We start from the raw sequence: 288,358 nt of genomic DNA, 5'->3' as shown, positions 1-288,358 counted from the left end.
TGAAAATTTATAAAAAAATGATTTTTCAAAATATATAATGAAAAATATTGTTGAAAGATGACCCCAAGACTAGCACGAAATTCTAATAATTACATTTGAAGTACGATCTTACAAAATTATTACTCTAGCAAGTTACATTGCATCGAACATCAAAAGATGGTCCTGTAGATATTTAGTCGTTAGATATTTTGTATTGTGAGTGATACCCACCCGCTTTGCTGGGCTTAAAAGTAAAGATTGATAAAGATTGCTCTCGCTTATCCGCTTTCTATAACACTCGAAATAATGGTAAGAATTGTTTTACAAAAGTAAAATATATGTATGGTTTTCTATTTTTCTAAATGTATAACAGTCGTAATTATTCATTGAGTATATTAGAAAAGGTGGCCGTGAAATATTTTATATTGATTATTTTTACAGAAATCTGTAATTTATGGTAACGTCAAATGACTACTTTTACAGAAATTTGTTATTTATGGTAATGTCAAATTAAATTAAATTAAATTTTTTTTTTTATTAATATACCTTTGTAAATTATATCTCATGTGTTATTCTGTTGCATGAGCTATATTGCTGTACAGTTTCATCAAAATCCATTCGCTAGTTTTAGCGTGAAAGCGTAACAAACAAAGAAACTCGCATTTATAATATATAGAGATATGTAGATGACGTGTCGTGATCTGAATTCACACCTGAACAATGTGGTATTAGACATATGTGTTCTTCAATAGACATCTGCGAACTTCCAACATTCAATTGTGTATAAAGGGTATATTTTTATGATTAGGGACATATTATGACAAAGAAGGGAATCGTTTTTAAATAGAGTAAGCAATATTACGTACATACAAACATACATATTTTAATATTTGTAATAAAATAATTTTTTTTTTGTAGGGTTTTTGTAACCCCGTATTTATTGTAAGTTAACTACTATGATAGTTTATGCTCTTATTTTGTATTAATAACTTTGTATTTTTAAATGTGCGAAAAAATATTTTTAATGATACAAAAATTTAACGTCTCGTGATTATTATTGTAAAGTCATTGCGAGTCAGATGTGGATTCCGGTATGAAAACATTTTTTCTGTAGAGTTAATGTACTCTTCGATAGCGGTGGGATGAAATAACGGTGGAATAAAATAAGAAAAACGGTTAGTACTTAGTCCCATCAACGTAGGTGAAGTTTTGGATACAGCAATACCACCTATGTCAATTTTTAACCCCCAAACTAAAAAAGGGGTGCTATAAGTTTGACCGCTATGTTTGTGTATCTGTCTGTCTGTGGCACCTAAACCTGTCTGTAGCGCCTAAACCGATGAATCGATTTTGAGTAAGTAAATTGTAGTAAATGCGAGTTGTTCAATGCGAAAGTTCTAATACGAGTTTAGGGTTCCGTACTCGAAAATTTGGCGGGTTTTTTAAAATTTGTAAATTTCACTTGTTAGCTTTGTACCTTTAGGGATACAAATTTTCATATATGTTCAGAAAAAAAAGAATACCTCTCACTTAGATGCATTGCTTAACGCATGCCATACTAGTGATATTCATATATCTAGATGGTACAAAAACACATAGTATACAAAGTATAAATATGTGATATTTTTATAAGAAAATTTATCTAAATTTCAAACATTTTGAAAAAAGTGTTTTTAGAGCCCAAGTGTCTTAATCCGATTCTGCTATGTGTTGCATATTTTGTGACACCAGTGTAGTATTTTTGTTAACGGGAAGGAACTAAAAATTTTAGTTCATTGACAGATTTAATTAAGTTCACTGACTGACTGAATTTACAAAATTATTTCATTTTACTTGTTGTTTTTTGTAACAGAAAATTTATCTCATCCAAAAGAGAGAATAGAAAAAAATAAATGTTATATTGGCATACACAACCGCGCCTCTACTTCCATAGTTTTTTTTTTGGCAACAATTGTTACACGTGCTCTATGAGTCTATGTTGCTCTATGCTATACCACAAAGTGTTTAATAGTACAGTCAAAACCATTTATAGCGACATGTAAGGGATTGTAAAATTATAACCAGCCAGCACTCGCGTAATGAGCATTTTGCTAACCTAAATAACTTTAATTTTTCAACTGGCATATGCCTTCTTTATTTCTTCCTGGACTCAATTCTTAAGTTCATGCAGACACACACCTCAGTTTCCAGGCGTTTGATGTCTTTTAAATGGCCATAAAACTGAAACTTTAAAATATTTGGGTTATTCCCCTTAAGGTAGTTCTTTCCCTACTTACTGTTCTGTTTACTGTAGTGTACACTACTACAAATACAATACAATTAATACACACATACACCCCTCTATTAAAAATAATACTCTTTTGTTGGACAAGCTTTTCATTTTTATATTTGAGTCATTCATACCCGACTATTTGTTAAAGCTTGAGGGACTCAATTTAAATTATCAAAAATGAATCAGAACGCTTCATCTACTCCACATGCCTAATTATTTTTCGATTCATTCTTGATATTAAGCGCCTCAAGCTTTTACAAATAGTCGGGTATGAGTGATTCATAGATAAAATCATTTTCTACTTTTTAGTATAATAAAAGCTTGTCCCTTAAATGGATGATAAAATCAGGACGCCACAACCTTACCATGCATTGTCATCCAAACTAAATGTGCATGTAAAATTTCAGTTCAATCGGAAAACGGGAAGTGGATCAAATCTGACTTGAAAGATTTTATTACAGACAGACAACGGGACAGATGAAACTAGATCAAAGCTTGTAACAAGAGATTGCGGTCCCTTTAACATTTGTTTATCCAAGTTCGACTGTACGTGAATGAAATCGATACCTTTCCAATTCGTCGTAATAAGTGATTTTGACTGTAATAGTATTTTGTATAATATTCGTGAATTGGAGCAAAACTTCAATACTTTATCAGTTTTCTAATTTGTATTTATTATTTTTATATTTAAAAAAAAATATATAATTTCTCAAATTTTATGAGCTTAATAATGTTTTTAGTTATTATTTATTTTTAATTTTTTTTTTTTAGATTTATAAAATATATCAGTGATTTTCACGAGTAGCTTTTATTTTTTATATTTAAAAAAAGTGTGAATTGAAGAGCTATTGTAATCGAGTCATGCCTCTAGCTTTCGTAATATTTTCGACTAATTATAAAGGTTTTTAAGGCGATTGTAAACCTACAGTATTGTAAAAAAGTTTTGTTTTATTGCACGGTACATACATATAAACCAAATACATGTTTAGTAGTCAAGTAATGAGTTATTTTTGGCTTTACAATGATACGCAACTACAAAAATATATAATATATTGTGTGATGCTTATAAATTTGATAATATAGATATCGCTCTTCAATCATCAATAAACTTACTATAGTCGTCTCTGTTCACCAAATGATGGATCTTTGATTAACTCATAATTAAATTAAAATTCTGTTTTTATATAATCGACAACCTTATATTTTTATGGTATTATTATAAACTACAAGATTGTCTAAATATTTTAGATAGTTTTTTATCACACTCTCTAGATTTTATGATATAGAAATATCCAATTGAAAAGGATAACTTATATGATTCATCATTTTTTCAGCCAACTTGGTAAAATAATAATAAAAAGCCCGATGACCTAATATTTTTTTGTGATTTATGGAGACTTTATTAATCAGAAAATGTAAGTTTTCTTGAAATCCTTATCCAATCCTTGCATATCTCCTTAAAACATTGAGTCTTATGTTTTGCCATGCGGTGGTCCGGCAAAATATTCTAAGCTGGACGAGACCCGAGCAGGTGAAAACCTTACCCACAAAACACAATGACTTTCAAAAGGAATCATACTTATTATTCTAATATACCAGCAACCACCGTTAGATTTTAATTAAAGTATTCGCACCGTGCGTGAGTTTTATTGGAGGCATTTCCATGGTAACGATACACTACTTTAATTATAGAATTGTATGGATGCATATATAATTGTATGGATTGCAGTTATGACTTACATTGCAAATTTAATATTATTATCTCACAAATTTAAATAAATAATTATGATAATTTACATTTGAAAAATAATATTTGTGCAATTTGATTTCTTAGTTTCACAATTTTTATTTCATTAAGTTTAATTAATTAGTGTTTTTCAATAATTTTAATTTGACATTTTATATAACATTAACATGTAAAGAACTGCAAATTAGTCATAACAGCCTCCTTTATCGCCAAAATTTTTCACTGGTAGCATTGGCATCGATTTTATTGTCCCCTACCCCTACATGGGGTAGCTCCAGATGGAATGACATTTGAAACAATAGATTTACAAGAATATTGTTCTTAATTTTTACCACATTTAACTTAAGCCACTCTGTAATAACATAAAAACATTGACGAATATGTATGGTACATATGTGTTGTGTAGTAAGTTGTATTACACGTACCTATATTGTTTGAATGCTGCAGAATATGACGTTCAAAAACACAAACGTTCTTAGCTAATAATAAAGTAAATTCAGATGAGTTAAACTAATTTTAGATTTCAGCTCGCGACATATTGGCTGCGCTTGACATAACGCATTTAAATTTATACTACTGTAGTGTATAGTATTCAAATCGTTGCGTTGCGTTCACTACAAAGAAATTAAAATGAACTTATTATATATTTAGTATACTAAACTTTAAAATACATGAAAAAATATTTAATACTATCGTTAAGTGTGAATATAAACATGTATAAAAAGGATTTCGTTATACACTAATCGATAGCTTTAATTTACCTGAAAACAAGCGTGGATCTAGAGTTAAATTTGGGGGGACATTCCGACATTGGATTCCGGATTCATACTGGTGAGAACCGTGGACTCTTTTTGTGTTTTCGTGTGGGAGCCTTACCTAATTTCTCTTTTCTTTTTTGTCATATACAGGATGATCAGAAACGCGGAATGTATCAAAGTTGTATTTTTAAATGAAACGCCTGGTTATTTAATTTAAAAAATTTGAGCTTGTTAAAATCCTAAAATAATCTTTGAAAATTCTTTAATAAAGTTCCGAGAGTTATTACAGATTACTTTTTTTTAAACCTCAATTTTAATGATTGAAACGCCATTTATACCTCCGAATTAAAAAAAGGGATGTCACTTTGATAATGATTTAAAAAGGATTATTATTAAGTTAAAAGTGTTTATCTGTGCGTCTGTGTGTTTCTCAGTGGCATCGTAACCCCTAAACAGTCAAACCGCCTTATAGCTAAGTTTCCAAAAATCGGTTTACAATAATAATAATAATAATGGGGTTTAACCTCCGTTTCTCTGACATATACGCCTATAACAGAGGCCACCCACATCATTATTTGTTAATCTTTATTTATTTAATTGCAAACGTATTTACAATTACATTTTGATGTGGGTGGAGTCGGTTAATACGTTCTTATCTTAGCGACAAAAATGTGATCAATTCTGCACTCCCATTAATTATAAATTGTTCACACTGCCGCTGCCTGGATTCGAACCCGCAACCTTAGTCTAAGTAGACAAACTGTCTAAGGCCAATGCCTTATAGACCGCTCGGCCACTTAGGGTCTTTTTTTTTTAGTTTTGTTAATTTCACTTGTTAATAATCCCAAGACCTATTTTTATAATGGTGTTCGTTTTTTGATACATAATTTTAAAAAATAATAATAAGGAAACTTATATCAAATAATAAACATAAATTAGATGACAAAAATATTTAAAAAAAAATCAAAACATACCCATTTTCTCAAATGATCAAATTTCATTTTTTATTTGTTTTTTTCAATTAATTTATAAGGTTATATAATACTATTTTTTGTAAATATTTAATTTTATTTGAAAAATCATAATTCTTTGTTCTATCTTGCAAAGTAGGTATTTTAAAATTACTTTTAAATTAAGGAGATTAGAGATTAATTAATAATTAAGGAGATAGATTCGATTGGATTCATAGTTTCTGAGAAAATCGCCCTCTGTGTCCAATCTTGATTATATCTCAAAAGCCACACATCCAATCATTAAATAAACCCGATTTTTGGATTTTTGGGATCAAAATTATCTTATATAATGAATTTTATCGATATCAAAAGCAACAAAAATTTTTCGATTTTTTGCAATTTTCTTAAGGGGTACCCCTTAGAAAAAATCGAAAAAATCGGGAAAAAATTTTTGTTTTCGATTTCGATAAAACTCTGTATATAAGGTCATTTTGGCCCAAAAAATGCAAAAATCGGGTTAATGTATCGATTGGATGTATAGTTTTTGAGAAAATCGCTCTTCGTGTCCAATTTTGGACAATATCTCCAAAGGAAAGCATCCAATCATTAAATAAACCCGATTTTTGGATTTTTGGGGTCAAAATTATCTTATATAACGAATTTTGTCGATATCAGAAGCAACAAAAATTTTTCGATTTTTTGCAATTTTCTTAAGGGGTACCCCTTAGAAAAAATCGAAAAAATCGGGAAAAAAATTTTGTTTCCGATTTCGATAAAACTCTGTATATAAGGTAATTTTGACCCAATAAATACAAAAATCGGGTTTATGTATCGATTGGATGCATAGTTTCTGAGAAAATCGCTCTTTGTGTCCAATTTTTTATTATATTTCAAGAATCACTTATTCAATCATTAAATAAACCCGATTCTTGGATTTTTTGGGTCAAAATTATCTTATATAATGAGTTTTATTCATATCGAAGGCAGAAAAAAATTTTCGATTTTTTCAATTTTTTTTAAGGGACCCCACCCCTTAGAAAAAAATCGAAAAAATCGGGAAAAAATTTTTGTTTCCGATTTCGATAAAACTCTGTATATAGGGTAGTTTTGACCCAAAAATTACAAAAATCGGGTTAATATATCGATTGGATGTATAGTTTCTGAGAAAATCGCTCTTTGTGTCCAATTTTGGATTATATCTCCAAAGCCACGCATCAAATCATTAAATTGCCCACTAAAGGAATAGTAAAACCACTAGTTTTAGTGGTAATAGCACTGAGTTGACAACTCTGGCTTCAAGTAATAAATAACATAAATAAAAATCACTAAGTAAAAGTATAAACCATTAAAAACGATCCTTAAACGCTCAGTTATTTAAACACTCGATAACTCAAATTTTCCTTAGTTTTTAACGAGTTTCTGACCACTGAAAACGATGCTGTAGTGGGAAACGATTGTTTGTGCTGTAACCACCAACGTGTTGCAAACATGTGTTTTTAATCGGAAAACAAATTTTTACATAACTTGCATTATTTAATTTTTTTTTTGCCATAAATAATAGCTTCTCCAAAAAACTCTATTTGCGCTTGATACAGCCTAGTTAACAATAAATTTACTATAAAGGTTAAACTGTATTCTATAATATTTTGTATACAGGTTAAATATTATATCACCACTATTATCAATTAATTAACTAAATTAATTAAAATATCTAAAACGAAACATGCTTTATTTAAATCTATAAAAATAATTGATAACCGCATGAGAGTGTGAACCTGTGAACCCACGCAGGGGGTTTCATACAACAAAACGTTTATCATAATTATTATATAGTCAAATCAAGTCAAATGAAACATTACAAGTACAGTGAAATCACTGTGGCACTGCCAAACGAAATACTTTTAATTAATTTTTTTTTGTAATTATATTGTAACTATTTTGTATTAATTTGATAATTTGGCTTGCAATGTCAAGAAAATTTGTAAAATTGTTTAATATGTCAAATAAATGAAATGTAATGAATGAATTACTGCCAAAATTTTTTTTATAACGCCAAAATTTAATTTAAACAAGTGAAAACAAACAATTGAGTGAATTAATTGTTGAAATACCATGTATAAGCAGTATTGATTACATTGTCACATTAAACTTACATACATGTCACACATACATAACTGATATTCCCTTATAATACGTACTATAAAATTTGCATCTAATAAGCGCCCTCGTGGTTAAACAGTGACGTTTACGAAAAAATGTTTCACACAAAAGTTGTTTATTTTTTGATAAGGAAAATTTTTTACTTTTTAACTTTTATTTTATCTCTAACGGTTTACAAGATAGGTCCTATTGACCCAAGACCCAATTGACCTATGTTGCTCATTTACGAACTCGATCTCACTTTTTACGTCCTGAGTAAGCTGTAAAAATTTCAGCTTGATATCTTTGAAAATGTATCCACACAAATACTAATTTTAATGAAATTTATTTCGCCATCAATAGATGTCAGGAAGAGTCAAATTTTGCAGTCAATGTTTCAGTTTTTCCTGAAAACACTTATAAAACGATGTTTTCTAAGAATAAAGTCTAGCTAGATCGATTTTTCTCCCAAGAAACCCCCTGCATTCTGATTTTCATGAAAATCGTTGGAGCCGTTTCCGAGATTGCTTAACCGAGATTTTACATTGTCTCTTATGGACAATTCAAGGGGATTACGAAAAATTTGTTAAATCGAGGAATTCGTTATATTGAGGTTCGTTATATTAAGGTTGCACTGCAACAAAATAATAAATGTTATTTTATTCTATAACAGTTACTGATAAACTACTGATATTTTATATCACAATCTGGTCGGAATGGTAAACATAAACAAAGATTGGTGGGATAATTGTAGAATATTTATTCTACAAAAATGTATCCAAAAGGTATTGATAGAGAATGTTTTACGTGAATTTTGAGGATCAAAAAGTTTGAGACCTTCCTTTTATTTATTAATCCTTTATATTAATTTTAAAAGGTTAGATTAGGTTATATTGGCTATTCACGAAAGACACACTTAGGCTATAGAGCCCATTGTGATACCATATGTGTTTAACCACCTTTTCCGCTGATAATTTCATTTATCAGCTCCTCAATTATTTTCAGAGCCTGAGTGCACCTCTTTTATGCATATACCATACACTACACCAGCCCATCACAACTTTTTATTAAATTAATTTGTTGTGAGGGCGGGAATCGAACCTACTACCCTAGGCAAATCGCGAACGTAATTGGTTACGCCTTAAACAACATTTATCATTTTTTTTCTTTATTCTGACGTTCTGAAGGAATTTTGAATGAAAATTTCGGATTTTTTTTCAGATTTACAATACGCCTTACAATCAAGAACTGAATAAATAGTGACCTCAAATCTAAGATTGTACGAGTGAAATCCTACAACTTTTATCTTTGTCATTTTATTCAGTCCTTATTTTCTAACATTCAGGGGGGTTTCTAACTTTTTAATCTCTCTGTACCTTTCAATAAGATTTCAATATTTTTCAACAAATTGTTTTGCTTCTTACAGCGTAATCAGTAAACTTTACTCGAGTTACTCAACGGTAACAAAAATAATATGTTTTCAAACTTTTTGATGTTGTTTTAAAATCCGTATTTACAAAACAAAATGATAAAAAAGAATTTTAAAAATAATTAACGGTCGTTGCTTATATTAAAATACACTTCCCTGTGGATTATAGAATATGTTTATTTTATGAAACATAATAAAAACATACAGTAAAACCTCTTTAAGATTCACCTCACACGGTCAACATTATTACAGCCAATATACCTAATCTTCGCACGGACGGTGCGAAAGTTCACAGTGATGTACCCGTGATTAAAAACAGTGATAAACATCTACAGTATTTTACTTTATTTTTATTTATAGGCAATTTTATTACAGATATGATATTCAAATTACATAATGAACAAAAGTATGTTATTTCCTAAACGTAAATTTTTAGATAGTGAGTCTATTTTTCCTCAGTAGCTGGCACGATAAGCTAAGGAAAACAGGCTTAGATGTTGTTTGTGGTAAAATTTTAAATAACAATTGTATATTAGTTAACCCGCTTTAATTGTGGAAGGTCACTCATTTACTCGCTAACCAAACAGATAAATTCAATTTTCATTACAGTCGCGGAACCTCTTCGATTAAAAAGTCCCCCCACAGAGCGGTCCCCCGACTGCAATGACCATTACATTTTCCAATTTAGTCAGCGAGAAAAAGAGTGAACTTTCGCACAGATAAAACTTATTTTTTACATATTAGTTCGTTTTTTGGTAGGCAACCGTGTTTTTAATTTTGTAATTATTTACTTATATTCCAAAAATTCTGTCAATATATTGAGCGGCAGTTCTCGTTAAAATCGCAAATTTTCTATATCTATCGGGGTTTTTAGCGTTCAAAGTTTCAAATAGAAATACTTGGTAGCTACAGGAACATGTTTTGAAAGTGTTTGATGTAACGAAGTTCTACTCGAAAGATACTTAAAAAGCATTTCTAATATATATATTTTTAGTCATATTTTCTCCGAAAATATAGACTTATGCATTGGGTTGGAGATACGGGAAAGGATATGGTATCAAAGGAATCAATAGAGTTTGTAAAGACATGGTGATTCTAATTTCTTTTTGATCGTGTACAAGATCAATGAGATCAAGACCACCTTTTTAATTTTGTTAACACTTGTTTGCGGGTTTTTTTATACATTAAACTAATCTGAGCAAAAATTTTAATTTTTCTTAAATTCCATAAATTTTTATCCGGAGACGATAAGTCAGAGACATGGCAATCCTAACATTTCACGATGAGGAAATATGATCTTAGTGATGGAAGTCTGTTGTTCATGAGTTCTTTAAATTTATGTACTGCCAAAAACAAGTTGCCAATTTTTCCGTGTAACTAACGATAATGAATTGTTTATTCGTTCACAAAAAAAAAGAAACAACAATATTAATGTGAAATAATAATAATGATCCTTGAAACCGTTAAATATGTTAATTGAATTAAAATGAGAACAAGAATTGATTCTTTACAAAGTTGTTGAGTTCGTATTATGGATTATGATAAATATGATTGTTGAGTTGTTTTTATGTCCTCAAAAATGCTCTGATTATCGTACAGTAAGTCTCATGAACCACATTACAAAAGTATTCCTCAGAATAGTTCTGAAGCGAAAAGAAAAGAAAGCCTATACTAACAGAAACTCACACTGAAAAAAAATTGAAATAATGACAACTTCATTTCGAAGTTGGCCTTTTCATATTGAAATAAAGTAAAAATACTTTCAAACAATTTCCTAATGATTGGAGCAAGTACTAAATAGTTACATAGAAATTTTAAATTTTTGATACTTCGAAAACTAAGCCAGATATCGAAAAAACAACTCTTACTTTTCGTCTAATTTCATCAAGTTTTCTGCCATTTCAATTGTGATATTAAAAAAACACTTGAGCGCTATTAGCCCAGTTGGTTAAGGCGCAACCAATTCCGTTCGCAGTATGCTTAGGGTAGCGGGTTCGATTCCCGCCGTCGCAACAAAATTAATTTAATTAATAGTTGTGTTGGGCTGGTGTAGTGCATGGTATTTGCATGAAGGAGGTGCACTCAGCCTCTGAAATTAAGGAGCTGATAAATGAAATTGTCAGCGGAAAGGTGGTAAAACACATATATAGTATCACAATGCTAATATAACCTAACCTAAGCTAAAATTCCTGTTTGGCTGTTTCTCTATATAACTTAAACATTTTCCCGAGTTTTCATAGTACGGATAACCATTAATATTCATTATCAATCCATCAATGAACATTATATAATTATATTTAAATGGCATCCAATAATTTGTAGTAAAAAATTTTCAAAATTCAATAATTAAATAACATTTTATACATGATTTAATACATAAATGTATTAATATTTGCCTATAAATATTAACTAATCAACTTAAATTATTATTGCTGAAATAATCAAATAGAACAAGTGAAAAAAAACAATTGACTGAGTTAATTGTTGAAATACCATGCATAGTCAGTGATGATTTCTTTATCACATAACACATACAAAAATGTGACACATACATAACTGATAATCAAGTATAGTACATATTATAAAATTTCCGCCTAATTGGCGTCCTCACGGGTAAACAGTGATGTTTACGAAAAAATGTTTCAAACAAAAGTTCTTTAATTTTTGATAAGGAACATTTTTTACATTTAAACTTTTGTTTTATATCTAACGGTTTACAAGATGGATCTTACGGACCCAAGGCCCAATTGACCTATGATGCTCATTTACCAACTTGACCTCACTTTTTACGTCCCGAGTACGCTGTAAAAGTTTCAGCTTGATATCTTTTTTCGTTTTTGAGTTATCGTGTCCACAGACGGTCGGACGGACGGGCGGACGGACAGCCGGAAATGAACTAATTAGATGATTCTATGAACACCTATACCAAAATTTTTTTCGCAGCATCAATATTTTTAAGCGTTACAAACTTGGGACTAAACTTAATATACTAGATTTTTTTTAATGAAATTTGACGATCGTTTCCATGCTCTTAGTATCTAATTTATTTTAAGTAAAATTTCGAAAATGGGGTAGCAGTTTTCACTTTGGCTACAGGCGACGCTAAGTTCGATCCGATTCTGCCATTAACAAATATACAGCAGTAATATTTTTGAAACTTCAAGGGATTATGCATCCTTTAAATGCATTCTTAATTTCATGATATATGAAATCATCATTAAAAAAATATTGTTTGCGGTTAAATACTCCAAAAATAGACACTTGGAGAAAAAAAGAGTTTAAAAATATCAAAAAATAAGAATTTATTTTTGAAAATTGTTACAGAAAAAAATAAAATCAAACCATATGTCTCTTTAATAGTTTTAAAAATAAATGCAAATGTGTTTATTTATGAAAAATTTTTAACGACACTTTTCATAGATTAATTTACAATTTATGTTTCGTCCAGTGGCGTATTTCTGAGAAAATGAATAATGCCACTCTTTTTTTAACGCCCGACCAAACCAGAAAAGTAGTGTTATAAATTTAATATGTGTATCTGTGTATCTGGTTGAGGCAACGTAGCAACTAAACGGATGCACCGATTTTAATTTTTTAAGTCTGAATGATGAGTGGTTAAAAATCACTACCTTACCTTTTGCATCCATCGAAATATAGAAAATTTTAAAAACCCCCGATAAAACAGGAAAAAACTTTCCAATTCTAGAGTTTGAGTGGACTATATACGTGCAAGAATCTCTAAAAATTCCAAAAAAAATTACGTTTCAATCTAGAAAAGAGGTAAGGTAATTTCCAGGCCCTTCTTAGGGTAATTTTCAGGCCCTTAAGAGGTAGGGTAATTACCAGGCACTTTTTAGGTACTATCTGAAATTGCATTCAAATTTTCAACCCTCTATCCAAATTTTGGAGGAGCTGTAGAGATACTAAAGGCCCTTAAAAAGCTGAAAAATGTAGTTTTTTATAAAATTGAAGTCAAAATTTGATCTCAGTTTCGGAGAGATTATTTGCTATGTTTCAAGAAAACTTGACCTCTGCATTTTTCAACCTTTTAGGGTTCGTAGTCATCTTTACAGCCCGTCTAAATTGGGGGAAAGGGTTGAAAATTTGCATGTAAGTTCAGATAGTACCTAAGAAGTGCCTATTCTGTCTGAAAATTACCTCACCTTTTTGTTTAGATCGAAACATAATGTTTTTATTTTTTTATTTTTAGGGATTTTTGCACCTGCATAGTATTACTCAAACTGTAAAATTGGAAATTTCTTTCCTATTTTGTAGGAGTTTCTTTATGGAGATATGCAAGGATTGGATAATACTGGGAATTTCAATAAAACTTTATAAATACATTTTTTTATAAACAAAGTTTCCAAAAACCACAAAAAATGCCTAGGTCATCGGGCTTTTTATTACAATTTTATCGTTCAAAGTTGGTTGACAAAATGATGAATCATATAAGTTATCCTTAAAAATCTAGAGAGTGTGATAAAAAACCATCTAAAATATTTAGACAATCTTGTAGTTTATAAGGTTAATGCCATCAAAATATAAGGTTAATTTAATTATGAGTTCATCGAAGATCCATCATTTGATGAACAGAGACGACTAAAGTTAGTTTATTAATGATTGAAGAGCGATATTTATATTATCAAATTTATAAGCATCACTTGCACACAATATATGATATATTTTTGTAGTTGCGTTGTATTGTAAAGCCAAAAATAATTCATTACTTGACTGCAAAACATGTATTTTGTTTATATGTGTGTACCGTGCAATAAACCAAAACTTTTTTTTACAATACTGTAGGTTTACAATCAAATGAAATTGTATATATTTCGATGGATGTAACAGATATGATGGTGATTTTAACAACAACTAATAGTTATCTTTGAATTTGCAAAAATCCCCCAAAAATTAATTGGATATGCAGAACAAACTGTGAATAATGTTTCAATATCCTTGCATTTGTTCTAAAATCAATTGATTTCATATATTTAACAATTAATTAAAAACAAAAGTAAGTTGATAATTCCGCTTCTATATATAAAAACAAAAAACTTTCCCTATAATTTTTTTGTATAAATAAATGTGCGGGTCGATTATGATACTATTGTTATTAAAATTAAATAATAATAATAAAAAAATTCTATAAAAAGATATCATATTTTCAAAATTGTTAAATGTAAACGTAAAATAGCAGTTGTTATTTTTTTTTTTAATCATTTGTCTGACGGTAACAAGAGATTTTTACTATAAAAAATACGGTTAGTATCGTAATACTTTGTTTATAAAAACAGTAGCGTATATAATAAAGAGTAGAGGAGGCGCTAGTTTGCATTCAAAAGGTTTATTTTAGATTTGACACCGGCCAGGTCTCTTGCACGGCACATTATGAAGATGGTGTTCGGGGGGGGGGGGGGTAGGTGCGTTATTGCCGTGAGAAGAAAGAAATTCAAAAAAGTAAAATTTCGTCATATTTAATTTATTTCGACTACATCAAATATAAGTATGAAGTATTATAAATATATTAGAAATTTGTACATTTTGTCCATCATTTTGCACGAAAACTATCAATCGGTTTGTTTTGGCATTAATCCTTAAGTATCTATTGACAGTTCATCACAAAGTACAGACATAACAAATTTACACAAACATGAGTCGAACAAAACGGACAACCATGAAAATTCTGAACGAACGTGACTCAAATAGAACGCATATAAAAATTTTAAAACTGACTTCTTATCGTGATACCAACAAAATAAGATGAAAAGTCCTATAAACACTAAAATCATGAACAAAATCAATTCTCACTAATCTAGTTGCTGAGGTCAAATCTATCGTGGTGGCGATTCAGCAATCATAAGGCTAATTTTTGCTTTTTCGACCCTAATCATTCAGTGATCCGGCAAAATTTTCAAAAACTTGGCCGCCCGGCAAGACTCGAGCAGGTGGCAACCCTAGTGTATTTTCATGCCGACGCTTCTTCGAAAGTCACGTGGTAGTTTAGACCGTGTTGCCATCTGGGAAAAAACTAGCAGCGTCACATCGTAAAAAGCTAAACATAGATTAGCTTTTTATTCCCAGGATTGATTTCGACAGTGGGCTACTGGCTAATAAATAAATTTATATTCAACTATTGATGAAATTAGGTAATTACTTATAGTATGAATATCTCGAAACATAGACTTTCGATATTGACAAACTTTTTTTGTTGCTTATTTTTCAGTTTGACGGTGGTAATAATTCAATTTTTTTCAAATATGTGGAATCTTAATTTGACGCTCAAAGCAAGAGTCAAGCATCATCATGACGTTACATCTTAATTTCCGGTACCCTAATTCTTTCATAATGCTCTAGGGAGTAAATGGATAGTTCTACAAACGAAGAAATTTTCGACATCTCGCTACTTTGAACTATTTAACTTTACCCCTTTAGTTAGTGAGAGCGGAAATTGATTACGTCCCTGTATTGTACAACAGCAACAACAAAAAAAATGGAAACTTAATATTTAGACATGCTCATTTGATTACGTTCACAATTTCCATTGTTTAATGCACGACCTGTAACGAGGTTTGATTTTCAACAATGCACTTAAAACGAACTTTAAAGCTATACAAGACAATTACTAATTGTCTTGTAACCTATGCTATAGTGTTTATAAATGATGAAAGCTGCAGATATCAAACAACCTTTTTAGTACGTAGATGTACGGAGACCACATTTTTATATCCTGCACACATACAGAAGAAAATGTATTGTATAAAGTCAAATGTACTTCGAATGATTTCGTAGTTCTTCGACAAATATTGTAATTTTTTAGTCAGTATATGTATTGAAATGAGAGTATCTTGAAGAATACTGAAGACTGGTTGTCGATTTCTGGCATTTTTTAATTTTAAACATTCAAAATTACTGGGTTAAAATTGTGGGAAATAATATGAGACCTTGTACCAATTGAGTGCAGTACCATATATACTTTTTTCGTCACATCAAACAAATCTGCGCCAGATCTACAAAGGCTATGATATGATTCCTGAATTCCTGGATTCCCGACACCCTCTCCAAGCGCGTTCAACTTGCACTTCACTTCTTATTTGTTTACATTTGAAACTTTGAGTCCCATATCACAAAAAACAAAAACTCGAATTTTTAGAGCTTTGTGGGGATTTTTATCTACTCATTATATTTTCAATTAGATCGAAATTTTCAATAAGTGCGGGGTCTTTTTTTTAACCGGACTAGAATTATCAACTAAAGCATCGACAGAAATATGTAACAACGTAAGTTTTATCAAGATAGTTTTCATCACTACCGAAGAAAAATAATATGAAAGTCGAAAATTATTGTTTTCGTTATAAAAAAAAAAAAACATATTTATAAATGAAATAAGACCAATGATTCTATAATGTTATTATGCTACTTATATAAGTGTAAAAAAATTGCCTATATTGATCAAATAACGAAAATTTGTTAAAAGTTCGGTGTCCCGTTTTTTGCTGGATTCAAAATAGCCCTAAAAGGGTAAAATTATTTTTATATATAATCATACTAGATGGTCCGAAAATCCATCACCAAGCTTGCACCTGCCTTACTCTTAAGCACACGCCACATAGAAGACTTATGGAACTTTGAATATGCAGGTAATTTTTCTAAAAATCTAAAAATTTTTGAAATATAGGCAATTTTCTTACATTAATATATTAAAAGTAGCATAATAACATAATAAAACAATTCTTACCGATTGAACTTGGCATCCTATGTTGATGGGCTGATTAATGATGTCTTTTAGAAGACATACTCACCTATGAAAAAATGTTTACAGAGGATTCAACATCCAAAATAGTAAGAAAACAAATTGCTCTCTTCAACCCTTAAAAATGTATAAAAATTAAACTCGTTTTTAACCATTTAACAAAAAATTTATTTAAAAAAAATATATAAAATTAATTAATATGATTAACGCTATCTATGAAAATATAATGAAATTACTCACTAAGAAACAAACCAATATTAAATATTTAGTAAATAACGCATTACATTATGGGATATTACACTCCATGGGGATATTAATTACTCCTTACTCTAAGAATATATATCATTAGATCTAGTGTTTAAAAAAATTTAAATTGTACTTTTTATGTCCATAGAAATCCATAGCTAAGTACAGTCGTATGTTGAAAGAATTTTTTATTATTTATCTAGAAAAGAGGAAAATGGGTCATAGCTATATTTCAGGTGCATATAGGTATAAAATCACGATCTCATGAAAACCCGATTATATAATGAATGTATATCATATTTAAAATTAATTGCGAATTAACGAATTTATTAATTAACGAGAATATTGTATAACTTATGCAAATGGAATTAATATGACCTCAAAAAACTGTAGAAACGGAGCGTAAATCCAGTGACATATTTCAGTACTGATACCTAATTAAAATGTTACATTTCAATTTATTCTTTTAAAGTATAAAGACTTGCAGATTTCGATTATCCTAGTCGAAAACTTTTTAAACATTATTAAATTTAAAATGCTTTAAATTTAAAAAGCCACATTAGTTTATTTTGAAGAATGAGCAAGTTACTGCTGCGTTTTGATGAATTATTTGAAATCGTTGGTTAATTTTATGCAATAAAGATTTTATAAAACAACCATTTTAGAATTACACATTAAATCGAAAGAAAATGACCCGAACATGTTTTCGTTTTATTTCTACTTCATCTATTGGAAACCGAAAATTCAATAAACTAGATTTTATTTCCAATCCTGACTATGACTATAGAAGTTTTTGAAATTCGGATCCCAAATGCAAAAATTATATTACACTAAACTAACAAGGATTACATACAAAAAAATTGTAAATTAGAAAATTCTAAAATTCACTTAACTATGGTTTGTAGCATTGAAAATTGGAAACTGTTTCATATCCCGATTTTCACTTTTATTTATCTGCTGTGTTTGAAATGTATTCCCAATATTATTTTCATCGGTTTTCTTAGTATCCGAATCAATAATTTCGGTATCCGATTTCTCAATCACCGATTTCGGTGTTAACACTTCAATTTGATTATCATCTTCGGCGAGCGGTTGTACTGTTGTATTCTTCATTGACATTTTGTTCAATCCATCTCCCGTCGGTAAAAATCCACCACCAGTCGGATTTGGCGGAGGTATTGGTAGAATTGGTAAAATATTCGGTTGTTGAATATAAACGATTTGTTGTTGATTGTTGTCAGGTTTTTGATAATTCTGTGGCCAAAAATAATTTGGATACTTGCGATAATGATTCAAATGCGCTAATGATAAAGGTGGACCATAATTTGATGGAGGCGGTCCATAGCTCGATGGAGGTGGTCCGTAGCTCGTTGGAGGTGGTCCATACGTAGACAGAGGTCCATAATGATTCGGTGGTTCATAAGGATTCGCGGGTTTTGGATAGTGATATCCTGGAAACGATGGAGATGTTAAGTCCGGTGGAGCATATGTTGGATAGTCAGTTGTATTTATGTCAGGTGTTGTTGTATCTGGTTGCGTTGTAGTAGTACCGTTTTCATCCGGGTATAAGTCGTAAGATGTTGGTGGTAATTTTGGGGGAGGTAATCCCCCATCATAGGAATGAGAATCATATGGATAATAAGACGATGGAGGAGAGCTTGGAGATGGTATTGGAGGACCGTAGGAGGTTGGTGGATTATAAGAAGGACCATAAGTTGGAGGAATATATGGTGGATAAGGCGAAGGGATTGGGTAACTAGGAACAATAGGACCACATCCAGGATTATAAGGAACACTCCATTTTGGTTTTGAGTAATATTGATGATAATCTGGTTTGCCGTATGTATTCCAAGGAGAATAATCTCTTCTGGTACGATATGATGTATGGTTCGTTTGACCTACCAGAAAAATGTTTATTAGGTCAATTGAATTTTCGGACAAATAAAAATAATGTAAGCTTACCATAAATATTTTGAGAGGAAAATCCAAAAACACACAATATAATTATGAAATACATTTTGTATTTCTGATCACTAACACTGAATGAAAATTATGAATCGAATTGATGTGCTACACATTTGAATTTAAAGCGAAAGTTACGATTTTTCTGTATATATATTAAAATTTTATCAAAAATGCGGGCACTCTTGGTAATTAATAATTGTATTACTTTAAATGTACCTACATCAGAAGTTCTCAATATGTTTTTTATAATTTTTAATAACTATGATAAATCGAAAAGTGGATCTAATTTTAAGACCATTTGTGCCGTAAACTGTTGGTATTGCTCTAAAATGGTATGTTTTTCCATATCAGACGTTAATCTCTCAATGTAATGTCTGAAGTGAAGCAAAATTTAAATAATACAAGTGAATGTGTTAGTAGTCTACATACTCTGTAAAGACAGTGTTGAAGGTAAACTTCAAAGTTTTGCGACCAAAATAGGTACATGCCAAAATTCCATCATTCCATTTTTTTGCGTTTTTTACCTTATAATGCTTTTAAAACTATCGAGTTTTTATGACGTTAGGATCAATAATCCAACTATTCGTAGCTCCTTACAAGTTTTCAACCTGCTTTTATAGTGTTGTAAAAAACCTGTTGGAACTAAATTTCGGAAAATCACTCTCATTCACCTCACGGAAATTCACCCTCTTAATAATTTCAGATAGGGTTGGTATTAAATTACGCACTATAGATTAACTTAAAGCCGCATACCTATCGAAAACATTCTATCTTTCATAGCTTTTGAGAAAAGCTCTGAAAAACAATTTGCGCAATTTAGTGCATTGAGGTTTCCAGAATATTTATTTGAGAATTCGAAATTCACTCTTTTAATCCCTTAATAGAATCAAATGGGCAATGGCAAATTTGATGGTGATGGCACCATATGAGGCGCCGTTTTTTTTTGACACCCTTCTCATAAATATGTGTTTATCCTCCCTATTTTATTCTATCCTTTTGGTGCCCTTCTCGTTCAAATTACCTAAACTTGTCGCCCTAAACCCAGGCCTCACGGGCTTTAGCCTTAATGGGATATGAAATTAAGTACTATATAATAAAGCTGCGCAGTTAAGCAGATGATGCATATGAATAATTTCTTCTTGTCTTATAAAAATGTTGAAACCTGCTGAATTTAGAAGTATTTCAACTATAAATGCTGGTCTAGCTATTAAAAACAATTTCTTTTCATGAAAATCGCAATATACGAACAATAAGGAAATCTAGTTTAATATATTAAAAGCAATTAATTAAGATTTTCAGTTTAAAAAAATTTCTAATATGATTAATATTGTTTTAAATAAAAAATAAGCGCTTTTAAAAGCACTAAAAACACTAGGTATATATTATTTTCAGATTGCGTACTTGGTTGATCAAAATTGGATATAATTTGGATGTGTTAGGGCAAAATTAAATATTTTGAATTTCAAAAAATCAATTCTCTTGATAACACAGCCAAATTTTGGGTGAAAATATTTCACCTCGTCAATCACAATCATTCACCTTCGTCTACGGCACATGGATACCACCTTCTTTTTTTTTTAATCTGGCGTGAGCTAAAGGAGGTTTATAAGGATCGCTTAGGAATAATCATTTAGTAAAATAAAAATTTAGTAAAAATATAACAAATACAAATCTTTATTTACAAATACAACAATTTAATAATACATTTAATAACATGTCCAAGTTTTTTATGGCTAAATCTAATTTTATTCTTTGGTTGGTGATTTTTCTGTCTTTACTTTTTCATCTGTTTGTGTCGTATTTTCTGGTTTAGGATCTAGATCACCATATAAATCTAAATTTTTACCCTGTTTCCATACTAAGTAATCGAAATATACAGCAATTGTAGTGAAACCTATTTAAAACAAATATTTCATTAAAACATTTATTGATACAAGAGACACAGTCTTGGATATTCAACAAAAGTGAATAATAATTAAAAAACACGACTTCTCTGCCAAAAAATGAACCAAAAAGTAAAAAAATTTGATTGTCATTGCAGTTGGGGGATCATTCTGTGGAACATTTTTTAATCTAAGAGATTCCTCGATTGCAATGACAATTTTATTCATCTTCAAATATTTTCAAAGAAAAAAAGGACAGTTAAAAGCGTTAGTTCAATTAACGCGTGCTTCACGAGAGATTATTCGATTACCAAAATGGTCAAATATCAAATATTTCGTAATTTTCGTTAACTGGAATATTTTTACTGGCCACACGGAAAAATACAGGATATTCTAGTACAAAACAAAATGGTGGCAGCCTTTCTAACATCGAAATCAATTTCATATAGCACAAAGTCCTTAATAAATAATGAAAAATTAAGTATTCTTACACATAGCAGTCACATTTAACGTCCATCGTAAACGATCTCGTTCATAATACCAACAGTTTCCACGTTTATTACATCGTTGATCCCATACTAAACATGCACTATCGTAAATATATCCATAAATAATCGGTCCAGGTATCAAAGCAAAGATACTAACCATCCACAATCCAAAACCTTGTGCCAACGATTTATCTTTAACATCAACAGCACGATAATTGACCAACATGTTACCAATACGGCCTGAACTCATTGCAAAATGTGAAACGGCCATTATAATTATAAACGTATAATATGCGGCATTACAATTTGAATCACAAAAACCGTCGGTTACTATATTATCAAATATAGTACTCTCCTTAAAATTCGTTGATATATTAGAAATTAATGTTTGCGTTTGCGCATCTGATTCTGATAGACATTTACAATCAGAATATTTCTACAAAGAAATAGTGACATCTATTTTATAGAAAATATTATTCAAGGCCCTAGCAGAAATTCTGTGGACACTGTAAAAAGGGTTTTTTGTTTGGAGATTGCAAATTACTCTTCATCCGATCGACCCAAAAAAGTGCGTATGTCTTCTGAATGTCCATTTGTTAAGGCAAAAGGATAGATACTCGTGAGCAACAAAGCTCCTATAAAAATATTCGTGAGCACAAAGCTCCTATCACTCAGGTCATATTCTCCACTTTTTATCTCTTTTTTTATCTCGAAACTAACCCAATCTATATACCGATTCCTTCAGCACAGAAGAGAGCTCAGCATAAGTTTAAAATTTTCTGGGAAAATATTACTAAAAAACCAATTTTAGATCAAAATACCTAGATAAGGATCTGTTTAACAAAAAACAAAAAAAATTGCTAAATTTAGATTTGGGTTAGGTTATATCGGCTGTCCACGAAGGACATAATCAGGCTATAGAGCCCATTGTGATACTATATGTGTTTTACCACCTTCCCGCTGATAATTTCATTGATTAGCTCCTCGATTTCAGAGGCTGAGTGCACCTCTTTCATGCATATACAATGTACTACACCAGTCCATCACAACTATTAATCAAATTAATTTTGTTGCGACGGCGGGAATCGAACCCACTACCCTATGCATAACACGGACGGAATTAGTTACGCCTTAACCAACTGAGCTAATAGGGCGACTTGCTCAATTTAAGAAATTATCCTTCTGGGAACTTTTGACTTAACTAATATAGATTACTTGCATTTTTTGGGTCGATCGGATAAAAGGTGTTTTTGCAAAACACAAAAAAGTGGGTGGGGTGAATCTGAAATAATCAAATAGATCCCACGAGTCAAAAAACATATAAGAGTATTTGTAAATGTTGACTAAACCCTTTCAGTGTCTGCAGAATGCCTGTTAGCGCTTGCACTAATAATTTAATTTTAATTACAGTTCTGGCAAAAAGCATTATCTTATAATTAAATAGTCCAACCCCAAACATAAGCTATACCAACAATCGCGAATCGAGAAAAACAAAAAAATATTAAACAACAAACAATAGGGGGTTGTAGCGCTAAAAAGCGTAAAAAAATAAGACTAGATGCAATTAAAAAATAATACAATTTGCAAAAATGCAAAAATAGGCGCTTCGAAAATATCGATATTGTAGGCACTGAACTGCTAGTACTTTACCAGAACATGAATTAATTTAAAGAGAATATTTTCATACCTTTAAAGAATTTTCCACAGTTGACACAGTACAGCCAGCATGACACGGTGAAAAATATGTCATATTGTTCCTAGCATCGCATACTGGTGAGAATTTGACATGATCGCAATCACAAAGCGCATTACATTCAGAATTTAACTCAATTCTACAAAAAATCAAAATAGAATTTTCAATGAGAATCAAGCTGTTGAAAAAATTGGAAAAACTAGGGGTACCATCGTTATATATTCATTAACTCAACAACAAGAGGTGAGAGTAAAAATTTCTATTTTAAAATTTTCAAAAATCAAATTTTTACCTAAAATTTTCGTATTTTTACCTAAAAATCATAGAAATCCTCTCCTAGAATTTTATGAAGAAATTCGAAGTAAAAAAAACGTGTAACGGTTCCTCAGAGGTAGCACAAGACTTCTGAACATCGTTAAATGAGCTGGCGGAACAAATGAATGCAAACTTAATAAGCTTGCTAGTAATGACACAAATTCGGGGACAAGTATCAATAGGCACCCGGGCAATCCTACTGAATGAGATTATCTTAAAAAAATTCAATCATAGATGGAGACAAGATCGCACTTGTGGTACTACAAGACAGATGTCCCATTATATCGTTTCCAAGGGATATCCTCTATTAGCAAAATTGTTACGACTATTACAGAACACTGGCTAGGCAGCAGGCACGCTGGACATTGGAGAGGAGGCAGAAGCGATGTCTCATCTTCTCTGTCACTGCCTAATTATTGCCGTGAGGAAATGGACTTACTTGAAGTCCGTTGACGTCAAAGTACTCCTACTGTTCCTAAACAGCTATAAAAGGTTCATGGGAATGGTCCAATTCTTATTCGTTATCACAGGGCATCCTATATTTTATTGTGCCCAACCTCAGGACAGTGACCCTAACCTAACCTATCCTAACGGTACCTGAGTATGACTATAATGCTCAGTTGTCAAAGATCCTGAATAGACGAAGGACGGCTCTGAATTTGGAGAACCTGACTCAAAAAAGACCCTACTTAATGACTTGCAAAAGAGGACGGATGGTAACCTTAGATAAAACTAACATTTTTGAGATGTTACTATAATTTTTCAATCGATGATCAGTACATCCCAAGAAAATAAATGAAAATTGTGTTAAAATAAATAGCATTCCAATAACCACATTCCAAAACAACAAATATTTTGGTTTAGGCTTATATTTTGATATATAAAGACCGGAACCCATTAAACCTGCAAATGAACCAACTAAAATAATCGGTCCAGCAACCGCTGATTCTTTGGCTGATGATCGTTGAAATTGTATTTCAATATATTTAATAAAGTATGTGATGAAACCAGAAGCACCCAAAAGGGCAAAAACCCCTGATAGTATGTTGTTCATTAAAATTTTGTTGCCTGTTATTCGACGAAGCGATTTGATGAGATCTAAAACAAAATAAAACTTGTTGTTGTAAAAGAATTAAAAAGAAAAAGTAATTAAAAAAATTAAAATAGACGACTGACCTGGAAATGGAACTAATTAAAAAGTAAAAAACAAGTCTTATTAGTTAATCTGTATTTACAAAACGAATGGTCACTAATTTACACGCTAAGTAATAATAATAATAATAATAATAATAATAATGGGGTTTTATCCAAGCGACGACAATGTGATCAAATCTGCACTCCCATTAATTATAAATTGTTCACACTGTCGCTGCCTGGATTCGAACCCGCAACCTAAGTCTAATTGTGCAACAGTGCAAGGCCACCGCCTTAGACCGCTCGGCCATTTAGGCTCTAAATAAATAGGTAAATGAAATTGTAATTGCACTCGGGGGGACTTCATAGATTAAAAAATGTTCCACAGAACGGTCCCCTGATGACAAGTTTTAGCGAGTAAATTAGTGACCTTTTGCTTATTATACTGATTAACTAACAAGACTTTGTTTTTACTTTTAAGTTCGTTTTAAGCAAGACAGTAGTGTTTTTTAATTTTAAATCTGTTAATGGAATAAATGCCTTTCAAAGAGAAATTTTTAGGAGATAATTTGGTGACTGAAAATGGCCAGACTGTTCATTACCGGACAAGCTGGAATACCAAAGTGTCCAAACAACTTTTTAATAATAAGATGAAGAAAAGCGTATGAAATGAATTTCTGTAATTACGAATCTAATCGAATTTTTAGATAAATACATACCTTTCAAATTTGGCTTTTCTTTTGGCGGTTTTTCAATATTCTCTGAGGGATCTTTTAATGGAATTGTTTCACTTTCACTAATGAAATCATCAGGTGAACTAGTCTTTTGTGGTTTTGGTAACTGTTTTGGAAACATTCCTAATAGTAAGGCCATAAAAGCCATTAATGTTCCACAAATAATCCATCCAATCCACCATGCTCCCATCCATCGAGGATCCTCTTTTTTAATAATTGGCGTAAGGGATGGGTCGATATATACTCGTAAACATAAAAAGCCCAAAAGAAATCCAAATGTTGGACCGACCATTCTTAGTGCCATTGATACACCTGAAAGAAAAAAAGATTATAACAGGGTAACAAGTCGCAAGGTTGAATAAGCAAAGAGCTCCAAAAAAGGACCTATTCACTGATGAAGTAATAATTTTCGAAAAATATTATTCCTCCTCGTAGTAAGTTTTATAACATACCTAATAATTTTGGTGTATCTGTTTTCTCAGTATTATCATCCACATAAGTTTGACCCAACACGTAAAATAGTGTTGTTCCAATACCCAAAATAAATTGTGATAAAAATATTAATACTAATGGAGTTATCGATAAATCTGACGTTATAGCATTATTATCACAATCTTCTTCGGGTTTGTTCGCCATACAATGTAAAATTGGATCTTTTTTTAATGATAATTCACTTATAAACGATTTAGCCTAAAATAACAAAATTTTCAACTCTATTAATTTACATTCATGTAATGTTTATTGCCTAAAAAACTACACTATTCTTATTAAATATTTTCTGTATGAATTATTATTTATATTATTAGTTTAGGAGCCAGTGGCGGATTGACCTCAAAAATTATTGTTAAGACCTGTTGCTGTGTATATTTGTATGTTTCACTACAAAAAAGGCAGCTTAATGCACCATCAAATCCGAGTCCGGAGTTGCACCAAAAATCTTCAACTAAGGACTAAGGTTCTCCTATAGACCAGACTAGGAAATCCAACTCTTCCAAAGTATTAGCCCAGGTAATTAAAATTTTTTTTTAAATTCCATTTTTTTCCGGGCCCAATATATAGAAGCAGTCGGATTCCTCTTTGGCTCCCATTAACCTCTTGATGGGCCATCAGAGTGGAACTATTCCTCGAGTTTGGATACACAATTTGAAATTTCTCGCATAATTATAATAAAATCGAAACATTTATCTTAAGTAATAGAAAATACACCTCAAATATTTTTCACGCATACACGCAGTGCCACATTTACAACTGATGTTATCCTTAGGCGGAATTTTGTTGGAGGCCCACTTGGGAAAATTTGTAAATAAAAAACCTATTTTTAAATAATGATTAAATTAATCAAAATAAATAATTTTTACCCGACTGCGCGACGCAAAGGAGTGGTAATGTGTTTATTTAATTTATTATTACTTTATATAACTCATAAATTAAGCTTTATAATATAATTTCTATTCCAAGTTTTAAATATTTTATTCTTAATTTAAGTAAGAACTTTGTATATTTTTAATTATGAACCTAAAGTTTTTACATTTATTTCAAATTTTTATATAAGTCAAAGTAACTTCGAAGAGGTTACATATAATTGGTGTCACTCACATAGAACAGGAGTGAAAAAGTTGGTAACGTCTAAGAGTACCCGGGCTTGACTCTCGGCTTCTTTGTAATTTTTTCGTTTCTTTCTATTTCTTCAAATAGGAATTTTGTATTCAGGGTTGCCACCTTTGAAAAATTACTAAACTGCAGACTAGGAAAATCTCCGATTCATAAAAATTTTTAACCGGAGACTATAAAATCGAATACAATAGATAATTAAAAATCCTATACTTACATAATCCTATAACTACAGTGGAACCCCGGTAATCCGCCAAACTTTTTGCAGGGCAGTGTCGGACTATCGAATTTGTTGGATTATAAATTACTAATTTATAATCCGGAATTTGTTACAAAAGAGTACCTTGTAACCCGAAAAATCACAAATCCAATGATAAGATTTTAAACGTTATACTCTGAAGTACAAAACATACTTGAATACAAAAACAATAGTCGTATTACAGAGGACGCCGAATTATCGAGGGGTCAGATAACAGGGGACCCACTGTAATATAAACATGTGCCGATTTACACACTGCGTATGCGCGCTACTTTTTAGATGTATGTAAATATACCTATACTTTAATAAAACACACAAGTGCTACCTAGAAATTCTAAATAAGCAAATGTAAATCTTTTTTAAAATTTCATTCGGAGATTTCATTAATCGTCCGGAGAACGGAGAAAAGTTTTAATAAACGGAGTCTCGGATACAAAACCGTATTTGTGTTTTTTCTTTAAAAATTCGTCTATAATTACATCATATTCCAGGGCTTTTAATGGTTCTCTTATTAAAAGAGATCATTAATATTAAAGAGTTTAGCCAACTTTGAAGCATCGAAGGGCGAAGTTTGATTCTAAATAACTTAAATTTCGAAAAAAGATCGTTTGCTTGTACAATTTTTTGTCATTATAAATAAATTCTTCTCAAGTCATTTTGAGTCAGATTTTTTCGCTACTAACTGTCATAGCCACAAACTTGCTTAATGATTTCACGAAAAAGAATCAGTTTTAAAGGAGGCCTTTTATTGGTGAAATCCCCCTCTGTCTAAATGATTAATGCGACACTGCAGTTGATTGAATTTATTGCGGAATCAGAAATGTCATATAAAACGTTTTACGAGTTATATAAACAATAAATTAATTGGCCTACAAATATATATGCAATATTCTTCTATGAGAGGAAAAATTTCCACCTTTTACCTTTAAGTGTTGTCAACACTTATTTAATTAATATTCAACGAACAAGCCTACACTACCAGCATTTCTATAATGGCCCTGCTGTAATAACTATACTTTCCTTTTGCATTGAATCTCAGTTTATAATATGTGAGATCTACTCAATTCGTCTAAAAGACATTGCAAATTATTTCACTTTTTGCACGTGTTTTGCTTGAAACAAAATTTTCGGAGCTCCTAAACCCATAAAATTTAAAAAAAGTGGTGTAAACATTAATCGAGGACTTCTTTGGATAATCTAAATTGACGAAATAAGGCAATATTTGACCCAGGAAAGAACTGCACGCCAGTATATTTTTATGGGAGCCGGTGCAAACTGTTTGCCTGAGGGTACTCAACAAAAACATATCCATACAAACTTGAGCTTTTTCGATTTTGGCTCATAAAGTGAGACGTATGCGCTTAATGCACTCTCATCATTTTTCCTCAACGAGCAAAGAAGTATAGTATATTTTTGGGTCAGTTTTCCACAATATTAACGTTGAAAGTCAAAAAGCCAGAAAATTCGCCCGTTTTTTTTTTTTAATTTAAGGAAACTATGAATACTTTTATATCATTATATAAGTTTTTTAACACGCTCATAACGAATATTAACTTTTAAAAAAGAAAATCTGTAAAATTTTGTGGAAAATGGTGAAAATTTTTGAAAAAACGTGAATATTTTATAGTGGAAAGTCGAAAATCCAAATTCGTTTTTTTTTTTTTTTTAATTCGACGTTTTTTTTAATAATTTAAGTAATAATTTTAATAATTTTATTCGCTGGTAACGAATTTTAACTTAAAAAAGAGAAAATCAGTGATCATTTGTGGAAAATAAGACGGTCACTGCTTCTGCAATTTATTTTACAAATGTTGAAACCTTCGTACAATTTCGTGTGCAACTACTTTTAGTATCATGGCGTAAGAAATACCTTAAAGCAATAGGAAAGCATCTTATGTGTTAGATTTTCTTTGTCTTGCATCTATGTGTGAAATACTCCAATAACCTTCATATATTGCATATTAAAAATAAAAGCGAATAATTTCAAGGTGAACTTTGTTATACACTAACTAATAAATCAAAATTCGACGTTTAGAAAATCTTTATTTCGATAACAAAAGAAAATCAAATTGTTGAAAACCAATGAGTTAATTTTTTTTTTAGTCAATTTTCTTTGATAATGGTCATTAATGTTTATTCAAACAAACATAAATACAGAAAATTTTAGGGTCAAGAAAGGACATACACATTAAGCAATGCGTATAACAAAGATACTATTATATGAGTGCAGGCTTTTATGTGTTTGTAGCTTTGCTCCGAGGCAGTTGTATGACGGATCTCTGAACAGTACTTCAGTTTGCCATTACATACTGAACATACATAAACACATACAAGCTAGTATTCTAGCAAACATATAATAGTATCTTTCTTATTCACATTGCTTAATGTACATATACCCTTTCATACTCATGGATTCAGCAAGCGAAATGATTTATCAAACAAATTGATAAATTTAGAGTTCTACTAACTTTTAATTACCTGGTTAGAGCATCAATTGTCGTCGGATCGCAAAAAAGATTGCTTTGGTATTAAAAAATTAAAAATTTGAAATTGAAAATTCATTATTTTTATCATTATTCAAAATACTGTACAAAATATCGATATTTTAAGATATCGATATATCGAATATCGCGTATCGATATTGAAGCAACTTTTTGCCATCCTTATTTGCTAATTCATCAATATAATCAGTTTTGAAAGTAGATTAAAATTAATGTAGATGTTCCATACTCTATAAAATTTTTACGGAACATTACACATTTTGAAATAATTATTAAAATTATTTCTCTTAAGCACCGGTAAGGCTACTCTTCCCAATAGAGCTTTGGGCAAGAAAACTTCTTCTTAATGTTCCACTTATACTTTAACAGGAACTCAAATTGAACAGGATTGGTTAGAGAAATTGGTTTGAGACTTGTTAAATTTCAAATTGTGAGTCGTAAACAAAATAGACTTCTAATTCACCAAAAAAAAAAATTAGCAAAAAATAAACGCTTACCATTGGCGTTTGTCGAACATACTCTTCAGTTAAGCGAAGTGCATCCTCGCCTGCACCATACAAAAAATGTGGTAAAGCTAATACAAAGCACGATAATGCAGAGCTTAGTGTACCAATCGCAATCCATCTGGGTCGATTACGTTGCCCACCATAATACGATAAAAATATCGATAATAAAATTTGACTGACTTCATTACCACTTAATACGATTCCTAAAAGAGAAAAACGTAAAAATTATTTCTTCTTACTCGACTGTGTGACGCAAGAAAGTGGTAATGTGTTTATCAGGCTATATTCGTACTTATGTACGTATGTTTGCTCTTTTGCGGCACTTTAGAGACCAAACGCGTGGCCGGACTGATTTTGATAATGTCAATCGATTTGTCTTAGTCTTATGAGTGTCACTAAAGATATTGCAGTAATGATCGTACAACCTTAACTATTACCTTTAAAATAAAATGAAAATTGCATTCTAGTCTAGAAATTTGAAAAAATCAATTTTTTTGTGTGCATTTTTTCAAATTTTAGTCTTTGAAATTCATAGCCTTCAAAGAAATTTTCAAAATTCTATTTATTTACTAGCTATTTTTACAGTTACAGCTAATTTAATCAAAATAATTTTATCAAAACTTTAAACGTGTCGGGGCTATAACAATATCCTTAATAATTAAGAACTTTTTGTTTTATATGATTAAAAGGGTTAAAATCGTGTCAAACAAGACGCATACCTTTTTTTTATTCCATAATTTAGCAGACTTGAAATTATTAAAATATCAATAAATAAATATATCTGATAAAAGAATGTGTCTTCAGTAAAAATATTTTTTTAATTAAATTCAAAATGTACGAGAATCAAGGAAATTTTAAATAAAAACTTTGACTTTTTTAATATGAAACTGGAAGTCTCAATCAATTCTGAAAATTTTAGGGGGGGGGTTGTCCGATTTTGCCCGATTAGTTCAATACATAAATAACTTCAAAAGTTGGCATATTTAACATTGGTCTTATGGTAAAACCGTAGATGGATGATATATGTTTTCATAGATTTCTCCAAAACTAGTCGGTGGAAATATATAAAAAAAAAAACTATTGAAAGTTTAAACCATAATAAATTATTGAAAACTAAGAAAAAACACGTTGTGTCCGACTAATTAAGGATGTATGAGCACGGAGACGAAAAGTAAGAATAAAATTTTGCAATATCAGCTGGAATAATTTTCAAAATATCGAAAATTGAAAATTTTGTTTAATTATTTAGCTTTCGATATTTCGAATACCAACGCAAATATCGAATAGGTTTAGTCATTATTTTTCGTCTACATTCATGAAGTTATAACAAAATTCATCATCAAATTTGAAAATAAGATACAAATAATTTCAACTCTAAATCTAAAATTGCCTTGGCGGTGGTACTACCTTAAAAACAAATTCCCAAAGTTTGTCCTTCAAGACTAGAATACCGCCTTTATTTGATAATTTAAAAAAAACTTACCTAATGTTTTGCCAGGTATCTTAAATCGTTTCTCCAATGTTGTTAACGTAATCGTAAAATAAATATAACTCATCGATTGAATCATACCCAAAATACTATAAACTGCAATAAACGATTTGATTGTTGCAAATCGTTGCATCCACAATGCACGTAAACATCCTATCCCACAAGCTACACCAACTGCGCTATCCATTTTTTTTAACTACTTTTTTTTTCTTTTGTTCCACAAATTTTTTATCACATAATTTATCAATTGAAATTTTTTTTTAACGTATCCCTAAGGACAAAAAAAATTTCCACTATGATTATATTTGTTTGTAATAACTACGACATGATTTCAGTTTGTGTTGAGAGTCAAGTTTTAAAAACACGAGGATTATATTTATGATTAAATAATTGTTTGATCATTGTACGCATGTAAAATAACATATTAATAAATTGAATTACTTGATATATTATTACTCCACACGCTGGCTTAGAACTTTCAAAGGTAATATCAATAAAAACAAATGAATATAACAACTAACTGAGTTAATTGTTTAAAAACACTGCATATTCGAAATATTTATTTATTAACTAGTCCGGATTGAGAGATTTATACCGTTCCTACTGTTAAATTTATAGTGTATTTTGACATATGACATTCTTTTGTTTTTAATAATATAAAATTTAAATACTTAATTGTGAACAATAAGTTCATAATTTTTGACTTTTATAGATACTTTGTTTCTTAAAAACATCTAATTTAACTTGTTAGAAACGATACCGAAATAATTGACATAATTTTTGACATATTTGTTCATTTGTTTTAAGTTTCCCAAATCTGATTTTTATACTCTGTATATATGTAATATATATCTCAAAGTACCTATATTAAGTTTAGTCCCTAGTTTGTAACGCCGAAAAATATTGATCATACGAATAAATTTTTAGTATAGGTGTTCATAAAATCACGTAATTAGTTGATTTCCGGTTGTCCGTCCGTCTGTCCGTCTGTCTGTGGACACAATTACTCAAAAACGAAATGGGATATCAAGCTGAAATTTGTATAGCGTGCTCGGGACGTAAAAAGGGAGCCTAAGTTCGTAAATGAACAACATAGGTCAATTGGGTAATCTTGTAAACCGTAAGAGGTAGAACAAAAGTTTAAGTATAAAAATGTTACTTATAAAAAAAGAAACAACTTTTGTTTGAACCATTTTTTCGTAAACGACGCAGTTTATCCTTGAGGGCGCAAATTAGGACAAAATTATCGTGTTCATTTTCTCCAAAACTATAAAAGATAGAGAGTTGGAAATTTGCAGGTAACTTCAACTAGTGGTCTTGTGAAAGATTCTCGAAAAACGAAAAAACGAAAAATTTCAGAAAATACTTTAAATTTTTGATAATAATGGCGGCCTATCAGCTTATTCTTAAGCTCTTCTAATATATAAAAAATAATGCAAGCACTGATATTCAACACTTTATATACAGGGTATTTCAACAATTAACTCAGTCAATTGTTTGTTTTCACTTGTTTAGGACACAATTAGTATATTGTTTTAATATTACATTAGATACAATTAGTATATTGTTTAAATATTATTATGAATCAATTTTGAACTTCGATCTTAGTTTCAATTAAACCCGGGGTGGAGTGCCGCTAGTTATATAATTTTCTTTATAAGAAAATATTTGTTAACTTTTAACTAATCAATATTAGTTTTCCAAATTAATCTTAAGAAAATTTGCCTTGTTATATAACAAAGTATAACTTTAAAAACACTTCAATATTGGATTTACATGATTTAAAACGGAAACTTCAGTTCTAATCTATGAATTTAACACCCGTAAGAGGACTAAATAAAATTACTTGTTAACAAAGGGCGTTAATGAGAATGTATAAACACGATTTAAATAATAAATAACTAATTTACTCGGACTATTTATAATCCAGCGTGCAGACTATAAATTAAGTACCAACAGAGTTGGATAAAACATTTTATTAAAAACTTACATTCAATTTGTTGAACAAACCTTCACTTCCTACATGTAACGTTTTTAATTATTTCAAATCACACATTAAAATTGAACAAAAAATTTTCGAATCCACCAAAAATCCTAAACACTAAACAACGTCGAACATTTATTTTACAATAATGTTTAATTGAAATCAATAATTTTATCACTCAACTAAATTGTTCGATAAAAGTAATTTTTTGTAAAAAGATATCTTTCACTTATAGCCAGATCATTTTAAAAAAATAATATTTTTCAAAACGGACTACAAGTATTGTATAAGTCGACGTCCTTGCAACATGAGTTTAGTTAAACTCCTATTCCTGATATCGGAATGTTTTTCTAATATATTGAAATTCTTTGTCATAATAACTAAGTATTTGTATTTAAATTGATAAATTATTAATAATTCTATTAAACAATTGATCATATTAATTTCATTATCAATCAGTTTTTAAGTGTATTTACTTTAATTATATAATTAAGTGCAGGTCGTAACGGCGCAACGAGTATGGAAAATTTTCAGTCGAAATATTTTCGTTGCGTTTTCTAAAAGGGTTAATGAAGATTCAGAAAACATATGTTGCCAAGTTGCAAAAAGATCAAGTTACTCCTACCACTCAGAAGAGAAAGGGAGAGGGGCTGCTTCCACCACTTTGTAAGTTTCGAGGGTTTAGAATTTAGATATCATAAGATTATGAACTTGATGTAAAATTACTTATATTATATGGGTCGTTCTACAACTAAAGAAGATAATGAATCTGATTTCGATTCAACATTTTTGTTTATTTTAGTTGCGAAATACAATCTTCTTTCAAGAATACAACGGGCAGATCATCAATTTTTTGTACTGTTTATGAAAAGACAGCTGCCCTCCTTTGAAATGTCCCTGCTTATTTTATAAAGATAGTTGGAATTTGCTTTCTCATTTCATCATAATATTGAAAAATTATATATGTACTGATATGGAAAAATTAAATTTTTTAAGTTTTGATGATGTCATAAAGTTAAAAAATTCAATTTTTTTGATAACACAGGCAAATTTGATCCGATCTTATTGGAATTTTTTTTGAAACCCACAAATTTTTGGTCATTCTTTTCGGTTGTGATGTCAGTTTTTCGCTAGTTATCACTTGTGTGCTTAATTCCGGGACCAGGACTCCACATTCTTGAAACCTATCAGAGCTAGGTTAATTTTGATAACAAATTTGAAAAGTATGACCCAAATTTAGTAGGATGACATACTTATTTTATCAAAATTGGATAACATTTGAATGTGATAAGGCAAAATAAAATTTTTTGGATTCTGATGACGTCATCAAATTAAAAAATTTGATTTTTTTGATAACACGGGTAAATTTGATTCGATCTTATTGGAATTTTTTTGAAACCCACAAATTTTGGGTCTTTTTTTCAGCTATAATGCCAGTTTTTCGCTAGCTATCACTTATATGCTTAATTCCAGCACCAGGACACCACATTCTTGAAGCCTATTACAGCTAGGTTAATTTTTATCACAAATTTGAAAAGTTTTCCTTTTCAACAACAACAAATTTAAAAAATAATTTTTATTCGAAAATTCGAAAATGTTAGCTTTTACCATATTACTTAAATTTTTCACGGCCTATCATTTTTCGTGCCTACCACTGCTCTGCTGACACCAGCTTCTGGATTGAGAACATAGAGATGTAACATAAACTGTTTAGATAATACAAGCTCAAGGTGTTAATATTTACAACCACGAGCTATAAAATCTCCACTCTACCATATGTTTTAATTGTGAATAGCAAAAATTATATGATAAATTGATTATAGAATTCATAATAAAATCCCCCCTTCCAACTTTCAAATGTAATTGAAAGTCTGTTTAAACTAACGGGATGACACATCTCAATATTAATTTCCTGATTAGTTCGAGATCAATTTTCATATGAAATGGTTCTTGATTTTTTTGTACGTAGTGGAAAATGAACTGAACTATTTATTGATGATATGGACCATCAGACAAGTAAGTATCGAAACTATGGAAGATTTGTCTGATTTCGATTCGACAATTTGTGTACTATCAAGTTGGAAATTATCGTCTATTATCCCAGAGTACAACGTCTATGGAATAGTGAAATTATTTTAACGTTTTAGATTTATGACCATTTAAAAGAAATTAAGTGGCATTAAACTGAGAGTGTATGCCAGCAAAAACTTGGGTCAAGAAGAAATAAGGAATCATATTTTTTAATCCTGCTTATAATCTATATCTTTGCCAAATTTCATCCCAATCCATTCAGCAGTTTCAGCATGATTGAATACACACACACGCGTCATATTTAAATATAAGGGTGATTCCATATGTGACTGACAGTACATTTGAATGAATGCGGTTTTAATTCTAGTATAGTTTTATGGTTGATTCTACATTTATCTCTTTGTGGTACAAATTGTGCTCATAAAACTTTATGATATATGATTTATTTAAGAAAAAGCAAATATGACTGACACTACATGCAAAAGGAAGTCTGTCTCATCTCAAAAAGGAAATCTCATTTTTTAGATTTTTTAAGGGTCTTGTTCATCTCTAAGTTCAGATAGTAGAAATATCCTGTTTTGTCGAAGGTTTCTAAAATTTTGTAAATTTCAATTTCATGTAGAGACTTAACGTAATTTTTAAATTTTCAATTTTGTTCCACTCCGTATATACATGTATTTAAACAATTACTTGAACTTATTGTTTAATATTCCTTCTTTTAATTTTTGCTTTTTTCAATTTAGAACGCTGAACATATTTTTAAGATATTTAAAAAATACTTAATTTATTTAATTTTACAGGCAATTTTTATTACATTTATGTAATACTTTTTACATAAATTTGATCTGATAAGATTGGTATCATAGAAATTCTTATGGGTCGATAATATTACAAAGCAATAGTGCATAAAAATTCAATAAAATCAAATTAAACTTAGTAAAATGATAAAATATTAAAAACAAAAATGCATCGGCTTTAACGCTTTCTATTTCATTCGTTTATCTCAAAACTATTTACGAATGATTTGATATTTCATGATGATATTTTCGCATCTAAACAAGAAGTGAAGAAGTTTTTTATTACGTTTATATTTCAAAATTATCCTCCAGCAGAATTGGAATTAAAAAACCCACGGGTTCACGGAATACAGGGTACTTCAGTTAGTATGAGATGATAATTTTAGTAATAAACATGTGTTTGACTCTATAAATTTTTATCAATCAATCTCCATTTCCAATATTTTATTTTTCACTTAGGGAAAAAAAATTGACACAGATGACGAAATATGTTAAAAACCTCGGGAGGACCAATAATTTTACACCCCTTAATAGACACATTCTTAACATTAATTCAACCTTCATAAATTTTTTTTATCCCTTTAACTCAATCGGAGAGCTTGCAATAATTTGTAAAGTTAAAAATGTCAACAAAAAAAACAATTTTTCGATTCCTTTTCAAAAGCATATTTGCTCTTCCCCATTGACCTTCAATACTGTGCATTAGTCTATATTTTCGGGAAAAAAAAGACTAAAAAGAATCATTTTTATTAGAGTATCGATAATCGGGACTCAATAAATACCAGGAGCATTCCAATTTATGAATTTGTTCCGATTACTGGGATTGTAAGGAAAACTTCATTGCAAATGAAATTGAAAAAACAGCATTGGAATGTATTTATTTCAGCGAGACTGTACACACAACATTAAACACGTGTTATTGTGTTTTGAGAATCATAACATGAATCATTTTAGATGTATATCGAAAAAAACAATGTTATTTTTGAGTGATTGGTAAAGAAAGGTGAATGGTTCACCGAAAAGTATTCCGATTACTGGATGTTTCCGATAATCGAGATTCTACTGTATTTCTTTATTTACTAGTAAAATATATTATAACAGTGAAACCTATTCATAGGTTTACTTTATAGTCATTGTCTACACATTCTACATATTATAATTTTTCAGAAAGTTCTAGAATTTGAAGGAATGTTTTATAAATGAACTATTAAAGAAAGATTTAAGACCCTCATTTATTTTATCACAGGTATTGTAATATTCCAGGAAGTTCTAGAATATTTGCAAGAATATTCCAGAACCTTTTATAACGTGTAAAATTCCAGGCTGTCCAGATTTCTTCGGAATTTTCAAAGTTTTTCAAGAATGAATTCCCGGGTAACACCTTTTGGAACCTAGTATTATATACATTTCTAAAAAATGGTTTTTCCTGGATTATTGAACTGTCAGCGATCACCCCCCCCCCTATCATAACAATGTGTTAAGTCTTATATAAGCTAAATTAGTAAGAAATGTAATTTGGAATTTAAACTTTATTTTTCTATGAATTAATTTGAATATTTGATCAGTCTAATCTGATATAGATAATTTTTATTGAAAGAATATTTATGAAGTTCTCATTTAATGTTAATGACTTTTTCCAATCATAAATTTTAAACAAAAAAAAAATTAATAGAAGAAAAAAAATTAATAAAAACATATTTTTAAAATCTTTATTCATATAGGTAACAATTTTTTTTTTAAGTTGACGTAAGTAATACAAAAGGTAATATCGTCCTTGGGCACCAACAATAGAGTATTCTATTATATTTGAAAAAGTACTTCAAAACCAAAAATTTATTTCTGTAAAATACATACGCTTTCTTGCCAGGCATCCAATTTGATGACGTAATATCGGTATCATTATACGAAATATCGGTATAATAAAACACAAATAAGTTTGACAGATATATTCATAGACAACTAATTATAATAAACATAAATATTAATTATCTATGGATATATTATACCCAGCTGTCTACACTGAACTAACTGATGGTCTATGGTTCATACCATGTTCATGGTATAAACCCTGATACGAAGTTTCACCTCTGCCCCCTCAGACTTTCTCTTGAAAATCCCATTTTCCTGTATTTGGAAAGGCTTTCCATAAGGTGTGGACCTTCTTGAATTTTCCCGGATATGTGGCTTATACCACTCCTAGGAACACTTTAAGGTCTAGCCTTGTGCCAAGTTTAATCGAAATTGTTAGAGCCGTTTTTGAGAAAACCCCAAAAATCCTGTTTTGGCCTAGAGGGAAGTACCCTTGAAAAAAGGCCTAGAGAAAAAATGAAAGAATCGTCTAGATATGACCAAACTGGACCTATGTATTGAGTTTGAGAAAAATCGATTGAAAATTGAAGGCTCCAGCTTGGTAACAGACATACCGACGGACGCAACATTTTTTAAAAACCATTATTTTGGAATCAGGGACCCTCAAAACTTGTATTTCCGTTGAAACTACGATATCGATTTTTGTTTTTCGATCGCAATACTTATTATATTCATAATATAATAATACTTTATTATATTTATAATATAATAAAGTAAAAAGAACATTAGGTAATATCCAGTCAAGTACCGATGAATCGTCAATGAAAAAAAACCAGACTACTTACACCAAAATTAAATAAATTAATTACTAAATAATTAAATAATCACGTGATATGATTTAATAGCTAAAAATATGATTTATGAATAACAAAACATATATATATACATATATTATAACGTTTTTATTTTTAATACACTTATTAAAATACAATGGATTGGGGTATTAATTGGTTTTATTTTTATTGATAACAAATTATTTATTTATTCATAATATTTTAGATAATCGTTCAATAAAAATTATTTTATTTTCTAATCTATATGTGATGTGTCTTTTTTAATTATTGAATTTCTATAAATAATCAATAAATTAGTGCAGGAATGAGTACGTACGATTCGAAAATTAGACATACCTTTGTTCTTTATCGCAAGTTATGATTTGTTTGCTGGTTGGGAGGTAAAATCACAAAAAGTGCAACAGACCCCAAAAAACGGAAAGTAGGTTACCTAGGAAACTAGGAAACTAGGGGGTGGGGTTTTCAAATACTCCCCTCCACCTCTTTTTATATCGAAACATAATTTTCAAACATTCAAACAGAGCTAAAGCGATTAAATCCTTAGGTTATATTGGAGTCTTTTAAATTTTGTTAACTTCTTTTGTTAGTGAAACAATGAATCAAATTCGTAAATCAGCTTATTCAACCCATCACTGATTCAAACACAAGTCTCCATATATTGTTGATATGAAAAATGAAAACTCATTATACGACTGGAAATTTCTACAATTGAAAATTTTTTTATCTGAAAAATGTAATCTTATCTTCTAGGATTCGATACACGATAATTAATTGTCCTGAACGATATGTAAGGATGATCTTACCAAGGATTTGACTTTAAAGTAAATAAAAATAAATTATGTTTTTGTTTGAAATCAACTATATTTTGACCTAAATTATCTAAATCTAATATTTTAATCTTGACAAATTGAAAAGTGTTGCTTTTTTTCAAGTTTTTGGGTCAAAATAAAATATAAATTGTTTTTACGTCATGAAATTTATTATGTCAGGTACATTTGAACTCAAGTAAATATATGAAACTCGGTCATAATCCCACGATTCAAAACGTTCTCATTTAACTTTTTTTTTTATCTTCTTTAAATTGATCCCCGTAAAATATATCATTTCACCCTAGTCATTATATTCCTGGATTATTAACTCAAGCAAGTTAACAATTTAATTACTTCAATTCTGAAATCTTAACCCACAACGATTGAATGCGATGATCGTATAACCTTAAATTTAAGTTAAAAATATAAATACTTGAACTTTTAACGATCCTTTACATTAAATTAATAAGTATAAACTTTTTTTTTTAATATGAAAAATACAGTTATACCAACTTTTTTTTTCAAAAATGTATAGCTTATAAACTCATAAATCATAAATAAAAATTATTACATGTATTTTATCACATACATAGTAAGATTAACAAAAATTATATAACATAAATAAATTACAGTTGCAATTTTTTAATTATTTCGCGTTTTTACATTTTTACAGGATGTTTCAGTCAACATACTCCGAGCGTATATCCTGGATCGATATTGAAGTTACCTTTTACCATCCCTAATTATTATATATTAGTGATGATTATAGAGTAGAGTTTCGATAATCGCAACGCTCGATAATCGGAAACTTCCAGTAAATGGAACACTTTTCGCGTTGGATTTAAATAAGTCCACCCCTGTTTTTAAATGAACACGTTTTTATTTAATTAAAAACTAAAATAATTTTTCGAAAAATTCATTGTTTAAAAAAAAATTTGGTCAGATAATACGATGTTTTCAATAAAGTCTACAAATTCGTTACGAGCAATTAATTTTTATCCAATGCAATGCAATTTTTTTTGGAACATTCTGTGACTAATAATTATACACTAATAATACAAAAATAGGTTTGGAATAGCCTTAAGACATGTCCCATTATTATATTGTTTTCAGTTTTAATAGTTTTGTTTATCAAAAAAACTGTCCAAGGTTATAAAACTATTTTCAAACTTCAAACAAAATCTTCAAACCCAGCATTTCGATTTTCGATTGCAGTCTAAAATGGATAATGGATTATTATTATTTTTTGAAGCCTCTTTTACTCATTTTTTTATACCATGTATATGAAATATATACCAAGGTATATTAAGTTTAGTCCCAAGTTTGTAACGCTTAAAAATATTGATGCTACGAACAAAATTTGGATATAGGTGTTCATAAAATCACCTGAAATCTAATTGAATCTAAAATTAATAATCATTTCCTTCTATCAAGTCAGCTTTTTTTTTGCTGAAAAATAAATTTATAGTTCATTTTTCAGCCACCAGCCGCGCTGTCGTCGGTAAGTAGTATCTGCGAAGTTAGCTGTTTATGAGTACAAGTAGATGAAGTTAGTTGCATAATGTACAAATTTAACAACAGCTTTTATTGAGACAACTTAGCGATCGCAGCGGCTCACTTATCTTGACCGTATTTCTGGGACACTATTTCCTACAGCGATCGTTCTCCTTCTCTCTAACCTCCATGGTCTTTCACCAAAAAGGTGAGTCCTGTCATGGCGGAAAACTTAGTAAAAAGCGCGTTACAATACAGGGTGCTAACATGTCAGGAACTGAAAAGCTGCCTATCCTATTAATCGGAAAATATAAAACTCCAAGATGTTTGAAAGGTATTAAAACTTAGCCTTTGAATTACCAAAATAATAAAAATGCATGGATGACGTCTTTGTATTCTTAATAACGATTAAAACTTATTATTTTATACGTTATTTGATTTAATAATCGCACCTCTATAACTGAAATTATCTGTATTCTGACCTCTATTAATGGAACCCTCTGTAAATGAGACAGATATTTATTTATACCTGGATATCTGAGACACTGGATAAGTGCAATACCTCTATAGGGGAGACAAATTTGCAGGTCTCTTGATGTCTCACTTAACTAGATTCCACTGTAGGTAATACTGGAGTACCATTTAGGAGATTGGTGAATATCGTATAGGAAATCGATTGCAAAAATGATACATTTTTATATACAGCGAAAATATTTACAATTGATTATAAATAGCTTATTAATAACTGATTATAAATAGCTTTTTTGATTGAAAACATATCTTTTTTTTTTAATTTAAAAAAGTAAATCAGATTAACTGGCTTTTTATTCAGTTAAGGTATACGATTATGGCTAAAAGCTACTCTCCTCTATCTACGAATATCAACGCTTGAATTTATTAAAATCTCATCATGAAATCTTTCCATTCGCAGAAAAATCACTTAATATTTCTCTCAATTTTAAACATACCGATCGATTAATATTATTTCTTTAGGTCAATGTGTATCTTTGATAAAATCTAATGAAATAAATACTTCAATGATTTTTTTATGTTAAAATCGTCAAGCGTGAATGATTACTAACTAGCATTGGCGTAGCTAGGAAGGAGTAACACAGTTCATTGTCCATCCTAGAAAAATCGAAAGTTGTAGAACAAATTTATAGCATGCATTTTTACCTGGCAGAATAATAATAGTATAGATTGCAAGTATCGATTTATCGAAACTATGAAAATATCACTTCTAAGGGACTCTGTTAGCAAAATTGTTGCGGCTATTACAAAACACTGGTTGGGCGGCAGGCATTCTGAACGCCTGGGCCTAACAGTGTATCACGACTAAGGCAGGAGCTGTCACAGTGGTGAGGAGGAGGAGAGAATGTCTCATCTTCTCTGTCACTGCCCTGGTCTTGTCATGAGGAGATGGACTTACTTGAGTCAGTCTTTCTTTAACGGCCTCTCCGAAGCTAAGTCCGTCAAAGCACTCCTGCTGTTCTTAAACAGCTCCAAATGGTTCATAGAGTAGTAGCCGGGGATGAGCCAACCCTTTGTCGGTATCACAACGGATCCTATTGTCTAAGAGTGTCCCAGCCCAAGGCACCCACTTTAATCTGAAAAACCTAGGGGCGAGGAAACATTTTTGCGCACTATACCAAAGGAGAAATCAAAAATGTTAAATATTTATTTAAAAAAAGAAGATGAACGGAACCCTAAATATAAAGAATGAAACCCCCTAATTTGTTTAAGGTCATATTTTCTGTATATAGTCCAAAAAATTGATTTATCATTTCTGCGAATACATTGTCATTATTTTTTGTGAATAAAAGTATGATTATCTTAAATTATACATTTCAATACCATAACACGTAGAAAAGATGTTTTTATTGTAATTCGTGCTGTGTGGGAACGGTAGCGGATCCATGGGAAGGGTCAATGAATCAAAGACCTTTCCTCAAACAAAAATTTTTCATTTTATATCTATTTCTAAAGACATAAATTTGTAGTTTTAATCCAAAATTACCTTTGAAAACTTTACTTTTTTATGGTCCATCTATATTATTTATTGTTTACTCCAGCAAGTTTTTTTCTGTCCTATTATAATCTTCATTTTTCTTTTATCAATTTCCATGATTAAGACCCTGCCCCTATTTTCAAACTTATTATGTCTAGGTTTGACGAAAAATATACTCACAGTCTAAAAATGTACCGCTTAGGAAAAAACACGCTTAACAAATAATTTGAACGAAAAAAAAACATAAATTTAAATAATAAGTTTATTAGGAAAACATGTTAGTTTTAACAGATGCTCTCCTAATATTCAAGACCAGGCATGGGCAAATGTGACTCAGAGAAGTCCCTCAGACTTTTGTAACTAAATAAAGAGTAAAACAGTGACAACCTAACCAGTGTCAACCAAAAATACGAAAACGACAGCGAGACAACAATTTTTTTCTACCTATCTCATTGCTATTAGAGAAACTGAGATAGTCGTATACCCGTCTTGCTTCCTCCTCTATGAGCAATGCGGACTTGGATAAAGAGATACACAATAAAGTTTATGGCACACAATAAAGTTATAACAATGGTGACTTCGGCTTAAAATAACTCGCCCATGCTAGACATATAATAACTATTTTTAATGCATGTTCTATTAATATTAATTTAAGAACTTTTTTTCACCACTTTTCTACGAAATTTGTTGTTTGTTGATTTTAGCCACGGGTACAGGGTACCACGGGAGCGGAATTCCTCACGGGTTGAGCTAGTTATTGGGTATTTGGTTATGCTTAAATGTTACGTAAAAAGTTGTAAGAGTTTGAAAAGAAGCACTATAATGTCCGTGATGTAGGTACCTCGGATCAAACAACGTATTATATCACGGATACATGACATTTACATGTTATTTAATTTTCTTAAAAATGATATATTAATTTATCCTCCTTTTGAAAAAAAAATTCTACGCCCGTCCTCCGAATAAGGATTATTTATCAGGTGCTTACAATCAAAAAACTAAATCAAAAACTTTTTGTATGAAATTAAATGTCATTTACGTTTGATAACCCCACAGCATGTACCTAATAATGTCTTTGTAACCAAAAAAAATGTTAATGAAGTCATTTCAGATTTCAGATAAATAAAAATATTTGTTGTAGATTTTTTTTTCCTATTTTGATATCTGATTTTTGAAAGGTATTAAATCAATCATTTGAGTCGTGAGTTATGCTATATAAAACATCTTACTATAACATTAGGTGCTTTTTTGTTTGTTAAAAAGATTATGTCTGGAGGTCAAACTTTATTATCGCTTCATCGAAATATTTCGATAAGTCAAAGGTGAGTATATACGATATACCTTGGTGTAAAAGATATTTCAATGAATATAAAATGATAAGTCTAGAGGCAAAACTAGAGTAGTAGTTTCATTGCCGGGGTTTTTCCGTAGTATACTTTTTTTAAGTGTGTTTGGATATTAATATCCGGCTCAGTGGTCGAGCGGTCTAAGGCGTTAGTCTTTGTCCCTTTGGCTACTGACTAGGAAGTTGCGAGTTCGAGTCCAGGCAGCGGCAGTGTGAACAAATTATAATTAATGGGGGTGCAGAATTGATCACATTGTCGTCGCTTGGATAAGAACGAAATAACCGACTCCACCCACATCAAAAAATGTAATTGTAAATATGTATGTACAAAAAATTAAGATTTAATCAAAAATACATCATTTAGCCGTTTATTTTTGATCGATGAATTGTTCTAAAATCTTAATACATTAAGGATCAAAAATTAAAAAATTCTTTTTGATTTTTTCTGCTCAACAATAGTTTCTTTTTTATCTGTGATTTAAATTAGTTCCCAAATCGGTCGAGAGTTTGTTAATTTTACTTCTTTTAATCTATTATGGCTTCCAAGAATAGTCACGTTTTTCTTGAGAGCTGGGTATTTTCATTTTTATAATTTAGTTAAATCACATCGACTATTTACTCAACCCTTCATGTCTGTTATTCTAATTAGAACTGAAACAAACGAACAAATCAGGTGATAAAACTTAGAAATTATCTAATCTGTAACCTTCAAAACGCACTTCATTAGTAATCAATTACTTGAATAAATTTTTAATAAACTATCAAAAGTCTGGCTAATTTTTTTGTCCAAAAAATTATATTTGTTTTGAAATAGCTTTGATAAACGTTATTTTGCAATCTAACTACTCTCTCATAAATATAAAACGAACCAATTTTTGTATTATTTGATTCAATTCATGTTCCCCATGTATACCTCAATTAATAATACCTCGAGGTAAATTTGGTGCAAAAATACAAAAATTGAGTTAATTTGACGATTAGTCAAATAATATTTGATATATCGATTGACGTCCTATAAGAATAGCGATATCTGGAAGCTATTTCAGGTTTGACACTACGAAAAAATCGAAACTAAATTTTTATTCCTCTTTTCATAAAAATCTATTTTCTAAAGTTATTTCAAAAATACTGTCTATTTGATTGCCAAACTTACGTTTTCCAAAGTATTAGAAGTCCATTTTTCTAGATTCAGATTCTAATTTCCCTATAATAGAAGTGATATTTTGAAAACTATAAATATGAACTAAAAGCGTCGTTTTTGGTGAGTTAAAATTAGCTTAAATCAAAGTCTATATGACAGTACCAGAAATCGAAAATTCTTTGGAAAATTGAAAAGAATAAAAAAATTATTTACGATTAACCATAACGTAATAACAAATATCGAATCAAAAGCAGACGATATCATTAAAAAATTTACCAACTTTAAAGGTCCGAAAAATTCAATTTTAATAATTGATCTAACTTTATTTTGGACTTTTAAGAAAAAGTATTAAATTAAAAAAATGATACATGTATAATGATACAAAGACATGCAGGACTTTTGCACCCGGTCCTCAATATTGTTAAGATAGCCCTGTCTATCAATTCATAAAACTCCGACATCGGTAAAATCGAACAAAATAATCTTTGTGATGCAGATAAAAAAAAATTTTAAAAGGGTGGGTAATCTTTAATTGGTACTAAAAAGAACTGGAAAAATATGAGATTAGCTGTGAAATTGTGATTGTCCATGACCACAATCAAAATATGTATGGATCATTTATCATAGCCAATCGGTATTATTCAAGAAGAAACAATCAACTAGATTAATAAAAATTGCAACAATAATATTATATAGTGAATCATTTTTTGGATTTATGTGGAGAGAAAAAATATTTATAATCATAACAAAATTTAAGCACCCCTCTAATTTAGGTGTGGTCAAAATTTTAGTATTAAAAGAGTGGGTTGATATGTGTCTGATCCAAAAATTTATTTAAAAAAAATAAATTTAAAAAAACCAATAATACTGGCACAGTTTATTTTAGGATATCATACCTGGAACACAAAATTTTAAGAAACAACACTGCAAATAGTCCCACACGAGCTTTTATTCCCATTTTGCAACCGGTAGAGATCAATGTTTGATCAATTTTGCATCAAGCCCAAAATTAATAGATTTCAAAAAAAATTCCTTACTCATTGGTTGGCGGTGTTATCCCAACATCGATTTTTTTAACTTTATGACGTCATTAAAATCCAAAAAATTTTATTTTGCTTTATCACCTAGGTCCAAATTATATCCAATTTTGATAAACCAAGTATGTAATCATACTAAATTTCGGCCATACTTTTCAAATTTCTGGTCAAATTTATCCATACTGTAATAGGTATCAAGAATTTGGGGCCCTGGTTCCAAATTGGGTTTAAAAAAAAATTCCATTCAAATTGGATAATATTTGGCTGTGTTATCCAACTTTGATATCTCTATAACATGGATGTAAATTTAACCTACGGAACCATTTGAAAATAAATAATGTACGCTTTTTTCATAAAAAATACTATGCTTCAGTGTTTCCGAGAAGTTGTAAAGCGCTCTAAATTTCAAAATAAATTCAAATTATATATCATTTTGACTTTCGGCAGTCAGTTATCAATTTTAGTCTTTAAAAATCGTCATACCTTGTGTATTAATTACGCTTCTTTTTTACCCGACTGTCAAGGAGTGATTATGATTTTCGCGTGTATCTTGTATGTGTGTATGTATGTGTTTTTATTTGTAAATTTAAAGGTTGACGAAACCTGAATTCGTATGATGTGTACCTGGAAATCTTATGTTTAAGTGCTAACTAGGAGAACTTCTGACAGAATGAGACTGAATACAAATAATTACGATGTAGTTCGAAATTTATCGAAATTAATAAAAGACGATTTATCAGGTGCTATGTCAATACTAAGTCCTAGAGAATTGATCATATGAAATATTGGGGCGTAGTTTTCCAAGCGGACTGAAAGACATCGGAAAATAAATTAGCAAATAATGAACTGAAAAACTGACAATGTTTAAAAGAAGGGCCTAGCGAATCATAAAAAGAATCTGATCTGCATAGCCACAAGGATAATCGGAGGAAAATTTTGCTACCGAAGTGAATTGCAAAAAATAATACTTTAGGAATTTCAACATTTCATCCGCAATACTAAGCTCAACTCTGGTTTCCCAAGATGGCGTTACAGCCCACAAGCTTTCAATTGAAATCTCAAGCAGCTACTTTACTTAAACACTGGCATGAAAGAACAGGAAGAATTTGGGAAAATAAGCAATTTAAGTATAACTGATTCGAAGCATTCATATGCACCATAAGAGAAGTCACTTCCCAAAAAAAGTTTACCAATATTTTAGTCATCTTCCAAAAACAAGTGACTTGGTTTTTGACCCCAAAAAAAATAAAACCCCCCTCCAACCTCTGACCGTAACAATGTCAGTCGTAATAAAATATATATATATATGTATCAAAGCAGCAAAAAAGACAATAAAAACTAGTCCAAGGAAAAGAGACTTAAAATTTAATGTTTAAAATTTGGTTATATATGAAAGGATGAAAAATAACAAGTTAAAGTTGGTGTCAAGTAGAGTTTAGGAAAAAATGAGAAATGGAAAACGAAAATTATAGAAACCAGTTTCCCTCCACCAACTTGAAAAGTATACATCAACTTAAAAAAGAGCGCGGCCGTAGGATCTCGAAAGGAAAGAAGTTTACTTTTTCTTCAACTGAAATTAAAAACATCATATTTACTATGACAATAAATTACTATTTAATTAAGTGTTTTCTACATGGTGCTTTGACTTAATTCGATTGCTCTATAAATTTTTAGTTATCTTTAGTTATCAAACCATTCTTATGTGACGATTTGTTCCAGTTCGCTCACCCTTGCAAACCTAATTAAGAAACTTCGTTCCAAAAATTTTAATGTAGACTAGCATCAAAATTGGCTGAAAAATGCTATTTTTTCATGATATTTAATTTTATCAATTTTCCAATTCAAAAACCGTACATTAAAGCATTTAACTTTCGTTTTAATCATAGAATTAATAAAATAGAACCGCGTAATGTGGCCTCCAAACGGATGATCGTTATAGAGAGAGGCCTAAAAAAAGTACGCAAATAGCCCTTTGATAGGCTGAGAGACAAAGAGGGAAGACGGTACCTTTTTTCGGTCTCTTTTTAAGCGGCCAATAATTCAGTTATTGCGTTTTCTATACTTTTAAGCCTCTACGTTATATATAACCTCTTTGGTTTTAATACAACGGAAAAATATAAATTATAGTCTCCGGTTAAAGATTGTTTTTAATCTTTGGTTTTGTAACTTTTCTAAGGTGGAAACGCATGTAGAACCACCCATAGCCAATTTTTGCAAGTCCTTAAAATTTTTGAACTGAAACTCTCCATTTCTTGTACTAATATAAAAGAAATAATCAATGAACATAGCAAAAAAAAATAAGACAACAAAAAGGTGGTTTAATTTGTCCAACATATTAAAGTCAATATCCATTATAATTTCCCCTACTTCAAAAATACCACGGCATTCAACATTTTATTAACATTGAACGGAATGCAATATCATGTCTTAAGAAGTAAAGAAGCGATTATCATTGGTTCACCATCGATGAGCCTTGTTGTTCTTCTGTCTCTGAAGACACATATTAAATAGCAAAAGCAAATCTCACATATACTCAGTTTATTTATTATTGTTCAACGGTTCAAGTGTGTTTACCCAAAACAAAAACAATCCAATATTACAGTCTAAAATATTATGTTTGAGACGAATTTTTATTTAACGAAATGGTTGTGCCTGTGGTTTATTGTTTTGAGTATTCTGGTTCTCGTTATCAATGCTCAAAATAGTTTTTACATTGATCAAGGACGTTACGAAACGGAAGACTCAATTATTTTAGAAGGTATTCTCATTTTTTTAATACTTTTTCTTGGTGGCTTTATTGATTTAAGTGAAGAAGAATCATTTCGGAGAAATTTTGGAAAATTTTTTAATTTTTTGCGTTGGGACCGAAGTGATTTCAGGACTCAAAATGAAAATCGATTGAGTGTTGTTTTTTTTTTGCGGATGAATCAGTTGCTAAGAATTCTTGAATATATTATTTTGTGGAATAATCAAAACAGTCAATTGTTTTAAAATTTACCGTTAATATTAATTTTGTTTTTGTACTAAGTGGATCATAAAAATTATGATAAAATTTTTTGCAAAATTTGAAATTGCTTATATTTGACGCATGCGTAATTTATTTTGACAGTTCGAAGCATAATTAAAATATTGGGAAAAATTATATTTGATTTTCGATTTGATTCGATTTCATTTTCTTTCAATTTATTTTAATCCATGCGTTTTTTTTTACTGTGTATTTTGACTTATCAAGTTCTCATGTATTTTTTATTTAAAGTTTCAAATACAAATGAAGAAATTTCAATGAAAACTTATTATTAATACTTTACCGCGAAATATTTATTACTTCTCTGTAGTTAATTTTTTTTTTCTAATTAAAAATTGTTTCTTTGGTTTTTTTACATAAATAAAGCTATTTTAGAATATTTTTTATGTTTTTGCAATTGTTTTTAATAGTGTTGGATGTCAATTGTTGAATGCTATCTAAATATTGAGTTAAATGACGTTTGTTAGATTGTCTCTAAGATCCAAGTCATTCTGTGAACGCAACCCATGATTTACGATAAACAAAATACAAAAAATTTTGTAACTTTATTATGATTTATTTTTACTAATAGTTATTTTAAATCTAACCTTTCTGTTTTATTTTTCAATATATTATGTCCAATTTGACTTTTATTGAAAAAAATTAAATATAAAAAATAGATTATTTCACTTAAAAGTAAAAAAAGGAGTTGTTTTATTTATAATTTTATTTATTCAAAATTATTTGGTGATTTATTTTTAAAATATTGCTGTAATTTTATCAAGAAGGTTTTTTCCAATTAGATACCACAGAAAGAATCTCAAATATTATGGATTCTTTAAGTAATAGCCCTTGATAGAAATCGAATAGAAAAAGAAGGTTTTCTAAATAATAATTCTACGAAAAATGTTTCTCAGGTGCAGGGTTTTCATTTAACGCTTTGTTAAATGTATTATTACATAAAAATACGAAGTTTTTTTTATTCTTAGCCGAATTATACAAATATTTTTCTTTCTTTCTAAAATGACTTAAAATTCCATACCCTTTAATAAGTCATAATCTTTTTTTAAGAAATGAAAAAAGTAGAATAATATTCTACGTTTAAGCCTACAAATTACGTTTTTGTTTTTTTAATAAAATTTTGTTATTATTTAATTTTTTTTAACGTTGTTATAAATTCAAGAAAGCTAAATTGGTCCAAGATTATACAATATTAACAAAATTGTGTTTGATACATCGACAAAATTAAGTCTAATTAATTAATTTGATTAATTTACATATTTTTATCCAATTAAATATCAATAATATGAATATTAATGTGAATAGTTTTATATTTATTATTGATATAAAAAAAATTTTGAAGATATATTCGGTTGAGCTACATTTATTACTCCGATTACATAATTTATGCTCAAATTATTCAAATACTAGACGATAAAATTTATTTGTAATTACAATTTTCTTGATTAATATAATTTTTCTGTAATAGTTTTTCATATTTCTTTAACACAAGTTTCATTTATTCACTTTGAACGTATTAGCTTGGTTTAAACATTTTTTTGGTAGTTAAGGAGCAAAACATAGTTTCGAGAAAAATGCGTTTAAAGTTTTTTATGTTGTCTGAGTCAGTTATCGAAATTACCACATGTTTATACCTCATTATACCTCAAGCAATACATTTTAAAATTGTGATTTTTAACACAGTACCTAATGGAAGACCTCATAATAATGTTAATTGTACAAAAATTAATCGATGATTGAGCTTCAAAAAAGTTTTCATCATGAAGAAAATTTATCACAGATTCTGTTTATTCAAAAAAGCGCTTTCCAAAAAGAAAACATAAAAAAAAACTTTGGTTACTTGACGTTTAAACGTCAAAAACTAGTCAAATTGACATATAAATTTTATGTTTTACGATATTTTTAAAGCATTAAAAAACATTTACGTGATACAAATATTATATTTATTCATAACTTAGATTTAAATTCAATAAATATAAATTAGTTGCTTACTTGACTAGACATGTGGTGGCCGAACTACTTTAATCTTTAAAATAATCAAACAGTCCAATCGTACCTTGGCAGTGCACACTTAAAATGGACCACTTTGTAAAAAAATATTATTAAAAAATAAATATAAACAACAAATTGCTAATACATATTATTTTTTTTAAATTGCACGAATATTTTAATTAGGCCCTTGACCCATGCGAAGTTGTCCAATTTACGATGTATTTTTTTTTTTTTTGTGTTGCAAACGAGTTTTTTTTTCTGCACTACACAAGATGAGAAGTCATGTTATTTATTATGAGAAGGTGCGAAAAATTAACAGTACTTGGTCCAATTATGTTGGGTCACCGAAATGTAAACCGTATATTATATATTGCTGTTTGTATGTGTATAAGTTTGACCTGGAATAATTATGTAGACCCACAATCTTCATTTAGCCTGAAGCCGTATGTATTTGCCAAATTTCAAGAATTAGGTATCAATATTCAACAGAATTTCGTAGGTAATTGATTCTACGTATTTTTTTTATAAATTGACGTAATATTTTAGCCAATCCCACAGAAGTTTTTCTGTGAATACGGGGGAAATATACTTAAGAACCGTTCATTACACTTAAAAATTTTTTATAAATATTTTTGAAACTTTTTAACCTAAATATGGTAGATTTAAACCATCATACTCTTGTGGATAACTTTCTTTAAATTGTGGTGTAAGAAAATAACCTAAGGATTTTCCCAAAAAATCACATTTTCTTAGGATCTTGGAAAATTTGAAAAATTATTAGTGAAATTTAGAACTTTACCTGTAGGGATAGTTTTAATGGCAATGAAACCATCTTCAGTTACTTTTGACCTCGGATTCGTAATCAGCGACTCCAAAAACCTACAAGAGACGATTTCTGAGGTGAAATTGTGAATTTATTAAATTTTTTTATCTCTGTCACTTCTTGGGGTGATTAATGGGTTTCCACTACCTTAATTTGTTTTTTAGCCTCGAATTCATTATCAGTGATCTCGGAAACCCTTGTAAGATGATTTCCGGAGTTAAATTTAGAATTTTTTAAATTTTTTTATCACTGTTACTATTTGTGCAGAAGTTAGTGTGACTGAATGTTCCCGAAGGTCTAAGGAACACGTGCAAACAAAAATTTTTTAAATCGGAGCTGTTCCTCCACCTTCCCACATTTAATGGTATTTTCTGGCTTATTTACTGTATTGTTGCGTATTTTTAACGAAACTAAAAGTGTCGGGTTTTTTTATTTAAATTTTAATATTCATAATATATTAAAAATTCAGATATTAATATTTATTGTTATTGAACAACAGATCCCACGCTTATAATACACTTTTTGAAGCATTTAAAAATTAAAATAAAATCATTTTAATAACATTTTAATTAGCTAAACTAAATGATATAAATAATGTATTTATTTATTTCATTTTATCGTTAAAATTTTTAAGATTTTCTTTTTTTGCTCAAATTAAATTTGCTAAAAAAAAAAATTAAATCCAGCCTACTCTACGCTGATAATGTAGCTTCCTACAGCTGAACGCATTTTTTTAATCGGTCCAGTAGTTTTTCAGTTTATCCATTACCAACGAACATACAATAAATCAAATATTTCTTTTTTATATAATTAATTTGATTAGCTGTAGTTATGTAAATGCGCTATATTATATAACTATCGATGGTTGACCTCGGAAAAAACAAGCATTGAAAATGAATCTGCTTTAAAAAATATGGTTTCTTTTTAAATAGTTGAAGTTGACCTTCGTTTCATCTTGAAAAAATCAAAAAACTAATACTCGTGATATCAATTATTTGAATTGTAAATCGTTAAAGAAAGGATTTAGGTTATGCATCTGTAGAACCAGGGTAGATTTCAACAAAAAATGCTCCAAAATTTTTCAAATGATATACATTATACAAGTAATGTATAACAACCGCTAAAAAAGTTGGGCTTCATCTAGGGTACATAGCTCCATCTTCACATTCTTTATTTGCTCCCGTAGTGTGTATACTATTCCTCCCCGACGTAGGCGGAAAGCGGCAACTTAGTTTTACACAGTGGACTAGCGTTACCAACTCTACCAACTTTTAGGTAGATCTACCAACTTTTAGTGTCTTTAGAATAGAAAGTTGGTAGGTTACCAACTTTGTGTAACTCGAAGTATCTAGATCTAAGATAAGATCTACCAACTTTTAAGCAGAATTTGTTGAAAACTACATACCAACTTTTTAAATCATATCTACCACCTAAACAGATTTTGGGTTGGCAACGCTGCTGTGGACAGAAAGTTGACACTTTCTGCATGGAGGAGAGAAAATTAATTTTTTTACCACTGAAATTCATTGATCAACTCATTTTTATCAAAGAATGCTCAGTTAAGTCTGCAGAAATAGGATTTAAAAATGAGTTAAATTCATCATTTACATCACTCCAAACCCTTAAGAACAAAGAGAAATAGAGGAATAGTTTTTAAGGAGAAAATTTATACCAAATCAAGAGAGAGGGTGGGTAGCAAAGCTATGGATATTGTTTGATAATTGTTATGTCAAAATACTTATAATAACATTCATAAAATAGAATTGTTTAATTTTTTTGATATCCAAAAAAAAAACCAGTTCTGAAAACAAACAAAAAATGATCTTGTTTAAAGTAAACATTTTTTTTGTTGCTGATCTACTGATAACTTCACAACAATAAATCATTTATTTTATTAATCAAAACAAATTTTTAATCAAGATTAAGGTTATAAATATTGTCTATTTCAAATAGTTTGAACTTATTATCCGACTGCGCGACACAAAGGTGTGGTAATGTGCTTGTCAGCCTTGTATGTATATGTGTTTCTTTCAGGCAATCTAGAGACCAAATTCACGGGTTGATTTTAATAATTCTTACGTCAATTGGTTTTTTAAATATTATTACAAAAATTAGCGCCATTGCCCGGTTCAACAGCCATAGTTTTTGGGAAGAATTATAAACAGATAATAAAAAAGAATAACCTGTTTCATCAATTGTGGATTTCTCAGAACTGGTGACTATACCTACAATAGACATAACTTACAATGGGTGGAATTTTTAGGTTATACTGACCTAAATCTACAAGACCTATTTTTTTTTTTTTTTTTTTTAATAACTGCATTTTTTGGTATAAATAATCATTTTTACGATTTTCCGGAAATGGTTGTTTTGACGCCGGAAGTTAAACTATTTAAAAAAACCAAAAACGAAGTGATACCATAAAAATATAAAAACCACTATGTTTCCCGGCATACATTTTATTTTAAAATGGACATATCTGGGCCCCAAGACATTTAAATGACCTTTAGTTGGCAGAAAATTGTGCGAATATACTCTATCTACAATTTTTGTCTGAAAATTTTTTTGATCTAATCCTTCTGTTTAAAACTAGACTCAAGAAAACCTAAATTTACATGTTCAATTCAAAAAAGACCACATATCGTTTTTTCCTCACCTATGGGAGCAAAATGACCCAAAAATTAGTGATCAGCGCATATAAAATTACCTCCAAGTAATCACCTCCACATTCTCGTGGCGAGGAGGGTGAAACTGAATACAAAAGGAAACTTAATGCACCAGAAATGATACCGACTATTTCTTTCTGTTCATTTTATTTCTAAGCGTTACAAATATGATAAGTATATATTATAATATACATGCAGGTAAAAAAAAATTATTTTTGGAAGAAAATAAAATTTAAATAAATTTGTTTAAACAAATTCAAATTTATGCAAAACGTACTCTGCAACAAAAAAACTGGCGAGCGGAAGAGCTCCATCACTTAGGACATATATTTCCCTCAAGAGTAAAAATTATTTCAATACGAATAAAGTTGTTGTTAAATTGTTAAACAAGACAGCAGGGTAGTTATGTGAACCCCTTATGCGATTACAAATATGTAGATTTAGGATCTCGAAACCAGGCAATTCGCCTGTATAATAAATTTATAAGTTCAATTCAATTCAATTCAATTCAATTCTTTATTTGCTCTTTTAATATACATTGTAGTACATAGAGTAAGTCAATTTCATACATAGTATCACATATAATAACATGTGTTTTGGATCTGTTATCATTTATAATAACGAGGATCTTGATAATAAGTAAATAAATAAAAACATGATATGCAACTTAGAAGAAGTAGAATTCGGTCAAAACCGGGATAGTATCGATAGTTCGATTAATACCGGGATAGTATCTAACAAAGTCAGCCATAGCTGCATGCCTTTCCCTTCTTCTTGCATTTTCCCTATCCTCTTTTTATGACATGTTCTGTACAATATTTGTATTGTTTAAAAAAAGAATGAATAAATTGAATTGAACATCGGAAAACTTCAAAATTTAAAGCTCATCAGCAGCCCTTCCGGTTGACCTTAAATACAGTGCAAAAGTCTATATTTTCCGGAAGAAATGTACCTAAAAATTGTTTGTATGTAATAACATATACAGACACTAAAGCGATTATGTATATGTTTCGTTTTGTTGCAAACAAAGTTGATTTGATTAAAAACACCATAATTTCGGACAATCGATATTCATTATTATTTGCAAATAATTATTTTAAAACGCAAAAATGTTTTGCACTGACCAAACAAGATTGGTAAACAGGTTTTTATCGCCCGGGTCATTCACCACAGAGATCCATATAATATTATAATATATATATCTGAATAAAGACCTCAGTTTGTTAGGGTTGGATGCTGTAACAATCTCAGCTAATAACATATATTTAACATAATTTAGTTTCATTTCATGCCCGTATCCATAGAAATCCAAAGAGGAGGCAGTAGATGATAGCTTTCATTAGGACAAATGAGTCAATATTTGATATTTGGCCATAAATGAGTACAAATTCGGTATTTTGTTACAAATTTCAAGTTTTTTAAGTCAAGTTAATTTTACCTAAAAATTACCAAATCAAATCAAAAGTCATTATCCTATCAAAATTCTAAAAATTATACCAGATTTATCCTGCCACCAAAATGGCAGGAAAATTACGCTAGAGGCGCTTAATATCAAGAATGAATCGAAAAATAATTAAGCATGTGGAGTAGATGAGACGTTTCGATTCATTTTTGATATTTTAAATTCCTCAAGCTTTTACAAATAGTCGGGTATGAGTGACTCGCTTAAAAAATATTTTTTAATTAACTTAGATAGCTTTAAACAGTTAGAGAAATATTACCCATTTACTAATTTAAAAAAAAAAAAATCTATGCTAATAATAATCTGCTCAGTTAACGCCTTGGACACCTATCGAAGCTAAAAAAACAGTTGTATATCACAGTCAAGACTGATCGGATTGATCTGAAATTTTCAGGGAATACTTTTCTACTTTCAGAAAATGAATTAAAAGAGACTAAGTGTTTATTTAATAATATTTATAAATAAGAGCACTAATGAGCATAAGATTTTCAATTCTATATTTTATTTATTTCTTAATAAGTAACAAATAATTAATAGCGATTAATTAATTCTTATTTGATAAAATATAAGAATTTCATAAGTAAAAAGTTGTTTTTTAAATGTAAAAAATTAAATTGTTTAATTAATAACTATTTTAAGTAAGCTCTACTCTGTTTACAAATGTATAAATTAAAAAGTCTTAACTTGCAAAAAAAATGGTCTATTTCATTTTGAGAGTCTTTCAGACCCCCGAAATACTAAAAAGATAGACTTCCGGGAGTGAAAGTTTTTTTATTGGAAAGTCCTCTTTACAGTATTGTAAAAAAGTTTTGGTTTATTGCACGGTACATACATATAAACCAAATAGATGCTTTGTAGTGAAGTAATGAGTTATTTTTAGCTTTACAATACCACACAACTACAAAAATATATAATATATTGTGTGCATGTGATGCTTATAAATTTGATAATATAGATATCGATCTTCAATCATTAATACTCTAACTATAATCGTCTCTGTTCATCAAATGGTGGATCTTCGACTCATACTGAATTAAAATTTAATCTATAAATAATATCAATCAACTAATCGATTCAATTCTATATCTTAAGTTGGACCAAAAAATAAACCAAATTTCATTGAAATCCGTCGAGTGGTTACAGAGGATTTTTGTATATTAAGATTTGCCAGGGGCTGTGAGAGTACAAGTCCCAAAAATCATTCTTAAACCTACAACATTACGTTAAAAAACAGCTTGATTCAAAATTTAACTAACTAAATGTCTAATTGGCTTGGTCTACACATTACATATATTTAGTGATCATAAAGATATCAATCTTACCTTAAATAAATGTCAAAAATTCATCATCAATTGATGATTTCGTTTTATTTGAGCCCCCTTTTTATTTACAATTGGATATGTCCCTGTTTCATATGACAGAAACATATCAACAATTTTTATAAAAATCATCGTCCCAAAAATAATTTTATCATCGTGATGAATCAAACTTGTTTCAAATTTTATTTAGGAGTGGTCTTTCGATGTTTTATTTTTTTCAGTGAATTATTTTATTATATGAGTCATTTTTCTTAGGGCGTTCGTCTACTTTCAATTATCGAATAAGTCACTGGAGATGATTCTATAATAAAAAGGCACCTTTTTTATTCAAGCCCATTTAGTCGGTAAATTTTGAATTTACATATTTTCAATTTTGCTTTAAGGTCCATTGTGATTTAGTATTCGAATGTAATGTACAGTTAAATAAACTCATGAGCAGTAAAAGTCCAGCACTAAAGTCATATTCCCCCTTGAATTAATGTTTCTTGTTGTTAGATGCTTTTTATTGAAACGGGATTTTTATATTTTGTCAAAAGCATGAAATGCCTTCTATTCAAAAAAAAATGGAATGGAGGGGGTGAAAATTTGCTGTCCCCAAACGGGCACATTCTTGATACTAACTGAACTCTCATACCTATTTCCAACTTTCAAGCTCAATTTGGAGAAGCTATTTACGACCATAAAATGTCACAATACATTGATTTTTGGTTTCGGTTAAAATTTTTGAAAAGTGTGAATTAAGGTATGCTGATCATGCTGACCATAAGTTATTGTGGATTCAACATGTAGCTCGGAACGTAACAGTTTTTGAGGGTTGAGCCCATAAAAATTTTGATCAAGATTACCATAATCCATAGTTTTCAAAAAATTTTAACCGAAACCAAAAAACAATGTATTGTGTGCGGGGTCTTTTGGTCTTATAAAATCAGTCTAAATATTTTTCATATATTTTATTTCAGAAATCAGTAAATCCAAGCATTCCTTTCGTTTTTTCGACTCATGGCTTTACACGATCCATATTATTAGGGCAATATCGATATTGATCAATATATTTATCGTCTGAGATTGAAGCAATAATATTAAAAAATATAAAATACAATAAAACTTCTACTTTATTTCATATGGTCAATATTCTTTAGTCAATATCGATATTAATTTGTATAATGACAGCCTAAGGAGTATATTGAAATAATAATATTAATGCAACAAATTGGTCAAACTTTAACCAATGATTTTTACCGCAGGCTTTCTATCGAAAACTAGATAAAGACACGTGTTAGTTTTATTAAACGTTCATGATTTTCCTAGAATACATGTATACAATACATTTTCTAATCTTTTTTTTAAATTTTAATTCATCTTCGAAAATTCTAAATCCTTCTAAAAAATGAGTAAATCCCTTTCCCTACAAATATCGACATCTGAAAGGCCTTAAAATACATAAATAGTTCACTATCGTAAACAATGATGTATGATCCATTATAATTTCGACAAAGTATATTTAGTATTATTTATAATGAATTCCAAACATGATTATTTAATAAAGAAAGTCGTAAATTTAAAACAAAAATATTTACTTAACATGATTTAAAATAAATTTTCGCACATTCTGTTTAAAACTGTAATTTTTTAAATAAATACTTTCGCCTAAAGGTTTTTACTTTTAAGTTGTAAATTGAATAAATAAATATTTAACACTGGCAATGCCATCTATATATAATACAATCAACTATTAAAAATATATGATTCTTATCTCAACTAAAATGTTACAATCTTTCGTGGTTGTAACACAACTATTTTATCTATGGGTTGTAGCAGTTTTTTTTATAAATTTTACCAAAATGGAAATTTACTAAACTGGAAAGTTTAATATTTACGTTCATTGTAGTAAACTAGAAAAGGCTTTGTTGTATTCAACTTAGAGAAAAACTACTACACGAGGATAAATTATAGATAACGTTATTTTCTACAACTTTGATTGTTGTAAAAATTACGATGATTAACATGCGAAAAAACTTTATATCGTGGTGCTATCCGAATGCAATAATTAAGGGCCAGCTCGTATTATTACATATACAGAGAGTTACAGAAATAACGAGATAGTTCTACAACTTTTGTGGCCTCGAACTGACCAATAAGCGGATATTATATTTTGTCAATTATCATTTCCGGTTGTCCGTTCGTCCGCCCGTCTGTCAACTCGATAGCTCAAAAACGAAAAAAGATACCAAGCTGAAATTTTTACAGCGTAATCAGGGCATAAAAAGTGAGGTCGAGTTCGTAAATGAGCAACATAGGTCAATTGGGTCGTAGGACCCATCTTGTAAACCGTTAGAGATAAAACAAAAGTTTAAATGTAAAAAATGGTCCTTAAATCAAAAAATTAACAACTTTTATTTGAAAAATTTCTTCGTAAACATCACTGTTTACCCGTGAGGGCGCAAATTAGTCGTAAATTGTATAGTATGTATTATATGGGAATATCAGTTATATTAGCTATGTATGTGTAATGTGATAGGGTAATCAACACTGTCTATGCATGGTATTTCAACAATTAACTCAATTGTTTGTTTTCATTTGTTTAGCGTTTGAAAACCAAATAAATAACATAACTTTTCACATAAGATAATGTCGGAAACCATAAAAATGACTCTTGAAGACAAATTAATAAATACTTGATGACCTTTATGCAAGATAATTACTAATTAATTATTAATGAGTTATTATTATTATTATTAATGAGTTTGTAAGTTCATCGACCGATTAATTTAATAGACTCTTTATTTATTTTAATTACAGTACCTGATTCATTACGCGCCAAACGTGATTTATCAACGAATGAAGCTGAAATTCATCGTGATGGAAAACAATTTGAACAAATTTTAGTTGAAACCGGCCCATGTTACAATAATCGTGGCCAGTTAGGAAAATGTACCGCTTTCAAACAATGTTACCCATATTTTAAGTTACCCGAATTAAGTAATTGGGAAACATGGATCTTTGGAATGTATGACACATGTTCGTATTACTCCGACAGTGGACGACAAATGTATGGAGTATGTTGTGTAAATCCAACGCCAGTGAAACCAACCAAAAAACCAGTTATTATCGATCCAATAAGCGATAATTTAATAAATGGTAGTGCTTCGGAGAAAGTTTTAATAAAAGAACCAGTTACAGTTTTACCATTGCAAGCAAGTTGGCCACCAACACACCCTCCATTACCCACTCATCCTCCAGATCACACAATACCACCTTTACCAACCCATCCTCCATCACCTGGATATCCAGTTCAAACTCAACCTACCCCTGCCCCTCAACCAACTTGGTCCACACAGAAACCAATTACAATGGCTACACGACCACAATGGCCTCCAAGTGTACCGACGCTAGCCACTCCAAAACCGACTACGCCTAGACCAGTTAACGTTGTACCAGTAGATGCATCATGTGGAGCCAAAAATGGGTATCAAGATCAGGAAAGAATTGTGGGAGGACATAACGCAGATATTGGGGAATGGCCTTGGATTGCAGCCTTATTTAATGGTGGACGACAGTTTTGCGGTGGATCGTTGATTGATAACATGCATATTTTATCAGCTGCACATTGTGTAGCCCAGTAAGTTTTAATTTAAACCTAGATATCCGGGCAAATTAGTTACTTTTTCGTTAAATTCTGAAATGAAAAGTTTTTTAACGTTATTTTTTTAAGATCTGTACTCTCACAACACATGGCTAATTATTTATATTTATATATATTCATGTATTGATTTTTGCTGATTTTCATGGACGTCGCCAAAGGTGGCAAGTAGAGGCAGCTACCTTCCCTCCCCTGGAGATTCACAAAAATAGTGCAAAGCACCCACTTGCTTTAAAAAAAGTAAAATTATACTGAATTCAAAATTTTAGTTATCCGATGGGTTTAGTATGAAATTAGCTATCAATGAAGCTACCGACAAATTTTCAACTCACCCACGAAATCTAAAATAAAAAAGAAGAAAGTAGGGAGACGCAAATTTGTATGGGAAAAGCGCCAAGATTTACGAAAAAACGCCGCCGTCTGATTTTCACATCGCCTAGGGGCACCAGAAAGTTTTGTTGCCTAGAGGCCCAAAAATGGTTATGACGGCACTCGCATATGAATATATATATATTTTGCCAATTCCAGTGAGAGTAGGTTTATGAAAATCCTTTTTAGAAATTAAAAACCTAAAACTTTACCTAAACCTTTACGTTGAAAAACGGCTGGTTTAAGAATTGTATTAATAGCTAATTTGCTCGGTCTATAAGACAATATTGTAAATAATCTTGAATCGTATTTTCAGTATGAGCTCTTGGGATGTAGCACGGTTAACGGTACGTCTTGGAGACCACAATATTAAGACGAATTCCGAAGTAAATCATATTGAAAAACGTGTAAAACGGGTAGTTCGGCATCGTGGATTCGATTCCCGGACCTTGGTAAGTGATTTTCAGCCAATGTCATGTCAAAAAGTTTATCATTTTCACAAATATCGAAATTTTTTTTGCGTAAACGCAATCAAACTGTGAGAAACACCAACAATAGTGGAATAGTGGAGCTAAATTTAAATTACTAGGCTAGGCAAGTAATTAAACGTTATCGATCCAAATCTTTTCGTCTTTGGAAAAATTTCCAAGCTTGCGTAAATGTCGAATTCTACATACAGGCAGCTTTTAGACTATAGAAAATGAAAATATAATTTTTTTTTTGCAGTACAATGATGTAGCAATCCTCACATTAGATTCACCAGTACAATTTAGCCGACAAGTACGACCAATTTGTTTGCCATCTTCAGGAGGTACATTCGCTGGTAAAACTGCCACAGTTATTGGATGGGGTAGTTTACGAGAAAGTAAGCGAGTAAATTTTTTTATATTTTAGATAATTTGTTAATGATTTTTGTCGTTAATTCTAGGTGGACCACAACCAGCAATTTTACAAGAAGTAAATATACCAATTTGGTCGAATGGTGAATGTCGAGCTAAATATGGTCCAGCCGCACCCGGTGGTATTGTTGAACATATGTTATGTGCGGGTCAAGCTAGTCGTGATTCATGTAGTGTAAGTATAAATAACCCCGTGAGCAGCAGACCTTTCAAATCACTACGGTCATATTTCCCCCTCAAATAGCTTATTTAATCGTTTAATGTTGTCTTTCAATTGCAATTTTTATTTAATAATTACATCTCGGCACTTTTTCAACATTAAACCCAAGACTCAGATAAATTTATGGGAGCTTTGGGGAAGTTTTTATGGTGGAATACTTTTGAAAACTGCTTGAATCCACAATTTTTCGACTTAAAATTCGGGACGAACGGGCTAAGTACTTAATAATTGCTTTTTTGAAAATTAATCCGGATGCAATATGTTCATAAATTTTTTGCTAATTATGAAAGTAATTTCCTTTTTTGAAAAGAAAAAAATTGGATAGTTTGCTCAATCGAGAGACAAATTATGAAACCCGAGAGTTGGTAGCCCTACTGAAAACTATCGAATATATCGAAAATATGTCCAAAATATAAAACTTCATATATACCTTGTATTTTGTTAACTCAAAAATAGCGAAGTTATTAACGATAGCCAACCAAAACGCTAATAGGTTTATGGACCTAGAATGAAGGTTTTCTCTTGATCAATATGCGATTGTTTTTCAAGCAGAAATCTTCGCCATGTTGACAGGTGCCCTAATTTCTAACACGAAACAGTGGGGCATACACCAACTTCTTCTCTGATAGTCAGACTGCTCTTCGGGCCTTTGAAGGGTCAAGATTCCAATCGTGGATAGTCTATGAATACTTCGAGAGAATTAATCGCCTAGTACTGAATAACACAGTCAGGCTGATCTGGGTTCCGGATCCCTCTGCGTTAAAGGGAACAAAGCGGCAGCAAAAAGTTTTTCCCTGTCGCATAGCCAGCCTGTACACTAAAAACCGCTACGATCACTGTCCGTTGTCGGGGTATTGGCGCGCTTTTTTTGACTATCTTTAATTTTTTAATAATTCCGTTAATTTTGAGTTGTAAATAAAAAACAAAACAAAGAAATGCCTTTGCATTTTGTAAGAAATATACCCTCAAATTCATATACGGTGATTTCGGATTACCCTGTATATTTACAGTTTTTAAAAGAGTAATCAAAAATTATACATACTTTGAATTTAAAAACAAAATCTAATATTGGCTTTCTTTAAACAGGGCGATAGTGGTGGACCCTTAATGGTAAACGAAGGTCGATGGACTCAAGTGGGCATTGTTTCATGGGGTATTGGCTGTGGTAAAGGACAATATCCTGGTGTATACACAAGAGTTACACATTTCTTACCTTGGATAAATAAAAATTTAAAATAATTTTTAAGAAATTTTTTTTTTTTTGTAGTTGTAACGGATATTTATTTTTTAATTACGTATACGCTTTAAGATATATTTTTATTTTTTTTTATTTTTGTTAGTGATTAAGTAATCTAAAATTATCAATTCCTGAAACATGTGCCAGAAATATAATTTTTTTATTTGTTTTTCCTGTGATTATACTCCGCCCGAAATGTATCATGTTCCTTACACTCATACCATAACCTTTGAAGGGCCGTAGCTCGGAAGGGGAGGGTTGTTGAGGGTTGAATCCACAAGAACTTTTGATCAGCATGATCAAAATTGATAACATAATAAGTATTGAATCGAAAGTAATTAAAAGGATTACCAACTTAAAAACAAGATAAATTTAAGTAGATGCTTGTCGCCCTATTAGCTCAGTTGGTTAAGGCGTAAACAATTCCGTCCACGGTATGCTTAGGGTAGAGCTGATAAATGAAATTATCAGCGGAAAAGTGGTAAAACACATATATGGTATCACAATGGGCTCTATACCCTAAGTGTGTCCTTCGTGGACAGCCAATATAACCTAACCTAACCTAACCTAAGTAGATGCTTAAAAATACACTTAACTTTATTTTAAAGTATTATGTAATCAAAAAAACCAAGCATAAAAGTTAAATTTTGGTTTTTTAATTGGCAAAGAGGGATACAGACTGATTTTCGCACCCCCCGCTCTCAATATAGTTAAGACATGTACCAACCTGTTAAAAAAAAAAAAAACAAAACAAAAGGACAATAGAAAATCAGAAATAAAACACAAATAATGAAAATATATAATAAAAATTGTTTATTTTTTTTAAATCATAAATTTCGTTTTTCATTTAAGCCATTTACAGACACAACTTTTCTACGATATGAGCAGTTCTACAAACTAAGAAATTTTCGACATCTCATCTAAAATAGCATAAAAAATGTGTTATAAACTAATTTATTTGTACAGTGAAACTTGGTTAAGTGAGAAACCTCCATAACTAAAACTCATGCTGAGGTCCCAACACTTTGACATTACCTAGGAATTACCTCAGTTAGTGGGACGAAGTAAACCTTTGTATCTGGGATTCGTTCTTTCGATTTTATCGTTATAGTTACCGCTATAACTGAGACAGCGAGTGAAGTTAACCTCTGTAACTGAGAACTGAGATCGTTTTGTTTGTTATTCTTATTCTATTCGCAAATTCCGCACTTAACTAATTTTGAGCCTTAATGACTTAATATTGATAATACCTCCTGTATTCTGACCTCTATTAATGGAACGCTCTGTAAATGAGATGAATATTTATTTATACCTGGATATTTGAGACACTGGATAAGTGGAATATCTCTATAAGTGAGACAAATTTGTAAGTCCCTTAATGTCTCACTTAACCAGGTTCCACTGTATTTAAAGGATCCTCAGATTTGGTACACAGGTACTTTAAAATCTGGATTAATAAATATAATATTTTATTTCTTCTTGTACCTGGACAGACTCTCAGTTTCCTGCCGCTTGATTTCTTTTAAAAAGTCTTAAATCTAAAACTTTAAAATATTTTAAACTTTAAAATATTTTTAAAGACTATTAGACTTAACTAAGGCTAAAACACGTTGTATTTTTGATTAAAAACTAAATTTCAAAATTCGAATGTACACAAAAATTTCGAATCGAAATCAGATTCATTTTTTCGTTAGTTTGTAGAACAACCCATTTCTAAATATAATACTTTTGTTATATATTATCAAAATTATTAAAAACAAATTAAACGTTTTATGAATAATATCAAAAAATTTATCACAATTATTACTTACATACAGCGACCATTATGATTTAACATGATTTTTGGGGAGTACGATTTAAGAGTTAATTTTTTCCATCTATTAACACAAGAAAATATTTCTGCCTCTCTTCTGAGTCAATTACACTCCGCAAAAAAATAAACGCAACACTTTTTTGTTTCGTTAAAAATACATAATATTTGGAGGCATGTAACTTTTTTATCCTTGGTCCCAGGGGCGGATTTATGCGTAGGAGCATAAAAAAAGGCGGCAGGTTAATTCACTTCCTGGAAGTTTTAGAACGTTTCTCATAAATTCTATAACCTAACCTTCCATCTTGTTTTGGTCAATTGTACCATGTCAGAGACTGTACTGAAGTATTTGAATCGTTTAAAATAAGTGATGGTAGACAACGACTAAGCGGGTATCAGAAATCAACGACTTTTTCAAACCGTCAACAAAAGACGTTGAATTATCGGATGAATTCACCGTTTGACGTCACATTCACCGTTCACAATTTGAAAAAATGTCCCGGTTGGAACTGGAAGAAGCTGGTGAAAATTTGCGTGCACGCTATCCTGATGATCTCGATATTATATTCTTCAATTTCTAAATAAATAAAATAGATTTTTATAAATCCACCCCTGCTTGATCCTATTGGGCTCCACCAAGGCTCATTTCATGGACCAACGATATCAAAGTTACATGTCTGTTACATAATTTTGAAGATGAAAAAAATTAATCGACGAACTCATAAATTAATAAGAATGAAATTTTTAACAAACAAAGAAAAATAAAACTTCTTTAGGACTGCCGCGTATCCTATCGGTCGTCATTTGCTACTTTACACTCTAGACCCAAATTTCGAAAACTATCTAAACATAATTATTACAACAAGCTTATTTTTACAAATCTTCAGATTCAATTGTAAAGATTCTGAGTATTTTTTTATCATTTTCCTTGATAGATACTAAAATTTGCTTACTGTCCCCTGACTTTTACAAAATCTCAAAATTCTCTGATATTTCTTGGTTTTCCAGGTCGATCGCCACTCTGAGTTAGATTGTTATGTTAAGAAAATAGCCCACAAAACATCTCATCCTAGGTAAGGCTACATTTGTTTAGCAAAAGACTTCCCTAATTGTGTAAGTATTTTTAGAGACAGCCCAAAAAGAAGTTCCACTTTTCACGAAAAGCACACACACACACATTAGATATTTGGTACATTTTATTCAAAACTATTCCTGGATGAATACGTATTCGACAAACAAAATCAAGTCTATTATATAACAGGAAGTCGGGATTAAAATCAGATTATTCTCTCGGGAATTTCAGCCTTAGAACAAAAATAAAAAGGTACATACACACACACGCACACATATTTATAATAAATGTAGGACCAGCCTTTAACATATAAAATTTTGTACATAATACATCAATATTGAGATTTTTATCAGCCAATTAGAAGACCGGCCCTGGGTAATAGTTTTGGACTGAATAATTATTGGGTGTGATGAAAAGGAATGGTTCCTGCATCAAAGTTGTCCCATCCAAAACTAGTAAATAACACTAGATTTCAAATACAACAAAATTTACAATAATACATTTTTAGAAGATAATTAGCGTGATACCCGCCCGCTGCACTGTGCGTAAAAGTAAAAACCATCGCTTTATAGCCTCCACCTCTCTTGATCTCACTTTTCTCCCTTCCATAACACTTGGAAGGATTGTTTTACGCATCTAAAGGATATGAAGTTTTCAATTTTTTAAATTTTAAAATAGTCATATTTCATTGAGTATATCATAAAAGGTGGCCATGAATTGTTTGACATTTGTCGTAATTTTCCCAATATTAAAAAAAATACAAATATTTTGGCATTTTATTTGGCTAAGTGCTACTACTAATTCATATTTTAACCTAAGTTTTTAATTCAAAGAAGGATACAGAGAGGGGATAGTTTATAACAAAAATTCTCGCATTATTCTTTAGAAAATATGCTTTTAGGCGCAGAAATCTTTATTTTCCAGCGCCATATTTTAATAAAAACATTCGCTGCGGTAAATCGAATCGAAAAACAAAGATTTTGGGATTACAATTGATGAAGATATACAATTTTTTTTAAAAATCATTTCGCATGCTAGATCCATGATTATGAGCGAGTACATACATTAAGCAATATGCATAAGAAAGATACTATTCTTGTAGTTTTGATTCAATATTCTCGTGAATTCAGCATGCGAAATGATTTAAAAAACAATTTCGAGACAATTATAAAGATTCGGAGTATTTTTGTACCATTTTCCCTGATCGATTCTAAAATTGACAAATTACAGACTTTCCAAGTCAATCGCCATCTATGTTTATTAAATCATTAAACTTTTCCAAGAAACATTTTGCCATAAAATTTTCGCTAGCTGTCACTCCAAAAAATGTGTATCCACTCTTGTCTCGATTTTAATATCTTATAAAAATGTATTATCGTATTATCCAAGTATTTGATTTTTCCAAAAATTGAGCCATTTATTTTAAAAGTAGCACATGATTTTCCTTAATTACACATTTTGTGCAATTTAATTAAAAATTAATTAATTAAATTAAATAAATTTCCCTTAACTTTTAAAATAAGTAAGTTCTAGATTTTCTTTTTGTTTGAATGTGTAAAAATATATTGTTTTATAGTAATTAGTTTTTCGTCCTATAATTTTAGAAGAGGATATGAAGATGATCCTAAAAATGTTTCACCATTATACGCTCGAGTATCTAAACAAACAAATTTTTTTGGAAATTTATTTTCTATATTCGAGATACAAAAAACTTATTGAACCTGCTTGCAAATAATAATTGGGTATTAAAATTAATAAATAATGGGGTTTAACCTCCGTTTCTCTGACATATACACCTATAACAGAGGCCACCCACATCATTATTTGTTAATTTTTATTTATTTAATTACAAACATATTAACAATTAAATTTTGATGTGGGTGGAGTCGGTTACTTCGTTCTTATAGAAGCGACGACAATTTGATCAATTCTACCGCCCTCATTAGTTATAATTGTTCACACTGCCGCTGCCTGGATTCGAACCCGCAACCTAAGTCTAAATAGACAAACAGTCAAAGACAAACGCCTTGGACCGTTCGGCTATTTAGGCTCTAATAGGGTAATATTATACATCCATTTTAAAAAGTATCCCAATTCAGGTATGATTAATAAAAGGCGGCTGACGGCAGTTTCTGACGCGCTATAATACTACTATGAAATCTAACGTAATCATTGTCTTAGAAGCGTCACTGTATGCACAGTCCTGTAAAGAGTATGTCTTATACATGGAGGTATTTAAGAAAAAATGCTATAATGTTACTGAAGATATGGCAGTAATGAAAATTCAATATGGTGACCACCAGACGCCATATTGTGAAAATGTGTATTCCTATGTGGTACACTAGAGACCAAACGCGTCGGTCGATTTTGCTGATTCTGATGTCAATTGATTTGTTTTAACCTTGCGAGTGCTACAGACTTGAAAATAATGAAGCTTCAATATGGCGACCACCAGACGCCATATTGTAAACAAGAAAAAAATGAAAGTCGGCGAACTATGTCAAGTGGGGTACCATAAACAGACAAATCAATTAACGTAATAATCGAAGTTGACATCCCCAAAAGGCACTTTCTTTAAACTAAATCAATTGAATAAAAATTCTCCAACATTTAAGCTCAATTTGAAGGGGCTGCGGAGATGCGCAAAGCTTTAAAAGTCGTGAGAACATAATATTTCAACACAAAAAAAGGAATGAAAGGCTCGGAAATTGACACTACCAAAACGTACAAATTTTCAAGTGCTCAGCTCAAATTGGATAGGCTGTAAAGGTAATACAGTTTTAAAAATGTCGAAAAGGACCCGATTCCCTTATGAATCCCACTTCTATCATTTGGACTAAAGAAAGTCACTGGGGGGTTATGAAACGGATTTATAATGCAACCCTAGCCCTTTCCGTTGGTTTTTTATATAAACAGAGATTAAATCCATATTTTCGTCGAAAATATGACTAAACATTTTTGCAAGCAGGTTCATTCAAATAACTACTTACGAGTTGATATATAAAATTCATTCATTGCATATTTCCAAGTCCAAATACGTGCTTGATCCTCATACGCTTGGCGATCTGTTTCATACAATTTGGCTATGTCTGGTTCCATTGACACCTGAAATTTAGAGTAAAATTCACGTTTTGAATTTCACAAGTCTTCAAAAGCTGTCTTAATAAATTTAAATAATTACCTCAGTATATGGATCCGTTAATAATGACTGAATTGAAATAAGCACTTTGCAAATAGTTAGCGCCAACGACCAATTATGATTAATAGCATCGATGCCAATATCACCATGTCTGGATATGTTCGGGTGGAATATTTTCGTCAAAAATCGTACAATTGGAGGACACATTGGATAACTGGAAGATATTAAAGAAATATTTTTTAAAAAACTCGTTAACATCAGAATTAAATCAACTTGCCTTCTGTCAAAAACATGAAATGCTTAAAAATGTCATTTAATTGTTTTAAAAAGGTGGTTAAAGGGGCTGAGAGGTTGCTACCCCCAAAAGGCATGGCACTAACTCAACTTACATACCTATTTCCAAACTTCTAGCGAAATTTGAATAAAGAGTAGATTGATTTTTCAATTAAAAGCGGTTTAAGAAAATCTTTATCATAATATAGGGCCTAAAACACCTCGAAATGCCACCTAGCACTTAAAAAGTAGTTTAAAAATTCTTACCTATAAGGTACTTGAATATACAAATAAAATAGGCCGCCTTCATATGGACTACCAGTGGGTCCTTTAATTGTCGCTTGCCAATGACAACATGTCATTTGATCTAATGGCATTGCTTGTATCCCTTCAGGTGGATCAGTACGCATTAATTTTAATTCACTGCGTAAACGATTACGTCGCCAATGATTTTCTTCTTCGTTTGGTGTTTTTTGTAACGCCATTTGTCGAATACACGATAAACAGCATGAACTTCGAATTAAATTCGAATACGTCTACAAAATTTAAATTTATATATGCTACAAATTTACAAATAATGCTTGTCAGAGCAAACTTCAGAAATAAAGAACAAATATACCAATTTCCACATAAACAAGGATACTATAACATGGACGTATCGCAGAGAGGGCAGGTAAGGGTCGCTGTTGTCCTTGTATGTGTTTATGTCAAAATACTGTTGAATTAATAAAATCTTTATGCCAAAAATATCTAATTTGCCCTCTCTAAACCAAAAATTCATCCGTAGTTAATGAGTAAAGCTATGGCATGGAACGTCAGAGGACTAGGAGTCCAAATTCGCCAAAATTTCTTCATATCAAATAATAATGTTAAAAAAGTTACGTTTATTCAAATACGAACATCATATACTCCCTTGCTCTCACTTATCCCCCTTCCATAACACTGGAAATAGGGATGAGGATACAGTTTTCAATACTTCATAACGCAATGAGTATATCAGAAAGCACTGGTAGGACAGATGGCCATAAATTGCATTTCGTTCACTCTTTTTACAGAAATCTTTAATTTATGCTTTATAATGATATGCATAGATGGCGCAGTAAAATGTAAAAAAATAAATTTAATTTTTATGTTTATTATTATTTTTATATCTTTACCAATTGTAGCTCATGTGTTATTCTGATGCATGAGTTATATTATTGTACAGTTTCACTAAAATTTATTGATAAGTTAGGATATTTGTCAAAAACTCACCTCAAACCAATCTTCAATTTTATTGAAAGGTTTAAATAACGGCCAACGTCGTACCGTATATTTACCCCAATTCGATGGATGCATATACAAATCAAGAAGCTTTCGCCATTGTCGACAAACATTTCCGACACTCCACAGGGATAATTCATCTAAATATGAGAGTACTGTTAACATGACCTCAGGTGGTAAACATGTAATATCACTAACAAAACCATTCGAATTCTTCGATGTAATCTGTAAGGTTGACATTCTTTCTAATTGTTCTTCAACCGTGGGCAGTGCTATTATATCAACCGGAGTGGAACTATTCTCGTCACTAACACTTGGTGGGGGTAATTCAACGGCATCCAGGTCAACGAGTACTTCTGGCACATTATTGTTTTTGTGTTCACGACTTTCGGCACTGTAATATGGATCTGTTGGCTCATCGTTTCCACTGTCGCCATCGTCAATTTCCTGCTACACAGAAAAATCTGTAGAAATATTTACAAATGTGATATGGCGGATCCAAAAGGGAAGTTTGGGCTAAAGTTTGATTATCAATCGCTCTCTTTTAAGAAAAATACCTGGGATGAATTTTCGAATGCAAATATTAAGGAGACTCGAGATATGGAAAGAATTTTGTACTGATTTCTCCAGTTAAAGTTTTTTTTTTCAAAAAGGGGGTATGGAAGAAAATTGCCATTAATAGAAATAGCTGATTCCACCATTTTGCGTAAATTGAGTTGATTATTTTAGAATTTTTTATTAAACTATTTTCATTAAAATCGGAGTCTGAAATTTTGAAAAAATGTGGTTATAATTTTTTTATGGATTTCAAATGAATTAAAAATATTATGATAAGAGTTTGAATCTTGCTAATATTAGAAATTAATCGAGGAAAACTGGATTCATATTCTAAAAAAGTTAGAGATTAATCTTGAATCATTAAGATTAAGACTGTCTGAATTAATTGATCCCTAAATCGTGGACATACATTAACCTTCACTGGAAAGGAAATCCTAGATCCCCCACCGTTAAATATGTAAAGAGAATGGCTTACCTGTGTTTGAAAGAACACATTTACATGAGTTTCGAGAAAATCGGGAAACAAAAATGCATGACAAATTGAACAAACAGGTTCTCCATAACTTGGACTGTAGAATCCATTACAAAAATAGCAATGCATTTTTGTTTTGTAGCCTTATAAATATTTTAATTTGGAGTGTTATTATACAATTTATTAAAACAACTATTAATCATTTTAATATTTTGCTTAAGTGGCATGATTTTTTTTCGAAACGTCAAATCATCACAGGATGTTATGATTTGAAGTTAGTTGTTTTGTTGTTGTTTAGGTTTGTTTCAGTTGGTTCTATAAAAGAATATTATTTATAGTGTAACTGTGTAAGTGCTGCCTCTATAAATTATATCCAAAACTGTTCTGCATATCGTTAATGCAAAATGTCACAAAAAACTAAATACACTTTTACAATTTCGAAATCAAAATAATATGCTACCGAAAATCCCCCTACCACCTACCCCAAGGGCCCTCGGACCCCGACCGGCAAATCTTGCATTGAATTAGCTTGTGCTATGAACATTGTCCCCACACAAGTGGTTCTTTAGTCTACTGTGGACAGTTATGTATACATATTTTTTCGGAAACTTAAAACTAATCAATCATTTTCTCCAAATCGAGTTCGTTGTTGACCTAACGTTGGTACCCAATATACATTTTACATTTTTTGCAAAAAGTTCTTACAAATAGTTTGTTTGTTGATTTTATTGTTTTAAAAGTTGCTAAAATATGTATCGCCTTGCTTTGTAGAACCTTTGTGGATATTTATATATTTCAACAATATAAGAATCTTAAGTATAAACAGTTTAAACGTTGATCCTGGGCATTAACTCAGTATAGGCAGGATGATTAAGCAATCAACTCGGTTATATTTCTTATTTCATTATTTTTGTTGAACAAACCTAACTTTTGAACATTTTTGTACGATAGATGGAGTTAAATATCACCTGATTGAAGCTAAATGCAGATTATTTCAATCATCTGTGCACTATAAAAAGGTTAGCTCAATATCGAATTTTTTTCGAGAAAATTCTTCCATTTCGAAAGTACAAACAAAATTTTAAACAAAAATGCCTGGCGGAGGTTTACCTGGACCATTAAAACAAATCGGTAAAAAACACATAGAAGTTGCGTCAGCGTTTATGCCATCAGCATCAATTTTTGGAGCAGCAGGAGGAGCCTTTATGTTATATTTCACCGACTGGAAAGCTGTACTTCAATACGTTCCATTCTACGGTGGTAAATTCAAGACAGACGATGCAGACAAACCCGCAGAATAAATGTATTTAAAATAAATCGTTATTTCGTTTAAAGTAAAATATCGAAAATTGTAGATACCAAAATAATATTATGTAATCAATATGTGAATCCTAAAATAAAAAACGTTTTAATTTAAACAGTGTGGAAGTTTTTATTTCTTAATCATATTATTTATTTTTATTTTGAAAATTAATTTTTTATATATTATAATTTTTTTTACATTGAATTATCTTGGAGTATCTACGTAATATGTGTCAAGGGTATGACGGGTGTCCCGTAAGAATCGCATAACGATAACGCAGAAAAATTTTCGAATCGAGATAAGCTTTCGTTAATTTTAATTAATTAAACTATTAATTTCATTAGTAGATGTGTTTGACTTCATACGGCCAATTATTGGTACAATTAATTAAACGAAGATTTATCTCGTTACTAATACATTAGTTCGGAGAATTTCTGATAATTTTTCTGCTTAGAATTTTATTATTACTACATCATCTGACTTCGGACATTTTGAGTAACTTCAAAGGGTACATGGATAGGTTTATATTTTACATTCATCTCAATTTTCATGAAAACAAGTGCGGACCCAAAGAGATATTTTAAGTAATTGGCAAATCACGGTAAAAATTCAGCTTTGTTAAGAATAATCTTAGAAAGCCAGAAAAACACAAAATTAAATCGAAATCCGTTGGCGGAGATAGTGAAAAATTAATAGTTTTTCCCTGTGATTGCGTTCATTCACTGATCCACGAGTTGGCCATGTCTCTAATGGGGTGTAGTTTATTCACGCTAATCGTCTACTCCAAATTACCTTGAGACTCACCCTAAACTCGGGTTTTGTCTAGGAAGTATGAATGACAATTTAACAATTTTGGGAGAAAGGAGCAAAAATTATATTTTTTGTTTAAATTCTCCGAAATACCTTTACCTTTGGTCGGAAATCGGAGATACACCTTGAGAATGGGAGACTTCGGCCCAAAATCGGATTGATAGCATGCCTCGTGTCTATATTTATTGTAATTAGGGCCCAAAAAACATAAAAATACAACTCATTTAATAAGTAGATGAATATTTTTCAATATATTTCAAGAATTTTTGTATTTATTGGCCTAAAATAGACCTTTACATTTTTTTTTTTTTTTTTTTTTAATGAAAGTAAATGTTTTGGTAAATGGGCTAATTTTTTTCCCCGATTTTTTTTAAGCGATATGACCGAGAAAGCAGACAATGAAAATCATTAAAATTCAAATTGGCGAAAACGATCCGGAAACACACGATGTTACACGAAGGTTGGTTTGACGTCATTTAAATTTGATAATAGTGGTATATTAATACAACTGTTGACACTGTTTTATTGTCATTGCTTGTCGGATTGGCATCACAGATCACGTGTGTGGTGGAGCCAAAAAAAATCGTTTTAAAATATTTCAAATATAGTGACTTTTTATCAATTTTGTTCATAGTGTTTTTATTGTTAAAAATGCATAATTTTTGAGTAACAGGCTCTACTAGACCTATATTTTCATAAAAAATTATCAAAAAGCATTTCTGTTTTTCATGAAAAAGGTCTATTATCCCATATTCTAAATTTCATCAAATTCCAAAAAAAATTCTTTGTCGTTTTCTGGATTTTTTTTAAAGGGATACAGAGAGGTCCAAGAATTTTGTAATTATTTTCTTCTTTCTGAAAGAGATACTCTTTAAGAAAATTCAAAACTCCACTAAGAAATAAGAATCACATTTATATAACAAGACTATTTTATTAAAAATTTCATATAAATGCAAAAAACATGCTTAACAATAAAAATTTTAACATTTGAGCGTAAATTTTTCGTTAGTGTGATATTATTCTTAAAATACTAAATTTTCTGTGAAAATATGAACAGTTTTCTTCTTTTTTGAATTAAAAATAGCATCCATAATTATTTTTGTAGGAACTTAATTATTACGATATGCTTTGTACGGCTTTTTGAGCAGCGTCTTCCAAATCATTTGCACTAATTATTGGCAAACCAGATTCGGCGATAATTTTTTTCGCTGCTGTAACATTAGTACCCTCTAAACGGACAATTAAGGGCACTCGAAGTTTTGTACCACGTGACGCGTTTACAATACCGTTGGCAATTGTGGCACAATTCACAATGCCTCCAAAAATATTTACAAGGATTGCTTTAAGGTTTTTATCCTGCTGCAGGATATCAAAAGCAGCTTTAACTTGATTCTCTTGAACTGAACCACCTACGTCTAGAAAATTGGCTGGATTACCACCATGTAACTTGATAATGTCCATGGTAGCCATGGCAAGACCGGCTCCATTCACCAAACACCCAATATTTCCATCCAATTGGATATAATTCAAATTCCATTTGGCAGCTTCAATTTCACGGGGATCACTTTCGGATGTATCTTCTTGTGCGAATAATTTCTTTTGTCGAAATGCGGCGTTATCATCGAAATTTAATTTTGCATCAACGCAGATTACTTTATTATCGTCTGTTTCAACTAGGGGGTTGATTTCTAATTGGACACAATCAGCGGTTACGAATAATTCGTATAAATTTTTTATTTGTTTCATTGCTTGTTTCTTTAGATCACCAGAAAATTTTAAGAAATCAGCGACTTCTGATGCGATTTCATCAGTAACACCTACAAAAAAAAATTATTTTTGAATCTTTTGAATCCAAAGCAGAAGTAATATATTTTCCTTGCATAAATAAATAAGTTCCAACCTTTTTCCAATTATTTAATAAAATTTGTTTATTTATGTCAACCCTAGTAGCCTGGTTTGTTACGGCGTAGTTTAAAACAGCTTCAATTTACTAATCTCTCCCAGACGTCATAAAGTTAAAAAATTCGATTTTTTTGATAGCACAGGCAAATTTGATCCGATCTAATTGGAATTTTTTTTGAAACCCACTTACTTTGGGTCATTCTTTTCAGCTGTGATGTCAGTTTTTCGCTAGCCATCACTTATATGCTTAATTCCGGGACCAGTACCCCACATTCTTGAAACCTATTAAAGCTAGGTTAATTATGATCACAAATTTGAAAAGTATGACCCAAATTTAGTAGGATTACATACTTTGTTTATCAAAATTGGATAAAATTTGGATGTGATAGAGCAAAATTAAATTTTTTGGATTCTGATGACGTCATAAAGTTAAAAAATTTGATTTTTTAGATAACGCAGAGAAATTTGATCCGATCTAATTGGAATTTTTTTTAAAACCCACTAATTTTGCATCGTTCTTTTCAGCTGAGATGTCAGTTTTTCACTAGCTATCACTTATATTCTTAATTCAGGGACCAGGACCCTACATTCTTTCAACCCATTAAAACTAGGTTAATTTAGATCACAAATTTGAAAAGTATGACCCAAATTTAGTAGAATTACATACTTGGTTTATAAAAATTGGATAATATTTGAATGTGATAGAGCAAAATTAAATTTTTTGGATTCTGATGACGTCATAAAGTTAAAAAATTTGATTTTTTGGATAACGCAAACAAATTTGATCCGATCTAATTGGAATTTTTTTTGAAACCCACTAATTTGGGGTCATTCTTTTCAGCTGTTATGTCAGTTTTTCGCTAGCTATCACTTTAGTGCTTAATTCCGGGACCAGGACCCCACACTCTTCTGGTTCATTCATCCTTTCGGTTGTGCACCATTATAGGGCTACCGGATTAGAGTGTCGTTAAGAGAGACGTCACTCTTCTCAAAGCTTATTATTTTTATAACCAAATGCTCGACGTTTGAAATCAGAAAGTGATTATGGCAAGCTCACCTTAATATCATTTATTTTCCGGAATTTTCTTATTTTAAAGTTTAAATTTTCTGTAACTATTCCCTTTCCCTGCTTTTAATTATTACCTTTGTTAATGTCAATTGGTGTAACTTTCAATAATTCCGGTGTTTTCTCGGCAACGGCTTCAATATCAACACCACCGGCGGGTGATGCCACAATGACGGGTCCATTCGCTTGACGATCCAATAATATACAAAGATATGTTTCACGTATGATATTTACACTCTCACCAACCATTACTTTCGATACCAATATACCCTCTTTGGGTGTTTGTTTGGTAATTAAACGATGTCCAATCATGTTTTCCACAATTTTCTCAATCGCCTTACGACTGTAAATAAAAAATATAAAAAAGTTACGTAATGATCAAAAAAAATATTTAACGGATGAAGTAATTAAAGGTGAGTCAAAAGTGCGAGGAGATGAAGTCTACATCCGTCTCTTCGTTTTAATCATATTTCCCCCTAAAATGTAGATTTGGGTACTGAATCGCAAGTCAACGTAGATAGGTGCGTTTTATTAACACGATTTATGAGGTTTTGGGGATGTTTAATTTGTTTCTGGTTACATTTTTTGCTTTTTTCGACGTTTCATTACTTTGCGCATCTCCAGAACCCTTCTAAATTGAGCTTCAGAATTGAAAAGTAAGTATGTTCAGATAATGTCAAGCCTTTTGGAGGTGTTGACTTTCTAGACCTAATCCCTCTTTTTTATTCCGGAATATTGTTTTTCGCTTTAGGGCTACGCATCTCTAAATTGAGTAAGAATTGAAAATTCGTTAGTGAATTGAGTTAATGTTAACGAAGAGTTTTTTCTTAGTATCAGCTGCCCGTCCCTTCCCGTTCTTTTTAATAAATATTCCATGTGTCAAAAAAACCAAGAACGGGAATGATTTTATATTTTAGCTACACTTTTCTTATTTTATTAATAATTGGCTGTCAATTTTTGGAAAATTTTTCATTAAATAGCATTTTCTTCATAATAATCTGAATGCATTTCTGATAGCAAAATACATTGAGATAAAAGCAAATATACGAATTTCCTTTGGTATAAATTTTTGAACTTACTCTTTTGTGATATGTACCCCACTTTTGAATCCATTATCAAAATATCCTTTTCCACGACCACCGGCTAAAACTTGAGCTTTAATTACGTATTCTTTAGCTTCTAAAAGCAATAAACAAAAAAATTGCATCAGACAAGCGTAATCAAAATATCTATTTTTGTAAATAAATACTTACGAAATTGTTTAAGATTTTTCTCAATATCTTTGGGACTGTCAATCAGTACAAATTTTTGTATTTCAATATCATGTTCTTCAAGCAAATTTTTACTTTGGTATTCCAATAAATTCAAATTACATGCCGATACTTTAAAAAGCTTTAAAAAATAGAGGTTAGGATTTATAAATCTTATTATCTAATTGCTAATTAAAAATTGGATTATATTTAATTAATATGTCAATTAAACCTAGATTTTTGCTACAACTATTTGAGTTTCAAATTTTATGTAACATATTTGGTATATAAAATACCGGGGAAAACCGGGTCATTGCAACTAAAATTTCAACTTACATTTCTTAAAATTGGTTGAAATATCGTAGATTTACTGGTTAAAAACACAGCCATTTTTGTTTTAATAAAATTTTTTTTATTAATTAATAATATATTTTGGTCTTTGGAATCACGTCTAACAAAAATAATCAAACTTTAAACTTAGTGGTGGGAGGGGGCAAAGGTATAACATGTTATAAGTTTTATCTATTTACTTTATAGATAAATTTGCGGTATTTGTATGGTATGTGTAAAGCTCATTTGAGTATATTTGCAAATTGAAGCTATATTTCATATTTGAAGAGAATGGCAGCAAAAAATATTCATTTTGGGAATTTCGATTCGAATTCAAAATTTGATTATTAGCGATAGAGTTACGTGTTCGATTGTTTCAATTACAATTTTGAACCAAATATTGGACACAAAAGAAATTTTTATTTAGGAAGTTTCTTAAAATAGAAATTACCAATATTGTAAATTTGATTTAAACCGCCTTTAAAATATATCATATGATGTTTGTTTTCATAAAGCCTGTTTTACATGGTTTTACATACATGTCATTGTAAATGTAACGTACCCTTTGAATATTTACTGTGGTAACAGAGTGAGAACCACCTCTCAAAGAGGATTAAGAAGGATAATAAATGTCATTGAGCTCCTCTATGTCCTTGTCATAATCATATTCGTGTGTTTAGTTTGAGTCTTTACAGGGTTAATCAAAAAGTCAAAAAACCTCAGCTCCGTGCTAACTCGACCTCATTAAAAGAGTGGGCAAGGCGTGAATCAGTGAATGAACGCAATCACAGGGGAAAAACAATTAATTTTTCACCAGCTCCGACTACGTATTAGAAATCTACGTAAAAAACGCTTTAACTTTTTACCTAGCGTTCTAGGAGGTTTTTAAAGAAAACTAATGTTAAAGAAAGCGTTAACGTTAGATAGCCGTTAGATACTGTTGAAACGCATGTTCTCACTACAGGTTTCGTAGATTTTAGTATAAACAAGTTGTATTAACGAGTAACTCTGTCCTTAACTTCTTATATTCCTTCTCTAGTGGTTTCTCTATCGATTGTCCAGATTCCAACGGCTTTTTCTTGGGGTTTCCGTGAATACTCTCTGAGAACACCGCTAATTCCAAAAAAAACCACCAGCAATACTCCGTTTGGTGGTAGAAACGCGGAATTTTATCGGAGTTGTAGAATTTTAGCTATATTTTCACAGAGAATTGCTGATTTTCTTTTGAAATATTGCCGGTTCGGAGTATTCACAGAAACCCCGAGTAAAAGCTCTGGAAACTCGTGTCGCAACTGCACCTAAAAGTTTGAATTTCTATCGTTTAAAGTTTCATCCAAAATTGATGATTTTTTCCCGAGTGTGTCGCTTCAACCGCTAGAGATAGTAACTAAAATAAGTTCCTTAAATCGTGTTCACACGATTCAACTTTAGATGAAATTCTTGGTAGAAGCTTTATTGCAATCGTGAACCAACTTTTTAATGGATCGATAAGAAACACTTGCAGACCTGAAAATATTCTTCTGGGACATTAAAGTAAAAACTGATTTTCTTGCTGGAGATTTATTTTATTGTAAAAAACATTACAATTTTTTTTAAACTTTTATATATTTGAAAATTTGGAAATAAACAGTTTCAAGAAAAATAAATATAAGATTGGAAGAAACCTACTTTGTTATTGTTATCGAAATTCTGTAGCATAACGAAATATTTTGTTTGAAGAGAAAAAAAGAAATTGCCAAAATAAAAATTTACTTCGATATATCCTAGAGTTCTCATTTATTATCTTTGATAATACAGTGGAGCCTCGACAACTCGAACCTCAAGGTAAATGCAAAAAATTTTCTAGTTAATGAGTTTTTGACTTAATAAAAAGTTCGAGATACCAGAATTTAATTGCTAAAATTTCGACTTAGAAAGGCGCGATTATATTTTACTAATTACGATGCCATTATATTTTACTAACTTACGAAGTCTGCTTTTTGAAATTCGAGTTACAGAGTATAAATATGTACTATCTATACCTCGCCAGGCAAATAACATCTTTTTCGAGCTACAATATCTAAAAAATTCGAGATACCTCGTATTAAGGGGTTCAGCGTAAAGAATGGCATTTTTTTTCGATTTATTGAAGATTACATCTTAACGAGGTTCCACTGTATTTACAGTATGTATACATTTATGTTCAACTAAATTAGTTTGTGTAGTAAATTTTTGTTCACAAGCATCACATGAAAATGGTTTAATACGATTATGCTTATTTAAATGTTCTTTAGTGATAAATTTTTGGTCACAAAAATCACACGAAAATGGTTTTTCTCCCGTATGAACATGTTTATGTTTAATTAAATAGTCTTTCGACTTAAAAACCTTATCACAAGTATCGCATGGAAATTTTTCCCCAGTATGACGTTTTTTATGTGCATGTAAACTGCTTCGATGAACAAATTTCTTATTACAAATTTCACATGAATAAATTGCTTCGCCCGTATGAATTAATTTATGTTGTTTTAAACTACTTTTAGCGGTAAATTTTTTATCGCAACTGTCACATGAAAACTGTTTATGTCCTGCAGTATGATTATTTTTATGGTAAATTAAACTGCTTCGATGGATAAATTTCTTCTCACAAAAGTCACATGAATAAACTGCTTCTCCCGTGTGAATACGATTATGTTTATTTAAATTTCCTTTAGTGGTAAATTTTTTGTCACAAAAATCACACGAAAATGGTTTTTCTCCAGTATGAGTTTTTTTATGAATGTTCAAACTGGTTTTCGAGGTAAATGTTCGATCACATTCGTCACATGAAAAACGTTGCCCGGTGTGAGTAATTTTATGATAATGTAAACTAGCCCCATTTATAAATTTTTCGCTACAAACATCACAAGAAAACGGTTTTTCTCCAGTGTGGGTTCTCTTATGTGTTATTAAACTACTTTTAAATGTAAAAGTTTGGTCACAAATGTCACATGAAATTGGTTTCACTCCAGAATGAGTCTTCTTATGTATATTTAAACTTGATTTAGCGGTAAATGTCCGGTCACAAATATCACAAGAAAAACGTCCAGTATGACTATTTTTATGATAATATAAACTAGCCCCATTTGTAAATTTTTCGCTACAAACATCACATGAAAACGGCTTTTCTCCAGTATGTGTTCTTTGATGTGTTTTTAAACTGCTTTTACAGGTAAATGTTTCTTTACAAACGTCACATGAAAATCGTTTCCCACTGTTTTTCACTTGATGGTGAACTAAATCGTTTTGATCCGTAAATGTTTTATCACAAAAATAAGATTCCTCCGTTTCCTCCAATATTTCTTCTTTTATTATCAGTTCAGAATGTAGTTCTTCAATTTCAAAATTTTCATTTTTAATTTGTTGTTGATAGTTTTCGGTTTTTTCTTCTTTAATTTTCGGTTCTGTTTCGATAATTATTTCTTCAATTTTGATGTTTTCGTAGTTTATTAAAGGGGCGATATTTCCTTCATGGCATGACATGGTCATGGTTTGTTTTTGTCTGATTTTTGAAGTTTTGAAGTTTTTTTCCCATTAAATATGTCAAAAATTGTTTACTCTGTGGGGTACAATTAAAGTCCTGTTTACACGATGCGAATCGTTTTGTTTCAACTGTTTCAAATAGATAGCATTCATCGAATGTAAGCAGTGAGCGCAAATGAGTTTTAATGAAACTGTACAGCAATATAGCTCATACTTCAGAATAACACATGAGATATAATTTATATAGATATATTAATAAAAAAAAAAAAATTTTAAAATTAATTTAATTTGACATGACCATAAATTACAGATTTCTGTAAAAGTAGTAATTTGACATTATCAATATAAAATATTTCACCGCCATCTTTTCTGATATACATAATGAATAATTACGACTATTATACATTTAAAAAAATAGAAAACCATACATATATTTTACCTGTGTAAAACAATTCTTACCATTATTTCGAGTGTTATAGAAAGGGGATAGGCGAGAGCAATCTTTATCAATCTTTACTTTTAAGCCCAGCGAAGCGGTTGGGTTTCACTCTAGTAAATTCATAATTTAATTATTATATCAATGTTATACAAAAATTGACGCATTTTTTGGAATGCGATTGCAATTTTTTCAAATATTAATTACATATCTTTTTAAAATAGTATTTGATATAACTTATTTTATAGATATTATGAGAACTATTTGTTTATTTGACATTAGCATAAAAATGGCGGACGATCATACTCACATAAATAGAACTTTAGTTCTACTGATCATTGAGCGCTGGATGCAGAGCGCAGCTAAGCTTGTCAAGAAGTTTTTGTAAACAATACACGATAAAAATATTTATTATCGATAAATAGAAAACAATTATTTGGCGATAATCATGGAATTTAATGATCTAACTAATGCAGTGTTTATAAAAACTGAAAATTTTACAACAGAACCAGAAGAAAATGATAACACAACAGGACTGATAAATGAATATACTGATGAAAAATCAATTCTAATCAAAGACGAAACTAATAAAATCGAAGAATTAATTCATGAAGAATTTGATGAAGAAGCTTTACAAAATAAAAGTGTACTTACGGACAATAAGCCTTTTTCATGCGATATTTGTGATAAGAAATTTCCATCACGAAGTAAAGTAGCTGAACATAAACGATGTCACAGTGACGAACAACCATTTTCATGTGATATTTGTAACAAAAAATTTACTCACTCGAGTAGTTTACGAAGGCATATAAAAGCTCATACCGGACTAAAAACATTTTCTTGTGATATGTGTGATAAAAAGTTTTCAATACGATACAAGTTAGTGGAACATCAACGATGTCACAGTGATGAAAAACCATTTTCTTGTGATATTTGTGAACGACGATTTACGAATCAATGGAGTTTTAAAAGACATGTTAAAGCTCATACCGAAATTAAAACTTTAACCGACAGTGATAACAACACTCAAACTGTGCGAGAAAAACAGTGGAAATGTGAAATTTGTGATAAAAGTTTTACTCTTAAAGGTTCTTTAGATTCACATAAACGTATTCATAGAGGGGAAAATCTATTTTCTTGTGATAAGTGTGATAAGAAATATCCAATACGAAGTAAGTTAGTGGAACATCAGCGATCGCACAGTGATGAAAAACCATTTTCTTGTGATATCTGTGAACAAAAGTTTAGTCATCCAGCGAGTTTAAACAGACATAGAAAAACTCATTCCGAAATGAAAACTTATACGGACAGTGATAATAACATCCATACGGTACGAGAAAAACGGTGGAAATGTGATGTTTGTGAACAGAAATTTGCCAGCAAGTTTAATTTAAAAGAACATAAATTCATTCATACCGGCGAAGCGCGATTTTCTTGTAATGTTTGTGGTAAGAAATTTATTCATCGAAGAGGTTTGTTCACACATAGTGTTTCTCATACTGGTGAAAAGAAATTTTCCTGTGAAATTTGTGATAAAAAGTTCACACTCAAAGAAAATCTACGTAGACATTTACGTATGCATGCCGGAGAAAAACCGTTTCAATGTGATTTTTGTGAGAAAACATTTGGACAGCGTGCGACTTTAATGCAACATAAACTTACTCATACGGGCGAAAAATCATTTTTATGTGATGTTTGTAATAAAATCTTTGCGTCGATGAAATATCTACGTCGACATCAAAGAACACATACCGGGGAAAAACCGTTTTCTTGTGATGTTTGTAATAAAAAATTTGTCGCTAGACAGGGTTTAATTGAACATAAACGTGTTCACACGGGGGAAAAACCATTTACGTGTGATTTTTGTGGTGAAAAATTTATGAATAAAATGATTTTGAAGAGGCATAAACGAATTCATAGCAAAAGTTTTTCATGTGATGTTTGTGATGAAACTTTTGATCTGGAAGAAAGTTTAATTTCACATAAACACGTTCATGCGGGAGAAAAAGCTTTTCCTTGTGAATTTTGTAATGAAAACTTTATCAATTTACCCGACTTAACAAATCATAAACGTATTCATACAGAGGAAAAATTATTTTCTTGTGATGAAACTTTTAAACTGGAAGAAAGTTTAATTTCACATAAACACGTTCATACAAGAGAAAAAGCTTTTCCTTGTGAATTTTGTGATGAAAAATTTATCAATTTACCCGACTTAACAAATCATAAACTTATTCATACGGAGGAAAAATTGTTTTCATGTGATGTTTGTAATGAAACTTTTAAACTGGAAGAAAGTTTAATTTCACATAAATACATTCATACAGGAGAAAAGCAGTTTTCCTGTGAATTTTGTGATGAAAAATTTATCTATTTATCCGACTTAACAAATCATAAACGTATTCATACGGGGGAAACATCGTTTTCAGGGGATATTTGTGAGAAAACTTTCACACAACTAAATGATTTAGTCGAAAATACCGGGGAAAATCCACTTTTGATCAAAGAGGAAAATATTAAAACTGAAGAATTACACAGCGAATTCATTATTAAAAGTGAAAATCTTGAAGAAATCAACGAAGAACCCGAAAGCACATTGATCGAGGAAAATCAATGTGATATTACTCATCCCGGGAGTTTAATCAAAGCTTCTACCGAAATGAAAACTGAAAACAGTGATACACTCTCTTATACTGAACAAGAAAAACAATGGAAATGTGATATTTGTGATAAAAGATTTTCCGCTAAGAATAATTTAGCTTCACATAAATCCACTCACAGTAGAACACGATTTTCCTGTGGTTTTTGTGGTAAAAAATTTATTCATCAAAGTAGGTTATTGACACATAGTGTTGTTCATACTGGCGAAAGAAAATTTTCATGTAAAATTTGTGGTCGAAAATTTTCATTCAAAGAAAATCTACGTAGACATTTACGTATACATGTTGGAGAAAAACCATTTCAATGTGATTTTTGTGATAAAAAATTTGGACAACGTCCTAAACTATTGCAACATAAACTTAGTCATACAGGGGAAAAATCATTTTCATGTGATGTTTGTATGAAAACATTTGCATGTCGGGAATATCTACGTCGACATAAAAGAATACATTCGGGGGAAAAACCGTATTCTTGTGATTTTTGTAACAGAAAATTTGTTGATAAGCAAGGTTTAAGTAGACATAAATATATTCATACCGGATTTTTATGTGATTTCTGTGATGAAAAATTTATCTGTTTATCCGATTTAACAAAACATAAACTTATTCACAGAGAGGAAAAGCTGTTTTCATGTGATGTTTGTGAGAAAACATTCTTGGAACTACACAGTTTAGTCGAACATAAAGTCGAATCACACAGTGAATTAATTAATAAAAGCGAACATGTTACAGCAATCATCGAAGAACCCGAAAACATATCTGCACAGTCTAAGACAAAAAACATTTTTCAATGTGATATATGTGAGAAAAAATTTACTTCACAAAGGTATTTAAATCAACATCAACGAGTTCACAACGGGGAAAAACCTTTTCAATGTGATGTTTGTAATAAGATTTTCACATATCAAAGTAATTTGATTGTTCATAAACGACTTCACACGGGAGAAAAACCCTTTTCCTGTGATATTTGTGATAAAAGATTTACGCAACAAAATCAATTAAAACAACATAAAAATAAAATGCATACTGAAGAAAAACAGGAACAAAAATTTTCATGTGAAGCTTGTGATGAGATATTTACTTATCAAAGTTGTTTAGAAAAACATAGACAAATTCATAGTTTTTAGTTTGTGGCATGCTTTTCATACGATTCACGTCACGAAATCTTGTTAGATAAAAAAACGATTATTCAAAAATTAAGGATGTTTGGGAGGTATATCAAAATTATGGAGGGTAGAGGTAATAAGAGTTTTAAAATTGACCAGAATGGCGCTTGTGTAGCAAAAGGATTGTTTTGAATTTGTCTATCCTTCTCTTATAGCATGTTTAGATATCTATCCTACTCTTATTACTTTGATCACTTCTTTTAAAACATACACTTTTGCTACAGCAGCGCCATCCTTATTTACTGCTTTTCAGCTGTTTTTGCTGATACTCTCCGATGGTCCTCATTACTTCTACCCTCTTTAATCAAAATGTTACAAAACGAATGAAAACTTAGTAAGTAGGATGCGCTTCAATTAAGATAGTTCATTTCCAAATCACTTCGTCAAATCAGCAATCATTTTTGTTTGTCTGTTACGCTTTCACGCAAAAACTACCGAATAGATTTGAATGAAACTGTACAACAATATAGCTCATACATCAGAATAACTCATGAGCTATAATTAATAAAAATATATTTAAAAAAAAATGTAAAAATTAAATTTAATCAGACATTTATCTGCTCCATCTATGATCATTATTTTGAACCATAAATTAAAGATTTCTGTAAACATTTAAAACAGTAAATGCAAAACAATTCATGGCCATCTTTCATTTAGTATTAAAACTGTTGGAGGCATTCTACAAAAATGCAGATGTTCACGAATTGCTAGTATTTAGTAATTTTGCCTCTAATTGTACGTTCCAAACATCCTTAGTTATATCGGGTAAATGTACCAGGTAATGACTCACTAATCGACTGGACACTACATTCAGAATACCCTCTTAGACATACTTGAAGCCAAAATTTAAAAAAATTACTTTATACAATTTTATTTCGAAATGTAAATAATTTTTTTTAATAAAAAATGATTTTCATTGATTGTAAAACTCTATTTTTACTATTCCTTAAATATATCTCCTTAAAATGAATTTGGATTAGTCTTCCGAAAATCAAAATGGATATTACTGACTGTATTCTACACTAGATGAAGATATTAGAAAGAATTTTTTCCAACGAAGCTAAAAGGTACTTTGGAAGCAGAGGGCCCACCTGTGTAAAAATGTTATCCAAGAGGAGGTAAGTAATCAGGTAGGTAGATTTCGATTATAGCTCTTACGGGAATGATACAAGCTTTTTGCAGACTTTTTCAGAGTTTCTAAGACTTTTTATTTCTTAAAATATTTTTTCCACCTGGCACCAGGGACGTTAAATAAAATTCGATATTTCAAAAACTAAATCATATCTTGAAAAATTTCCTTTTTTTAGATCACTGAATCTTCCACAAAATTTTCAATATTTTCTATTTAAATCTACCTTTTTTTCTAATAAAATTTCGAGTCCGTTTTTAAAGTTGTCCGGATCTCTAATTACAGCCACGGATCGGTCTGCGGAAGGTCTTAGTAGCGGTACCGATGAAACGTTAAAATTAAACAAGCAAATTAAAAAACAGAAAATTTATTTATTTTTTTTTTCAAATTTATAATTTAACAATAACTGGAGCTTCATCATCATCTTCTTCGTCCAAATTGGAAAAATCCCAAAAATAAATATCACTTAAACGTTCAGCAAAACGTTTTGCTTTCGATTTTAATTTTCCATCAACTGTACTATTTTGAATTGCACAAAACAATTGCCGTAATTTTAAATATGCAAAGTTATTATTGGCCACAATATCAGCTAAAAATTCTTCAGGCACTTCCAATAATTGTGCTTCGAAAACCGATAGAAACGTATCGAAAATAATACGATACTTTGTAATGGCAAGTTCACACGAGCAAATAATATTCACCAGACGTTTCCACTGTTCGAATGCTTCTAAACTGTGACCGACCAGAAAACAAATGAACGTAAATTGCACTTCCCCAATGATTTCAATTGGGCGCGTGTAATTTTTAATTAAACATTCTAAAACGTACGTTGAATCCAATGAATGTTTTGTAATTTCGGCTGGAGTTGATCCATCTGGATAACTATTTTCGGGGAAGACCGTTAATCGTAGCTCAGTACCTGGAACTGGTTTTAGATCTGGTAATAAATCATCGTCGACATTATCAATTCCAGGTCGAGTACGACGTCTTCGTTTTAAACTTGGTGGATCTGGTTTGGTAATATCCCGTTTTTCGCATGAAACCAACTCCAATGCGGATCGAATTATCCCCGATGTTGGCTGTAACTTCTTCACGATATCATTATTTAAGTACGTTGTTAAATGTTTCCATTTAGGGAAGATATCATATGGATAAGCACCAAGAAATCGATCCAAATTCTTTAAATTAGCTCTCAGAGTATCAATTTCATTTGTATCTGTAATTGGTTTAATATCTTCGAGTTTCTTATCCCATTTAAGAAGTAGAATTTCTGTGCGTTGAAAATCATGCATGAATCCAGTCCTTGGTGCAACATCCCCCATATTCCCAACTGAGCTAAAGTGTATATAATGTAAACCTTGTGGTATCATTTTAACCCCACGAAAATTTTCTTCAGTGTTCCATGATTTTAGATCAATGCCAAATTCTGTACCTTCTGGAACACCAAGAAATATTATTGTACCACCTTCTTCAAATAATATTTTTGCTGTTTCTTGATCAATTTGCTCCATGTTTTTTCACATATACAATTTTGACATTTCTATTTTCACTATTGTTTTGTTTTCATACGATTTTAGAAACTATCATCGATTTTTTGCCACTTTTACAATTTATTTAACATTTATTCAAGAATAGAACTTTAATAATGGAAGCAATAAATAAATTGAATTAAAAAATTGAAAATAAGACTCAAATTATATTAATATGAAACGTATGAAGCTATAAAACCAAAATAAACAACAATGAATTTCGATTGTTTGCTATTAGCATAACTTTTTTAAGAAACCAACTTCAACTAGAGCTGTGCATATGTGAGTAAGATTTATTGTGGCTACCTCTACACTTAACAGTAAGATTGTTCGCCATCTTTATGCTAATGTCAAAAAGACAAAATTCTCTCGTATAATATTTTTAAATAAAGATCAGTTTTTTAAAAATTAATAATTTATTTATTATATTAACGCAAAATGAGAATTGACGCATTTTTATGGAATTTATTTGATATTTTTTTTCAAATTTTTGTATATAATATGTGTAATTGATATTTGAAAAAACATTGATTATGTTACATAACAAGGGAAAACAAACAATTTACTGAGTTAATTGTTGAAATACCATGTAAAGACAGAGTTGATTACGCAATCGTTTGTTTTTTTATGTCATATCAGTAAAGAAAGATAGCCAAACATACATACATACATACATACTTAACTGATACTTCCATATAATACAAACTATATAATTTGCACTTAATCTGCGCTCTCACGAGTAAACAGTGATGCTTACAAAAAAAAGTTCCGAACAAAAGTTGCTTATTTTTTTATAAGGAACATTTTTTACATTTAAACTTTTGTTTAAATGGGTCCTACGGACCAAAGACCCAATTGGGCTATGTTGCTCATTTACGAACTCGGGCGGACAGACGGACAGACAACCGGAAATGGAATAATTAGGTGATTTTATGAACATCTATACCAAAATTTTGTTCGTAGCTTCAATATTTTTAATCGTTACAAACTTGGGACTAAACTTAGTATACCTTGATATATTTCATATACATGGTACAAAAATGAGCTAATTTTCGTCTTATATTGAGTATGGATATGTATTATACATTTATCCTGGCTCCGATCTAAACAAACACTCCAATTAGCTTTGGGAAACATATATGCTTCCTTTCTTTTACATTAAGGATGTACGAGCACTAAGACAATTTTAAATAAAAAGTTTAGTTTTTTAAGTAAGACTAAGTCTGAATTAATTCTGAAAATTTTAGGCGGGTTGCTCGATTATTTAAGTAAATAAATGACTTCAAAAGTATGCATATTTAACATTGGTTTATGGTAAAACGGTAGGTGGATATGTTTTCATAGATTTCTTCAAAACTACTCGGTGGAAATTAAAAAAAAACCATTTAAAATAAATTTAGAACCTTAATAAATTATTGAAAACGAAAAAAAAAAAAACCTGTTGTGCCCGACTAGTTAAGGATATATGAGTACAGTAGTGGGCGCTTAATATAAGATGAAAATTGTTTAATTATTTAGCTTTCGATATTTTGAAAACCAAGGCAGATATTGAAAATTTTTATTTTTCGTCTACATTCATGAAGTTTACCATCAAAGTTAAAAATAATGTACAAATAATTTCAACCCTAAATCTAAAATTCCCTTGGTGCTCGTACTACCTTCGCTCAACAGTTCAACACACTATCTGTGGTAGTCACTCACTTTTTCGCACTTTGCGTTAGTTTTATTGGAGGCGTTTCCATGGTTTCCATGGAGGCGTTTCCGCTCTGTTTGGGTAGCGAAAAATTTTTTCGAATCATTTTGCAAATTTTCGTCTAGTAGACTTTGAATCGAAAAAAAAGGAGTTACCCAAATTAATAATAATGTCAAAATTATTTAATAAAACTAAAACGAAATTCTAAAAATATTTTTATAAATTCGTAAAATATTTTCGAAAAATGGAAGAAACAGACGATAAAATTGATATTTTGCAATTATTGCCTGAAGAAGTAGCATTGGACATTTTGAATTTGCTAGACGACAAAACTTTGATTAATTGTACTTCTGTGTCGATCTACTGGCATTATTTATGTCATTCGACGAAAAAGTTAGAATCACGTATTCGAAGTTATTTACCTGGTTTTGAAGAAACTTCAAAACCAAAATCTGGAACTTCAACTATGTTACGATCAGCACCCGGTGTTGTAATGCCAAGCAGTCAGAATCCTTGTAGTAATGAAGTAAGGCCGTGCTTAGTTTTACTAACAAAATTTCCCAATTGGAACATGTTCAGAAGATTAAAACGACGTCGTTCAAAAACTGTTCGTCCATCAAGAGTTTTTGGTTCTATTAAATTTACTGATGCATGAAGAAATCGTGACGTATAATTTGTTATTAATTATATACGGACATAATATCCTAGTTCCAGAATTGTTTCTGAATATATAGAAAAAAATTATACATTTTCTATGTTGAATTAACTATATTAAATAAATTTACCAATTATATCGAATTCGAGTTATTAATTAAGCAAAATTTATGCGTAGCTTTTCAAAGTAAAAATTTTTAGTTTAGGAATTATACATTTCTTTTTAAACGATGCTTTTTCTTTATGCTTTTTCCGGATTTTGAAAACATAAAAGAAATACCGGGCAACGGTAATAGTAGATGGAAAATTGACATTTCTTTAGGAGACATCTTTGACATATGAAACTAACCTAACTTACATAGTTACCTGACTCTTATGAATTCCACCATCCTAGATTCTTTTTGCAAATTTTGGAACAAAATAGCGGTTGGCTGAATTTTAAATTTGAACCCTACGAAGCAAAAATCACGAGAACCAGAAGTCGGAATGGATTTTAGCCAATGAATAATTTTTTCGAGGTTCAAATTATCTTAACAAGCAGTTTCAGGTAAACATCTCGGTTCAAATTAGCTTATAAGAAATTCATCTTAAAAGTATTTTTTCCGATTCAAAAGCGGTGAGTTTTTTAATTTTTATACTCTTATATGTGTAAAATATATCAAGGTATACTAAGTTTAGTGTCATGTTTGTAACTCTTAAAAATATTGATGATACGAACAAAATTTTGGTATAGGTGTTCATAAAATTACCTAAACAGTAAATTTCTGGTTGTCCATCTGTCCAATCTGTCCGTCTGTGAACACGATAACTCAAAAACGAAAAGAGATATCAAGCTGAAATTTTTATAGCGTGCTCGTACGTAGAAAGTGCGATTGACTTCGTAAATGAGCAAAATAGTTCAAGGTCTTGGGTCCGTAGGACATATTTTGTAAACCATTAGAGATAGAACAAAAGTTTCACTAACAGAGGTAATTCAATGCCAGTGTGTTAGGACCTCAGCATGAGTTCCAGTTATGGAGGTTTCTCACTTATCCAGGCCCCACTTAACCAAGTTCTACTGTATATAAAACATATTTTAAAAAAATCAGATCTATAGTAAATAGTTTACTGTAGTGGCTGCACATAGTCTTAAAAAACAGAATTCAATCATATAAGAATCATAGTCTCAAATTTTAATGTATTTTTCTTCGGAAACATTACGCGAAGAATATTAAATTAAGATACAAAAAAAATAAAGATTTGGTTTCTTAGAAACTGGATAAATTCTATACCTGTATTTAAATGACAGGAATTCATAAATTAAAGACTCACATAAAAATTATCTTGATTAAAAATTTCTTAAAATCGTATGCAAAACTTTGTAAGTGATTATAGAAAGGTTCAATATTTCAGTTTAACTGTAAATTACATTTTTTCTCGTGTGATTATACATTACATTTGAATAATTATCAAAATTTATCTTAGGTTCATGGGCTTCGCCAAGGGAGGGTAGGTAAAAGCTAAAATTATCGAATTTTTTTGCAATTTTCTTAAAGGGTACCCCTTAGAAAAAAATCGATGAAATCGGGAAAAATTTTTTGTTTCCGATTTCGAGAAAACTCAAAAGATAGGGTAATTTTGAACCAAAAAATACAAAAATCGGGTTCATGTATCGATTGGATGTATAGTTTTTGAGAAAATCGCTCTTCGTGTCCAATTTTGGATAATATCTCCAAAGGAAAGCATCCAATCATTAAATAAACCCGATTTTTGGATTTTTTGGCCCAAAATTATCTTATATAATGAATTTTATCGATATCAGAGGCAACAAAAATTTTTCGATTTTTTGCAATTTTTTTAAGGGGTACCCCTTAGAAAAAAATCGATGAAATCGGGAAAAATTTTTTGTTTCCGATTTCGATAAAACTCATTATATAAGGTAATTTTGACCCAAAAAATACAAAAATCGGGTTCATGTATCGATTGGATGTATAGTTTTTGAGAAAATCGCTCTTCGTGTCCAATTTTGGATAATATCTCCAAAGGAAAGCATCCAATCATTAAATAAACCCGATTTTTCGATTTTTTGGGCCAAAATTATCTTATATAATGAATTTTATCGATATCAGAGGCAACAAAAATTTTTCGATTTTTTGCAATTTTTTTAAGGGGTACCCCTTAGAAAAAAATCGATGAAATCGGGAAAAATTTTTTGTTTCCGATTTCGATAAAACTCAATATATAAGGTAATTTTGACCCAAAAAATACAAAAATCGGGTTCAAGTATCGATTGGATGTATATTGGACAAGTTATGACAAAAAACGATACATAGGTTTTTTTGCCGAAGTGCTTATTTCTAAGATTTGTATATAATTCTCTTTCCTCTAACTTTTAGGTTCGACATGGAAACTCAACTTCCGAAAAAAAATATTATTTTGGAAATATATATTTTACATAGTTAGGCAAATTTCAAACCTTTTATGTCATCATTGTTGCCTAAGTACATATCAAAATGAAATCTGAATAGTTCAAATAAAGCTTTTGTAACTTGCTTAATAAGAAAGAGAGATCGGCTCAGCGGATTTTACACTTACTGGTAAAATATAAAAACTAATTAAATAGAAAATTTATTATAAGTAAGTTTAGAGTCAGATCCTCTTGAAAATTACATTTTCGCAGTGAAACAAAATTGATAAACTTAAAAAATTTTATAGTCAAAATTACGAAAAGTAAGAAAACAATCGAAATCCGAAAATTCGTAAAAATGGTTGGTTATTTTTGGTTGGCAATACTCAATTGACCTATGTTGCTCATTTACGAACTCGACCTCACTTTTTACGTTCTGAGTACGCTGTAAAAATTTCAGCTTGATATCTTTTTTCGTTTTTGACTTATCGTGTTGACAGACAGACGGACAGACAACCGAAAATGGACTAATTAGGTGATTTTATAAACACCTATACCAAAATTTTGTTCATAGCATCAATATTTTTAACCGTTACAAATTTGGGACTAAACTTAGTATACCTAGATATATATCATATATGCATGGTATAAAAACTATAAAGTTTCACGCCTTTGAAAAATATGTATAGAACTGTCTTAAAGAATCTGCTTTAGAAAACTATAAGATTCTAATTAATTTTTAATTATTGTTCGGATAAATATCAAAATTTAATAATTATCGGATATTTATTATAAATATAGTTTTCAAGGAAATATTTACTTGAATTTAGTATCTATTGAGATCATTAACTCGATTGATAAACTATCTTCTTTGTATTAAAACATCAACAGCCAAACTAAACGCACTTACTTCAATTCAACAATTTTGTACGGTTCGTATTATTTCTTAATTTTCGGATATTTTAAACAGGAAACTAAAGACAGACAGACGAGGAAGTTAAAGAATCCGACGTACAGACAGACGTAGGAAGTTAAATAATTACTTGTTAAAAAAACCAGTAGCTGGTAATAACGATTTAATTATACATAATATTAATTATGTAAAAATATTCATATAATTATTTTATAATAAACACCGGTAATTTGTATCGAGATAAAAATTATAAATTATTATTTAAAAAAAAAATTGACAAAAGGTATGCCGTTTGTATTTTACATAATAGCGGTTATTAATCGTACAGAATAAGTTATGAAAAGTCTGGTGTGAAAAATCATCTAACCTCTATGTAATAGATATTATATCCCAACTTTAAAATCATCTTTTTACTAGAGGTATGTTTTTACTTGAGTCATCAAGTTAAAAAATTCGATTTTTTTGGTAGTACAGGCAAATTAGATCCAATCTTATTGGAATTTTTTTTGAAACCCACTAGTTTTGGCTCATTCTTTTCAGCGGTTATGTCAGTTTTTCGCTAGTTATCACTTATGTGCCTATTTCGGGAGCAGGACACCACATTCTTGAAACCAATTAAACCTAGGCTATTTTTGATCATAAATTTGAAAAGTATGACCCAAATTTAGTAGGATTACATACTTGGTTTGTCAAAATTGGAGAAAATTTGGATAAGATAGAGCAAAATTAATTTTTTTGGATTCTGATGACGTCATAAAGTTAAAAAATTCGATTTTTTTGATAGCACAGGCAAATTTTGTCCGATCTTATTGAAATTTTTTTTGAGATGCACTAATTTGGAGCCATTCTTTTCAGCTGTGATGTCAGTTTTTCACTAGCTATCACTTATGTGATTAATTCCAGGACCAGGACTCCACATTCTTGAAACCAATTAAACCTAGGTTATTTTTGATCATAAATTTGAAAAGTATGGCCCAAATTTAGTAGGATTACATACTTGGTTTGTCAAAATTGGAGAAAATTTGAATAAGATAGAGCAAAATTAATTTTTTTGGATTCTGATGACGTCATAAAGTTAAAAAATTCGATTTTTTTGATAGCACAGGCAAATTTGATCCGATCTTATTGGAATTTTTTTTGAGATGCACTAATTTGGAGCCATTATTTTCAGCTGTGATCTATTATCCTATTAGAGCTAGGTTAATTTTGATGACAAATTAGAAAAGTACGACCCAAATTTAGTAAGGTTACATACTTGATTTATCAAAATTGGATAAAATTTGTATGTGATAGTATAGAAGTTCCACTATTTATTATATTATTTAGCATATGGAGGAAACAATACTTGTAAATAGATTAATAAATATTGATTTTTGTTTTATTAATAAATTTATTTACCGACGTGTCTAACAAAATGATTCATACAAGACAACACCTGTTAAATATTAAATTACATAGGCGCTTCCCATAAAACTACCAAAGAAAACTTTATGATTATTTTTCTTTTGCGAATAGTTATAGCCACAAATTTTAACTATCACGAAAATATCATATTCATTCTTCTCAGGTAATTCAGCAGTTCCCAAGAATAACATATTTGCAGTGAGAAGCGGGAAATTCAAAAAAGTCCATTTTCGTCATATTTAATTTTTTCCAACTACATCAAAAATATAAGTAATATAAATATATTAGAAATTTGTACATTTTGTCCATCATTTTGCTTAAAAACTATCAGTCAGTTTGTTTTGGAATTAATCCTTAAGTATCTATCAACACTTAGTCACCAGGTACATACATTAAATTTTACACAAGCATGACTCGAACAAAACCAACAAACATGCAAATTCTGCATGAAGGTGACTTAAATAGAACGAATATAAAAGTTTTACAACTGACTTCTTATCGTGATACCAACAAAATAAGCTGAAGAGACCTATAAACACTAAAATCATGAGCAAAATCAATTTTAAATGGGCGAGGCCCAAGCAGGCGGCAATCCTATCGCCCGATACGAATTAAGCATCGTTATTCAATAGGCTACTCTTCTCTAATCAATGATCTTATATTCATTCTTGGTAAAAAAAATCTATGGTTTAGGTCATAGAAGTTATAAAGAAGGAGAACGATCGCTACGTGTTTGTTCCTGAAAATTTGTAGAATTTATAGTTCATTTTTCAGCCACCAGCCGCGCTGTCGTCGGTAAGTAGTATCTGCGAAGTTAGCTGTTTATGAGTACAAGTAGATGAAGTTAGTACCATTCAAATTTATAACGTAGTATAGATAAATTTATAAAGATTAAGAAGATAAATAGATAATTTATAATTAATTCATTAGTAAATAATAATAATAATAATTAATAATAATTTCATTATTTGCTTCTTTTTTTTCCTTTGAATGATATTATATACACGTATATTAAACGTTGATAGATCATTTGAAATTAGCGCACAACAGCCCGCTTTTAATGAGACAACTTAGCGATCCCAGCGCCTCACTTATTTTGTCCATATTTTGGGGACAATATTTTCTATTGCGACCGTTCTCCTTCTTTATAACCTCCATGGTTTAGGTTTTAGGAAGTTAATAAGAGGAGAGAGGTTACGTATTGAAGTCTGATTAACTAAGATTGTATTAAAATTTAAATTTATTTCATATTTCATTAAAAAATTGTCAGGTCCTTCAGTGACGCTAATATGTCTGTTGAAGAGTATATATAATGTAAGGACTATAAATTTGATTAAAATTGTAATTTTTCAGAAATAATAAAATATGCGACTTAATATTCTTCACACAAAAGTTGTAATATGTCTATTTATATTGTTAAAAAAATAAAAATAATAATAAAAAATAAAAAACCAATATTTTTATCAAATAAAAATTTTGTGTTTAATACATTATAGCTGTTGTAAGTAACACCAATGGATTTATGGATTTATCACAGTGACGGATTTGAGAAAAAACTCATGAGCAGCAGGCATCACTAAAGTCATATTTCCCTTCATATAATTTTATTTAAAGATACTTTTTGTTGGAATAAAATTAGTGAAAAATCTTGATATTTTAGCATAAAAATTTTCAATTTCTTAACTCAACTTGGTGGGACTATACAGGTGTGCAAAACTTTTAATCCGTCAGCGCTAAAAGCATTTTGCTCACGCTCGATTTAAAACATAAATAAATTTTATTTTTCAAGTGGTATATGTGGTTGAAACTTTTTCTATCTTCATATAGTTTTATCGAATTATGAATTTTTAGATTTTTTGAACCGATCTACAGTAATTTAAAATATTTTTTTTCAAGTTCTTTAGAAATTGTAAGAATTTCTCTCATCACGAGAGTAAAGGTGAAACCAAAAAATATTAACCTGAACAATTTGCGGACTTGTTCGTGTACTTTCGTTAGTTTATGATAAGTCTTACTCCGTAAATTAAAAAATTGGTGACAGAAATATGGTGAAATTAGTTAAAATGTATTTAATTACTTAGATTATCTCTCTAAGTTTTCGGATTTCTCTAAGCAGCAAACCGCCACTGACACCAATGGAGTAAGATAATTTTTAAAAATAGCCACGTAATTTTGAAGAATTATAAGTGATTACAAATTATGAATAATGCAAAGATTATTATTGCAGTCAGTTTTTAATTATATACATAAATTATATCTTAATATTTTTCCGTATTTCTATTTCGAAAAAAAAACACATTGAACTGTTTGAGAAGTTGAAAGAAATTTAGGGGTATTTTTATCTAGAAGCATAAATTTTGAACGTTTTGTTACCCTCGACAAAAAAAAAAAAATGAAAAATATTATTATGGTATAATTGTGGAATCGCAAGACTCACTAGATGAAGCTACCAACAAATTTTCACAATTTTGCCTTGTACAGTTTACAGGAGAAACAACAACAAAATTTCAAACAAAATACGTTTATTTTTTATAAGAAACAATTTTTACATCGAAACTTTTATTCTATCTCATCAGTCATGTCAAAATTGATCCATGTTGCTCATTTTCGAAGTCACTTTTTACACCCTGAGTACGCCATAAAAATTACACCACCATATTTCTTTCGTTTTTGAGTACCTAATCGTATTGACGGATGATCAAACGGAAATTAACTAATTTGGCGATTTTATGATCACCTGTACCAAATTTTTGTTGTTGCAACAGTATTTCTAAGCGTTACAAACTTGGGACTAAACATAATATACTCTGACATATTTAATGTATACAGCTGTAGGGTATTATCTCAATAGTCAACAGCTAGGTTACTTTAAAAATAAGAACTTTTGGAATGACCTTGTAAAATATTGTTTAATACATCAAAAGTTGGAATTATATAATATGTTTGAAATTGAATGCAGATTATTCCATAGTAAGTATATTAATTTGGAAAGAAAAGATAAACATAGCACGTGATAAGAAAATGAAGTATCTACAATTTTTGGCAAGTAGTCCAAGAATCCATCTCAACTAAATGCTATATTCACTTGCAGAGTCATAATACTAAAACATGTTGTTCTTAAACATGAAAAAAAAGCCGCCCGAGCAGGGATTTGAACCCTGGACCCTTGGATTAAAAGTCCAATGCTCTACCGACTGAGCTACCCGGACAAATATTTTATACAAACTTTGTATACATCACGCAAAAGGAATAGTTTACGATGAAACTAAAATATGTTATTTTTAAATGTGAAAAAAGAAATCGCCCGAGCAGGGACTTGAACCCTGGACCCTTGGATTAAAAGTCCAATGCTCTACCGACTGAGCTACCCGGGCATATATTCTATAGCAACTTTGTAAACATCACGCAAAGGGAATAGTTAACGATGAAACTAAAATATGTTATTTTTAAATATGAAAAAAGAAATCGCCCGAGCAGGGACTTGAACCCTGGACCCTTGGATTAAAAGTCCAATGCTCTACCGACTGAGCTACCCGGGCATATATTCTATAGCAACTTTGTAAACATCACGCAAAGGGAATAGTTAACGATGAAACTAAAATATGTTATTTTTAAATATGAAAAAAGAAATCGCCCGAGCAGGGACTTGAACCCTGGACCCTTGGATTAAAAGTCCAATGCTCTACCGACTGAGCTACCCGGGCATATATTCTATAGCAACTTTGTAAACATCACACAAAAGGAATAGTTTACGATGAAACTAAAATATGTTATTTTTTAATATGAAAAAAGAAATCGCCCGAGCAGGGACTTGAACCCTGGACCTTTGGATTAAAAGTCCAATGCTCTACCGACTGAGCTACCCGGGCATATATTCTATAGCAACTTTGTAAACATCACGCAAAAGGAATAGTTGACGATGAAACTAAAATATGTTATTTTTAAATGTGAAAAAAGAAATCGCCCGAGCAGGGACTTGAACCCTGGACCCTTGGATTAAAAGTCCAATGCTCTACCGACTGAGCTACCCGGGCATATATTCTATAGCAACTTTGTAAACATCACGCAAAAGGAATAGTTTACGATGAAACTAAAATATGTTATTTTTAAATGTGAAAAAAGAAATCGCCCGAGCAGGGACTTGAACCCTGGACCCTTGGATTAAAAGTCCAATGCTCTACCGACTGAGCTACCCGGGCATATATTCTATAGCAACTTTGTAAACATCACACAAAAGGAATAGTTTACGATGAAACTAAAATATGTTATTTTTTAATATGAAAAAAGAAATCGCCCGAGCAGGGACTTGAACCCTGGACCCTTGGATTAAAAGTCCAATGCTCTACCGACTGAGCTACCCGGGCATATATTCTATAGCAACTTTGTAAACATCACGCAAAAGGAATAGTTTACGATGAAACTAAAATATGTTATTTTTAAATGTGAAAAAAGAAATCGCCCGAGCAGGGACTTGAACCCTGGACCCTTGGATTAAAAGTCCAATGCTCTACCGACTGAGCTACCCGGGCTTATATTAATGAGCAACTTTGTAAACATCACGCAAAAGGTATAGTTTACGATGAAACTAACTCTCTAAAATTAAATTAGTGAAATTTCACTAATTCACAGTGAAATTTCACTAATTTTTTTAGTTGAAATCCAGCAACTTAGAATTAGTGAAAATTCACTGAATGATTCAGTGAAAAAAGAAATCACTAATTCATCAGTGAAAATAGAATTCACTTATTGATAAATGGAAATATATTTCACTGATTTATAAGTGAAAATTTAAATCACTAATTTGTGAGTGAAAATAACTAATTTAATAGTGACAGTACTTTTCACTAATCCATTAGTTACATCAAACGATTTATTGAAATAATGAAAATCGCCAATTAAATTAACAGAATTTACTAATTCTTTTATTGATGTGAATTAGCAAAATTCACTAATTTATCAGTTAAAAATACTATTCTATTCAATTGGGTACTTGTAAGTAAAACAATTTTTTTTAGGAAAAGGAAAAAATATGTTCATTTAATAAAAATTTTATTGACTATGTTTATCATATATTATAAATTTTCTAGTTGAAGCACTGTTATCGGTTACTGCAAAAGTACATTTTTCATTGTTAGAACTTATGTTAAAACTATTATGAATTTCATTATTGATTTTAATGAATTACATAGTTATATGAATAGCTGATACAATATTTTTGGGTTTTACTCCCATTTTAAAAATAAAAAAATCGATTAAATTATAAAAATTCATTAATTCCTTTGGATACTCCAAATTTAATACATAATAACATCTGTATAGTCAATCAAATGCAAATATTGTTTCCAGGTTTTTGCTCACTTCCATCGCCTTGAATAAATGAACTGTTTCCAGATTGCCCCGATTCTAATATTTTGTAGGATTGAATGCTTTCTTTGGAGTTCGCAGTTACTTCTTCGAAAAAAATTTTCAAATTCTTCCCTTCCTAGAAACATAAAATAACTGTTGGATTAAAAAATTTATATTTTACTATTATACACTTAAAAAGAGTAGAACTTACGTTTACTTACTTACTTACTTACGTTTCTTGTATTTTTGTATACATTAAGTATGTGTTTAGACCCAAAAACTTTGAAAAATCACATTAGGTCCGGTCAAATGCACATTCCACTTACTTTTTTTGTGTGTGCCGGTGCTTTGATTAAAACATTGCAATGTAACTAATTACAAGAGAAAAAACTTCACTTACCCTGGATCAAAATTTTTAAATCAAAGTTTGACAGTCTTCATTGCACGAAAGATTATTTGAAACTGTTGAAGTAATGAAAGAATCATAGGTCATAAAACTAAAATATTCTTTTATTATACTGTTATGTCTTGGTTCATACAAGTATGTTATATGTCTCGGTTCAAACAAGTAAATAAACAACATACTCTAAATAAAAAGGGGGAAACAATCACTGATAAATTAGTGAAAATCAAAGCCATCAATGCAATTAGTCATAAAATCACTGATAACCAAGTAAAAATAACTGCATAATTAGTGAATTCTAAACTGACTAATACAATTAGTGACAAATCAACTGCTAACTGAAGAAAACTACTATTAAATTAGTGAAAATTGAAATCACTAAATGAGATAGTGAATGTTTCACTGATTAATCTAGTATAATCACTAATATTACAGTGAAAAAATGTTCACTAGCTGAATTAGTGAAAATTTCACTAATTCAATTTTAGAGGGAAAGTACCTATGTTATTTTAAAATTTGAAAAAAGATACCGCACCAATTTTTCAGGTGGGCTCTTTGAATAACACAAAACAATTAAAGGAAATAAGGAAATGTAAGAGCATTATTATTTATGGACCTAAAATACATGTAAATATGTAATAAATCATTGCCAAATTTACCAATAAGACATATTGTATGTGACTCATGCCTCTAATCACAATTAAATAACGTACAAATAGCTACCTTGAAAATAAAAAATCCTATTTTAATTTATAATTAGAGACATTAAATCTTTAACTGAAAATAAAAAAGAAAAACACAAAAACAAATCAAGATAATAAAAACAAAGTCATTATACATTTTATTTCCTATAAATAAAAATTAAAACTTGCATAAATTTTGGTTTTTTCCAATATATAGTGCAAATCACTTACAGTGAATCTTTTTTACCTCTATTTGTAAGCATTCGCAGTAATATTGGAAAATTGCATTCTTATAATGTACAAATATTTTCGTTTTTATTTTCACTACTAGATGGCAAACTTGACCACCTAATACGATAAATAATTTAAGAATAGATTTTTTTTTAATTCTTAATATGACAATGTCAAAATAAGTTTTAATCTTTGAGAATAAAAAATACTGAGAAAACTACATTTTTTAGCTTAAATTTAAATTATTCATTTTATTAAGTCATCAAGTCAGTCATCCATAATAAAAGTGAAAAAGTATATGTTGTATATGAATATGTCATTAACCAGCAGAAGTAAAAAGATTTCGCCCGAGCAGGGACTTGAACCCTGGACCCTTGGATTAAAAGTCCAATGCTCTACCGACTGAGCTACCCGGGCTTATGTTTGAAAGCAACTTTGTATGAATCAGGTTGAAGAGATTTTTAATGTGCAATTAGGGATATATCACGTCGAAGGGGTATACTAAAATTGGTTATTTTTAAAAATAAAAATTATATTACCCGTGCTGACCTTTGGATTGAAAAATCCAATGCTCTACCGACTGAGCTACCCGGGCTTATGTTTGAAAGCAACTTTGTATGAATCAGGTTGAAGAGATTTTTAATGTGCAATTAGGGATATATCACGTCGAAGGGGTATACTAAAATTGGTTATTTTTAAAAATAAAAATTATATTACCCGTGCTGACCTTTGGATTGAAAAATCCAAAGCTTGACCGACTGGGATATGCGGCCTTGTAAATATTAATATTTAACAATGATGCAACCTATATATTTCATGTCAAATTATGTTTTGCTTGAAAGCTACAAACAATTCATTGGTGGCTCTTATCTTGGTTATTCCAAAAATAATTTTTCTCTGCTGTTTGTTACATAAATAAATTTTTATTAGAGTAAAAAAATCATCGATATTCCTATATTATGGCTTTTCGTAATTTGGTTTCTTCTAAGGATAATTCCTTCAATATCTCTATAAACTGTTTTTACTGCATTAAAACTGCAATAATTATACTTGAAATGTGTTAAAAGCATAATGTAATCGTCACCTGTCAAAATGCTTGTTGAAGTGACAAAAATTGATAAGTCTCTGTTATGCATTCAATACGAACAAAATTTAATTTATGCGATTTCTTCGTTTACATGCGCACAGATTTATCTTTCATTTATAAATTTTCCTAATACTTTGTTTTATTATTTTATTAATAGCTTTTTAAAGCAGTTCTAAAACGGTTTAAAAGATATACAGGAAACTATGTTTTGTCATAATTCTTTTTTTCACAAATTAAATACACCAAAATTAAAACTATACAATAATTTCATCAAATTCTTAAGAAAAATGTGTTTTTGACCAAATTTCGAAAGCTTCAATGGAAAACCCTGTACAAATTTAAAGATTTAATATTGTGATATGCAAAAATAATACAAATGTGTTATGTAAATTGTCTAACTCCATTTAAAAAAATGTATTAAATATAAATAAAATGGTAAAAAGATTAAATTCCAAAGTTATTTTTATACACAGAGTAGCCATTTGAATGCTTATGTAAACTAAGTTTATTTAATTTTAATAAAATATGTATAGATTGACAATTGATCACAATAAATTAATAGGCAAAATATTTAAACGTGACAAAACTATTCAAATACAGAATAATTTTTATATTTTATTTTAATAAAATAAACTAAAAAATTTATACGCTTTTAAATTTACTGTTAGCTAATAATAATATTTCTAAGCAATAATTTACACTGCATAAATGCGTTGTAAAAAATTGGTTTTTTTTTTCTTTTAATTTATTTGAAAATTGAAATTCCTTTGTTTTTTCAAAAAATAAAATAAAATAAAAATAAACAAACAAAAATGTCTATTGAAAATCTAAGTATTCAAGGGCTGCACACAGTGTGGCTTCATTATTATCATCATCAAGGAAATAACTCGCTAAATATTTTCATTTTCATTACAACATAGAAAGTGTAAACATATATATTAGCCGCAGTAAAATTCTGATCTATTCACACAACATGATAAAAAATATCGCCCGAGCAGGGACTTGAACCCTGGACCCTTGGATTAAAAGTCCAATGCTCTACCGACTGAGCTACCCGGGCATATATTTCATAACAACTTTGTATACATCACAAAAAAGAAATAGTTTACGATGATACTAAAATAAGTTGTTTTAAAAGATGCAAAAAGAAATCGCCCGAGCAGGGACTTGAACCCTGGACCCTTGGATTAAAAGTCCAATGCTCTAGCGACTGAGCTACCCGGGCATATATTTTATTGAAACTTTGTATACATGACGCAAAAGGAATAGTTTACGATGATACTAAAATATATTGTTTTTAAATATGAAAAAATAAATCGCCCGAGCAGGGACTTGAACCCTGGACCCTTGAAAGCTACCCGGGCATATATTTTGTAGCAACTTTGTATACATCAAGCAGAAGGACCTGAAATCGAGCTTAAATTTTTCAGAAACTTTGTATGTGCCACGTCGCAGAATTTTTTAACGATAAAGTGAAAATTTGACTATTAGAATATGTTCCTACATCTTTGGGTATGTATTTTCCCATATTCTGCAGATTTTCCTAGAAATATGTTTATCAATCAAATAATTATGTGTAAAAAATCACGTCGAAAATCTGTGATCAAAAAATAACAATGAAACAACGGGATACAAACGTTGCTTCTGACATGTACTACCCAATAAAAAATTCCAAGAAGATTTTCAATTAGTAATAAAAATTGTTTTGCGAGAAATCATTAAAAAAATCTTTAATAGTTCGTACACCTCTTGAATCATTCCATTTTAGCTATGAATAAAACACATTATTTTTCTTTCAATTATTATTATATAACAATTTTTATTGGCATTAGTTTTACATAATATAAAAATATATTTTATTTTATTTTAAGAATATAATTATCTAATTATATATTCATAAATATATTGAATAATAAATACGCTTGTATAATATTGTGAGTTGATAAAAATATTTGTATTTGGTATATCCCTCTGTTCGCTCACAAAATGTGAATCATCTCGCAAAATGTCGAAGTCATATCACATAATTTGTATATGTTAAAAATTCTCCAAGTCCTCTTATTTTATACATCTAATACCATCTTTGCATTTGTGATTATGGTAAATGATCCAACGTCAGGGTTTGGGCAATTATTTTTAATTTTTAATTTCATTAAAATAAGATTCAAAATTAACAAGTGAAAACAAATAATTGATTGAATTAATTATTGAAATACCATGCATAGACAGTGTTGATTACGCAATCATTTGTTTTTTAGATCATGTAAGTAAATAAAGAGAGCCACTCTTGCACAAAAAATAATAAGAGTACCTATCTTTCTTCTCACTTCCTCAGTGGGTATAGTATATATATGCTATAACAAATAAACACATTCATAATATATGTAGCGTATAAAAACTTATTTATTTTGCACCCTCACGGGTAAACTGTGAGGTTTACGAAAAAATTTTTATTAAAAATAAGGAACATTTTTTACATTTAAACTTTTGTTCTATCTCTAACGGTTTACAAAATGGATTCAACGGATCCAAGACCCAATTGACACATGTTGCTCATTTACGAACTCGTTTTCACTTTTTACGTCCTGAGCACGCTATAGAAATTTCAGCTTGATATTTCTTTTTGTTTTCGAGTTATCATGATCACAGACGAACAGACAGACGGACTTTTTAGGTGATTTTATGAACACGTATACCAAACTTTTTTTATAGCATCAATGTGCATAGCTGAGTCTGCGTTGATTTATCTTTATCTATCTAGATTCTAGTTTCGATTTCGATTCGAAATTTATCTACGCACTATCTATGTACATTTCAAGCTTTGCCAGCCTATCTGTCGTAATGTTTTCCTTCGCCTGTCTGAGTTCAGAAACCAGGAGAGATAAACGGTCTCGTCTCCAGTTCCGTGATACCATAAAGCTATAACTTTCTTTGATTTAATAGTTTTCGATGTAATGATCTTGGGTAATCCTTAAAAGTTTATGATATTTCCCATTAGTTTTCTCACTTTAATTTACTAGTCTGGTTGCCTATTTCTGCAAAACATTAAAATCCGTTTTTTTATTTATCTAAAATAAATTTGGTATTACCATCGTGGTTTACAATTTTGGACAATCCTTTTTTTAATAGCCTCGCAAAGTCGGTGGGTTCTTCAGTTGAAGAAGACATGCGTTAAGAACAAATTCGCGTACACGCATATTAAACAGCTATATTACAAGCTACCAAAATACAATTATTAACATATACATCCGATTATAAATTTACTTATCTTCATATCGTATTGTGGAATAAAATTATCATTTTTTTAAAAAAGGAACTGAGGCTCGATTTCCAATATCAAAATCAAGGAAGATAAATCTACATTAAACCCACAAACGAATTAATAACAAATAAATAATAATTTCAATTAAAACTTTTATTATGTATTTTAACTCTTTTAGAATAAAAGCTAAACGCCCGAACAGGGACTTGAACCCTAGACCCTTGGATTAAAAGTCCAATGCTCTACGACTGAGCTACCCGGGCGTACAATTCGTGGCTACCTATTATACATGAATCTGAAGTAATATTTAACGTAGATACTAAAATATTTTATTCTTAAACATGCAAAATATATCGCCCGAGCAGGGACTTGAACGATGGACCCTTGGATTAAAAGTCCAATGCTCTACCGACTGAGCTACCCGGGCTTACATTTTCATGCAGCATTGTTTACAACAAACAGAAGGACAGTTAATCACACTGATTGAAACATATTGTTTCTAAATATAAAAAAAGTTACCGCCCGAGCAGGGACTTGAACCCTGGACCCTTGGATTAAAAGTCCAATGCTCTACCGACTGAGCTACCCGGGCTTGTATTATTACCAAGTTTGTATATATAAACGCGAGGCGATATACAACGATGTTAGTAAAATAAAGTAGCACGTACAAATTTTTGATTTGCTAACCAAGAGTTAGAAGTTGTAAGAGAAACCAAAATAATTTTTGGAGATAGCAATCGGCAAACCTATCAATCATGCACAAGATTTGCAGAAATTGATCAAAAATTGTTTTCATGAAATCCTATCTGTTGTTGGCTTCAGCAAAAAAATGTTAACTTCATTAAAAAATTGATATGTTCAGTGGTTTTTACTTGAAGCGCTGAAAATCCATGCTAGGATTTTGTTTATAAGGCAAACAAATAACTTTAATAAAATCCTAATTAATGACAATAAAATTTATAATCACTCCTGAATCAATATTTATAAATTCATTGAAATTTATACCAATCGGGTGGTTGAATTTATTTTATACTATAAGTTATCGATTAATTCGATTAATAGTATTGACAATAAATTGAGTTAGGTGGACAAAAAAAAAACGTAGAGGGGGAAGGAAAAGGATAAATTTCAATTTTATGTACATGGTGTAAAAACATCAAGAGATATAAATTGCGTAAATTTTCAAATCCGGGATCAGTAAACAGTTTACATTTTCAAGTATAAGAAATAATTGTTAATAATTTTGTTTTAGAAACATAGTATTAACAATTAAAAATTTTTTTTTATAAAGCAACAATGCTTTTTTTAAATATTTTTATGTTGGCAATAGTATGTGTAAGTTTTTCAAGTTGTAATCCTGTATATCCAAGAGGTAAATACAATTTTTTTCAAGTGTTAATTTAGTGAGAATAAATAAATTTTTTAAATATACTCTGCAAAAATATTAAAGGATAATTTTAACAAACCGATAATAAACAAATTCAGACATTCAGACAGACAGCAGATTTAATTTAAAAGTGTCAAATTTGCTTTGTTAATGTTATAACTCGATCAAATAAGCTCGTGCAAAAATACATATGTGCACATTTTTATGAGAAATCAGTCGACTTTCGAGTGCTTTCATTGGATTTCTGTAAACTAATTTTTAAAATTTTTATACGCTCGTAAACTTTATTCAATTTAAGGGATAACATTTCTCACACATTAAATCTTTGATTTAAATTGGTGCGAATGATTTTTGAGCATTATATTCAAAAACTAGAATGTACAGTCTTTCGAATGAACTATTGAAGTTTCCTATTTGATCATATTTCGCACAGATGCAGCTCTTTGCAATTTCGGTGTTTTAAAAATTTTCCTTTAATACTTTTGCGGAATATACTTACAAAATTAATCGAAATAAATGCTTTCAAAGTTAAAGTCAGACCATTTGATGTGTATGTGATAAATTGGACTACAAACCATTGTTTTTTAGATTAAAAAGGATAGAGAATAAATTTTAAGAGCCTCTGATTCCTTTATTTTAAATTAGAAATATGTTTTGGTTTTTACGCGGCCATTTGATAATTTTTTCTCTCAGCTCAGGATGTATTTCAAATTTTGTATTTGAGAACTTTGATTTGAAAAATTGATCAGATGGTAAATGTTAGTAAAATTAATTTTTTACAACTTTGCTTTTTAAAAAAGTTGCCTATATGTCATTGCGGGACACCCTGTTTTATCATGGCAATAAAATATAAATGCAAATCGTAGTTAAGATACCTATGTCCATAAATATTTGACTTACGAGTACAGATAAATAGGAGTAATATTAAATTTCTAAAACTTTGCTTATGATAAATATTTTCATTTTGTAATACAGTAGAACCTCGATAAGTTAAAGTCCAAGGGAAACACCAAATATTTTAAGTTATAGAGATTTTAAGTTATCAAGGGTCTATGTTAGGTAAAGGTTAATATAGAGGTATGTACATGTTTCTATGTAGTTACTGAGGGCCTATACAGAGATTATTTATTTAAGTTATAGAGGTTGCGTATTTTAAGTTATAGAGGTTTTGGGCTCTGATGGGAAGGGAACATAGTATTTTTTGAAGTAACAGAGGTTTTTATGTTACCGAGGTTTAAGTTATCGAGGTTCTACTGTAATTTAATAATTTTCATGATAAATATTGGCAATTTCTGCAAATAAGTCTTTATATATTAGACTAGTTGAAATTTAAAAATGGTCTAAATTTATTTTCTATTTTAGGTACTAATTCGAATTTCCATTTTATTAATTTCAAATATGTATAATGTTTGCCTTTCCTATACGACTTCCTTCGCAGCCTTCGTTTTTATACGATCTATTTCGACTAAAAATCATATAATTAATTTCAAAATATCAAATTTTTTTCATTTTTTTGTGAAAACGAAAATTTTCAAATTAATTCAAGTGAATACGATTTCTTTCAAAAATTTAATTACATATAATTTTTCCAGGACAACAATTCTTGCCATCACCAATTGGTTATCGAGCTTACCGATCAGCAAATGGACCTCGTGCTTCGCCACAAAGTACAATGGTATTCCATGGATATTATGCCCGACCTGTGATAAGGACACGACAAGGTTTACCACTTCCAGATGGTGCAATGACAGCATTTGCCGCTGGTGAAACCGTACAAACTGGTTCAGCATACCTTCCTCCAAATCCAGAATATATTCCCGATTGTAGAGCTGTCAATTGTCAAGGTATACGCTATTTTCATATTTTGTTCAGAAATGCAAAAAAACATTTCATGAATATTCCCTATTGTGCGTGGTAAAGGTTGTCACAGGAAAACTGCCAGAACGCGAAACATTTGGTTGACATTTGAAAACGCATCTTCATTGCAAATATCGAGTGCTTCGAGTGAATTTTTGACGTCTTGCCGTGAATAAGAAAAACCTAGAAAATTTTTACTTTATTTCAGTTTTTCCTGATTTTGACCTGGAAAGACTGGCTTTTCATCAAAAACTGTAGTTTTTATTTTTAAAGAAGGTTTAACTTGCAACAATTTGAGACCAAGGCAGTTTTTATAGGACCGATAGTTTAGGAGGTACAGCTTTTCAAATTTTGTCTATTTATTCAAGTTATACGATTTTTCGAAAAATTTCATCTTGTAAATCGTAAGAGATAGAACAAAAGTTTAAATGTTCTTTATAAAAAAATAAACAACTTTTGTTTGAAACATTTTTGTGTAAACACCACTGAATACCAAAAATACTTAATTTGATTCTAGGTTCATTTCCTTTTTATATATAATTTGACTGAATTAAAATGTTAAAAATGTAGATAATAAAAGAAATCAAGCCTCAATCTACTATGCTCAAAGCTTCCATGCTGGTTCACTAGGTACAAGGCGGTAATGGGAGCACCGGGTACTTTACCGGTTATCCACTATCACAATCCGTCCTGATTTAAAGTGAGTTGAATTTTCATAAATTTATTTTATTAATTTTAGAAACTCAAGATTCCCAACGTGTGGCTCCAATCTCAATTGATGGAAATCAACAGCCATCAAACGAGTTACAACCACCAGAAAACGAACCTGAAAGTGTTGAACAACAGGAGCCTGAACAAAATCAAATACCAATTGATTCAGATGTACCCGTAACTGACAGTGATGAGCCAGTTTTAATTAGTAGCACAACCGTAAAATCCGTACCAAAGAAAGCAAAAAAACCAAATCAACCAAGACGTGAAGAACTTCCTGCCCCAGATGATGAGGAAGACGATGAAGATGATGGTTACAATCCTTTCATCGGTGGTGGTCGAAGAAATTTTCCCGTTTATAATTCATTCTTCCCAATGATGTTTGGAGGTGGTGGCGGTTATGGTGGAGTTTCTGGTGGAAGCCGGAAAAAAGGATCACAATCTGATGGTTCGTCGTCGTATCCAAGTGGTGCAACCGCGATTGCAAACAGTTTTAGTACTGGTAAAGGTGGAGTTGCCACAAGTCATGCCACAGCCTATGGAGGTCCCAGACCTTGATTTTAATTAAGTTTACCATTATTATTATTATTATTATATATATATTAAATAAATATATATATTTTTATATTTTTATTTTATAAAAATAAATGCTTTTATAATAATGTAGTTATTCTCATTTAATGGACGTTTTTATGCCATGTATAGTCCCAAGTTTGTAACGCTTAAAAATATTGATGCTACCAACAAACTTTTGCTATAGGTGTTCATAGAACACCCTAATCAGTCCATTTCCGGTCTGTCCGTCTGTCTGTCTACCCGTCTGAGTACACGTACTCAGGACGTAAAAAGTGAGGTCGAGTTCGTAAATAAGCAACACAGGTCAACTGGATCTTGGATTTGTAGAACCCATCTTGTAAACCGTTAGAGATAGAACAAAAGGTTAAATGTAAAAAATGTTCCTCATAAAAAAATTATCAAGTTTTGTTTGAAACACTTTTTCGAAAACATCACTGCTTACCAAATTAATCGCAAATTGTTTAGTATGTATTATATGGGAATATAAGTTATGTATGTGTGACATGCATGTATGTGTAACGAGGCAGTGTAATCAACACTGTCTATACATGGTATTTTAACAATTACCTCAGTCAAGGAGTTTGGAGAAATCTATTTTACACACTTTCCAGGATAAAAATGCAAATGAAATTTGGATAAAGATTGTAAAGTTTCTATCAGAAAATCTTAAATAATGTTTTTATTTTAAATAAAAATTATTTTTAAACTGAGAAAATCAGAGTTGAATTTAAGAACAAAAAGAAAGTCAATTAAATATAACAAATATTGTATTTACAGTGGAACTTGGTTAAGTGGGACCTGGATAAGTGAGAAACCTCCATAAGTGAAACGCATGCTGAGGTCCTAACACAATGGCATTGAATTACCTCTGTTAGTGGGATGAAGCAAACCTTTATATCTGAGATTCGTTCTTTCGATTTTATCGTCATATAATTACCTCTATAACTGAGACAGCGAGTGAATTTTATATGCATTAACCTCTGTAACTGAGACCTGAGATACCATCATTTTGTTTGTTTACTTACTTATTCTGATTCTACCTGCAAATTCCGCACTTAACTAATTTTGAGCCTTAATGACCTTCAGTTTTAGTTTTGCTTTACTGTCATACGGATGCTTATTTTAAAAATGCCGAAATGAAGGTTCAAATCGTTATCAGTACCTGAAAAACTGAAGTTAATATCCGTTTGTGAAAGTGGGAAGACACACGATAGTCTACTCTTTGCTCTCACAATCACAATGCTCAAGACTCGTATTGACAATTTTTGTACCAGCAATGATATTGATAATACGTTATTTAATTTAATAATCGCACCTCTATAACTGAAATAACCTGTATTCTGACCTCTATTAATGGCACACTCTGTAAATGAGACAGATATTTATTTATATCTGTTTATCTGAGACACTGGGTAATATAAGTGAGACAAATTTGCAGGTGTCTCATTTAACCAGGTTCCACTGTAATAAATACTAATGTCCACGTCTAATTCTTTCGTTGGGGGGTGTTAGCTTTACATAGTTTAATTTCCTAAGAAACCATTAAAATTTTCAAACAAAAATTGTTGATTGTCATGTTTTTAATCAAACAAAAAGTACAAATCAGACCACTTGAACATCTTACAAGATTTTCATAAAAAAACAATACAATTTTTATTTTTGAAATTTTGTAAACATATAAAAAAATTTACATATTGTTAAGTTAATTTTATTTACCGTATTTAAAATTATTCCAGACACGTGTAAAACAAAAGTATGTAAAACATATGTTTTTTTAAAATTTTAAAAAATAAATAAATAACAAAAAAAAACATAGCATTGTTGTCGGTCTAAACAATTATAAAAATAATATACAAATGCAATATCCCCACAAAGCACGGCTACAAAATCAAATGTCTGGTTAAGTATGGAATTCGTGTGAACGAATGTATTGATCGAGGTCATATTCGACGATTCTAAATTGTGCATAATATGATGTAACATTTTCGTATTCACGTTTTTAGTTCAAATATCAAATCACGCACATAAATTATAAAAGAAATTTTCTTCCAAAATAAATAACTATGTAAGTAATATTTATAAATATAGTTTTTTTTTTTCTATATATTTTGCCAGAGTTTGTCTCATATTTTGTAGAGTAGTGAATTATCTACTGTTAAAAGACGTTTTGATGTTTCGTTTCCATGGTAACCATATTTATTTTTGATAATATTATACTAACTCGACCCGTGCGGAATTCCGCTTCCGTAGTTACCGTTACCCACGGCTATCCTGTACCCGTTGCTAAAAACGACAAACAAATTTCGTAGAAAAGTGATGAAAAAAATCAAAATTTCTGAAATTAATATTAGGAGAACATGTGTTAAAATAGTAATTTTGTCTAGAGTATTAGGAGAGCATCGGTAAAGACCAACATGTTTGCCTGATAAACTTATTATGGTATTTTTTCGTTCAAATTATTTGTCTAGCGTGTTTTTTTCCTAAGCGGTACATTTATACACCGTGAGTATATTTTTCGTCAAATCTGGACATAATAAGCTTGAAAATGAGGCGTGAATTATGGAATTTGATAAAGGAATAAGGAAAATAAGGATAGAACAAAAAAAAACTTGCTCGAGTAAATAATATATAAGATGTTTTCTTTATTTTAAATATACAGAGTGTTTACTATAAACAGATCCACATCTAAAATTAAATATGGTTAAGTTAGATGGTCAGATGATTATATTTTATGGGCAGTATAATTACCCATCATAATATTGATAAATTTTTATGATTTTTTCAATTTTACTTGCACTTGATTTTTTATGTAAATATAATCGAATTTTGGATACATTTGGCGATTGAACTAATATTTCTGAGGAAAGCGATTTCTCGAGTACCTTAGATCTTAATTGAGAACCTTATAACATAAGTTTTATCCAAATCGGAAACGGGAATATTTTTTTCGATTTTGAGGATTAAAAAAAATTTTTTTTACTGAACCCATAAATTAAAAAATCAGGTTAATTTGACGACTAGTAGAAAATACTTAGAGTATTTTCTATGATATTGCTCGAACTCATATTTAAAGCCCTATATTTTGGAGAAACTTTAACCCCCTTCGTTTTGTACGTGAATTCATCATAATAGTTATTGTTTTTGTATCCAGGGAATTCCCCTCTGTCGTACAATACTATTCCAGCCCCTACAACGATAGAATTGTAAAGTGTTTATTTATCATATTTTTTTCATATGATTTCTCGAAACTTTTTTTTTATAAACAATATTAATGATAAACATTCTGTATAAATTGCTGACATAGATTTAAAAAAATTTTACGCTACTCTATTTACAAACATTAACAGCTCTGAATATTTCACACATATAATGCCACCTATGTGAAGCATAACGAAATACCGCGAAGGGCAAAAAATTTGAACAGTCCAAAGTACCTTTGTTAAATATACAATGTTTATATCTAAAAATGATTGTAATAAATAATTAATAAGCGATAATTAGTATTAATAATGCTTTTATATAGGACAGTTTAAAATTAATTTTCTACAATGTTAAAAGTATTTAAAATTGCTATTTTGGGTGCCCCAGCCAGTGGAAAAGGAACTATATCATCCAGAATATTAAAAAATTATGAATTCAAACATGTATCCAGTGGGGATTTGTTGCGATTACATATTAAAAATAATACTAGTGAGTAATATTTCCTAAGGATAATTTTATTCAGTGGGGGGAAGACCAATTATTTAATTAAATTTTTTCTTTATTAATAGGTTTAGGAATTGAAGCGAAAAAATATATTGACCAAGGACAGCTTGTTCCTGATCATTTTATGGTCAAATTTATCTTATCTGAGTTAACAAAGTTAAACAATCAAAGTTGGCTGTTAGACGGTATGTATTTATTATACACATCTGAAATTAATTGAATTCTAGGTTAAGATTTTTTTTAGGCTTTCCGCGCACAAGATCTCAAGCTGAACAATTATGGAGTGCACAACCCTTAAATTTTGTTATTAATTTAGAAGTACCGTTTGAAGTGATCATTGATCGGGTTAAAGGTCGCTTTATTCACTTACCAAGTGGAAGAGTATATAATACTGATTTTAATGCACCAAAAGTACAAGTAAGTTTGGCGCCAATTTTAAAATATTTAATTTTTTATATTTAAGATAGTCGGACTATATAAGACGAATTTTAAGATTTCTTACATTAACGAATTAATAAAACTTGCTTAAGATTTAAAGATGAAAAACTATTATAAGAAAATTGTATTCTTTATTAATTTGAGTACAAACCACGTATAAAGTAAATAATAATCGGTGTAATAAATATAGTTGAATCGAACATACCTACAAAAAAATAGTTAATACTCGTAGTGATATATCTGTCACAATTTTATCGATGTCAACAACATAAAATTTTTATTTACATAAGTATGAAAAGAAATTTTGCTGCCAAAAATGAACTCAATATTTAGAATGTCCTTTATTTTGACATGTAGATAAATAGTTTCTAAGATATAGCTTGAAATCTCAGGAATAGGGTGAATTTAAACTAACAGATCTTCTTTTATTTGCTCTAGGGTAAAGATGACGTAACTGGTGAAGATTTAATTCAACGTGAAGATGATAAACCAGAGGCTGTGAAAAAACGCTTACAAATTTACGAAGAGATGACAAAACCGGTTGTAGAATTTTACAAGGAGAAATCTATTTTACACACTTTCCAGGGTAAAACTACAAATGAAATTTGGCCAAAGATTGTTAAGTTTCTAGCAGAAAATCTTAAATAATGTATTTTTCTTAAATATAAATATTTTAAATATAAAGGGCAAAAATCAGAGTTGGATCTTTGCACAAAGAGAAAACCTATCAAACGTAACAAATTTTATTTCCTGCGGTGGCCAAAAATAATTTAAATATGATTACACAGGGTTGTCTTTACTCGGGGGTGAGTCTTGAGAGACCATACTATTCATTCAACATACACAAAAGGGCGCCAGATTGATTACGAAAACTAAAATACAAGGAATATAAAGGCAAACTTGTATGAGAAGGGCCTCAGAAAGGTAAAGGAGTGCCAGCTTGATTTACAAAGACTAAAAAAAAATAAACAAACGGCACTTCGTCTGATTTTCGCACCCCAGCGCCTGATATGGTGTTAAGACGACCCTGTGCCAGTAACATAAATTTGAAAATATGCATTTTAACCACCGACGGAAAAGGAATGAAAAAAGAGGAATTCTCACGCTTTTTTTTATCCAACTCTGATGGAAATCTTAATGTTATGACCTTTCTAAAAGGCATTTAGAATTTGTTAGTGTTTTTTTTGTATTTGTTAATAATTTAAAATAAGATTGTTAGATTTAAAAACCTTTACAAAGCTGTTAAGTTTGAGTCAAGTAAGGTTCAAACTGAAAGTGTAGAATTATAAATTAATTTATGTTGTTTTGTTCCTATTTTGCCAAATATTTAAATTGCACAATTTATGAAATGGAAACCATTGACAATAAAATGAAGTGATTTATACTCAAAATAAAACCGTTTTTGGAAACCAAAATCTTTTGTTTTATTTTGTGCAACCCGATCCTAGAAATCTCTGATGAAAGTAAATCTTGGGCGAGGCAAGACGTTTAAGTCGAATTGGGTTCATAAACGTTCCCTTTTTGAATCCCTACATTCCGATGGTGTACGTTCTACAATTCAATCCAACAGCTGTATTAAGTTGGGTATAGATGGCTGATTTTGAATTTGCCACATTACCCTTAAAAATGTAAAAGTAGATTTAATACTATAACAAAATTTGCAAGTTAACTGAAGAAGTTATAAACATTCAAATATTGTTGCCCGTCCCTTTCTTGCAAAACAGAGTTTTATATGTAATCTTTAGGGCGACGTTACTTTTAAAGTTACTTCCTCTTTGTTTAATCAGGAGTTTTATTTCGAGTACTTCTAAAGATTTTCAAATACCAACTTCATTTTTCTGTCCATGTAGTGAGAATTATTGACTTGAAATGAAAAAAATTTTAATTATCTTATCAATTGAGATGCTATCAGCATGGTGATTCGGTGAAAAAAAAAGGGTTTGATTAACCTTAAAAGAAAAATCGATTCGTAAATTTTTCAAAATCAACCCCAAAGAAGTTTAGATAGGGTATGCAATAAGTAAAAATATATATAATACATCAATAAATAAATTGTATAATATAATTAAAAAAAGACGCCCCCGGGTGGGCTCGAACCACCAACCTTTCGGTTAACAGCCGAACGCGCTAGCCAATTGCGCCACGGAGGCACATGGAACCAATGTCCTAATAAAATAAAAATTATATTTTAATTAACTAAGCGAATTTCTTTTTGAATATATCAACAAAAAAAAATTTATCAAAAATTAGCAAAATATTTTAAATTAATCGAAAAAAATGCTTTGCTAACTTCTTTAAGAAAAAAGGTGATAAATTTTTTTCCATATGTTCTGTAAAGGAAATTGGGTTAATTAATTAAAATATAACTTTTATGTGCCTTCGTGGCGTAATTGGATAGCGCGTTCGGCTTACTGCCCCGGCTGAAAGGTTGGTGGTTCGAGTCCACCCGGGGGTAATTTTTTTGTAATTATTCAAACAAATTTCTTTTTTAAAGCAATAATGAACTGTCCAGCATACCTATCCTGAAAAACCATCACCCACCAGTCGAAAGACTTCAGGTGTTTTCTAAAGAAATTTTGTATACGAGGACGTGTCAAATACAGTATTTATAGCGCAGTGGCGTGAGAAATATGTCTTTTTCTTCCTTTTTTAGCCTTCGTAAAGGCACTTTGGCAGCTGCACCTTTGCTACCCCTTAAATTCGCTATACTGGATAACGATTAACATTGGCTATGGAGTGTTGAGATTAGGACATCTGAAATGACGTAGGTTCTCAAATTCAATTCACCAGCTGGCTAAAAATTGAGATTCTGTCAGTTGATTGGCTGATGGTTTGTTTGATTTGATGATGTCCCATGAAGCTGATTCAGCGTGCTGGATTGAATTTTGAAACACACGTATCATGAAAGGGAAAATAATTTACAAACAATAATCGATTTTAAATTGATTTTTATTTGTTTTTGTTTTCGTAGTTTAATTCTGCTGTGTTTTAATTTAGAAAATGAAAACAACACATAAATGAAAAAATTTTGATAAAATGTTTTACACTAAAGTTGTTTACCATGATTTTTCTCATGAAGTAATATAAAAAAAGAAAATGAATGTACAAATGCTTTTTTTTGTAATATTTATTTTTTTTGATTATGCGTAATACAAAAGTTGAAAGCATAAAATTTTTCTGAAAGTTTTTAACTTCAGAATTATTTTTTAATATATACACTTATCGAGTTATATTTCGATTAACGAAAATGAGAGATTGTTTTCTTGCGATCATCTGAAACTTGACTGTCATCACTAAAAAAGCGCTACACGTTATTGGGTGTTAAATTTTCTCATAAATTCCGAAAAGTTTCGAATGACCTCAAGCAAACGATCTAGGATCTTTTTGTTCTTATACAAACTAAAAAAAATTTCACCTACAAAAATTCTTAATTGTATTTTTTGTTTAATATTTACAAATATCGGAGTATAAATAAAAAAAAAATGATAAAGGGAGTTTCATTTTCGATGTGTCATCGAAGAACGAATTATGGAGACCATGAAGACGACTATAAGAGAAGGAGACTTAAATCTATTTTTTGAGTGATCACATATACATCCGGCACTTGTAAGTTCGTTTTTCTGAATTTGGCGGCGCTGATTGTATCTCACGACCATAGCGTATACAGTGTTGTCAACTTAGTAGTTTTACCACTAAAACTAGTGGTTTTTTTCTACTATTTTTCTACCTTTAGTGGTAAAATAATTTAAATAATTTAATATTTTAATATCATTTCTGGCAATATTATTGCTCTCTTGTTGTTTTTTAGTGGTTTTCTATCGCCTGTTTAGTGGGACGTAGAGTTGAAAGTTGGCAACACTGAGCGTATAATTATCATAGTATACATGAAGCCGCGCAGAATCAATACGCATAAGCGAACTTACAAGTGCCGGACGTATATCATCCCATCGAATGCATTCTATTCTCCTCTCCTTCTCTTATAGTCTTGACGATGGAGATTACGCAAGGAGACCAAACTCAAGCGAGAAGCAATTTGTCAACGAAATGGCAGAATGATCTCCATGGAACAAGTGTACATCGTGTTAAACAAGGAGACTAAATAAAAATAACATCGAAAATGGAACACCCTTCAAAGCTAATTTTTGCCACGCATTTTCTTGACAGAAAATGAACTGAAAAAAATCATGTTCTTACAAATATAAGTCCGTTACTTGATTAGAAATATCGCTGGAAAATATTGTCGGAGAATTTTGACCTGTTCTGTAACATTTTTAAAGTGAAACTTCTTTGGCCACACTGCGAGTAACGTTACAAAATCATACTAGGTTTCGAAGCTTTCGTCTCAAAACGAAATACAAGAGATTTTGTGTAAATACAAGAGAAGAGATGAATTGAATTAGTCAATCGCGATGGCGCGATGGGTCAACGTTACATTATCTATGTATTTGTGTTGATAAAGATAAGATTATATGTATCTCTGTGTCATAAAAAAACGCACATTATTTTTTGACATAGAGAATGTATGGCTTAGTTTTGGTTATTGTCAAATTGAATTATTATACCATACATATCTCGCTGCACTGAATATTACTACATTTAGCAGAAGTGAGAGCTCGCTAAAAAGTGCTAATATCAGTATCTTTCCGCTCAGTATGGCCCACTTAGGCAGAACGCGGCCATAGATTAAAAGTGGAAAGAAATATTGGTCAGTTTAATCCAATAATTGTACAAAATTCTAAAAAATATACTTGTGGAAACAAAGTTAAATTACGGCGCAGCAAAGGAAAGAAACTCAGGCCTTCTGACCGGCACTCCTCTACCAACTAAATCACGTACATAATATATGACTCATGACATCATAAAAAATACGAAGTTGAAACTCGGCTTTAATTTTGGACACATATTTAAGGTCTATCAACTCTTCCGTAATACTCGCAAGTGGTATTTTCATTTACTCAATATATTTTCAAATTGAATGCAACCATATTGTGATTTCCTTGTACGAATTTGATAGTTAACAGCTATGGTATTCTTAGGCGTTTCAAAATCTGAAAGTGTTTTAAATGATAGCTAATATTTCGCTAAAAATACTTTCAAGACTGTATACAATTTTCAAAAGATAGCGTCAGTGTTGATAAAAGTGAGGGAAGGAAAAACGAGCTTCAGGGTATCCAAAACTACTCTAAGGGGTAGTGAAATCTTGTGGGTGGAGTGTTTTATACTTTAAATATATACAAATTACTTTATTCTAATTGAGGTCTGTCGTGGTTTTGGAGCATCTGAAAGGTCATCTTGATTATTTTAAAAATAAGTAGACTTATTAAGAGTTATTGGTTTAATTATCTAGAATTTATTTCCCCTAGATTTGTTGCCCTGACGAATCTTCGACGTATTTTATAAATGTTTTAAGGAACTTGTTTCTGCGCTAATTTTTTTACCTATGCTCTTTTATCATAAGCCCCCCTCCCGACTATAACTTACTATTAAGGAACATTTTTAAGTAAAAAAAATTGACTTTGGATATTTTAAATGAAAAAGTCTCCTAAAGTAAATTATTTGATTGGAAATCTAATCTTTATCCAAATATTCCGAGAATTAAATCAGGCAGAGGGAGAAACTGCGGAGCCTGAAGAAGAATAATGTTTTGTCAAACAGATAGCTAGAAGTTTCAATTCTACATTTCGTTCTAATTAATTATGTCATGCGCACAGTTTTTAATATCTTCTGTGATGGAAATTAAATTTTAAAGCGTAATTTAGGGTCTATCCATAAAATACGAGCATCATAATTTGAGGAGAGGAAAGGGGGAGTTTACAGAATGTGACAAAACATCGATATAATAGTTAAGCGTACCTTTTTTTTTAAGTTGATTTATTACTCACATAAAATAATACACATTCTTCTTAGAACGGGTATAAGAAAAGGCGAATTAACGGACGGGAAATAATTTTGATGTAACAACTGGAATCGATGAAGTTCAGGGCCGTCTTAACGATCTTTGATGCCAGGGTACAAAAATTAGCTTGTCCCCTCTTGTTAATAAAAAATAAAAAACTAAAATTTAATTTAATTTTTTATTCTTTTAATACTTACTAAAAATACTCAAAGGTAGCACAAGATTGTCGAACGTCCTTAAATGAACTTCCTGAATAAATGAATGTAAATCTGCTATGCGAACCGGGACATTCCAGGAAATTGAGAAGCCAATCAACTTACTAAAAAGGCCACAATGTGGTGAATGGGTTAGTCCTTTTTCGATATCACAATGGACCCTTTAGTCTAAGTTTGTCCCATATCAGTTCATCCACTCTAACCTAACCTACTACAAAATAGGGTTAGGTATATTTTTAAATATGGAATTCAATTTTGGCTATAGTGTCTGTCCTGGGGTGGGACACACTTAGACCATGTGGTGGTCCGTTGTGGTACCGACAAAGGGTTGGCTCATCCCCGGCCACTACTCCATGAACCATTTGGAGTTGTTTAAGAACAGCAGGAGTGCTTTGACGTCGACGGACTTTAGGTCGGAGAGGTCGTCAAAGAGAGGTTTTTAGGTACACTGTCAGGTTCAGGCCTCTGTGTTTTTAGTTCTCAAACTTTTGATCGTAAATATTTTATTATTATTTTCAATTTTGAGAAAGACTTTTTGCCTTTTGGTAATAAACTCAATTTCAACTCATTAAAGAGATTTTCCCCATCCATATCGGGATTTGAAAAAATTATAATGAATGTTTGTTAGATAATTTTCAAAACTAGCACATTACGCATAGTATTTAAGGCGATCGGCTTGCTACCCCTAGGTGTCTACGTCCTGGTATCCGGACACCCCTTGGGTAAGACGACCCTGACCCTGATAAAGTCTATAAAAAAGTGGGATATATAGAAATAAAGGAAAAAACGGGTTGGATCAAAAATATCTTTATTTTAATATGCAATATTTTATGGAGGACCCTTTTTTATTTTGAGTGGATCTATATTTATGTATATCATAGTTTTATTTAAAAAAAAGTGAAGAAAAACAAATGAAAATTTTCAAATCATTCTTTCACATATTTCACTCAAAAAAAGCTTAATTTAATTCTTTATTTTTACTCCCTTAATTTTTTAGGGCTCAGGTATCGCTAAAAACAAATGACAAAAAACGAAGGATTTTGCTATCTGAATTATCTGGATCATTCTTATATACAGTGTGAACAAGAATTAATGATCAATAATCAAAAGGGTGGTAGGTAACGACGAATTAAAATACAAAACATGTCAATCCGTTTCTTATTCGATAAATGCTTTTTTTCTGTGTACCCTACCACTTGGCCTGCTTTTTCATACACACCCTGTGAAATTCCTTACTTTTTGTCATATATTATAAACGATCGGGGCCCTTAAATATCGTTCAATAGAAGAATGAAGATAAAGGATCTTAAAAAGTAAATTTCAAAAATATATTTTGGGTATTTTTTTTTTTTTTTTTAATTCTATTCTCTCTAAATTATTAGTTTCGGTGACTTCAAAACACGATTTGGAACACGAAATTGTCTTTTTAAAATCGCTCATCAATGTCAATATAAAACTTTCTAAATCTGTAAAAAAGGGTATTCTATTTTCGATGTTATTTTTAAATTTGACGCCATTTTGGTGTATTTCTACTAGAATGTGGACAAGTGACAAGTGAAAACATTCCGGTTAACAAAATTAACTAAATATTCCATTGATGAACGCAGGCCCGAGCGCAGGAATTATTCAAGGCAAAATGACAGCATATTCAAAAATAAGATCGAAAATGGGACACCCTATATTAATCAGCTATCCAAGGCTGGAGTACATTTCTGATATTTGATTGTTAATCGCAAAGTTTTAACGCAACGCTTGTTGTATGGTTCCCAAAATAGCACTTGAATTTAACATGATTTAAAATACTTAAGGATGAAAAAATTTATAAAGAAAGAAGCAGGTACATTGTTGTTTCGACAATAAACCTATGTTGAAAATCAAGAATTTAAACTTAACTGATTTAATTTTAGCACCCCTTTCTTTACGTCACTGAATGCCTGAGTTTAAAAAAATCTCTATTTTTCACCAAAAAAAAAATTCAAAGATATTATTCTAATTCGTTGTTTATTTTTTACTACACATAAAATAAATCGTGTTTCAAAATCGTAAAAACGATATTGCGTCGAGAAAAGAAGGGACGGGCTTAATTGGAAGCACACAATAACTAGCAAAATTTCCACAATACTTCTATTAAACGATATTTTTGATTATATAACGTAATTGAGCGGAAAAAATTATATAAATTTTTGTCTTTTTATCGACATTCTTATAAGTTATTTAAGTCCTTATTTTACTTCTTTTTTTTCGTCGTTCGGGGACTTTTATTTTTTTTTTTTAGATACAATTATCCTTAAACTAGGGTTTTTTTTATTTTCAATTTAAAAATATTAAGTGGTTTAAATTTTAACGATATTCAAGAAAAATTTTAAAAGCAAATTTGATAAAAAATTTATCGATAGAAAACTAAAATTAAAACGATATCACCCGATTGATTATAAATGTGATTTTTTCCACGTTATCACTGACAGACAGTTAAAGATGTCCAGATTTGAGATGTTTCAAGCAACCAATTCCCATTACTGTTGTCGACTATTGATTTTTCTATCACATTAATATCACATACTTCCCCCATGTATATCTCTGAAACTACCCATAAGATCACTTTGGGAAAATGATAACTTTTGATCAGAATGTTGAGATCTATAACATTTCACAATTTCAGCCAAATCGACCGAGACCCAATTTACATCGAGTATCGTTAAAATTTAAAGCATATAATATAATTCAGTATTTAGACCGCATATTTCTTTACATTTTTAAATTTTGATGTAACAAAAAAAGAAACAAAATGTTTAATTAATTTCTAAAATAAAAAATCGTCAATTTTTTGTTTGTTAAATATTTGAATTATTTAAAATAAATAAATTAGTTCCTACTTAAAAAAAAAAAAAAAAATTCAATAAATTATTACATAAAATTTTCAAAATTGTATCGATACACGAATTTTTTATTTATTGATTATAATCAAAATCGGTTAAAGTGACATATCGCTTGTAACAATTAACTGGCAAGGTAAAAACTTTTTTGAAGTTTTATTTAATTTTGAGTAATATTCACTTTAATTTGAAGCTTATACATTGAACCGTGATAAACGCGACCACAAAAATACGGCGCTCTGTCTATTACGCGATCAAAATCTGGTACAAGAACATATATATATAAGGAGGTGAAACTCAAGTGGAGAGGGTAGCAGAAAAAGAGGCGAAAATCTGGGCGGGTTCTAGTCCTCGGTCGTTGCGTATTTTGTACTGTGCATCAGGCTGTCTTTTGTTTTCAATCACTTAGACAGCCAGACAGCCTTATGCGCAGTATAGTACGCAACGACCGATGACTAGATCCCGCCCAGACTCTAGACTAGGCGCCGTAAATTCAGCCATGGGCGTTTATAACTCGAAATAGGAGTTTCACGTCCTTATATATATGTTCTTGGCCTGGTAGTTGATTTCGAATACAGCGTTATAAATTATTTTAAAAGAATTAGGATCACTTAGTGTCCCATTGCCACTTTTTTGTGTTCCAGTTTGTTTTTCGAGGGTCGGGCGTTCATTTTTCCCTCGAATAAAGAATATTTTTAATGAGTCCCCAAATTAGCTTTTAGTGCTATTTCTCTCAGAAGATAATTAATTATTCTGTAGAATTAAAATAAAAATATCGCTTATAACGCTTCAATATCGTAATAACCGACTTTGACTGTAGTTAATATTTAAAACTTACAATTATTTTTATTTAAAAATTGGATAATTTTTCCATGAGATTTTATTTTTACAAACCCCCTCTAAACACCCTACAAATTTGTACACACAATCAAAGCAATAAAATCATTTTAAAAAAATATAGAGACGGAAGACGATTTATTTTTAATTTTTTTCCAAAAGATTGTCAAAGATTTTTTCGTTTTTGATCTTCCCACAAAAAAAACAAAAATAGAAATAAATTATTGCATCAAAATTGATATTGTAACAAATTAAAATTAAGAAAAATGGTTTTTTTTTCTAGATCACATCTTTAAATGAAAAATGGATTGATAAAATTACTTGGGAGTATCGAAAAAAAAGCTTTTTGGAACGCCTTGCATATTGTAGTTATTTTGGAGACACGGAAACCTTCGATAAAGAAATCGTAACGTACATTATAGAATTATTGGGAAAAATGTCGGAGGCGCGTATTATTGCCTGATTATGATGGTTGATATAAAATATAATAATTCGAATCTTTTGAGATGGGATATCTCGTTCTTAAAATCAAGGTAATCCTTACTGATTGCTTCGACATTTTTCGTTTCTTCTATCATAAATGCATTCCGAATGGTCAGGTGGCCAATAAAGAATACTATTTGAGCTATGAACTATGGAAAAAACGGTTTTCACGTGAAATGAGATTGGTCAATAGACTGCTATTTGGCTGTAGTAGAGTTTTCGAGAGAAAATCTTCCAACTGCGGCAGGAATTGTGGAACAAACATTCGTGAATTTTACACGACGATAATATTAGGAAAAAACTTTTTAAGTAATTTATGAGGGTTACTTATAAATTTGGCTATTTTGAGGCTATAAAAAATTCGTATGGAACCGAATTTCATCAAATGTTGTAGAAACGAAATTATCTCCGTTTAAGTACAATATGTTGGCGATTTTCCCTCAAAGTAAATTATGAATCCTTTTTTTTTTTTGCTTTTTTTAAAGATAGATGTGACGATCTAAAATATCAACACAATTTTAAAAAAATCATTTTAATTTAAAAAAAAATTATTTATAATAAAAAATATGCGGAACGTTTCGTAAACATAAAAAAAAAATCACAGTTTTCAAGTCTATCGAAATATTTTTCTTCTAAAAATATAAGTGATGAGAAAATTATCATGTTAATTACGAGCACACTTTCATTATTATATTTACACAATTACAGGATCGATTTCGGCTTCGCAAATTTGTCGATAGAAAAAGAAGTTACAGTCAAAATCAATTATAACGACGAATTGGCAAGATTCAAACTGAATCCAAGTATAAATACAAACATTAACATACCGTCTTGAAAATTCCCTGGTATTTCCAGGTTTTTTCGATCGATCGCCACAGGTTGCAACACTATAGAATTGTATTGCAGCTTGTATTTTGACAACCGGACTTCTTCGGATTATTTTCTAGTGAAAGAATCTCCGAATTAGCTTCTAGGTCAGGAAATTGAAAGTCTGATCGTCAAAAGACAAACTTGATTTCCAAAGGATCAAATTTAGGCTCCCCACTCCAACCCTTTCGTATTTCAAATTATTTTTTAACGATCGGACTAACATTCCTTTCAGAAGGTAATTTCGAAAGGGATTAAAAAAGTACATATCGCTTAAAATGACTATCAGCTATAACGACCATGACTGTAGGTATTTTTAATGTCGTTATAAATGGTTTTGACTGTATAAGTTATCTTAAAAGCTGCAACTTTCTAACAAATAATTTAGAATATAGATCCTGTATTTGTCGAAAAAAAGGAGAGAGGATCACTCACTGGCTTTCCAAATTCTAGTTTTAGGCAAATATTGTTTTGGCGTGTCTTATAACAACTAGCCAAACACGAAAACTCTTTTTTTTAAGAGTAAGCGCAAAATACGCAATTATTCTGCAACTTATTTTATACAAAAATGCCAAATTTCCCCCAGATTTATAAGGTTAGTCAGCCACGTTCTTTCCCAACGGTGTCAACTTTTGGCTAGCTATTAAGAACTAGAAGAATAAAATTATATACCACTCTATCGGATTAATGATATAAGAAAATTTGACAAATTTTTGATCTGTATCATGTGATCCAAAACTAACATTAGGTCCAAACAGAAAGCTTTATATTTATGCCACTGAATTTTTTCTCTATCCAACGAGTTTCAGATTGGGAGCTCACTCTTTCAATCCCCCGTGCACAGCGGCAAGGGATGATAAAAATTTTTGAGAAATATATTCTAAAACTAGAAAGTTTTCAAACGAGCTATTGCGGTTTCAAATTCGATTTCTCTCAGGCTGTTTGAAATGTTGATAAAATTGTTAAAACTAATTTTTCCTTTAATACTTGAGTTTATTATGCTTTTCTGTTCGGTCGATTACCTTTGGGTAAAAAAATGTACTATACTTTTCGGCTCGGTCGATTTTATAGGTAAAAAATTGATTTGAAAAAAAGTTTATGATGCATTTCAGCTCGGCTTTTCAAAAATTTGTCAAGTACGCCATTCTAGAGTGATATAACCCCCCTTAAATTAAATTTTGAAAAATGTATTCAACTTTAATTCCAAAAATTGTTTATTTTCTTCCTGATTTTCCAGGTCTATCATACAAACATTTAAAAATAAAAATTATTCTAACTATTTACAATCATAATTACGGGAAAAACAAATTTTTCCAAAAAAAATTCGTTTTTCCATTCAATAAAAAAAAAATATCTGGACTGATGTAAAACGCTTAAAATTCGTGACGTTATGATCCATACTCCAAAAAAAAAAATGGGAGTTTAGTTTCTCAAAATTAAAAAATAATCATAAAGGAGAGAGAATTGTGCTCTGTTTTAAGTAGAACCAAGAAAATTCTAATACTGATCAATATAATATTCTAAACACATGACTTCGAATCCACGATTATATCGTGAATTATTATGGATTACATTTTCTCCTTATTGCTTCTATACAATGTCATCTCGATTTGAACACATGCGCAGTGTGCGCATAATTCATAAAAACAAGTATATAATTCAAGAACCATCAGATAAAAGACATTGCACGAATTCTATTACGCTAACTTTACCGGAAAATAGAGCACGAAAGGGTGTTTAAAAAGCTTATATTAATCATAATCTGATGGAAAATGTAACCGTAATACAAAGAGGCGCATGAGAATGATAGTAAGAGTTCGAAAAAAGAGCTTTTTTGAAATTTTAATAAAAAAAAAGCCTATTTTGAGAAATTTTTTTCGATTAAATACATTTTTCTGAATTCCCTGTCGTTAAAATCGAGATAGCTATCCAGAAGAAGTAAAGTGTCAAAGACTGCAATTTAAGTGCTATTATGAAAAATAATATAGGCTAGCATTCCCGATTTTTTTGGCTAATTCCAGAACCTTCTATGCGCCATTTTGTGTATCGATTACTTTTGACATTAAATTAAACTATTTCTCCACAAAGCGCATGTAAGGTTACGTGGTTTTATCTTTATTGTCTGCTCTTTCCTCCCAAGAATTAACTAGAACAAATTGATTTAAAACGTTCTATTGCTTCCTAATGAAAAAGGAACGTGATATTAGAATTCGTGAAATTCTTTTTTAAGATGATTCTATTACTAGTTAAAAAATATTAATAAAAAAAAAGACTGATCTTCGATTTAAAAAAAATGAAAACCAAAAGAAAACATTATTGTTGTTCGAAAGAAAAACGGAACAAGAAAAAATATAATTAAACTATCCATTTTTTTCCTTTCTTAATAAAATATTCGATCTAAAAAGGACCTAATATTAGTTTTTTTTTTTAGTTTAATAATTAATACTTTTCTTCCTAAAGTCGACAGCTAAATTAAAACTTTGGTGTGCAGAATTTTTGTTATTTTCTTTATTGGCGATAAACATTATTCGATGGGGTCACGTAATCTCCAATCATAAGACTTGCATTTACAGGATAATTGCCCATTACTAATTGTTGATGTGGTTGCTGAAAAAGGAAATTTGTGTTTAAAAAAAATTGCTAAAATTGAAATTTATAATTATAATAGGTAAGATAAAAGAGGACTCATATTAGAGTCCTTAGAATGTAGATCAGCTTTTGGTACTTCATGAAGGAAACGTTTCGTGGAATCAGGGAATAAAATGAATTTTTTTGAGCCCTTCAGCAACGTTGAATATCAAAGTTCGATCGCTGTAGATTTCTGCAAGTACAAATATCCTACGTGAAGATTCATCACCTTGGATGCTTGCCTTATACTTTGAACGATTGGAGATCCCTGTACGAACCAATCTTAACTGAGTACAGTTGGATGGTATAGAAAGGGGTTTAATGTATCTTTTTAGTTTTAAATAACAATAAGAATTTTGCTACGAGAAACGCAATCTGACAACGTATTAAAATCTACTACAGAGTGGCCACAAGAATTAACTTTTAAAATTTTCTGATAATGTTCGATTTTGTAGTATAATTTATTACTGACCTGCGTTTTTATAAATTCTAATGCATAAGCCACAGTAAAATTTATCGTCATTTTAGGACCCAAAAGTCACGATAACCGAGCTGAAATTGATTCGAAAAAACGCTCTCACCTGGGATTTTGGATGGTTGTCTAGCCCGGCTCGCCCGCCCAACTTTAATCGGACCCTACCCTTACGTAATTAATAAATGGCCTCTTAGCCTACATATAAAAATAAAAAATTAAACTTACAGCATGAGTTGTAGGTGATGTAAATAGCGTAGGTGTAATACCGCCACCAATTAATTGAATCCCTTGAGTAGATGTTGCAGCGCCTCCTCGACCTCGTCCCGTACTAGAAATACAACCTGGATGGATATTTGGCTGATTACCTAAATCAATATATACATTCTTTTTTATAACTTCTATTTTTAACCAATAATAATTTTTTTTACATGCATTTAATTTGCATACATCCAACTGGACTGTCCGTAAAATATATACACAACTATCGGGAGTACAGGCACCAGGAATAATTTAAGTATATAATAATTGTAGACTTTACTTTGTGGAACTGCATAATTTAGGTTTTGAAGAAATAAAACTTCCAATTTTCTTTGCTTAGCCCACTTATATGTTTTAATATTTTAATAATTCAAAATATGACAAATTTCGTCTTATATAATCATTATAAAACTGAGAAGTTTTACTTTGTTCAGTTTAGGCCAAACCTGTCATGTTTTAAATTATTAAAAATTTTTAAAAATATAAGTGGACTAAGCAAAGAAAATTGGAAGTTTTATTTCTTCAAATCCTGAAAAAAAAAATATGTTAGGTGGTGGATTACAGATAAGAATGAATCGTAGTATAGACGAGATAGCCCCGGAGCCCGTGGCAGTAAAACTGCACTTACACGGATTTCGAAATTTCGCATATGAATCAATACTATTTAACGATAGGTACAATATGGACTAGGTGTGTCAGGGTTTATCCAGGCAGGAATATTATTATTTTTTACTGGTGTGACAGATATTTTGGTTAAGTTTTGAGTTGTCACAACGAGATATTTCGAAAATAGAACTCAAAACGAACAAATTAAAAAAAATAATAATAATAATTCGGCGATAAGGGTCAAATTTTATTGGCATTATATTTTAAAAATCGGTGTGATAGACCTCTCTGTCATGATAAGAGCTGCCACATCAAACTTTCCTGAAAATAGATAAATTTTCCAATAAAATGGTCTCTTACAAATTAATTTCCATGAAAATTCAAAATACTTGAAATTATTAAAAATATAAAAAATATTTCTGCCAGAATAAACCCTAGCACACCTAGTCCATATTGTACCTATTCGTTAAATAGCATTGATTCCCCCGCTTAAGAAGGGGGAAGGTAAGATAATGTCAAATTTTTAGAATGATATATTTTTTGAACAGATCCTTAGCCAATAACATCAACAAATGGAAAGATAACCTAACTTACCAAAAACAAAAATATTAAGCTAATAAAGTTTCTAAATTTAATAATTAAACTAACTGAAAAAAAATTGGACTGAAGTTTTTACAAAGAATTCAAGGTAAGTGGTAGTCGGGTTAATGAAGTTTCTTTTTAATACTTTATAGTTTCTTGGAATAGTTTTCCATACATTAATTTCTCTATCGACTGGGCTACCCAGAAATGAGAAAATAAGATTTAAATACGAAAGACCAAACGCCGAAATCTAGAAACTTTGTTGACTCGAGTACACTGTCCAGAAATAAAGAGATCTGAGAGTGAAAAAAAGAGAGAGAGATAAAAATGAAAAATAGATGAATAGACAAACAAAAAACATATTATTTTTTATTCTATATACAGAGTTTGATTCAATTGTTTCAAAAAATTTTAAAACACGCGCCTCCAATAATTATTTATGCATATATCATGTGTAAACTTTCTAAAAAATTATTATGTGAAAAAAATTATTTTGTTTAATAATCTCTAGAATATTTATTTATAACTACAAATCTTTGGCCATTTTCACCTATACTATTTCCAAGCGCCAATAATGTTGGATTAATCACAGCCTGGTTTGTATCCATGGAAACTTCACCTAATCCATTTACTGACATTCCATTTACCATATTCACAGCTGAAACATAATAATACGACCACATTATTGTAAAAGCTCTTAGTAAATAGCAGAGCTTAAATTCGGGAAAAAAACATGATTTTTCAGGGTAAAGATGTTGGGAAGTTGACACTTCTAAAAGGAATTTCTTTTACACTAACTAACAATAATATAAATACCTCTAGCTCAATTTGGAAGAGCTGTGAATGTGCAGCTTAAAAATTACTAAAATCCATGATATCCATCATTGTGGCCACTGTTTTTTTAAAAATTCTGTGACTTTCAGTTGAATAGATTTAGAAATTCCCTGATCAAATGAGTACTTTTAAATTGCTTTGAAAGAAAGTGAAACGAAAATTTTACATATACGAATATCGAAAAAAATTGTAATATTACATAATGACTCAAGATATTACGATCACATGCGCCATTTTTATATCCTGTATATATGTAATATATATCAAGGTATACCAAGTTTAGTCCCAAATTGGTAACGCTTAAAAATGTTGATGCTACGAACAAAATTTTGGTCTTGATATTCATAAAATCACCTAATTAGTCCATTTCCGGTTATCTGCCCACCTGTGAACATGATAACTCAAAAACGAAAAGAGATATCAAGCTGAAATTTTTATAGTTTTTATAGCACCGGGAACTTGTTTTATGAATTTTTCCTTTTTATAGAATTTCAGTTGATATTTCGAAAATGGCAACGGATAATACGAGAAATGAATCGATTAGGAGCTATTCATAAAATACACCACGCAAACATAGAGAGAGGAGTTCTAAGCAAACGAGGGGCAACAATCGAAAACTGAAGATCATAAAAGTAGATTACGAACATCAATGAATCAAGAACACTTGTTGAATCTGACACTTCTTAAAAGCGACCACATACTTCGTGGTATGAATTTACGAACTCTCTTTTACGAACAAGAAATCGCTCAGAGTTTATTTAAAATAGAATTGCAAAAAGATTGTAAATAAGCAGAACGCTAAGAATAAACGGTCGAAATGTTGGCCCTAGGGCCTCCGAATTCTAAAAAGTGAAATAATCGAATTACTTATGCTTGGTTCAATTTGTTTCGGTAATATACGGTTTCGACTTTTTTCAAATGGAAGTTGGACGCAAAAAAGACTTTCAGTTTTTGAATGATGCCTAGTTGATTTCTGCGGGATCATTATTCCAGAAGTACACTAATTTGAAGTCGAAATTGTCAATTTTGTTTTGACAGTTAATAACTCGCTCAAAAGCGACAACGTTGAATATTACTTTTTTGGAGAAAAGTGCAAGCTTGATAATTAATGCATGCAAAATTATTTTCACTTTACGTCCATTTTTTGAAATCGTTAAAATAAATGGAAAATTGTTTCCTATCCTCGTTGCAAAGCGATAGGGGGTGATAATAACTTTTGAGCGTTAAAAAAATTGAAAATTTATACAATCGATTGAGCTGCATATGATCAAGATCGGATCATTTTTCGCGGAGATATATATCTGAAATCACGATAATTTTTTTTGATAATTCTATTATGACGAAATTCAGTGCCGGCTAGTCAGCGAGATTTCCGAAAACGTGATGCAACCTGGCGAAAGAGGGTGGGGATTAAGCAAAAGCTAAATTTTTGCGTGAAATATTTTACGAATAACACCTTACTTAAAATGAACGATCTGAATTATAGAAATTACCATTACGAGCACCTTGTGCATCAAGTTGATTCCAATAATTTTCACTGGGTGATGTATTATTTAAGCCTGGTGGTGGAGCTGCCGGTGTACCAGTATATCTAAAGTATGGATTCTTTAAATCTAGCGTATTTGTTGATGTAAAACTTGTCCCTTCTAAATGTAAATTAATCGTGACATCATAACTCTGTCGCATATTAGCTGCCAAATGTACATTTCCAGTTAATAGTTGTCCTTGTTTTGCGAATAACGGCCGTTCTAAGAGACATCGTACTTGATACCAATGTGTTAGCGGTTCTGTGGGTGCTGTACTTAACCATACGAGTGATGTGGATCCGGCGAATGCGACGTCAAACCAAAATGCTAGGCCGTGACATGGACCAGATTCTAATATATGAAATTCTAACGGTATGTCTGAAAAATTACATTGAACAATGTTATTATTTGAAATTTATATTTTCGATTAAAATTCAACTCTGATTTAGGAATTTGGGAATGGGAAGGTATTTGGAAAATTAAAATATTTATTTCATTTGAATTCCTGAACTATTTTTGATGATATTCAAAAGGGGGGCACCTAGATCAAGGGTTTCTTTTTGCACTCCTTGAAAACCACCTGAGACCCGAAGACGCCTCCGGATAAGAAATGCTATTTTAAGTAGAAGAAGCTATGTATCCAAGGTTTAAAAGGGAGGCACCGTAATAATAATAAATCATAAATGGAGTACCGTAAATGAATTTCTTGCACCTAGATCAAGGGTTCTTCTGTGCACTCCTTGAAAACCATTTGCGATCCCAAGGGGAGGCGCCTTCGGGTAATAGATGGTATTTAACGAAGAAGAAGATATAGAATTCTGTCAAGGCCATCACGAAGAAAATAAACAGCTTCTTCATAGGGATTTCTCCTAGCATTGATGGATCTCGGATCCACACATTCTGGACTAAAACTGGGGAATGTTTGGAGGTTTCATCATTCTCAAAACAAACAGGGGCAAATTCTACCCAAAAAATGGTGTTTTTGGCTTTTAAAAGATTTATTGTCTTATGAATCGAATCGCGTTTGATTTTTTTTTTTAATTTTTTACCGGAGATTTTTACAAAGTGTCGCACCAGCTCAAATTTTCTGAAACGCTTCTTGCAGCGGTAAAATAGGCCAAAAAGATCAAAAAAAAAATTTTACGACATGCATGTACAATAACATCCAAAATTACTTATATATTTGAAAAGTGATTTTTTCAAAATTTTATATGAGAAAGCCCCCTTAAGATACGTATTAGAGTCCTGTTTTCCAAAATTGGATTTGTGGAAGGTTTCTTATCGGATAATTAATTTAATACCATATTATTAAATCCTAAATCAGAGATATTTTGGTCAATACTAATTTCTAAATTCATTTATTCCTTACGATTGAAGTATTTTGAAATTTGGAAAATTTCTTGATTTATCTTCAAACTATTTCTTTGAAATATGTGAACACTGCTTTTTATGGATGTTTAGAAGGTTTGAAGGATACCAGGAGAAGGTTTGTATTTGAATTCTAAGTTTTTCTTACCCTAACCTTATCTAAAAAATACATAGAAAGTTATAAATTTTTATCTAAACTATTAAAACTATGGCAAAATTTATATTAGAAAATAATTGCCAGAATTTAGATATATTGAGAACTATAGTCTCGCCATCTGTGAGTCAATTTTACGAAGTTATCAGATATTATAGTCGTTAATGAAGGTAAAAGAAAAGTCAAACTTTACGAGAAAACACGGTTTTATTGCAAAAAAAATCGCGTTTTTCGTCATTTATTTTCTCGGCTTGTATGACCTACAGGAAATCCGTTCGACGATAAAATTGTGGCTTTTAATGGTATACGAAGTTATAAGAAATCTTAGTCCTCAATGAAGGTAAAAGAAAAGAAAGTCAAACTTTACGAGAAAACACGGTTTTATTGCGAAACAAATCGCGTTTTTCGTCATTTATTACTTACAGGAAATTCGTACAACGATCAAATTGTGGCTTTTAATGGTATCTATTTGTAACAAAATTTTCGCCGTAAAATAATATAATTTCCGCACAATTTGGTAACTGTGCGGATTGTAACAAAGCATCCTACAATTTATAAAAAAGAATTTTCTTCGATAAGAATTGGGATTTTGTTCCAACTTCATGAATATAGACGAAAAAGTAGAATACAATTTTTCGATATATGCCTTGGTTTTCGAAATACCGAAAGCTTAACAACTAAACACAATTTTCAATTTTCGATATTTTGAAAATTACTCCAGATTAGTATTTTTCATTTTACCACTTTTTTACGTTAATTTGGACAAATTTTTACTGTATTAATAGTATCCACCAAAATAGAAAACAGTAGGATCTCGATGTAGTGAATGAAACTCTTATTCGTAGTACGCAACTTAATCAATGTACAGGAAATAAAAATGAAAATAAAACATACCAATATTATGCAAGTCCGTTTCATGTGCATCCAGAAAATCTACAACGTGTCGAACTGATTTACTCAAACATATTCGTACATCAAACGTATCCACAATTGGTTGTCTAAAATATTCCTTCTTCGCTGCATTACGCATAGAACTTAAATCCACACCGTGAAAGCATGTTTGTATCCAAAAGTTTGCTTTATTAAACTGCTCCATAAAGAGAGCTTCATCCGTGAACGGTGCAATATGTAATTCACCTCGTGTTGGAAACATTTTCCCACCCGGTTTCAACCATTTCTTTGCATGTAAATACGTTTCTAACATTCGTTCGTTATATAACATGTAGCCCATTGGTTCTGATATAATAATATCGACTTTTTCTTTTAAGTCAATTTCCTCGATTTTTCCAGCGATCACAGTAATTTTATCGTCCAAATTATTTGATTGTACTAAACTTTGAGCATGATGTGCCATATTTGAGGCTTCAACAGCGTAAACATGTTTTGCACCGGCTTGAACAGCGAAAAACGATAATATCCCGGAACCGGCTCCTACATCTAACACAATTTTATCACGAAAATCGGATATGTTACCCAATATTGCACGCTGATATGTGCTAGTTCGTACAAAATCTTGTAACATGTTTTGCTGTTGTGATAAATACCCGTAAAATTGAAAATACTGTGATGCGGAACTGTCCTCCGTTCGTACTGAAAATACTGAGGCACCTCGACCAGATTTCACTTTTGTAACTAATATGTGAAAATTTCGTAAATCTGATTCGCTGTTAAACTTAAATAATAATGATTCATGATCTATTGTAAATAAATATGAGTGTGTCGATACTCTGGAACATTCTGTGCTAGATTGTAACGGAAATTCGAATAATTCTTTACTATTTTCATTTAGCGTATTCGGAGTATCTGAAAAAGAAAAAAAATGATCAATTAATAACTTTTTTTGGTAAATGTCGGTAAGGTTTGAATAATTCGTGTTTTCTGAGGTGAAAAAAGGACAAAGCATTTTTTAAACTCTTATGATAAATCGAACCCAAAAACGAGGTTTTTGTGATTAAAATTAATACTGTACTAACTCGATCCTAAAAATATTTTAGAGAAAAAATATTTAAGTGATAATTTATTTTGTTTTAATTTATAGGCAATTTTATTACAGATATGATAATCAAATTACAAAATTAAATATGAATATTATTCCTCTAGACTGTTTTTTTCTTAAGCGGTACATTTTTGCACCGTGAGTCTATTTTTCGTTATTAGCCAGCACGAACTCTAAAATGAGAGGTAAATCATGGAATTTGCCAGAGAGAAATAATGTACATAAGAAACCAATTTCAAAGAATTAGAAAATATTTTAATCATTTTTCCTATCCGCGACTACAATTCTCAATTTCCAGAATCTCAAAATTCCCAGACACTACTAGCGTTTCCAAGTCGTTTGCCATCCTGAAGTTCTCCGGATGAAATTCACAGAATACAGTACGGCCGCAGGAAGTTCTTTAACTTTTCTTGGATAAGGTACGTACAAATTCCCGAAATTAATATAATTGCGCCAAAAATAAACATAATAATACTAAAATCTGAAAATCCTCCGGCATATTATTCCCCGATTATTGTAGAACTACACAAAATAAAGGTTCAGAGAGGTTGGCCCCGCTAAATTGAGCTATGATTTGCATTAAGGGTTGATTTTATCCAAAAAATACAAATATCAAATTTTCAAAAGAAGTGGATGTTTCATCCAAAAAGTACAAAAATTATGGACACACGTTGAAATCAACACCTGTAAATTTCCACGCTCGTAAAGCTACGAACTTATCGGGATTCGGGCCTCAACTTAAACGGTTTAAATGAAATGTTTTGTATGAATTCTAGTGACCAAATGTTCACTTAAATAAGAGGGAATTTTCAAAATTTAGAAACATAAGTCCACAATAAAGTATTCGAATTTGAAACAAATCAAGAAAATTTGTTAATAATTTTGGAAATATTCGAAAAAACCGCGAATTTACTGATTTTCCGATTTATAAAGCATTTCTGATTTCATTCAAAAATTTAAAGCTAAATCAATTTAGGAACACTCCAAGCATACAAAAGCTCTGATTCAAGGTGAAATATAATTGGTGGTAGCTTTTATTAAAATTACTTAGCACAGTTTAAAAAAAAATCTTATAGCATTTATTTTGTAAAATTTTTGGGCTTTGGAAAAAAAAATAAACGAAAAATTCTGACAGGTTTTATCTTGGAATGCCCCGCTTGTATTTCAAGGAAGAAATTTAAGCTTGCTTCTTCAACGAACAATGTCATTTAAATAAACACAAACATTGGCAAATGCACAAATACATCGATACAAAAATTTTAGGTCCCTTTTAATTATATTAAGTTTGGTATGATAAAAAGGTTATTATCAGAGGTCTAGTAAAGACAGATGAATAAAATTATCATAACCTTAGGTGAGCATCCCGGTCTCTATTCTAACCCATAAAATCGGAGAATTTTTAACAATTTTCATTTAAAATTTTCGAGGTAACTCGAAAACAAACAAAAAACGTCAATGACTAAACAAATTTTTTTTTTTTATAAACATATTGTAAAGATTTTGACATTCAAGCGACATAAACAAAATGTCAAAATCATGGATTCGAATTCGAAATATATACAACAAAATTTTGTTGTATAAACATTATATACAGAAGATCTACAGCCACAAAAAAAAAGAAGGAACTCATTGTTCTTTGGTACCGGGAAATGAATGGTATATTTTTGAAAATATTCACTTACCAGATAATAAACGAATACTATAACCTTGCGGATCATATTCAGCACTAATTGTCACTAAAAAGTCATATTTTGGTTTAACAACGCCGTCATTATTTAAATTAAACACTTTAACATTGTTGTATAAATTCGCCATTTTGGACGTTTTACATCTGTCTATTAAACACGCACGTCGAATTTACATTACCAAAGTTTTTTTGTATACTAGAATTTCTGTATTAATTTTAAACGTATACGCATCGTACGCTGCGCATCACTACATATACATACCAACTGCAAATTTATAAAATACACTAATAAAAAACGCGAGTTTTTGAAAACATTTTTACGAGTAGAAACATCCCAGATAAATCAACGAATCAAAGATTTCTTATAAGTAAAGTTTTTATATATCGTTAGAACAAACACAGGAATGTTAAAAGGAGGGGATGCATGTAAGGGCAGTTTCTCTTTAGAATCAAAAAATTTTACCAAATGACAATTATTTATGATCCGATTTATAATTCTCACCCGAAAAATTAAATTCCGCATCTCCTAACGTTCGAAATCGAGTTTAGCAAAAAAGTAGTAAAGATATGTTTAAATCTTGTAAGTACTTGGATGACTGAGCTTTGCTCCGTATTTTTTGAATTAAAAAGACACTAATTTTATCACTAATATAAAAAAGAACCGTTTAAAATGTCTCCACACAAATACCAATTTGAATATCCCGGTAATATACTTTATTTCGTTAACTACGATAAACACCAATAGATGCTAGGCAGAGTCATATTTTGCAGTTTGTTTGTTTTTCCTGAAAACACGTATAAAACGACATTTCTAAAAATGAAACCTGGCTAGATCGATTTTTCGCCCCAAAAACCCTTTACATACTAATTTTCATGAAAATCGTTCAAGCCGTTTCCGAGATTGCCGATATATTGTATATATCGAAAATTGTGCTTTCAAAAATTGTTTTACGAGAAAGAAAATCCCTGAAAAATTAACGATTCGCTTTCTTTAAACATTTCTATATTGCCGTTATGAAACAAACTGACCAATATAAATATTCGATAAAAAAAATTTTTACAATGATTAGAAAAATTGATTATATAAAAAAACAGATTTTCATAAAATAATCGATTTAAGTCGATTAAATAAGCTGCAATGAAATTTTAATCGGTGAACTAGAGAGGGGTACATAACATTTTGCCTATTTTCGATTTGCACCACGATATTTTTTTTTCGCATATTATTGAGCTAACCATAAATTTTCCCTTTTAAGTTCTTGAATCCGCCACTACCCTTTTTAATTACTCGCAAAGTACATATTGCTGATTGAGTTAATTCGAAAATTACATTCATTTGTTTAATTCTATTAATTAATTGCAAATAAATTATAAATCGACTACCATGCATTTGTTAATTAATATTTAAATAAATATATCTATTATAAATAATTACTATTAATTAGTCTAAATTTAGTAATTAATTCGAATAATTGAAAAATAAATAAACATGATAAGCTAAAATTTGTATACATTTAAAATGGAAATTTATTTAAACTGCAAAACATTTATATTCAGGATTTGATTCGTTTCAACTTTTCTCTAAGAGAGGGCTGGTCATGTATGCTTTACGACCTGAGGTATTCCAGGTAGTTTGAAGCGAGTTTGAAGTATGATCCACAATCTGAAAAAAATAAATTTAAGGTAGTTGTATAGTCTAGTAAAATAGTCATTTTTATCTTAAGCATGGAGGTTATAAAGATATATAACCTCTTTATAACCTCCATGATCTTAAGTTATAACCAATAAAATGCCGATAAAAAAGATCTTTATTCTGTTACAAAAAAGCAACAATAGATGTCCTTAGCTCATAAAAAATAAAATGTGAAATCAAATAATTGACTGAATTAATTTTTGAAATACCCTGTTTAGAATGTGTTGTATATCAGTGCTTGCATTATTTTTTTTTTATAAAGAAGAGTTTAAAAAACCATCACAATTATGGCGACCTTTCGGCCGCCATTTATTTGGTTTTCGCAAATTTTCTATACGTCCAATCATTAAATTACCCCGATTTTTATACTTTTTGGATCAAAATTACCCCATCCACCGAATTTCATCAAATTCTGAAACAAAATTTTTTTTGCGTTTTTCTCGATTTTTTACCCCTTAAAAAAATTGCAAAAAATCGAAAAATTTTTTTAATCTTCAATTTCGATAAAACTCAGTATATAAGGTAATTTTGACCCAAAAAGTTCAAAAATCGGGTGCATTTGATGACTGGTCTAATATTTTTTGAGATACGAGCTAAAATCGATCCAAATATTGCGATATCTCAGAAACTCTGCATCCAAGCATTAAATTAACCTGATTTTTATAATTTTTGGATCAAAATTACCCCATCCACCGAGTTTAATCAAATTCCAAATAAAAATTTTTTTTTTCGTTTTTCTCGATTTTTTCAAAGGGGTACCCCTTAAAAAAATTGCAAAAAATCGAAAAATTTTTGTAATCTTCAATTTCGATAAAACTCAGTATATAAGGTAATTTTGACCCAAAAAGTTCAAAAATCGGGTGCATTTGATGACTGGTCTAATATTTTTTGAGATACGAGCTAAAATCGATCCAAATATTGCGATATCTCAGAAACTCTGCATCCTAGCATTAAATTAACCTGATTTTTATAATTTTTGGATCAAAATTACCCCATCCACCGAATTTCATCAAATTCTGAAACAAAATTTTTTTTTTCGTTTTTCTCGATTTTTTCAAAGGGGTACCCCTTAAAAAAATTGCAAAAAATCGAAAAATTTTTGTAATCTTCAATTTCGATAAAACTCAGTATATAAGGTAATTTTGACCCAAAAAGTTCAAAAATCGGGTGCATTTGATGACTGGTCTAATATTTTTTGAGATACGAGCTAAAATCGATCCAAATATTGCGATATCTCAGAAACTCTGCATCCAAGCATTAAATTAACCTGATTTTTATAATTTTTGGATCAAAATTACCCCATCCACCGAGTTTAATCAAATTCCAAAACAAAATTTTTTTTTTCGTTTTTCTCGATTTTTTCAAAGGGGTACCCCTTAAAAAAATTGCAAAAAATCGAAAAATTTTTGTAATCTTCAATTTCGATAAAACTCAGTATATAAGGTAATTTTGACCCAAAAAGTTCAAAAATCGGGTGCATTTGATGACTGGTCTAATATTTTTTGAGATACGAGCTAAAATCGATCCAAATATTGCGATATCTCAGAAACTCTGCATCCAAGCATTAAATTAACCTGATTTTTATAATTTTTGGATCAAAATTACCCCATCCACCTATTTGGAGTTTAATCAAATTCCAAAACAAAATTTTTTTTTTCGTTTTTCTCGATTTTTTCAAAGGGGTACCTTTAAAAAAATTGCAAAAAATCGAGAAATTTTTTTAATCCCCAGTTTCGATAAAACTCAGTATATAAGGTAATTTTGATCCAATTGTAACTCATCATAGGTGAAATAATTTTTAAAATCGATTTAGTTGTTAAGTCAAAAATGACCAATTTTCATACAAACTATGATCCCCTTTTCACCACCAAAATTACAGAGTTTCATATAAACTCTCATTTTCAATTTGACCCTCTTAAAGAATGAATTTTTATGAAAAAAGTAAAATAAACTTTTGTCTCAAACCATAAGCTCATATATCAAGTTTTATATTTCTTCAACTTTAAAAAAGACATTTATAGTTTCATATAAACTTTCACCCCCTTGACGAATGAATTTTTTGTAAATAGTAATACCGGAAACTTTTGTAGTGAGCCATACTCATATATCATTTTTTACATTTGTATCTTCAAAATTGACCAAGTTTCATACAAACTTCCAACTCTTATTTTAACTGCTTGAGGGATTAATTTTCCGAAAATCCTTTTTAACAAAATTTCAGAATTCTAGACCCAGCGGTTTCAAGTGTGCGTTGATTGATCAGTTAACTTCCATTATTATATACACGGCGTTCTGTTATTGACTTCAGATACCTGGCTTAACAAAATAAGCTCATCAAGAGCAACAAAAAATCTCTTTTCCAAATTGGATCTGAGGCCTAATTTGGGCGCTACAGATATGGCAAAAATTGATAAATTTGTCCATTCACAGACTATCATTCGATAACCAGTTGCTTTAATTACCTTGTATTAATATTATATTAATTTATTTGGCTAATTATCTCGCAAAGTAGGCTTCAGATCGAAAATTGGTAAATAACTTTTCCCTTTGTCTTTATGAGCTTTTTTTTCAGGCCAACGATCTGCAGTCAATAACAGAACACCTTGTATATAGATATAAATTAAACCCAACTGATAAAATATGCTAATGTAAAAAGATACCCATCTTGCGCACAAGCTAATCAATTTAAATAATATTTTCGTTATCACAAAACATAAAATTATTTATTTTAATTAAATATAAGATTAATAATTGATAAGTAAATGAGTGAGTAATTAAAAATAATTATTGTTATTAGTTTCATTTCAAAAAAAAAAAAAAAAAAACTTAAATAATAAGAATTTTTTAATGAAATTGAGATTTATTTACAAACTCTAAGAATATTATATAAAAAATGTCCTTGAAATATAAAATTAGAATTTGATATTATTAAAAGAACTTAAAAGAAATCACTAGTATATAATTTTTAGCCATAATTTCGTCCATAATAGGCATTGAAAACATTTATTCGCACCGCGCGTTAGTTTTATTGAAGGCGTTTCCATGGTAACGATACACTACTTTAATTATAGAATTGTATGGATTGCATTTATGACTTGCATTGAAAATTTAATATTATTGTATCACAAATTTAAATAAATAATTATGATAATTTACATTTAAAAAATAATATTTGTGCAATTTGATTTCTTATTTTTACAATTTTTAATTACATTAAGTTTACATTTTCACAATTTTTTTAATTACATTTTCACAATTTTACATTAAGTTTAATTAATTAGTGTTTTTCAATAATTTTAATTTGACATTTTTTATAACATTAATAAGTAAAGAATTGCAAATTAGTCATAACAGCTCCTTTATCGCCAAAATTTTTTACATATTAAAAATCTAATCTTTTCATACAGTTTTTGAGGAATAAAATTAGTAAAAATTCCTATTTTTTCAAATTTTACGAATTTTTTACTCGAAAACTGGAAGGCTTAGAGAAAAATGCCTAAGAATATTTTTTGTTAATTTGACCCCAATTTTCCGAAGCAATTCGGTCAAAATTATTTATTTGAACCAATTATTTTTTTAACTAGAGTAACCAATATCCTACGAGATTATCCACCGGCAATTTTGCACTTTTACGTTCATGAGCATGTTTTAAACGAAACCTTGCATAAATTTTCCATGCGAAAATTAAGCATACTCAATGACGGATTTTGTCGGGATTATTACCATTTTTTGACGAATACTGGTTATAAACGCTCGTAAACTCTTACTAAACTTAATTGTGTAATGTCAGAGTCGTGGACTATTTCGCATACCCTTAGCGATCATATTACGCGAGTACGTTCAACAATATACATCGATATGAATAAATCGCAGGTAAAAACCAGTAGTTCTCTATTACGATATTCACCTTTTTATTTTCGACTTATTTATTTTTATTTTTTTTCAAAAAATGTTCGCTGTTGATAAAAAGCAAATCGTGAAATCCTTTTAAAACTCCAATTGATTTATACTTATGTGCATTTATTATGATTAATTAAAACTTTAAATTGTAATTATCAAATTTGCTGTATCACACTAATACCCTTATAATTTACACTACTTAATTAATTATTTGTGTTTACAGAAAATAAATCCGAATTTCAAATAATAATTTAATGACGACATAAAAGTCCAAAAGTTTAATTTTGATCTATCACATCCAAATTTTATCCAATTTTGATAATCCAAGTATTTAATCCTACTAAATTTGGGTCATTATTTTCAAATTTATGATAAAAATTAACCTAGCTATAATAGATTTCAAGAATGTGGAGTCTTGGTCCCAAAATTAAGCACATAAGTGATAGGTAGCGAAAATCTGACATCATAGCTGAACAGTTTGACCCAAAATTAGTGGGTTTCAAAAAAATTCCAATAAGGTCGGATAAAATTAGTCTGTGTTATCGAAAAAATGGAATTTTTTAACTTAATGACATAATCAAAATCCAAAAAGTTTAATATTATTCTATCATATCCAAATTTTATCCAATTTTGATGAACCAAGTGTGTAATCCTACTAAATTAGGGTCATACTTTTCAAATTTTAAAAACTTATTAGTTATAATAACAGACGGGCAACCGAAAATATACTAATTAGAAGATTTCATGAACACCTATACCAAAATTTTGTTGGTAGCATCAATATTTTTAAGCGTTACAAACTTGGGACTAAACTTTGTATTCCTTGATATATTTCACATATACAATGTACATGGTATGATAAATCAGAAAAATGTATTGACTCTTTAAAGTTGAGGGGTACGATTTTGGCTTCTCTATTCGTAACTTCAAATATTTTAAACTTTCACGAACCTTTATAAAAATCACATACAATTTTCAAAACTTTAAAAATAATATCTTTACGTTATTAAATAAAATAAAGTTAGTAGATTTATTATGTGATGAGGGTTTTAAAAATGATACAGCAAAATTATTAATTACTATATTTTTAGAATAATTACTCTTAAACTATACGAGATGAGGACGTTTTTTGTTTTTAAATTTGAATATCCACTAAATAAAATTAACAAATATAATATTATGAATATACAAAAACAAACGTTAGTTAAATTGAGGCCACCCATATTGCATAAGATATGGTTATTAAGACTTAATGCATTTGATAAGCCTGTCATAATTTGTATTACACACATTATTACACATATTTTTAGTGGCGTACATCGAAAAATATTCATCAAAATTTGTACCTACTAAAATTAAATGCACCAATATACTCATAAAGTACTCATAGTACAAGAAATGGAGATTTTGGGCTCAAAAACTTTAGGGACTTGCTTGAAACATATTGCTCTACCGACTGAGCTACCCGGGCTTATATTTTATGGCAACTTTGTATACATCAACCAGAAAGAATAGTTTACGATGATACTAAAATATTTTATTTTTAAACATTCAAAATATATCGCCCGAGCAGGGACTTGAACCCTAGACCCTTGGATTAAAAGTCCAATGCTCTACCGACTGAGCTACCCGGGCTTACATTTTATATTAACTTTGTATATATTTTCCAGAAGAGATATTTAACGAAGATACTAAAATAAGTTACTTTTAAAGATGAAAAAGGTTAACGCCCGAACAGGGACTTGAACCCTGGACCCTTGGATTAAAAGTCCAATGCTCTACGACTGAGCTACCCGGGCTTACATTTTCTTGTAGAATCGTATATGTCAAGCAAAAGGAGATTTTATCATAATGATTAAAATATGTTGTTTCTTAATATGAAAAAAGTTATCGCCCGAGCAGGGACTTGAACCCTGGACCCTTGGATTAAAAGTCCAATGCTCTACGACTGAGCTACCCGGGCTTACATTTTCTTGTAGAATCGTATATGTGAAGCAGAAGAAGATTTTGTCATAATGATTAAAATATGTTGTTTCTTAATATGAAAAAAGATACCGCCCGAGCAGGGACTTGAACCCTGGACCCTTGGATTAAAAGTCCAATGCTCTACGACTGAGCTACCCGGGCTTACATTTTCTTGTGGAATCGTATATGTCAAGCAGAAGGAGATTTTATCATAATGATTAAAATATGTTGTTTCTAAATATGAAAAAAGCTATCGCCCGAGCAGGGACTTGAACCCTGGACCCTTGGATTAAAAGTCCAATGCTCTACCGACTGAGCTACCCGGGCCTGATATTTCTAGAAATGTATAAAACATCACAGCAAAGTGATAGAAATAATCTTACTTCAATTTGTAATTTTTAAAAAGCCAAATTTATATAACTCGAACAAAGACTAAAACTCCGCACCCTTGGATTAAAGTCTATAATGAAATGATTTCCACTAAAGTGAAATTAATGAAATATTGCCCAGGGTTATTCGAAAGTTTAAAAATCTGTGGGTTTCTGGAACACTTTTGAAGCAAAGGTACAATAAATCAAACTGATTCCAGTACAAAAGATTTTATAATAATTATTATGACTTACTCCAAACATAAATCTAATATAATCTTATATACAAGTGATTGTGGACTGTATCATAAAAATTAAATTCATCCATTGAAATAGGATTGATTTTAAATAATAATAGAAGTTAATTATTTACATGGAGGTCATATGAATGGTCTATATTATTAGTTTTAACTTCTATTTCCGTTTTTGCAAAAATCGATAAATAGAAGTTATTGTAATCTAGTTAGGGAAAGTTATTTGTTATCCCCTCAAATTTTGGGGTTTTTCGTTTCAAAATACTTAGATTGGAAAAATATTTAAGAAAATTTATGTCATATGCAAAGCTTCGAGTTTTTCTATTGTGCCTTACTCCTCATGACAATTTTCCACTCCCCTTAAAACAATAACATGAACTTCTCTCCCAAATGGACGCATTCTATTTGTATCGTTTCGGATAAAAGATCTGGAAACCTCAGGGCACTAAATTCCGTAATATAATGTTTCCAGAGGAATGCATAATGCTTTGAAACGAATGTTGACATATTGTTAGTCAAAAACCCAAAATATTTTTCACCCAGTTTAAAATTTTAATGATGAATCTTTGGTGACATCGAATTGAGACATAGGTATTGAAATAAATACCACGATACTCGAAATAAAATTGTATATTAAGAAATTCTATTTAAAAAATATAATCAAAAAACATACAACAGACTTACATTTCACTATATATGATTATTTCGATTGCATTGCAACCATCGTCAGTAGCTTAATTTATTCATATAACACATTACAAACATTTTTCACAAAATTAAAAATAAAATAATGTAAAACATTACCAACAATTACAGTAAAACTTATAAATAAAAATACAAAAATTATCGCAGATTTGAAACTTTTTGTAACAATTCACAACAAATCCACAAAATAATTTTAGACCCAAGTGTTTGTAATGCTTAAAAGTATTGATGCTACGAACAAAAGTTTGGTATAGATGTTCATAAAATTAACCTAACTAGTTCATCTCGGATTGTCTGTATGTCCGTCATAATTTTGGTTTGGAAAGAATTTTTTCGTAGAAAGAGAAGATCAAACTGAGGATGAAAGTTTCTGTGGAATTCTTTGCAGTAGGTATGTTTCTTTTTTGCATTGTTAAATTAATTCAATAAGAAATCTGGTAGTAATCACATAAGCAAGGTATGTACCTTATATTCTTACAAACAAGAAGACTGGCCTTTCTCAAAAATCATTAAAAAATATATTGTTATTAATTATACACTAGCACAAAAAAAAAACTATTTCATTCAGAAAATCGAGCAAGCATTCACAAAAATCGTTGTTAAAAATAAATTGGACCACATCTAAACAACAATAATGATTTCAAAAAATCATTAATTATATTTTTTTAGACAGATCATATGAAACAGTAGTCTTGTCTTTTTTATTCATATTTTCCCCGAAAATGTAGACTTATGTATTGTATTTAAGATCAACGATGAGGAGATGCAGTAGTCTTGTCTTTTTTGATCATGTATTCTTGAAGATATAGACTTATGCACTGTATCATAGGTCGTTGGGGAGAAATTGTAGTTTTCTATAATTATGCATGTTTAAGAATAAAATATTTTAGTATCATCGTAAACTATTCCTTCTGCTTCATGTATACAAAGTTGCCATAAAATATAAGCCCGGGTAGCTCAGTCGGTAGAGCATTGGACTTTTAATCCAAGGGTCCAGGGTTCAAGTCCCTGCTCGGGCGATATATTTTGTATGTTTAAGAATAAAATATTTTAGTATCATCGTAAACTATTCCTTCTGGTTGATGTATACAAAGTTGCTATAAAATGTAAGCCCGGGTAGCTCAGTCGGTAGAGCATTGGACTTTTAATCCAAGGGTCCAGGGTTCAAGTCCCTGCTCGGGCGATTTCTTTTTTCATATTTTAAAACAACATATTTTAGTATTATCGTAAACTATTCCTTCTGCATGATGTATACAAAGTTGCCATATAACATATGCCCGGGTAGCTCAGTCGGTAGAGCATTGGACTTTTAATCCAAGGGTCCAGGGTTCAAATCCCTGCTCGGGCGATATATTTTGAATATTTAGAGACAACATATTTAAATATAAAAAGTAAGACATCGAAGTATGATCGTAGTATAATCAATAAAATGTTAAAGTAAATGTCGGCCCCAATCAGTCTACCAAACTTGAATATATTTATTATACATATTAATTTAAAATCATGAATGATATTTTTATTGAATTTTATTACTATGTTGTAACAACATACATCCATTCTAATTTATATTAAAAAAAAAAAATTAATAATAAAAAATATAAATAAATTAATAAAGTAGCTCTCAACTGACTTGGAGAAGTAGCTAGATAGTAATGACATCTGTATGAGAATGAATAATATATATTCTTCAATTTATTATTTATTTTGTTATAAGAAGGCATGAATGTTTTGTATTTTTTATATTTAAATATTGAATTTATTTTTTTGAATGAATTTGTATGTATAAGTATGCGTATAATTTTTTTATTTTTATTGTTATATATATACAAATGTGTTATAGTTTTGTAAGAAAAGTTCATCATAAAATTTACTGTGTTGGAGTTAGGGTTGCCACCTCTTCGGGCCTCGCCCGGCAGTGATGGGCTTGAAAGGTTTAGCCGGACCACCGCGTGGTCAGGGTCGGAAAAGCAAAAATTAGCATTATGATTGCTGAATCGCCATCACGCTTGATTTGAAGTCTTCAACTAGAGTAGTGAGAAATGATTTTGTTCACGATTTTAGTGTTTATAGAAAATACAAGCCCGGGTAGCTCAGTCGGTAGAGCATTGGACTTTTAATCCAAGGGCCCAGGGTTCAAGTCCCTGCTCGGGCGTGAATTTTTTTCGTGTTAAAAATATATATTTTAGTATCAATTTTAAATATCCATTGGGTTTGATGTATATAAATTTTCTACAAAATATAAGCCCGGGTAGCTCAGTCGGTCGAGCATTGGACTTTTAATTCAAGGGTCCAGATTTCTTGCAATTACAACTCTTAAGTTAAAAGAATCACATACAGGATAATTAATTTACAAAGTATACAAGATATTTAAAAATTGACTCTTTTAGTAGTATTATTTCTTGTTAAAGAAATGTTTATTGAGAACGAACAGTATTTTAAATAAAGGATCGAAGTGCATTTCATTTTCAATGATGTTATTAAAATTATAAAATATACTTATTCCAATGCTATGTTGCCAAATTATACCATTCTGATTCATAAATGTACAATTACACAATATTTTGCATGTAATTTAATTTTGTTGTACTTAGACCTTTTGGACCGTGGATCTTAAGCCCAAAATTGGATTCAGGGTAGTCTTAAACGTATCTTGATTAATATCTCCGGTTCTAGATGAGATAAAATCAATAGGCAGATGGCAAAGTAGGACCGTAGTTCATTCTAAAAGCGTGTAAAATTTGACCAGTCTAAAATAATCAAAAACTTACCACTTTTTCGATTTCGAAAACTTACCACTTTTTTTTTTTTTTTAATAAAGTTTTTTATCTAAAAAGATTTAACTAAAATTGTACAGTTTCAATTCTCGTTTCGATTATGGACTGTAGAGTAAAAGGAGAATCTCTGTATACAAAAAGTGTCCCTAGTAAAGCATTAAATAAGAAAGGCGCTGCTGTAGCAAAAGTGTACATTTTAAAAGATGTGCTCAAAGTAATAAGAGTAGGATAGATAAGGAAACAATTATATAAGGGAAGGATTCATACAATACCCTTTGTTTACACCAGCGCCATTCTGAATGGTTTTTGAACTGTTATTTATAGCTTACAGTTAGACACTTTTTTATATTTTCTCTCATATGATGTGGTTCTCCTTATAACTCTTTCCTCCATAGTTTCGATATAAAAGTAAGATAATAATGAAGAGTTGGCAACAATGGATGAATAATCTCATTTAAAGTTTTGATCCCAAAAAATGGATCACAACACCAAAAAATCAGTACATATATAATGAAATTGTAATATATAAAAATATCTTACAATATTTTGTGTTGTTCAAACTTTTTTCAGAAGCAGTCATTAAAAAAAAAATTTAATTTATTTTTTTATATAACGTTGATTGGATCCGCATGACATACGAGCGGCATATCAAAATATCTAAAAGCCATTCACAATACCTATATGTGTATATACGTATGTACAGGGTGTCCTGTAAAAAGTTGAAAACACTTTTTACACACATTTGTTCATAACTCAATATTAAGGAGCTAAAATTTTGGTATAGGTGTTCATAGAATCACCTAATTAGTCGATTTCCGGTTGTCTGTCCGTCTGTGGACACGATAACTCAAAAACGAAAAAAGATATCGAGCTGAAATTTCAGGACGTAAAAAGTGAGGTCGAGTTCGTAAATGAGCATCATAGGTCAATTGGGTCTTGGGTCCGTAGGACCCATCTTGTAAACCGTTAGAGATAGAACAAAAGTTTAAATGTAAAAAATGTTCCTTATAAAAAAATAAACAACATTTGCTTGAAACATTTTTTCGTAAACATCACTGTTTACCCATTCGTTCCAATTGATTGAATTGGAAATTTTCCAATTTGTGTATTGGATTTTTTTATCAGGGGGGACTATCTGTATAATTTATACCCAATATATATATTTTGTTACAAAAAAAGTACTGTATTCATAGAATTATCAAAAAACACCTTCTTACAATTTTGTTATGTTACAGAGAACTTCCCATTGTCTTCATTTTTCAGGGTTTTTTTTTCTTCTTATAAACTATATTTTTTTATATAAAAATAATAATTTTCTCATTTTTTAATCAAAAATTATCTATATATATATTCATTGCTTACGGATTTGAATTACTTAGAATTTTAAAAGAATTTGGAAATAAGTTTATGCTTAAATGATAGCTCTAATGCGTGATTTAGAGACAAGAAGTAATTTCACTTTAGGACTCTAAAAACATTTTAATTTTGCAGCTATTTCACATCAGTTTTAACTTCACAAAGCTGAGGTTTCTTTTTGGAAAGAGCTAGAGGTATTTGCTATGAAAAATAAATTTTTTAAAAGTAAACAAGTGAAAACAAACTGAGTTAATTGTTGAAATATCCTCTATATAAAGTGTTGAATGTCAGTGCTTGCATTATTTTTCATCAATGAGAAAATATTAAAAAACTAACACAATTATGGTGGACTTTCGGCCGCCATTGGTTTTGGTTTTCAAAAACTTTTGAAAGTATTTTGTAGAATTTTTTTCGTTTTTGAGAAAATTTCACAAAACCATCAGTTTATGCCAATTTTCAACTCCCTCTCTTTCATAGTTTTGAACAAAATGGACTTCATTGTCCTAATTTGCGCCCTCACGGGTAAACCGTGATTTTCAAACAAAAAAATGTTTCAAACAAAAGTGGTTAATTTTTTTATTAGAAACATTTTTTACTTTTGCTGTATCTCTAACGGTTTACAAGATGGGTCCTACGGACCCAAGACCCAAATAACCTATGTTGCTCATTTACGAACTCAAACTCACTTTTTACGTCCTGAGCACGCTGCAAAAATTTCAGATTGATATATCTTCTTCGTCTTTGAGTTATCGTGTTGATGAAATGGACTAATTAGGTGTTTATACGAACACCTACACCAAAATTTTTTTGGTAGCATCAATATTTTTAAACGTTACAAACTTTCATGATATTTTAGCTGAGACGTCGAAATTCCTTAGTTTGTAAAACTACCCAGACATATACTTCGATCTAAAAAATAATCGAAAATATTTTATAATTAGAGTGATACCCACCCGCTTCGCTTAGTTGCTCTCGTTTATCCCCTTTCTATAACACTCGAAATAATGAAAAGGATTGTTTTACACAGGTAAAATATATGTATGGTTTTCTATTTTTTTAAATGTATAATAGTCGTAACTATTCATTGAGTATATCAGAAAAGATGGCCGTGAAATATTTTATATTGACTATTTTTACAGAAATCTGTAATTTTTATGGTAATGTCAAATGACTACTTTTACAGAAACCTGTAATTTATGGTAATGTCAAATTAAAATAATTTTTAAATTTTTTATATTTTTTTATTAATATATTTTTATAAATTATATCTCATGAGTTATTCTGATATATCAGCTATATTGGTGTACAGTTTCATTGAAATCCATTCGCTAGTTTTAGCGTGAAAGCGTAACAAACAAACAAACAAACATGCTTACTTTGACATTTATAATTTATAGAGATAGAGATGAAACAATAGATATAGTTTTGATATTTTTTTCACACTGCGCAAAGATAAATTAATTCGCAATTCAATTTCGACAGAATCGTGGGTGGGATTTCAAATAAAACTTTAATATCACATATAGCAACTAATTTAAAATGAAATTAACTATAATAATTTAACAACAACAAAAATAAATAAAAAAAAAGTACATCTTCTTTTTTTATTGTTGACTAAAAAATACGGTAGCTGTTTTTATAATATATGTTATATAAATAAAAATAAATTGTGTTTATTTGGGTAGCTTTTGAAAATGTGGTAACCGGTTGGTAGTTGGTAGCCCTTATAGGTGTAATGGTAGTAAGTAAACTTTTAATATAAAAAAAACTGATGGATGTATTAAAGCGTGTCCAAAATATATTCCAGTAGTCATTACAGTCTTAAATAACACCATCAAAAAAGTTTACTTTCAATAAATATAATACCTACTCCAGCTGTATTCAATTCAGTATACAGAATGTTCGATTTACATCTAGGCATATAAATATCACGAGTATGACAGAATACATGCGTGAAGTAATGCATCTAAGTGAGAGTTATTATATACATGTATTGAAGCTTCGATATGCTTTGAGATAGTTGTAAGATGCTTGGAGAGTAATATATAACACCTATAATACCTCTTAAATAGATGCATTGCTTAACACATGTATTCTGTCATTCTCGTGATATTTATATGCCTAGATGTAAATCGAACATTCTGTATACCATCATATAAGTGATATACCAACCTATAAAGAATCTTTATTATATTGGCAGAAAGAATAGTAGACGGCGCGGTGGGGACAGTTAAATCGACCGCAGCGCTCTTATCTTATAAAATTTGCAATAAATCATGCATTTTATTTAAAATATGACTATGAACTTTCAATTGTTTAAATGGTATAGTAAATGTCAAACTAAAATTATTGAAAAACAAGTGAAAACAAACAAATGACTGAGTGTATAAATAGTGTTGACTACGCAATCGTAGCCAGAAAGGTAACCAGACATACATGGACCGAATACCCAATTGACCTATGTTACTCATTTACAAACTCTGTCTAACTTTTTATATCCCGAGCACGCTATAAAAATTACAGCTCGACAGACAGAAAACCGTAAAGGGACTAATTAAGTGATTTTATGAACATCTATACCAAAATTTTGTTCGTGGCGTCAATATTTTTAAGGGTTACAAACTTGGGACTAAGCTTAGTACAGCTTGATATATTTCATATATACATTGTATAACAAGTGAAAACAAACAATTGACTGAGTTAATTGTTGAATTATCCTGTGTTTGACATTTAGTATAGAAATTATTGAATATTAGTGCTTGCATTAGTTTTTTTTATAAATTAGAAGCGTTTAAAAAACCAACACAATTTTGGCACCCTTTCGGCCGATATTTATTTGATTTTCTAGAAAGTATTTTCTAGAAGCCACAAAGCTACTAGTTGAAGCTAGCTACCTGCAAATTTTCAACTCTCTATCTTTTATAATTTTGGAGAAAATGGACACAAAATTTTTCTGCTAATTTGCGCCCTCACTGGTAAACAGTTGCATTTATTTCATCTAAAACTACACTGTTCGTAATTACCCGCCGTTCGTGTTTATCCCATTCTCCTCTATATAAATTCATTGTTAGCAGACTTTATGGAACCTTAAGAGTTATGCGTGTTTAACAAAGACTTAAATTACACATTTTTTTTATTCATACACATTAATCAACTAATCAATGAATAATATTAATGCAATGATTATTATAATTAATTTTTTTAAATAAAAAAATATAAAAAGTCATGTTTTGTAAATATAATTTATGGTATGGGGTGTTTTTATGAAACGGACAAATAGCCTTTGTGTATCATTAACATGTATTACGAGTATAACTTACATATAAATATAATAGCGTTAATAAATAGGACACCACTGTTGTCAGCGTAGCCCGATATTGTGATAATAGGGAGTATTCATGAAATTTAAATTTGGTTCAAATACTTTTTTTCCATAACTTTATTGGCTGGATATTTCAACGAAACCATTATTTTAGTAATTAATATCATTTCAATTACTTAACATTAATTAATAAAAATACAAATTCAGTGAGAGAAATTCAAATTTCTAAAACGGAAATTCAAATTTTAAACAGACGTGACGTCATAGTATGTGGCTTGTCAGATTTGTTGGTATACTGTATGGTATTAATTACTTATATTTTGTATAGTATTACATTGAGTTATATTATTCGACGGCTTTTGATAAGAAAACTTAATAATAGCTTGTGTAAATTCCGTATTGAATAAATTCATTTTTTTAAAGTGTAAATTATACATTGAACTGTCACCAATTGACAGATCACATATTAATAAGATCACCCTTAATTACTGCATTTTTAAACATTAATTATATTTTTTTAAATTTTGGTCATAAAATCACCTAATTAGTCCATTTCCACACGATAACTCAAAAACGAAGAAGATATATCAAGCTGAAATTTTTATAGCGTACTCAGGACGTAAAAAGTGAGTTTGATTTCGTAAATGAGCAACATCTTGTAAACCGTTAAAGATAGAACCGAGTTTATGTTCCTTATATAAAAATAAACAATTTGAAACATTTTTTCGTTAACTGTTTACCCGTGAGGGCACAAATTAGGGCACACTAAAACTGTTTCACGTACTGATTTTCAAATAAACACCTGCATAGTAGTAAAGCAAAACTAAAACTGAAGGTCATTGAGGCTCAGAATTAATTAAGTGCGGAATTTGTGGGTACAATATGAATAAGTAAGTAAACAAACACAACAAGAGATCTAGAGGTTTGCTTCGTTTCACTAACAGAGGTAATTCAGTGCCAAAGTTTTGGGACCTCAGCATGAGTTATGGAGATTTCTCACTTATCCACGTCCCACTTAACCAAGTTTCGCTGTAATAGACCAATATATTTTTATGAATTAATCGAATTTACCTAGCTTGCCTAAATATTTTTATGAATTTTATTGATTAATTCATAAAATGGTAGTTTCTTAATAATAATAAATGACAATAACTTGTCAATAATATGTTTATAAGATGAGAAAACCATGATCTGTATGGTTGATCATCCGTATCTGAACCACTTTCCAAAAATTTAGCAATAAGTACCTGAATATATATACAAGACACCTAGTTTAATTTGTTTTTTTTTTTTATTACATCAATTGAATTTATTATTTTAAATTTGAATCTACGAACTTTGCACACAATTTTTTTAGGTATCTATTTGAAAATATGATTTTTGCAACAGACGTGAAAATTGCAAAATAGAACAGAGTATCCCAAAATGATCCCCCTAAGAATGTTATTTATAGCCAATTCGAAAGATGTATGACGTCAAACCAGACCCGTGCGAAAGCGAGGGGTTTTGGGGATCAAAACCCCTCCCATTGAGAATCTGTTCACACAAATTTTGTCAATATAGTCCTGAAAATGCACCCATGAATGAGACGCATTTCCACTGGTGAATCAGATATTCATGCATATTATTTTGAGTTCGGTACATTCTTTGACTTTGTCTTTGAGTCGAGTATACTTCAAACAGACAACCTGGATCTTGGACAGGTTATTGAACTAGCTGATGCTGCGAAACATATTTTGATTGAATAAAGATGAAACGTTGGAAAAGAGCTCGGTAAAATTGAGCATGAGCGATATCTGTGATGAATACGACATTGAAGTGAGGAAGCCATGGTTCGCGTCATAACAAGCACAAGAGATTCAGTTAAAGATTATAGATCGAATTTTGAACCATCGCAATTTTTTTATCTTATTTACCTTCTCTTTCTCAATAAAATTTTGATAAAAACTCTTGCTCGACTTTTTGAACTAGAATATTCAAAGTAAAGCACTTATTATTCTAAAACACATAAAGCCATCCGAAATTAAAGTATTACCCACGTGAATTAAAATCAGATGGCATGGCATTGGAAAAATATATAGTTTACAAGTATATATCGAAACTTTTATTTACATATTTATAATAAAAACAAGTGAAAACAAACAATTGACTGAGTAAATTGTTGAAATACCATGTATATACATTGTTGATTATGCCATAATTTTTTGTTTTACGTCATGTAAGCAAAGAAATATAGCCACTCTTAGAAAGCCAAATATATATACATGTCACGCACATATGTACTATATAATTTGCGCCCTCACTGGTAAACAGCGATTTTTACGAAATAACATTTCAAACAAAGTTGTTTATCTTTTCATAAGGAACATTTTTTAAACTTATGTTCAATCTCTAACGGTTTACAAGGTGAGTCTCATGGACCCAAGATGCAATTGATCTATGTTGCTCATTTACGAACTCAATCTCATTTTCTACGTCCTAAGCACGCTATAAAAATTTCAGCTTGATCTTTTTTGAGTTATCATGCCCACAGACAGACAGACAGACAAAAGGACGAATAGATATTCAAACGGATAACCAGAAGTGAATTTTATGAACACCTACATCAAAATTTTGTTCGTAGCATCAACATTTTTAAAAGTTACAAACTTGGGACTAAACTTTGTATACCTTGATATATATTTCATATATACAGGGTATAACAATGATGATATAAGAAAATAATTTCCGATTCAAAAGTTAATTGTAGCGCTTAAATAAATAACCAATTAAAAATTTTTATTATTAGTTACTTACAATATTTTGTAGACGTATATCGTATTTATCCGATTGCAACACATATTGTTGGCGTCAGTTTTGCAAAATTATAGGAAGCAACTTTTAAGTGTTGTTTTTGTAACGAATTCATGTAGGTATATAGAGTACCGGGAGTAAATCATGCTCTGAGTAGTCTTTATAGGACGCCCCACACCTCGTAGAATTTGCGATTTCATGCGTGAGTAATTTCTTGTGTATATTTTGAGAAAATAGCAAACTATTTGCGAATTCAAACGCATGAAATTTTGTTTTAAATTTTTTAAGTGAAGTTTCTTTACGTCATTATACTGGGATATTTCGAAATTTGAAATTTCATCCTTTTTACTTCTTCATCTCATTGTCTGATATTAAAAATAATTTCATATTCCGTTCAGAGATGGTGCTCGTGTTCTAAAATTTAATAATAGTTTTATTTACGATTCACAGATTGCGCTCGCGTACTTGACATTCTACATAATCAATTATAACCATTTATAATTTATAAAAAATTTCTTTCAATATAATTTCACTTCTTTCAAGTTTAGTCCCAAGACTACGAACAAAATTTTGGTATAGGTGTTCATAAAATCAAACATATTATGTTATCGAAGGATGTGTCTTCGATCTGATGTATACAATATAAATGTGAAATATCAGCCCGGGTAGCTCAGTCGGTAGAGCATTGGACTTTTAATCCAAGGGTCCAGGGTTCAAGTCCCTGCTCGGGCGATAACTTTTTTCATATTTCGAAACAACATATTTTAATCAGTATGATTAACTCTCCTTCGACTTGAAATGCACAATGCTGTATGAAAATGTAAGCCCGGGTAGCTCAGTCGGTAGAGCATTGGACTTTTAATCCAAGGGTCCAGGGTTCAAGTCCCTGCTCGGGCGATTTCTTTTTTCATATTAAAAAAGAACTTTTTTTAGTATCATCGTAAACTATTCCTTCTGGATCATGTATACAAAGTTACCATATAACATAAGCCCGGGTAGCTCAGTCGGTAGAGCATTGGACTTTTAATCCAAGGGTCCAGGGTTCAAGTCCCTGCTCGGGCGAAATATTTTACGCACTAAACTCTAGATATTTTTACTAATAATATTTTTAGTCAATATTCCTGTGAACTGATGATTAATACTGCTATAATTTTTACGATCGGGTACCTCAATCGGTAGACCAATGGAATTAATCCAGTGTTTAAGTCTTTGCCTGGACCATTCTTCAAAAGTTTGCCTGTGTATAATTTAATAAAACAAAAATCAACAAATTTTTATAAATATATTACTTTTAATATAAAATTTAAATATAAAATTGGAAATTACTTCCAACTAATAGAATTCCAATAGCACATAATTTTCATAATCAAATAATAGCTACATAATTTTTATACCATATATATATATGAAATATACCAAGGTACACTAAGTTTAGTCCCAAGTTTGTAACTCTTAAAAATATTGATACCATGAACAAAATTTTGGTATAGGTGTTCATAAAATAACCTAATTAGTCCATTTCCGGCCATCACGATTTCTCAAAAACGAAAAGAGATATCAAGCTGAAATTTTTACAGCGTACTGAGTGAAAAGTGAGGCCGAGTTCGTAATGAGCAACATAGGTCAATTGGATCTTGGGTTCGTAGAACCCAAATTGTAAACCGTTAGAAATAGAATAAAAGTTTAAATGTAAAAAATGTTCGTTATAAAAAATAAAAAAAACTTTTGTTTGAAACATTTTTTCCTAAACATCACTGTTTACCCGTGAGAGCGCAAATTATGCGCAAATTGTATAGTTGTATATGTGTGACATGTATGTATCAGAGTAATCAACACTATCTATACATAGTATTTCAACAATTAACTCAGTCAATTGTTTGTTTTCACTTGTTTTAGACTATATTTATACAATTTTTTATCCTGCGGGTATCTATCATACAAATTTCAATAAAAATTTCCTTGTAAAAATTATAATAATTAGTACTCGACTGTAATAAAATAATAATTGTTAATGTTTATTGTATAGTTAGTTAACGGTTGAATAGATTTCAAAATTTATGACTGTAGCAATGTGTTTTTAAAAACATTTCTAACACATATGTATATAGAAATACAGGGTGTAATTATGTTTACCTACATCCAAAAATTGTATTGATACTCGAAATAGGATTATCGTTATGTAAAAATCGGATGATAAATATCGATATTGTGACATATCGACGGTGAATGCCGAACACGTAGAAATGTGTGGCTCATTTTTTGTTAATAATAACTAATAATTAAATAATATATATTGTATTAATTTTCTAAAGGGTCTAAATTGATATTTTTGTTCAGACTTTTATTCGCCAAACATATTTGGTGTCTTCGATCTGATGTATACAATATATTTGATTGATATCAGCCCGGGTAGCTCAGTCGGTAGAGCATTGGACTTTTAATCCAAGGGTCCAGGGTTCAAGTCCCTGCTCGGGCGATAACTTTTTTCATATTAAGAAATAACATATTTTAATCATTATGATAAAATCTCCTTCTGCTTGACATATACGATTCTACAAGCAAACGTAAGTCCGGGTAGCTCAGTCGTAGAGCATTGGACTTTTAATCCAAGGGTCCAGGGTTCAAGTCCCTGTTCGGGCGTTAACTTTTTTCATCTTTAAAAGTAACTTATTTTAGTATCTTCGTTAAATTTCTCTTCTGGAAAATGTATACAAAGTTCATATTGAATGTAAGCCCGGGTAGCTCAGTCGGTAGAGCATTGGACTTTTAATCCAAGGGTGCATTGTTCAAGTCCCTGCTCGGGCGATATATTTTTCAATTTAAAAATAAAATATTTAGTATCATCGTAAACTATTCCTTCTTCCTTGATGTATACAAAGTTGCTATAAAAAGTAAGCCCGGGTAGCTCAGTCGGTAGAACAATGGACTTTTAATCCAAGGGTCCAGGGTTCAAGTCCCTGCTGGGGCAATATATTTTACACACTGAACACTCAATATTTTTACTAATAATATTTATTCTGAATATTCCTGTCCCTTGATGGCGCACACTGCTGTAATTTGTAAAATCGGGTGCCTCGTTGGAATTAATACAAAGTTATCGTTTTCAAGTCCTTGCTCACCTTATATTTTTAGGACTGATAATGCTATGGGTTAATGTTTAATATTGCTGTAATATGTAAAACGGTGGTAGCTCAGTCGATAGAATATTGTACTTCAATTTTAATCGATGTTCCGCTCCTTGCAAGGGCACTAGTTTTTTTTCCACGTTTACACATCGTAGTTTATAGAAATTTTTGGTTTTATTGCACTACTTTAATTCAGAAAATTGTTACGTACGAATACGATTTATTTGTTTTCCTGGAAAATGATGAGAACCGTATTTAATATGAGCCGCTTTCGATTAATTTGGTTGAAATGAAATAGACAAGATACTACTTGAGAAACCTCGAAGAATAAGCCACCTGTTAACAAAAAAACTACCTTACATTTGAGAATAAGACCTTACATTTATAGATTTTCTAATAGTTTCTTTCGAAAAACCAAAATATCTACCTTTTAATCTAGCCGATACAAAGAAAAAATGTTTTTCGGGTGGTATCATTCTGTACTATATATTTCGATGATTTCCTGTTAGAAAATATTGAAAATAGTGTTAAAAATAATTGATTAACTTCCTGTCCCATAACTTAAATATATTTTTACCGGATCTACTCTTAAAATTGAAAACAATTGGGTATTGTCTATAGTTTTTTGGTTAGAAAAAAAATCAAATTAATTTTGTACTTTTTTTTCATGTTGGTAAACAAAGCATATGACACAACAGCAATGAATATGGCCATGATTCACATAAATATTTTTATGGAAATTTTTTTATTTTTTGCATCTAATGATTTGTTTTAGAAATAACCCAATGAATAATACGTAAAACATATAAAATTTAATCCCATCAAGTTAGATGAAATTTCATATAATTTACGGAAGTTTTGAGTACAGCAATGCCACCGATGTCAATCCTTAGCTTTGGCAAGATGGGTCATACGGATCCAAGACCTAATGGACTTATGAACTTAAACTCACTTTGTATGCCCTGAGCTCGATATAAACAAATTTTACCTCGATATCTCTTTTCGTTTTAGAGTTATTGTGTTGATGGATAAACAAACGTAAATTGACCAATTAGATTAATTTTACGTATATCAAAATTTTGTTTCTACCATCAATATATCTAAGCGTTACAAATTTGGGACTAAACTTAATAAACTTTGATATATTTCATACATAAGGTCTAAAAACTAAATAAAAAAATTTTTAAAAACAAGTTTTTAGGAAAAGGGTCCCCATAAGATGAAAGGGGAAATATTAGCAAAAAAAAATTTTTTTGGTAAACGATTCCCACTAGTATAAATCCGGACTCCAATGTCTGTGAAACCCCAAGATTTAACTCTAGATCCACCCCTGTTTTCAGATAAATTTATGGTTAAAGAAGTCTAACTTCAAATAAAAAATAAATTTTTTCTGCTATATTTTTACTTGAACATACCTAGAATTCATACTTTTCCTATTCTGCATAAATCAACTTGCCCTATTTGCCATCGGCAAGCAACGCCTTTGGTATTAACTGTGGGTATCCCAAGGTCCTTTAAAATTTCTCGAAAAAGAATCAGTTATTGTGTCAAATCTTATTTTTGACTGAGATCCCTTTTTTAAGAAATCTCTTAAGTTGGGAATTCTGGTCTATATTTTTCGTTAAAGTAAATTAAAATATTTTAGAATTTGTACAAAATTATAACTTAATTAAAAGTGTTAATTTAAGAAATTAAAAATAAAATCCTTGATAATTCATTTAGATTGCATAAAGTTGATTAACTATGTAAAAACTTAAATTTGATTTAATTTTATACAATTACTTAAAAAAAAAAACAAAATATAGTTTCTACATGGTGGGCGCTTAATTATATCTCTTAATTTCCTATGCATTTAATAAAACATTAATTTTACTTACCGCGTTACCTATTTATTAAGAAAGTAGATGATTTGTCTTTTTTTAGTAATTACAATTAAGTGTATTTGTCATATGGTTGAGTCAGGATTTTAATAAATGAAATTAATTTAGAGTTTCGCCAAATAACTTCCGATTTTTATATAATAAATAAATAAATATTTAAGTTTCAAATAAATAATAATAATATAATAATAATAATAATGGGGTTTAACCTCCCTTTCTCTGACATATACGCCTATAACAGAGGCCACCCACATCATTATTTGTTAATCTTTATTTATTTAATTACAAACATATTTACAATTACATTTTGATGTGGGTGTAGTCGGTTACTTCGTTCTTATCCAAGCGACGACAATGTGATCAATTCTGCACTACCATTAATTATAAATTGTTCACACTGCCGCTGCCTGGATTTGAACCCGCAACCTAAGTCTAAATGGACAAACAGTCGAAGACAAACGCCTTAGATCGCTCGGCCATTTAGGCTCTAATAAATAAATATTTATATTTAACAATTTCACATAGTTTCCCAAAAAATAGTCGAATGTGGCTCGCATACATAGAGTTGTCATTTCTCCAGTTTTGGGTTCAAATTTCGAGTTTATAAAATGTGTATCACATTTCCAGGCAAATGTATGAATTCTCATGATTTAAAATATAGCTTTTAGCGAAGAATATCCGGATTTAAACTATAATTTGTTCTTTCCATAACACAGTTTTTTATTATTACCAAAAAACACTCCAATTAGATTAAATTAATGTTTGAAAAATCAAAAAAAAAAAAAAACCTAATTAAATTGTAGGTACCTGAAAATATCAATGTGCAGTCCGCCACCAAATTAGCAACGAGTAACATCACAATAAGAGTAATTACGATTAGCTAATTTATACTGATGATGACTACTTGGTAGTCGAAAAACATATTAATATAATACAAAAAATTGATCTTGGAAATTGGGGCAAAATGCGAAATTTATTTCGAAACATCCTAGAGTACTCATTTATTATCTTCATTTTAGTTACCCGTGTAAATTAAGACCCACTAAAAAATCATTAATTGGCATAGGCTAAATTTTTGACATTAATTCTATTTTATTTCTATTAAAAAAATCTTTAAATTTATTTCTTGGCTATTTTGCTCTATTGTTTAGCTTTAAAATTTACAATCGAATGCTGTAAAATAGATAATTTTTCATAACTCATTCAGTTATAGAAATATAATGGTCATAAAATTTTATTAGACCCATAAAGTGATTGGTGTTTTTAAAATGGTTATACAATAACATTTTTAGTGCTACCAAATATTTTGTATACAATTTTTAAATAGAGTCAAAATCGATTTTAACGATAATGAAGAATTTACAATTTTAGTAAAAGATGCTACCAAATAAACCCCTAAACACAGTTATGAACTAAAAAATTGCACAGAATTTTTCATCTGCTTCTTATAGATTTGTACCTAATTACGAAACTGGATAACAAATTAATCAAGTGAAAACAAACAATTGACTGAGTTAATTGTTGAACCATGTATAGACAGTATTGGTTACACTGTCACATTACACATACATACATGTCACACACACATAACTGATACTCCCATATAATATGTCGTTATAGCCGATTTTGACTGTACAATAACATTTTTAGTGCTGCCGTATATTTAGTATGCAAGTGATACTTAATATTTTGTTTTATTATTGGCTACAAACTTTTCAAAAATAAATCAACAGAACACTATAATTTTATAAATTTTCCCAAATAGATTCCAAATTTTCGTTAGATATCCGATATGTTATATGTTATAAAATTATTTTTATAGATGTTTTTACGTAGTTTAGATTCGGTGTCAAATTTTATGTATTTCCGCCTTGTATTCCACTTTCCACCTGCACTAATTTTATACAAAAATTACTCGAAAATCGCATAAGTAAATATTAAACCCCATTAAATTGACAAACTCGAATTTATTTTCGCACAATTTTCTTGAAAATCTTTGAAATCTTGAAAATTTCCGTGAGACTAATTAGTCTTTCTAAATTTTAATTACGTTCCAACTCATTTTCCAAATTGATTCCCGAATAATCCAATCTTTGCCTACGAAAGAATAAAAAATAAAGTTGTCGCAATTTAAGGTAGTATTATCGGTAATAGACTTTGCATTCAGAATTTAATGAAACTTGTCATAGTTGTCCATTATTATATCATAATTAACCAGTTAAATTTTTAGGGGCCTTCAGAGAATTGAAAATCTGAACGTCCAGTTTTGTGAAATAAAATAAAATCTGTGATTTTTCATAAGGATCAATGTTAAAATATCTTTTTTTTTCAGTTCTCTGAAGACCCCTAAAAATTTAACTGGTTAATTATGATATGATAATGGAAAACTATGCCAAGTTTCATTAAATTCTGAATGCAAAGTCTATTACCGATAATACTACCTTAACTGTTATCATGAAAATCTAAGTATGATGATCAAAATATATGTTACGTAAAAAAGAAAACATTTTGAGAGCGTCTGTTTACCAATTATCTAAAACTAGTGCCATAAATTAAAAAGATAAATACATTGATACTTTGTTGACAAAATTTCGCAGAAGTTGTTACAACCCCCTTAAACAAAAAACAACAAACTTTTCTTTTATTCAAATCACAATACAGTTTTATGGTAGTCAATTTGACTTCTTAATCTTTTGTTTTCGAGTGTACTTCTTTTCATGATGGTGAAATTTCACAATATAAAATTGTACATGCATCGAATAAAAGCAAACTGAACAGGTCTTACGTGCACCCAGCATGTGGACCTAGTAGCCGCCGGGTACGTATAAATACGTCAATGCTATATTTTGGTTAATTATCGATTCCGTAAAATAATTCTAATTATTTTAACCTTTCTTGTTAAAACTGTTCTAGCATTGAATTCGTACAAAGAATATTAACAGTAGTCCTTAGAATACCCACTGAGTGAAAAATTGTCTAATTTTCTATATTATTCCCTGAACAGTAGTAAAGTTCATTTTCTTGACTTACAGAAGCCTTCATGTGACGTAAGATATAAAATGTTGCGTAGAATTTTCTGAATTGTTCATTCCATGGTGGCATTCTGGTGAGTAAACATGAATCATTCAAAGGGAGGGGAGGTTTGGGTTTGTTCAAACTTTTTTCATCATGCTAGTTCATAAAGTTAATAAAAGCAAGAAACTCTATTTTCGAGAACATTTTCTTATGTCAAAATGTGATTATACAGTCATTATTCTTCAATAAGCCAACTCTGCGAGATACAGAAAAAAACTTTTCCAAAACGCTGCGGACATCGACCTCTATGTATATTGAGCGATACTAACCCCTTTAGCCGATCGTCAGCCATTGTCGTTCTAAGGTATGTTTTGAGACGACGCAAAGTTTAAAGTTATGTTCATTCGTCGCATTTGTTAGAGATAAATCTGCAGCAACGCGAAGAATTTGGTAGACATTTGGAAACGTATCTTCATTGCAAATATCGAGTGCTTCGAGTGAATTTTTAACGTCCTGTTCGCCACTGCATTTACCTTCATCGACCCAGATGCCACGGAAATTATCGTGCAAAATAACAGAATATGATTCAAAAATTATCAAAATTTATCGTTTTGTTGGAAAACAGACAAGCAAAATTTGATAAAATAGGCTGATGATTCAAAAATCGATTCTTCGTCGCTTATTCTCACAATTTGACATTTACTATACTATTTACATGTTAATAATTGAAAATTTTAAATTAGCTATAAAATTATCCAAAATTATTCACTGGAAGCGCTGGCTTCGGTTCGATCGTATCCAAGACTTACTATGTATGATTCCAGCCAACATTTTGAAATAAGTTATCAAACGTTATAGAACATACCCAGGTCCGTAAGTAGAGACGTAGGACGTAAAAAGTGAGATCAAGTTCGTAAATGAGCAACATAGGTTAATTAGGTCTTGGACCCATCTTATAAATCGTTGGTGATAGAACAAGATGGATCCTACGGATCCAAGATCCCAATTGTTGCTCATATGTTGCTCATTTAACGAGCTTGACCTCACTTTTTACGTCCTAAAATTTCAGCTTGATATCTCTTTTCGTTTTTGAGTAATCGTGATGACAGATGGACAGGCAGACTAAAGACAGCCAAGCAGACAGACAGATAACCGGAAATGGACTAATTCTGTGTGTTTATGAACACCTATACCAAAATTTTGTTCATAGCATCAATATTTGTAAGCGTTACAAACTTGGGACTAAACTTAGTATACCTTGGTATATTTTATATACATGGTATAAAAATGTTCCTTATAAAAAATAAACAACTTTTGTTTGAAACATTTTTTCGTAAACATCACAGTTTACTTGTGAGAGCGCAAACTGTATAGTATGTATTATATGAGAATATTAGTTATATACCGTGTGGTTTTGAAGCATCTTGGGATAGAATTATGCCTGTAGTATGACTGAATACAGAATACATTCGTTTGAAATGCATCTAAAAGAGTAAGACTACAGATACGATAAACAGATACGATAGGACAAGCTGTTGTATGCTTGCAGAGAGTGGGAGATTTGTTGCACACAAATATTATTAAGTGCTTTGATAACGTTCAATCATTACTAGTATGTGAATGCTTTTGGAAATACGTGTTTGTATTCTGTTTATTGGTATTATTATAACAATTTCTCCTCTCTTTTAGATGCATTACTTAATGAATGTATTCTGTATTCAGTCATACTACAGACATAATTCTATCCCTAGATGCTTCAAACACACACGGTATATGTGACATGTATATATGTATGTGTAATGTGATAGAGTAATCAACACTGTCTATACATGGTTTTTCAACAATTAACTCAGGCAATTGTTTGTTTTCATTTGTTAAATGTATATATTAATTAGTTATTGTAAAAATAATATATTTGATTTTATTAAATTAATCGTTTAGGCGTATAGTGTTACATACTCCACAGAGACCACATAGGTTATTATAATATTTCTCTATATAGAATTTTTTTGTGATTTTCAATGTAAAATAAAAACCTTTTTTTTTACCCAATATTGTATTGCACACATATGTTCAACCGTTTCGGATTGGTTGTCAACGTGTGATGTAAGTCGCGCCACTAGGTGGAGTTTAGTAATAACACTTTGTATATTAAAAACTTGTGGTTAAAAAAATAATATGTAGTCGCGTTTTTGTGGTTTGTTTAAAAACGTAACATGTTTATTAAAGTATAATGTAATAACGACTTAACATAATTTAATAAATGTACTATCCTTATCAGTGTTGCCAACTTTCAACTCTAAGACCCACTAAACAGGCGATAGAAAACCACTAAAAACAACTAGAGAGCAATAATATTGCCAAAAATGATATTAAAATATTAAATTATTTAAATTATTTTAAATTTAAAAAATAGTAGAAAAAAACACTAGTTTTAGTGGTAAAACTACTAAGTTGACAACACTGATCCTAATAATATAGTTAGGATTACCACCATGCTCGGGCCTCGCCCGACAGAGACGCGTAGTCGGGGTCGAAAAAGCAAAAATAAGCATTATGATTGCTGAATCGCCACCATGATGGATTTGATCTCAGCAACTAGAGTAGTGAGAATTGATTTTATGGATGATTTTAGTGTTTATAAGACTTTTCAGCCCATTTTGTTGGTATCACGATAAGAAGTCATTTGTAAAACTCTTATATTCATGCAGAATTTTCATGTTTGTTCGTTTTGTTCGAGTCATACTTGGGTAAAATTTGTATGTCTGTACTTTGTGACTAAATGTTGATAGATATTTAAAGATTAATGCCAAAACAAACAGACTGATAGATTTAGTGCAAAATGACGGAGAAAATGTGCAAATTTCTAGTATATTTATATTACTTCATCCTTGAAATAAATTAAATATGACGAAATTGGACTCTTTTGAATTTATCGCTTCTCTCTGCATTCCTCCCTCCACAAAACCATCTTCATAATGTACTGGGCGGGAGACCTGACCGAGGTGGCAACCCTAGTTGGAATATAACTTGAAAACCATGGCTTACAACTTGAAAACCATCAACCAGATAACATTTTAATCCATGGCATTGTTTTCGCTGGGTCAAACTAAGCTTAAATCCATGTTTTTATCAAAATACGAAAGAAAAAAATATTTTGTGAATCTTTATGATTTTTTTAAGGGGTACTCCTTTGAAAAAATTCAAGAAATCGAAAAATTATTGTTTCATATCTTCAAAAAAATCAATTAATACGGTTATTTTGACCCAAATATTACAAAAATCGTGCGAATTTGCATGCCCGAACTATCAATTTTAAATTGTTAGAAAACCAATTTTTCTAGGCTCGTATTACACGAATATGAGGCTAATATCTTGAAAACCATAAACTAGATCGCATTTTAACCCAAGGTATCGTGTTTGCTGAGTATAAATTATCTTAAAACCATGAAAGTGGAAAGTTCACTTAGTCTACGCTATTTCTGCGCTATGAATTTGGTATCATGTACACAGAAAAGTTAATATTTTTAAAATAAATGCAGTAGTTGGAATGAACTTTCTCTTATTTGCCACGCGAAACATAATATAATAGGTAGCTGTAAAACCAAATTTATAACCTGACGTTAAAATTTTTATGGCATGCAATATTAACTTTTAAATAACTTATAATATATAACTGCACAAAATTTTGTATTGTATAAATAATTGCTATTGTAATTTTTCTAAACCACCTTGACAGATCATGCATGCCATTTTCGACAATTTTTCTTATATTTAACAAGTGAAAATATACAATTAACTGCCATTTTTTCCCGAAAATTGTAATAAAATGTTTTTTAAAATCTACATGCTTAAAAATGAATTTGGAAAAAAAATTACCGCCGAAAATTTATCCCGGTAACCTCCTTGGTATTATCGGATGGGATTATTATGAAGTTCGAATCAACAGAGTGAGCTATGCTTGAAACTCGATAAATTAATTTAATCGAGGAAAATGCTTCAAACGACAAATATAAGTTTCAAACTGACACATCTTATTTTCAGGTTCAATTAAAACCTCATTCTGATTCATAACTGACAAACAGATGAACGCTTTAAATTAGAAAGTTGTTCTTTATAAATACTTTTTTGTAAACCGAATAGTTTAGACAATAATTGATAGCAAAAATCTAGCTTTTTGTGCGTTTGTTCATTCAATTTGAATTAAAACGATCTTTATAGAAAAACGAACCACTTTTATTGGATTTGTTGGAAAATTTAGCCTTGATTTCGAAAAATTTCTTGTTTAACAATAACACAAAATAAAAATATTAGGGCACTGATGGAAGACTTCTGTGCGAACATTATTCCAGAAAATACAGCGATTTACAAGCTTTTATTCAGTTTCACCTGTCCCGTTGTCTGTCTGTAATCAGCTTGAGGCGCTTAATATCAAGAATGAATCATGTAGTGGAGTAGATAAGGCAATCCGATATATTTTTGATTTTTAAATTGAGCGTCTCATGCTTTTACAAATAGTTGGGTATGAGTGACTGATAAATAAAATTATTTTCTACTTTTTAATATAATAAAAGCTTGTCCGTTAAAAAGAATTTTGTATTAAAATTTTGTTTAAATTTAAAAGTGTCAATTTGGCTTTGATAGTCCATACCTCTATTTGGATGGAGTTTTCTTGAAAGTTAGTGCATATATAGCAAGTTAAAGAAAAACTCGTTGAAATTATTCGACAAAAATGAAAAATTTATGGAAAAATAGAATTAAAATCAAAAACCAAAATCCAATGTTAACAAAGTATAAATTACAATTTTTTGGATAACAAGAAAAAAATTACAAAGGCGTGCACAAATTGAAATTAAAGGTAAGAAATTATGAAATAATTTCAAACAAAAATCAACCATAAAGTATACTTAACATAAGAATCCAATTAGGTTCCAAGGCTCCCATACCTATTATGAGTATGGGCGGAGTAATACTCGGTTAATTAGGCAATAAACTATTATATCCCTACTAACTAAAAATACTTCAATTCATTAAAAACTATTCAACAGAATTTTTTTGTATTTTTATTTCAAAACTTTTTTTTTATGGCTTTGGATACAAATTTTCTGTTTGCGTCATAGAGTTACTCAAAGAATTTTTAGTTGATTGTAAGATTTAATACGGTGAACATTGACTTCTCAATTTTTTTTTTTTTTTTTTTGAGTGTGTTTGAGTGGTGATCTGTTTTTGTTTTTTGGTGACGGCATTTTTCCCGAGTTTTTAGTGTTTGTAATATAGTTATGTAAATTTTCTTGGTTTTCCCTTGTTTTATCGCGAAGTGTTTTCGAGCTAAATAATGACTGTTGTGACAAATTCGAATAATTTAGACAGTGATCCAGACACTTATAATATGCACCGACAATGCTTTAGTGGATATCCATTTCAAGGTAAACAATTTTGTGAATCTCAAAAAGAATTTCCCACAAAAATGATAAATCCAAGTCGACTTTAAGACCAAAAATATTCGATAATACGTTGTTAATCAATAATCAATACATATGAAAATTGGATAAGAAATAAGGTTGCCATATCAAAGCTCCGGAAAATCGGAAAATTAATTATAATCACCGAATTGTAACGATATTTTTTTTGTTTTTAACCCAGCTTTTCCTTGATTACAAACTAAAATAAATATTGTTCAAATAATGTAAAATAAAAACTGCTCAAGAGGACACTACACGATTTCTGGAGCCTCCCGATCAAATATGGAGAATTGGTAGCCCTAAAAGTATCTTACATGCAATCGACAGGAAATTCGTGGAAAATGCTGCCTATTTTTCCTCAAATTTAGTCTCGAATTCAAAGTAATCTTTAGGGTTGGGAAACAAAATATGTAATCTTTAGGGTTGCCACCTTTCGAGATTTTTCAACGGGAGATTCTCGAAATTGTGTCGCCTTCCTCGACTCCCGATGTCAACATAAATTCTCCAGAGTTCAGTAAAAACAAGATATTTTTTTGATTATTTGTTTTATATGCAGGTAAATTAATTTCACTATCTCCCGACTTTTTGATTTATCTCCTGATTTCCCAGAACTTTGAGGTGGCAAACTTAGTAATCTGACATTTAATTTTGAAGAAATTCGAATATAAACAGTTGGAAATTTGTGCATTCATAGACGTGGTGGACAAAATCAGTTTTGATCCTGGACCACTACTACCTCCTCCTATGGACCAAGGCCACGATCTTTGTAATCTCAGCCTCGAAAGAGTTTTGCGGGATATCAGTTTTTTTTTCAAGTTTCATTTTTCACTTATTAACATGGAATTTTGTGGAAATTCTGTCAAAATACTTATTGTTATTATTTGAACTTATATTCTAAACTTAAAATGTTCCTATTTATTGCCACATATTTAAGGGTTGAATTTAAAATGTATTTTGACATATGACATTCTTTTGTTTTCAATAATATAAAAATTGAATACTTTATTGTGAACAATTAGTTTTTAATTTCACTTGTTAGAAACACTTTATTCCCACCTCCCAAATATATTTCTTTACTCAATTAGATGGCAGAAATACTTTAATTTGGTCTTTTAGATTAAAAGCACTTGTTTTCATCTTTTCATCTGTTTTATGCAATTCTATTCTTTTTATTTTTTTTTATGAAATATTTCTCCTAATTTCTTACGAATTGTCAAATTATTTACTGTTACAAATTTGTCAATACGATAAAGGTCATTTCAAAATCTTGTATAATGGAAAAAAAATGTGAAAAGAAAGTGATGACATATTTGTCAATACACATAAATTGATCCCATTTATCTTATCCATACGGAGTGGGTCTCATAAAAATCTATTCAGTTAACTTTTAAATACTTTGTGTTCAGTAGCACAAATTCTTTAAAAAGTCATAAATCAACTTTATATACATATTTTGAAACTTGTTGCTGATATTCAACAAAAAAAAAAAAAAACATTATATAGCTAAATCGGTTATAACGACATCGTTTACTGTAAGATTGTTGTATTTTCAATTTGATCGGGAGATCAGTTCCGGCGTTAGACAACGCGTCTTTTTAGACATAAAAGTTAACTTTGCTAGCTTTTTGTTTTGCAAATATCGTGAGCCACAGTTAATCTCAAAAAGTTTTTGATCAATTTTAATTTTGAGAACGATCTTTTAGCTCTCGTTTTTACGTTATTTTGAATACTCATCTTTGAATAGATCATTTAAGTTACTCGCGTCTTTTGTGTGACGAGGTCTTTCTTAATGCGAGGTCCTGGATGATGACCTGATGTCAACATAAGTTCTACAGAGTTAAATAAATAATTTTAATTACTTAGTGATAATTATAATTAGATTAATTTCACTATATTTCGACTTTCCAGAAGTTTGAGGTATCAACCCTACTTATAACGTCGAGTCTATTATTAATCAAATTAACAAATTAGAAGATTAATGAGCAGGATAAAAGAACATATCCGTTATGGAAAAAATATCATTTTTGTACTATTTTGAGCTTGAACTTGTTCACTTTAATTTGAACCTTATGAAAATAATGAAGCCTTAATAAATGGCCAAACTAAGTTCACCAGAGGCTCAGTTTGCAGATCCTTTGACAGGATCAAGAAGACTTTCGACGATTTTTATTTTTCTTCGGAGAATAAATTCGTGATCTTTCTTTCTGGAAGATAATTATTTCTAGGAGATGAAATGCACATATCCACTTATAATTTCGTTGTATCGCTTTTCATTGTACATTGACAATCAAAAGTGTAATTTTTGAAAAATACCCTTCTGACATATAAAATTTCAAAATGAAATTAGTAAAGAAATATTCAAATTTTGGTCTTTACTATAATTATTTATTAAAATTTTGAAGATGTTGAGTAAAAAATTTTTTGAGAACTTCAACAATCTTGAAAATTGTTTAATATAGATTAAAATTAATCCTATTAGTAGAAGAAAATTTAAGGACTTTGATATTGAACCACAAAATATTTAAGTTCTTTTAAAAAAACATATTTTCATTTGAATTCATTTTCAAATTGTATGATTGAAAAAAAAAATTATTTTTTCTCTGTTTTGTTAAATTAAATTGAAACTTTTTTCAGAGGGTTTTCTTAACGGATCAATGAAGTTTCAGTAAATCCATATTACTAATTTGCATAGTAGTCAGGTTAAATTGGAACTTCAATGACCTCTTAGGAAAATACAATAGAAAAATTTCATCCTTAATATACAACTCATTTTTTGAAAGCCTAAAATTCATTCAATACATTTTGGAAAGCCACTTCACAAGTCATAAATTTAGTCAAAAATTGTTATGAAAACTTTATTAAATACGTTCTTACTAAAGATCTTTTAGTACTTGTAACTGAAAAAGCGTGTTCTATACAAACATTTTTCTCTAAATTGTTTAAGAACTTCAAAGTGACTAATATTTTTCCCTAAATTGTTTTTATCATCGAAGTATTCTCAAAACAAAATGAATATTAATTTCATAATTTTACTAAAAATTTTAGTTAATAATACATTGGAGGTGCCGGGTATCGATCCCGGTACCTCTCGCATGCTAAGCGAGCGCTCTACCATCTGAGCTACACCCCCGATGTTGAAATTATATTCCTATCAGGTCCGTTTCTGATTTTAATCACTTTATTAAGTTTTACGAAACCTTCATGGCAGAGTTATATCATTCAAGATTCTTAAACCGAAATTGTTCTATTGATCCTTCGAAATAATTTGCGATATTAAGCACTTTACTATTTCATTTCATAAAAACTAAAATGTTAATGGGTAACATAAATTTCAACAACAAACTTAAAGATTCCAGATGCTTTTGTAGAAATAAATAAGTGTTAAAACATTTTTCATTTTACAAATTTTCTTCACATCTTTAAAGACATATTTTTTTTAAAATCATAGAAGTTATTTTACTATATTACGTATTTTTTAAATCAGAACCGTGTATAGATCAGAGTTCAGAGAATCAAAGTTATAAATTTGCGAAATAGTTTGAAATCAAGAAATTCCAAAATTCAGTATTTGTAAAAGACATGGAAAATAAAGAGAACGGATAATTTACTTCTTCTCGTTCTCTCTTGCGCTTGCCTCTCAAAACTTTGACCCTTCTAACGTCCTTAGTAAAATTATAATGAACTGATATGGTAATAATTTTTATAGGACAAGGACGAGTAAATCAACTTGGCGGTGTATTTATTAATGGTCGACCATTACCAAATCATATACGTTTAAAAATTGTGGAAATGGCTGCTGCAGGAGTTCGACCTTGTGTTATCTCAAGACAATTACGAGTATCACACGGTTGTGTATCAAAAATATTAAATCGTTATCAGGTAATTATTTTTATAAAAAATTTCTTTCTCGTGATTAAATCTTATATAAAGTGTTAGAAAAGTCCCGGAATAATTGCTCTGAAATCATGATTTAAAGTAGTTCGGCGGATTAGCCAAGTTAGCATCTAATTTATATTCATTGAATTTATTAAATCTAAGTTTTGGATATTAATAAATATAATATTTGTATCACGTAAATGTTTTTTAATGCTTTAAAAATATCATAAAAGATAAAATTTATACGTCAATTTGACTAACTTTCGACGTTTAAACGTCAAAAACCAAATTTTTTATGTTTTCTTTTTGGAAAGCGTCGTAAATTTTCTTCATGATGAAAGCTTTTTTGAGGTTTAATTACCGATTAGTTTTTGTACAATTAACCGAGTGTGGAGTTCTTTCGTACGGTACTGTTGATTACTTACTTTATTTAATTGGGTCGATTCCTTTTCATTGTATCCGTGCTTGGAATCTGTTATAAAGACGTATTTTTCATGTCGAACGTCGTTAAGATTTCAATAATATTATACTTTCATATTCGATTACGCGACATAAATTCTTTTATGCTTATATTTTTTCGTGCTTCATCAATTTGACGAACAGATGACACTTTTTTTAAAATTTTTTTAAAATAAAATTGCAACAAATGTTTTTGAATCATTAGACCGTTAAATGTTTTCAAACTTAGATGTGTAATTAATTAAATTGATATTATTTCTTTCATTTTAATGTAAATATTTATACATTTGGAAAAAAAAAATATCAAACTGTCTACTTTGAAGTTGTGAAATGTGATACTTTCTAAATTAAATTTCATAAAACTATAAATAGGGGATATTCGAGTAACATTACACGGTTAGTTTTATCGCGAGACGAAGCGAGGATATTGCCATAATTTTTATATCTTTTGACCTTAATTTAATTTATAAGGGAGAGTAGCCATAATCGTACAATTTATTCAAAAAAGGACAGTGCTACAATCTGATTTATTTTTAAAATCAAATGATGGGATATATTTATTTGTCTACAGGGGAAGGTGGTCTAAAATGACCCCCTTAAGAAAAAATGTAATTTATAGCCAAATTATTCGCAATATGTACAACGTCGAAATATTTTCGAATTCTTTATTCAAATGTTACAATATTGATATGTAAATTTCTTTTGATCTGTTAAAATTTTTAGAACTATTCAATATTTCTCAAAAGGGATTGTTTTGAACGACCTTGTTAGGATAGTGGGTAAATTCATCTAAATCAACACATTCAAGGTCCGTTACATGATGGGAGATCATTTTATCTATTATAATTTTACACACAAAATAGGGATCATTTTAGCCTATATAAAGGGGATCATTTTACCCGTAACGACATATTTGTATTTCGTCATAAAAACTGACCTTAAAATTTGTTATTCGCCTATGAAAAGGTTGTATTTTTAACAAGTTTTTTAATTCTAGAAAAAGTAGGGGAAAGTGGTCTATAATGATCCCTCAGGGTAAAATGATTCCAAGTTGTTTTAAGTAAACCATTAAAGCCTTCTAGTATATTTATCGATAGATGGTTTCCGTGCGATCGAATTAATCGTTCAACAAAGACTTATGGTGTAAAAGATAAAATTTATACGTCAATTTGATTAGTTTTTGACGTTTAAGGATGTATGAGCATGACAACAATGTTTGATTTAAAGGCTCAAAATTTGTTTGTAGGTAGTCTTTTACTCAAAGAATATGTGGTTAAAATTTCAGCTTAGGTATCCGTAAATTTTTAAGAAAAAAGTCATTAAAAATCGATATAAAATACATTGGCTCTTATGGAGGAATCTCAAAAAACGACATATTTTGGAAGTTTTTGATAATTTTCATTTGGAATGAATGAAAACAAATTTAAAAAAAACTTTTTAATAGAAATCAACATATTAGCAATGAATTAGAAAAGAAAAAAACTAAGTGTCACCGTCCATATAAGGGATGTAAGAGCAGGGTAGATTAAGGGTTGAAATTATTTTTATCTTATTTTCAACTTTGATGATGAATTTTGTTATAACTTCATGAATGTAGACGAAAAATGAGAATAAAATTTTTCGATATGTGTCTTGGTTTTCGAAATATCGAAAGCTAAATAATTAAAAAAAAATTCCAATTTTCGATATTTTGAAAATTAAGCCAGATATCGAAAAATTTTATTCTTACTTTTCGTCTTATATCGTCGAGTAATAATATAAATTTATCATCAAAATTGAAAATATCTATTTTTAAATTTGTGCCCCCACTACCATGCTCATACATCCTTAAACGTAAAAAACTTTGAACTATCAGTTACCGTAGGTACTTGCTGAAACACCCGAACTACTTTAAGAGCTCGTTGTAAATATTTTTTATTCATTTTGCCTGTAACAAAAATGACAAAAATTTAGAACACAAATTTTTAAAAAATTTTCTTTTATCCCCCGTCGAAGGAAACTGGTTCAATACGACCGGGTGTAATTGGTGGATCCAAGCCGCGAGTCGCTTCACCAGAAGTGGAACATAAAATTGAACAATATAAACGTGATAATCCTGGCATATTCAGTTGGGAAATACGTGATCGTTTAGTCAAAGATGGATTATGTGATCGAGCCACAGCACCATCTGTATCAGCGATTAGCCGATTATTACGGGGCAGAGAAGATAGTGCAACGCATCTAGGTGGTCCATCAAACAATAACGATTCCAAGAAATCAAGTATGGATGGTAAGTTTTTGTTGTAACCCTTTTTTTTTGACTCCACCCACTTAATTAAAATTAAGGGTAGAAAAACAAATGAGTAACGCGTAATTGATTATATGCGTTACTTTTATAGCACAAGCAATAGAAACTTTAATAATAAACAAGTGAAAACAAACAATTGACATAATTTGCGCTCTCACGGGTAAACAGTGATGTTTACGAAAAAATGTTTCAAACAAAAGCTGTTTATTTTTATATAAGGAACACTTTTTATACTTTAACTTTTGTTCTATCTCTAACGGTTTACAAGATCGGTACTACGGACCTAATACTCAATTTACCTATGTTGCTCATTTACGAACTCGACCTCACTTTTTAAGTCCTAAGCACGTTATAAAAATTTCAGCTTGATATCTCTTTTCGTTTTTAAGTTATCGAGATGACAGACGGACAGACGACAGACAGGCAGACAGACAACCGGAAATGGACCAATTAGGTGATTTAATGACCACGTATACCCAAATTTTGTTCGTAGCATCAATATTTTTAAGCGTTACTTGGGACTAAACTTAGTATATCTTGGTATATTTTTCATTTGTTTTATGTTATTTTTCCATTTTCAAAATTTTTCTGTCTTTCAAAATATGATACAAGGTCATTGAATTTAATATTTTACATGTTATCAACTTATCTATAACCAAATTTTCATTTTCTTCGCGTAATTTTTCAGCTTAAGATGAAAATTTGACTCTGTTGTCTGTACTATTATAGTTTGAATCAAAAATAATTTTTGTAAATGAACTAATTACTTTAAAAGTTTAAATTATATGTAACGGTCATTAAGAGCCACACAAAAAAAATAGACTAGACATTAAACATCACACATGTGTTTGTTTAATTAATTAATTTATAATTTATAAAGATATCTAATTAATAAATAATACTACCTACACAAATATTTCCTGTGGCTTAATTAACGTCAAAACTTGACATAATTATACCTATTTGACTATTTATAATCACAGTTAGTGGTTATGAATAAAAATATCAATTTAAAACATTCGAACACAAATTAAGCAAAATTAAGCCTTCTTCGTGTAAGCAACTTATATATCAATATTATTAAATATATTATTATACCATGTACATTAAATATATCAAGCTATAATAAGTTTAGTCCCAAGTTTGTAACTGCCTGTCTGTCTGTCGTTTGTCCGTCTGTCATCACGATAACTCAAAAACAAAAAGAGATATGACGCTAAAATATTAAAGTGAGTTCGAGCTCGTAAATGAGCAACATAGGTCAATTGGGTCTTGGGTCCGTAGGACCTATCTTGTAAACCGTTAGAGATAGAACAACAGTTTAAATGTAAAAAATGTTCCTTATCAAAAAATAAACAACTTTTGTTTGAAACATATTTTCGTAAACATCACTGTTTACCCTTATATCAGCAACTGATAAGAGAGTACATTGCACTGTCCTTTGCGTGTATAAGATTAAATGCCTGTACAGCTTCTGTTCACAAGCATGCAATGAAGCATCTAATAGTATATTTCTTATACACATTGCTTAATGTGTATGTACTCTCTAACAATGTATTGAATGGCTTAAAAACTACACAGTATATCTCAAAAATCAGACAAATTCTGTTCTGGGGATCATTAAACGGATTTATAACACACCCCATTCCTGTCCATTAACCTTCGATGCCGTGCATAAGTCTTTATTTTCGGGAAAAATATGACTAAAAAACAGGTACAAATCTATTGTTAAAAAACCAATAAAGGTACAATTTTAATTTGTTTTACGTCATAAAAATCAATAAATCAATTCTTTTATGGTCATTATTTCTGTATTTTGACATTATTATAATACATTTTTATAAATATATATACCTATATCACTGTCTTTGTTTATTAATTCAATTGAAACAGGGCAGACATATAGACGCCCAACATACCTAACAATTTTATCTTGAATAATATTTAATATTTCAGATAAGATATTTTATTTTAATGTTATTATTATTTAAAAAAATTTTATTGATGTATTTTTATTAATCAATCGTATTATATTTCCATAGTAAAATTGTTATTATATTAATAAAGGGAAAATTTGATATGATTTTTTATTGAATAGCCTCAATTAGGGAAGTTTTAATCATATAAAATTATTAACTTTTAAAATTATCTATTTATTAGTTAACAAGCTTGATACCCCCACGCTTCACTGGGCTTAAAAGTAAAAACCATCGCTTTATAGTCTCCACCTGTCTTGATCTCATTTATTCCCTTCCCTTAACTTGATGGGATTGTTTTAAATATATACACCGTTTTAAATTTTTTTTAAAGTATAAAATAGTTATATTTCATTGAGTATATTAGAAAAGATGGCCATGAATTGTTTAACATTTACTATTTTAAATTTTACAGAAATTTTTAATTTATCAATCTTTAATCCAGCGAAGCGTGTGGGTATAACTCTTTATCAAAGAAATTTGGTTAAGGGGGGAAGAATGAAAAATCAATTTTGGAATTTTTTTATGGCATATATCATCTATAAAAAACTTAAATACATAACCTTGGATTTGGAAATGACCATAAGATTAGAACAAACATTTTAAGTGATTCAAAAAAGTGATAAGAAAGCTATAAGAACAATAAATTCAAAATATTATTTATTTACTGGCAATTATTAGTGCAGGGCTTACAGGTCTAATTTCTTCTAAATAATATATTTCTTAGCTAAAATAAAGGTGCTATCAATTTCCTTCTATCACGTCAGATTTTCTTGAAAAACTAAATGAAGCAAAAAATCGGAAATTCGATTAATTGAAAGGATAAGCAGCAGAAATGATTGTTACCTCTAAAATTGAATTGGAAAATACTAGTGATAATACTAGACTCTGAATGTTTTGGTTTTGAAACATTTTTCATCTTTTGTTTTCATGGGCTATCACAAAATAATAAGGGAACGTAAAAAAACTACGAGATTCCCTCTTGAGTCAACATCCCCCTATTATCCTTCTAAATTTTTAGAGTTTTCTATTTTGGAAATGAGTTTTACATGAAAGAAGTTTTTTGATATGTTACCTAGTTTCAGTGGAACAAAATTTAAAAAAAGCAGTTAAGGTTTTAGTTGCAAACCTTTGTAATTTATTTATAATGTAATGCTGAAGTTAACCTTGCTGTATACAGTTCAATTTTTACGGCTCAATCCGGTACCGCTGGTTACGTTTAAATAACCTGACAAGAAAAGACTTTTAGAACAAAGCAAAAATATTTTCAAACGAGTCACTAAATTTACTCTGCACTACTAAATAAGATTTTTGCAAATTTTTTTATTCGGAGCAAAAATTATTGTTGTTAATAAACACAAACTGATTAAAAAAAACTCACAAAGCTCCATCACTAAGGTCATATTACCCCCTCCCCCATGAGATACATCACATAAATTGGCGGGAATCATCTGAATAAATTTGATGGAACTGGTGATGTGCAGCGGCACTCGCTTTTCCATAAAATACATTAAAAGTCATGAAATGAATGGTATATTTGGCATAAACTCATTTTTTTGGAAACGTCCTTAAGAGAATCCAAAAATTTATTTGTAAGAACATATAACATCCCTATATATTATAGCTCAATATCAATAATATAGCTCATACATGAGAAAGCACATGAGCTATAATTAATCAAGATATATTGTTAAAAAAATTAAAAAATTTAATTTAATTTGACATTACCATAAATTAAAGATTTCTGTAAAAATAGTCAATATAAAAATTTCATAGCCATCTTTTCTGATATACTCAATGAATTATGACTTTACATTTTATATTTAAAAAAATAGAAAACCGTACATATATTTTACCTCATTATTTCGAATGTTATAAAAAGGGGATAAGTGACAGCATTAGAGGTGGAGGCTATAACACGGTGGTCTTTTTCAATCTTTACTTTTAAACCCAGTGACGCGGGTGGGTATCCTTAAATAAATATTATGTTTTCAAATGTTGTAAAAAGAATTTTTAACACACCTCTGTCTGTTTGTTGACTTTCGAAACAGTGCATAAGTCCATATTTTCGTGGGAAATATAACTAAAAATACACTTTTGTATTCTTCTCTCTCAAAAATAACTAAAATAATAATTATTTTTTCCATTCTTTCACAAAAAAAAAAACTTTATTGTGTAAAAACAATTGCTTTATATAATTAATTTTTTTTTAAATATTATAATTGGTAAATTGGCATATCCATGTTATTTTTTTTGAAAAAAATTTTTTTGTTCTTTGACTTGTAACTTGATATGTTTTAAAGGATATATTATATATATTGTGTATTTACATTTTTAGAGGCCAGGGTTGTACATAAAATTCTAGTTTAAAACAAAGGATATGAATATAATTACACTGAAAAAAAATTTAACGTTATAATGACAACCTCATTCCGAAGTTAGCCGTTTCATATTGAAATAAAGTAAAAATACTTTCAAACAATTGCCTAATGATTGAAACAAGTCCAGCTAAATATTGTATTTACAATTAGAATGGGATTGAATTTAAAATATGAATTCATTGATACAAAAGCACTGAAGTTAAATAAACAAAATCATGACTTCTATGAAAGAAAACTACTTTAGTTTAAAGTAATGCATTTTATTGATGGAAAATAAAATTGTACTTAGTTGGTATATATAATCGTGTAAATAAAGCGAGTCGATGAATTAAAAGAAAATTTCTTTGCGTTTGGTTTGAATAGAGTATTTGGTTATAAAAATTGCATATCTACCATGGCTAGTCCGTATGTGATTGAGCCAACTACATGAAGATTGTAGTTACTAACTTACAGAAAGTTTGAAATAAACTTATTGATCATTTTTATAATATATACCATTCTTCGGTATTAACGCAACAAGCATCGATAGCGCATTTGGTTAACGCAACAAGCATCGATAGCGCATTTGGTTAACACAGCAAGCATCGACAGCGCGGTTAGTGACAATCACATCAGTATTTTGTTATAATTATAAGTGGAACCAATCAAAAAAAGATTGAAAACTATGTTGCATTTCAAAACAACAATATTTGAAATTTGTTGTATTTGACAGTAAACAACTCATGCGTTTGTGTCAACTTCACCACTCAATCCCGTACGGTAGTTGTATCACATTTGTGGCACCATTCGCCATATATGATCTTGTGATGTGGTTAAGACAACCTTATATCGAATTTTTTTTTCAGTGTACAATTCTTTATTTCTTCCTGGACTCAATTTTGAAGACAATTTCAATTCCTCGGCGCTTGATTTCATTAAAATTGTTATAAATCTAAAATTTTAAAAATATTTTGATTGTTCCACTTAACAAAGCCTAACAGACGTTATATTCTTGTGAATAGGTACAAAAAATGTGGAGCCTAAATTTTTTTCTTTAGTTGTAGAACAACCTATATAATGAGTTTAACATTTATTGTGTTTGAATTTAATTTAGCGCCAAAATTCACGAATCACAATCATTAATTTATTATATTTTAATTATATAATGTATAATTATCTGGCAAAAGATGACCGAATCGAAAAATCTAATCAACAGTTAAAGTTCCAACACCCTTATATAAAAATTAATAAAATATGCTGGTGTCTCGTTCGACCATCGACCAGCGTATTCACAAATTAAATTCGATTTCGGCATTTTTTTTTTTTTTAAATTAAGAATTTTATACGTTGTTGCAACCCAACAGTACCAAAGGAAACCATGATAATGAAATTTTATGCAAGTCACAGGCTAGTAATAAATGTTACAACAAAAGATACCGCGCCTATTATTGATTCAATATATTGAAAACCTGCTACTGTTTTTTTTTTTTTTTTGAATTTTTTTTTTTAATAATCAGCAAAAAAACTATTAAAGAAAGTTTTTAAACGAAATTTATTAAATGTAAAAAAAGTAAATGAAATATTTCATAATTTTTGTTGTAGAAATTATATAAAATCAAGTGAAAACAAACAATTGAGTTAATTGTTGAAATACCCTGTATAGAATGTGTTGAAAATCAGTGCTTACATTATTTTTATTTAAATTAGAAGAGTTTAAAAAACCAACACAATTATGGCGATATGTCAGCAGACATTTATTTGGTTTTCGAAATTTTTTGAGAGCATTTTTTAGAATTTTTTTGTGTTTTCCTAGAATATTTCTCAAGATCACTAGTCGAAGCTACCTGCAAATTTTCAACTCTCTATCTTTTATAGTTTTGGAGAAAATAGATACCAAAATTTTATACAATTTTGCACTCTCACGAGTAAAAAGTGACGTTTACGTAAATTATTAATTTTTTTCATTTAAACTTTTGTTATATCAAAACTTAATTGTCATATGTTGCTCATTTACGAACTCGTTGCTCATTAAATGGGATTGAAATGAGATTTTTAGGTTTTTTGGATTCAGCACTCCAAATTATTAAAGATTGTTTCTAATTTTTAGCTATTTAGTCCTTTTTGAAAGGCGGTTGGTTAAAGTAAGTTATAAATTAGCTCAGATTTTTATGTAAGTTTACCTAAAGAAAGAGAAACCGCACCCGAGTTATCGACCATAACTGTTAAACGTTGAAAAAATCAAATAGGAATCACAGAAGGGGGTGTAGCTCAGATGGTAGAGCGCTCGCTTAGCATGCGAGAGGTACCGGGATCGATGCCCGGCACCTCCAAGTTCTTTTTTAAATTGTTAACAAAAGATCTCTTTTTTATTATGGACTGTTGAAAAAAATAAAAACACATACAGATCCTATGAAAAATACGAAAATTTATATGAGATATTTTTTTTGTCGACAATTATACATTGTTTAAATCGGTTTTTATTTCAAACAGTTTACGAAATAATTGCAATCAAAGTTTTTTCTGGATAAAGACCCAAAATTTTGGTTGTTGGGATTTCACGAATCGAACTCTACATGTTAGTAAAAGTTTACCTTTCAGGTACAAAGGGAAAAAATTTGTGGAATAATATTTTTTAAAAGATTGTAGTATATTGAATAAATTTAATTGGAATAATACTGGATTAAGTTTTTTGACAACGGTGTAGCCGACACTGTTACGCCAATCTTAAAATCAAAATAATTATGTTCCAATGATTAATTCTTATATACCGTATGTGTTAAAAAATTTAATTGATCCATTAAAAATATCTCGATTCTATTGTCCGACGGACGATCGAGTTTTATTCTTATCGATTTTATAACTATAAGGATAAGGAATACTTACCGTCTTCTTATTACACATAAAAACCAGTTCTTTATGAAAATTTTTGTAATTTTGTCAATAAACACGTCAATTTTTCAAATTTTTTACAACTTTTTCTCGGATGGAACGTAGCTCAGGGTAGCGGGTTCGATTCCCGCCGTCGCAACAAAATTAATTTAATTAATAGTTGTGATGAGCTGGTGTAGTGCATGAAATAGGCATGAAGAAGGTGCACTCAACCTCTGAAATTGAGGAGCTGATAAATGAAATTATCAGCGGAAAGGTGGTAAAACACATATTAGTATCACAATGGGCTCTATAGCCTAAGTTTGTCCGTCGTGGACAGCCAATATAACCTAATCTAACGTGGTTCTACATCCTTAATAAGTCGGGCACAATGGTTTTTTTTTTTTTAATTTACTGAGGTTTTAAGTTTAAATTAAATAATTCCCCTAAAATTTTCAGAACTTCTTTAAACTTAGTCCAACTTTATATAAAAAAATCAAGCCTTTTATCCAACATTGCCATGGCGCTCGTACATCCTTAAACTGCTAGTTATTTTTTTGTAATAGATTCTTTCGCACAGACGAAATCATGTCGTGTAAAACTGTTTTAGCAATTTATCTAAAACGCTGGATAGAGAGATCGCTAATCTCAAACTCCTATCCCGGCTTAAAAAAAACGTAGATCCGGGACTGTACAGTGTATGGGTCTATATTTTTGGGGGGAATATGACTCACAAAATACTTAATTCAAGACCATAATAACTGTTACATCGTATACATGTAAGCTATAAATCAAATTTTGTATATCAAAATAATATAAGCTAATAATAAATATTCATAAATGTTTTTACAAAAATAAATTTATATTTTTTACGGTCTTAAAAATATATTTACTACAATAATATGCATACGGCATGGTACTAGGGATGAACGATGTTAAGAAACTAAATCAATGTAGAATTGGATGTTCTTTTACTCGAACGAAGAATTGACTTTATGGCCTAACATGGCTAACAAAAGTTTGAACGCCTCCCTTGGAAAATTCCTGCGCACGGGCCTGGCCTAGTTGAAACTGAAACTGAAATAAAACTGATTTTCGACAAAGTGATATCGCTATAGACAGTTTTCACTGTATCACTTATGTGTTTTCAAAAAACAAACAATACAAACGTCTGTCTAAATTTTACAATAACATTTTGATTTATTTCAATAGGTAGCCGTTTTCTGTTTTCTGCGGTTCAAATCATGTGAACTCGATCATAAAATGTATTTTTGTAAAGCAAGATTAGAATAACTTTTAACATTACGTTATATAAAAACATGCGAATTTAATGCATCAGACTGCCAAGCGGTCTTTTAAACCAATAAATTTTATTTTATTATTTTTTTTTTTTGTATCGCGGCAGTTTAATACCAGTAGCGTAATAAATTTCGATTTTTGCCTCAATTTCCTAGATCATTTTTTTTTATCTTATAAATACGTATTTCGACTACCAGGTAGTCATCATCAGCATGAATTACCTAATCGTAATTACTCTCATGTTACCCGTTGCTTGTTTCAAATTTGGTGGCCGACTGCACATCGATGTTTTCATGTACCTACAATTTATACTGTTCAAAGTATCGGCCAATTAGCTAATTCATACTGATGATGACTATTTGGTAGTCGAAATACTTCATGTCTACTTTTGAAGTCATGCCTACTTTTGAAGCTTACTTTTGAAGTCATTTATTTATGTAAATAATCAGACAACCCCCTCTAAAACTTTTCAGAATTGATTTAGACCTAGTCCAACTTCATATAAAAAAAATGTTTTATCCAAAATTGCCCTGACGATCGTACATTCTTAACAGCGATTTAAAAAATTCGATGCCACTGTTATTACAATAATGTAAAACAAGTTGCCTATACAACTCAAACTAAATTATAATATTTTTGTTTTGTTACAGGTAAATCAACAGATAACGAAATTGAAGTATCAGACTGTGATAGTGAACCAGGTATTCCATTAAAACGTAAACAACGTCGATCTCGTACAACATTTACGGCAAATCAATTAGACGAACTAGAAAAAGCCTTCGAACGAACACAATATCCGGATATTTATACGCGAGAAGAGCTGGCACAACGGACAAAATTAACCGAAGCACGTATACAAGTATGGTTCTCAAATCGTCGAGCACGTTTACGCAAGCAATTGGCGTCGACATCGTCGACTGGATCATATCATAGTAACAGTAATATGGGCCTAACATCGTCTACTTATACTTCGACACCAATCACCACAAGTTCGTATTCGGGGTTGAATACCGAAGGATCTGCGTTCAATACCACTAGTTCAAGTTCAAACCAAAGTAAGTTTTTTGTTGACCTTAAAAATTTTTAGTTACAGGAAAATTCCAAATTTTATTCGGCAAAAGTTCGCTTTGATTAGTCAATTTTATCCAATTTTGATAAACCAAGTATGTAATCCTACTAAATTTGGATCATACTTTTCAAATTTTTGGTCCAAATTAACCTACCTCTAATAGATTTCAAGAACGTGGAGTCCTGGTCCCGAAATTAAGCTAATAAGTGATAGCTAGCGAAAAACTGACATCACAGCTGTAAAGAATGACCCAAAATTAGTGGGTTTTAAAAAAAATTTCAATTAGTCCGGAATAAATTTGCATGTGTTATCAAAAAAATCGTATTTTTTTACTTTATGACGTCATCAGATCTAAAAAAATTTAATTTTGCTCTATCAGCCTTTACTCTATCGATTTTTTTTCGAAAATCCTGTTAATTTTCCCAACTTTCATTGTTTACACCCAGATACAATAGAATAAGAAAAAGTACGTTGGTACGAAAATTGGGAAAATAAACACGATTCTCGAAATATACAAGTACTCAGGGCAGATAAAATATGAATAACATAACTAAATTTCACTTATCAATTTTTTTTTATTGTTCAATAGAAAACACAAATACTTAGTTTATGTTAATTCAGACATTTTTTTGACAGTTTCAGAACTATATCACCCAGTGTCTACGTCCACAACATCCGACCACATTTTGAATCAACAATATCTACTACCAGAACACACAACACCAAATACATGTTGCTACACCCAAAGTTCTTCGAATAACGACATACCTCCAAGTTCATCGCATCATTTGTTACCACCGTTAATGCCATCGACGGCAATTCAAGTACCATCTTCCTCTCCCTCCATAGACATCCATTCCGATATGAATTCCAAAAGTAAACTAGATGATGAACGCACCCCAATGACAACTTCGACAGGTCTTTCCGTTACCACCACAACGGATACCCATACGAATAATAACTATAAGTATAAAACCGAGAATACTTCAACGTACACGGGAAACCATTTACCACCGACTCCAAGCAGCTTGACAAGTGTAACCATGATTGGTCCCAACAGTGCGAATAGTAACAGCAACATTTCGGACAATTTACAGGATAATAATGCCCTTTTACGCCTAGACAATCATCATCATTGGGGTACCATGAATTTAAGTCCAGATCATAATACGTCAACATTCCAAAATCATTTAAATCCATGGAATATGAGTCCGAAACAATTATGGTCAACACCAGAATTACACGACACAGAAAAACATTCACATTTATTGGAATTACAATCGAACCATCCACAATTGGAACATATGGATCATCGTATTAAAATGGCAGACAGTATGGAGTTGAATTCAAATATACCAACAACAATCACGTTGGATCAGCTATCACAGAATCATTTACATGGATTGCAGCCAAATACGACCACGTCATCAGCGACAAATCAATTTATGGGGAATCATCATCATATAATGAGTGATATTTCGAGTGCGGTTGGAGCCGCTATTAGTGGACACTCGCATATACATCATAAAAGTACACATTTTGGATCACATCATCAACCGTTTTATAGTTGGTACTAAAACTAGGTCTTAATTTTTCTAAAAATGAATTCATAAGCAAGTTTTATTTATGGAAATATATAGGGTGTCCTATTTTGAACAAAAACGAGAATTTATCTTGTAAGAGTACATTTTTGGGGGAAAAGTTTCATACGAAAGTTGTGCGACTTCAAGAAATTTTAATTTCTCTCCAATAATAATAATAATTTGGTTTAACCTCCGTTTCTCTGGTATATACACCTATAACAGAGGTCACCCACATCATTATTTGTTAATATTTATTTATTTAACTACACCCATGCTTACAATTACATTTTTGATGTGGGGGGAGTCGGTTACTTCGTTCTTATCCAAGCGACAACAATGTGATCAATCCTACCGGCCCCATTGATTATAATTGTTCACAATGTCGCTGCCTGGATTCGAGCCCGCAACCTAACCCTTAGTAGACAAACGGTCAAAGTTTATCGTCTTAGACCGCTCGGCCAACTAAGGCTCTAATTCTCTCCAAGTTTGAGATACCTACGCAAAAATCCAAAAAAAATTTGATGGTTGCTTCGTGTTAATGATTTATCAAGAATAACAACTCAGTCTAATAATAATTAAGGGTTGAAATTGGGTGGGCAAGAAACATCCCTTTCTCCAAAAATAATTTCACTGTAACGGGAAAAATATGATCACCTCGATACCATCCTGAAGTATTATCTAAATTTTTATTCCTTAGACTTTAGGAGCCGTCCATAAATTACGTCATACATAAAGGGGTGAGGAGGGGGTCAACGAAATATGACATTGTGTATCAAGGGGCTTTGTAACAACACATGTCAAAACTAAGAATATTAGAACACGAAATTTATATGTTCTTCTTTCCCGGGATATGAGCATTCGAGCGTACGAGTAAGTTGGAGGGGCGCATCTTAAAGATTACTTTTTTATCCTTAAAATTTACCCAGTTTGAGTCCAAAATAACCAAGGATAACAAAGTTACAATCCTGCAAATATTGTGTATTTTTAACGAAAGAAAAAGTATCCCTGTTTTTACTTTTTTGAAGTGTAGGTATTTCGTATTTCCGCCGTTAAAATGACAACTTTTGTAAGAAACTTTTATTTAAAAAATATAAGTACATCACAAGGTTATCACGTGAGAATTTTAAGCATAACGTCAGTTCAATTTCAGCCATTTTGTATAGTTTTGCGTAACAAGTAGTTTACGACATCAAAAAAGTAATTTACGTAAATTACAACCTGATATATATCCGATCCAGTGTAAATTATTGCCCCTTATTTTTATTGTTGAGGTTATTAAAAATTTATTAAATAATTTTGAATGAAAAACCTAAGATTTGTTTAGTAAAAATCACCCATTTTTTATTTCACCCATAAAAATTGTTAAATATTATTTTATTTTACCAAATATCAAGGAAAATTTTTATGGGAATCAGGGATTTTAAAGAAAACTTCTCATATTTAAGTTCTTTTTTTTAATTGTTTATTTTCATATTTTTCATCCTTTGTTTTAAATAAATTTTATTTTTTATAAACTGTACAGGTGATCGAAAAAAAATTGTAAATTTTGAATAGTTTAAATGAATTAAATTTTATTAATTTTATCTGAATTTGTTTGCCTTTAAAACCATTTCTAGTATTTCTAATAAGTAAAAAGGAGCAGCAAATTTTTGGTGAAAGTGTATTCGTGAGGGATCGAGTACTAAAAAATGAAGCAGTACCAAACCGTGGTGTAGGGGTAAAAAAAGCTAAAACTGCCTCTGATTGCTAGATTTTTTGTTATAAATATTTTCATATTTTCATGTTTTTATAACTGTCCCTGAAGAGTTTGCACAAGCAGAAAGTATTTCCTAAACTTGAGGTCAATTTTAATAAATAATTTGGAGCCACTATTGAACACGAGCCTAACTGTTATCTATTTAATTTTGGTTGTGTAATATTGAAAAAAATAGTTGGACAATTAATTATTGTGTCATAAGGTTATCGTTTGTCAATTTACAGGAAGGTATTACATCAGCTAAAAGGGATTAATTCATATGAGTTGTCCTACAAACTAAAGAAAATTATTTCAGCTCGAAATTTTTTGTACATTCGAGTTGCGAAATTCAGTCTCTTATCAAGAATACAAAATCTTTAAGCCTATATTAAGATTCGTTTTAGATTTATTTAATTGTTAACTAAAATTTAAAAAAACAGGTGAAAAAAAAAAACAAATGGCTGAGTTAGTTGTTGAAATACCATGTATAGACCATGTGTTGATTACACACTCTTAGATAGCCACACATACATACATGTGACATACACACATTCCCATATAATATATACTATTAAATTGGCACCTACTTTCAAAACAAACAAAAAATGTTTCAAACAAAAGTTGTTTATTTTTTTATAAGAAACATTTTTTACATTTAAACTTTTGTTCTATCTCGGTCAACGGTCAACCCAAGACCCAACTCATTGGGTCTATGTTGCTCATTTGCGAACTTTGCCTCACTTTTTACGTCCTGAGCATACTATAAAAATTTCAGCTTGATACCTTTTTTCGTTTTTGAGTTATCGTGTCCACAGACAGACAGACGATTGGCGGGCAGACAAAAGGACAACCGAAAATGGATCTGAAGACCAATTTTAGGAATAATTTATGGCCTTATAATGTCTTAGTAAATAAATCACATTACACTTTTTACTAGATTTTGTTCGAGGGACACTTCAAATTATTTTTAGAAGACAAAAATAACAGTGTGCTATATAAATAAATTAGTTTGTATCATTTTCATGAGAGATAGCTGAGACACCGAAAATTCCTTAGTTTGTAGAACTGCTCATATCTTGAGTAAACGTTTTAGTGTACACAGAATCTATCCTAGCAACCAGATTACGTCTCATTACACAACGGAATTAAATAAATTGATCACCAATATATTTAATTTTTTTTTTTTCAATTCACCAATATTTTTCTGTATTTTTAGTCGAATAATTAAACCGGAAATTGTGGAAAACCTGCCGAATATTTTTTCTGCGTGTTCCTTAGACATTAAGGAACATGTATGATCACCATAAGGTCTGTATAATTCGAAAATTGAGGATTTTTTTTTATTACTGTTTCTTATTAGGGTATTATTCCCACTTCCAATGTTCAAATGAGTGTTCCTTAAGATATAAGAAACTCGTAGAAAAAAAAAATTACGAAAACGGTTCTAAGTTCTCCACATTTTACAGTATTTTCCGGCTTTTTTACTCGACTATTTATTATAAATAATATATACATATAATAACACAAATATATAGATATTTATTAATTAAGTGTAGTTTTGTACTTTTTATTTTAGTTTAAAAAAATGTAATATCCAGACCAAATAAATCAAATTACTATAATCTATAAATAAATTTTTAGTACAAATATATTTCAAATAAATGAAAATTATTTTCAAATATATTTATTGTTTTATTTGCTTATTCCCGCTCGCTTCTTTCATCAAAAAATTGGATAAAATTTCCAATGTCCACATTAATCTTTTGAATTGCAGATATTTAGTTTCAGATCATCTATGATTTGAGGATCATTAGAGTAGACCTTCAAATATTGAAACAGTAATGGAAGCATTTCCTCTATTTTATACTCTTTGATTCAAAAATAATATCGAAAATGGAATATCCATTAAATGGTAATTTTTATAAATAAGAAATGGAATTACAAGGAAAATTCTAGTAAAAAATTAAATATTTTCAGTAAAATCTTTTATTTAATAAAATTTTTTTACAAATTTAAAGTTTTCTTAACGAACAAAGGTAATTGGAATGATGCATTATGCACATTTTGATCGTAATATCTCAATTTCATTTCTTCACGTTGCTTGTCATTGAATACAGTTAATGGTTTCTCGAAATTTACGGTATTATCATTTGTAGCCAACAAGAATCCAAGTTGACCGCTTGGATAAGTTGGAACATTTGTGGTTGAATATGCTACATTGGAAAATGTACGTTTGGCAACTTGGATTAACTCACGAATCTACAAACAAATTTCAATTAGAAAAGATAAATAGGTATAATTACATCTGCTATCTCTACGGTTTTGGAGCGCGGACAGGCCCGTGTGGATAATTCATTTTAAAACTTACTTCCTGCGAATAATTGAACGCATTTCCACCCTGTGAACAAATAATGCCTTTTGGTTTAAGTGCTGCTTTTAATTTGGCAAAATAATCGTCTGTGTATAAACAAACAGCTGGACCAACTGGATCTGATGAATCCGTGATAATCACATCAAATTCGTTTTTATGGTTCTCAATGTACTTAATCCCATCTTCAATATGCAGTGCCAATTTTGGCGAGCTGAATCCTGAAAAAGAAAAGCATTTAATAGGCATGCTAAACCAAGCAAATTTGTTGATTGTTGTTAAATTCTGAAACAAACAGTTTTTCAAGAAGATTCTTAATTTTTTTTAAAGGATTTTCAAGTTTTCGACTTCAAACGACCGAATCATGTCGAAAATAAGAAAAACCTCGAAAATGTTGACCTTATTTCAATTTGTTACCGATTTTGACCCGGCAGGACTGGTTTTTTATCAAAAATTGTAGTATTCATTTTTAAAGCAGGCTCAATTTGCAACTATTTGAGACAAGAACGACTTTTATAGGACCGATAGTTTCGGTGGTACACCTTTTCAAAATTTCTCTATTTTGTCAAGTTACACGATTTTACGCAAGATTTATTTCATCTTGTAAACCGTTAGAGATAGAACAAAAGTTTAAATGTAAAAAATGTTTCTTAAAAAAAAAACAAACATTTGGAACATTTCTCGTAAATATCACTAGTTTTCGATAACTTATTTTCCATAATTTTTTTCATTTTACCAGATTTCACAATTTTTCTGATTTTATCAGTTCCGATTTATCAGATTACTGTATATCATATTTTAAAGATTTGCTGGTACTAATCACTGTATAGTACATGATGGTCATTACGGCGTATTTCATTTAGAACCATCTATGAATACTTTCCATAAGTTCTTGTTTAACTTACCAACGCCCATGAATGGCATATGCTCCTTACATAATTCGACAACACGGCCATCTATCTCACACTGTTCAATTGTTTGTACCAAGGGGTGTTTAGAAACTTCACGAGCGACACCTATTTTCATAAAACCAAGAATTAAACTCTGTTACCTGATGTCTATAAATTAAACTAACTTACCTCCGTCGCCACCGCCAACAATTAAAACACGTTTGGGTGAAAAATGACAATTTAATGGTAAAAATGAAACCATTTCTTGGTAAGAAAACTCGTCAAATTCACAGCATTGAATAATTCCATCTAAGGCTAACATTCGTCCATGGCTTACACTGTAAAAAAAGTGTTTGTAAGTTATACACTAATAAAGTATTATGGTCATCTATCGAGCGAAACAACTCAAATAATGGACTAAAAACAAATGAACAACAATATATGTCTAAAATTAACCATAAAAAGTTAGGGCCAAATATTAATTTAAGTATATATGATAATAAATTGCTCCTAAAATGCTCTTTCAGAGTATACAATTGCTCCGCTTAAATAATTTATATTTAATAATATCCCGCTCAAAAACATAAATTTTACACGTTTGTGAAAATGTTATATCTATCCACGTGGAAAATTCATCACTTCATGCTCAAATTTGAACACTTAAAATTTTTCAACATCTCTGAATTCGTCCGATAAATAAATCAAAGGAAATTTAAAATGAGCTAATAAAATCCAAATGAAACGAATAGTAATTTTCGAGATATGAATTTTGAATGCATATTTTTACGAAAATATTTCAATCTGAAACACTATGCGATAATATGAACTTTTTTTTCTTGAACATTTCCACAAAAAACAGTGTGTTTATAGTAAAAAAATTAGGATTGCCACCTCTCAAAAATCGAGTAGTTTCATTCGGCTCCCCATATCAACATACATACGGATCCAAAACTGTTTCCAGTATATTTCCAAAATCCAAAACAATAGTTTAAATCATGGATTATTAACTTAAGTTTTTTATTAGTTTTGATAACAATTTAAAACATTTCATGGTCAATAAGATAAAAATTATAAAAAAAAATAAAATTACAAACGTTTTAAAAATAAGTATATCCTGATATTTCGATTTTTCGTGAGCCAAAATTTTTTCCACTTTAAATGATGCTCGTTGATTTGGCCATAATTCAGACACTTCAGTAAACCAACCCTTTTCCCATAAATCCATGATTGTTGACACAAGACAAGACAGATTGCAAGAATAACAATTGCACTGTAAGTAGAAATGATTTACTTCATAAGACTTTATATTTAAATCACTTCTGCTTTAGAGGCAATATTTCTCCCTCTTTGCTATCATAACTATAAATAAAGGCACATATCGGAAATGAGTGTTAAATAGTTAATAAACAATTTCTTCGACTTTTTAAATACCAATTTCAATCAGAAAGTACAATCGTTATTTATTTTCATAGTCGATCGAAGTTCAAGTGTTGACGAAAGTTTTTCCTACTATGTATTTTCAGACTTTTTGGAACAATATTCCTTATCGCACGTTGAGAGGTTAAACCAAAAAAGTGCAATAAAAACGACACCAAAAACCGACATGTAGGCTACCTAAGAAGCTAAAACTTTTTCAATCAATTCAGCTGGCCATGAATTGAAGATAAAATGCAAAAATTTGTTGATACCTGTCAATTATGAGTTGTGAAAATTATCAGAAGCTAAAGCTAATATTAAAGTAAATACAATGAAATTTTTATGTTATATCATAATAAATATCTTGATCAAACCAAACATAATGTACGCACATATTGGGTTAACTACTATTTAGTCAGAAGTATGTCTTTTTTAATACTACAATTAATTAATACAGTAAAAACTAAAAGTAGCTATAAAATTAAATTCTTTTAATTTGACTTCTACAGTGAATACCTTAAATTTTCAAAAAAATATTTTGTAAATAAAGTGCAAAAGCAATATAGTTTCTACCGGAAGTCCCACGACATCTCTCGTTTTTTTTAGCTAATAAAAATAATGCATGCCATACCATTCAACAATGTCTATCCAGGATACTTTAACAATTAACTCAGTGAATTGTTTATTTTCACTTGTAATGTACTGAAGTAAATTTTTAATGTTACTTAGCTCATAAACAAACAATTTTTAAATATTTGTAAGAAAATTTAATATTTGGACACAAATTTAGTTTTCCACGAAAGAACCTTCTAAAAAAAGTTGTTATAGTAGTGTATTTTGGATGTGACAAATTTACAACCCCTCCCAGTCTCTTTCGAACCTTTTTGTGAAAATTTTACTATGGAAGAAATATTAAATGAAGAGAAAACAAGACTTTAGTGAGACTTGAATGTAATTCGATTTTTCTCCGAGTCAATTTTTGTCCATGAATGAATGCCTTGAAGATAATATTCGCTCACCGGTTCTTACATACTCAATCCCATATTATTTCTATATTATAGTAGTGTCAAAGTTCATTCTGTTTATTATTTATTAGTACAGAAATGAATAAGTATTATCAAATATCAAAAACTATTTAAGAAATTATTTATTTAAAACATTAAGTTTTTAGAAATTTACAGTTATGTGGAAGAAAAATTTGGTTTATATAATTTTATCCAACATACAACTAATAATCCGGTATTCGAGCACTGGACCTATAGCATCAGTAGCTTAGCTAATCCTGAACGAATTTCATATCATAAATTTTCCTGCTAAATTTCCGTCTGCTAAATCAAAGGACCGTTCGAAAAAGCTTGCATTCTTATTCATGATATATAAACAAATTTTTTGAGTTATTTTACGTGAAAAGGCCTCTCGTGATTTGACTGAAAATTGAGACTTTAGGATGAAGTAATCTATAAGAGAGATGTTCAAAGATTATTTTAGGATTTTGGTTAGCTCAAAAATTTAATTTTTTTACCATATTTTTTCAGCTTCGAAAATGTTTTTATATAGTTTTTCCAAACATTAAACTGTTAATGTCTTGAAAGGGTGAATTTTACGAAAAAATCACAAGATACTAATACGATGACACTAGTGTATATATAATTGGAGCCACTCTGTAGATTATCATTTTTATTTAATTTTTCCATAAAGTGGATGTGATAAACTTGAACTGATTGAAAATAATTATCTGAAAGGGCTCATCCAAGATAATAATCTTTTAAAGTTTATGTATTTCATATAGTATGAATCATGATAATATTTGATAATATATTTTATCTGCCGAATTGTATACAGTTAAAGACAGTTTTCCTATGTGTACTCTTCGCTGAAAAACGGATAAAGCAAAGCCGACCTAATTAGCCTTCTGTTTCTATATAGATTGTTCTACAAACTAAGTAAAAATTTTACTAAACAATTTTTATTGATCTAGAACTAGAAATTGATCTAGAAATAAGTGAAAATAACAGTATGTTATTCAGATGAATTAGTCTGTAATACATTTTACCTGAAACAGACGTCGAAAAATACTTAGTTTGTAGAACTACCCTAATAAAAACCGTAATGCCAATTAGTAAAGTCATCGCAAATAAATCACAGTTTTGCTTTCTTGAATTCAATATTTTTTTTTTTCGATTTATTTGCCAAAACTAATATAAATAGAAAGTTGAAAATTGGAATGTAGCTTCTAGTTGTTGATCTTTAATGCTCAACTTGATATCAACACCATCTGATAATATTAAAAGGGATGGAAGGGGTAAAATAAGATTTCTCAAAAAATAGCTAACCCCCTTTGAACACTTTTAATGTAATCAAATCGAAATAATAGGAAATAAGTCATAATAAACCAATACCTTGAACCCCCCCTCCTACCAAACACGAAACTTCCATCTCTATTGAATATTTCTGTGGAGATGAGAAAACATATTTATAATTTCCGTCTCATAGATTTATTTCAACCTTCATATTTTCTATTTCTAGACTATATAAATACATTCAAGTATATATAATTGCCTATCTTTTAGAAAATTAAATATAATGAATATTTCCAAGGGAAAATAAAAACAGCCTCTTGTGGAGGACGAATCTAAATATAACTGGAAAAACGTTATTATTGAAAAATTGTTCATGATATATTTATTTTTAAAAATTTTATATCAGCGGAAATATTTTACTTCTATTCGTCAAATTTATGAAATTTATTTTATATATTGTGACAAAATGTAGCGTAGGAGTAGGATTGTCAACTATACTTTATAATAACTATCCTATTTTCGATTCGAAGTATGGTTTATTTTATTTACAAAATGTGGCGTAGGAGTAGGATTGTCAACTACACTTTATAATAACCTATTTTTGAGTATCTTATTTTCGATAATTATATTTTATACTTTTGAATATAGTATGTAAAGTTTATGAAAATCTTGGTACGGCTAGAAAGTTTTGCCAATGATATTGGCCAAATAGGTCAATTATTAGAATCCATTTCTGAAGTGAATTTTGAAAATTTTAAAGCTTCGAAAATACTTAACGAAACTGGCCAGAAATGGGGATTTTCGGAGGCGCTGATGACGATTCCGAAGTCAGAAAGTTGATATACTTCTCCCCTCCCCCTTCTAATGGGGTAATTTACCCCTCGGTCAAAAACAGCAACATTCTGTAAATATTCAACAAAATGGGAGAAAATGTATTCTCGTTGAGTTTTTAGGATCACTGATTACAATTCCGATATCTTTTGGATAAACCCCCTCCCCTGAGGTAATTCATTCTCCGCTGATCCAAAACAGCAATATTCTATAAATATTGAACAAAATGGGCCAAAAAAGAATACTCGAGAGTTTTCGGGTCGCTGATCACGACAAACTTTACAAATCAACTTATCTTTCTATTATATATTATCTGTATATTACACCGGAAGAACCAAGTTGGATGTAGATTCTGATCTACACCTATTGAAGGTGGCCAATTTGTGGGGAGCTTCGAATTATAGGTTTATTGTTTCTAATATCACATCAACGCACTCTCATAGTTTTAAGGGTGTAAAAGGGTATATCTATATTTTTTTTTACAACAAAAATTTTGTTTTAAAATTCGTTTTAGAACCGCAGAAAAGTTTCTCTAAGGAAAAAAAAAGTATATTTATCGACATGTTTTTTGGGATGTACATGCTTTGAAACGATAAGCAAATTTTGATCGAAAACCGATATCGGATCCGCAAATTTTATCGGACCCTAAAGATGCAAAACGGGTTGATAAATTTATATGGAATAATTATCATGCAGTGTTTTTGATATTTGCGTACGAAGTGACGGGCATCGGCTAGTTAAGAACAAAATTAGAAATATATTGACAGAATTAGAAAAGAAACCACGATAATGTAATCTAATCAAACCTTTATTTTGTAATTTTATCAGTTTGGTATCAGTGCATTCTCGTATTATTGATGTTATTATGAATAGAATATGATACATCATGCAATTTGAATACATTGTTGATATTGTTAATTATTATTAATAAATATTAAATTAAAATATTTATTAATTCCACGTACTTTTGCGTTTTAAAATAAATTAGACTTGTAAAATATTTTTTTCAAACGTCCCGCTTTTACCGGAATACACAATTTTTAGTTGAAATTTAAAAAACATATTCCTTACGGTAAAAAATTTCGCCCATACAGAAAAAATGACGTAATTTCAAACACCTGTATCCTCGTGAAAATGACCCGATTGATAAATGGCACAAATCATTCGAAAGTGTGAATTTTACAGCTTTTTGAAAATATGGCTCAAAAGTTATAAACATTCTATAAGAAGTATTTTTTGTCCTTTGAACTATTCTAAGCAGTTTTTATCCTTTGAAATATTTCTCTTTGAAACCTCGCCGTTGTACAAGCCGATACAAGCGTTAAAAAAATTGTTATGTTGATAAAAGTTTGATAGTGACAAAACTAACGGTTTTGATCTTATATTATGGACATTTATACACAATTTTTGTCTTGTATCAATTTTCATCTAACCTCGCCAATTTCGAGATGTCGGAGTTAAAAAAAAATCGCTTTTTTCGACTAAAATTTTGTAATTAATTTTGAAGATTATTGAATGGCTTTGATCAAAAACTTTTATTTATAATTTTGGTGACAAATATATTTTCATTGAGAACATGGTTAGTATTTCCATCTATCATAATATTAAGCTATTATCAGTCTAGACACAAACCAAAAAATAGTCAGCCATCGCTGGTTAATTTTAATAATTATAATTTTTATGGGAGCAATCGCTTTCAAAAAAGAAAAAAAAACTTTTTCAGCATTTTTTTCGAAAAATCTGCTCTATTTATTAGAAAAATTTTTCCCACATTGTTATAGGCTGGATGAAGAACGTTTTGATTGTTCAATTTTTGTACCTTTTACACGGCAATAGAGGGCATCATTATGATATGTTATGTTATATGTTAATATACAATACCTTGATTTTCTTAATAAGAAATTCGTTGAAAAAGGGGAAATGTTTTTGAATTTTGTATGTGATTTCCAATACACAGATATTCGACTGCTTTGATGGATAATTCCAACCTGTTACAAAGAAATTAAAAACTCAACATCTCGAGTAATACACAAGTTTACATATATGTAATATAAATTGCCTATGCTATTTAATAGACAACCACTTGTAGTGTGACGTATTTTTTCTATAAACTGAATTGTTATGGCTGCATTGTCTTGACCGTAAAAATAAAATGGCCATAGAGGTAAAAAATTTGTAGTTTTCGAGATACCTAACTAAAAATAAGAAAATTTTTTTTTAAAATTTGTAGCACCAAATTATCTTCTTTTAGCCGCCTTCCTTGTTGTATTTGTATATTTTTACTTACACATGCAAGGAGCTGCCACAGTGGAGAGGGGGAAAAAACGATATCTCATCTTCACTGTCACTGTCCAACTCTTGCCATGAGATGATGAACTTACTTGAGCTAACCTATCTTTGACGACCTCTCCGATTTGAAGTCCCTTGACGTATAAGCACTCCTACTGTTCTTAAACAGCTCCAAATGGTTCATGGAATAGTTGCCGGGGATGGTACAACCCTTTTTCGGTTTCACAACAGATGCTATGGTTTAAGTCCGTCCCAATCCAGGACAGCCACTGTAACCCAATCGAACAGAACTAAGCTAATGGTATTACGCTTGCGCTTCGTAATGTAGCGCATCTCCACTTTCTCTGTCCTTGAGCCTCTGAGGGTTTTTTGGTTTTTTAAATAATTTTTTTATTTACAAAGAAAAACTTTAAATCTCACAGATCGTACTTAAAGAGCGATAGATAATACTACCCACAACTCTCTCTGCTGACTTTCGATACAGTGCATACATTTATATTTTTGAGGATGACTAAAAATTTTTTGAGGATAACTTTCGTATATTTCAAAGGAAATGAAAAACTCCAAAAAAAAATTGTTTTCAAGAAATTTTTTTATATTTACATCATTTTGATTATTTTATAATACATATAAAAATTTTTTTTTAAATCTACTTTTAAATTTTTTAATAAAAATATTCAACAAAAAATGTTCAACACAAAATCTAGAAAATAAATAAACTAAAAATTAAATATAATAATATATATATATATTAATTTTCTTAAAGTTTTTCCTTTTTTTCATTAAAAAAAAAACACGTGATGTTCTTAAACTTTTTTTAAAAGACTCATGGCTCAAATTAATTATACATAATAATATATATATATAGTCTATTTCAGATAAGCTGAAATATTTTATAGGGTGTTCAACTTACATAGAATAGACAATAATTGAAAAACAATAATTATTTTAAAACTAAAAAACAAATCACTTTTTTTTTCACTTGTTTCAATAATTTTTCGTAAATTTTTTACAATTTTTCTGGTAAAAATACGCTTTTCATTAAAATTACAAAAAAACCATTTTGTTCATCTTTTGTGAATTTGAATTTTTTTTAACTATCAAATTAATTTTAGCTCTTCGTTTCAATCGTTTAAAAAAAATAAAATATGGCACTAAGAATTTTACAAACTCAATATACATTGACATAATATTCAATTTCAATAAATACCTATCAAAGCTTTTCAATTTACAATTTAAAATGGGGGTCCTTAAAAATTTTAAGAACCTTTCAATCTTATTTATATTTAATGGCAAGTATTTTGAGTATTATTTTTCGTAGAACATGGTAGCCACAAATTACCCAGTTGTTCTCAAACTCATACACAGTGACGAATTAACCCATTAGACGGATTAGGCAAGTTCTCAGAGGCCCAACATCGATTAGGGGCCTCGGGGAAAATTCAAATTTGTACGAAAAGAGTGGCTACAAGGGGACACACATTTTTATAAGAAAGGTCGCACACAAGGTTGCACCAAGTTGATTTACGAATACTAAAAAAAGGAAAAAGGGTGGAAAGGTCAAATTATTTTGAGAAGAGCCGGGCACAAGGTGGTGCCAAGGTGATTTACAAAGACTAACTAAAAAAAAAGATGCCATCTGATTTTCGAATTACCTAGGGGCACCGGAGAAACACGTCAAATTAGTCTTGGTTTAAATTGAAAGTGCAACGTTGAACCCTCTCTGGATTTTATCCGGATTCCCCAATTACTCTCAGGGCGAAGAAATCCCCAACTTCCGAAAGTTGTAGCTCTCTGGATGCAGCTATTTTCATGGAAAATTCTATTATAGAAGCTATTTTCGATATCGGAACGGACCTATTGGTGGAAGTGTGTCCAACCTCAGGACAGCCACTCTTACCTAAAAAAATTACCCCGGCGATTGTTTTGTATTTTCAGATATTCTTTAAAATGTAGCTACCATGCAAATATAAATAGTTATCCGTCCAAAACATTGGACAGTTTAAGGCAGTTATTAGATTTTTTCTCTATCGAATTTTGAAATTAGTCCCGTATACGATTTATTGTATTTTAATTCGTATAATGTTACCGATTTTTTCGACAAGAAATCTATTAAATTGGCACAGATAATTGACATAAATCCCGATTTAGTTTCCATTGCAATTTGTTTCAATTTTTTTTGTTTAAAATGATAGTTAAAAAGTTGCTCGTTATTTTTATATTTTTAATAGAAAAATTGTATGCGAATTTATTGAAATTTATGAGCTACGTCGAAAATAGATTCATTTGTATACGGGAGAAGTGAGAGGGGAAGATCATTTGGATCGGTGTACATTTCTTTATGAACAAGTTTTTATGTTGTCAGGTTTTTTTCCATACAGATATTACAAAAAGACATATCAAAGTTTTAACCCTTCAGAACGGTTGTACAGAGAGATTCTCTCACGTTTATTTTAAAACGTTTTGTTTTTTAAATTTCACAAAATTCCATGCTTTACAGAAAGTTTTTCTCTTTACAGATTCTTTACTGAATCACTTCAGTAAAGTCAGTTATAAAAAAATCCCAATTCAGATAGCTTTGTTATACTTAGGGTACTGGCTGCGCGGCAGGCATGCTGAACGCCTGAGACTGACACTGTCCAGCTCTTGCCATGAGGAGATGGATTTTGCGTTGACGTCAAAGAACTCGAGCAAATTTGAAAATTTTGTTAGTTACAGTTGACTTTCTTATAATTTGAACAGGGCTGACCCGGTTGCCCCTTTCAGGATCTGCGCTTTGTTTGTATCTATTTATATTATCTCTATTTATATTATCTGTATGGAATTTTTCTTCGAAAATATTACAATTTTTTTTAAGTACAATTATACTTTGGTTCTAAAAAAATTGATTAAACAATTTGTATTCATTTTTTTTTTTAATTTTTGGAAAAATATTATTTATTTTTTTGTTTTTATTTTTTTCATAAAAAGCATTATTTAATTATTTTTTAATTAGTTATTAATTAATTTAATTTTTAATTATTATTTATTAGTAATCTTTTTAATATTAACAATATTTGGCAATAGTTTTTTTGTTCGTTTCATTTTTTAAATTAAATGAAGTCAAAATCGGTTAAAATTACTTATAACGTCGATTTTTAGTCAGTTGGCAAACTGAATCCAAATATAAATACCAACGTTTCGAATTGATTTAATTCTTCATCAGTCTTTATAAAACAATTGTGTTTTTATATTTCGTTTATTGAGCCTGATGAAGACTTAAATAAATTCGAAACGTCACGAATTAGTAAATAACTTGAGTTTTATCGTCTATAACAACATCGAATAAAATGACATATCGCTTATAGCGACTAACCATCATTCGAATTAGTTATCTAAAAAAGTCACGGTCGTCAAAAGACAAGCTGGAATTTCAAAGGATAGAGTCGGAGCTCCAATCTTACAATAACCCGAATTTTTAATGTTCATTCTTTACCTTCGTCGAATAGACTTTCATTTTTCCTCAGAAAATGATGATTTAATGAAAGAGACTCAAAAAGGCAATAGATTCAAAAAAAAAGAACGGGTTAGAGCGCTCCGACCTGACTTTTTGATGTTCCAACTTGTCCTGCGTCGAGCAGACTTTAATTTTTCCTCAGAGAACGATGATTCTAATGAAAGAATCACAAATTATGTCCCTCTTATCAGCTTTTTTTTTTACACATATCGCTTATAACGACTATAATTATTAGGGCCCTTTCAATTTCATTATAACCGATTTTGACTGTAAATCAGTTGTAAATAATTGCGTCCCAATTTAATTATGGGTTTGAAATAGCACGAAATATTCCAGGCTTCCAAATAAATCCATTTCTTTCATTCTTTTCGAGAGGTTGTCTCGAAGTGTTTTCACAACTCGAAGACCCCATTTTCAAGACATTACTAACTTTTCGAGGAATATCTCGAGATACATATATTTTTGCTTGTTTGATATAATAGTGAGGCTTGAGGCCTTAACTACAGGGCAAACTGAGCTACATCCCAGGGGCACAAAATTGTTTCGAGATAAAATTTAAAGACTTAACATAGGCCCCGTAATTTTATATTAGGTAGATACTTTGATAGATTCTACTTTGACTTCTGACCAACCTTTGTGTCTTCTAAAAGATGTTGAGGGTTTTTGACAACGAATTTTCATTTTTCCTCATAGATTGTAGGTTTTTAATGAAAAAGTTACCAAAATCATTCTTACTAGAAAGTAGTTACTCTGGTAGCAAAAAAAAAAATCGTATTATGGTTGGAAGGGCCCGAACAAAAATTTATGGTTGGTTGAATTTTATTTTCTAGAACTCATTTGAATCATCTGTAATCCCTATTATCGAAAAGTTATGTAAAAAATATATGCGAAGAATTAATAGTGCCTTAAAGAATCCAATTATTCGAGTTGCTAAAATTTTGATCTGATTAAAAATTAAACTTAAACGCAACTTTTTATCAACTGATTTTTAAATGGACTAAAATGTATTTTTGAAATTTTGAACCAAAGCAAAATTCGAGAAAAAAATTTAATGAGAAAATGAAATTTCTTGAGCAATAATTTCAAACAAAAATTGAGCTTATTTATTTTTTTATTTTTTTTGGTAAATTTGTCTATACACTGACGAACGTAAACCCACGAAATAAAAAGTTTGTATAGTAAATATTTCCTTTTTAAAGCCGCACATGATTCATGTTTAAAAATTGCGCCTTTTTTTTCTCCGATTTAACTGGAACATTTCTAAAATTGTATGTTCTTTCTATACGAAAACCATTCCGTTTTACGTATTATTATCAGAAACTGTTAGAACTTATATACAAATGGATTCTTTGCTGAAAAGTGTAATTAAATCAGAAAATTTGTTAAATTTGTTCAAGCCACAGGTTATGACCCCCTTAAGCTCTTGTTTTGCCTTACGTATAAATTTAATGACGCTGGGCCCATGTGAACCAATAGAAAGATATACCTTGGTGAGCATATTTCCTATTCAATACTGAAGTCTCCTTTCTCGAAGCTAAAGGAAATTTCAATTTCCTATTCATTCCGATTAATTTCCAACTATTGGGAGTAACTTAAATCTTTTTGACTTGCATAAAATACTATTCAGCATATTTATAATTACATGCACGGACCCAGGGTTGAAAAAGGACATTCCTTGGTGAGTATATAAGTTCTAAGTTTCGTAATCAATATCGAAGTCTCCATTTTCGAAAAAAGATCATACCTTACGTTTTTGGCTTACGTAAAACACAATTTTGAAACGTGAATCTATTTATTTTTTTTAAATCACTGATTCGAAATAGTCGAGATCAAATAAATCTAAAATATTTATATATATGTACAAAATTTTGCTATATAAAACATTTTTTAAGAAAAATTTCTTCTTTTTTTTTTTTTTTTTTATTTCATCACATAATTTTTGAGTTGAAAATCTTCATTTGTTTTGTTTTTGTAAACACAGTATTTTGTTTTTTTCTTATATATAAAACTGTCTTTTGAACGTATAATTCGATTTAGTATTTTTTAACGACAGTTGTTTTTTTTGACGACTAAATTTTCATATAGTTCATTTTATATCCAAAAAAAAAAAAACCATTTGGATAATTTTTTTTTTGGTGAAAAAAAAATCGATAAACGACTACACTTAAATTACTTTACAAATTTTATAGCGATTGCACATTCATACAAAATCGTTTGTACTCGGACTTGTCAGTGGCTCAATGACCTAGAACAGAAAAAAAAAAACGTAAAATTAATTTTAAATAAACAATTATTTATTTTATAAAAGTGTATTTCAAAAGACGAAATGATTGTAGATTGCAGCGCCAATGTGGTCAAAATTGAACTAATAGGATGGGTCAATTATTACTGGTCTAGGGGGCTGTTGAAATTATCCTGCTTCAAGGTAGTACAATTGTTAAAATTTTCATGTTTTATTATTTTAAAAAGATTGCACATATTGGAATGAAATTTCTTTGAGGTGAAATGTCTTTTCACGTCAAATTTCGAAGCTTTTGACTCGAAACAAAAACGAGAAACTTCACCGATAAAAAAGTCCGATTCAAGTATAAAATTCATTCAATTCCAAGATGGTAAATAATTTGTTTGCGAAACTATTTTATTTGAAATTTCAGAAATTTGTAACTGAAATTTCTTAAACGCGATTCTTTGAGGCTACCTTATCTGTGATGTGCTAAAAAAAGACAGCTGATTTGGTCAAAAAATATCAACTCATGCTAATTCAATACATGCTAACTAAACTCAATTCAAATAAATTTAGTTGATTATAATTTGGCTAGCGGGAGTTGGGTCTATGAGTCCTGGCTTTCATCTCTAATTCTCTGTCAATGGAGCATCAACAAAACATCAAACAGTAAAGAAAACAGAGCGCTGATCTGGTACAAAAGAAGTCGTGGAATTGTTTCCAAAAAAATCCTTCCCATTTGAAATTCATGTCGATGTGTTTCGATACTCATAAAAATAACGACTGATGGCAGCGATATTAAAATTTAAAAGAACATAAATTTAAAACGATTGAGATGAATTGACTTCCAAGAACAATTGGGAACGGCCTCGATATTCGGGCTCTAAAAATCCATCGCCAACACACAAATCCACATCCAATGAATATTACCCTCTTTCTGAAAATGCCGGGTAAAAATTGGACGTCAACTTTTATTGGACTGCTACATATTGCCCATTCTGTTAGTTATATAATTTGACCACCAGTGGCGTGTATCTACTAATCTGATTTCGTCTATATATGACATTGAAACAAAAAATTTCAAGTGTTTTCTTCAATTGCCTCCAACCAAAATCAACTTACCAAATGGCCTCAAAATTTTGCGCCAGCATGTAAATATACATGTATTTAATAATTTTTTTCTTAATCATGGCTTTAAAAACGAAATATTTATTTTTTGTGATTCGTTTCTGGTTAAAATCTTAGAATCAGGTGCATTGCATTCTTTTTTTTTTTAAATTTTATATTTAATCATTAAAAATATGAAAGGATTTCAAAGCGCATGATCAAAGGCACAATATTTAGACCAATACACTTATCTAAATTGAATTTTGGCTTTTGCATTATTTGAATACACCCTAATATATTGTTCGGTAATTTTTTAGGGGAACCAAAAATCCACTATTAATTTTGTATATATAGCCAATAGATCCTAAAAATCACTTCACGTTACATGCGCCGTATACTCGTTAGAAAAATTCTTAATGATAAAATATAAATGTAATAATCGATTGAGTGTGTTTTCTGGTTTAAAAAGTTGGTAATTCTTTCTGGAAATGAGATCTTCTACCCTAAAACTGATCCAGAACAAATATTTTTTGGCAAATAATTTTTTGTCAAGTTATATATCATTGTATTTTCCATGGACCATTTTGCCTAATAGATCGTTTGAGCAGTAAGCATTGCTCGGTTTCAGCTCAAGGCTTGTAGGTTTTTTCATCCAAAAATTCAGACCCAGTGTACTATTTCAAACCTATTGAATTTCAAATGGTTGAATTTTGGCGATTCCTTTTCTCTCAAGAAGGTAATATTGAGAAATTGTCTTTGAAAAGTCAAATAGTCTGTCAATGTTGCTCCATTCAGAGATCGATATGAGGAAATATCAATAGAATAGGCATTCTCGAAAATCTGAAGAGGAAATTTGAACTTGCACTTGATTGAAGTACGTCCTCTCGCGAGATAATACCGGCCCTGCCCAAGGGTTCAAGAAAGACGATCGTGAAAAATGAACGCTACAGAATAATCAGAGCAAGTATTTATATTGATTTAATAAGAACACCACAGTTTGGCGTTTTTAAAGTAGTTCGGCCATCACATGACTAGTCAAGTTATCAAATAATTTATTGAATTTAAATCTCAGTTATGAATAAAAATAATATTTGTATCACGTAAATGTTTTTTAATACTTTTAAAATATCGCAAAAGATAAAATTTTGACGTAAAAATACTTTTTTGACTAGTTTTTGACGTTTAAACGTCAAAAACCAAAGTTTTTTTATGTTTTCTTTTTGGAAAGTTCCATAAGGTAATGTTACTTGCTCAAACAGCCGAAATACTTTAATTAGAGGTTATTTTTTGAACTACTGGATTTAGTAATAGAGCCATTAAGTCTAACAATACTGAACAAGGCCAATATTGATTGAATTCCAGAAAATGTACACTGACTTCAAGACTAACAGTTTTTAACAATTTCCTGGATCAGTTTTAAGTAGGTCTCAATCATAGAAAAATTACCATAATTTTTTTAGTCCCCTGCGGCTAAGGAAAAATCTAATAATACAATAAAAAGTTTTATAAATAGCTTGTCTTTTGGTTTGTTTTTTTTTCAATCTACAGACAAATGCAAATTTCTACATGGAATATTTTTTTAGATTTATATAAATATAATAAATATCAGGATTTCTACAAATTTTTTTTCTTTTGTAACTCAAAAAATATTAGGAGTAAACATTTGTTGGTATCTCTACTAAAAACAATAAAAATTGAACACTTTCAAAATATTTGGTAACTATAGAAATTAAAGATAAAGTGTTCGAGATCGTAAATCTCAAGAATCTAGAATTTGTGAAATCGAAAATGTAGGTAACTTTCAAATTTTGCAGCTTATGTTTGAATGTGAATAATCTTTTTAGTCTTTAAAGCAATTTTATTGATCCTTTAAAGTACTTTTTTTATCCCTACCCTATGTGTTCTTTAGCGTCAGAAGTAATCCAAAATATGTTGACTTAATCCGATCAGTATTGACTGAGATATACAACATTAACTACAACTTTTGTCTGAAAACTTTTTTGATCTGATCCCTCAGTTCAAAGCTAGACTCTAGAAAACTGAAATTTCAATGTTCAATTCAAATTTCGCACTTAAAAATGACCATATCTTTTTCCCCTCACCACAGGCAGCCAAATGACCCAAAATTTGTGATCAGTGCCCTTAAAATTGCCCCATAGAAAAGTATTTTCAGCAATTCGAAAAAAAAAAAATCAACAAAATCTACCAGAACACTAGGCTAACATACTATGTTTGAACTCGGTGGATCAAAGACTCCAAAGTAGTACTCAATCCACTAATTACATTTAAAGTGGCCGCTATGATATTACCTTTGTTAGACGGCATTTTTTCAAACGCAAAGTCTACGTTTTTAATTTCCAAAAGTTACATAATCGATATTCGTGGAAGAGAAATAAAGTATTTACAAATAGAAACGGAAAAGAAAATATCTCGATAAACTAAACGATTCGTTTACCTAAACAAGGCTGTCTTTATTGATTAAAAAAACAAATGCGTATAATAAATTCGATTCGTAAAAACTAACTCGTAAACATTACCTGAAACTAACTCGTAAACATTCATAATCTAAAATTAGGAATCTTTTTTGTGCGTGTTTATTTTTCTATTCAAAGATGTGTTTAAATGCTTACAGGAATAGAAACGGTAAATTTACTTTGATGTGAAAATGTATTTTGTCCAATAATGGTCCCACAATTAGAGGTTAAGGAAAAATACTTGAAGGATGTAAGCAGAGCCAATAATTCCTTTATTTCCCAAGGAAGCCATTTTTAGCACTTCGGAAAAGTCGACTCTGTCAATCAAAGATTGACTACGAATGTTCCAGAAAATTGAATAATAGTCAGGTTAATTTGGTTACCGGATCATTCTGGCGAAATAGCAGATGCTCTGGTGTAAGAATAATTTCCAAAAATGCCCCTTTATTAGGAACCAGTAATTCTCCTAGCAAGATGTTCCCTGGTGTTTCAAATCATAGAATGGTTGAATCAAGCCCTTGATTAGTGATACTTTGCGAAAGGCAAGCAAAAGGTAGTGAGTTTCGATTAAGGGGTTATATCCAGTTAGAATTTTCAAAGAATCGCTTTTTTATTTGCATTTCCGAAATGTACATGTATTTAAGTATATTCTATGAAAACTTTTTGAAAAGTTTATCCGAAAAATAATCACGAAGATATTATATTTGCAAAACCTAACAGGGAGTCAATTTCGACTAGATAAATTTTCGGAAGTTTCGAAGGAGAACCATTCCGCTGTATGTCTGTGGAATCAATAGAATCCCGTCACTTGAACCAATTTCCATCTCTCTCCAGAAGACGGATAACTTTCAAGATGAGTGAAGAAAAAGCTCGAAAAAATTATACGCATTTGTTATTAAAATATCAAATTCTCGTTTCAAAACAAAAGAAAAGGGACCAAAAAATAAATTATGTACAGTGTTCTAAGTTATAATGCATCTTGTATCATCTACGCTAGCAAATTCAGACATTAATCTCTCGTACAACTTTCTTTTTTTTATAATGAGGACGGATGTGAGAAATTTTCGCAACTATAATAAACACATCTAAAATTTGCCGCCTAAATTTATTATAATTATTTTATATTTAATTTTATTTACTAATACATCCAAAAGTGCAAAAAACATTCGACTTAATATTATCAAAGTGTGTGTGTGTGTGTGTTTTTTTAATTACATTTTTTCTAAGCATTTTTTAATTTTAATTATTGCTTATACATTAATTTTAATTCGACAGCTTCTAGAAATTATTTGGATTTTCGTTTGTTCGATTTAGAAAATTTCTTAGGTTGATCATGGAATAATAAATTTACGGGAAAAATTCGCCATTGCTGATTTTACCTCGACAATTTTTAGTACCTGAATGACCGAGCTTTACTCGGTATTTATTGAGTTGAAAAAGATACAAATTTTATCACTAATATAAGAACCGTTTAAAATGTCTTCACACAAACACCAATTTGAATGTCCCGGTAATTTACTTTATTTCGTCGCCAATAGATGTCAGGAAGAGTCATATTTTGCAATGTATGTTTCAGTTTTTCCTGAAAACACGAATAAAACGATGTTTTCTAAAAATGTAATTTAGATAGATCACTTTTTCGCCCCAAAAACCCGTTGCTTACTCATTTTCAGGAAAATCGTTGGAGTCGTTTCTGAGATTGCTGATAGGTATCTTGCCATATAGAGTTCTCTTTCTGCAGAAAATCAAAAAAATTAAAAGCAGATCCGAGCCTATTGATAAATAGTTAGTAACCTAGTAGTCTAAATTGGAACTACTCAAAATGGGTCCACTTCCTATTTTATTTAGTACGAATTATTATCGAGAACTAACGGGATTGCAACTCCTAGTTATTTGATAAATGCTGAGTGCAAGTATTGCCATCTGTTAGTCTAAATTGGAATTACTCAAACCGCCTTCACATCCTGTTTTGATTAGTACGAATTATTATCGCTAGTTGGCGGGTTTACAACTCCCAGTGATCAATAGAGAGATTGCTGAATTTCTGTATAATTTCGGCACTATCCCTACCCTTGGAAGCTGTTTATCATAAGAAAATCAAGATACCTTGTAAAAGGAATGGTTGAAAAATGCGCCAAGCCAAGTCAATTTTAATACAATTCCAAGCCAGTTTAGATATTTAGTAAAAATTTAGCTTGATCTTTGGCGATAAGCTACAGTCTTTGTTATCTTTTCATACCTTGTAGACAAAGTCGCGGGGAGCGGCTGGTATTATGAAAATTTATTATTCCATAGATCAACTTTTCTAAATAATAGATTAAAGCATCACTTTATGCAAAATTTTTTTACTTTTCGACTTTTTCAAGTCCTCCAATTTGCGATAATTATTGCTTCAATCTAAAATAATGTTTTTGTGGGAACTCGCATACACTTTTTCGTGCCCTACCAAATGATTTTCTTGAATTCGCAGTATTCGAAAGATCTTCAAGTCGATGATAATTTATTTTTATTAAATTACGTACGAGATTGAAAAATATCCGAATTCGAAAGGAGTAATAACTATTACAGAGTATTTACATCATTCTTTTGTCGATTACCTCTGAATCAAAGTAAGGTGGCAACACTGTTTGCATGGAATAATACAGAAAAATTTGTTCATAGAACTTTTTTTGTATAAATATTAAAAAAAAGATTTCCAATAATATATAATCGAAGAAGAGATACCAACTGGAATTGGAAATCTTTTCATGCTCATAAATATTTCAAAATAAAACATAACCTACAAAACAAAATTTGAATTCCTTAAATTTTAAATATTTCAAAATACGATTTTTTTTAGAAACATATTTACTATGTACAAAAAATTTGATGGTTTAGGCCGCATAAAAAAATTTTATACAAGCTGCCCTAAATTTACCTAAAACAATAATAAAATATTTGCTAATGTATCGAAAATTTGATAAAATTACAACAAAAACAAAAATAACACAAAAATATTTTCAGGAAGTCATCCTGGGGTACAAACAAAAAACAAAATATCGTCCAAAAAATTTGTGAGTAGAAAAAATTGTGGGGTGTTCGGGGGGAGAAGAAGAGTAAAGAATTTTTATCTGATAACTATTTGACAATCCTTGGTTAGAGCTCTTACCTCTTCACCAACTGTGCTTGGATACAGTCTTGACGGTTGATACACATTTTTCTCCAATGAAAATTGATCCTCGGTGGTTTTCCTATACACTGGATTATCGAAGTTCATTGATGTTACGTTACGATGTAAGTAATGTCGATATATGAAGAATGCCATCTGAAAATGAGATTACAAAATTTAATCGATCGTTTTAAATTATAATAACAATAATGGAATTTAACCTCCGTTTCTCAGACCATGTCTATAATAGGGACCACCCACGTCAAAGCCAATAGTCAAAGCAAGTTAAGATACCTATTGATAATTTCAATTCGCAGAAAGCTGGTTTAATTCGAAGCTCGAATTATAATTTTCAATATTGATAATTTTAATTAGCGGAAAGCTGATTCATTTAAAGAATGATCCAAAATTAGTATATTTCCACACTTGGGTTAATAAAATTGGATATTAATCGGATGTGATAGAGCAAAATTCCATTTTTTGGATTTTGATGACGTCATAAAGTTCAAAAAATCAATTTTTTTCATAAGACACCCAAATTTTATCCGATCTGAATGGAATTTTTATTGAAACCCACTAATTTTGGATCAAATTTATCATTTTTGATGTTATCTTTTAGCTAACATTCACCTTTGTGCAAAATATCGGTACCAGGTCCTTATTATCTTCAAAACTTTTAGAGTTAGGATAAATTTGACCAAAAATTTTAAAAGTATGACCCAAATTTAGTATCCATACTTGGTTTATTAAAATCGGATATCATTTGTGTGTGATAGTGCAAAATTCCATTTTTTGGATTTTGATGACGTCATAAAGTTCAAAAAATCATTTTTTTTCATAATACACCCAAATTTTATCCGATACGAATAAAATTTTTTTGAAATCCACTAAATTTTGGTCAAACTTTTCAATTTGGATGTTTTTTTTAGTTAACATTCATCTCTGAGCGAAACAACGATACCAGGACTCCACAGAAAGATGGTTTCTATGTGGAGCCTTATAAGGAACTTGGAATTAAAATCCGAATAAAATTATCAATATTGGTAATTTGAATTTCGTAAATCGTATCGCTTAGTATGTTCGTGGGTGTACTTACCAGTGTCAAAACAATTAAAACAACTGTTACAATCGCTATTACAATGACAGCAATCATACCAGCATCGGAATTTTCTGGTACGAATACCGTACTGTTTGGATGTGATTTTTGTACACCAGGATTTACTGTTCCTGTAAAAAAATAGAATACAAATTAAGAACCATTTAACGAAAAAAATTTTAAGGGAATGTATTAATAATTCAGCTACAATTGTAAACAAAAATTATGGAATAGATTTTATGAAGCATGAAGCAGATTTTCGTGACGAAATTTTGCTTATAGTTTTCGAACTTTGCAGAGTGCAACGGCTGAAATTATGTGTAAGAAAAATATGAAAGCTTTAATGTGAAATTTAATAGTTGTAATAAAGCAAGCGATTTATTGTTGTATGTCCGAAATGTCGGAGATAAAATTAGTTCCTTGAAATATGTTCCAGGTTGAAAGGAATTTGAAGGAAATAAAAAAAGACTCCAATTATTTTCCAAAATTACGGCATTTTCATTGAAATAATCATTTAAGATGTTAATCGATTTTATTTTAGGTCCCCCCAGTGAATTTGATGTAGCCAAATTATTATTACATTCGAGATGTGAAATATCCAAAAATGTTTCATTTTGAAAACACCTTCCAAAAAAGAAAGTTTTGAAACATTTTTTAAAAAGTGTAAAAAAAAGCCACTAAAACTATCTCTAAAACTAAAAATAAAAAGTTCACACTCTAATAAGATGCACTATCGAGAAATAAAAAGTAAAACCCGTCACCATAAAATCACCACCCAAAGAAAATAGGTCTAGGGACAGGCGTAGTATTTGGCAGTTATTTCAGAACGACTGGAAATTTGATCAGGCTGTTGTCAAAATGGTGTCTATCAACTTTTTCCTCGAAGAAAATTTTCATAGCCGAGGATTTCTCTTTTAGGGGGTATGAAAAATTTTTATTGCTTGGTAAAGCTTAAAATTGATGAATATTCGTTGAGGATGATATCCAAAAAAAGAAGATAATTGAATGAAAATTGCAAAATTTTTTTGTCCAGCAAATTTGCCGTTCCAAAATGGTGTTATTATCAATATTGGAAAGGAATGGTGGAAAGTCTTTATGTACGCCATTCTGGAGAATTTGTGAATCAAAATTTGGTTCTGGGCAGCATTAAAATTCGTAAACTCGCTCTAACCTGAAATGTAGCACAGAACTGCCAAACTTACTTAAATGAGCTGACACAAGGCTGTCATACACAAGCATCAATGGGAATTCGGGAGTTCCGGATGCCTATTGATGCTAATTGCAAGCTGATCCTGAATGAGGATATCCTTAAAAAGACGTTTTGTAACAAATAATTGAACCCGATTTTTGAATTTTTTGGGTCAAAATACCCTTAAAAACTGAATTTTATCGAATTCTGAAACAGAAAAATTTTTTTGATTTTTTCGATTTTTTCCCAACCCAACCCAACTCAATCCAACTTCAAAAAATTTCAAAAAAAACGAAAAAATTTTGTTGTTTCGGAATTTGATGAAACACAGTTTATAAGGTATAATTGACCCAAAAAATTAAAAAATCGGGTTCATTTAACGATTGGGCGGCTAATTTTTGAGATATCGACAAAAATCGATCCAAAAAGTCGTTTTTTTCAAACTTCTACTAGCTCAATCGTTAAATAAACCTGATTTTTGAATTTTTTGGGTCAAAATACCCTTATAAACTGAGTTTTATTGAATTCCGAAATAGAAAAAATTTTTCAATTTTTTCGATTTTTTTCAAGGGGTACCCCTTCAAAAAATTCTAAAAAATCGAAAAAAATTTTGTGTTTCGGAATTTGTTGAAACACAGTTTATAAGGTATAATTGACCCAAAAAATTCAAAAATCGGGTTCATTTAACAATTGAACGGGTAATTTTTGAGATATCGTCAAAAATCGATCCTAGGACTCGATTTTTTCAAAATCTACCAGCCCAATCGTCAAATGAACTCGATTTTTGAATTTTTTGGGTCAAAATTACCTTATAAACTAAGTTTTATTGAATTCTGAAACAGAAAAATTTTTTTCGATTTTTTCCAAGGGGTACCCCTTCAAAAAAATTTCATGAAACAAAGTTTCTAAGGTATAATTGACCCAAGAAATTCAAAAATCGGGTACATTTAACGATTGGACGGATAATTTTTGAGATATCTACTACAAGACAGATATGGGCAACGTATAATCGTTGGCGTAATCGTAAGATTTTATATCGCTTCAAAGGATATCTCTATAAACAAAATCGTTGCGGTTATTACAGGATACTGGCTAGGCGTCAGGTACGCTGAACGACTGGGCCTTCTAGTACATCACTATTATTACAGGAGCTGTCACAGTGGAGAGAAAGAGAAAACGATGTCTCATCTTCTCTGTCACTATCCAGACCTTGCCATGAGGAAATGGACTCACTTGAGCCAGCCTTTCTTTGACGGCCTCTTCAACGTCAAGTCCGTTGTCGTCAAAGGACTTCTGTTGTACTTAAAAAGCTCCAAATGGTTCATGGAGTAGTAGACGAGGGATGGGCCATTCCTTTTTTCGGAACCTATGATCTACGTGTGTCCCTCCCCAGGACAGCCACTTAACAAGATGATTGCCAATATTAGAAATTTTTAAGATGTCTGACAACGGATATTTCGTTCTTCCAAGAGTCTGACAAAATGATTTTGTTGCATTTTTAATTTACGTTATCGTATTATTTGAATATCGCCCTCAATGAAAATTCACCTAAAAATATTACAGACCCCCTGACTATGAAAATTTTCTCAGAGAAAAAAGTTGTAACAATCAAATACTACGCCTGTAATGACTATCAAATACTACGCCTGGCCATCTAAAAAGAAAAGTATAATTTCAAAAAAAGCGAAAAGTGTAGAAAAACTTAAAAAAAAAACTGATTTTGTAACTTGGTACTCACTGACTGTATTTGCTAAATCACTTAAGGTCGTTGTTCTTACGGAGGTTGTATTAATAATTAATTTAGCTGAAGAATAAACGTAAACAAAAAAAAAAATGGTAAAAAATCATAAACAAAAAATTTGTAAAAAAAATAAAAAACAAAAGAATAAAATAAAAAATTTTGAAAAAATATTAAAAAAAAAAGGTTGAACCTAATTTAAAAGTAGATTTTGCATGTATAGATAACGCATGCGTTCCTCTATTCATTGTCAAAACAAAAATTTTACTACAATATTTGCTTGTTAAAATTCGGCGGGAAATATTGGGCCCAACAATCCTGGGAGCAATCCCAGAAAAGAACCTGTAGATTTTTCTGTAGCCTCATCTTAAAATAGCACCTTCCACCCAGAAACGCTTCGCTTGTTGATGGTGAGTTCCTCTCAAGCATGACAGAACGGACACCTTAATCTAGATGCTTGAGACTCAATTCAATTGCGGCACCCCTCTGTTATAAAGGGTGTTTTTTTGTAGGTTTACAACTTTGAGTTGGCAAAACTCTTTTGTTTGATAACCGATTTGAAAACAACACGCCAAAGCGAGGCTTGCACGTAATGGATCTGTCAATTGGTCTACAAGATCGTGGGATCTAAACTCATTCGATTATTTTCTTTGGGGATATGTAGAGTCACTTGTCTACGCAAAAAACCCAGAGACGAAAAAGTATGAGAAAATTGGAACTCTAAGAGACTGATCTTTGAACAGAATGGTCGCAATTATCAATTTCCGATTTATAAAACTCGTCAGTAAGTCTAAACTTTCTTCCATTTTTCAACAGATTTGGCAAGAAAATAACCGGTTCATTTATGATCTTCTCTTTGTCAGAGATTTTCTCATCAGACCTCATGGAGGAGAAAATACCGACGAAGGCATAGAAATGGGAATACTGCTCTTCCCTAGATCTGAACTGTCTATTTATCTATTTAATTAAGTTCCTTTTTTCAGCTCTCGTAGACCGAAAATTTTTGATTTCCCCCCTAGATCAGAAACTTGGTACACATGTTCCACGAGTAGTCACCTTAAAACGGCTTAAGTTTTAAAACGAGGTAGTTTTCTCTCTTTCTTATAATTTTCCTCAACATTCTGGTGCCAGAGGAGATACCAAAAGCCTTCTATTTTAACAAGCAAACATTTTTTGGGAAAAAAAAATTACAACAAGAAACTCACCATCTTGTACGCACATCAAACCATCAGAAAGTAAGCGTAAACCGTCCGGACATGCGCAACTGATACGCGGTGAATGTATATTAATTTGTGGTGCAGGTAAGCACAAATGTGAGCAACGTCCATTCACAGCTTGACAATAATTTTGTCCATCTGGTTGCCGATACGGATGATAAACATGGATTACCATTGGATTCTGTAACATTTGGGTCGATGTGACTGGTTGTACATGTTGACCAGTAAACTTATTTGCTTTGTAAATGGCTGCATTATCCCAATCGGTCCAATATAGCCAATCTTCAAATGTTGTTATGGAAAATGGATGTTTAAGTGTGTCTGGTGCATATAAAATTAATCTTCGTCCACTACCATCGTAATTACATGAAGAAATAACGTTTAATTTCGCATCGACCCAGTAGACCCGTTTGTGTACGAGGTCAAGTGTTAAACCATTCGGCCATTTCACTTCGTATGAAACAATCGTTTGCCGATGTGAACCATCCATACCAGCACGTTCAATTTTAGGTTCTTTACCCCAATCAGTCCAGAACATCCAACCCTCCAATGGATTAAGTGCAATCGCACGTGGTTCTTCGAGATTATCCCGTATTAAAACTTTATGCATGCGACCTTGGAAGGTTGCCAATTCGATGGTATTTTTAATACTATCCGTCCAGTAAATATGATTATAAATCCAATCGACAGCCAAACCATCGGATGTTGTGAGCTCGTCTCCAATCACAACAGTTCGATCACTACCCTCATCGATTGGAGCTTTGTAGATTTTCTGATCGCTTACATCACTCCAGAATATCATTCCCGTTCGGAATACGAAATCTAAAGCTGTCGCCCATTTTGTATTATTTACAATACTTGTCATCTCATGATGATCTAGTGAAATTTTACGAATATCATGACGCCGTGCGAAAAGTAAAGATGCATGACCTTCTACAGCTTTGCATCGAGTATGATCACGTGGATCTCGCATATAACCCGCTTGACATTCACATTTAAAACTACCAATTTCGTTTGTACAATCCTGTGAGCAGGTTCCAGGTATTACACATTCATTAATATCTTCACATTTATGTCCACCTACTAATTTATACCTGAAAAAAGTAAAAAAAAAAAACATATAATTGGTATTTTTACATCGAATTTTTTCGAAAAAGCACAACTTTCTTAAAATCTTTCCACTTGGTCGAGGGTCTATGGTAGAGCGGTTTTTCGAGGCTTAATCTTTTCGCCTTGACTTATTCGATCATGATATTTTAGCAGCAAGTGAAATTTTTTAATTTTTGATGCCAAAATCGGGCAACGAAAGAGTGTTTTTCAGTATGAGTTTTTCGCGGTAAAAAGTAAAACTCGTAGAGCTCTGAAACTTGCACACGTTACTAAAAAATACCTACTTTACATTTAAAAAAAATTTGTAATTGTTATCTTTCGTGTAACGACGGCTATGATCCCGTTAAAATCGAGTGTTTCTGCATCCCAAAAAATGTACTTTTAACAAGGCCCGATTTCGGCATCAAAAATTTAAATATTTCGCTTGCTGCTTAAATATCATAATCGAAGAAGTCTAAACGAAGAGGTTAAGCCCCGAAAAACCGCTCTACTACAATCCCTCGACCAAGAGGAATATACGAAAGGTGTCTTTTTTTGGAGAGAGACACCTTTGCTCGGCACCTACACATCCAAATCGGACTTCCAGACGTCAATCGATAGTTTTTTTTGAGATCTAGAACTTTCCTATTTAATTTTTATGCATTGGGTATAAATTTTTATTCTAACCGAAAGAAAACCGTTTCTTTTTACTTTTGCGAATTTTTTTCGGTTAAATTAGCCATTGATTAGTCGTAAAACAAAAAACGCTATGTTTCTTGGCTTGTTTTCTTCTGTAATAACGTATTTTTTGTTTTCTGATACCAATTTTGTCAAATTTAACATTGGGCCTCGGTTGATTAATTGGATTAAACATCAAAAAGGAAAGTTCGTAAAAAAAATCTCAACAGATTTTACTTACCCAGGTTTACATTCACAATAATAAGATGCTGGAGTATCGTGACAAATTTGTGAACAATTACCATTTGATACAGCACATTCGTTAATATCACATTTATCAGTCGGTTCATCCTTCCATTCGGGACAGTCTTGTTTTTTATCACATACAGCAGATAATGGAATACACATTCCACCGCCACAATCAAATTGAGTTTTTGGATCACATTGAGCTGCAGGTGTTGCTAAAATTTGTAAGAAATTTATCCTTAAAACAAATAGAAGGAAGTAAAGACCCAAGCGTGAGGATAAAAAACAAAACAATTTATTGTGCTAACCCAAATTTTTACAAAACATTTATATACAAGGTGGATCATTTTAATATTGTTTGCATTCGGCGTACACTTTTTAAGATCGTTGAAAAATTAATGGAAACATTTTTTCCCGCTCTTTCAACCTTCGACGCAAAGAGGTAGGAGATAATAATAATTTTTTAGCTACATTTTCAAAAAATTGAAAGTGGATGCTTTCGAATTTGAACTGTATACTGTCAAGATCGGATCAATTTTCGAGGAGATACAGACACCCGAAATTACGATAATTCATTTGATAATAATTCTATCTGAACAAAATTCTGTGCCCACTGTTCATAACTCAAAAAGGATTCATCGGATTCTTTTAAAATTTTTAGAGAATATACATCGGAGACTTCTGTGTAATCATTATTCGAGAAAATACAGTAATTTTAAGTCAAAAGTTTCAATTTCGCTTTGACAGTTAATAACTCGCTCAACAAAGCTCCTACGATAAAGCTGAATAGCCTAAAGTTTTCTACATTCGAGCATTCTTGTTTTTTTTTTTTTTTTGTAAAATTCAAAGAAGGCAGTATATCACTCTACCGTCCTCATGCGACATTTTTGATTCACCCTGTAAATTCCACAACACAATGAAGTTTGGATGGAAACTTAATTCAGTCAAATTATACATGAAAAAGGGGTGAAGGGGGTTCTTTAAAAATTAATACTATAGTTTTTGATGAAAAACCAGCCCTTTCAGGTAAAAATCGTCAAAAATCGAAATAAGGTCAAAATTTTCGAGGTTTTTATTATTTTTCGACATGAGCCAGTCGTTTGCCGAGGTCAAAAACTTGGATTTAACATTGTCTTTACATTCCAAACAACATATAAAAAAAAACCTGATCTGATGCAAGGTCTAATGTGTAATTTGATTGAATTAACTTGACTCTCATTTTGAGCCGTATGCCAGCTAAAAATGTAACAGGATTCAATTGTGCTAGTGAAAGCTGCTTTTCAGTGTACATGTATGGTGACAAGAAGAATTAAATTTTCAAATACTTACGACAATCGTTCTCATCCGTGCCATCTGCACAATCGGAAACACCATTACAAATTAAATGACCGGAAATACATGCACGATCACCGGTCAAACATTGGAATTGATCAGATCTACATGTCGTTGCATTTTTACATCGTGCTGGCGATTCATCAGCACCGTCAGGACAATCAACGTCTCCGTCACATACCCACGACAAATGTAGACATGTTGTACCGTCGTCACATGGAAATTCTGTTGAAATACAATGTGACGCGTGTTGTGTACCAGATGGACATCCCTGGAAAAAGAATAAGTTATAAGAAAGCTTTGAAAGATATAACCTTTGAAGGGTCGTAGCTCGGACGGGAAGGGTTTTTGAGGGTTGAGTCCATAAAAACTTTTGAAAAATTGAATAAAATAACATTTCTTCCGGGGTGTCGGAATTACCAATTAGTGTATTATCAGCAATTATCTATTCGCCAAAACCCGCTGAATGACAATTATCGTTCGTGGAAACACGAATGACAGCTGCTAAGAATTTACTGTTTTGAATTTTGACATAGATTTTTTTGAAACTTACGATTATCTGTGACGATGTCGGAGTTAAAAAATTCCGAAAATAATTTTCTAGCTAGTTGTCACAAAAATGTCAAGGTTGCATTTCTTAGAGGCAATATTGTATGTTCATAGTTGCACTTGTCAATTTATTCTACAAAAAATTGTATTTTTTTTACCTGATACATAATTTTTCACTTATAAAAGAAATAATGTCAAATCAGTAATTGATATTGCCAGTTATAATGTATTTAATTGAATTTAATATGATTTATTTATAGTATTTTAACAATTTCTTCATTTTAATTCATCGAACTCAAATTGAGGTTATAAGCTAGGATACCACTTAGATCAATTTTCAAAGGGATACCATCGAGAAATTCGAAGAAAACTAAATTTTAATTTCTAGGCTGAGAAAGTTTTAATCTAGCTACTTTAATCATGATCTACATTGAACATTTTCAGTAAATATACTCACTTTTATGATACAAAACACTTCTGAAAATATCTGCCATAGATTGACAGATCCCGCTATATATTTTAAAATTACCAAAAGATACTAAACGATTATTTTTTCACTTACCACGAACAGGCGAATAGAAAACACATTAATATGAGTTATTAATATTTCGAGTTATAATTAAATTGTTTTTCGTCGAATTCTCAATATTTACATTAGTTTACACATATACTTCTAGGCTTCACTAGGACACAAAATGGCGGATGATAATACCTATATTTTTACTCTTTAGTGCTATGTCTAAATGTATGAGCATCGCCTATTTTTTCGTATAGTGAGCGTACCAACATCTGAGGTAATTGCTTGGGTCAGCTAGGGACACTTATCAAAAAAAATACATTTATTAAAAGAAAAAAGGGACATTTATCAAAAAAATATACATTGAATATAGGGACATTTATCAAAAAAACATATATGGAATCCCAAAATTTCATATCACAAAATTTTTTACAAAAAACATGGTGATTTCACTGAACTTTTTCGCTTTTTGACTGAAAAAAATACTTATCACGTATCACTTTTACATTTTTTCTTACAAATCTACAATGACAAGTATGACAACAACACTTTGTTTTGACATTTCTACCCCGCCGCCATGATGGTTTTGCAATTACCTCAGATGTTGGCACACTTAAAATCGTTTGGCGATCAGCCTATGTAACTTAATCTTTCCGTATAGAGCGGCGTGTGTCAACATCTGAGCCCAATCCATCTCGAGAGCGTAGTCAGAAAGACAATAAATGTCCTTTTTATGGTGTAAAATCTGTACTTATGCAATCATTCTCGTAAAAATAATTATTTATTTTATTTATAGAGACAATAAGCAGTGGTATCTCATCAGGAGAGCAGTTGCCATTTTTGACGTCAAATGTACTGTCAAAAAAAATATATTTAATATATTATTTATGCTTAAGGTGATCAAAGAAGTTACTTATCACTTCATCATACATATCACGTATGACTTTACATGTTTTGTTACGAATCTACAATGACAAGTATGATAAATACACTTTGTTTTGACATTTCCACACCGCCGCCATGATGGATTTGACCCAAGCAATTACCTCAATGTTGAAATAATTTGACGCTCAGTCAAATATATATGGTTGTTGGTTGAATTACATTTTTTGATTTATTTGTATCTTATTATTGGGCCCTAATATCAACTAATTAGTGATTAGTTAATATCAGATGCTCTTTCCAAAAATTAGTGATACATTTTGAATTAATACCAATAGGAAAAGTTACTCCATAGTTGTCCTTCTTCACATTGGTTATAGACATAAACACAAACCTTTAAAGATAATGAAATTGAACAATCCTAATAACGAAGACTTTATCTATCGATCTTAATTAACACTTTTTTACATAGAGATTATTCTATGCCTTTTTACAGGATATTCTATAGACATAGAATGTTATATAGATGTAATGTTTCGCCATAATTATGGTTGTTAATTATATACTATTTTATAGTGATTACCTGCAATTAAATAATTTAGTTTGGTTTTATTTGGATATATGATTTTTGGCTTGTTTTGGCAACTAAAAATTTTTTTTTGAATATTAAATAAAATGACTTTGACGGCCTGACTGTTTTTTTCTAAAGCGTCAGCTGTGTTGAAACCAAGTGTTGTCAGTACTGTCCAAAGAGGGGTATAGTCGCAGGTCCTTCCACCTGCAGCCGCAGCACACGCAGTGACGCGTCTAAGACAACGCATGCATTAGATTTCATAGTAACAATAATCTGCGTCAGATGTTTGTTAAAGGAATAATACCTAAAATGTTAATTTTCACGAATTTCCTTAAGGGAAACAAAAATTAAAAAGGAATGGGAATGCTCACATATATAATAATAATAATCCTTTTAAAACAACGAAAAAAATCAGTCGTCAAAAGTACGCTTTAAACACAACAATAAAAAATTTCTACAAAATAAAAATTCTAAAATCGATCTATAATCTTTTTATTCAATGATAATGATCACGTGGTTTTGATGATCTGACTAAAGATTCATTTTTATACTACTGCGGCGTTGAAACAGTATACTAGCGGCACTGTAAAAGGATTTCAAACTCGAAATTATACTAATTCATCTTGCATATGGATTCCTGAACTTATGTAACTTAAAAATGAAATATTACCGTTTTTTCTTTTGAAACATTTTATTTTCAAATGGCAGATTCGTATTACGGGTTTGATTCGTCATTGCAGGTAAGTTTTTCAATCCTTCAAAAATCAAATAAATTTTATACATAGTAGGCGGTTCCCACTTAAAAGGTTACACAAACTCAAAATTTTTTCGAGTCAGTTTACATATGGCTACCTAATCATGTAATTGAAAAGTGAAAAATTGGCATTTTTTCTTTTGAAATATTACTTTTAATTTTCAAATGGCAGATTCATTTTTTGGATTTGATACCTCTTTGCAGGTAAGTTTTTCAATTCATCAAATCAAATAAATTTTATAAATAGCCATCGATTAACACTTAAATTGTTACATAAACTTAAAATTTTGCATCATCTTGAACATGGCTACCTAATCATGTATCTGAAAAGTAAAATATTTCCCTTTTTTCTTTTGAAATATTACTTTTAATTTTCAAATGGCAGATTCATTTTTCGGGTTTGATAATACCTCTTTGCAGGTAAGTTTTTCAATTCACCAAAAATCGAATAAATTTTATACATAGCCCCAGCGATTAACACTTTGCATGTTCCGACATGTTCAAAAGAAAAAATCATCAATAAATTAAAAAACTGATTTATAGGGTGATGAAGAATGTTCCAGTGATTTAGAAGAAAATAATGAAGATTATGATGCTTTAAATAATGAGACTTTTGGTGAAACTAATGCAGATTCGTTCGGCGATGATTGGAGGACACATCACGAACAATTTTCCGGAATATTAGAAAGTTCAAGAAGAAGTCACACTCTAGTTTCCGGTGATGTAGAAGAAAATGATGCTTTAAATAATGAGACTTTTAGGGAAACTAATGCAGATTCGTTCAATGATGATTGGAGGACACATCATGAACAATTCTCCGGAATATTACAAAGTTCAAGAAGACGTCACACTCTAGGTATGGAAATTCGTCTTTCATGGACAGTATTTTTAATTGAAAACAAGTTTTCATAGTTTTTTTTTCTCTTTTTTTTCAGAAATACCCTGGAAAAAAGTAGCTGAAGATTTACATAAATTAATTGTTGATACATCGAATCAAGATAATGTTCGGGCAACTATTGTTAAACCTCCAGAAAATCAAACTGGTAAGTTCGCCTTTTTTTACCATGTATATGAAATATATCAAGGTATACCAAGTTTAGTTCCAAGTTTGTAACGCTTAAAAATATTGATGCTACAAACAAAATTTAGTATAGATGTTCATAAAATCACCTAATTAGTCTGTCTGTCTGTTTGTCATCACGATAACTCAAAAACGAAAAAAGGTATCAAGCTGAAATTTTTGCAGCGTGCTCAGGACGTAAGAAGTGAGATCGAGTTCGTAAATGAGCAACATAGGTCAATTTGGTCTTGGGTCCGTAGAACCCATCTTATAAACCGTTAGAGATAGAACAAAAGTTTAAATGTAAAAAATGTTCCTTATAAAAAAATTAACAATTTTTGTTTGAAACATTTTTTTGTTAACAGCACTATTTACCCACGGGGGGCGCAAATTAGATGCAAATTTTATAGTATGTATTATATGGGAATATCATTTATGCATGTCTAAAAATTTTATTTTACGAAAAAAATTGTAGAGACATAAACTGTAGGAAATTTTCTGAAGTTTAAGTTTGTATGTATATATTTTCCTCGTAAAATGACTCGAAAAGGAGATATTTTCAAAAAACTGCTTTTCGACACCATTTTTCTAATATAGTGGCGCGAGTTTTCTATAGTATACTCATCTGGTAGTTTTACCTGGAAAGTTTTCCGAAACTTTTGAAAATGGATGATTTTATAGATTTTGCGATGTTTTTTTTTCGAATTTCCATTTTGCTACCTTGTATCTTTGCCGCTATGTTGGAAAAATGGTGTCGAACAGCAGTTTTTTGAAAATATCTCCTTTTCGAGTCATTTTACGAGGAAAATATTTACATACCAAATTCAACCTCAGAAAATTTCCTACAATTTATGTCTTTACAATTTTTTTCGTAAAATCAATAGTTTTGGCGTACGAGCGCCGCAAAGTGATTAGATTAAGTGAAAGATTATATATTTTGATTCGAGTATTTAACGTTAAATAACTGAAAAATTTGACGTTTTTTTGCAAAAAATATCTCATACACTTTGAAAAGCAGTATAAAAATTGTTGAAAATGAAATTTTCAAGTAACTTGCACGAAAATTAACGGAGTTCTAATAAAAATATTATAACACGAGGACAAAAACTTATGAATTTACCACGGGAACTAAAAGTAATGCTTCCTGCTTTCCAATTTACTTTAATTAGGTACTGACAACATGCTTGGTTTTTAGGAAATATCGAAAGCTAAATAATTAAACAAAATTTTCAATTTTCGATATTTTGAAAATTATTCCAGATTTCGAAAAATATTATTCTTACTTTTCGTCTTATATTGTCAAGTTACAACATAATTCACCATCAAAATTATTTGGATCCCCACTAGCGTGCTCATACATCCTTAAATAGTCCACCGACTAGTTTTGGAGATATCTATGAAAACATATCATCCATCTACCGTTTTCCCATAAGTCTAATGTTAAATAATCGGGCAACTCCTCCCCCTCCCCTAAAATTTTCAGAATTGACTTACTTAGTTCAACTTCATACAAAAAAAATCAAGCCTTTTAACCAAAATTTCCCTGGCGTTCGTACATCATTAAATATAATTAACTCTACTTTTTAGACCGGCGGGTTCGAATTCAGGCAGCGACAGTGCGAAGAAAAAAAGTTAATGAGGTTAATCGAACACACTGTTGTCGCTTGGATAAGAACGAAGTAACCGACTCCACCCACATCATAAAATTAAATATAGTTTAAAAAATAAATAAAGATTAAAAATAATGATGCTAGTGGCCTCTGTTATAGACGTGGCCTGAGAAACGGAGGTTAAACTCCATTGTTAACTCTACTTTTTAAAATATCATTTTTTTTTTGTATTATTTATTTCTTATAAAAATTGTAGTCAAGCATGTAGCCAGAGGAAAGAACCCCTCCAAGTATTTGAACATTTAAATTTTTCCCGGATAAACTTTAATGACACGCGTAAATTTTTAAAAAATATGAACAAAAATTGAGTTTACCAAAAATTGTCCTGTTTGTCGACCAACGTTAAATATAACCTAACTTTAAATTTTTGTAAATTCTTTAGTACCTTTTCAATTAGCATTACAGTGAAGTAAAATTTAAAAATTATTTGCTTCAAAATTTTTACTAATTTTTTATAAATTCAATTCTAGGAAGTTCAGCATATGGATCGCCTTTGCCAACAAACATTTTAACAGTTGAAGAATTAGAACGAAGTTTGCAGGCAAATCGTAATGAAGTCCAACAAAATCCATCATTTCCGCCTAATTTCATGCTGGTAGCTAATTCAAATCGTAATGAAGTACAACAAAATCCATCATTTCCGCCTAATTTCATGCAGGTATTTAATTAATATAAACAAAAAAAACATAAAATATGCTTTAAGTTATGATATTTTTTGTAGATTCATCATCAAATGAAACTCTCAGCACGATTTCCACCTGAATTAAATCCAATGTTATTAAGTCATCCATATATGCCGCCACCTGGTTTTGGGGTCCCATGGGGTCCCTGGTCGTGTTCACCAAAGTTAATGCAACCTATCATGTTTAGAGGAAAATACTTGCCAGTTAATATGCCACCATCAGGATTTGGCGCACAAGAATCGGCAAATATTAGAACCCCTCCAGGGTTCCGGGCACAACACTCTCATAATATTAGACCCGCACCTGCATTTGGAGTACAACACACCCATAATATTAGACCGCCGCCTGGTTTTGGGGCACAACACTCCAATAATATTAGACCTCCAGCTGAATTTGGGGCACAACACTACCATAATATTACACCCCCACCTGGTTTTGGGGTACAACACTCCAATAATATCACACTCACGCCTGATTTTGGGGCACAACACTCCAATAATATCAGACCCCTACCTGGGTTTGAGGCACAAGACTCCAATAATATTAGACCCCCACCTGGTTTTGGGGCACAACACTCCAATAATATCACACTCACGCCTGGTTTTGGGGCACAACACTCCAATAATATCAGACCCCTACCTGGGTTTGAGGCACAACACTCCCATAATATTAGACCCCAACCTGGTTTTGGGGCACAACACTCCAATAATATCAAACCCCCACCTGGGTTTGAGGCACAACACTCCAATAATATCAAACCCCCACCTGGGTTTGAGGCACAACACTCCAATAATATTAGACCCCCAGCTGGGTTTGAGGCGCAACACTCCAATAATATCAGACCCCGCCCTGGGTTTGAGGCACAACACTCCAATAATATTAGACCTCCAGCTGAATTTGGGGAACAACACTTCCATAATATTACACCCCCACCTGGTTTTGGGGCACAACTCACCAATATTATCAGACCCCCCCCCGGGTTTGAGGCACAACACTCCAATAATATTAGACCTCCAGCTGAATTTGGGGCACAACACTCCCATAATATTACACCCCCACCTGGTTTTGGGGCACAACACACCAATAATATCAGACCCCCACTTGGGTTTGAGGCACAAAACTCTCCAAATATTATACCACAACCAGAAATTGCATCACAATATTCGGCAAATAGGGTTCGTTTTGTAACTCTACCTTTATTGATGCAACATGAAGTATCAATTTCTGCACATGAAGTATCAATTTCCGCACATGAATCGTCAACAGGAAGTGTTCCAAGAACTAGTATTAATATTCGACAAAACATGGATGAAATACAACAAGTAAATATTCGTCTTTCAAATAGAAATTTCCCTGTAAGTTTTCTTATTTTCTTATTTTCTTTGGTGAGAGGAAATACACTCGTCGAATTGATAATTTCTTGAGGAAAATGAACGGCCTTTTTAACTAACTGCATGGGTATATTAGGAATCTGTATTGGATTGTTGCTAGGCTGTATAATCGAAGCAGTTTTATGCATAACAAGTGAAAACAAACAATTGATAGAGTTAATTGTTGAAATATCATATATACACAGAGTTGATTAAAGAGCATATACCTAATTTGTTTCAAACAAAAGTTGTTTATGTTTTTATAAGGAAAAATTATTACATTTAAACTTTTTTTCTATCTCTGAGGATTTACAAGAGGGATCCTACGGACCCATAGGTCAAGACCCAACTTTTGATTTTTCAACGTGTATTTTTCTTGTTGATTAAAAAAATACCGCGATTAGAGTCAAAATAAATGAAATAGAAAGTTATTTAATCACTTCATTTTAGTTTAGTTTCAATTAAACAAATATTTGCAATTGTCGAAAAAAATAATTTCGGAACACGATTCCTGTCTTAAATATTAATCAAAAACTTTTGAGAAAATAGAATACCTTAGAAAAAGTATAATTTATTTTCGACGATATAAATATAGGTTTTTAAGATGTCGTTTACAAAATGACACCATCATAATATATTTTTGAAATTTTCTTTCGCAGTCACCGCACACAAATTATGAACATTTTCGACCGGAATTACCCACACAAAATTTTCAGCCAAACAATCTTGTACGATCACCAGAACATCAACAAGAGCAGCATCCTGGCGAGTTTAATGCCCAAAACTGTTACAATTATTATCCGCATCAACAACAAAATCAGAAGGGGGAACCAGAGAATGATTTTCCGCAAATTAACAGTCCACAACAAATTCAGCAGAAACTGAATCAAAGAACGGAACCAGAGGATCACGATGAATATTCTGGTTTAATGACAACATGTGAAAAGCAAGAGTTGATTAATATACTGACATCGCAATTAAATATAGGCATACCTTATTTTGATGATTTCTATTACACTGTGAGTTGTATTTTTAACCGACTTCAAACCAAAAATAGGAGGTTCTCAATTCGACTATATTTTTAAAATTTTTTTAAAAATGTTTGTTACCTCAGAACTTTTGACTGGGTGAACCGATTTTGATGATTCTTTATCTATTTGAAAGCTAGTGCTTCCCGTGTGGTCCCATTTAATTTTGGTCTAGTTCTGACAACGGCATCCATGAGAAAACTATAAAAGTCTCTCTTTTGCATTAAGTATGCACGACAAGAGGACGAATAACTCAATATCACGCCAACCGATTTCGATGATTCTTTTTAGTGACAAATTAGTAAATGTGCTTCAGATTCACTAAAAATCACAAAATAAAAAAACTTTTAACAAAAAGAAAACCGACTTCAAAAGAAAAACTTTTCCAAAACAAATTAATATGCACTAAAAAGTAAAAAAATAACAATAATATAATGCAGTTAAAATTATTGTTATTTCTGGAGTCGGTGTTAGCCAAAATTTTGGTATAGGTGTTCATAAAATCACCTAATTAGTCCATTTCCGGTTGTCCGTCCGTCCGCCCGTCTGTGGGCACGATAACTCAAAAACGAAAAAAAAAACAAGCTGAAATTTTTACAGCGTTTTACAGCGGACGTAAAAAGTGAGGTCGAGTTCGTAAATGAGCAACGTAGGTCAATTGGGTCTTGACCTATGGGTCCTTAGGAACCTTCTTGTAAACCGTTAGAGATAGAACAAAAGTTTAAATTTAAAAAATATTCTTTATCAAAAAATAAACAACTTTTGTTTGCAACATTTTTTCGTAAACATCACTGTCTACCCGTGAGGGCGCAAATTAGGCGTAAATTGTACAATGTGTAATGTGATAGAGTAATCAACACTATTTATGCATGGTATTTCAACAATTAACTCAGTCAATTGTTTGTTTTCACTTGTTTAATATAAGAGTAGGCTAATTATCTCTTAAATAAGGCCTCAGATCCCAATTTGATAAAGAACATTTTCTCTTTTTTTTTTTCTCAGCTTATTCAGGAAGCGAAAACTCTGCAGACAATTATAGAACAGTCTGTATACAAAAGTGTGTTAATTCTATATAAAATGGACAAGGAACATAAGTTCCCTTATTGATGTAAGAGTTATTTCCCAAAACTGCTACATATCAACGCCGCCAGTGTGATAAGCTTTGGTGAAAGGGGCGTTTAACCTTAGCCTGTCTTTGGCTGCTTCATTCCTATTAATGCCAGAGTGCCCCTGTACCTAGTACAAAATCTGCATGTCTAAAATTTACAATTGTACTGGATTAAATAATTAATTAAATGACTGATTTCAAATTTCCAGACATTTATGGATCGTCAAAATCAAAACAGACCTAGAACAACACAACATTCGACAACAAATCTTTATCATAATAACAATCGACATCATAGTTATCGAAATGATGGTAAATATTATTTTTCAAAATTTTATTTTTCCATAAAAACCTTCCAACAGAAGTAATTTGATTAAATGTCGATTTTCTTTTAGATTATAATAAAGATGAATTTGAAAATTCATTAGGAAAATTACAAGTAAGTACATTGATTTTCTTTCTTTCTTTTATTTTTCTTTTGTAACTAATATCATGGTTCCGAGATTTTACTTAAGGTCACTCAGACATTTCACTCACAATTTTAACGGGACCCAAGGAGACAGAAGCGCATATTGACAAAGTATCACTTTTGTTCCTTGGGAATCACTTGTTTAGAGTATAAAATGTCGATAATATAGGAATTATAATAACTACAATAATTAATCAAATGAATGGTCAAAATACTTTTTTTTTTTTTTTTATACTAGAATTTTATGTATTACTAGCTGACCCGGCGAACTTTGTTCCGCCTTAATGGCAATAAATAAGCGGAAAAAGTATGAATTTTAAAAATTATTTCACAAAAACGACTAAAAATCACTAACTCAATTAAGTTATCTGCCTACTGCCTACCCCCTAAGAACGATGGCGTGATTATTTATAGCCTATGACCATTTCTAGGTTATCATCTATCACCATACCAAATTTCATCAAAATCCGTTCAGCCGCTTAGGCGTGAAAGAGTAACAGACAGACAGACAGACAGACAGACAGAGTTACTTTCGCATTTATAATATTAGTATGGATTATTAATTGTTATAAAATCAGTTTAACTATTATGATAAATTATGGTAATATGTGTATTAAATTTTGTACCCTATTTAAAATTTTGAAAAAAAAGATGGCCTGTTGACGACCCATACTACCTTAAAATATAATTTTTGTCAAAATCTGAGAAAAATAATTTTTGTCGATTTTTAATGCCGTTCCATTTCATGTACGGCAGATGTTAGAGAGAAATTAACGAAAAATAGGTTGTTTTTTTTTAAACTACCAAAAGCCAGTCAATTATTGACCATTAGCTCATGAATATGTAAACCTTTGATAGTGTCTGTAATAAAAATTTAGTTTCAGTGTTACCCATTACCAACACCGAGAAGAACAATTGAAGTTGATGTTCATTCTCACGAAAAAATAGGAGCAAATCAATCTTTCAGCAGACGTCTACGAGAAACTAAAGAAACGTTGCTGGAGTTGGAGACATTATTTGGTCTTGTGCTCCGATTAGAAGATCTAAATTACTTAGCTACTGCTGAAGAGAAAGACAAGATTTTAGAACAATTACAAGATGATTCATTAGTTAAAAATGATAATAAAGAGGATTTATTAAATAAAATATTTAATGGTCTTGTAGATGATGATAAATTTAGTGTTTATGTTGGTGTTAGAAAAGGAAAGGTAAATTGATGACAACGTTCAAATAGTAAATAAAATACACTCTAGATCGGGAAAATTAGTTATTTGTTATTATTATGTAAGGTTAGGCTGACTGTCTTGGGACATACTTAGACCATAGAATCCGCTGTGATACCGTAAATAAACCATTTGAAGTTGTTTAAGAACAGCAAGAATGAGATCGATAAGGTCGTCAAAAAAAGGCTGAATTCCCATTCCCACTTGTACATCTCCTGCAATAATCGTAATGCGTTGGTAGCCCAACCGTTCAGCATGTCTACCGCCTAGACAGTTTTCCCTAATAACCACAACGATTTTGCTTATAAAAGCCCTTTGAAGCGAGATTAGCTCTTAGCAACACCTACGATTATATTCCGACCATATCTATCTTGTAGTACCACAAGTGCGTTCACCCCATTGATCTAACATTCACCTTTGTTAAGATATCCTCATTCAGGAGCAGCTAGTAGTTCGTAAACGAAACTCCCGGATGCATATTGATGTTTGTGTCCGACAGTCTTGTGACATTTCTAGCAAGCTGGTCGGCTTCATAATTCCTTAGAATGTCTCTGTGACCCGGTACCCATAATTCGGCAGTCCTGTGTCTACCTTTGCGAGGTAGACCGATCTTAAGTTTAACCAAGTTTTCATCCCATTCCTGTCTGACGGGTATCTTTACTGGGAACTTGTTAGAAGGAGATAGAACGTAATCGATGAATCTTGGAAGTGAGTACCTTCGTAAGATCCGGGCAAGACCGTAATGCGTCTCCGTACAGTTTGGAGCCAGTTATAGGCTATAACTGGCCGCGAAGAGAGAGATAACTTGGCAGGACGTGTAAAATTGCCCTAAGTGCTTTAGAAGGTGTTGTCCATAGACATTAAAAGATTAGTATAGATACTAACCGTTGAACTCTACCCAGAATTTTTTTTTTTTTTTTTATTATAATTTAAAAATTTGTAATGAATTTTTTTAAAGCTATTGTTGTTACGAATTTTGCCGCATTTTAAGAATAACGCTGATAAGTATTTACAAATATGGATGAAATTATTGGCATCAATTCCACTTGCTGGTAGAAAAGATGAACTATCAGATTACATTTTTCCACAATTTTTCCCTTCTTTTGCTAGGTAAGTCAATTTATTTCCTTAAATATTTAATTTTTAAAGTTTCGACGAACTGGACAATAAGAATTTGATTTAATTTGAATTGATGTTGATTCTTAGATTAAACAACTTTCCCATAATAGGGTACTTTCGGTAGTGAAAAATAAATTATGAAATTTGCAAAAAAGTTAAAATTTATGTAAAAATATCCTTAAATATTCTGATTTCGAGTCATAAAAAGCACATTTTTCTTTTAAAATATTAAAATTAAAAATCGTAATTTTTAAACTGTATATCACGTGACCTAAAACGCGGGTAAGCCCTGCTGTGATGTCATAGCGGTATGAGTCACAGACCATCAATTAGTTCAGTGTAGACAGCTGGGTATAATATATCCATAGATAATAAGTATTTATATTTATTATAATCAGATGTCTATGAATATATCTGTCAAAATTATTTGTGTTATTTCGTATAGTGATACCCATATTACGTCATGAAATTGGATGCCCGCGTTTTTGACAGTTTAAAAAAATGTTTAAAATTTAATTTTAGTTTTTGGCAAGAAAGCGTGTGTATTTTTCCGGAATAAATTTTTGGTGGCTTTTTATAAGCGAAATCAACATTTTGAAGTACTTTTTCAAATATAGTAGAATACCCTATTGGTCTAAAATAACTTTTATATTTCAGATTCGTAGATCAATTATCCATGGACAGTATATTAAAAATTACATCAGTTTTTACAATAATTAAAACAGAAAATGCTGGATTTATAACATCCGAAAACCGTTCACTCGGTTTAGTACTGTGTAATAAGGTAATAATTAAAATTTTACAAAACTTTTATTCTATGCCAATTCAACACGATTGTAATTCCCAAAAACTTAGATTTTCTGAAGGGTCTTCAAAATGATGTACTCTAAAAGCAAATGTAAGCATCAATTAATTCGTAAAATTTTTGCTTCCACAGTTGGGCATATCATGCATTACAAAGATGATAGAACGTAGCGAAACATTACTTGCCACATTACAAGTAACCGAAACAATGGAAGAGTATCATCAATGGTATCAATTTTTATCATCAATATCAAAATTCATCGAAAATGTTGAACTTAAAATCAATATGCCAATGAAACCATTAGACGGTTTTATTATGGAAATGCATTTAAAACGTTCACAAATTATTAAACCAAATCAATATTATCGATTTTTCAAAGTGTTTTGCAAAGCTTAGAACAAACAACATCAAAACTTTCTGTAAGTAACAACAATATTCATGTAGTTGGCTCAATCACATATGGATTAGACATGATAGATATGCAATCATAATAACCAAATACTCTATAATACAGTAACCTTGTCGTTTGAAAGAACGGGGGGATTTTTTCGTCTTGTTTATGACGTTGGTCTAATAAATAATCCAAGTTTTTGACCTCAAGCGCCGATCGCAACTTTGTCAAAGGACCAGTTTTTTTATAAATCCTTTTCAGAACGTTTTTAAAATTGACTAAATTTTCTACAAGACGAGAATGGAATCTGGAGACCCAATACTTTCCAAGATAAAGCCTTTCAAAATTTAGAGACGTAACTTTATACATCAGTGCTAACGTAAAATCCGGTAGTTCTGATTTTTAGTAGGCTGGTTTAAGATGTTGCCACAATGAATAATCCAAGCTTGTGACTTCGAGCATCGAACGCAACTTTGCCAAAATCGAAAAAATTCATGAAAATTTTTCTGATTTCGACGATTATAACCTTAAACGGGTAGTTTTTGAAGTACGTTTTCAAGATGTTTTTAAAGTAGACTAAAGTTGCTACAATATGAGACTAGAATTATCTCTGTAGGCCTAATAGTTTCCGAGATAAATCCTTTCAAAATTTTTCATTTTTTCTAACTTCGCAATTTTTTGCATTATATCGTTTTGAATAAATTTTGACTTTGAAAAACACTAGCACACTCTGTCGGGAGTAAGTAGAACTACATCCGGCTAGAGTATTTTGAGTGACGTTTGAAATATTACAAAAAATTGCGAATTGAATATTTTATAACTTCGGAATCGTGATCAGTGACCCCAAAAACTCTCGAGTATACTTTTTTGGCCCATTTTGTCAAATATTTACAGAATCTTGATGTTTTTGAACCAGCGAGGGAGAATAACCCCAGAAGAGGGGAGTACATCTTCATTCTCACTACGGAATCGTGCTCAGTGACCCCAAAATCTCCTGAGTATACTTTTTTGATTCATTTAGTTGAATATTTACAGAATATTGCAATTTTGGACCAGAGCGAGGTAAATTACCCCAAGAAGGAGAGATTATATCGAAATTCTGATTTCGGAATAGTGATCAAAGACCCCGAAAACTCCCGTGTATACGTTTCTGGCTCATATTTTCAATGTTTTAAAATTTTCAAAAATCACCCCATAAATGGATTCTAATGATTTTGCCTAGTGGGCCCATAACAAAAACCAAAATTTTCTAGCGGCAAACATTTAGATGTAGATTCCGATATATGGACCTTCCTGATCATTTTTTAAAAAAAACTGGCTCGATAGGTTGAGGTACAACAAAATTCTCTATGAAATGCTAAAATGACACGACTAATTGTAAATACAAATATTTAGCTGTACTTGTTCCAATCGTTAGAAAATTGTTTGAAAATATTTTTGCTTTATTTCAATATGAAACGACTTCTTCGAGATGAGGTTGTCATTATTTTCATTTCTTTTTCAGTGTGGAAAATTTAATATAAAACTTACCACTTCATCTGATCCATCTGGACAATCTTTATCTCCGTCACATCGCCATTTTGATGTGATACAGGTACCACTGGTACATGTGAATTCCGTATCCGGTGCACACGTGGTTACCGGACAGTTTTTCTCGTCTGACCCGTCTCCACAATCATCATCATGATCGCAGACCCATCGCTGCTGGACACATTTTCCATTTCCACATGTAAATTCATCGGATCGACATGTCTCGTCTTGAAAAATTCGTAAAATAACGATTAATGGCATATTTTTACTTAATAAAACCAAAAAAACCTAGTCTTGAGTAATTTTTAGCTTTATTTTTGTTTGTTAAATTGTTAAATAATTTTTTGATTCAATCAAAATTTTTTAGAATTAAGATATTTTTTATTATTGTACTATCCGAAAATTTTCATTGATTTTTCCATTATATAGAAAATTGATTTAGGATTTGGAGCAAGAAATGCTGCTTTGTCTTAAAAAATTCGTAAAATAACGATTAATAATATATTTTTACTTAGTAAAACCAAAAAAACCTAGTCTTGAGCTTTAAAAGCTTTATTTTTTTTGTTAAATTGTTAAATAATTTTTTGATTCAATCAAAACTTTTTAGAATTAAGATATTTTTTATTATTGTACTATCCAAAAATTTTCATTGATTTTTCCATTATATAGAAAATTGATTAAGTATTTGGAGCAAAAATGGTCCTTTCTTAGCAACTAGCAATCAACTTCTTTTCGTAATTAGGAGAAAAAAGTAGCTTGAACTACTACAAAAAATATTTTTACCCAGATTTCAAATCATTTTCTGAAGGTTTTGCTTGACATTGCTATTGTAGGAAGCAGAATTTTGCCGATATTTTGACTGAATCCAGTTCCCTGACTTAATCAATTTCTATACACTAGTATTTAAGTTTTTTGATTTTCAAATAATTAATCTTGAAATCCTTTTATCATGCATTTTCCCTGAAATTATCCCTCAACAATTTTGCACTTTTATCCCAAATGCTTACCTTTCGTTCAACTTACGCTAGACAAAAAAAAAATTACAAATACAAAATTTTGAAAAATGAAGAGTTAATTATTTGAAAATCATTACGAAAAATCCATATTTATTTCGAATAAAAAAAAGGTAATTAATTCAAACAGAAATAGAAAAAAGGATTCTAACAATTTTCTAAGTAATTTGGAAATTTAATTACAGAAGTTTTCCAAGAAAACTTTTACAGTTTGGTAAACACTGTATTAAAGTTTTGTACCAAGATTGGGACAAATTTTCGGGTAAAATATTGATCTTTAAATTTACCCAAATTATCAGTTTTTCGATAAAATAATTTAGATAAAACCGTAAGCATTCCTCTTTTGTGATATCTATTTAAGTTTGATTAATTTTGTGATATTAGTTTAATATTTTGTATAATAATTTATAATTTAGAATTAATTTATAATTTAGAATATTATTTTGTATAATAATTTATAATTTAGAATATTTAGAGTAGAAATAAAATTTTTTATTCAGAAAAAAAGAAAATTTATTTTGTACTCAAAATTTCCCAAAGACTATACAATAGATATAGGATATCCAAGAAAAATTTTTCGCATAAATAATTGTAAATTGTGTAACATTTTTGTAGATAAATCTACCGCAAACAGGGACCCGTTTAGAGAGAATTAAATTTTTTCGAAAGAACATTTTCGTGAAAATTATCAAAACCACGCAAATCACTTTTCACATTCTTCCCTTTTTGCTAAGGTTAGAGAAAATTAAATTTTTTCGAAAGTAAATTTCCGTGAAAATTATCAAAATCACTCAAATCACCTTTTACATTATTTCCTTTTTTGCTGAGGGTAGAGAAAATGAGAAAATGAGAAAAACCCTTTAATTTTTTTTAAGAGGTGTGAAAATTTTTTGAACATAATTCTATTAAAGTACTCGAAAAGTGTTTCTGTTTAAAATTCTTTTCCATGCATTCCCGAAAGAGTTATTTTGACCGAGATATTCAATGCTTGTACGTGCAATGTTTTTTCGCCGAGATCTACTTGACTTCGAAAATATTTAAATTTTTGCGCCATTTCTTTGCAAGGTAGTGTATTAGTGCACTAAAAGATGTACCAAAAATCATCTAGAAAAGGAAAATGAAATAAACCGCTCACTTTTTACCAAAACCTCGTGAAATTTGTATCATAGGTGACAAACATCATTCGTAAACCACGAGTTAGTTGCGCAAATGTTTCTATTTTTTAATAAACAATAAATTGTTAATTAAATAAAACGATTTTGTTTTTTTGCAAACATTAAGGATGTATGAACGTTGTATAATCAGCGCCTAAACGGATGAACCGATTTTTATTTTTTTGTCTCGTTTAAAAGGTAATTTAATGGAGAGTGTTCTTAGCTATGTTTCAAGTGCGAGTTTAGGATTCCGTACCCGGAACAACTCTAAAAATAGGCTATGATCCACGAAATCGGTTCAGTTTGAAGAAGGCTCTAAGTAAAAAGTTTTTTTAATGCAGAGTGTTCTTAGATATATTTCAAGCGTGAGTTTAGGGTTCCGTACGCGAAAAATTTGTCGGGGGTTTTTTAAATTTTGTAAATTTCATTTGTTTTTATGATTTTTTCTTAAAAATTTGCATGGATACCTAAGCTGAAATTTTAACCACATATTATTCTTTTAGTAAAAGTCTACCTACAAAAACTGTTGAGCATTTATTAAATCAACCTTGTAACGCTGATACATCCTTAAACTAATCCGAGGAAACTTAACAAATTTTATTGCAGATTAATAATACTAAAATAATCCTTTAGGAATTATAAAATGTATTTATTGCTGGTTTGTTTAAGCTTAAATTTTTTGTACGAAGAAAATGCGAAAAATTTTTATTGGCGTAATCCCATTTATATTTACTTAAAAATTATGAAATAAATGAAAAAAAATTTCTTGTTAGATAAAATTAGATTGAAAATGAAATAATGATGAAAACCCTTACTGCATGCTTTTTCATCGGATGCATCGGAGCAATCAGGATTGTCGTCACACATCCAGGTAAGAGGGACACACTCGCCAGGAACGGATCGACATGTGAATTCATCGGCGCCACATTCCCTTGCCTCTGTAACAATCGCCCCGCAAGGCAACAACAAGCGAACCAGGTGTTAGTAAGCTCGAATATAATAACATGCAAACCTACCACAATTTAACTCATCAGAGGCATCTATACAATCGGCTTGAGCATCGCATACCCATGCGGCTGGCACACATGGTCCAGTTGTACCACATTTGAACTCATGGTCGCTACATTGACGATGTTCTACAATAGGTCAATACGATTTTTTTTGACATTCGACTTAACTAATGAGAATTTTGTCATTTAAAGGTTATGTTTCCAAAAAATGGGAGGTTTTGTTGGCGTATTGTGAAAAGAACATACTTTTCATTCAATAAAATGGTACGGATTTATTACTTAAAGTGGAGAGACTGGGCGGGGAGTTTTTTCATAATAGTGTCTCAAAATTAAGGACGTTCATATGCCACCAATATTATTGTAAATGAATAGAAAATCGAATTGCTTTTTATCACTTTCTAAGCTTAAAATTCAACGAAAATAATTCGATAACAGTATTTTTTTCTTTCTTAAATCATTTAAATTTTTGTACCATAACTTTTTCATTTCTCTATAAATATCGTTGACGCATGAACGCCCTTAATGTTTCAAATGTTGTCAATATGAATTCTCATCTTGGCAGAGGGGAAGGGGGTAGGCTATTTGCCAATTCTGAAAGATGGTCACTTGAAAGTTTTTGTATTAATCCAAAATTAGGAATTTCTGGGGGGAAGAGGGAATGTTTGGAAATTTCATGTGGTATCAAGTTGTCGAAATCGCTTACATGTGGCCAGAGTTTGAGCAATGGGCATACTGCCGCTCAAAAAAAATCGAATTTTTAAAATATCAATTTAACCAGCTGGTCTATTAATTCTATTTTGGGTTAAAAAAGGCGTTGATGTTCTGACTTACATTGTGCCAAGTTCTATTTACAACATAAAAATCAGATTTAATTCCCTGACCTTCATTAAAATTGTCGAAAAATCGGACAGACGTTATTTTTTAATTGGTCCAAAGAATAACACGCCTCCAAAAGAATTAAAATAAATAAATTAACTGACAGTCGTAAATAAAATGATTCATAGTCTAGGAGCTGAGCAATATTTTTATGTAAAAAAAAAATTTGTCTGGTTTGTAATCCAGCCGTTTTCGGCACATTAGAAATGATAGACCGTTGAAAATTAATATTTCTTCTCCTATCTGGGTGTAGACTAATAAAGCATTTCTGCCATCTATTGAGCAAAAATAGATTTGAGAGACTTAAAACAAATGAACAAATATGTCAAAAAGTATATTAATGAGATGTTTCTAAAAAGTTAAATTAGTTTTTAACAAAAATAAAAAGTATTTATAATAGTCCAAAATTATATACTATTTGTTCACAATTAAAATTTTATACTAATAAAAACAAAAGAATGTCATGTATCAAAATATATTTTGAATTTAACCCTAAAGTAGTAGCAACGAATAAGAATGATATGTTTAAATATTATTTTTGAGGGTTGAGCCCATAAAAACTTTTGATTAGCATGATCAAAATAAAGTTTTCAAAAGATTTTAACCGAAACCAAAAGTCAATTTTTCATGTAGGAATAACCTTTGAAGGTTCGTAGCTCGGAAGGGAACGGTTTTTGAAGGTTGAATCTATAAGAACTTTTGGTCAGCATGATCAAAACTATAGTTTTCAAAAAAATTTTAACCGAAAATCTAAATTCAAAGTATTGTATCCGGGGTCCCTCGATAATTAACGATTAAACTCAATAAGTTCAAAAGGTAGTTCCCATGGTTTATAAGAGTAGATGTCCTCGAAATCTGTATCACATAAAAATATACTGTCATCTCCTAGACTATTAAAATTCATGAACACATCATATTATTAATAAAAAAAACGTAATAGAATCTATTTTTGACCTAAATTAATATTATTTCAAGATACGTCAATTAAGTAGAATGTGTTGTTTTTTTTTCTATGTCAACAAACACAAATAATGTAAAATCAACGCCAAAAAAATTTTATATAATTACGTCAACACAATTATAACATATTTTATCAGTTTTCAACTAAAAACACTTCTATGATAAAAATAAACTTATTTCTATTTTTAGAATTTTTTGTATAATAAATATTATTGTTGAATATTTTTTTATTATATTTGGGATACCATCTTTATAATTCTCTGGTTCGAGTACAGTCGAAATTGTTTATAACGACATCGCCAATCGTCGATAAAATTCATAGTTATGTACAGTCAAAGATGTTACAAATAAAGGAAAATGACAGAAACTGCTCGTATTACACTAAAACATCATGGAATGTGTTTCTTAAGTGTCAAATATCATTAGTAAGGCATGAATTACTGACGTAAATGTTTCTATTTGTTAATAAACAATAAATTGTTAATTCAATGAAACGATCAATATTAAAGTTGAGTGACAAAATTAATAAATAGGCAACTTGAATTACGTATCCGTTATACATGTATAATAATTTCGATTATTTGACAATCACTTAACATTTACGTCATATAAGTTGCCTGTTTACTAATTTTTTAAGTGAACTTTAACATTAATCGTTTCATTGAATTGACAATTTATTGTTTATTAACAAATAGAAACATTTGCACCATTAGCTCATGCCTTACTAATGATATTTGACACTTAAGAAACACATTCCATGAGGTTTTAGCAAAATGTGAGCGATTTCTTTCATTGTCCTGTTTTAGCCGAGTATTGAAAGGAAAAACTTATATATTTGGGAAAATATTCTCATTATCTTTGCTATTAAACAATCGAAATATAAATGGAAAATCACAGGATCCATTAAGTTGCGTTAGCTAAGCGAATTCCTTCAGAGATTGAAAAAATTACACATTTTTCTTAAAGTTGAATATTGCATTTTTAATTTTTCAAGAATTTTTATTTCTAAGAGAACTGATAAATACAAAAATATTTATTTAGAAAAAATTCAAAATTTTGTACTTTGCGCTATAACTAGTTTCGACTGTATCTACATGTACCTGCTTGTTTTAAATGCTTAGAGGTCGTACAAAAAACAATGTACTTTCAACTATTCATTTACGAAGCCAAATTTATTATCGCAATCAAAAATGGTGATGTACATTATTCAAATTTTTTGAACAATGAGAAATAGAGAACATTTATCAGTATGACAATCACGTTAAACTATCTTCAAAACGACCTTGGCTGATTCTATTCCGATAAATCTGCTTTACAATTAAATTAAAATAACCTAGGTAAATTTACAAAGAAAGGGGCTAATTACTGGCCTGACTAGGCTACAGATATAAATATTTCAAGAAGACATGTTTGATAGCCTTGTGGTTGTACGTCTGTGCGGAAGAAGAATTTTCCCAATCCGAATCAAGAATTAATTGTCAAGGAAATATACACCACCCCTTGAACGCTTGGGATGACCCATTCTGATACTTTGTTTTTGACGACCGGATTTTCATTTTTAGATAGAAAATCATCTCTCGACTAATTTCAAACTTCAGTCTAGCTTTATATGTCCTCTTTGTGTCATTTGGGTTGTTGATGGTATCCCTAAATACGTTAAATATTCACTTTTATTAAAACTTACGACATTGTTTGGGATCCTCATCGGTCCCATCACTACAATCTTTTTCACTGTCGCACTGCCATCGACTTGGTATACATCGTCCATTTCCACATTGGAATTCGTTTGATGCACATGTTTTCCCCTCTGAAAAAGAAGAAAATAATTTAATTTCGAGAACAAAAACTGTTGCTTTCTGGAGCTTTTCAAAAAGAAAATTTAAACTTTGGTTCTTGACGATTTTATGATAGTTTTAGAGAATTTTATTACATTTACGTCATACAAATTGCCTAGTTAACATAAAATCACTTAATTAGTCCATTTCCGTCCATCAAAACGATAACCCAAAAACGAAAAAAGATATCAAGCTGAAATTTTTACAGTGTGCCAAGGACGTAAAAAGTGAAGTCAATTTCGTCAATGAGCAACATAGGTCAAGGTCTTAGGTCCGTAAGACCCATCTTGTAAACCGTTAAAGATAGAACAAAAGTTAAAAGTAAAAAATATTCCTTGTAAAAAAATTAACAACTTTTGTTTGAAACTTTTTTCGTAAACATCACTGTTCACCCGTGAGGGCGTAAATTGTATAGTATGTACCTATTGTAAGGAATATCAGTTATGTATGTGTGACATATATGTCTGTGTAAATTTTTAATGAAACCAAAAGAAAAATTAATCGGAAATTAAATGTCAAATTTATTTTTAAACAAAAATTTACATAATGAAAAAAAAAAATTACAATGATTTTAAAAAAAATAAAAATAAACATATTTATTTATGAAATATGTGTAATGTGTGAGATTGATAAGTGACCCTTCAATGTAATATCAAAAACGCATTAAAATTTGTTGCGATTAATTATTTAGTGACATAACCTCAATAAATACTGATAAAAGTTCAATAAACAATTAGTAATTAAAATGTTAGTGGAGAATGGATTATTATGTCATTAAAAATACATTAGTTTTTAAATGGTTTATGGGTATGGAAATTAGTGATAGCAAAGATTATTACTTCACAAAGAGAGTTTTCTAAAAGATCCAAAAGTTCCAAAAGTTCCAAAATTTAAATTCTCCGAATTTAAGCGCTGTGCCCAAAAAATAAGGTAACATTGTATTTATTTTGAAAATTATTTATCTATTTTTCCAAATCAATTTTATCCCCTTCAAAATAATCCCCTCTCGATGCAATGCACTTATGCCAACGGATTTTCCAATCTTCGAAACACTGGTTGTAGCCACTTTCCGGGATTGCCTTCAGTTCCGTCTTCGCTGCGGTTTGAATCTCTTCTATCGTAAACGGTGTCCTCGGAGCGGTCTTTTGAGCTTGCTGAACAACCAGAAGTCGCACGGCGCCAGATCAGGTGAATGCGGTGGTTGCGGAACGATACGGATTGAGTTTTTGACGAAAAACCATGAATTGTCTTTCCACAATTCCGACCTTTTTAGGTGGATAGCATTACGCAAATGACGTATAACGTTCAAATAATATTCCTCGTTGACTGTTTGACCGGGCGGAAGGAATTCATAATGTACAACAAACGCGCGCAGTTTAAACGTTTGCCTAATAAACTTATTATTTAAACTTATGATATTTTTTCGTTCGAAATTATTTGTCTAGTGTGTTTTTTTCTAAGCGGTACATTTTTAGACAAACCTAGACACATAAATAGTCGTTTTCAAGACTTAAAAACAGCGTAAAAAAGGATTTTAGATAAATGTTAATAATTTTAATTCCAAAATTATGAAATTTGAATATTACAATCGGTTGGAAAATTTAAAATACAGTTTTTAGTTTTCACGTCTGTCGACAATCCTCACATTTCTTTGGGTTAGTGAACGGATAATTTTCAATCAAACATGAAAAAATTTCAATAATTCAAGAATTCATAGAATAAAAATGTTAATTTCTGTTTAATTATTCTAACAGGAAATCCTACAACTAATTAAAAATACAAAAAATTATTGACTGTAAAGTGTAAAACAATTGACACTGGTACAAATGCTATAGTTTTGATTTTATTGCATAGAATGTATGCTCGCATCGGGAATGAGTATGAAAAAAACGGTGAGTAAGTTTTCTAGTTGAAGGTATAACTTACTTTACGTAAATGTATTTCATTAATGACCCGTATACCTATACAGACGGTCCAATGTGTCATTCTTAGCAACGTTAGAAAAATTAATGAAATCACATACTCAAATTGACCTCCTTTCAAAAAGTTTCAGAAAATCTCATCGGTTCATCTGCTCATCGGTTTTAGCTATACTCAATCTCGACGAGTGTCCGAATTAATACATTATTTCTTGTTCAGCTCAACACAGCATTCGTTGAAATTTTAATTTGTAAATTGATACAAAAAAGGTTGTCTTTCAGTAAATGACATCTGTCTGTCAAAATTGACATGGGAATATATTAGTATCGTGTATTCTGTAATTTTACATATAGTATATAATTTTTATTGAATGAAAACATAAATTTTGGTTTAAATAAAACTCGGTTATATACAGGGTGTTTCGTGATTCGATGGTCATAATTTAAGAGTGTTTTCTTTGAACAATTTTAAGTCGAAAGTGTCTTTTATACTTTTGTCCAAAACCCAACAGAATTTCTACATATTTCTATCACAAGTGTTTTTAATTCACTGAGTACGAGTTATATTAAACTAACGAAAGTCCAAAAATTTCTGAGGGTAAATTTTTTTTTGCTTACACCTTTACTCTCGTGATGAGAGAAATTCTTACAATTTCTGAAGGACTTAAAAAAAATATGTTTTTCAAAACTTTAGATTGGTTGAAATTATTTAGGATATAGTAAAAATTTCAACCACATATACCAGTTGAAAAATAAAATGCTCATAAGGGGAATGCTGAAAGGTATAGGAAGATGCATCATTAAACCAATAAAATTACTCAAGTTTTAAACTCATTGTCATAATAATCCAAACTCTATTAATTTCATTAATTAATTTTCTTTCAATATCAATTAAGCGATTCTTGAATAATATTAATAATAATATGAGATAATTAAGTTACAAATTTGATAATTACGACTCAATTTCAACTGATATCAAACGAGACCGTTCTTTCAAAAGATTACGTGAGTTACTATGGCAATAAATTATGAACAATTTTTATAAATATAATATTGACCTGTTTTTACTATAAGGTTACACCATCAGTGTAATCAATTTTGAACTATTTCTTTTAAGATTCCGTACCTAAGCACTTCAGCCGTGATTTTGTTTAATCAAAATTTTTAGTGCATTGTTCATTAAAGAAATTTGGGAAATGTAAGTCCTTATTATTAGTTTTAGATATATTTTACTAAGAAGAAGCTTTGAAAGGGCGCAAAGCATTAAAAATTTCAAACCATGATTCTTTCGATTAGAAAAGGATAAGAAGGCGCTGTAAAACTAACACACCCTTGACGCTATTCAAAATTCTTCAATCATAGAAATTTTCAACCGTCCAGCTAAATTTGGAGAGGTTATGGAAGTACACAAAATCTCAAGAATCACGAAACTACATGATATTTCTATTCAAAAAAAAGGGGAAGGAAGGCTGGTTAGTTTACATCTCCAAAAAGCGCTTCCTGGATGTCAACCCAATCTAAATACCGATTTTCTAGCTTCTAGCTTAATTTTGAGGAACTGTAGGGATAAACAAAAATTTGAAGACGTTCAAAAAGGATTTGTTCCTATTAAGATTTGTTCCCAGGAGTGTTCCCATTATTGGAATTGTATGGAAAAATAAAGCCTTATGAAGTAAAGACACGAATTTTTATACTTAAATGATAATGTACTTAGTTATTGAAATAAATACCACGATACTCGAAATAAAATGATTTTATTTCGAGTATCGTGGTATTTATTTCAATAACTATGTCTCCACTCGAAGTCAACAAGAATTCATCCTTAGATAATGTACTTTTTTTTCAAAATTACTTAGATAATGTAATTTTTTCGCCAATAGATGTCAGGAACAGTCATATTTTGCAGTAAATGTTTCAGTTTTTCCTGAAAACATGGATAAAATGACGTTTTCTAAAAATGAAAAACAGTATTGGAATGTACGTATTTCATTGAGACTGTACAAACAATATTAAACACGTGTTATTGTGATGATATTGTTTTTTTAGAATCATAAAAATATCTCATCTTAGTCTCAGAGACTTTGAATAAGACGAACTTTTTGATACAGTTCTGACCCCTAATTACATAAGTATGATTCTCACTTGACCGAATTTTTTTGTTTGATTAAATAAAACGGTACCATTAAAACTCTTTGTTAAAAAATTATGCGTCATGCCCTCGTCTGAAAAATTGTTATCAAAAAACGCATGGCTTTTTATCAATAAATCAATTCACAAAAATAATCCATGATTTACAAACCTTGATACTATTTCCTGAATTTTTTTAGTAATGATCTTTTGATTTCAAATTATGGCGTTTTAACTTGAAAGATAAAATCGATAATCAATGATATTTATCGCCTCAAATATTTTATTTATGCTTTTTTCTGTCCTTGGTAAAGATTTAAAAAAATGCTATGCCAATACACTGGTAAGAAATGTATGGCGTTTACTACAATGCTGGTATGGTATAGAAACAGATACTATAGTATCTACGTTAGAGCTATCCACTAGAAGTATTATGGTTATCGCCAGTCAGTATTGGTCTGACACCCATACTGCATTGACTCGTCTGCTGTAACTATTACTAATGATACTACTCCCTCAATGGTCAAATCAGTAAAGCGTTTATACCGATACTGACATTGTGATATCCGCAAAAAAATTTCTTACCGTGTACAAAAAATTAAGCGCATTTAATCAATTATATCAATACTAAAAGGGGGGAGGGGGGTGTCTTGTCCCGTAAATCATAATATAATGTGTTTGATAAATAAAATATATAATGAGTAATTTACTTTCTTTTTATTTATAGGCAATTTTATTACAGCTCTGATATACAAATTACATAATTAACAAAACCAATTACATAATATTAAAAAAAATATTCCTAAGCGGTATATTTTTAGACCGTGAATATAAGATATAGTATAAATGTATTGTATATGTATGTGTTTGTTTATAGTATATAATTTGTTCACTAAGGGAGTGAGACGAAAGACACTCTTATTACTTTTCTTTATTTACATGATGTAAGAAAACAAACAATTACCTAATAAACACTGCCTATTCATGCAATACCATGGTATTTCAACAATTAACTCAGTCAATTGTTTGTTTTCACTTGTTTCAATTAGTTTCTTGCTTCACAAGTTTAGTCGTTCTTATTCTTAAACGGAAACATTCATTATATTAAATAAAAATATAGGCAATTATATATACTTGAATGTATTTATATAGCCTAGAAATAGAAAACAAGATAGAGATAAATCTGTAAAACGGAAATTATACTTTTTCTCTCATTTCCATTAAGTAAATGAAATATAGCTAATTATCAATTCATATTTTCACCGATATAGTTTTTCTAAATGCAATAATATTGTTATCGTGAAAGTTGCATTAGGGAAATAAAATTTATAGATTCTTGCATGGTTACTAAACGGGATATTAGAAAACGGGGTTAGGTACCAAACGTTCTATCTTTCATAGTTTCCAAGAAACTCCCCGGAAGCTAAATTAATTTTGTTCTATCTCTAATAGTTTAAACAATGGGTTCTATGGACCCAAGACCATGGCCTATGTTGCTTATTTACGAACTCAACATTCCATTCTCAACATTTTTTGCGTCCTGAGCACGCTATAAAAATTTCAGCTTGATATCTCTTTTCGTTTTTGTTTTTATCGTGTTAACGGACGGACGTAAAATCAATGTTTTCAGGTGTAACAAACTTGGAACTAAACTTAGTATACCTTGATATATTTCATATATGCATGTATGATATAGTTTGCAATATCCGCTCAGTAAAATGGCACGGGCGACGGCTGGTATATATACATAGTCTATAAAGAACGGCCACGATAGATTCTGGTTGTTAGATGAGATAGATAGGTTATGAATTTCCAATTTTCACATGAACTTACAGAGCATGCTGGTTAAAATTCTACAGTTTCCAAATAAATATTTTACTGTAGAGAGTAATAAAATTTGTTAAGTGATAAATGCAAGCAAATGTGATTAGTGTAAGTGATAAGTGAACAGTGCAAGTGTTAAAGTAGTTCGGCCGTCACATGACTAGTCAAGTTAGCAACTAATTTATATTCATTGAATTTAAAAGTTATGAATAAAAATAATATTTGTATCACGTAAATGTTTTTTAATGCTTTCAAAATATCGTAAGAGATAAAATTTATGCATCAATTTGACTAATTTTTGACGTTTAAACGTCAAAAACCAAAGTTTTTTTATGTTTTCTTTTTGGAAAGCGTGATAAATTTTCTTCATGATGAAAACTTTTTTGAAGTTCTCACCAATTAATTTTTGTACAATTAACATTATTTTGAGTTCTTCCATAAGTACTGTTTAAAAATCAAAATTTTATAATGAAATAATTCACGATTTTGTCCCGCAAAAAAGCTGGAAATTAAAGAAAATTTTCGATATTTTGATAATTACCTCAGATATCGATTTATTCTTACTTTTCGTCTTATTTCGTCAAGTTATAACATAATTCACCATCAAAATTGAAAATATATATTTTTTAAGTTACTTTTGTAAACTAGTACAGATATTCAACTGAACCATTTGTATACTATTATTTATTAAAACTACAAACTTGACTAAAAGTTGTTTTTTGCTTAAAATCAATATGTTATTGTGTTATTACAAATAATTACTACGCTCATATTTGATTGCTTAACACAACAAAAAAAAAATGCTATTCAAAACAAATAATGTAACTATATAAAAAAAGTTTTTCAATAAACAAAAAAATTATCGTCTGGTAGTCGCCTCTTTGCACCCCTTCACATGATTTGCATAAAAATAGTTAATCATGGCTATTGGAAAAAATAAATATTTTGAATTATCAAAAAAATTTTGTTTTTATAAAATGTTTATTTACAAAAGATAACCCACTGTTGTATTGTCATAATAAAATAAATGTTTTGTTTTAAAAATTCATCATTGCGAAAAACAAAAATCCGTAGCGCAGAAGCTGCGTTAGCTAAGCGAATTCCCTCAGAGATTGAAAAAAAAAAAAAACAAATTTTTCTTAAAATCGAATCTTACATTTTTCAGAGCCTAAATGGCCGAGCGGTCTAAGGCGTGTGTATTAGACTGTTTGTCCATTTAGACTTAGGTTGCGGGTTCGAATCCAGGCAGCGGCAGTATGAAAAATTATGATTAATGAGGGCGGTAGAATTGATCACATTGTCGTCGCTTGGATAAGGACGAAGTAACCGACTCCACCCACATCAAAATGTAATTGTAAATATATTTGTAATTAAATAAATAAAGATTAACAAATAATGATGTGGTTGGCCTCTGTTATAGGCGTATATGTCAAAGAACCGGAGGTTAAACCCCATTATTATTATTATTATTATTATCTTGCATTTTTCAAGAATTTTTATTTCGAAAACTAAGCGTCTAAAGAAGAAATGACAAGAGTACTTTTTTGCTTAAAACTGATTAAAAAATACAAAAATATTTTTTATTTGGAAAATATTCAAAATTTTGTACTATGCGCTGTTTTTGAGAAAATGTAAACTTAAGTTTTGTCTTAATTTGGACCCTCACGGGAAAACAAAGAAGTTTGCGAAAAAATGTTTCAAACAAAAGTTGTTTATTTTTAATTAAGGAACATTTTCTACGCTTACATTTTTGTTCTCTTACGGTTTAAAAGCTGGGTCTTATGGACATAAAAACTTCTGCTCGATACCTCTACGGGTGGGTGGATGAACGAAAATAGAGTAATCAGGTGATTTTTATGAACACCTATACCAAAATTTTATTTGTAGCATCAATATTTCTAAGCGTCACAAATTTGAAGCTAAAATTAATATACTCTGATATATTTCATATATACATGGTATAGAAACTGTTCGCTATAAACAATTTATTAATTTTTTGATAATAAACCCGTTGAATAACCAGGAATACAATTCTAAAGAAATTAAAAAATTGCATTGGGGAACATTCAAGTATTACGTTAGCAAGCTTAGGAGGTGAGAGGTCAGTGAAATTTTACGTAAGAATCTTATCGTAGAATGACCCAATTTTGTACATTTAGAAATTTGAAATAATTTTGCACAAACAGAAAAAGTTAAAAAAAAATGCGTAATAAAAAAGATATATTGTTTTAAGAACCAAGAAAAACCGGAAAATTTAAATACTTTCCCTTCGATAGTTTGTTTAGGACACGCAATTTACGAGATCTCTAATTAAATGATATGCTGCTGAAAATGGAGTGAAACTAGGACATATATTTGTATTAAAGTACAATTTGGTATATAAAAACGTACCCTTCATAATTATTTTTATTTATTTTCAATAAACTTATAATAACTTGTGGAAAATCGTTCGAAAAAATTTCGAATAAAATTCTAAAATATAATTTATTCAGAAATAATTATGGACAGCGTAAATTAAGATAAGTTCTGAATTTTTCTATTTCTAAAATAAAATATGTTAACAAATTTTCAATTACAGTCAAACCTGGGTAAATGAGAAAACTCTATAAGTGAGAGTAATATCCAGGACCCGTCATTTTAAGCTCCCAAAACCTCTATTAGCGAGATACAGAAACGTCTGTAAGAGAGAGTCGTTTTTCCCTCATGGACCTCCGTAAGTGAGACTGCTACTTATCTTTACCTCTATAAGCGACAGTCGAGCTTTATTTATTTATATTATTTAGGAGGAACTATAGCTACATATTTACTACATTCGTACTTGCTGTGACTTGCTGCCTACGTCTATAAGAGAGAAACGTTACCCATGTACCTGCATTAGCGAGAAACTCGGGTTAGTGAGAAACCTCTGTAAGCGAGAATGAGATTGTGCTCCCTTGAACTCTCGCTTATCCAGGTTTGACTGTATTTAAATCAGAATATTTTGAAATCTTCAAGTGTACTTTTTGCATTTAAAAAGTTAGGCGAAAATTTTCTTCAAAAAGACAAAAATATCTTATTCGAAGAACTTTTCTTGGAAATAAATTTTGTTTTACCGAAAGAATGTTTTTTCTTTTTTCAAAAATACAAGAATATTCTTTCCAAGTGAATTTGTGTTTAAATTTAATGGAAATTGTGGATTTTACATGAAATTTTCCACTAACAAAATGTTAAATATCCAATTTTTAATAATTAATTACACAAATTTTCCAAAGAGAAGCTCCAAAAAAAAAATACCGTATATTTTTTAGAACCAACATGTAATTAATTAACTAACAGTGAAAGCTGTTGCAAGTTTATTTATTAATTTCCAAATTTAAAGTACTTATTTAAATTCGATTTTCTGTCTTTGGAGTAAAGCTAAAATTTTTTTTTCTTTATTATTTGAAAAAAAATTTTCTTTACTTTGGAAATTTTATGTAATTCAGACACATTTTCAAATTTGTATTTAAAAACTTTCAAATAAATTTTCAAACTATTTAAATTGGCTAAAAAATTTGTTATAAATATTAATAAAACTGAAAATAAAGTTTGCTTAAAATCACAAAATTATTTCATAATTTTTACGCTTTGCGATATTTCTGTTTCAGATTGCCATTTCATGTTTCGAAAAAATTTTCTTTGTATAAAAATCATAATATAATAATTTTTATAGAGATTTTTATCTATTTTCATGATTTCAGAGAAGTTAATTATAAAACTTAAAGCAGCCGTTTTATTTTTCAAATAAAAAAAAAAATTTATGAAATCAAATCTAACAAAATGAAAATTAGGTATATTTTCAAAAATTTTAACCATTTTTAATGAAAATTGTTAAAAGAATTTTCTTTTTTAAATTAAAAAAGGTTCAATTTAAAAAAAAAATAATAAAAGAATTTAATACTTAAAATTTTCATCTGATGTACAATTTTATAAAAAAATATGAAAAAATAAAAATTTCTAACTTACCCGAATTATGGGAAAAATCAAATTCACTATGTGACGTATATTCGTAACCACTACATTTATAAATAAATACAAAAATGAAAATTTTAGAAAACTGCATAGTTTCAAAAAAATGTTTTTTTCAAAACTGTGACAGTTTTGAAAAGATCATAAGACAAAAGAATAAATATTATTTAAAAAAAATCAAAATATTAAAATATCAGGATTCAAAAAATTTTGAAATGTTTACAGATCCTTTAGTTGAATAAGACTAACTGCATGTCGCGTGAATCCGTTATTTAAATCTAATTCAGGTTCAACAGATCAATCGTATTGGGATCTGTTTCACAGAGTTCTACTCCAGTGACATACTATTGACTTACTATACATCTTATAACATGCATTCAAACTTATCAATCATTGTATAGACAGCTCTCATTGATCTTACTAGTCATTTGATAATAATCAATACTCTATACAATAACAATAAAAAAATAAATACTTTTTTAGGGACAAGCTTTTATTGTTCTAAAAAGTAGAAAATAAATTTTCTTATGAGTAACTCTTAGGAAAAGATATTTTTTACATGTTACTACAATTAAAGCTTGTTACTTTAAAAACGATTTTTTGGAATTTACTCCTTAAAAAATCGATTTTAATATAAGGCGCCCGGTATGAAAAAAAAATATGAGGAGTAAAAATCTAGTAATCGAATATTTGTGAATTCTCGGCAAAGCATCTATTGTTTAAAATTGACAATAACCTGACGAACACAGTACACAATTTAGTTGTTACTCATCGATACAGAATGATTACAAAGCTACTCAACCAACGTATATCGTATATCTTCGGGTTATTTCGGCTTACCATATATAAATTTTACTACATAGTACGTATAATAAACAAATCATCTATTGTTTGAAACTGACAATAACCTGACGAACACAGTACACTATCCAACACTTAAAAGACGTATGTATATTAAAATTGGTGGAAGAGATGAGAAAATCAGCTTACCACATAAATATGATTAATCGGAAACTGGTACGTTTCGGATTGAAAGATTTGTATAGGGCTAGGAAGAAACTTTTGTATTGTTTGGGAGTTTAACTCCAAGGGATTGATGTAAGTCTACTAACGGTAATACATTCTGCTTGTAATAAATTAAGTGACTGATTTCATTGATTTAGGTGTTCGTTTATATTGTAAAACTAGCCGATAACTCGTCTGCTTTGCTTGACCAAAATTGCCGTCATTTACTAGCCCTCCCTAGCCCAATTACAGGGGTTGTACAGATGCGCAAAACCATAAAAACGTTCTCAATTCTCCTATTCTCCTATTCCTCCCCATTGACTTTCGATAATGTGGATAAGTCTACATTTTCATTGAAAATATGACTAAAAATTGCTGATAAGTCAGTTCCTGGAAATCAGTTTCCTCGTCTTGAGATCCGATGGGCGTTTTTCTTGTAAGAGGCACTGGTGATTTTGTTAGGCAGTGAACAGATCTGAATAGTTTTCAAAAATAAATTTTTGAAATAGAATTTTATAGATTCATCCGTGTAAAAAATTGTTCTTCTCTTCGTTTCACTAATTACAACTAAAGGTACATATACTTTTTTTTATAAAAGCCAGCGATGCTTTATTTTATAAAGACCCGTTTACACTATAAAATTTTTATACCATGCATATATGTAATATGCAAGGTGTTCATAGAATCTATAGGTGTTCATAGAACCACCTAATTAGTCCATTTCCGGTTGTCCGTCCGTCCGTCTGTGGACACGATAACTCAAAAACGAAAAAAGATATCGAGCTGAATTTTTACAGCGTACTCAGGACGTAAAAAGTGAGGTCAAGTTCGTAAATGAGCATCATAGGTCAATTGGGTCTTGGGTCCGTAGGACCCATCTTGTAAACCGTTAGAGATAGAACAAAAGTTTAAATGTAAAAAATGTTCCTTATCAAAAATTAAACAACTTTTGTTTGAAACATTTTTTCGTAAACATCACTGTTTACCCGTGAGGGCGCCAATTAGGCGGAAATTTTATAATATGTACTTTACTTGATTATCAGTTATGTATGTGTCACATGTTTGTATGTGTTATGTGATAAAGAAATCAAAACTGTCTATACATGGTATTTCAACAATTAACTCAGTCAATTGTTTGTTTTCACAATATAATCTTGTCCCTTAATAATAACTAAATTTATATTACTGAAATCGTATCAAAACCGCGTCAGCATAAAATATAAGTTAATTGCTCATGTGAATGGTACTTTAGGAAATCTCACTGTTACAGTCTCAACCATTGCATCATTCGTCAATTTGATATTCTGTATGTCTACAATAAAATACCCGACAGCTATATAACAATTCAACATCCACTGAGGAGCTAAAATATATTCTTTTTAATTGCACATATGTACATTGTACATACACATTACATGACATAGGTACTCTTACTCTGAATGATGATGAAAAAATAACTTCATACCTGTAAGACAACAATGTCTATAAATTCTTGCAAATTTCTAATCATGATTTTAATCAAATAATAATTGATCGATTTAAAAAAAAATTTTAATAAAAAATACTTTTTAAGTGACAAGCTTTTATTGTACTAAAAAGTAGAAAATAATTTTAGCCGTGAGTCACTCATACCTGACTTTTTTGTAAAAGCTTGAGGCGCTTGATATCAAGAATGAATCGCAACGCCTCGTGTACTCTACATGCCTAATCATTTTACGACTCATTCTTGATATTAGAAGCTTCAAGCTTTTACAAATAGTCAGTGACTCATAGATAAAATTATTTTCTACTTTTTAGTACAATAAAAGATTGTCCCTTAAAAAGTATTATTTATTAAAATTTTTAATTTAAGACTAAAGAAAAATTGTATATATATCAAATTATCCCAAGTTTGTAACGCTTAAAAATATTGATGCTAGGTACAAAATTTTAGTATAGATGTTCATAAAATCACCTAATTAGTCCATTTCCGGTTGTCCGTCCGTCCGTCTGTGAACACGATAAGTTCGAGCTCGTAAATGAGCAACATAGGTCAATTGAGTCTTGTGTCTGTAGGACTCAACTTGTAAACCATTAGAGATAGAGCAAAAGTTTAAATGTAAAAAATGTTCCTTGTAAAAAAATTAACAACTTTTGTTTGAAACTTTTTTCGTAAACATCACTGTAAATTGTATAGTATGTACCTATTGTAAGGAATATCAGTTATGTATGTGTGATATATATGTCTGTGTAATGCGATAGAGTAATCAACACTGTCTATGCATGGTATTTCAACAATTAACTCAGTCAATTGTTTTTTTTTTTGTCACTTGTTTCTAAATAAAAATAGGATTTAACTCGTTAACAAATATTCAAGTGAAATTAAAGCTTCTAGATAATTTTAAAAAAAAGTTATCAAAATTGTAAGTCTGTTGATAATTTAAATTAAAAATAAAAAGTTCATTAAGTCTCAGACTAAACAAATCAATTACAAAGTGTCCGAAACAAAATTTATGTTATCAAATTTCATAATTAATTATTTTTATGCAATTCAAGGGCGTTGGCGGTTAACTTATAAATGATGCCTCCAAGAAAATCGTGGATATACGTTTTAATTTTAATTTTATAAATGTTGAGCGTTGAGTATAGACATTTAAGAACTCAAACTCACTTTTAACGTCCTGAGCATGCTATAAAAATTTCAGCTTGATATCTCTTTTCTTTTTTGAGATATCGTGTTTACAGACAGAGAGCCAGACAGACAGACAACCGGAAGTGGACTAATTAGGTAAATTTATGGAGACATATACCAAATAAAAATTGTTTCAGAGTGCTGTACTTCGTATAATGCGATTAATTTCACTAAAAATATACAAAAATTAACAAACATTGAGGGACATAAATGTGTTCTCAAAATTTATCAATTCATTATTCTTTTTTTTTTTAATAATCCATAGTATTTTTCGATATAAAATAACATTGATAATAGCCAATTGATCTATTATAAAATTAACATTGCGGCCAATTAAAAGTAAGTTCAATCATTGAATTATTGAATACAATTGGTTCTCTTTTAAAACATTGATTTTCCGAAAATTTTGCCGCCCTCGGCCCGGGCCTAAACCTAAATCTATCACTGCATATTCTTGGCTGAACGTACGCTGCGCGATGATATACACGCCTTACTTTCCAAATGAAAAACAATGAACAATCCTTGATATGAAATTAAAGTTTGAGGCTTGCATTGACAATTTTTTCTGCAAAAAGTATCTGCTATATTATAATTATTTAGAAATGCACTCAAATTATAATGTTTCTCTATTTATTGAGGTCACCGTAGTGTATAATTTTTAATAAAGCAACTATATATATGCATAACTAGTACAGGATGAATCAGGACAAAGTTATGACTACGTTTACTTAAATGACAAATTATTAACAACTGACCATGTGGTCATGATGTCTGGTGATTAAAATTCTAACTATAATAAAGTTACATGGTATGCTGTTAATGCATATTCATTCTATTGGATTTTAACGCTAAGATGTCAGCGCCACGAGTGTCAAAATGTAAACCATTCTCGTTACAATCAGCTGATTATTTCAATGATTAAAGAGAGATGAGATATATGCTTTATTATACATTTTAATGTGCTGTGCTTTATTTGGCGTTCTTACAATAGTTCTTTTTTCTATCACTAGATAGAGTCTTTCTTAACATTAAAATCCAATGATTACAAATAAAAACAAATTAAGGAGATATGCAAGGATTGGATAGTACTAGGAATTTCATATACAAATACATTTTTTGATTAATAAAATTTCCAAAAATTACAAAAAATTCCTAGGTCATCGGGCTTTTTAATTTTTATTTAATCGTTCAAAGTTGACTGGAAAAATGATGAATCATATAGGTCATCTTTTTTAATTGGATATTTCAATATCAAAAAATCTAGTGAGTGTGATAAAAAAGTATCTAAAATATTTAGACAATCTTGGAGTTTATAATAATACCATCAAAATATAGCTTTGCCGATGATATAACAACCACATTTTAATTTAATTATGAGTTCATCGAAGATCCATCATTTGATGAACAGAGACGACTATAGTTAGAGTATTTGATGATTGAAGTGCGATATCTATATTACCAAATTTATAAGCATCACTTACACACAATATATTATATATGCTTGTAGTTGCGTGGTATTGTAAAGCTAAAAATAATTCATTGCTTGACTACAAAGCATGTATTTTGTTTATATACCGTGCAATAAACTAAAACTCACCTTAATTATTTTCAAATTAAAACGGAAATAGTCCGTCATATCCAATTTGCAATTAGATAAATCATTGCAATAAGGTTTTCTGATACTTAGTCTCCTAGAATTTTAGATTTTATTTTTCATACTTTCCCGAAGTTCTTGGGGAAAACTAACTTTTTTTATCTAATTTTGAAAAATTAGATAGATTAAAAGCATGAAAAGTATGGAAACATGCTTTGAAATTAAAGGATGTGTTTCGCAGAATGAAAGTTTGTTCGTTGTATTTTAATGAAAGTGAATATATATTTCCAAGTAAGTAAATACACTCTAACCGACCAACCCCCTCCCTAACCCAAGCACAGCAGAGTAACAGTTTTAAAGTTTAAAATTAATTATAAAACTAATTTAAAAAATTTTTTTATAATTATGGAAACACAATTTTTTCTGAGAAAAAATTTTTCTCTTAAAATTTAATAATTGTTGGACGTCTTTTTTAACTGAAAAATAAATTATTAAGTTCAACTTAAAATTAATGATGAAATTAATACCTACATTTTTTTAAATATTATTTTATTTACACTGAGTTTTATTGGAGGTGTTTCCATGGTAACGATACACTACTTTATTACCATGAAGGCGCAAATTAAATACGTTAAATTTATACGTTACATATTCACTGAATAAATGATAAGAAAGATACTTTTATTACTTTGTGTGTAAGAGTGGCTATCTTTCTTTACATACACGACGTAGAAAGACAAACAATTGCCTAATCAACACTGTCTATACATGGTATTTCAACAATTAACTCAGTAAATTGTTTGTTTTCACTTGTTTCTTTAAAAGTGACTTGATCGAGCGTGTTCTAAGTTATGTTTCAAGAAAGTCAGTTTAGTTTGAGCGCTTTTCTTACAACTACAGCCCTTCGAAATTGAGATAGAGTTGAAAATTTTTATATAAATTCAGATAGGACCTAAGAAATGCCTATTGAAACTGTCAAACTGACCCAAAAGATTGGAAGTTTGAAGTTTTTATTCTTTTTTGGTGAGTATTTTGAATTTTTGTATTTCAATTGTTAGGTGTACTGACAGACCCTGTATCTATGTATCTATACTACATTATACATATGCATAATATTGAACAAATTTCAAAGTTATATAATTATGACAATTATCATACTAAATCAATAAATTTTTACATTTAAATTAAATTTTTTTAATCGTTTTCTGTGCAGATAAAATTGAAAAAAAAAATTATGTCATGATAATCATGAAATATACAGTCTATGGGGTTGTTCAAGTATTACGTAATCCGACTTAGAAGCGGCGGGGGGGGGGGGGGGGTCAGTAAATTATAAAATAATAAAATTATTTTTAAAACAATATTTATAATCTAAAATAATAAAAGGTATCTACAATTTTAATTATTTTATTATGGTTTCATACTAAAAATAAATAAAAGAGTTTTCCGAGAAATGACTTTTCTCCGCACTATGTATAGAGTCCCTTTTTAAATATACCGATGTTCAATTCGGGGAATTTCAGCCAACTAGAATGGCTTGGAACAGAAAAAATATAACGTTCATTGTTCTCGGAAATGACTAGTGTAGGCGCTGAGTGGGTTTCGTATGCATTTACAAATCTCACCGAACAAGGAGTGTATTTCGACGTATTTTGACCCGTTGAATCCCGTTAAATTTTCAACTTGCTCATCGCTCAGAGTGTGGGAAAATTTGTTAGAAACAAATTGATTGTTTATACGGCCATAGCTCCTAAACTATTTAAAATTTTACGAAACAATTCCAACCAAGAAAACCGGAAATATCGTTAAAATTGTAAACAAAAATGATACTGCATAAGGTCGACGTGCAGCGCTTGGTTTGAAACGTCCGTTGCCAATAAATAATATTTTGATACTTTAAGGCAGGCATGGGCAAATGGGACTTACAGAAGTACCTCGGGCTCCTTACTTAAAATACGAGTAAGACAGTGACAACCTAAAATACGAGTAAGACAACTTTTTTTTTCTACCTATCTCATTACTATTAGAGAAATTGAAATAGGTAGAAGAATCGTATACCCATCTCGCTCCCTCCTCTATGATCAATGTGGACTTGGATAAAGAGACACACAATCAAGTTTATGACACACAATAAAATTATAAAGGTGACTTCGAATTGAAATAACTCGGCCACGTCTACTTTAAGGTACTCATTTTGAAGGTATGAGTCTATCTATATGTTATTGTTATGCACATGCAATAGCAACGCCGCTAGCACGATTGCAAGTATTAAGTATTATGATTTTTCCAGCCCGCTGTTAGTTTATAAGTCGAATCTGAGCCCTTAGCGAAAGAAAACCCCACAGTGACTTGGACATACAAATTTTCTAACGTATGTGTTGAACAGTACACAAACATAAGTTGAAGAGAGGAAGCCTAATTTTTTTGGTTTTTTAACTTTTCTAATTTATTAAAAATAATACAAGCACTAACAGTCAACACTTTCTATACAGGGCATTTCAACAATTAACTCAGTCGATTGTTTGTTTTCACATGTATTAAAAATTTTGTTAATAGGCGTTAATTTGGTGATAATTTCGTAAGTAGTAATTTTCAGATAATAATATAGTTAAAAATTAAAAAAAAAACAAGGCATTTAACAATTTAACACAGCCTTGGTTTTTATTCGAATATCGTAGGGACATTCCCTAAGGACTATCCCAAAAATGTTACATTTATTATTTTAGTATATGCAACCATCATTACACGTAACACATAAGTATCGTGTTCAACAAATACGACTTGTGGTACTTATTTTAAAAGTTTTTTATACTTTTGACGTGACTACATCAATTTTAAGAGAAAAACCTTCTTAGTTCGTTTTTACACACAAAATTTGGTAAATTAAAATAATTCCCTTGATAGATCGAAAAATACTATCCAAGAGTGCACAGTCGAGCCTCGATAATCGGAAACAGCCAGTATTTGGAACAGTTTTAGTCTGCCAGCTCTTTATCCATTGCGCTCTACATAATAGGGTACTTTCGGTAATGAAAAATAAATTATGAAATTTGAAAAAAGTTAATATTTATGTAAAAATATCCTTAAATATTCTGATTTCGAGTCAGAAAAGATCATTTTTCTTTTATAAAATTAAAAATCGTAATTTTTAAACTGTATATCACGTGACCTAAAACGCGGGAAAGCCTTGCTGTGATGTCATATCGGTATGTGCCATAGATAATCAGTTAGTTCAGTGTAGACAGCTGGGTATATAACATATACATAGATAATAAGTATTTATATTTATTATAATCAGATGTCTATGAATATATCTGTCAAACTTATTTGTGTTAATTCGTATAATGATATCGATATTACGTCATCAAATTGGATACTCGCGTTTTTGTCAGTTTAAAAAGTTTAAAATTTAATTTATGTTTTTGGCAAGAAAGCGTGTGTATTTACCCGAAATAAATTTTTGGTGGCTTTTTATTAGCAAAATCAACATTTTGAAGTACTTTTTTAAATATATTAGAATTGCGCGACACATAATATATTTTGATTAAAGTGTAAATGAACGTAGCAGTTATTGATATCGTTTTTGATAAGATTCAAGAATTTGAAAACATGTAAGTATTAAATTCCAAAAGAAAAAGAAAATGCATTCGTAGTTATAATGCGTTATAAACAAGAATGACGTACTATCAATATTAAATGTATAAACAATTTAATAAAAATTATATTTAATATTTAAATAAAAATATTTTATTACGTATTAGATAAAATTGATTACATAGTTATTGAATATATAAACATTATCTAGAATTATAAATACAGTGGAACCTGGTTAAGGATGTATGAGCATGACAACAATGTTTGATTTAAAGGCTCAAAATTTGTTTGTAGGTAGTCTTTTACTCAAAGAATATGTGGTTAAAATTTCAGCTTAGGTATCCGTGCAAATTTTTAAGAAAAAAGTCATTAAAAATCGATATAAAATACATTGGCTCTTATGGAGGAATCTCAAAAAATGACATATTTTGGAAGTTTTTGATAATTTTCATTTGGAATGAATGAAAACAAATTAAAAAAAAACTTTTTAATAGAAAGTAAACATATTAGCAATGACATAGAAAAGAAAAAAACAAGTGTCACCGTCCATATAAGGGATGTAAGAGCAGGGTCGATTAAGGGTTGAAATTATTTTTATCTTATTTTCAACTGTGATGATGAATTTTGTTATAACTTCATGAATGTAGACGAAAAATACGAATAAAATTTTTCGATATCTGCCTTGGTTTTCGAAATATCGAAAGCTAAATAATTAAACAAAATTTTCAATTTTCGATATTTTGAAAATTAAGCCAGATATCGAAAAATTTTATTCTTACTTTTCGTCTTATATCGTCAAGTAATAATATAAATTTATCATCAAAATTGAAAATATCTATTTTTAAATTTGTGCCCCCACTACCATGCTTATACATCCTTAAGGGACCTCAAATGGACATAAAATAGTAAACTTCTTATACACATTGCTTAATGTATAAGTATGTACTCTCTGGCATAAGGCATAACTTTTGAAGGGTCGTAGCTCAAAGGGAAGGGTTTTTGAGGGTTTAATCCAGGAGAATTTTTGATCAGCATGATCTTAATCTATAGTTAATACATGACTTAATCCATAGTTTAAAAAAATTTTAATCGAAACATGTAGGAATTACCTTTGAAGCGCCATAGATCGGTAGGGAAGGGTTTTTGAGGGTTGAGTAAAAAAGAACTTTTGGTCAGCATGATCAAAACTACCTTAATCTATAGTTATCAAAAATTTTAACCGAAACCAAAAATCAATGTATTGCCTGCGGGTGTGTGTATAGAGTATATGTATTCACATGACGTCTAAGTATTATGTACAGTAACATGATTATTGTGACAAATAGTGCACGTATATATGAGGATGTTGACTACTATAATGGCCAGACTATTTTCAATTTTTCAAGTAAAAATAGGTTTTCTCTTTTACAAAAAAGATAAATTCCTCGAATTTCACAAATTGCAAACAAATTCTAAGTAATTTTTCATCAAAGCGAATGACATTCCAATGACAAATAAAATTTTACTGCATTGGAAAATAGTTACAAATTTTCTTATCGATTAAATTATCCATTCTAAAAGAAAAGTTTTTCAAGGGTTTATGAATAAACTATTTTCATAATAAAATGAATTCGATATGTACGTAATATAACCTCCATATATAACCTCCTGGTGGCAATTCGTAGACATTAAATTCTCTAAAAGCTAAATTTTTGATTAGATGAGTATTTCTCGGGATATCTCACTGCATATTCCGCTCCGGTTTGGATATTCCTTGAAAAATTTTTTTTCTATGATTTTTTGGGTCAAAATTATCTTATATAATGAATTTTATCGATATCGGATTCAAAAAAAATTTTTGGATTTTTTGCATTTTTCTTAAGGGGTACCCCTTAGAAAAAATCGAAAAAATCGGGAAAAAGTTTTTGTTTCCGATTTCGATAAAACTCGGTATATAAGTTCATTTTGAGCCAAAAAATACAAAAATCGGGTTTACTTATCGATTGGATGCATAGTTTCTGAGAAAATCGCTTTTTGTGTCCAATTTTGGATTATATCTCAAAAGCCACGCATCCATTCATTAAATAAACTCGATTTTTGGATTTTTTGGGTCAAAATTATCTTATATAATGAATTTTAACGAAATCGAATTCAAAAAAAATGTTTGGATTTTTGCATTTTTCTTAAGGGGTACCCCTTAGAAAAAATCGAATAAATCGGGAAAAAGTTTTTGTTTCCGATTTCGATAAAACTCAGTATAAAAGGTAATTTTAAGCCAAAAAATACAAAAATCGGGTTTTTGTATCGATTGGATGCATAGTTTCTGAGAAAATCGCCCATTGTGTCCAATTTTTGATTATATCTCAAAAGCCACACATCTAATCATTAAATAAACCCTATTTTTGGATTTTTTGGGTCAAAATTACCCTTTATAATGAATTTTATCAATATCGAATGCAAAAAAAAATTTAGGATTTTTTGCATTTTTCTTAAGGGGTACCCCTTAGAAAAAATCGGGAAAAAGTTTTTGTTTCCGATTTCGATAAAACTCGGTATATAAATTCATTTTGAGCCAAAAAGAACAAAAATTGGGTTTATGTATCGATTGGATGCATAGTTTCTGAGAAAATCGCTTTTTGTTTCCAATTTTGAATTATATCTCAAAAGTCACGCATCCAATCATTAAATAAATGTTATTATTAGATTTTTGGGTCAAAATTATCTTATATAATGAATTTTATCGATATCGAAGGCAAAAAATCTTCGGTTTAGATATTCCATGATTTTCAGTTTGCCCGCATACCATAGAGGTTAAATTATACAGATATAACAATAAATTAACTTTTTACAATTGTTAAATATTTTAATATGAAATAGTTTTAAATAGTTATGCAACTATATATACACGAATGTAAGTAAATTGCATGGTACAATCGAAGTAAATGATATAAATATTACAACATAGTTTGAATTCGAATAAAATATTAAATATTTACAAGTAACTATTAAACCTGAATGTGTATGGATGAGTTATTTAAATACAATTTTAAAAGTTTTATAATCGAAACATAAAAACGACCATAACGGTACACTTTAATTCAATTTAAATGATTCAATTTGAAATGCATGAAAAAGTTTTTTTTTTTTTAAGTAGTATTCTAACCCAAAAAAGATGTTGAAATTTAAAAAAAAAAAAAAGTGTATAAAAACCAGTGGCGTAACTCGTCTTGGAGGGGCTCTGTATTAAAATTAGTTGTGGGGCCCAAATGATGCGTAAAAATTTCTCACAAAAGCAACCAAAATGCTTGCATTAAATTGAAATAAATATATCAGTTATCACTTCCTCCTAGAAATTGAACAAGTCAAACAATTCAAATTAAATATACACTTTTCTTGCCTTTTTTCGGCAAATTAATTTATTAAATCATCTGCTGAAGACTTTTCAGAAACTATGCATCTAATCGATACATAGACCCAATTTTTGTATTTTTTGGCTTAGAATTACTATTTATACAGATTTTTATCGAAATCGGAAACAAAAACTTTGTCCCGATTTTTTTCGATTTTTTCTAAGGGGTACCCCTTAAGAAAAATCCAAAAAATCAAAAAAATTTTTTTGCCTTTGATATCGATAAAATTTATTATATAAGATAATTTTGACCCAAAAAATCCAAAAATTGGGTTTATTTAATGAATGGATGCGCGGCTTTTGAGATATAATCCAAAATTGGATACAAAAAGCGATTTTCTCAGAAACTATGCATCCAATCGATACAGAAACCCGATTTTTGTTCTTTTTGGCTCAAAATTACCTCTAATACCGAGTTTTATCGAAATCGGAAACAAAAACTTTTTCCCGATTTTTTCGATTTTTTCTAAGGGGTACCCCTTAAGAAAAATGCAAAAAATCGAAAAAAATTTTTGCCTTCGATATCGATAAAATTCAATATATACGATAATTTTGACCCAAAAAATCAAAAAATTGGGTTTATTTAATGAATGGATGCGTGGCTTTTGAGATATAATCCAAAATTGGACACAAAAAGCGATTTTCTCAGAAACTATGCATCCAATCGATACAGAAACCCGATTTTTGTTCTTTTTGGCTCAAAATTACCTCTAATACCGAGTTTTATCGAAATCGGAAACAAAAACTTTTTCCCGATTTTATTGATTTTTTCTAAGGGGTACCCCTTAAGAAAAACGCAAAAAAATTTTTTTTGCCTTCGATTCCGATTAAATTGATTATATAATAATCGGGTACATAAATCCGATTTTTGTATTTGTAGTCTCAAAATTATTTTTATTGAGTTTTATCGAAATCAAATTCAATCGAAAATCGAGACCCAGCTGACCTATGTTGCTTGACCTCTGTTTTTACGTCTTAAGCACGCTATGAAAATTTCAGCTTTATATCTATTTTCGTTTTTGAATTATCGTGTTGACAGACAGATTAGTATACAAGGACTAAACTTAGTATACCTTGATATATTGTTAAAAAAGGCCGCTTATTTAAAATTGCTAACCGCATATAAGGCAACATGGTTCAATGAGTATTTTAATAATTAACTGAATATAATATATGAACACCCATGTATTTAAAAAGTTCAATATAATACTAAAATTAAATTTTATATCCCTGTTCTACCGCCCACTTTGTTTACTGGTATTCAATAATATCAAAAATTTTTAATTAACTGATTTAATTTTATGAAACTAATGTTTATTTTCAACAGTTTAGGCAACGTTATGTACATTAATGTGATTTATATTATCTAAACATACATAAAATAGTAATTAGTTTTAATGGTTTTCATATCCATGTAAAAGACAGTGTATTCCAAAACAATGTATTCGTTGTGTGCGTAGTCATGGTTGGGACAATAAAATCAATGCCAGCGCTTCCAGTAAAAAATTTTGGCGATAAGGAGGATGTTATGTCTAATTTGCAATTCTTTACATGTTAATGTTATAGAAAATATCAAATTAAAATTATTGAAAAACACTAATTAATTAAACTTAATGCATTAAAAATTATAAAAATAAGAAATCAAATTGCACAAATATTATTTTTCAAATGTAAATTATATTTAATTATTTATTTAAATTTGTGAGACAATAATATTAAATTTTCAATGTAAGTCATAAATGTAATCCATACAATTATATATGCATCCATACAATTCTATAATTAAAGTAGTTTATCGTTACCATGTAAACGCCACCAATAAAACTCACGCACTTGTGGAGTAGATGAGACGTTCCTATTCATTTTTGATATTTTAAATTGAGCGCCTCAAGCTTTTACAAACAGTCAGGTATGGGCGACTTATACATAAAATTATTTTATACTTTTTGGTACAATAAAAGCTTGTCCCTTAACAAGTATTCTTAAATCAGTATTGTAAAAGTATGGAAAGATTTATAAAATTACCGGAAAAGTACAAGAATTTTCACGAACGACATAGCTGACATTCTCAATATGTTTTTGTTAATTTGCCAATCAATTGTATTGCGAAAAGTCTGTTTAAGTTCAAACTCTATATGAAATTGGATTTATTTGTTACTAGCTGTACCCAGGTCTGACAAGAGAAGGGAAAACATCAGGCCCGTCGAGCTAAAAACACTCTTCATTAAATTACCTTTCAAACGAAACCAAAAAAATCAAAATCGGTTCATCCGTTTAGGCGCTACGATGCCACAGACAGAGAAGCAGAGATACACAGACAGACACACACACATACCGGTCAAATTTATAACACATCTTTTTTTAGATCGGATGTTAAAAAACAAGTGATTTGACTAATTATTTCTAAAAAGGAAAATTACAAAATTTTTGAATATTTTTGATCAATATTAAGCAACAAAGTAATCTTATGAATTTTTCTGTAGACGCTTAGCTTTCGTAATAAAAAAAATGCAATATTCAATTTTAAGAAAAATGAGTTATTTTTTTCAATCCCTGAGATAATTCGCTTAGCTAACGCAGCTCCTGCGCTACGAATTATCTCAATAATCCGATAACCCTTCCCTCAAATTTTTAGAATTATATTTAAACGTATTTAAACTACATATAAAAAAATCAAGCATTTTACTAAAAGTTGCTACTCTGTTCGTACTTCCTTAAAAAAATTAATAAATATAAATAATGTATTCATTTTTCAATATTTTGTATATATCTTTTCAGTTCAGGCAATATGTATTATACTTCAGTAGTAATAATTGCAGTATTTAAAGAATAAAACAATCACTTTAAAGTTTAAACAATGCAATAACAATCACTAAACTGTACTAAACATTGCCTAAATCAAACAAAATAGTATCACACTATAATAAATATTTAGAACAATTGAAATATTATTCAGATGAACTAAAATAGGTGAATAATAATATTATTGGGTAGGGTCAGATGTGGTATTTGTTAGTAGTTTCAGAACGGTAGGAAATTTTTAATTTTTATTTATAAGTAATTAATTTTCTAATAAAAATAGCAAAAATTCAGAAATTATTCTTCGATAACCGGAGCCCGGAGGCTCTACATAAAAGAACATTACATGGGGTTAATTCTAGATAACAAAAAAGTAAAAAAGATTTTATTAGAGATGTTTTTTAAATTTTCCCGGTGAAATGAAGGGAGGTAGTAATGGGAAGTTTTCCATGGGCATCACTAAGGCGGTTTCCATGTACATCACTAAGAGGGAGCAAATCAGGACAACTACAGTACAGTTGTACAGGAGGGAATAAATACAGATAAATATTTGTATTTACAATTTAAAATATGAATTCATTGATACAAAATCACTGAAGTTAAATAAACAAAATCATTACTTCTATGAAAGAGATTGATTTTAGTTTAAAGTCATGCATTTTATTGATGGAAAATAAAATTGTACTTAGTTGGAAGATATAATCGTGTAAATAAAACGAATAAAAAGAAAATTTCTATACGTTTGCTTTAAACATAGAATTTGGTTACTAAGAACACATACATGTCATGTCTAGTTCATGTGCGGTTGAGTCAACTACATGAAAATTGTTGTTACCAATTTACAGAGAGTTTGAAATTAACTTATTGATCATTTTTATAATACATAACATTTTTTTATACATATGTAACAATCATCGGTTGCCCAGTTGGGACAGCGATAGACTTAAGACACTAAAACATTAGTACTCCATAGGTCACTGGTTTATGTCCGACTCGAAGATATCTAGTTTTTTTTATATAAACCTAATAAACCTGCTCATGTGGTTGTGTCAATCACATCACTATTTTGTTATAATATTTATAAGTGTTAGAACCAATCAAAAAAAGATTGTTTAAAACTATGTTGCATTTCAAAACAACAATATTTGAAATATGTTAGACAGTATATTACTCATGCGTTTGTGTCAACTTCACCACTCAATCCACCATTTGCCATATTTGATCTCGCGATGAGGTTCCGATAACCTCATATCGGTTGGTATTAAGAATTTTCTTTCAGTGTGGTAGACACAGGAATAACCCGCCTGGCCCTAGTCTCCTATAAAATACGAATTGATTTTTAAAAATAAAAAGAGAAGTGTTTTTCAATTCAAGACTACAGCACTACACTACAATGTAGGTACATCGAACATATTGTAAATAAAACTTATTACGTAAATCAATTTTGATGTAAACAACACATTTTGATGGATCGTTTCCAATAATTCACATGAAAAAACTTTTTTTTATTTTTTATATATAAAATATATGATGGTAGAGTAAAATATGTATTTATTAATAATATATCTTGTATGAATTGAGTATTATTCAAACAATAATAATCAAAATCAATGAATCGATACATACGTTCATCAACAAATATAATTGATCGACTGTTAAGTAGGTGTTTTTTTTTTTTTTTTGTAAGGAGTTTGTACCGAAAAACAAACATTAAAATGGTTTGATCAGAAGAAAAACTTAAGGATGTATGAGCATGGTAGTGGGGGTACAAATTTAAAAATAGATATTTTCAATTTTGATGATAAATTTATATTATAACTTGACGATATAAGACGAAAAGTAAGAATAAAATTTTTCGATATCTGGCTTAATTTTCGAAATATCGAAAATTGAAAATTTTGTTTAATTATTTAGCTTTCGATATTTCGAAAAGCAAGACACATATCGAAAAATTTTATTCTTATTTTTCGTCTACATTCATGAAGTTATATCAAAATTCATCATCAAAGTTGAAAATAAGATAGAAATAATTTCAACCCTTAATCTACCCTGCTCTTACATCCCTTATATGGACGGTGACACTTAGTTTTTTTCTTTTCTAATTCATTGCTAATATGTTTACTTTCTATTAAAAAGTTTTTTTTTAAATTTGTTTTCATTCATTCCAAATGAAAATTATCAAAAACTTCCAAAATATGTCGTTTTTTGAGATTCCTCCATAAGAGCCAATGTATTTTATATCGATTTTTAATGACTTTTTTCTTAAAAATTTGCACGGATACCTAAGCTGAAATTTTAGCCACATATTCTTTGAGTAAAAGACTACCTACAAACAAATTTTGAGCCTTTAAATCAAACATTGTTGTCATGCTCATACATCCTTAAAGAATAAGCTTGATTTTGTTAAGGTGATTGTAAACCTACAGTATTGTAAGAAAGTTTTGGTTTATTACAGGGTACATACATATAAACAAAATGCATCTTTTGTAGTGAAGTAATGAGTTATTTTTTGGTTTTACAATACCACACAACTAGAAAAATATATAATATATTGTGTGCAAGTGATGCTTATAAATTTGATAATATAGATATCGCTCTTCAATCATCAATAAACTTACTATAGTCGTCTCTGTTCATCAAATGATGGATCTTCGATGAAGATCCTTATATATCAACCTTATATTTATATGGTACTATAATAAAAATCTCAAATCCAAGGGAATCGGTACATTTTTTAGGTTGATAATCCGTTTTTCATCATTAACCAGCACGATAAGCTTTAAAATGAGGGATAAATCATGGGATTTCATGAAATAATAAGGAAGATATCACCAAGTGACAAAAAAAACAGGCTAGATAAATAATATTTAACTAGCTCGATCCGTACGGAATTTCGCTTTCGTAGTTACCGTAACCTGTGGATACCATGTAGCCGTGAGTAAAAACAATGAACAACAAATTTCATAGAAAACTGATGAACAAAAGTGGAAATGAATTCAATCATGATTCAATGTCCTTGTAAAAAATCACTACTACCTCATTATCGAAAAAATATTAACTTAACCGTTGCATCAGAATAATTTTATTTATTACACCAACGCCGTTAAAATTGAAAATATTAAAAAGTGACGTCATACAATTGCGTTAACTGTCAAATCCGACGTAACCTTATACAATGTCGATTTATCGATAAATAACTTTACAGTAAAACCTGTTTAGTACAACACAACATTTGAATGAAGCTGTTAGCCATTTTTTAGCAGAATATGTAAAATTTGAAAAAAGACCCAAGACCCTCGATCTCACTTTTTACGTCTTGAGTACGCTGTAAAAATTTCGTCTCGATATCTTTTTTCGTTTTTGAGTTATCGTGTCCACAGACGGACGGACGGAAAACCGGAAATAGACTAATTAGGTGATTCTATGAACACCTATAGCCAAATTTTATGCGTAGCATCAATATTTTTAAGCGTTACAAACTTGGGACTAAACTTTCAGTGTGGGTCTTTTAACAATTAACTTAGTCAATTATTTATCTTCACTTGTTTCGTAATATTTTTGCGTTTCAAACGATAGATAATATTATAAAAAGACTATTTTCAAAATAAAAAAGCCTTGAGCTTTAGAACACTGTCAGAAGTGGTGTGTACCAGAATATATATTTATATTTTTTTGTAAGTGTAAATAACTTACAATATTTGACATCATAAAGTATCTGAACGTTGATGTACTTAAAAAATACACACCTCTAAAAAGACCCACACACTCTAACAATACTGACACACAGACAGACTGACAGACGTAAATATTCGAATAAATAATTCTGTACTGAATACGAAACGCAACGCATCAAATCAACCAACGATCGACGAATTTCATATTAAAAAACATATCTGTTTGTTTTTATGGTTATTGTGCACAAGAATATCTAAAGACGAGACATGATAAACCTGTTGAAAAATCAACAAAACAATTTTTTTTAGCATAAATGGAAAGATCATTTATATAAGTTTGATAATAATTTAAATTTTGGCAAGCTTTTATTTAGTTTCACCTGTCCCGTTGTGTGTCTGTAATCAAATTTGATCAACTTCTCGGTTTCCGATCGAGCTGAAATTTTGCTTGCACATTAAGTTTGGATGACAATTCATGGAAAGGTTGTGGCGTCCTGATTTTCTCATCGCTTCCACCATATTTGATATACATACATTTTTTTTAATCTTAAAATTAAAAATATTAATAAAAAATACTTTATAAGGGACAAGCATTTATTGTACTAAAAAGTAAAAAATAAATTTAGCTGTGAGTTGCTCATACTCTCGACTACTTGTACTCTAGGCATGTTGAGTAGATGAGGCCTTCCGATTCATTTTTGATATTTTAAATTGAACGCCTCAAGCTTTTACAAATAGTCGGGTATCAATGACTCATAGATATAAATTTGTTTCTACTTTTTAGTACAATAAAAGCTTGTCGCTTAAAAAGTATTTTTTATTCAAATTTTTTTTTTTTTAATTAGACAGTGTACAGAGGATATTCAATAAAATTGTATATAAATGTATTGAAAGTATTTTGTAATTTCGACGGTTCTCTATAGAAATATTTCTTAATCCGAATTGTATGAAGGCTTATCCGTGTGTTTTGGGTTCAATATCTTATAAACTTTTTATGTAAACATTTTTCTATAAATGTTGAATTTGAATGCATGTATAAATGGGGCTCCGATTTTATTAACTTTTGTAAAACAAATAAGGACTTAAGGTAGTTGTCTTGCTATGGGCATATTGACAGAAAATTCTAAATTTGTGTATACTTATTAGGAATATAATAATACATTAACCAAAAACATTTGAAGTCGATTGATCGTCTCTAACACGAGTTAAATACAATTAATGTTCGGATAATTAACATGGAGAGCATAGGAAAAGTTGCGTTTTGTTGTGTTTTTAACAAGTTTTTTAATTCAAGAAAAAAACTAGATTTAAGATATTTTCAAAAAACTAACATTCATAAATTTGTGCATGTGACTTTAATTAAATTATTGACCGATTCATTCTTGAGATATAGTTACTCAAAGTTATTTAAATTTTTTGTATAACAGAAACAATTATATTTAGAGTATCAGTAGTGTAAGAGAGATGTCTATTATATACAGAATTACAGATGTTTATTATTATGCTATTATCATACAGAATACGTGATAAATGAACAGTTGAGTTAAAAGCATGTTAAAATTAATACTTATTTGAGTGTGCTAAGCATATCTATACGTACATACCACTGCTGTATGATGTAGTACACTATTTTTATAATATTGTACAAAGACAAATACCTTAATGGCGTATTATATATAAATGAGACCTTAAACTCTTTTTATGAATCATGATAACGTAAAAAGCTTCATTTTGGAAAGAAGCCAAGGCAATTTTTGATAAAAGACTTGATTTTTTTTTATATATGAAGTTGGACTTTTTTTTTAGAGGGGCTTGTCAACTTATTTAAATAATTAATGACTTAAAAAGTAGGCGTATTTAACATTAGTCTCATGAGAAAACGGTAGATGGATGATATGTTTTCATAGATTTCTCCAAAACTAGTCGGTGGAAATTTAAAAAAACAAAAAAAAGTTATCAAAAAAAAACCCGTTGTGCCCGACTAATTAAGGATGTATGAGCACGGTAGTAGAGACACAAATTTAAAAAATATATATTTTCAATTTTAATTGTGAATTATGTTATAATTTGACAATAAAAGACGAAAAGAAAGAATAAAATTTTTCGATATCTAGAGTAATTTGCAAAATATTGAAAATTGAAAATTTTGTGTAATTATTTAGCTTTCGATATTTCGAAAACCAAGGCAGATATCGAAAAATTTTATTCTTATTTTTCGTCTACATTCATGAAGTTATAACAAAATTCCTCATCAAAGTTAAAAATAAGGTACAAATTATTTCAAGCACAAGTCTAAACTTGCCTTGGCGGTCGTACTACCTTAATTGCTTCAAGTTTAAGTTAAAATATTTTGGTCTTATGAATGAGTCCACATGCATGGACATACGTTTTTCACTTGAGAAAAATAAATATCAACAACAAAATTTATCAGGCATTCAAAATTCGTGATAAGTTTTTAAAGTGGATTTGATAAATTTTTAAATGCGTAAAACTTGAAATTGTATCATAAATTTTGAACAATTTTTACGACATAATTTGAAGAGATTATAATTATCTTCAAAATGAGATTAGAACCTTGTCGATCATCAAATGGATTAATTTAGTGTAAAAAATTAAAAAGTTGGAAAATCCGTATCATAAAAATAAGCTTTTATAAAATGCTAGATAGAAAAATCGGAAATATCAAAAAATTGTAAAAATTTGTTTATAAATTTGTTTAAGATTTTTCATGAAGATCAATTAAATCTCGCAAAATCCCAACCTCATAAGATTAGTTCGGGGTCCTTTAAGGATAAGTCGAGTTTTCTCTTAGAAAATTCAATAAAATATAAAACTAATCACCTTGAATAAAACTTTTCAAGTACAATATTAAAATACCTTTCAATCATAAATATTTTTTAGACGCGTTCTTAATCAACAATATTTATTTTCATACTATGTATATGAAATATATATCAAGGTATACTAATTTTAGACCCAAGTTTGTAACGCTTAGAAATATTGATGATACGAACAAAATTTTGGTAATACATATTACCGTCCGTAAATACGATAACTCAAAAACGAAAAAAGATATCAAGCTGAAATCCTAGCGTGTTCAGGACGTGCGTGAATTTGAGTTCGTAAATGAGCAACTCAGGTTAATTTGATCTTGGGTCCGTAAGGATAAAAAAATTCGTTATAAAAAAATAAACAACTTTTGTTTATGTAGTATATAATTTTGACCGTCTTTTCGGTTTTCTTAGGCCAAAATTAGTCTGGAAAATGATTTTCATCAAAATCAGAAACAAAAAATTGTTTTCGAATTTTTCGATTTTTTCTAAGGGGTATACCTTAAAAAAATCCCAAAATTTCGAAAAAAATTTAGTATTTCAGATTTAAGTAAAAATCCATTTCTAAGTCAAGTTTACCCTTAAAAAATCGAAAATATCGCTAAAAAACTGATTAGAGCCCTAATTTTCAAAATATTAGGTCTAATTGATAGGAAAATTTATAACCACGGATCCGGACTCATTATTAAGACCATATCATTAAAACTAAAAGTTTGTCATTAATTTTAACGATATTTTCGGTTTTCTCAGGTCAAAATTAGTCTGGAAAATGATTTTTATCAAAATCAGAAACAAGAAATTTTTTTCGAATTTTCGATTTTTTTCTAAGTATACCTAAGGGGTATTTTGTATATCGGATTTAGGTGAAAATCCATTTCCATGTTAAGTTTACCTCCAAAAAAATCGAAAATCTCGCTAAAAAAGTGATTAGAGCCCTAATTTTCAAAATATTCGATCTAATTGATAGGAAAAATTTATAACCACGGATCCGGACTTATTGATACACAATAATAGACATAAACACCTATATTCAACACTTTTTATACGGGGTATTTTAACAATTAACTCAGTCAATTATTTGTTTTTCCTTGTTTATGCAAATAAAATGATTTGAGCGTTTGTGAATCATCTGCACTTATTTAAAAAATTCGTGAAGGTATGTGTATTGTTTACGAGATAAAAACAAAATCTCTTTATCAATATTAATAAATAAAAAAAAAGTATTAATTGTATCTAATATTTTCTGTAATTAATAATTAAATACTATTAAATTAATAATAAAACTTGAGACGGAAGAGAATCGCGTAACCTTCATACTCGATATCAAATTTCAAAATATTTATATTTAGTTTCACATAATAAGTAACTTGAGATTTTAGATAGACAAATTATTAGTACAGACAATAGAGAATTTGATTTCAAAAATTATGTGACAAAAATGAAAATTTTGTTTTAGGTACTTAGGTTAGGAATGGGTGAGGTTATATTGACTGTCCACGAAGGACACACTTAAATCTATAGAGCCCATTGTGATACCATATATGTGTTTTACCACTATTCCGCTGAAAATTTCATTTATCAGCTCCTCAATTTCAAAGGCTCAATGCATCTGCTTCATGCATATACCATGCACTACACAAGCCCATCACAACTATTAATTAAATTAATTTTGTTGCGACGGCGAGAATCGAACCCGCTACCCAAAGCATACCGTGCACGGAATTCGTTACGCCTTGACCAAATGAGCTAATAGGGCGACTTTAAATGATCCTTTTTCATGAAGTGTCAAGAAAAATTGAAAAATGAAAAACTAACAAACAAAAAATCAATTAATAAGCTTGCTTTAACTAAAAAAGTTTCATACGAAAGTTGTATATGACGTAATTCTGCACATTTTCATTATTTATTTGACTTGAAGGCATTAAAAATTTCGGAGATATACCTATTTAGCCATAAATTCTATTAGATATACAGGGTGTCACATAAGTACCGCACGCTTTTGTTTGTATCAGGTAGAAAATAAAATTCTAAGCCGAAAAGTCCTCTTTCATTTTTTGATCCGATGCACGGATAGTTAGGTATTAATGAAAATAGACAGCCAATCAAAAACATTGTGCAAATCTGTATTGGTCCCAATTGTTTATTTATATCTTGATTCTTTCCTAAAAGGTAAGGAAACATGGTCCAATTTTTAAAAGATCATGATATTTTTTATCATAATTTAAAAATATTGTATGAAATTGATTTTATCAAATTTTTAATTATGATCACTACATATTATAAAACAAAGTCGCCTTTTCTGTCCCTATGTCCCTATGTCCCCTTGTACGCTTAAATCTTTGAAACTACGCAACGGATTTTGATGCGGTTTTTTTTAATAGATAGAGTGATTCAAGAGGAAGGTATTTATGTATAATACATCCATATTATAGTAGAGTAAGGGGTTGAAATAGGGGTTGAAAGAGATATGCTTCAAAAACTAAAAAAGTTGTGCATCGATTAAGCTCAAATATTGACACGATATACAACCAGCTTCAAAGATCTATTGTTTTCATCTACTTTTAACCTTCGGAGGGTAGAAAGGTGTAGCGAGAAAGTGGGAAGGAATTATCGATTATTTACAAATATACCTAAGTGGGGTATCAAATAAAAGAGCATGACGTGTACATTACAAAACTGTTATCCCACGCAAGGAAATGTAGAGGGAGGGGTGCAAGTGGGGATGTTGCCCAGTAAAGCGGGTAGTTCACAGCTAGTAGTTTTATAAAAATGTAGGCATTATTCGTTAAAATATTAAAACTTTATCTGATTTTTTGTGCACTTTTATTTTTTATATTTAATCGCGAAATAAAATCCTTAAAAACGAAAGCTGCTAGTAATTACTGTAAAACCTCACATATAAAAAATATGGCAGTGAAATTATTAATAATATTTTAAGTATATCGACAACTGATCTGAAGTGGGATAAAGAGGTATAAGAATTAATCTTAATTAACATTAACAAATATTTCACCGTCGCACGACTAACTTGCGTGTAGTTATGTGCGAGGTTCTTTGAATAGAATTTTTCTCTAAGGTCATTCTAAAATTTTTACATAATTTGTATACAAAAATCAAAATTTTTAAACACAATCTAACTTCCTTCCTTTAAAATTTAAAGAATGATACTCTTTCTGTAACTCCGTCAATTGTTTGCTTTCACTTGTTTTACAATCACTTTTTTCGGAGACTTGTATGATAGTCACACGAGTTTTCACAGCAATATTTTTCATGCTTGAAGATAATATATTAGATTTCAACATTTCATTTATAAAGGGGAGTAAAAGGGAAATAATAATTGCAAGGTTAATGAATGGAATTAAACAATGATTAAACAATTTTCTTCATGCATAATATTCTCTCGTTGTCAATTACATTACAAAAATATTTTCATATAAATTACATAATTTATATCGAGTCTGATGTCAATGCAAGGTCAATTAATTATTTAACAATTGCATAAGATTTTTGATAAGAAAATGGTTGGAAAATTTTGAAATTCCAATCAATTCTGCTTGAGACAAAATATTCTAAATTTGAATTTCATTTCTGGTTATATTTGGCACAAATATGTTAAAGATAGCACAGTACTGCCGTACGTCCTTAAATGTGCTGGCGTAACAAATGAATGTAAACCTGGTATGGGTACCGGGACACAGGGACATTCCAGGGTTGTTTTTTACAACAGTTTTCCAAACTTTATGAAAACCATCAATTATGACCAAATTTAAGATCAAAAACTACCAACGATTAGTTTGACCCTACTTGCTTTCTTTTTACGCCAAGAAGAAATTTTGCATCACTTCGTGAAAAAACGTAAATCACTTAGAAACCGAATTTATCTTTAAAATCTTACATGTGATTGCAAGATAGTCGATACCAATTTTATTGTCTACAAAAATATCTTTCAAGTGGAGTAGTTTAATCTGAGTTATTCAAATATAAAAAAAAAAAATAATAACAATGAATGAAAAAACAGTAGGAGGGAAGGGTCTTTCAATAAAAATGATACTTTTTAAAATTTAAATAAAACTAAAAACTTTTTCTACGTATCAATATACACGGTGTTCTGTTATTGACTGCAGATCGTCGGCCTACAGAATAAGCTCATAAAGACGATGGAAAAAGTTATTTACCAATTTTGGATCTGAGCCCTAATTTAGGCACTACAGGTATGACAAAAATTGATAAATTTGTTCATTCACTGAATATTATTCGATAATCAGCAGCCAATGATAATTATGAGATATTAGTAAACTTCATTTAATATTATTCAACTAAAGAAGGGATATCAACTGATTTCATTCGATTATATTATTTTGAAAAACATTTAAAAAAATTATTTCATTGGTTTTTGTCAAATCCCTACTTTTCATATTTTTATTATATTTTTGCAAGAAAACATTAGATGGTTAGTAAAAAAAACAAATTACGTCATAAAAGGCGTGTCTTTAATTTAACGGTTTCCACTTAAAATAAAATAAATAAATAGAGGTTTCCATGTAAATTTTTAAAGTTACACCCCCTACCCCTAACAGGGTTTAAGGAGTAGGTGGCATTTTTAGTATTGTTGGATACATTTTCGAAAAATATATGAGATGGGCGTTTTTTTTTAATTTTTATTTATTTAAAATTCTTTGAAATAATAGTGTGGTACGGGTGGTCTGGGACACCCGGTATAAGTTTAATATTATTTTTAGACCACTTAATAAATTTATCAGATTCATGTATGAGTGTATTCTTATATTAAATGAATATAATCAGTCAATCAGTAATTTTTTATCCTAGATTAATAAATTAATCTTTTAATTATGATTTCTAATTAATAATTTAATTATTTCATCAAAATTCTTTTTAATTACTTATATAGATTGACGCAACTATTTAATATGTAAATAGCTCTAAATTAATCACTTCTATGCGTATGAAAATTTGTATAAAAAAAACTTACTCGAACAAATTTCAGGACTTTCGTCAGAAAAATCGTCACAATCGTTTTCTTTGTCACAAACCCATTTGTTGGGTATACATTTTCCGTTGTTACATCGGAATTGGATTATTGAACATACTGTCCCTGTAAAAGAAATAAAAAAATTAGTACATCTTGTATTAATAAAATTTTTATTTAAATAAGGGGTAAAATTTCGCCCACGCTCTAAAAATGACCGGACTAGAAAAAATATTAAAATTTAGTTTTGCTCATTATGTAATTTGTATATCATATCTGTAATAAAATTGCCTATAAATACAAAAAAATTAAAATACTAAGAAAAAATATTAAAATTTAGTTTTGCTCATTATGTAATTTGTATATCATATCTGTAATAAAATTGCCTATAAAAACAAAAAAATTAAAATACTCTTGATATTTGTTTTCGTTATCTCTAATCTCTTTTTAGCCACAGAATTCCGCACACTGCGGATTTCCGCAAGGCACGATTTAGTTAAGGGAATGAAACTTCCAAAAACGTATAAATATAAAAAAATTGTTTTTTTTGAGACTTCCTAATTGTTTTAGGTTTGTAAGTTTGGAAAGTTCTATCAACTCAAAAATATTTTCGATATGAACTTTTCCAAAAATTTCTCTTTTATTTTGAATTTTTTTTTTTTTGAAATCTTATTTTTTTTAATTTTTTTACCATAGAGCAAAAACAGATTAAGCTCTCGAAATTACGACCAACTGGGCCGAATATTATTCGTTTGAAAAGTCCTATATCGGCTCAAAAATATTTTCGATAAGAACTTTTTCAAAAACTAGAATTTAATACAGTCCGAGACTAGCCTCAAAAACGTCAATATTATTGAACCACGATATTGAACAAGATATCGTTCGTCAGAGGAATGTATTAAAACAATAATATTTATAAAAAGAATACTGAGAATAATAAGACAATCATTTTACATTATTGAGTCAATATTGATCAATAATATTGACAGTCTGAAAAGTATATTGAAACAATAATATTGAAGAAAAATAAAACTATTTAATTTTTATTGAAGATCTCGACATGTATTTGGCGGAGCCGCGGAAGTATGGCTGCCCCTATGCACCTCTCTTTTTTTTCAGCGAATTCTGTCTCTGTTAATGATTCGTGTGAGGGTATCCGACGTAACCGTATTTAGGTCAATATCGCTACCGTATAGTCTAAGTGTGTCCCACCTCAGAGCAGCCACTCTAATCTAACCTAACCAAAAATAAATTAATTTCATCAGCTCCCGACTTTCTGATTTATCTCGCTACTTCCTGGAGTTGGCAACCCTAATAATAACAATTTAACATTATGGAGTAAATTCTAAGTGAAAATCGATCGATTATGTAAAGTAAATCCATCAGGAAAATTATCTCTTTTCAGATAACAACAGAGGAAATGCAATGAAAAATTTTTACTTTTTATCAGAGAAACATTGTTGGAAATGTCAATACAGTTATATTATTTTATGATTGGTGATAATTGTGAAAAACTCAAATATTGAAATAAGAAAAATTATGTAAATTTTTCATATTACTTTAATAAACATAAAAAAAAAATTCCTTTGTTGAAAATTTTCATATATCTATTTTTATTATTTATAATATAATAATTATAAATATAATCTTATCAATTGTCTCCAATAAAATCGCAAGGACGCTTCGCGCGTCTGTTCGTCCAACTGTCATTTACGTACCAATCAATTTACCATACAATTAAAGCACAGTTTTATTTTTATACAAAGTATAAAGAATTTAAGGTACTTCTATCGACAAGCGACCAAAAGTATTTATGCACGAAAAATTCCAAATATGTGGTTTTCAATGACATCAAGCTGTAAAAAAAATTTTAGGCCCATTGACCGTTTCTGTTAGTTGCTATAAATTTTTTAAGTTGTCGATAATATCGCGCCAAAATTGGTCTCTGAAGTACGTGGTGACCAGGGTAAACACCATCCCGGGATATTTTCAGGAAATTCGTTATCGGTCCACGGTAAATCGATCCAAACTAGTTACAGAATCGGGCACGAAGCCCGGAGTACCCAGAGGGATCAATTCTGTCACGATATTCGTCCTCAGCGATCCCAAAAACCTCCGCGTAACAAGTTCGGAACGATTATATAACGAATTTTCCGAAAATATCCCGTTTAGGGATATACCGTTTACCCTCGGCACCGGGTACCTCACGAGTCCGATTCTCAAAAACTCCCGTTTAACAAGTTTGGAACGATTTTCATCATCGATAAACGATTTGTGAACTTATGATATTTCAAAAAAAAAAAAACATTTTTGTTTGAGGCATTTTTTCGTAGACATCATTGTATAACCGTGAGGGTGCAAATTTCAGCAAAACCGTGCCGACATAAATGTGTGTTGTTTTAATCTTTTCTAATTTATTAAAAATAAAGCAATTCAACATTGTCTATCCAAGGTATTTATACAATTAACTCAATCAATTGCTTATTTTCACTTATTTATAAATAAATTTAGTATATCTCCTAATTTCTTCGTTTATCAAAATAATATTTATTTAAAAAAAGAAGTAATATTGATAGTAAATGGGATGTGAGTTTTATCCCCATTCCGGAATGTTATAAGATACAAATCCAATTTCCTTAATTTAAATGATAGTTCCTGGTGAGAAAGGAAATATGATTATCGAAAGTATATAAAAACTTTAAATGTAATCTTACAAAGTATTTTAATAATTGTGACATGTTTCAATCACTATTTAACCGTTTATACTGTCAAAATGAAATTTTACATATGTAAAGCATTTTCCCATAAATTAAGAAAATATTTCCCGAAATAAATTAGGAAATTTTAAAATTTGCTAATTAGCAAAATTGTTTTTAGAAAAAAATATATAATTCTGTTTAAAAATACACAAAATTTCAACCTTAAAAATATGCAAAATTTTAAACTGACATATTTTCAAAACAAGTACAAAATAACAAAAATAATAAACAAAATTTTGTATTCATTTTTAACTGTTAAAAATTTTTTTAATTTTCAAATTATTAAGTTTCGAAATGTAATTTTTAAAATTTCAAACTGAAATCTACAATTTTCCTAAGATAAAGGAAAATGGCCTCAAATATATATACAAATTTCATGGTTTATTGAACGCAATTTGAAATTTTTAAGAAATTGTTATATTTCTGTAAGAAAATTTCCGAAATTTCAATTTGAAACCTACAATTTCAATCATTGATATATTTCATTACCAAAAAAATGTGTTTTACAAGCAATAAAAAGTTTTTGTTATTTACATTACAGTCATTTTTACTAAATATTATTTTGAAAAATTTCTGTCATGAAATTTGCAAAATTTCAATCTGAAACCTTACAATTTCAAAGAATTGCAAATATTTCTTTACAAAAAAGGAAATATTCAGTAAAAAATAATAATAATAAGTAATAAGTAATGAAATTTACTTATAAACCATATTTTTTGCAAAATTTCAGCCATAAAATTTTCGAAATTTCAATCTGAAACCTACAATTTCAAACAATTGCATATATTTCTTTACGAAAAAAGGAAATATATATTTAAAAATAGTTAAAATATTAAATGGTAATGAAATTAACTAATAGAACAATATTTTTTGCATAATTTCTGTCAAGAAATGTTCGAAATTTCAATCTGAAACCTACAATTTCACACCATAACAAATATTTCCTTAGAAGAAAAGGAAATATATATTAAAAAATAAACAATTTTTGTTTTTATTAAATGATAATGAAATTGACTACTAAAACAATATTTTTTGCATAATTTCAGTCATGAAATTTTCGAAATTTCAATCTGAAACCTACAATTTCAAACAATTGCATATATTTCTCTACGAAAAAAGGAAATGTATTAAAAAATAATAAACAATTTTTGTTTATATTAAATGGTAATGAAATTTACTGATAAACAATATTTTTTGCATAATTTCTGTCATGAAATTTCCGAAATTTCAATCTGAAACCTACAATTTCAAACAATAGCATATATTTCTTTACGAAAAAGGAAATATATTTAAAAATAATACACAATTTTTGTTTATATTAAATGGTAATGAAATTTACTGATAAACAATGTTTTTGGAATAATTTCTGTCATGAAATTTTCGAAATTTCAATCTGAAACCTACAATTTCACACAATTGCAAATATTTCCTTACGAGAAACGGAAATATATATTTAAAAATAATAAACAAATTTTGTTTTTAATTAAATGGTAATGAAATTTACTGATAAACAATATTTTTTGCATAATTTCTGTCATGAAATTAACAAAATTTCAAATTGAAACTTTCAATTTCAATATCAAAACTAAAATAATATACGAAATGTCAAAATATCAAAAAGAACGGGAGTGTCACGCCAATATACGAGATGTATTATTTAATGTCAGACCACGGACACAAAACTAAAATTAGCCGATTTATTCAAATTCAAAAAAACACTTTAAATAAATTCAATATTTATATAAAATTTTGAATTAATTTATATTAATTATTCAATGAAACAAGTTTTTAATTCAAAATTATGTAAAAAAAAAAACATATTTTTCAATAATACTCTGTTTATTTGTATTTCCAAATGTTTCTATCTCAAACAAAATGCTTTTTTTTTTCGCCTATTCAAATACGAGATTTTTCTCGAGATATTTAAATTGATTAATTAAAACCAAACCCAAATTTATGCCTCTCTAAATTGTTTTTAAAAGCTTACATTATGTAAACAAAATAATTAAACATTAATAAGTCAAATTGATCGCAATTGACTCAGTAAGGACAATTAATTGAATATAATTTACCTCGAAATAATTCTGAAGCGTTTACTGTTGAAATACTATACAAACAAATAACTAACAGGCCACCTAAAAATTTAGTCCACTTCATGGTACTTAAATTCGATATCATTTAGAAAACACAACAAAACATAGAATTAGTTTTTTTTTCTTTTGAGACGTTTCAATTATTTTTTTTTTAAAACACTGCACTGCAAAGAAATTTTAAAAAAAATTTTGTAAACACAAACTCAACTTAGTAAAAAATACATTTTCGAAAATTTAGTTACAGTTTTTTCTATGTGATCTTTTTTAATATAGAAAAAATGCTTATAGCTCCACCTTAAGAAAAAATAGTAACTCCGCTCGGTTTTATCTACCTTGTGTACACGATATATTTAACACAAGTATTGTCAGCGTTGTCGTTCTACCCCGATGTTTTAGTAACTGTTCTCAGTTCCCAAATCATTCGATGTACTATGTATTCCCACGCCAAATGTAAACGCACTGAGAATATACTACATCGAAAGCGGATTAAAAACAGAGAACGAAATATGAAATAACATATGGATTCGATTTATCTTTCTTGCTTTTAGGGGGTCATTTGATATCGTATCACGAAGAAGGATGACGATACAACGTCATCAAATAGTAATAACTTTGGAACTGTGTAAATAGTGTGCGAGAAAGAGAGAGCTAACGAACAAGGCCGGAATCATTTGAAAATCATATGATATACATATTGGAATTTGTAGGTTTATACCAGGAGCGTATCTTCTGGACATGACTGTTAATATAAAGAACATAAAAACAGTACTTA

The 288,358-nt window shown here is 30.1% G+C and overlaps 14 protein-coding genes and 23 non-coding genes across 46 annotated transcripts; 15 read left to right on the top strand and 22 right to left on the bottom strand.

The window, feature by feature from the left end:
- Positions 1-18,161: 18,161 nt before the first annotated feature.
- LOC123303046 (extensin-like) lies at positions 18,162-19,290 on the bottom strand. The gene is made up of 2 exons (XM_044886143.1): positions 19,236-19,290; positions 18,162-19,171 (listed from the first exon to the last, which is right to left on the bottom strand). The coding sequence occupies exons 1-2, from the start codon at positions 19,288-19,290 to the stop codon at positions 18,162-18,164; spliced, it is 1,065 nt and encodes a 354-aa protein (XP_044742078.1).
- Positions 19,291-20,896: 1,606 nt separating this feature from the next.
- LOC123302147 (solute carrier organic anion transporter family member 74D-like) lies at positions 20,897-34,007 on the bottom strand. 2 transcript variants are annotated; one of them, XM_044884955.1, is made up of 9 exons: positions 33,842-34,007; positions 31,846-32,122; positions 30,354-30,565; positions 25,938-26,175; positions 25,471-25,797; positions 24,355-24,715; positions 23,297-23,441; positions 21,613-22,045; positions 20,897-21,132 (listed from the first exon to the last, which is right to left on the bottom strand). In XM_044884955.1, exons 2-9 carry the CDS (start codon positions 32,036-32,038, stop codon positions 20,984-20,986), a joined length of 2,058 nt encoding a protein of 685 aa, XP_044740890.1. In that variant the 5' UTR covers positions 32,039-32,122; positions 33,842-34,007; the 3' UTR covers positions 20,897-20,983. The 2 variants fall into 2 exon arrangements, with proteins under 2 accessions (XP_044740890.1, XP_044740891.1); XM_044884956.1 differs by having other exon boundaries at positions 21,613-21,964.
- A 15,606-nt stretch (positions 34,008-49,613) lies between these two features.
- Positions 49,614-64,821, top strand: LOC123302158 (proclotting enzyme-like). The gene is made up of 6 exons (XM_044884980.1): positions 49,614-49,918; positions 61,247-62,066; positions 62,773-62,908; positions 63,183-63,321; positions 63,385-63,530; positions 64,662-64,821. Exons 1-6 carry the CDS (start codon positions 49,774-49,776, stop codon positions 64,812-64,814), a joined length of 1,539 nt encoding a protein of 512 aa, XP_044740915.1. The 5' UTR covers positions 49,614-49,773; the 3' UTR covers positions 64,815-64,821.
- Positions 64,822-69,238: 4,417 nt separating this feature from the next.
- LOC123302248 (putative ubiquitin-conjugating enzyme E2 38) lies at positions 69,239-73,623 on the bottom strand. Of its 2 annotated transcripts, none has more exons than XM_044885105.1 (6): positions 73,403-73,623; positions 72,361-72,816; positions 71,374-71,642; positions 70,876-71,047; positions 70,685-70,799; positions 69,239-69,351 (listed from the first exon to the last, which is right to left on the bottom strand). In XM_044885105.1, exons 1-6 carry the CDS (start codon positions 73,526-73,528, stop codon positions 69,287-69,289), a joined length of 1,203 nt encoding a protein of 400 aa, XP_044741040.1. In that variant the 5' UTR covers positions 73,529-73,623; the 3' UTR covers positions 69,239-69,286. The 2 variants fall into 2 exon arrangements, with proteins under 2 accessions (XP_044741040.1, XP_044741039.1); XM_044885104.1 differs by having other exon boundaries at positions 72,361-72,819; positions 73,403-73,621.
- A 749-nt stretch (positions 73,624-74,372) lies between these two features.
- Positions 74,373-74,768, top strand: LOC123302561 (cytochrome b-c1 complex subunit 10-like). The gene has a single exon (XM_044885532.1). The coding sequence runs from the start codon at positions 74,491-74,493 to the stop codon at positions 74,698-74,700; it is 210 nt and encodes a 69-aa protein (XP_044741467.1). The 5' UTR covers positions 74,373-74,490; the 3' UTR covers positions 74,701-74,768.
- A 1,703-nt stretch (positions 74,769-76,471) lies between these two features.
- Positions 76,472-80,160, bottom strand: LOC123302174 (succinate--CoA ligase [GDP-forming] subunit beta, mitochondrial). The gene is made up of 5 exons (XM_044885003.1): positions 80,067-80,160; positions 79,734-79,872; positions 79,560-79,659; positions 78,558-78,823; positions 76,472-77,329 (listed from the first exon to the last, which is right to left on the bottom strand). The coding sequence occupies exons 1-5, from the start codon at positions 80,118-80,120 to the stop codon at positions 76,629-76,631; spliced, it is 1,260 nt and encodes a 419-aa protein (XP_044740938.1). The 5' UTR covers positions 80,121-80,160; the 3' UTR covers positions 76,472-76,628.
- Positions 80,161-84,445: 4,285 nt separating this feature from the next.
- LOC123303045 (zinc finger protein 271-like) lies at positions 84,446-88,541 on the top strand. The gene is made up of 4 exons (XM_044886142.1): positions 84,446-85,865; positions 85,965-86,828; positions 86,913-87,483; positions 88,481-88,541. The coding sequence occupies exons 1-4, from the start codon at positions 84,446-84,448 to the stop codon at positions 88,539-88,541; spliced, it is 2,916 nt and encodes a 971-aa protein (XP_044742077.1).
- An 800-nt stretch (positions 88,542-89,341) lies between these two features.
- LOC123302247 (protein AAR2 homolog) lies at positions 89,342-90,546 on the bottom strand. Its single transcript, XM_044885102.1, has one exon. The coding sequence runs from the start codon at positions 90,461-90,463 to the stop codon at positions 89,342-89,344; it is 1,122 nt and encodes a 373-aa protein (XP_044741037.1). The 5' UTR covers positions 90,464-90,546.
- A 10,286-nt stretch (positions 90,547-100,832) lies between these two features.
- Positions 100,833-100,905, bottom strand: Trnak-uuu. The gene has a single exon. It is a non-coding gene; the product is annotated as a tRNA-Lys (tRNA).
- Positions 100,906-100,997: 92 nt separating this feature from the next.
- Trnak-uuu lies at positions 100,998-101,070 on the bottom strand. The gene has a single exon. It is a non-coding gene; the product is annotated as a tRNA-Lys (tRNA).
- A 92-nt stretch (positions 101,071-101,162) lies between these two features.
- Positions 101,163-101,235, bottom strand: Trnak-uuu. Its single transcript has one exon. It is a non-coding gene; the product is annotated as a tRNA-Lys (tRNA).
- Positions 101,236-101,327: 92 nt separating this feature from the next.
- Trnak-uuu lies at positions 101,328-101,400 on the bottom strand. The gene has a single exon. It is a non-coding gene; the product is annotated as a tRNA-Lys (tRNA).
- A 92-nt stretch (positions 101,401-101,492) lies between these two features.
- On the bottom strand, positions 101,493-101,565 carry Trnak-uuu. Its single transcript has one exon. It is a non-coding gene; the product is annotated as a tRNA-Lys (tRNA).
- A 92-nt stretch (positions 101,566-101,657) lies between these two features.
- On the bottom strand, positions 101,658-101,730 carry Trnak-uuu. Its single transcript has one exon. It is a non-coding gene; the product is annotated as a tRNA-Lys (tRNA).
- Positions 101,731-101,822: 92 nt separating this feature from the next.
- Trnak-uuu lies at positions 101,823-101,895 on the bottom strand. The gene has a single exon. It is a non-coding gene; the product is annotated as a tRNA-Lys (tRNA).
- Positions 101,896-101,987: 92 nt separating this feature from the next.
- Trnak-uuu lies at positions 101,988-102,060 on the bottom strand. The gene has a single exon. It is a non-coding gene; the product is annotated as a tRNA-Lys (tRNA).
- Positions 102,061-104,538: 2,478 nt separating this feature from the next.
- Positions 104,539-104,611, bottom strand: Trnak-uuu. The gene has a single exon. It is a non-coding gene; the product is annotated as a tRNA-Lys (tRNA).
- A 1,657-nt stretch (positions 104,612-106,268) lies between these two features.
- Trnak-uuu lies at positions 106,269-106,341 on the bottom strand. Its single transcript has one exon. It is a non-coding gene; the product is annotated as a tRNA-Lys (tRNA).
- A 2,721-nt stretch (positions 106,342-109,062) lies between these two features.
- On the bottom strand, positions 109,063-109,135 carry Trnak-uuu. Its single transcript has one exon. It is a non-coding gene; the product is annotated as a tRNA-Lys (tRNA).
- Positions 109,136-109,748: 613 nt separating this feature from the next.
- LOC123302265 lies at positions 109,749-113,084 on the top strand. Its single transcript, XM_044885127.1, has 3 exons — positions 109,749-109,915; positions 111,523-111,774; positions 112,527-113,084. The coding sequence occupies exons 1-3, from the start codon at positions 109,840-109,842 to the stop codon at positions 113,054-113,056; spliced, it is 858 nt and encodes a 285-aa protein (XP_044741062.1). The 5' UTR covers positions 109,749-109,839; the 3' UTR covers positions 113,057-113,084.
- A 3,444-nt stretch (positions 113,085-116,528) lies between these two features.
- Positions 116,529-118,632, top strand: LOC123302189 (GTP:AMP phosphotransferase AK3, mitochondrial). Its single transcript, XM_044885020.1, has 4 exons — positions 116,529-116,764; positions 116,845-116,964; positions 117,024-117,196; positions 117,656-118,632. The coding sequence occupies exons 1-4, from the start codon at positions 116,623-116,625 to the stop codon at positions 117,863-117,865; spliced, it is 645 nt and encodes a 214-aa protein (XP_044740955.1). The 5' UTR covers positions 116,529-116,622; the 3' UTR covers positions 117,866-118,632.
- Positions 118,633-119,293: 661 nt separating this feature from the next.
- Trnan-guu lies at positions 119,294-119,367 on the bottom strand. The gene has a single exon. It is a non-coding gene; the product is annotated as a tRNA-Asn (tRNA).
- Positions 119,368-130,890: 11,523 nt separating this feature from the next.
- On the bottom strand, positions 130,891-140,670 carry LOC123302156 (histone-arginine methyltransferase CARMER). 5 transcript variants are annotated; one of them, XM_044884976.1, is made up of 6 exons: positions 140,494-140,670; positions 137,714-138,594; positions 135,265-135,675; positions 133,528-133,595; positions 131,713-131,875; positions 130,891-130,976 (listed from the first exon to the last, which is right to left on the bottom strand). In XM_044884976.1, exons 1-6 carry the CDS (start codon positions 140,628-140,630, stop codon positions 130,897-130,899), a joined length of 1,740 nt encoding a protein of 579 aa, XP_044740911.1. In that variant the 5' UTR covers positions 140,631-140,670; the 3' UTR covers positions 130,891-130,896. The 5 variants fall into 5 exon arrangements, with proteins under 5 accessions (XP_044740911.1, XP_044740907.1, XP_044740909.1 ...); XM_044884972.1 differs by having other exon boundaries at positions 130,891-130,995; positions 131,717-131,856; positions 133,488-133,595; positions 137,714-138,622; positions 140,498-140,670; XM_044884974.1 differs by having other exon boundaries at positions 131,713-131,856; positions 133,494-133,595; positions 137,714-138,622; positions 140,498-140,670.
- Positions 140,671-148,314: 7,644 nt separating this feature from the next.
- Positions 148,315-148,387, bottom strand: Trnak-uuu. The gene has a single exon. It is a non-coding gene; the product is annotated as a tRNA-Lys (tRNA).
- A 1,946-nt stretch (positions 148,388-150,333) lies between these two features.
- On the top strand, positions 150,334-150,406 carry Trnak-uuu. The gene has a single exon. It is a non-coding gene; the product is annotated as a tRNA-Lys (tRNA).
- A 91-nt stretch (positions 150,407-150,497) lies between these two features.
- Trnak-uuu lies at positions 150,498-150,570 on the top strand. Its single transcript has one exon. It is a non-coding gene; the product is annotated as a tRNA-Lys (tRNA).
- Positions 150,571-150,662: 92 nt separating this feature from the next.
- Positions 150,663-150,735, top strand: Trnak-uuu. The gene has a single exon. It is a non-coding gene; the product is annotated as a tRNA-Lys (tRNA).
- A 731-nt stretch (positions 150,736-151,466) lies between these two features.
- Trnak-uuu lies at positions 151,467-151,539 on the top strand. The gene has a single exon. It is a non-coding gene; the product is annotated as a tRNA-Lys (tRNA).
- An 8,752-nt stretch (positions 151,540-160,291) lies between these two features.
- Trnak-uuu lies at positions 160,292-160,364 on the top strand. Its single transcript has one exon. It is a non-coding gene; the product is annotated as a tRNA-Lys (tRNA).
- Positions 160,365-160,456: 92 nt separating this feature from the next.
- Trnak-uuu lies at positions 160,457-160,529 on the top strand. The gene has a single exon. It is a non-coding gene; the product is annotated as a tRNA-Lys (tRNA).
- Positions 160,530-160,621: 92 nt separating this feature from the next.
- On the top strand, positions 160,622-160,694 carry Trnak-uuu. Its single transcript has one exon. It is a non-coding gene; the product is annotated as a tRNA-Lys (tRNA).
- Positions 160,695-162,035: 1,341 nt separating this feature from the next.
- On the top strand, positions 162,036-162,108 carry Trnak-uuu. The gene has a single exon. It is a non-coding gene; the product is annotated as a tRNA-Lys (tRNA).
- A 10,879-nt stretch (positions 162,109-172,987) lies between these two features.
- On the top strand, positions 172,988-190,885 carry LOC123303044 (protein gooseberry-like). The gene is made up of 5 exons (XM_044886140.1): positions 172,988-173,078; positions 176,821-176,993; positions 179,445-179,658; positions 188,890-189,294; positions 189,945-190,885. Exons 1-5 carry the CDS (start codon positions 172,988-172,990, stop codon positions 190,883-190,885), a joined length of 1,824 nt encoding a protein of 607 aa, XP_044742075.1.
- On the bottom strand, positions 176,172-176,244 carry Trnaa-agc. The gene has a single exon. It is a non-coding gene; the product is annotated as a tRNA-Ala (tRNA).
- Positions 186,330-186,402, top strand: Trnaa-agc. The gene has a single exon. It is a non-coding gene; the product is annotated as a tRNA-Ala (tRNA).
- A 3,730-nt stretch (positions 190,886-194,615) lies between the features above and the next one.
- On the bottom strand, positions 194,616-197,174 carry LOC123302242 (spermidine synthase). The gene is made up of 5 exons (XM_044885096.1): positions 196,979-197,174; positions 196,074-196,222; positions 195,900-196,010; positions 194,995-195,215; positions 194,616-194,885 (listed from the first exon to the last, which is right to left on the bottom strand). The coding sequence occupies exons 1-5, from the start codon at positions 197,107-197,109 to the stop codon at positions 194,631-194,633; spliced, it is 867 nt and encodes a 288-aa protein (XP_044741031.1). The 5' UTR covers positions 197,110-197,174; the 3' UTR covers positions 194,616-194,630.
- An 11,166-nt stretch (positions 197,175-208,340) lies between these two features.
- On the bottom strand, positions 208,341-287,787 carry LOC123302075 (very low-density lipoprotein receptor-like). Of its 4 annotated transcripts, XM_044884853.1 has the most exons (13): positions 287,566-287,787; positions 282,738-282,860; positions 246,184-246,306; positions 242,670-242,789; positions 242,469-242,591; positions 239,487-239,713; positions 223,752-224,025; positions 222,418-222,637; positions 220,398-221,503; positions 219,193-219,258; positions 216,266-216,396; positions 215,170-215,325; positions 208,341-208,461 (listed from the first exon to the last, which is right to left on the bottom strand). In XM_044884853.1, exons 1-13 carry the CDS (start codon positions 287,669-287,671, stop codon positions 208,417-208,419), a joined length of 2,820 nt encoding a protein of 939 aa, XP_044740788.1. In that variant the 5' UTR covers positions 287,672-287,787; the 3' UTR covers positions 208,341-208,416. The 4 variants fall into 4 exon arrangements, with proteins under 4 accessions (XP_044740788.1, XP_044740790.1, XP_044740789.1 ...); XM_044884855.1 differs by lacking the exon at positions 242,469-242,591 and having other exon boundaries at positions 287,566-287,784; XM_044884854.1 differs by lacking the exon at positions 242,670-242,789 and having other exon boundaries at positions 208,342-208,461; positions 287,566-287,782.
- Between the last annotated feature and the right edge of the window lie 571 nt (positions 287,788-288,358).

The sequence above is a fragment of the Chrysoperla carnea genome, chromosome X, assembly GCF_905475395.1.
Source record: "Chrysoperla carnea chromosome X, inChrCarn1.1, whole genome shotgun sequence".
Taxonomy (NCBI): domain Eukaryota; kingdom Metazoa; phylum Arthropoda; class Insecta; order Neuroptera; family Chrysopidae; genus Chrysoperla; species Chrysoperla carnea.
Note: the sequence above shows the minus strand (reverse complement) of the source record. Positions and strands in the feature narration are given on the sequence as shown.

Bases quoted from the DNA above. Each gene is read 5' to 3' on its own strand.
- LOC123302265 (XM_044885127.1), top strand. From the start codon at position 109,840: ATGCTTTTTTTAAATATTTTTATGTTGGCAATAGTATGTGTAAGTTTT. The intron at 109,916-111,522 runs GTAAATACAATT...TAATTTTTCCAG, and splicing joins TAATCCTGTATATCCAAGAG to GACAACAATTCTTGCCATCA. The intron at 111,775-112,526 runs GTATACGCTATT...TATTAATTTTAG, and splicing joins TAGAGCTGTCAATTGTCAAG to AAACTCAAGATTCCCAACGT.
- LOC123302147 (XM_044884955.1), bottom strand. From the start codon at position 32,038: ATGGATAGCGCAGTTGGTGTAGCTTGTGGGATAGGATGTTTACGTGCA. The intron at 30,566-31,845 runs GTAAGTTTTTTT...TTTCTCTTTTAG, and splicing joins GATACCTGGCAAAACATTAG to GAATCGTATTAAGTGGTAAT. The intron at 21,133-21,612 runs GTAAGAATACTT...TGTTTTAAATAG, and splicing joins GTTAAATGTGACTGCTATGT to GTTTCACTACAATTGCTGTA.
- LOC123303044 (XM_044886140.1), top strand. From the start codon at position 172,988: ATGACTGTTGTGACAAATTCGAATAATTTAGACAGTGATCCAGACACT. The intron at 176,994-179,444 runs GTAATTATTTTT...CCCCCGTCGAAG, and splicing joins AAATATTAAATCGTTATCAG to GAAACTGGTTCAATACGACC. The intron at 179,659-188,889 runs GTGCAACGCATC...GTTTTGTTACAG, and splicing joins ATTACGGGGCAGAGAAGATA to GTAAATCAACAGATAACGAA.
- LOC123302247 (XM_044885102.1), bottom strand. From the start codon at position 90,463: ATGGAGCAAATTGATCAAGAAACAGCAAAAATATTATTTGAAGAAGGT.
- LOC123302189 (XM_044885020.1), top strand. From the start codon at position 116,623: ATGTTAAAAGTATTTAAAATTGCTATTTTGGGTGCCCCAGCCAGTGGA. The intron at 116,765-116,844 runs GTGAGTAATATT...CTTTATTAATAG, and splicing joins ACATATTAAAAATAATACTA to GTTTAGGAATTGAAGCGAAA. The intron at 117,197-117,655 runs GTAAGTTTGGCG...TATTTGCTCTAG, and splicing joins TTAATGCACCAAAAGTACAA to GGTAAAGATGACGTAACTGG.
- LOC123303046 (XM_044886143.1), bottom strand. From the start codon at position 19,290: ATGTATTTCATAATTATATTGTGTGTTTTTGGATTTTCCTCTCAAAAT. The intron at 19,172-19,235 runs GTAAGCTTACAT...TTTTTCTGGTAG, and splicing joins TTCCTCTCAAAATATTTATG to GTCAAACGAACCATACATCA.
- LOC123302158 (XM_044884980.1), top strand. From the start codon at position 49,774: ATGTTTGAGACGAATTTTTATTTAACGAAATGGTTGTGCCTGTGGTTT. The intron at 62,067-62,772 runs GTAAGTTTTAAT...TCGTATTTTCAG, and splicing joins GCTGCACATTGTGTAGCCCA to TATGAGCTCTTGGGATGTAG. The intron at 63,531-64,661 runs GTAAGTATAAAT...TTCTTTAAACAG, and splicing joins CTAGTCGTGATTCATGTAGT to GGCGATAGTGGTGGACCCTT.
- LOC123302174 (XM_044885003.1), bottom strand. From the start codon at position 80,120: ATGGCTGTGTTTTTAACCAGTAAATCTACGATATTTCAACCAATTTTA. The intron at 79,660-79,733 runs GTAAGTATTTAT...TATTGCTTTTAG, and splicing joins GAAAAATCTTAAACAATTTC to AAGCTAAAGAATACGTAATT. The intron at 77,330-78,557 runs GTAATAATTAAA...TTTTTTTTGTAG, and splicing joins ACCAATTGACATTAACAAAG to GTGTTACTGATGAAATCGCA.
- LOC123303045 (XM_044886142.1), top strand. From the start codon at position 84,446: ATGGAATTTAATGATCTAACTAATGCAGTGTTTATAAAAACTGAAAAT. The intron at 85,866-85,964 runs GTGAAAAATTTA...TTGATCTGGAAG, and splicing joins ATTTACGTGTGATTTTTGTG to AAAGTTTAATTTCACATAAA. The intron at 87,484-88,480 runs GTATTTAAATCA...TCTTTCATTTAG, and splicing joins AAAAAATTTACTTCACAAAG to TATTAAAACTGTTGGAGGCA.
- LOC123302075 (XM_044884853.1), bottom strand. From the start codon at position 287,671: ATGATATCGAATTTAAGTACCATGAAGTGGACTAAATTTTTAGGTGGC. The intron at 222,638-223,751 runs GTAAGTATTTGA...TACAAATTTTAG, and splicing joins CACGGATGAGAACGATTGTC to CAACACCTGCAGCTCAATGT. The intron at 215,326-216,265 runs GTAAGTACACCC...TCTCATTTTCAG, and splicing joins TTTTAATTGTTTTGACACTG to ATGGCATTCTTCATATATCG.
- LOC123302156 (XM_044884972.1), bottom strand. From the start codon at position 140,630: ATGGCGAATTTATACAACAATGTTAAAGTGTTTAATTTAAATAATGAC. The intron at 135,676-137,713 runs GTATGTTTTATT...GTAATTTTTCAG, and splicing joins AACGGACTTGCATAATATTG to ACATACCGTTAGAATTTCAT. The intron at 131,857-133,487 runs GTGAAAATGGCC...ATATTGATTTAG, and splicing joins GGCGCTTGGAAATAGTATAG to GTAATCAGCCAAATATCCAT.
- LOC123302248 (XM_044885104.1), bottom strand. From the start codon at position 73,528: ATGCATTGCTATTTTTGTAATGGATTCTACAGTCCAAGTTATGGAGAA. The intron at 72,820-73,402 runs GTAAGCCATTCT...TTTTCTGTGTAG, and splicing joins ATGTGTTCTTTCAAACACAG to CAGGAAATTGACGATGGCGA. The intron at 70,800-70,875 runs GTAATTATTTAA...TCTAAATTTCAG, and splicing joins TAACGGATCCATATACTGAG to GTGTCAATGGAACCAGACAT.
- LOC123302561 (XM_044885532.1), top strand. From the start codon at position 74,491: ATGCCTGGCGGAGGTTTACCTGGACCATTAAAACAAATCGGTAAAAAA.
- LOC123302242 (XM_044885096.1), bottom strand. From the start codon at position 197,109: ATGGATTTATGGGAAAAGGGTTGGTTTACTGAAGTGTCTGAATTATGG. The intron at 196,223-196,978 runs GTTTGTAATTTT...CTTTTTTTACAG, and splicing joins GATATACTTATTTTTAAAAC to TGTAAGCCATGGACGAATGT. The intron at 196,011-196,073 runs GTAAGTTAGTTT...TTATGAAAATAG, and splicing joins TGTTGGCGGTGGCGACGGAG to GTGTCGCTCGTGAAGTTTCT.